Below are 264116 nucleotides of genomic sequence, written 5' to 3' on the forward strand. Positions count from 1 at the left end.
CTGGGAGCTCTCTGGCAGCTTCTTCTCTGAGCGTCCTCTTCAGCCTGAACCATCAGCTGTCCCAAGAGGACCTGCAAATGCAGTGGCTTTAACAAGATAAGAGCCAAACTCACATTTTCCATTTCGACTCTGTCCCTGATTGGCTTTGACTGAAGAACCACTGCAGAATGCTACAGCAGTGTCATGGGACAGGGAGCCCTGGACACCACCTGCAACAGAACCCATCATGAAGGACATTCATGTTGCATTTAAAAAGTGCACACAACTGTATAGCTGGTTAAGGTTTACGAAACACTTTAGGTCTGTTATCTCGTTTCAATGGATCGATAATCAGCCAATATTGATTTAGTACTCACTGTGTTCCAAGCACTGTTTCAGGGTACAATGAATGGCAAAAACCCTGTCCCTGCTCTCAAGGGCTCTACATTCTAACGAGGAAGAACATTTGAGCCTTACAACCCTGTGAAGCAGGTGCCGTTATTATCCCTATTTCATAGATGAAGAAACCGAAGCTTGGAGCAGATCAGTGGCTTGCCCAGGGTCACAAGGCTAGCTCGTGTCTAAGGAGGGGTACGAGCCCCAGTCCCTCCAGTAGAGCATTCTCGCCACTTGACAATGCTGCCCCTTTATTTGAAGGTTTGCAAGGTGTAGGTCTCATATTTTCTCATGGTTTATTCCAGCCATCTTCCTCCTTCCAACTGGACCTCAGGAAATAGTCCCCCAGAGGAACTGAACCACTTTCTGCTCTGAAGTCAGGTGGTCCTGACTTTCCAGGGCTCAGAGATTTCACCAGCTCCAGAACCTCATCTTTCTTCTGCACCACCTCATCTGTACTTCTTCCCCCACCTTCTATCTCTTACTCTCATCCCAGTCATAAAATCAACAAGACCACTGCTTCTGGAAAGGGTTTCTCAAGCCAACTGCCTAGTGATGTCAATCAACATTCCCATGACTTGAAGTCAAACTAAGACCAGGACAGACCAAAGCACCCCTCTGTAGCTGTCACCCCAATCCTGTTACATCCCCTCCTAGAATGTAAGTTCCTTGAAGCAGGAGCTATTTTTGCTTTGTATTCATATCCCCAGACCTTAGCCCAGTGCCTGACCCAGTAGAGGCACTTCATAAATGCTTTTTCATTCATTCATTCATTCATTCATTCATTCATTCATTTATTCATTCATTCAATATCATCCATGTGCAGACAGCTGTTGAGAATACTTCTCTCTCTGGGATGCCTACAGACAGACGCATTGGGAAACATGTCATTGGAGGGATTCTCCCCACTTAGACAAAGCTGAGGACAACTTGTTTGGCTATTAGGCACCGAGACCTCCCCTCTCTCCAACCTTACATACATACACACACACACACACACACACACACACACACACACACACACACACACACACAAACACACTTCCTAATTCCACACTGGCAGATGACCCAGGGAAAGGGCTCCACACACACCAGAAAGGTATGCCTGGGGCCAGACAGGTCAGAAATTATCTAGGTCCTTCTGATAAGTTACCAGGTACAAAGCTGGCTGTCAACTCATTTCAGTTCAGCTAAACTTCAGTGCTGGCAGAAGAGGCAATGACCAAGTGAACAATGTGATGGGGGATGTTTCATGGAACAGCTGCAGGTGAGACTTCAGCCCAGGTCCCAAGGTGTCCAAAGATCTTATCACAACATTTGATTGACTTCCTTTCAGAAAAACATTGATCGCTATTTGATGCGTTTCAGCTTGTGACCTCCAAGCACACACATACACTCAGGAAGACAACGTGTTGTCTTACAAGTAACAGCCAATAAGTCAGGAGTCATAGGGGCTGGTCTGCCTCTACCAGTGATTCCAGGGATAAGCCTGAGCAACACTATTCAGAGCTGGAGAGGACCTTGGAGTCTCACCCTCTCATGTTACAAATGAGGAGATTGAGGCCCAGGGAAATGACTTGGCCAAGGTCACACAAGGAGTAAATAGGAAAGATGTCATCTGAAGCCAGGTTTTTGGACTCCAAACCCACCACACCACACTGCCTCTAAGACGTTGATGGTAGCAGTGGTGTTCAGCAGTTAGGTGTTAGCCCCAAAGGTCCTAACTTCTCAGGTGGTCGCTAGACGGCAAGTAGACAGAATGCCAAGCCCAGAGTCAGGGAGACCTGAATTTAAATCTGGCCTCATACAGTGACCCAGGGCAATGTGACCCAGGGCAAGTCCCAAGCCCTTTTTGCTTCAGTTTCCTTATCTGTAAAATGGGGATAATAACTGTACCTCCCTCCCAGGATTACTGTAAGGATAAAATGGGATAATAATAAGAAAGTGCTTGGCACAGTGCTTGGTGTGATGTAGCTGCTATATAAATGTTAGCTGTTATTTCATCCTAGCTAATCTGTAAACCCTGCGACTGTAGGGGCTGAATCTAACCCAATTCTTACACATTCTAGCCCAGAGATCCTCACTGCTTACAGGCAAGAACTTTTTCCTTTGGTGTTTGTAACCCTAGACCAGTGCCTGGAACACAGTAGGTGCTTAATAAATGCTTAATGGGTTGGCAAAGATGGTAGCAGGTTTTAAAGTATATTTAATTGAAAAATCTCCAGACTAGTTTCTTCCCAGCCTTCCCTCTCAAGAGTCTCAAATCCAATTGCTTGGGCTAGCCTTGAATTTGAACTCTAAGTATCTGGCATCACATTCTGAGGAAGATGCTACTCCAGCTGAATTTATAAGCCATTCCAGAGGGTGCTTTTCCTAAGGAAAAACATCCATGGAGTGCTATTTGTGAGCAGAAATATTTTTGTTTGGATCCCATTTTGGCAGAGATCTAAGTTATTGTTCTGCTGTAGAGCCTTGGGATGGCCCCCTCTAGCCTGTGCCTTGGCAAAACTGCCTGAGAACCTGTCCCCGAATCCAGAGATCAGCAATCCTGCATCCTGCTGGAGCTAAATTCTCTCATTCCTTCAAGTCACAGGCACAGACTTTTGATAGGCAAGCCAATGAACCGTTTGCCTCAGCTAGGTGGAAGGTTACAGTTGGTCAATCACTTGTTAAGCCTTTGTTAAGATGCAGGCACTGTGCTGAGTGCTTGAGACACAGGGAAGGGAAAAGAAAAACCACAGCACCTGACCTCAAGGAACTTCCTTCTAAACAGGAGGACCACACACACGAGGTATCTACAAAGTAGATGCTCCAGTTCCTCCTTGGAGTCTTCCTCCCAATATGCATGACTGTAGGAACCAATGAGAGGGGAGGGGAAAACAGTTAGGAAGCTGTTACTATGGAAGAAGGACTGTGCTAAGAATTTTCTATAGAAATAGAAAGGCAAAGACAGCCCCTGCTCTCTAGGACAATACCCATGGGAGGTTTCATCTACAAGTGGCAAGGTCCCAAGGCCCCTGCTTCTGTTTGTCCTTCCTTCTCAAAGAGGACCGTGACATCAGGAAGGTGACATAACTTGCAAGTGAACTGGATTTAAGTGAGGCAGGGCTGCGCAAAGTCATCAGCCTCACCTTCTCTGAGCCATCTGGGTTCAGAGGTGAGATCAGGAGGACTGGAGATGCCACCCCACTCCCCAAGGTCATTAGAGGGCAGGAGGAAAGCAGATGGAGCCCATCTTTCTTTTTTTCCTTTCTGCCCATAAAACCATGGCTGTTTCTGATGCTAAACCATCAACAGAGCCAAAAGTGCAGGTGGGACCTTTCTTTCCTGGGTCATCCGTGGCTACCATGGTTGGGTTCCAGCTTCTGGGCTGTCTCCTTCACAATCTGAGGGGAGGTGGGGGCAGCAATTGTTCGGCTCCCTGGCACAGGTCCTGATCAGGAAGCCTTGTTGCTGAAGCTAAATGGGCACACAAATTAGAGCTCTGCTCCCAACTTTCACAGCTTTATTTCCTATAATCATCCTTGGCATTGTTAGTCACGATTCTCTTATCGTCAGTATCGTTCACCATGACAGACTCAAGGTATGATGGCCAGGTGGGTTGGCCTGGAGGTCAGGAGGACCTGGATTTGGTTCCTGTCTCTGATGCAATGTGGCTTGGGCAAATTGCTTCATCCCTCATATCTTCTCTCTGATGATAAACTGCAGCTCCACAGCAAAGGAAGGAGTTAACATACTGGGAACTAGACATCACTGAAAATCACACATCTGAACCAAAACCCCACAACAAATGAGGAGCAAATTTACATCTGCATATAATGTAGACAGGAGAGTATTACCTCCATCTTAGACTGGTGTAGACAGAGACTGCGAGGTCTGTGGTTACCCAAGGACATACACTTTAAAATGGTAAGACCAGGAATCCAGCTGAAGTTTCCTGAGTCCGAGTCCAACGCTCTTTACTTTAGGCCAGGCTGCTTCTCTTCCAGTTGGATCTAATCTCCAGAATTCAGTGACGTAGCCTGTACTTCATCGCCCATCTCCAGGGAGCAGCTCAATTGATCATTTTTGGTTGGCCCAAATCCAATCGACATTTGTGAACCACACGTGTATAGAGGGATGGACTAGGTACTGGAGAAGAATAAAAATAATAACAAAACTTAGGTAACGCATAGCTCCTACTCTTGTAGAGTTTACAGACTAAGGAGGGGCAAAAAAGCATTCATAAACATTATCTATAAGAGATGAAATCATGTAGGGACAAGAAGTACTCCCCGAGGCTGTCAGGGATCTTGGAGATGGAGTCCAACTCCTTCATTTTACAGAGAAGGAAACAGAGGCTCACAGTGGGGGGAGTTTGGCCAGAGAGGAAGACAGTGCTAGAGCCCAAGTGTCCTGACAATGCTTCACTGCCAGGTCTATGAACAGAGGAATAAGAAGAATCAGGGAAGGCTTCCTGGAGGAAAGGACATTTGAACTTAAGAACGATCGTGGGGAAGATCCGGGGTAGAGGGCATCCCAGGAACAGGGAATGAGAGGAACAAATGCTGGGAGGTGGGGAAAAATAGCATGTTCACAAGACAGAGAGCAGTCCAGGCTGGATTTAGTGCCAAGTCAGTCAACAAGTATTTACACTAAGTTTTGGGGATACAAAGACAGCAAGAACACGGCCTCTGAGTGCTCACATTCTGTGTGAAAGACAGCAGTATGAGATAAGGCAAGAAAGGAGCACCAGTGGACCAAGTAGGGGCTTTGGACTTTATTCAAGAGGCAGGAGGGAGCCCAGGAAAGGTTCTGAAGGGAGGAGTGGCCCTGCCAGGCTTAGGCACGGGTAAAGGCAGTTGAATGAGGAAAAAGTAATAGTGCTTCAGCACTCACCTGCTACAGACAGGGAGGCCTGAGGATATGTCCATTCTCCTTCAGCATCTACCTGCTGCAGGACCTGGGATGCACTTGTTGGGGTGGGGAAGTTGGCCTCCCTTCCTGCAAAAAGAAAAGCTTTGAACCTGCCCAGCCCCGAAAAAAGCACCAAGCCTCCTTTGCCACTCTGGAGGTCTTTGTGCAATCAGTCACTGGGCAGCTTATCAAAGCCCTTCGGTCTGCTCCCTTCCTGGAATGGGTGGGTAATTGTGACTTGATCCAAGGGCACTTGGAAGCACAACTCTGCCCACGACTTCCCTTAATGCCATGCCCCTCCCCCCACTTCATGCCACCATGCTAGCTTTGACTGAAGTCCATCCCACTGTTGCTTGGCTGACTTACCAGGAAAGGCAGAGATTGCTGCTTCCTGCTAAAGATGCACTGCAGGGATTGGTTTATTTGCTCCTGAGCAGAGTACAAATCCTCCTCACTCTTCTCACAGCTCCCAAGGCTGCCATCTTGGAGTGGAGCACAGAATGGAAGGTGCCTGGTAATGCTGCTGTACTCTGGGGACCCACTGATAAGAGATGAAGACGCAATGAGTCTCAACTACGAAGAGTAGGAGCTAATCTGGATTGGGGTTGTGCACAACTAATGCTCCAGGAAGGAGAAAGGGAGGCTGATAAACTGAGCCTGGCTTTCAGCCCCCATGCAACTGGGGACCCCGCAGGTGCAGGTCCCTCTCTTTCCTTGTCTCCCTGCTCTTCTGTATTTTCCCCAAGACACACTTGGCCAGTAAACTTCCAATCGGGGGTCAGCCTGACATACCCAACCAGGCACTGGGGGCCAAGGAAGGTTACTGAGCAGCAAAGATCTAACCACTGAGAATAAATCAATGACATCTTTAGTTTGGGGAAAAGAATTTCAGTCTAAATTTCCTAGAGGAAGGTAACCTTGGGTAAGATTTGTCATTGATGGGAAAGGTAAGGCTTTAATGGTAAATCTGATTTTATGATTGTTATTTCATCAGGAACTAGAACATGTATAGAAAGGCATGTAAGCCACTAAGACTTGCCTAAAAGATGTTCCTTAGCCAAAGTGAAACTATAATCATATGTGAAGCCTGGTTATTGGAACTTGCCATTTTTAGAAGCTATGGGACTATTAAGTGACTGTTCTTCTGAGTCTAACTCCAGGTATGGATAGCAAGAAAGGCGGTCTGAGCCTCCAATCCATGATGCCAGTAAGCCAGTGAGATGCTGGTATGAACTGCAAAAGGTGATCTCATGGGAAGGACGGGAGAGTGGCTGTTCAGTCTGGGCTGAGGTAGGATTCTCCTGACTCAATTTCCCCACTGACACCAGGCAGACTTTAAGCCTGACTGAATGCAAGTGGAAAATCTACTCCTGCCTGGAACTGACATGAAGTTGGGGAGATATTGTATCCCTGCAACGTCCCTATTCTTGGTGGCAATTTCTTATAGTCAAAAGGTTTGTAAGCTTAATACCAGATCTATTAAATCATAGATTATTGGTGAGGGAACATCCGAGGTTAAGTCTAAAATTAAGCTATTAGGCATAGGACTTTAGACCAACAACAATAAGTTAGGGTCCTTTAGTTCTTAGTAATAGGGTGGAGACAATTAGGTCAAGAGCTTGTGAAGCTAGCAACATAAATATTATTTGTGTTGCACTTGGTTAATGTTTTAAAAAAAATTCTTTCGTGGTCCATATTGTAAATGCTTTAAAAAGATGTATCACCTGACCAAAAGTCTGAATTGCTTTATCTGTTATAAACTGTGTTAAAAATGAAAAATTAAAATAAAAAAAAAGGATCTAACCGCGAGAACAGATGCTGAAACACGCTGCCCACACTGACAGAGGTGTCACGGACTCCAGACGAGAGTCATGAGCCAGGCATTTGGGCCATTGCTCTCTTTAAAGCAGACTTGCTACAAGGATTTCTGCCTCCTTTTCTAGGAGGAGTGTGCAGCACATGAGAGAGAAAAAACATTTCTTAACTGCCACAAAAAACAAATTTAACAGTAAACAGGTCTCTGTTCACATGTAGATAAACACAACGCTCTCGATCTGGAGCCTGAGGATCCTTCTCCAATAATTGTTAGCTGTGTGATGTGGTCACTCTTTAGTCATTAATTCATGCCCAACTTTTTGTGACCTAATTTGGGGCTTTCCTGGCAAAGGTACTGGAGTGCTTTGTCATCTCCTTCTTTAGCTCATTTTATAGATGAGGAAACTGAGGCAAAGGGAGCTAGGTGACTTCCCCAGCGTCACACAGCTAGCAAGTGCCTGAGGCCAGATTTGAACTGACTCCAGGCCCAGCACTCTGTGCACTATGGCACCACTAGCTGCCCTCTGGGGCACTGGGCAAGTGGCTAAATCTCTGGGCCTTGATGCCTCATCTGGAAAAGGGGGGAGGGTTGGACTCTGTGACTTCTCAGGTTCCTTCCAGCTACAGACCAACTACCTGAAGGATTGCCAAGCATTTTCCATACATGATCTCATTGATCCCCACAACAACCTGGGAAGTGCCATAAGTATTATTATCTACTCCTGATGAGGAAACAAAGTCACACCAGCAGCGTCAGAAGTTCATTCAAAGGAGGCTCTTTTTTTTTAAAGGGTGGTACCGTTCAGTGGTATCTCTTTCCACCATGACTCCCCCCCATCTCCACCCTGTGTCCTCTCTGGTTCTCCCTTTTCCTGTTTTCCCCTAACTCAACTCTACAACCAAAACAACCCAGCCCCGTCACAGGCCTCCTTGGAGTCATTTCTAATGGGTTTTTAGAACACGTCAAGAACTGAAAACAGGTGGAATTGATGAGCATCTGAGTGACTTCCCTGGATAGGCAGAGGCTGGTTTTGTGTGGCAGGAGGCACAGATGGGAAACTCCTCCCAAAGCTACAGAACTTGAATTAAAAGGAAAAAAACATAATTACAGACAGTGGGTCAGTTATGGCGAGGTGGGCGTTGATGAAACCATGAATAAATGAAGGTTAAAACAAAGAGAACACATCACTATGGAAACATTAGGCTTTATAAGAGAAAAACAAAGCGACCCAAGCTTTAAGTGTTTATGACCAGAAAAGGCAAAGCAGGGAGCTATGGCCAAGTGAAAGCTGCCGAGAAGTCAGGAGGCCATTCTCAGCGGCAGGGATGCTTGGCATTTCTCACAACTTTCTCCAAATCCTCCCCCGTCTGCAGCCTCCCATGTTACAAGCTGCTCCATCTACAGCTAGTCTAAAAGACCATTCATTCCCTCAGTGAACCAAGATGTTGGGACCTGAGACACAAGTGGCAGCCTCATGCTGGCTCTGGGGACAGGGCACAGCACAGGACAATCCTTAATAAGCACAAGCTGATGAGTAGGTATAGATGGATAAAGTCCCTTGACTTCAGTAACAGCAGCAGCATCTGTTGCTGGAAGGGACTGTAAGCAAGGAATATGAGCCCTCTTACTGTTTCCCAGGGGGCACATTATGTCCACCAGTAGAACATAAGCTCTCTGAGGTCAAGGGACTATCTTGTTTGTCTCTGTATCTGTAGCAACTATCACTCGACTTTGCAGATTATTAAATTATTATTAAATGAATGGCATCTAATAGATTCTGACTGAATTAGGATACTTTGGGACCTGAAGATGGACACAGGATTACAGGACCCAGGATTCCTCAGGTAACCATGTTACACAGGAATGAGTTGTCTGATATCCATAATATAAGTGGATGGCTAGATGGTGGGGATTGGATGGTGAGAAGGAAATCATTGCGTATTCTGGCAAGTGAAGAACAACGAAAAGTTGGGAAACACTGCTCAGAGCTGACTCACCAAAAAAGCTGGCTGAGAAAAAGTGGGACTTAAAAGAAACAAGAAATGACCTTTCAGATCTATGAAAAGGGAAAGCCTTCATGAAGAAATAAGCGATGGAGAGGATCACAAAAGATTGGATGAACACATTTGATCATATAAAATTAGGAAGTTTTTGCACAATTAGAATTAGAAAGGAAATAGGTAGCTAGAAAAATCTTTGCAGCAAGTTTTTCTGATAAGCACCTCAAAGATGAATAAGGTTCAATTCTAGTCAGTCGATAAACATTTATTAAGCATCTGCTACGTGCCAGGCACCATGCAAAGAGCAAGGGACACAAAGAGACAAAAGGTAAGTCCCTACAGTCTAGAACCTCACAATCGAATGGGGGAAGACAACAAGCTAACAAATATGGACAAACAAGTTAATGCAGGATAAATAGGAAACGAGAGAACAGGCATCTTGGAGATGAGATTGTAGTTGGGAAGGAACCCTGAGGGATATCTATGGTTAGAGGGCATGCTCTAGATGGGAATCCGGCAAAGGTGGTAGAGAGATAGTCACATAGGTAGGAGGAGACCCTGGAGAGAGCGGTGTCCCCAAAACCTAGAGAGAAGAGAGAAGAGAGTGATCGGCAGTGTCACAGGCTGCAGAGAGGTTCAGCAGGACTGAAAAAAGGCCATTGGATTTGGCAATTAAGAGATCACTGGTAACTATGAAGAAGGAAGTTTTGGTGGGATGATGAGGTTAGAAGCCAGATTGTAAGGGAGTAAGAAGAGAGGAGACAGAGGGGAGGCATCTCCCCTTTTTCAAGGCATTTAACTACAAAAGGCAAAAGAGATATAGAATAATTAGCTGGGATGGAAGGATAGAGTGAGGGTCTTTGAGGACAGGGGAGGCATGCACATGTTTGTAAGCTACAGGGAAAGAACCAGTGGAGAGGGAGAGAAGTGAGAGAATGGACAGGACTGAAGGGCACTCTGTTGGAGAGGACTGGATGGGTCAGCCAGAGGAAGGCTGCCTCTTCATGTGAGAGAGGAGTGTAGGAGAAGAGTAGCAGAAGGCACCTGAGTGATGACAAATGAAGAGGGAAGGAGAGAGAACTCTCAGTGAATGGTCTCAATTTTCTTCTGTAAAACATGAGTCAAGGTTCTCAGCTGAGAGGGCTGAGGGAGGGGAAACCATGGGATATTTATGAAGACATGAAAGGTCTGGAAGAGTTGCTATGCTGGGCGGAATAATGAGTTGATAAGGTAGCTGTAGTGAGATTGCCTAGCAGCAGCGAGGGCCCAGTTAAGGTCGTGTAACGTAAGTTTGCAGGAGACTTGATCACAATCATTGCATGATTTTCTCTACCTTCATTCAGCAGCACCTGTGCAGGAATAAAGGCAGTGGATGGTGGAAGCACTCCACATAGTCACTGATTTGGTGAGAAGGAAAGGGATTTGAGAAAAGGACAGTGTGGGATGAACTGGTTCACCAAGGGCTAAAGAGAGAGAATAGTGGAGAGAACGGCTAGTGCAGGGGAGACAGCGTGGGAGAGAACTCAGGGGTTATAATGTGGATGAAGAGTAGGGTTTGAGGAGAGGTGGGAAGCCTAGACTATGGTTGGATAAGGTGGTCTAATAAGGTTCCAATATTTTTGAGTGTCACTGAGGTATGTGGGCAAGTAGGTCACAGAAGTGAGTAGGCTGGAGAACTGAGTGGTTAGGGCATTTGAGGGAGAATCGGCATACACACACACACACACACACGTCTGAAGTCCCCTTATATAAGGACAGGAATTGGGGAGGAGAGAAAAATTGTGAGGCATTTACTGAAATCATTGAGAAAGGAAAGGGAGTGCCCTAGAGGTCTGCAGAGGATTTTGTTTGGGTGCTAGATATGAATATCGTGGGCCTCAAAAAGAGGAGAGATGACTGAGTGAGGGGTAGAGGGAGAACCTGTAAGTGGCCTTGAGGAACAAGGCATATCCCAACTCCTCCACCTCAACTAGTGAACCGAGAGGAATGAGAGAAGGTGCTGCCAGTACTGGAAAGGATGCTCAGGAGTTTGCGTCATCAGGGGAGCTAGTTTATATTAGCTAGTAATAGCTAGAAGAGGGAAAAAGTGGGAGAGGAAATGATTTAGGCAGGATGAAGGAAAGTTTGTTTTTGGGGAACAGGCATTCCAGAGAGCACAGTGGAAGGGCTGGGTGGGGTTTGGCTGGAACTCTGGGGTAAAGGGATTGAGGGGGATGGGAATAAAGTAAGGGGTGGGGCTGGGGGCTGGGCAATGGGATGTGTGGAGTATGAGCTGGAGTGAGACTGTTCATTATTGAAGGTGCCACTTCTCTTCCCAAAGGACTCTGGAGACTGGACTGGAGACAGGCACAGCGTGAGACAGAAGGCCGTTTCATTCTTCCTCTTCCCTTCAAAGGCTGGAGATGAGGCAGCAAACAATGAGGCAGCAGATGGAAGTCTGCTTCCTCACATTTCCTCTTCCTCTTCCCTCAAGGTTCTGGCCCAGCAGGAGATAAAGATCAAAAGGAAGACTGCCTCAGCTGGGAGATCAGGCTGGTAGCTGGGGGTAGGAGATGCTTTGTGCTGGCCCAACCTGGCCCCTTGCCTCCTTTCCTCAGGGGACAGCAGGCAACCAATGGCCCTCCACTCACAGGATCTCCCTATATTGGTGCTGGATTTGTGGGGACATACAATCAACTTCAGCTCTGCTGTAGCACAGAATTTCCAAACTCAAGCAACCCACCAGACTTGGCCTCCCCTGAAACAGGGACTACTGGGCAGTGCCATCATGCTCGGCTCCTCTGCTTTACAAACAGAACACAATAAACTTGCCAACCTGGCTCCCATTGCTAGTAAAACATGGCCCTGGGATTGGGTTAGTGGCATTATTAAAAATTTCCTACCTGCCTGGTAGTCTTCCCTGAATCCAGTATCCCTTTTCACTCCTCAATCACTGAATAACTTTATATGATGTGCTTTAGTGCAGGGAAAAAACGGCAGTACTTACATATGGTGTTAATTGTCCTTTTGGGTGAAGGTTCTTCCTCAGTGCAAAAACTTCTTAAAATTCCAAATCAACTCCAGCAAAAGAGGAAGTCAAACGATCAGATAAATGTAATCCCCAAATAAAAAGAAAACATTTCTTAAAACCAAGAGAAGCAATCCTGATTCCGGTCACCTTGGCAGAAGCTATAATAAGGTTAAACAACCTAGGTGCTACGTGGATGCAGAATGATAAGGAATGAATGGATGGATGAATGAATGGAGTGAATCACGGGTTTTTTGACTTGGGGGTTGGAAGGGACTTCAGGGATCATCTAATCTGACCCAAATTCAAACATGAATCCCAGCTATGACACCCTTCATTAATGCCATCTAATCGCTGCTTAACTAAACTCCTCATGATAAGAAAGTCCCTTTTTCCCAAGCAGGCCTATGTGGAAGCAAAGGCAGTGGAATCGGTTTCTTACTTGGAGGTCACTTCCTGAACCTCTGTGACTCTGGACAAGCCATGTAATCTCTTCAAGGATCAAATTCCTCATCTATAAAATGAAAGGGCAGGACTAGCTCACCTCTACAACCCTTCTGAAGCAAAAATCCTGACCTGTGACCTAAATCTGATACCCAGAACATATGGGGAATGGAAAGAAATTTTGAAGACTAAAACCTATTCCCCAATAGACAAATTAAAGGATAGGAACAATTTTCAAAAGAATCTGCCCTCCCTCAGCTGTCCAACTGATCTTCCTAAAAGTCTGTCATCCAGTCATCATGACACAGGTCATCCCCCCATCCAGTAAACCCCAGCGGCTTCCAGCAAATCCCACTCACCATTCAAAGCCGTTCACAATGGCCCCCTCCTAAACCAGCATCCACAAGACTCTCCATCTCCCGTCTCCAGGCATTTTCACTGACTGTCTCCTTTACATCTCTGTCTTCTAGGTTTGCTGGCTTCCTTCAGGTCTTGGTTAAAAATTTCATGTTCTGGGAATTGGTCTGTCTTCTCCTGCCTCCCGTGTCTTTCTTCTTCACCACATCACCGAGCTGTGTGGGGACACAGGCTGTCCGCTACATCTGGCGCCTGAACAGGGACATGATCCAGGAACGGGACTCGTCTTTCGGTGATACTGGCCCCCTGGAAAGGAGCTCCGAGTTGTGACAAGGCAACTAAGGGAAGGGGAAGCCTCGGAAGAACCCCTGCAGGGGCGTTTCACTTTGTTCGAGGTTCTCGCAGGCACAGTAAAATCTCTTACTTACTAGGGGAACAACATGTATGTTGATTACACTAATGCAACTGAAAACAAAATTCAGATCAGATGTAGATGACTGATGGTGGAAAATAATTACTTTTTTCCTGCAGAAAAGGGGACTCGGGGCTATCGACTGCCATTTACTGTTATATGGGACTGCTATACAGGACATCGTCTAACTTGTCATTTTTTTTGCAAGGATGGAGACCCTGTGGGGTGGGGTGGCCTACTGGAAAATCAAACACTGAAATGCATCAGGAAAACATGGTGCTCATAAATTGCTGCAAAATTCCAGATGTCTTCTGACTAGGAAAGAGTAGTCCATCTGGACACTGGCCGTCTCGCAATGCATCCTAAGGTCACCTGAATCTTCTCTAGAGTGTTGCATCTCACTGCTGACTAAACCTGAGCTCACAGGTGAGAGTCTGAGCTTGCCAGTGTGGCTCAATAAGCATCATGCTGACAGAAATAGCAAGATGCAGGTGTGAAGGTTACAGTTGTCAGCCTGAGATATGCAAAGTCATGATTCCAAGCTGGGAAGAATCTGTTCAGCCACGGGAATGAAAGAGATTCCAAAGTGAACCCATTGCCAAATGGGTTGTTCTGCTTATGTTGGTTAGTCTGTCAACAAGAAAGAGGCGGAGACATGCTAGAGGTCTGCTTTTACTTTGACAGAAAATATTCATATCTCCCTTGAAAAAAACAGGGTAATTCACAGGTTCTGTAAAGTGCCACGTTCCTTAGAGAAAAGGTGCTCTATAAAAGCCAATGACACAAATAATGCAAACTGTAATGGTGAGACGTCTCAAGAGAGTCCATTAAAAAGGAAGGCTATACAGCCCAACAAGCAACAAACTCTGTCCTCCTCTTAAACAAAACACCCTCTAGCCTCTTTTCACTGGGCACCAGGATCATGGATTGAAGAGCATGGAATGGAGAGGGGAGAAAATGGAGCCAGGTCAGCAACAAGGTTGTTTCCACAACAGCCAAGTCCACATTCTTATTCCATTTTCACTTATTTAAACTAATTTCCTTTTTCTTAAAAGATTTCCCAGTCTCGTTTTGGAAATGTCCTTGCATGCCTGACCAAGAGGTCACAAAAGCACCAAGAGTCAGTGACCCGAAGCTGTTTTGGGAACCTCACTGATGTAATGGCCTTAAGAGCCTTAGTCACAAGGTTACTGAAATTTGAGGAAAAATCCTTAGATAATCGAGTCCATTCCCAACAGCCCCCCAGAAGGCTAGCTCCCAGCATGACATTTACCACGAGGGTTCTATTTGGCTTGGCTTTAAATGACTGCAACCATTTCTCCAGGGGATGCTAATCTATGAGGAACAGATGTCACTACCCGGATATCTGCTCTGCTGTTTTATCCAAATTTCAACCTATTACTTCTCCTTACATCGCTAAATGATTCTTCCCTTCATGAGGTTAAACATGCGCCGTTGACTGCCTGAGGGTGGCTGGGCTGCCTGGATCAGCTGCCTGAGCTTCTCCGGTTTGAGGCGCTGGCTAAAGCAGAGCTAGAGAAATTGGATGACTCACTCTGCTCAGTGTACTTTAGATACATAGCTTTCCATAACAATAAGCACCAAAGTCAACAAGTCAAGGCAAATTTCAAAGCAGCCTAGGAAAAACACCTGTTTGGATTTCCGCAGCTGTCTGACCAGAGAAATCCAGAGACGGTCACACATATTCACATCTCCACTTCTCTCCAGTCACAGGGGGAAGGCATCTGTTGCTTTGCCTTAGAGACACAAACCCATTCATTCATAGTTCTTGTATACAAATGAAGGAAAAAGAAAAGCCCATCACACAACCACACAATAGACTTTAATTTGCACCAAGCAAATCCCCAAGTCTGACACCTGTTTAGGGATTAATATTCCCACAACAAACATATTCCAAACATGAACTGCTTGCTTCCATTTCACAGAACTCTGTGCTAAGGCACCAATTACACTCTCATCTCCGATGGAGCTGTCTCGCCAGGAGACTGAAGGTCCATGCCCACATCCTTGGAATGCTTGATGTCAAAGGTCGGAGTCATTCCAAGGGCAGCTTCTTTCAGAAGGCTTTTAGGTCACTCTTGAATCCATCCCACTGGGCTCAGAGAAAACAGTCCTAAAGGTCAGGTTTGCTCTTGCTTCCTTAGAATGGTACTCCTTAGGCACCCGGTGCTACCAAGAAACAGATGAGTTATTAACATATACACTTTGTAACCAACTACAGACACAGACAGATATACGCATTAAAGGCAATTTTAAGGAAAGAGGAACATTGCTATTCTAACCTCTCTAAAGTGGATATGACAAAGGTTTCAAACAAATACTGATGATAAACTCTCGTGTATAAAATTTCTCTCCCCACCTTGATATTCCCCCACCACAAAGTGAGAACATTCCAGCACTGGAATAGTTTCACCATCTCCAAACAATATTCTTCATCTCAACCTCCTGCTGTTCTCCCCAGTCCACCAACAAGGATCCTAAATGGCAAATCTTCTAACGTAAACAAAGGACAACGTGAGACACTTATCCATTAAGTGGTGACTGATCCAGCACTTCCTAGCCCTTTAACCCTTCAAAGAGAACTTGGCCTCAAATATTTTTTGACTGAACACTTGTGTATAATATCAGACCTGGCAGCAATGACCAATCAATAAGCATCACCAAGTCTGATGTGATGTTACTTAACATCTCCAACATTATGAAGTCACAGCATTTCCTAAATTCATTGTCCTAGGCTACATCTAGGAAACTATACAAGAGACGCTATTCATAGTGTTCTATAGTCTTACCTGCCAATCGGCTTGAGTAGCTCCCTCCATCATCAACAAGGTGCCATGATCCAAGGGTATCTTCACTTTTTCCACATATGTATAGTCCCCATTCTCTTCCTGAGAAATAGCATTAAGTGAACCAAGTTATTTGCATGTGTAACGAGAATAATTACAGATATGACAACACGCAGTGAGCCAAATGAAAAGCTCCATTCATCATCCATCATATCTGTGACAGAAATCACGTAAGGTGGCCAAAGGTATCCAGTTTTATAGAAGGGTCTACTTTGGCCTATAAAGAAACTAAATTCCAATGATACAGGAACTCTCTAAAAGCAACATGCTCAATTACGGTATGATGATGATAATGGCCGTGACAGTCAGAAAGTCAAGTCTGGCTTTCAGTCCTGGCTATGTAACCCTGGGTAAGTCACAACCCTCCGAGCCTCCTTGAAGACTTCTTCCACCAGGCAGTTGTGACACAGTGCTTTGAAAATCTTAAAGCCCTACAGAACAGCCATCATTTGGAACACCAGTGAATGACACTGCATCTTTTTTAGCAGTCAACAAAGAAATTCAACAACTATTTCTTCAAGTTATTGGGCCAGTGAGAACTCTCCTGGCTCAACGTCCCCAAGGACCCTTCTACTTGTTCTACTTGTTCAGTCTCTCCAAAGCTGGGTGCAGCCTTACAGCAGAAAGTATGACATTGCCAGGTGACACTGGCTGTTCCAGCTCTTGGAAATCTACCACTAACTTCTGGAAGTTCAGAATGAAAATATTGGGTATTAACACTGTACCTTTCTCCCAAGGATCTCAAAGGAGGTTATGGATGTCATTTTTAGAGCCTTCACAACAGAGCATGGTGAGAGGCAGGTGGTGCTATTTCTCTTTCACAGAAGCAGAATCTAAAGAAGTGGTGAATTCAGCAACTTTATTTATCCCTAGGGCTTTGTGGGAGGTCCCTCTGCTATGACTATAAGAGGTTATCCTGTATGTCTGCTTCAGTTCATTTCCCTTCTGATGCAAAGATTTTGCATTTATTTGTTATTTGGGTCTTGCTTTTAATGTGCAGCTATGTTTAGATTTATTATTGTGGGTTTGCTCTTGAGAACTTCACTGTTTATAATTCTTTCTCCCAGAAAAATCAAAACCCAAACAATAATGCACTTGGATAAACAGCCCAAATTTCAGGCCCCTAACCGTCTTAAGAGAAGCTCTGGAAGATACAGCTACAAATCACAGAGAAGGAAGTGAAACAGATGACTGAAGTTATTTTGTCTTTTATTGATTGACTCCTAATAATGCATGCCTCTCACTTCTGACAGGGATTAACTCTCCCCAAATATCCCCATGTGACCTACTTGCTGTCCAGAAGGGAGCAGGAAGGTTACTCTGCTCTAAGGCAACCCGCTCCTGCCCCTGATTATTCCCCAGCATGAGGTTGTTCTAAGGAAAGAAAAATGTCAGACACACAAGATTTCTGTTTTATGGAGGAAAAGAGAGCAAAAGCTGAATGCGTCATCTATGAGATTAAGGGAATCCAAGGCTGCTTGGTTTAAGCAAGACAGTTATTAGAGCAGTGTTTGAGACAGCTGGTAAACAAGTAGAATGAATAAACAGGAATGGGAAGAGTGTGTGCAAAAAGCAGGTAATCTGTAAATCAAGCTCAGAAACCGGAACTGAAGCACGGAACATAGTTGAGAAAGAAAATGTTTTTCCAAAACAACTGACTAATTTTCAGGTGATGGATGAATTTTTTCCACTTTTTTTTTTTCTATGTGTTTCTTTGGGGCATATGGTGGAACAAGGAAGGAGGAGAACTGTAAATGCTTGTGGATAAGACAAGAGATTTTAAAAACCAAGGAGAATTTCACACGTATCAACACTGACAAAGCAGCAGCCACTTAATCAGTTTCGTTTCCACTGACTGATTTTCATGAGGGTGCTTTAAAATTCTTTGTCACTACCTTGTTTTTTGCATCGGCTCCTTTTCCAAATGTTCCTTTCCTCTGGTTAGCAAGCCGCCATGTAACAAAGAATTTAAAAAGAGAAAACACAATTTCAGCAACACCCTGGCGGTGCTGCAGAGTGCACGGAGTGCTTCACACCCCAGGTGACCCAGCCGAGCCATCTGTGGTCACCTTACGGGGTGCAGCCCTACAGCTTTCCTTTCTGTTCAGCTTCTCACAGCGCAAAGGGACGTCCCCTTCCTTTCCCTCCCTCAGTCTGCTTAGCCAATCCCCAGCAGACGCTGCTCCGTAGCTTCTCGCTACAACGAAAAGCGGTGCTCTGACTTCACACGTATAATCAATAGCCTATGGTTTGCCTTCTCAAGGGCCAGAGGAGGCTTGGAGGGAGGGAGAGAACTGGGGACTCAAAACTTTTAAAATAATGTCAAAAAAATTTTAACATAATTGGAAAACATTTAATAAAATCAATTTTCAAAATGATGCTTATGAGTATTTTTGTGCAGGAAACCTTTTATTGCTCTGCTCGCTGCCCAGACTTTGCCACCAAGCCCCCTCCGCCCCTCAGCCCCTTTCCCATGGGTCGAGATCCTCCAGGAAGCTCCATTTGGAGGAACGGCTCAAAGCAACTCTGCTTCCCTCGCGGACACCGCCAATGATGTCCAATCTGCCCTCTCTCTAGTACCGGAATCCTCTTCTCCTCCTGGGGAGTTCTTTCTGAAACCCCCATGTTGTGGAAGGGCCTGACTTCTGGTTTTAACCCTTTTTTTCAACATTCAGTTTCACAAAATTTGGAGCTCCAAAATTTCTTTCTGCCCTCCTCCCCTCCCCACGACAGCAAGTAATCTGATACAGGTTACATATGTGCAATCATATTAAACATATTCACACATTAGTCATGTTGTTAAAGAAGAATCAAAACAAAAGGGAAAAATCACAAGAAAGAAAAGAATGTCTGAAAAAGGTGAAAAGACTCTGCTTTGATCTGCACTCAGACCCCAGAGTTCCTTCCCTGGGTATGGACAGATAGCATTTTCCATCAAGAGTCTTTTGGAATTTTAACTAGACCTTAAGGCATACGCTTAGGAACAGAATCTCTGAAGGACATTTCAGTACCTTGTTTGTTTGTTTTTAACCAAAATTCCAAAATGCTTTCACAGCTCAACCAACCATATGTTGGTCTCTCTCTGTGTCTTCAGCCCTTACAATGCTTACCAGTTCTACTTTTGGTTACCCACGTCAATCTGCTGGTTGGGAAGCAAAATCTCAAGGTTGTTTCAATTTGTGTTCCTACTACTCATGAGTTGGGACGATCTTTCACGTGGTTGTTAAGAGTTTATAATCCTTCATTTAAGAATTCTTTATTCATATCCTCTGACAACCTAATCACCTGGAAATGGTTCTTGGGCTTCCTTTTTTGTGTTAATCCCCTACAGGAGAGGCAGACTGATGCAGGGAGAGAAAGCTCTAGGCAGCTCTATGACTGTAACTAGGCAAAGAAGACACCAACTTGCGTTGGTGGGGGCAGTTTCCTATATTGATGAAATCACAGGTCCCAGCTTTCCCCTGTTCCTTACTAAGGAAAAGAGCTGATGCCCAAGATAACTAAAGACACAGGGCAGGAAAAAAACACCTTATTGCCTCGGAAGAATTAAAGCTACCCAGCCCAGATGACCTAAAGCCTCAGATCCTGAAAGAACTAGTAGATGAGACTGCTGAGGCATTGTCATTAATATCTGAAAGACTGTGGGAAAATGGTAGGAATACAACGTTGGAGAATAGCAGACAAACATCCTCATTTTCAAAATAGGAAAGAGACGAGTCTATAAATCATAAATCAGTGAGCTGAAAATCTCTAGAAGGCGTCACTCAAGAGATGGCTGCTGAACATCTAGAATGGGGAGCAGGGATGATAGAGGCTGGCTGGCTTCATCAAGAATAGATCATGCCGTACTCAGCTCATTTCCTTTGCTGACATGGTAACTAAACCAGTGGAGAGGAATGCTGTGGATACAGCTCTGGATACACAATCTCATGTGCACTTGATAACAGCACAACTACATAGATTCAGACCTGGTTGAATGGCTGGGTTCATGGTTCTCCAGGGAAGGATCCCCTAGGGTTCTGTGCTTGGCCCTGGGCTGGTTCCCGTATTTACCAGTGACTTGAATAGGGACAAAGACAGCATGCTCCTCAAATCTGCACATGACCCAAAGCTGGAAGGAATGACAGCCATGATCCAAAGGGATTTTGACAGGCTAGAGGATGGGGTGGAATCTAGTGAGATGAAATTCAACAGGGATCAAGGTAAAGTCCTTTATCTTGAATGCAAAACTCAACTTCCCAAGAAGGGGAAAATTGGACAGAGATCTGGGTTTGTAGTGGAATGCCAGCTGAATACAAATCAGGAGTGTGGTGTAGCAGTCAAAATGAGCACAAGTGTCTTAGGCAGCATCAAAAATACCCAGGACAATGAGGTGATACTCCCAGAGTCCTCTGCCCTTGTCAGACATTATCTGGGGCATTCTGTTCAATTTAACAGATATGGGTAAGGCACAGTGTCCAGAGGAGAACAAGGTCAGTGAAGGACATGGAGTACTTAATGCATGGGGAATTGAGGATATTGGGCTACAGAAGATTGGAGTGAGATACAGACAGCAATGCTCAAGTGTTCAGAGGATTGTCATTCGGAGAAGGTACAAGACTATTTCTCTGGCCCCAGAGGGCACAATCTGGAGCAATGGACAGAAGCTAAAAAGAAGCCAATTTAGGTTTAAAGTCACAAAACAGGTCCCACTAACAAAAGCCTAAGCGGTGGCAGAGCGCCCTATTCTGGAAGTCTTCAAGCAGTGGCTGAGAGTGACCACTTCTCAGATAGGTTATAAAGGGGATTCCTATCAGTTAGGGCTTAGTCGAAATGACCAACTGAAATCCCACCTGTCCAATTCTAAGACACTGTGACATCTTGCATACCAGAGCCTGTTCAGAGATGCCTCATGCAAAGATTCCCACCTCCCCCCACAATGCTTTCCCTTCTTATCCCAGCTGTAATTGATTTTATTAATGCTAAAGTTTTTCAATTTCAGGTCACTGAAAATATTTTATCTTTAATACACTTTTATCCCTTGTTTGGTTAAGAACTTTGCCCCAGTCATACCCATGAATTGTACCTGACCTTGTTCTCTCCTGCCTTTTTTTTTTTATTTAATACTTACCATTGTTTCTAAGTCTGGTGGGATGAATGGATTCTATTAGTTTTAGACATTTCTGGCTCAATGTAGCAAATACGGCAGACAAAGATAAGTGTATTCTTGGGAAAGCTATTCTAATGAGCAAAGGTCTAGACTCATAGAGAGGTAGAAAGACATGGCACAGGTGGTGAGCTACACAGAATTATTATATTGCTTAGGACTAGAAGGTTATCTAATCCTGTTCCCATATTTCAAAGAGGGAGGAAACTGAGGCTTAGAGAGGGGAAATGACTTAGCCAGGGTTATTCAACAAGTGAGTGGCAAAAGGGAGGACTAGCACTTCATTCTAGTTCAGTGCTCTTTTTATATACCTTTCTATATGTTTCTCACAATTTTTATATGCCTTTCTATATATTTCTCATAATTTCCTAGTTAAAGAATGCATCTCTCTCAAATGTCTACAAGGTCACACAATAAATCACAAGCAGAGAACTTCCAAATGCCTTCATCCTCTGGTCAAAGTTCAATGAGGCTATAAACTCTACAGCCTGCCTCAGACAAGATGGCGGACAGTCTCTTTCCACTGATGAAAGCAACAGTTAAAGGCACAGAAAAGGCAGAGCCAGAGAGCACAAAGATTCATGCTGATAAAAAAGACAAGCAATGGTGGAAACCTTGGTTCTGTTTACAGACCTGAATTCACAGTGGAAAAAAACAGTCCTTTCATTTACTCAGAACTTTCTTAAATATGGTCAGAAAAAACACATAGCTGAGAATGAAATTTTCCATGCTCCTGGCCTCAAGTAGGCTTCAGAGTTCAAAATCAGTGTATACAATGAACGCTGTGCTGGAAAACCTTGGAATCTCCCCAATCCAGAGAAAGTCAGAGAACGACAAAGAAGAAGCTATGAGTCTCAGAGCTGCGAGGGCCCTCAGGGAGCATCTAGTCCAGCGGTGAGGAACCTTCAAGCTTAAGGCCACATGTGGCCCTCTGGGTCCTCAAATCAGCTTCCCCAACCCCAATCTAGTCCAACGCGTGGTCACATGAGAAGCCCCTCAACACTAGAGCACCACGCAGTCATTGTCCAAACTAACTCCCATGGAGACCTTTAGTTTTTTGGAAGTGGCTACTCATACTAAGCCTCCATCTGCCTTTTCATGGCTTCCACCATCTTCTGGAGCTCAGAACAATATCTGAAAACAGCCCTCCTGTCCTCCCCTAAGCATGCTATAGGCTAAAAATTAACCAGTCCTCACATGGAATGATTTCAATGTTCATCCTGGTTGTTCTCCATTAAGATTCTTCTCCCCAGCTCATTATCATCCTTCCTAAAAGATGGCTGAACTAAACACACTTAGACCAGATATGGTCTAAGCATCTTACATCATCTTAGGTTTTTGTTTCATGCTGGCAACTCATAGGGACCTTGCTGTCCACTAAGATCCATCAATCTTTTTCAGATGAACTTCAGTCTAGCAACACCTCTTCAATTCTGTATTTGTGAAGCTTTTTTTTTTTAGCCTAAGTGACAGACTTTACACTAAATTTCATCTTGTTAGACTCAACCCGCCATTTTGCCAGGGGGCAGCTAGGTGGCACAGTGGGTAGAGTGCCAGGCCTGGAGTCAGGGAGACTCATCTTCCTGAGCTCAAATCTGGCCTTGGACACTTACTAGCTGTGAGAGCCTGGGCAAATCACTTAACCCTGTTTGCCTCAGTTTCCTCAATCAGTAAAATAAGCTGGAGAAGTAAATGGCAAAGCACTCTAGTACCTTTGCAAAGAAAACCCCAAATTGGGTTACAGTCAATCACAACTGAAGACAACTCAACAACAATGATTTTAACCTTTTGATATTGTTTTTAATACTGATTTTGTCATTCAACACAGAAGCTATCTGTCCTAGCTTTATGTCGTCTGCAAACTTGCTGTGCAAAGTCCTGACTGATTGGCTGACCCAACTTACTCATAAAAATGTTAAGTTAGCACACATCTTTGGGGAACAGCTTTATCCAAGACCTCCCTCCCAAGCAGAAACTGAATCATGGATGACTATTCTCTTCAGGTGTGGCCATTTTAGCAGTTTCAAACCCACCTAACTGTACTGTCACCTATCCTACCTTCCTTCATCTTGTCCACAAGAACAGCACGAGAGACTCTGCCAAGTATTCTGCTCCAATCTGGGGAAGCTGTAGCTACAACATTTAAACAGTTCCGATTAGCCTGGCATGCCCTTGTCTCGATGAAGTCAAGTTGACTCACTATTATCACAACCATTCACTCTTCTAGGTATTTAGTATCTCTTCCCTGAATGATGTACAATTCTGCTGTGAATCTAGAAGAATTGGTCAAGCTCTCTCCTCCTGCATTCCTCCTCATCAGGGAGCAATTATGTTTCATCTGAATGCTTAATTCTACTTCTCCCTGAAAAAATAAGGAAAGACGGTTTCATCAAGTTTAATAGTTCTGAATTCCATCTTACAGAGAGAAAGCCTGACTCTGGTTTGTTCTAGAGGCGTTCCTAAAAAACAACAACAACAAAAACCAATCCATAATTTAAGTGTGTGTATACAGGGCATCCCCAAAGTTCCCAAAGCTTTAGTAGTTTAAAACTGCTCTAAGACTTTTAGGATATCCTCAGTTTGTGAGTGTCATCCCAGAAGGCAGGATCTTTTCCCTCCTCACCCAAGAGGAAACTCACACTGTGGGAGCTGTATTAATGTTTATATATTTTCTAAGTACATTACTGTTTTCTAAGAAAGGAAAGTCAAAGAAAACATACTGTAAGATTATAAGCATACCTTTCTATGGTTTTATTTTACAAAAATCTCACAAATGTCTATGCACAGAAACCCATAATCCCTACTAGAGCTTCCATCCAGAGTCACAAACAAGCTCAAAATCTTTAATAAGAAAAAAAATCAACTGTCAAATTTAATGAGGTCAGGGAATGAAGCTAAAATAAAATTTGTTTTACTCTGCCCTCCTTTCTACGTATTTTTAGTTGATTTTTAATGGTCTGTCAGTGAAAGGGATGATGCTACTTGTCTAAGGGTAGTTTATGAGGGCAACAGTGGCCAGGCAGCCTGGGGCATCTTGGGTGTTTCACCCCACTAAGGAACAGATGCCCAAGATGAATTTTGATGCTGTATCTCATTTAATCAAAGTTTTCTATCCTGAGTTTCTAATCCCCTCCAAATGTGGGTGTGGGTACATGGCGTTGAGGGGTGGGGGTGGGAATCTAATATGTGCCATTCCCAGATGATTAAGCAAACTTTTTCAAATGGATCCTCTACGTTTGGCACTGTGCCAGGCACTGGAGGGGGACAAAGCAATATAAACCATAGTTCTTGCTCTCAAGGAGTTCACCTTCTAGTTTAATCAAACAAACATCCATTAAACCTATTTGGCATGAAGACTGTTATGGTAGACACTAATTGGGGAGATAAGGTTGGTAAGCAAGAAAATATTTCTTATACTAATTTATATTATTAATCAAGTGCAAAATAACATTATGTTGAGTCTTCTTCCTCATCTACAAAATGAAAGAGTTGGACTATATGCTTTCTAAGGCCTTTCCACCTCTGACATTCTGGTTGCCAAATCTGAATTGGAGATCAATGAATTATTATTTTTCATTTTATTTCAATAAGAAAAAAACCAGGCATAGAAGTTAAAACAAAACACCAAGAGACTGTGATTAACTTAACATATATCTGAAACTCCTGTTATTTCTTAAACTTTTCCTGAAAAATTTACATTCTCATATGAGCACCTACATCATATTTTTTTCCTGCTCTGCTGTGACTCTTACTGCGTAAATACCGTAAATTTGTCTCTGTTATTGTGGTCTACCTCTACTGGAAATGACCAATATATTGGTCTTTAGCCTTTGATTTTGTTCATGTTGCAATGACTTCATGTAAGTCTTCCCATTTTTAAAATTCTTTGAACACCAATTTCATTACAGTGCAGTACATTCAATTACAAAACAAGAGAATTTCAGAAGGGCACGGATAGCTCAATGGTCATCTTGTCGAAATTACTCCCCTCAAGTAATCTCAACCACAACATACCTGAGAAAAAATTGGCCAATTTCTGCTTGGAGACTTCCAGTAAGGAGGAGCCTTACAGCTCTCCAGGCAGAGCATTCTACTGTTGGATAACTTTATCTGCCTTTTTTCCAGGCTCAACACAATCCTCACATGGCATGAACTCGAGGCCCTTTCCTTCTAACTGTCCTTCTGCAGATGTTCTCCCCTCCATCCACGTTCTTCCTAAAATGTGACGTCCAAACTGAACACAACGCTCAAAGCAGGATCTGAATATGGCCGAGAGCATCACCACTACCGCCTCCAGCCTCCTAGGAGTGTTGTCTCTTGTAACGCAGCCTCGGATCCCGCTAGCTTTTGGGGCTGTTGTATCGCTAGTTATTAATACTGAGCTCGCAGCTCACAAAAACCCCTGATCTTGGTCAGAAGAACGGCTGTCTGACCTCTGTTATACCAGTGATGCTAAGTTTTCAAACATTCTTCTATGGCTACATGTTTATCTCTATCAAATTTCATCTTCTTAAGGCAAGTTCATCTGCTGACACAAAACACAGGAGTTTGAGGAGAAAAAAGGTTTGGGAAAGTTCATGGGAAGTGACAGCAAATCAACGAGGGAAGAATAAAAGGAAGGCTATACAGCAGGACAACTGGACAACTCTCAACGGACCAAGCCAACGTATTGTGAGGCTTTCCCTGCAGCATCATGCAGGAAGGAGCAGAGGAGGTACAGGACGTAACTTGAAGCATGGATTTGCCAAGGAAAGCGTACTGATACAGTAGGTGGAGAACGGCAGAGAGCTGAACTGCTTGTTCAGACAGTCAGTACTGTGAAGGGAGGAAAGAGCGGTCATCTTTGCCAGGGGTGAGAGACCGGGAGTTGTAGAAGGATGAATACGTTTAGCAGGAGCAAGGGAAAGAGAAAGGAAGCTAGCAGAGAGGGATTTCAGAATTCTGTATGATATGGCAGCAGAATTATGAATGATAAAATGTCAAGTGTGATAACAGTGGTGGATAAAAGAGGCTATGGGAGTTGATAAAGTTGACGAGCTAGCAGACTAGAGCCAAGGAGAATGCCGAGAGTGACATATGGAGAAACGGCCCCTGGACTGTGCATTCGGTGGTCCTTGGTAATCTCCACAGTAGACTTTCTGTAGTTGTGGGGATAGAAGCCAGACTGTAGGGGATTATGGAGTGAGTAGGGACTGAGGAAACGAAGATACTCTAAGTAAAGAACATACTGAAGTTATAGACCTCTCATTCTATAAGTTTAACAATGAAAGGAAATAGAAAAATAACTGGGGTCAGTCTGAAATGTGAACCCATTCACAGTTCAGTAGAAATGTAGATCAGTTACAAGGTTGATTAAATGTGGGAGAGGCCAAGGAAAACTCTCATCATCTTCACTGTCACTGAGTCGTTTCAGTATCTGATTCTCCTTGATCCTATATGGGTTTTTTGGCAAAGATACTGAAATGGTTTTCCATTTTCCTTCTCTCTGGCCCATTTTACAGATGAGGAACCTGAGGCAAACAGAGTTAAGCGACTTACCCAGACTCACACAACTAGGAAGGTTCTGAGGTCAGATCTGAACTCAGGTGCTTCAGACTCCAGGCTCAGCGCTCATCCACTGCACCACCTAGCTGCCTTAAGGAAAACTGTAGAGGATAACTCTTAGAAGTACGTGCCAGGTGACTGTTCTGCTCCCAAACAGCTATGAAAATGCTGCTCCTTCTTTATATTTCATCTCTTTTTAACTTACTTGGCTGATCAAAACATGCTTACTGGCCAGCCTCGCTGCCCCCAGCTGGGCTCCTGCCGGCCTTGTGGATCAACAAACCTTCAGCTACATTTGGAATGTAGAGCTGTTCTTGCTGGTGTTGATGTAAGAAGCAGAAAAATCACAGCTGGACCTTTTGTTTGCTGTGCTGACACCGAAAAAAAAACAAAAAAGTCTCTTCTGATTTGTTCCGGAAATTATGGAGGGAGAATAAACATGGCAGCCCACAACATTATTTTACGGAGTCACTCTGCTGACTCAACTCAGGCTGCAAATGATTGAATTTTGAGTATTGATCTAAAACACATTCCTTTAAAAACAGAAACTGCTATGTCTGAGACAAGACCTACAAAACAAGAACAGGGGTGGGGGAGGTGATGATGGTGGAGAATTATTGCTTTAATAGTACTGAGGCTTATGTGCTTAAAAAGGTTCTTTGACCACATTTAATCTAATTATTTCACATCCAAACTATACATACGAAAATGTTTTTTCTCCCTAGCATTCACTTAATGCAGACTTACTTGATAAGAAGAGGAGTATAAAATTTGGTCATAGCTGTAATCAATTCTTTCACACAGGTGACACCAAGTAACTTTTTAAACTATCCCAGGAACATAAGGTCAGAAACAAGGAAGCCTCAAAAATACATGACACTCCTGAACTCATGGGCTTGGCACCTCACCAGCAACAAGGAGTCCCACTCAGTAGATGCTAGAGGGGCCCTGATTTCTGGCCTTGATTCATTTTACAAATGAGGAAAGCAAGGTCTAGAGAAGGTGAAATGACTTGCCTAGGGTCACATGACTAGGTGTTCCTAAAGCTAAGTTTCTTGAGGGTACAGACCAAGTCTTAACCAAACTTCCTTTCTCTCCCAGGGCTCAGGATAGTACTCTGAACCCAGAAAGTGCTTCAGAAATGTAGACTCTACTGTTAGGAGAAGCACAGCTAGGATTCACACCTCGAATGCAGCAGCTGTAGCCCAGGGGACCTGAGACCTGAGTTCAAATTGTAGTCACTAGCTCTGTGACCTCTCAGCCTCAGTTTCCCAATCTGTAAAATGAGGATAATAACATCATCTACCTCCCAGGGTTGTGAGGATGAAATAAGATAATATATACAGAGAGCTTTGCAAATATTAAATCACCATATAAATCTAGCTATTATTATACCTAGCACTCTTTCTACTGTGCTAAGTGCTTAATGCTACACTACCACTGTGCTAAAATTCCAAGCTACTTTGGTGGTTCTCTCCTCTAAAAAAGGAGTGGCAGAGATGAACTTCAAGTCCCTCCACCCCCCACCAGCTCCAAAACCTGGTGATCATGTGGTCCCTCTTCTTCCACCTTGGTTGGATGCAGGGATAAGATAACAGGGAGGATTTGACGTCCAAGAAAGATGGGAGATTTGAATGAATAGCACAAAAGCCTGTTCGTTTAATATGTGCAAGACGACAGACACTTGGCCCAGTTCTCAAGTCTGATGTCAGGAGCAACTACACTTCCTGAATGTTAACGAAAGACTCCCTACTCATCAAATTAGAAAAAATCTCAAATGGATGCCATCTAAACAACTGCCTTCCTGTAGTCTCTAGACAGGTAAAGGACTCCCCTCATCACTCCTGAAAATCCCGCTAAACCAAGCAGCACAGCAAGTCCACAGAACTTTAGCAGCAATTTAAGGGTATGTGAATGAAAAAAAAAAAACATGACACTGATAATTGTACTTAGTCAAGGCACAAGCAGAGGAAAGGCAAATCACTCTGGAAGAGGAAATGTGGCTGAGATTAAAGGTTCAAACACAGCCAATTTCCCCTAACAAAGCTAGCAGCCAAAGATTCTCTGAAAACTGTAGAAACAAGTCAATCGCAGTGGCAGTCAGGGCATGAAGTCTAGAGTGAGAATAAGGCCACAGGAAGCCAGATTTCAAACACAGAATAAATGAAAAGCAAGGAAATCAGTAAAAGCTCCATTTCCCCAGCTACCTATTAAGGACTGAACAACTTTCCAAACCAAGCGATAATTCTGGAAATGGGAACTCCAAAACCTTCACTCATTCCTGATCACTCCCATCCAATGCTACCCGATCCTTCAAATGGCTCTGAACCTTGTTCAGTCCTCAGGAGGCTTTTCTCTTTCCTCCTCTAACACCTTGTCAAGGGAATAAATGGTAACACAAATTTTGTTTTACCACTGCTGAGTCCGTCACTTAAGATAGACTGACAATTCCCTAATGTATCTTTGTGGAATCGTGGTCTTCACAGAGTAGCTTTTTATGACTTTCTATGCACTATTGTACCTGTACAGTAGGTTTAAATAACATCCTCATTTGATCTCCAACTAGATCTCAAGTTTCCATGTGAGGAAGAGACTTACAGATTCCTGACTGACAAGCACACATCATGCTCAAAGCCAGGCCCACTCTACCACCTAAGAGCCCTCTCTATGGCCTGCTGGGGGTACACAACACTCCCTCCTAATCACTTCCAACTCTGTGTATGAGAATCATCATTAAATCAATACGACGTTTCTGGAAAGGGCATGTTAATCACTTGTTCCATAACTCTCTGACTTCTCTGCCCAAAATGCCCAAAACGTGTTGTCTTCTCCTATGAGAAAGTAAGTCCCTTGATAAGTCTCTCAATGCCCTGCTTTTCCTTTGGATGCATTACAGCTAGCACACTCTCCAACATTTCAATACATCAAGAAATGCTGGGTGAGCTGAAGGAAGCTCCTTGAGAACAGGGACGAGCAGGCCTGCTTCTTAGCACAGCTCCTTCCGCTTAGTGAGTGCTTCATAAATGCTTTTGCATTCGTTCATTTGCCAAATTTATACTTCGGTTACCTGGGCCTTTATTTCTTGTTCTGCTCAGTCATTTCAGCAGCGTCCAAATTTCATTAACTCCATTTGGAGTTTTCTTGGCAGAGATAGTGGAGCAGTTTGCCATTTCCTTCTCCAACTCATTTTATAGATGAGGAAACTGAGGCAAACAGAGTGAAGTGCCTTGCTCAGGATCACATAGCTAGCGAATGTCTGAGGCCAGATTTTAACTCATGAAGATGACTCCAGGGTGCTCTATGCCCTCTGGGGTCACCTAGCTGCCTGCCAATGCATGGCATGCCATAAATAAACACAACACTGAAAGCCAGTCAATCGCAGTTCCAGACAGCAAATGACGAAATACAATCCTCTAAGGAAAAGAGGGGTACGAGGGCTGCAGAGTATGGCACATGCTGTCAGCTGCAGTCAAGGTGGTTTTGGCTTAACTTTTTCTATTTCACAAGAAAGGATTCAGTGGTGATGGTGGTGATAGGAATGATCTATGTCAGGAAATCACTGGTTTAAAAACAAAAAGCATCTTTTAAACACATTTGTCAAATTGGAGGTGTGTACAGTTGAAAGAGCTCCAAACCTGAGGCGAAAGACCACGGTACAAGTCCTTACTCTGACTGGCTATGAGACCCCAGACAAATCCCTTAGCCGATCTTCAGGATCCTTCTCACTCAGCTAAAAAGGAGGATCCTCTCATCTCTAGAAGGGGCCAGGTCTGAACAAACGAGCCATCCACCTCTGGCCAACAACAGGGACAAACAGGAAGGGGCCACATTTCCAACTGAAACACAAGACCTCCAAGTCCTTGCAAAGTAATGAAACAAATGAGGCAGGAATCCGGCAAGTAAGCTGTCAAAGCAAGACCCCCAGTGTACGTGAGGGGGACAGGGTGATGCTGAAATAAAAGTGGCTGCTGCTAGCTAGAGTACAGTCCCAGAGGGCCCCCATTCCACTCTAAGCTCGTCAATTGTAGAGGCTGCCTTTTTTGCTGGTATTTGTGTATTTAGCATGATACTAGGCACCCAGTAATAAGCAATTAATCATTCCTGCATTCATTCATCCTATTTATTTCTTTCAATCTCTGTTCATCTCTTTCTATACCCATTCATCTACCTCTACTTATCTCTAGCCACTTATATATTAATCTGGATCTATCTCAATTCCTCTCTTTCCATCTTTACCTCCCTCCTATCTAACTCTAGTCAACCCCCAATTGAACCCCAATTTTCCCACATCTTACAGAGCCGTTAAGAAACTGATTTTCAAATCACACTTGATGATTTTCATTCTACACACATAAGACCCATCCTTCCATTAAGGCTGGTGTTACAGCTCAGGAGGGCAGGCCACCTGTCAAGCCCACACATTCACTAAGACCCCCTGAAAGCCTCCGTCCTGGGAAATGGTAAAACCAGAGTACTCCCTGGTGACAGAAATAGCAGGACTGCCCCGTGTCCCTTGCAAAGGAACCAGAGAAAGGAGAAACTGCTATTAGCTCAAGTCACCCTGAGGGAAATGAAAAAAGCACCTCATTTTGATGATTCAGCTGAAGGACAGAGACTACCTAGAGGTTATCTGTTGGCATCCAAATCTCGGGTGCATCACAAAACTTCCTGCCATTATCTAATAACACACCTCCTCCTCCTCCAGTCATCACTGTTTCCCTGGTAACCGACGGAGAAATAGCAGCCTGCCAACCAGCTTTTGTCACTGCAGTGTAGAATTCAAGCTGGCCAGGGAAAGCACTCAGCTAATCGTTACAACTGGGCTTCACTGCTGCAGCAAAATCATTTGGAGATACAATTGTGTTGGGGCCCAGGAGCCTTGAGGCCTTGAGAGCTGAAATGCCAAGGGGGCTGATTTCTACGCATACCAAGAGGCAGTGGGATGAGTGGAAAAGTTCCTGGAGTAGGCATCAGGAAACCCAGATTTTAGGTGCTGCTCTGCCCCTGACCAGCTGTGTGACCTTGGTGCAGTCACTCCCCTCCTCCAGCCAAGCCCAGACTCAGCAGCTTCCAGTATGATGAAGGTGTTAGAAAAGATGAGCCCCAAAGTCCACTCCCATTCCAACACTGTGTTTCTGTATTGATGCAATTGGGACATGTGTTCAGAATATGCTAAAGGTGTCACTAAGTCACTAAAACCCCAAACCAAACAAAGGAAGACTGCACCACAAGGAAAGAAAGAGCACCCCAGTGTGGGAGCCATGACAGTGAGGAAGTTGGGCATGGTAAGAGAGGCGAGGCATTCCTGATGGGGGACCCCATGTATGACAGTGGCTCAGCTTACTGTGTGAATCACAGAGGGAAGGCTTGATACCTGCAAAACAAGACCATCCCAGCCTTATGACAAGGGAACAGAAAAAGAATTGAAGATGCTTGAGCCATCAGCAGATGACTGCTAACTCCACAAGTCTGCCATGGTACCAAAATGCAAAGGGAACACAAACTGGGTCCATTGACCCAGAGTCCAAACTATTCTTGAGCAGAGTGGCAGGCCCCTGGATGGCAGAAGGCTCATTTCCCACAACACCCTGAAGGCAGGAAGCCGCTGCTCAGACAAGTCAGACAGATCAGAAAAGGAGGAATTGGAACTAGCAGGAGATTCTCCCCAACCCCCAAAAGTCCTACTGACAAGAAAGATGGTAACAGGGGCAGCAAAGAGAAATGAGCAGAAAATAAGCTGGCTTAGTCTCCCAGAGGCAATGCTCATCTGAATTTACGGTTTCCCTAGACTATAGGAACTATGTCCATAAATCTGATTTTTCCAGAGAAACCCAAATAGATGCCCAATCTGGGAACATGTTTCCTTTCTATCCAGGAGGAGAACTGAGAGGAAAACAATTTCCTCTGGGGCTTGTTTCCAAACTTATTGGTGCCAAGATAGGGGCTTACACTTCCAGCCCAGCTGAACCTGTGGCCTTACAGGAAACTCTTGCAAAACTCCTAACCCTGTCAAGATGCTGATCTCTGCAGCAACGACACAAAGAAGCACAAGGGCTCTCCACACTGCTGGAATCCAAATCTACTTACATCTAAAGAGGCTGCTTCCAGACACTGCGCAAGGTCATTCAATAGCGATAGTCATCAATTTGTTAATTCTCTTCACATATACTCAACACTGAGTTTCCTTGCCTGCCCCTTTATCTTTGAAACTAAACCCGGAATTAAAGGAGTTTCTTAATATTTCATTAAAAAAAAGTTTTGCCAGGTAACAGAGAGAGAGCTTAGTACACACACTGCTTCCCAACCTGTGGACCAGAGAACCCCAGAGGACTTTATTTCTCATGGAGGACCAGGGACCACTGTTCTGATTGTGAGCATGACCTTATGGGGTTTGGCGGGGCAGCTTGGTGGTGCAGTGGATAAAGCACCAGTGCAGGAGTCAGGAGGACCTGAGTTCAAATTTCACCTCAGACACTTGACACTCACTAGCTGTGTGACCTTGGGCAAGTCACTTAACCCCAACTGCCTCATCCTGGGTTACCTCCAGTCATCCTGATGAATATCTGGTCACTGGATTCAGATGGCTCTGGAGGAGAAGTGAGGCTGGTGACCTGCACAGCCCTCCCTCACTTAAAACAAAGTCAAGTGCAAATCATGTCATCATTTGTCTGATGGCATGGCCTTCTTCGGCAACAAAGGACGAACACCCACCTCCTTACCTATATATGGTGTTTGGCAAAACTTGCTGTTCAGAAGGTGACCCTCACCCTGCCTGGTAACCACTGGGACATCAGACCAGTGCTGGCCTTGGGACCAGGAGACTAGATCTGAAGATCAATCCCTGCCAGTGACTAAGCAGGTAACTAAGGCCAAGCACTTACCTTCCCTGAGCCTTGACTTCTTCTGCTGCAAAACTGGGATGACCTTAACAGAAGCTGGCACTTCGATTCTGAGTTTCAAGGTTCACAAAGCACTTTACAAGTGGAGCATCCCGGTGAAGCAGCTAGTGCCCTCCCTCTTTACAGAAGGGGACACCAGGGCACAGAGTGAATGGCAGAGTGAGGGTTTGAACTCAAAAGGCTCATGGCTCCAAGAAGCAACAGAACAGCTCAGAACAGCAACCTTGCTCCTCCTCTACAGAAAGAGTAAGATGATGTAATAACCCACACAAAATAAAATGTAGAGGCCACCACACAGTGTATAGGTACCTCCATGTGACTCAACAGAACAACTGCCCCATCTAGCTTTATCCGCAACACACCTGTGGTCTGAATCGGGTCACATTTAAAAAGCAGCCCATAAGCACGTCACCCTGGCTGGGATCTCATCAGAATGCCAGGACTCAGAAAAGACTGTGTACAAAACAAGTTTACTGGCTCTCAGGATGGACATCCTACCCACGTCTCTGCTCCGCACAAGACTGTGATACTGAACCCAGTCCCATGACAACTATGGGAGCCACTACTAGCGGGCTCTTTAAAGATACCCTAGCACTTTGGGCAGGAATCAGTCCAAGTATTCCTGTGTGTCAAGGGGAAAGCTAATGTCTTTATTCCTAGAGCTAGTTCTATCACTGATTTTTGTGACTATGAGTTTGCCACCATCTCTATCTAGCTCAGTGGCTTTATCTGCAAGAATAAAATAAGTCACTCATACTTCAATGACATGCTGAAAATGTGAATAAGGAGACAATGAAATGTATGGCCAGAAGGTGGTATGTCACCAGGGCGCCCACCACTCTCCTCATTACCCACGACCCTCATTTTCTGTAGCTTCCTTCTACTTCCACTTGTTGTGCCCCAAAGAAACCCTTGCACTTACTCTGCATGTATCTTTTACATTCCCACAGATTTACATGTTGTCTCCCTTAAAAGAATACAAGCTCCTTGAGGACAAGAGCTACTGATCTTCTGTCACTGTACCCCTAGTACTTGGCACAACACCTGGCACAGAGTAGGTGCTTAACAAATGTTTGCTGACTGAACAGTGGGTGCCGGAGCTGTGATCCTGGGGATTCTGATGACCTGGGCATGACAAGGGGTCAGACAGAGTACTCACTGGAGGGGGCTTCTTCCTCATTTCGAAGACGCGTGTGGCCCCCAAGCTGAGGGAGGCAATGACGGGGCACCTCCCCAATGAGGGCTCATCATCGCTGTGCCAGTCAATGCTGTCCTTGTCGTTTCGATAAAGGTTGCAGAGTAACGAGTTGAAGGTGTGGCCCGTATTTTCTTCAATGCGTTTCTTCAGCATGGTCAGCACAGGATGCCACTGAAGCAGAAAGGGCAGGGGTAGAGGACAGAGAGGAAGTGAGAGGAGGCAAAAGGCTTCAATAACGGCTTAGGCATGAGGAGGAGAGATGCTGATCTGGAACCTACTTCCTAAGCATGCCCAACAGCTGAGTTCTTCTCTATTTCTGAAGTTTCAGAACAGCTTAACATAATACCATCTGATACCTGATGACAAGTTATCAGAAAGACTAGTCACCTCTGCAATGTTACCTTGAAATTGGCTTGACAATGAGAACCATCAGGCTTGGTCTTTACCACAGTTGGAAGCAGTTGGGTAACTCAGTGGATAAAGTGGTGGGCCTGCAGTCAGGAAGACCCAAGTTAAAATCTGGCCCCAGACAGTCAAAAGCTGAGTGACCCTGGACAAGTCACTTGTCACTTAACCTCTATTTGCCATAATCCACTGGAAAAGGAAAGGCAAACCACTCTTGTCTTTGCCAAGAAAAGTCCATACACGAAGAGTGGGACATAGCTGACCAAGACCATTCCCACTACCATGCTCACAAAGAAAGACCAGAGCAAACTGAGCCATCATATTCCTTTTCTTTTCAACTTGAACAGTTGGTACGTGACCCACTTCAGGGAACAACTGTCACAAAGGAATCAGGATGAACCATGTCTGTGAACAACAAGGCTAATAAATCAGAAGCTTAGAAGAGCTCCAGCTCAGAACTACCACATCGGAGCAGGCATACCTGGCGGATCTCCAGGGAGCTAACAGGCACCAACCAGAGTTTTCTGGTATGAATAACCATCCTGTTAATTCTGCTCCTGTACTTCTTTTCAAAGATGGGACTGTTTTTATTTATGTCTCCTTTGGGGAGTTGTAAAAAATAATGCAAAAACGCAAGCTCAACAATAATTCAATCACTACAAGCGCACTGAGCAGCTCCTCCAGGCAAGGGACCGTGCCAGGGATGGCGCTGTGGGGGTGCGATGCTCCCCATTCATGAGAAGTTTTTGGCCTAGTAGGGGAGAGAGAATAAGAAACCAAATAACAGTAATACCAGGTGAAGGTCAAGAATATCACAGAGGTGACAATAAAGTGCTGAGGTCAGAGAAGGAAGAGATCAAGGAAACTTCTATCGCTGTCCCAGAATCAGAGCAGAAAAGGCACATCAATGTGGTCACCACCGCTCTATGACAGAGTTGAGGGGATTATTTTTACAAGGATTTTAAGGCTGCTTCTGGGACAGTCCACTTTTTACACAGCGACCCTGAGAGTGAAAAGCCAATTGTCTTTCATCTAATGGGAACCATGACTACCCCTTTACATGTGTTCACTGAGGGATCAGGAAGATTTAATGAATCTCCCCAGTACCCCATGGGGTTCTGGGTCACTGAGGCTGGCTGGTCCTCTTAGAGACTTTGGATCTTTTAGGAGAAGTCCCTGCTCTCTCACTACTTGGCAGGAAGCTCTGAGCCCAGCCTCATGAAGCACTTTGCACTTTCCACTGGGACGCCTTGAACTGTCTCTTTATTGTTACAGTTTCTGCGTCCTTCCTCCCAGAAGTCCAAAGTGCTCTACAGAATTCTTCAAAAATACATGATAGCATGCATGAAGGAAAGGACAGGCACCAAAGAAAATCATCAGTATCCAGGGTTACTTGGGGTTCCTGGCTGCTAAGATCATCAAGGAAGGGCTTTTAGAGATTCTTGCTTTCATACTTATGTGAAAGCCCTAAGAGCAGTTGGGGAATAGGGGTCAGGGGAGGGGACGGTTCCATTTAGTCCATAACTACTTACTGCTACATTCAGGAGTAAGTAACAGAGCCAAGATGTGACCTCAGGTCAAGCCCCTTTTCTCCTAAAAATTCCTCAGACAACATAATTAGCTACATTTCCTGAGGATTCTACAGCTTTGCACTTACTGACAACATCACAGTAGCAAAGATCAGCCAGCACTTAACAAGGAGAGAGGCATAAATCGTAATGTCTCCATGCATATATAACTGCTCAATAAATATTGATCAAAATGAATGAAAAAGAAGAGAGTCTTTCTACAAAAGGAACTCGAAGGAACAACTCTTGGCATACCTAGGTTTTACAGCTCACAGGATGTAACAATAATAAGTTTTGTACTGCTTCTAGACTGCCATTATCTCCATTTTTCTTAGTGGTAGGGTGATGGAAAGGCAGGGAAGAAAGCCATAAGCCAGAGGACAAAGCCTCCCTTTCTCACCACTGCCCGATCCCTTCAATTCCCTACAACCCAAGGAACTGACTTCTAAGGAGCCCAAACACCTGTGTCTGACATGCTCAAGGCACCTCAACCTGGGAAGTCACAAGAATGCAGTAAACACTCAAGAAACAAAGGAATCCCAGAGTTAAAACAGATATGCGGATAGCTAGTCCATCTCCCCCTTTCAGTAAAAACTATATCTAAGGTGCAATTTAAAGCTAAGAAATAAACAAACCATTATGGTTAGGTGACAGTCTACTCTGCTTTCAAGAAAATTCCAGAAGGGATGCTTTACATTCTCACTCGGCCCCACATCTTAAGATTGATTACCTTAACCCATAGACCAACTCTGAAAATTACGTTGCAGGCTACAAAGATTTTAAAAATCTATTTGCAAAGATGAAGTATGTTCCAAAAAAACCACCCAATTTCAAATTAAAGAATTCTAATCTTTTGAAGAAATTTCAAACTGTCAACAGGGTCTGGAAGGAGAAAAATGCTAGCTAAGTTCCTACTTTAAACCACTGATGAGGGTTAGGAAAAGGGGTGAAGGGGGAGATTCAGATTCCCCCCCAAAGACCAGAGTACAGGAGAGGGCTGTCTAGAATGAATTCTTGGACTCAAGCATTTTTGAAGTCAAGGTGATAAAGATTTATTTTCAGTGGGCAAGAGTTCTTAGGGAACCTGCGATTTGAAAGGATTTATATAGAATATTCTATAGTAAAACATGTGCCAAATATGCTAACTAGGTGATTCAGGGTGGGATTAGGGAGTGGTTAAGGAGTAGTTAGTTCTTAAAGGAACATGCTCTTTTAACATCTACTATACAGGTATTCTACCCAGAGTTCATTGGGAAATAGCCCAAGAAGAGGCTATATGGAGGTGTGGTTTTAGGCCTGAAACATCACTAAGTCAATTAAGGGTCAGGACTGACTGAGATACCCAGGCTGCCCCTCATCAATGCCTTGTTAGACAAGACAAACATAAAGGAATATACACATATGTAAGTCTAGAATACATATGATAGGTCACTAAGTAGCAAATATCTTTATCAACCAGTACACAGCCAGTTCAGCCAGTACACAGCTGGTTAAACTAATACATTCTACAGATGCAGGCTGGCTACTCTATCAGGAAAAGAGATAAAGGTTTTTCTAGGGCAAGCTGTCCTTGGGCTGGGGAGAACCTGCCTGAGACAATGTTTTGAGAAATGTGTTTTTAGAACTGGGGTTCAAACACAGGCTTCCAAGCACCCCATCACTAGCACCCCCAGCCGTGGTAATGCTCAACTTCCAAGCTCAGATCCAATAACTGTTGAAACGAGAGATGGTTAATTATGCCAAGTAACATGGCCCACAGTAAACTGTAGGAATTGGACTGAGAGCTCCATTCCTAACACAGGTTTTCAAAATAACTTCACACAGCCAAGGCTCTATTATTTACCTAGGCTACACACAAAAAGGGAAGCCAGGAATAAATGATTACACAAATCTTGAAGAAAAAACCATGATGATCCGGTCAATTTTTTTACCCCCTCCCATCTCCTTCATGCGTAAGTTTTCCATTACAAATTAACCAGTATCTGCTCCAGATTAACTATGTCCTCTGAAATGCCTCACACTTGTGTGTTGTCACAAACAGTTTATTAATTAACACATAACATCCCCTGCCAGTGCCAAAGATCGTACAAGCTCAACAGGAAGCTCTTTCTTGTATACCAATTCCATCTTCTTGACAATTTTAATTTACAGATTAGGCTAGAACTGCCTAGTCTAGTGTATTCCAAACAAAGCAAAAGGGAGGCAGAGAAATTCAAGAAGATGACAAGCTGGAGATCTGAAAGCTCTAGTCAGCACCAAAATCAACATGTAAAGCTCCAAATTCCTCAGAAATGACAACATAGACTGGGAGAGAGAAAGGGATGATCTGATTTCATAGGGCAGGTTGAAGGATACTACCTCACAGTATGGAGAGATCAATGTATACGCAGAAGGGAGAAAGGGTGAAAAAATAAGCTTCACTTTCTTAAGATGCTAAGTACCAGATCTATTCTGATCTCACTCTTAACTGTTTTACTACATCACAAAAAGAATAAACAGTGTGCGGGACACAGACCAGACCAGCGTATAGCGCACATGGTGCAGCAGCGACAGGACCCAAAACAGGCTTCAGGGTGCCACTGGCAGCAGTTCCCAGATTGCTCAAACCACAAATGCCACAGACACCTTCAAAGGTCAGGGGGAGGGCTTATTCATCCAGGAGAGGGGAGCACGGTCTGGACCTCTGGCAACAGGCACTGTAATAGCAGCTGACATTTTTGGAGCCCTCCTCCTAGAGCCCCTGGGGAATTGAGCAGATGATCTGAATCTCAGCCCTGGGCTCTACCGAGGGGTGAGGAGGAGCACTGGTGGTGGAGCTGGAGGCAGTTGTGGTGAGGGAATTCCAATTGCAGATTCTGGGCAGCAAAGATTTTAGTTGCTCCCAGACCAGAGTACAGGCCAAGAGAGGAGTAAACCCCTCTCCCTTGATTGTGTCACCTTAGAAGAAATGAGAACTTACAGGTCCCCAGAGTATACACTCCACTTGACAAAGGACTCAAAAGTCAAGGAACTGGCTGGGAAAATGCCCAATAAAGGGAGAAAAAATAAGACTACGGAAGGTTACTTTCCTGGTGAACAGCTATTTTCTCTCATCCTTTCAGATGAGGAAGAACAAAGCATAACATCAGAGGAAGTCAAAGCTTCTGTATCCCAAACATCCAAAATAAATATTCAATGGGCTGAGGCCATGGAAGAGCTCAAAAAGGATTTTGAAAATCAAGTAAGAGACGTGGAGGAAAAACTGGGAAGAGAAGTGAGAGCGATGCAAGAAAATCATGAAAGGTGAGCCAACAGCTTGTTAAAGGAGACCCAAAAAAATGCTGAAGAAAACAACACCTTTAAAAATAGGCTAACTCAACTGGAAAAAGAGGTCCAAAGCCAATGAGGAGAAGAATGCTTTAAAAAGCAGAATTAGCCAAATGAAAAAGGAAGGTCAAAAGCTCACTGAAGAAAACAGTTCTTTAAAAATTAGAATGGAACAGATGGAGGCTAACGACTTTATGAGAAACCAAGAAATCACAAAACAAAACCAAAAGAATGAAAAAATAGAAGATAACGTGAAATATTTCATTGGAAAAAACAACTGACCTGGAAAATAGATCCAGGAGAGACAGATTAAAAATTATGGGACTACCTGAAAGCCATGATCAGAAAAAGAGCCTAGACATCATCTTTCATGAAATTATCACAGAAAACTGCCCTGATATTCTAGAACCAGGGGGTAAAATAAATATTGAAAGAATCCACAGATCACCTCCTGAAAGAGATCCAAAAAGAGAAACTCCTAGGAATATTGCGGCCAAATTCCAGAGTTCCCAGGTCAAGCAGAAAATACTGCAAGCAGCTAGAAAGAAACAATTCAAGTACTGTGGAAATACAATCAGAAGAACACAAGATCTAGCAGCTTCTACATTAAGGGATTGAAGGGCTTGGAATATGATATTCCAGAAGTCAAAGGAACTAAGATTAAAACCAAGAATCACCTATCCAGCAAAACTGAGTATAATACTTCAGGGGAAAAAATGGTCATTCAATGAAATAGAGGACTTCCAAGCATTCTTGATGAAAAGATCAGAAAATTTGACTTTCAAACACAAGAATCAAGAGAAGCATGAAAAGGTAAACAGAAAAGAGAAATCATAAATGACTTTCTAAAGCTGAACTGTTTACATCCCTTCATGGAAAGATAACGTTTGTAAGTCTGGAGACTTTTGTCAGTATCTGGGTAGTTGGAGGGATTTTACACACACACACACCAAGCACAGGGTGCAGTAAATAAGAAGGGAAGATCCCTAAAAAATAATAAAACTGATGGTTGAGAAAGGAATATATTGGGAGGAGAAAGGGACAAATGGAATGGGGCAAATTATCAGTCATAAAAGAGGCAAGAAAAAGCTTTTTCAGTGGAGAAGGGAGGAGGTGAGAGGAAAAAAATGAAGCTTACTCTCATCACATTTGGCTTACACAGGGGATAACATGCTCACCCAGTTTGATATGAAAGTATATCTTGCACTACAGGAAAGAAGAGGAGAAGAGGACAACTGGGATGGGGGGGGGGAATAATGGGAGGAGGGAATAATTAGAAGTAAACACTCTTGGGAAGGGACAAGGTCAAAAGAGAGAATAGAATAAATGGGGGCAGGAGAGGATGGAGGGAAATACAGTTAGTCTTTCACAACATGACAACTACGAAAGTCTTTTGCACAACTACACATATGCAGCCTACACTGAACTGCCTGCCTTCTCAGTGGGGATGGGTGGGGAGGGAGGGAGGGAGAGAAGTGGGAATTCAAAGCATTAGGAATATATGTTGAGAATTGTTTTTGCATACAACTGGGAAATAAGAAATATGGGCAATGCGGTATAGAAATCTATCTTGCCCAACAAGAAAAGAGGAAAAAAGGGGATAAGGAAAGGGAGGGGTGTAATAGAAGGGAGGGCATATTGAGGGAAGGGATAATCAGAATGCAAGGCCTTATGGAGTGAGGGGAGAGGAGAGATGGTGAGAAAATTTGGAACTCAAAATTTTGTGGAAATGAAAATTGAAAACTAGAAATAAATAAATTAACAATAAAAAAAAATAAGAAAGAATGTGAAGAATGATAGTCACCAAAGGCTGAAGGACTGGTGTCCCACAGACCCTATCCAGTAGGATTATTCTTTTTAAATTCTATACTATAAATTCTTAGTATTAGGTTCATAAAAATACATCAATTATAAAATTTAAATGTACCTGAGGATTTGGCTCCATTGTAATTCTAGAATAAGTGTAAGGGAGTTCTCCATACCATGCTGTCAATCTTGGCTGCAGATAGCTTATACCTATAGATAGAAAACACAAAGTCTTTTGAATTTTTTGACTGGGTTCAATTAATTTCAATACTGGTTCTAATATAGTTCAAAATATCCCTCTTTGCAAATTCTGACTTTGTAAAATCCAAGTGTGGTCTCTAATCAGTGGGTGTGTGTGTGTGTACACACACACATACACTTATTTTCTCTTCAAGAAGATTTCATTTTATGAATGCAATATATATTGGGATAAATATAGTTTTTGAGTGTTTACTAAGAGCTTTGCTCTTAGATGCTACAGAAAATGCAAGAGAAGTATGAGATACATAAGAGGCCCCTCCCTAAAGAATGTATTTCTCAGACATGAATCAGAGAGGAATACAAGAGACCACGTGATCAGGAGCTAAAGTGCATAAACAAAGATAAGAAGTACAACAAAAATACGCAAAAAGAGATTGATGCAGGGAATGTAGCTGGAAATGAGCCATGAAGTGGGCCTTGGGAAGATGGGTAGGATTTGTACAGGCAGTCAGAAGGAGTACATGCATATAAATAAAGGCCCAGAGATGAGAATGTGCGTGACAAGTTAGAGTGAAAAGACATTTACCTGAAAGGAGCCAAGAATTCCCATTAGAGCAGAATGAGCGATGAGGTTAAGAAGGGGGAAGGCAGGGACATGGTGAGGGAGATGAATGGTAAGAAGAGAAGTGACAATGGCTTTTTTTAAAGAACGCCCCTCCCCTCAGATGTCCAAAGACAGGGAAACGGCCCCACTACATCAGCCCCATGCCCAGGGTTGCACATGTCTGCGACAGGGTTTAAAGACCACAGGGCAGCAAAGCCAGCTGTCAGCCAATGTAATCAACAACTCCATAAGATCCCCTCTTTTCTTGTTCCTTCCAAAGGGCCTATCCTTCTTTATGTAACTGCTCTTGGGGAGGGGATGCTCAGAGGAGCTGGTGCCAGTGTGCTCTCCTCTACTTCCCTCCCACTGACAATGCTAAGGAAAGGCCATGGCACAGGCGCCCCCCAGTGACAATACGTGGTGGAGCAGGCACCCCAGATGGCTTCACACTCCAACTGTCTCTGGGTTTTTAATTTGGCACTAAAACATATGTTATGCTTATAATTCTCTGCAACACAAAATTCAAAGTGCAAGGCAGAAAAATCAAAAGGCTGAAGCAATGGAGAATGGGTCCTTTCCATTAAAATGTGCAAGATTTTGTTTTTAAGTCCCTCAGCAAAGGACTGACAAAGGACTTCTTTTGAATGAGATGCTCAGAAACAAAGGAAACACTGATTGTGCGAAGCAGAAAGGACCAAGCTGATACCAGAGCTAATAGAGGCAGTGAGGAAGGTCAGCGAGAGAAAAACTACAGAAAAGAGTCTTACAAAAAGTTTCAAATAAAGGGCTGGGGAAGACACTAAAAGATGTCCTGGAATGAAGGTTCTTTGGAACGTGCCCCCTCAGTCCTGACATCCATTCCTAGAGGGAAGCAGAGCTGGTCTGACAGATGAGGAATGCCAAAGAGGCCAAGCGGTTCACCCAGCATCACCCAGTCTGCTAAGCAAGGAGGAAGTGGCAGAGGCAAGCATGACGGAGGAAAGTGTGGAGGAAGTAAGCATGGTGGAGGTGAGAGTGGGAGACGTGAGCATGACAGCAGTGAGTGGCTCAGACCAGGGCTCTTTCCATGTTCAGCAGTAACTGCCTGCAGAACAGATACAGCTGCGTCTGCGTGAGCACTACATATGACCTAAAATCAACTGGGCTCCGGAAGTCTGAAAAAGGGAGGCAGTGTGCCAAGAGGAGCAGCCTGGGAGTTAGGAAGACCTGGGTTCAAACCATGCCTCCGACAGATATGGACTGTGTCAGGTAACCTCAGTGCCTCAGGCCAGCAGCTGTCTGGGACAGAAGCTGTGAAGGTCCTACTACTGCATGAAGGTGGAGGAGTCTCCTCAGCAGGATACCGCTCCCTACAGCAATGAAAGTACTCTACTTGAAAACGTCCTCAAGTACAACTGAGTGTGATCATATGAATTAAAAGAGAAGTTAATAAATTCACTACACATTGATTAAGCACCTAGTACATGCCAGACGCTGGGTTAAGCCCTACGGATACCAAGAGGCAAAAGCCAGTCCTCCCTCTCCAGGAGCCCACAATCTAATAGGGGAGACAGCATGCAAACAAAGATGTACACAGCAAGCTCTATAAGGGATGAATAGGAAATAATGAAAAGCCCTTGAATAAAGAGGAGTTAGGGAAAGCTTCCTGTAGAAGATGGGATTTTAGTTGGGATTTATAGGAAGCCAGGGAGGCCAGCAGTCCAAGCGATCGGAAGAGGGAGAACCTTCTAGGTGTGAAGTATACCTGGAGAAAATGCCTGGGGCTGAGATGGAGGGTCTGGTTCACAAACAGCCAGGAGGCCAGTCATTGGATCAGAGTGTGTGTGGGAGAGTCAGGTGTAAGAAGACTCAAAAGGGAGGTGGGGCTAGGTGACTAAGGGCTGCAAATTCCAAGTAGAGCATTCTGTATTTGCTCCTGGAGGCAACAGGGAGCCACTGGAGTTTACTGAGCGTTGCAGCGGGGAAGGGGGAGAGAGGACAGTAACGTGGTCGGACCTTTGCTTTAGGAAAGCTCCTTTGGTGGCTGAATGGAGGCTGGAGTGGGCTGCAGCTACTGCAGTAGTCACTAGGCAGCTACTGTGATGAGCCAGGTGAGGTGAGGAAGGCCTGCACCAGGGTGGTAGGAGTCAGAGCCAAGAAGAGGGGATGTTCAAAAGATGCTGGAGAGGCCAAATCAGCAGGCTTTGACAAAAGCATGGACATGGGGGGCGAGGGACAGTGAGGAGGAGAGGATGACCCCTAGACTGGGAGCCTGAGGGACTAGGAGGATAGTGCTGCCCTCTATGGTAACAGGGGAGTTTGGGAGGGGGCAGAGTTTAGGGGAGAAGACAATGAGCTCTGTTCTGGACATACTGACTACAGGATGTCTCCTGGACATTGAGGTCAAGATGTCTTAAAAGGCAGCTGGAGATGTGAGACAGGAAGTTAACAGAGAGATTAGGACAAGATAGACAGATGTGCAAATCATCAACATAGTCAATCCATGGGAGCCAATAAGATCCCCAAATGAAATAGGATAGAGGGAGAAGAGAAGAGGTCCAGGACAGAACCTGAGGGACACCTACAATTAGGAGGTGTGATCTGGAGGAGGATACAGCAAAGAAAATAGAGAAGGGGCAGTCTGGTAGGTGGGAAGAACAGGAAAGAGGAGTGCCCCAAAAACCTAGAGAGCAGAATATCAAGGAGGAGAGAGTCATCAATTGTCAGAAGCTGCAGAGAGGTTAAGGACAATGAGGACTGAAAAAAGGCCACTGGAGTAACTTAGGAGAGAGCAGGTTTGGGAATAAGGTCAGAAGTTGATTGTAAAGGGGTAGGAAAGAGAGGAGGAGAAGGACAGAAAAGGTGAAGGGATCGGTTGTAGGTGGCCTTTTCAAGGAGGTGAGCTGCAAAGGACAGAAGAGAAAAAGGAGACAGTGAGCAGGGATGGAAGGATCAAAGAAAGGTTTTTTCAGGATATAGGAGACATGGGCACATTTGTAGGCAGCAGGAAAGGAACCATAGAGAGGGAGAGACTGAAAACAAGTGAAAGAATGGGGAAGGTAGGAAGGGTGATCTATTAGAGGAGATGGCACGGAATGGGATTGCTTGTGCTTCAGGTAGAGGGACCAGCACCTCATATGGAAGAGGGGTGGAGGAGGAGATGAGTTATGGGAGATGAGGAAGAAGGGAAGCAAGGTTCTCAACCTCGGGAGTCTGAGGAAAAATGAAAAGGTCTGGAAGAGCTGGTGAGGAGAGAGGGATAGTAAGTTGATAAGACAGGTATAGTAGGACTGCCCAGCAGCAATGAGGACCCAGTTGAGGTTGTGTGACATATATTCGTAGTGAACCCATTCAGAACAACTGTGTGATTTTCTCTACATTCATTCACCATCATGTGTGCAGGTGTGAAGGTGACAGATGGTGGGGTGGCTCCAAGGCCGAGGCTTGCCTCAGTGTAACTGGCAATATGAAGGGGGAAACTAGGGATTCAAGAGAGAAAGACAAGGTAGAACTGAATTAATTCACCAAGGGGTCAAGAAAGGGAGAAGAGGAGAGAGTGCCTAATACAGGGGAGATGGCTTAAGAGAAAATTGAGGAATCAGAGGTTATAGGATGAAGAAAGAGTAAGGTTATGTAAAGGAAGGCAGAGGGAGAGGTGAAAGGCTAACAGATTATGATCATATAAGGGGATTTCCAACTTAAACATAGAGGTGATACATTTGTGGATAATGGCAAGACCCAAGATGTGAGTACCTTTGCATGGGGCTGAAGTGGAGTGGAGCAGCTGAAGGGAGGAGAGTATGTTGAAGAACTGAGTGTTTAGGGTTAGAAATGTAAGCTTACAAACTATGAGAACCTGAAACAAGCCTTACAGAAAGACTCTACATACAAAAACTGCACAGAACACCCCAAAGCACCAAGTGTCCCCATCCTTAGGGTCATGATGTTTCTTGACAAGAGTGGAAAGAACATTGAAAATGATGTTCACCTCTTATGGGCTAAGATGTTTGGAGCTCTTGTGATGTGATCCCAGCTTAAAATGAGAAACGCCTACGTGGAGGAAGGTAATGAATTTCTCTGAACTCACCCTCTCGAATACCAGTCCTCTGCTTCCATGGAATATCTTGGCACAGTTGTTCAAATATCCAATCTGCTTCCTTTGATTCAATGAAATTGGGAAACAAGCGTATCCTGATGAGGAAGCAGAAACATGAGATTGAAGGCACCAAGGTAGAGATAACTTAACACACTGAGATAACCTCTTCAGACATTGAAGCAAGCAAGCAATCTACCAGGGTATCTCAATCTCCCATTAATCAAGAGGCACTTTGGGAAACCACCACGTGCGAATGGGCGGTACTCTACTGTGGAAACCATAGGGGACTAGGCCATAAAAGCATGCAAAGAGATTGCCTAAGCTAGAAATGTTAGGAGAGTACTCTACTCAGGATTTTTAAAAGGACTAAAGAGGTCCAGGCCCAGCAACAATGGGCAAGCCTAGTCTTGGCAATCTAGCAGACAATACAGTCCACAGGGCACTCAGTGAGGTGTATCTTCAAAAAGACCCATCACCACTCTGGGATAAAACAGCTACGCTGCTTAGGTAGGAAATAAACAAAGTACACGGTACACGAAAAGCTTGTAATGTACCATATAGTCAAATGAACTAACAGTAAAAAACCAAAAACAATAAGGTCCCTTATGAGGGAAGGAGGAACATTTCACGAAGTGAAGCAAGAAGAATGAGAAAAATAAATGCATCCAAGATAAGAAAGAAGCATGAACAAAGGATGCTCACACATCTCAGCCATAAGACTGGTATATCAAGGGTGCCCATTTGGGCTGTAATGACTGCATGTTATAGTTATGAAAAAGAATATAAACTACTTGGATGAAGCCTCTGACCTTGGCTTCATCACGTGTGTAGGTATGAAGGTGCCAGATGGTGGGGAGGATCCAAGGATGAGATAAGGAAGAGACTCATTCTCTAATCAAGCTGATGGCTGCACACCTTTGTGTTTTAGGATCAAACCTGTGGCATGTCATGCCCATATGTATCCCTCTCCTATTCCCCCATCCCTCTAATCACCCCCAAGTCCTCCCCCACAGCAAAGGGGGAGACAGCGTCTAGTGAGGTGAGGACGGTACTGGAAGGCCACTCTCTTCAAGACACTCAGACCTTGATGGCCAACAGCCAATGAGTGATGGTTCAGGTCTTCAGGATGACACACACAAAGGCAAACGAGACTTTCCAAAGGACTGCTCCCACTCTCTGTTCTTGTGGTAATCTTCTGGCTGTCCAAGAGCTCCCCAAAGAACAACTATTCAATGTTCTCCCCATTCCTGGGAGATGGGAAGAGGCAATGAAGGGATATGTGACTTTGGGCAAGGTGCTCCACCTTGATGAACCTGTTTTTAATCTATAAAATGGAGGAAATGATCCTTGCAACCCCTGCCTCACTGGGCTAGTTCAGGAAAAGCACTCTGAAATACTTATAGTCTGCATAAATGCAAATTAACATCATTGTTACATCTTTAGTCTTTTCTCTTGAGAATAAGCTATTGAAGGGCAGGGACTGTATCTACTTTAGGCACCATACAATTCCCCTAATACCTATCACAGTGTTATCGTACATTCAGAAAGGCGGGCAATCCCTGTCATAGTGAAAGATGAATGGAGAGCAAACAACACTGTGATCCATGATGTTTTCATAGAAAACTCAATTACTCAAGTGTTAAGAAAAGTCAAAGTTCTAGGACTTACAGTCTCCTGAATCAAGAACAATTTCCCTTTGAACATCCCTCTGCCAGTTCAAAGGGATGGAACACTGTGGCCAAAAATGTCATCACCTAGAGGTCAACCTCCCGGACATTTATCACCTAGAGGATAACTTAGCATTCAGCCCGGCTGGGCCTTGGATGGCAGCCACAGACTGTCAGGAGACCCATACTTAAGGCCCTTGTAGCTCAGTGGAACCTGCCAGGGTTCCTGTTTCCCAGGCAGAGCCTTCAAAGCTCATTTGTAATAAGAGTGCTTCCTTAAGAAGACAAGCATATTAGAATTTATCCAGCCAAATGAGGGTTGTAGCCTTCAAAATGGTCACACTGGGATGTGACCTTTTCCTCATTCCAACCCTGGGGACTGCCTTCAGAAGAACGGCTTTTGAATATTCTCAATTGTGGCAATCTTCACATGGAGAGAGGGAAGGGGGAGTAATTAGATTCAGGAAAAATCATAAGTAATTTGGAGTCAAGACTGATGAAAACAGTGAATGAAATGGCAGTTTGAATCAAAATGAGGAATGACTACAAAACAGTCAAGTTGTTCACTCCAGGTGCCTCATAAATGGGCTGTGAGGGCAACTCCCAAAGCCATTCCATGAACCATCCTTACCAACAGCATCATCACTAAATGGGAGAGTGAATAGCATGCTGAACCTAGGAAATCAGAAGACTTGAATTCAAATCCTCCCTTAGATGCTGGCTGTACCACCTGAGCACAGTCACTGAGTCTGTCAGCTTCAGTCCCTCATCCATTGAATAAGTACACGGGACAAGAATGGCTCTGAAGAAGAAAGTGAGGTGGGTGACCCTGCACAGCCCTCCCTCACTCAAATCAAAGTCAACTCCAAGTCATGTCATCATGTCACGGTCCTCTTCAAGAAAGAAGGGACAAACACAACCACATGCCACAAGCCAGCCTCTAAAGCCCCTGCTGCTTTGAAATCTGTGCTCCTAAGAACTTTCAGAGAAAACATCTACTCAGATTAATTTTTTTGCTTAATTTTTTTAAGTCTCCTTTTTCTTCACATCTCTTTTTTCTACGGGCGTAAAAACCATAAGAAGGTAGTTTGATTTTCTTGGATACCAGTTAAGTAGATGTAACAGCAAGCACCCCAGCCTACACAGGAGGGCCTACTGCACGGGTTCTTAGATCTGCTTTTCTAAGGAAAGCAACCTTAAAAGGGGTAAACAATCTTACCTTAATCAAGCACATATAGTATTCATTTAGTTCAGGGGAAAAAGTCAGCACCCTGAACTTCAGAGGAAATACAAATAGAGAGACCAACAGACAAGACTTCCAAGTGTCTGACCACAGACAATACATACATCGTTACCAGAGAGAGAAGCACCAACACCTGGATTTTCAAAGGAGGGGGTGGGGTGGGCTCCCCAGAGTCTGTCTGGCCTAAGCACATAAACACTCAGAGAATATATACACTTTTCAGAGCAGGAGGGCCCGACCCTCTTGACCCAGCACCTCATTAGCAATCAACAACAAAAGATGGGGGCCTGCATACAAAACAACCCTCCTCTAATCAAGCTTCCCTTCATAGCCCCACCTGATGCCTATTAATGGGCAGGGAAGATTTTTAACTTCCACTACAGAAGCCTGAGCCCCAAGTTAAGAAACACCTGTCCTGGCACTAATTCTCCCACCAGCTTGCTCTAGGGCCTGGAAAAGTTATTCAACAGCCCTTCTGCATCTGTTAAAGTTAAAAGAAAGTTGCCTTCTTAATCTTTGTTTCAAGGGAGAGACTATTGGGGAGGGAAGGGAGAACTGAATACAATGAAAAAAAAAGTCCATGAAAATCAGCTTTGTAAATCCAAAAAGAAGTTTTGGGAAAAAATTCTTGCTATTCAAAGCCCACAAGTATATAACACTGATAAAAGAAAAGATGTAAGAGTGCTTTTTAAAAGTCACAAGTGACCAAACACAAAGTACACAAGAATTAGTACAAAGCAGTAAAGAACCTCAGACATCACTTTGTTCAACCCCCCTCATATTACAAGTGACGAAACAGAAGAATTCTTATTTTCTAACCCAAGCTGCCCAATAAGATTCATGACTCTCAAGTCAAATATTTCCAATCTAGACCATATATGGGTATATCTTCAGAGTAAAGCCCTCAGGTGGGCACTCCTAATTGACAGGGCCTTACTAAGAACCTGCCCCTTTACTGGCAGGCTTCATTTACTCACCGAGAAATGCCTGTGGGTGAAGTGCTGATTTCATAGACACCTTCTTTTCTAAGAAAAGAAAACAAAAGAGAAGCTCTTAGTGGGAGAGGTGGCTTTTACAGGCTTACAAGTACGTACTCAAAAGCTCCAGAGAGCCACAGCAGGGATAAGCAGGAAGACCAACTGTCTTACCAAATGCCCCCTCCTCTTGCTGAAGGCCAGATGTCCACAATGGACAATATTTAGTCTTCTTAAAGAGGAAAGTTATGGATATGAGGGAAAATGACAAGAGTTCACTCCTCAATATATCTACCCACATCCTCCCCTTCTCATCCTCAGCCAGTTTACTATCCACTCAGTATTCAGTTTGTGCACCTACACTGGCCACCATGACCCCATCAGCATTTTCTCCTATTACGTATAAAGTTGCAGATTTTCCCTATCTACCAGCACCTCTAAAAAGGCTCTCTGGCTCCAAGCCAGCTTCTGTAGAGGCTGTGAAGGACATCTCCAACCCTCAAAACAACTTTAAAATGGCAGTTTTAACCAAGAAACCTAGGGTAATTTTAAAGGATCTGATATAGAAGATAACAATCCTTTTCTTTTAGTTTCTAGAAGAATTAAAAGACAAATCTATTATCTTTCCCTAGGACTGGTGACTCAAATGCCAAAAAAGTTGCCTGTCCAGTGATGAAAAAAAGCCTGCATGCTTTCAACATAGCTATGGCTAGACAACAAGGCTAGGGGAAGTAAGCTAGACACAGAATTTTTCAAATGAGACACAGAAATGGAAAACTAAAACCTTGAGGGCAACAGCCTGAATAATGCCTGACGGGAAACATCAAACTTGGCACTTCTCAAGGGCTGGAGTTTTTCTGAGATCCCAAAGATCGTGCCAAACCTAACCACATAACACAGCAGTGAGAGAAGGAGACATAAAACTTTTCATTTTACAACTGACACAAGAAGTTAGACAACTGCTCTGGGTCACAGAGCAGGTCAGCAATGAAAAGGAACCCAGAAGTGACCAAATCATGCAGATGAGGATACAGAGGGGTGTAGCATCAAGTACTGAGTCCAGATGTCTGCGTTCAAACCTCAGCTCTGACAATGACTAGATTTATAGATTGGGGAGCATTATACTTGTTAGGGAAGAAATGCTTCTTAATCCCTAACGTGCTAGAAAAAACGATGCAACTGCTACTGCAGACAGATTATCTGGAGCCAAATCAAGATTCATACGTTAGAAGACAAAATACAAAAACGGTCAGTACTGGAAAGGCTGTGGGAAGACAGGCATGGCAGTATGCTCTCAATGTAGCTATGGAAATCCATGTGGAATGATACTAAAAAAAAGAGGCCAAACGTTCATACCCCCTAAACCAGAGACCCCACTGTCAGGCATGTACTACAGAAAGTCCTACATGAAACACTAGAGCGATACTTTCTGGGTTGCAAAGCACTAGAATCTAACTGCCAACAGACCTGAGAGCGTCCACATGAACTACAATCCGTGATCATGAAGGAATTATTCATGCGCTACAAGGAACTACGACTATGAGAAACATGGGAAGGCAAACCGATGGAAAGTGAAGCAAAAGGAACCAGGAAAACAACAGACACCAAAACTGCAACAATATAAAAGGAAGAAAAAAATGAAATTGAACCCTGGTGACTATAATACCAAGTGGATTCCCAAATAAGAAATGAAAACATGTGCTGTTCCTCTTCTCCGCAAAGGTGGGGGACTGGGGACTATGGGGGTGGAGTTGCATATACTGAAAGACTTGGCTAATGTGTCAGTTAGTTTTGCTCAACTGCCATTGCAAAAAACCCCCCAACTTTCTCTTTTATTCTGTCTTACAAGAAGACTTGCTGGGGAAAGGAAAAGGACATATTCAGAAATAAAGGAATATTAAAAGTCAAAGATAACAATTTTCAAAACTGTAAAATATAGTATTATAAATACAAGTTAGTAGGAAAATTTATTAGGAACTCACAAGGGCTAAGAAGGCTAGAATGTATTCAACTGGAGACAGTTTAGGGAACAGGAAAGAGACAGACTTAATAGTCAGGAGAGCCTTGGGTCCAAATTCCAGTCCTTTGACTACTAGCAGCTCAATTAACTGTTTACTCATCTCTAAAATGGGAGATAACACTTAAGTATTGCCCTATTGTGGATCTGTAAGTCATAAAGCACTCTAAATGTGAGTTAGTATTAAACTATAAATACACAAAATGGGACATAATCCTGTGAAGTTCCTATAAGCATGAAAGCTTAAGGGGCAAAGGGGTGACTGGCAGCAGTAAGTTGCTGGCATTCAATCTACACAGACGCGACACATCTCGATGTGAGCGGGCCAACGCACATTGTTGTCGTCTAGTTGTTTTTCAGTCCTGTCTGACTCTTTGTGACCCCATTTGGGTTTTTCTTGGCAGAGATCCTGCAGTGGTCTGCCATTTCCTTTTCTAGCTCATTTTACAGATGAAGCAAACAGGGTTAAGTGACTTGCCCAAGGTTACTCAGCTAGTAAGTGTCTGAGGCCAGATTCCTGATTCCAGGCTCAGCACTCTCTCCACTGCCCTGACCAATAAATATTAGTTTTCTACATAATAAAGGATTTCAGGGCTAAGCATGACACAGCAGGAGCACCCAAAACCATGAAGGGCCTCAACTGCAGGCAATGTGAGGATTCTCACCCCTCCCCCAGTAGCCACAGGCCCCAGACTGAGACAGAAGGGAAGTTCAGACCCTATCGGGACTCCAGCACAGTCTAAAGAGGAAGAACCAGGACAGGAGTCCCAGCTGAAGAGAGTCTCTAGTTGTACAAACCTGCCCATGCTCCCCAGCAGGCAGACAGTGGCAGAGTCCAGTTACAGTCCAGTGCTGCTCAGACTCAAACCCAGGTCCAGAACTTGCAGAACTCAGACCAGAAGGGGGATTTAGAGGACAAGCAGAGGAAGGGAAGAATTGGTCTAAGCAAAACAAACCCAAAGTCTGTACAAGAGCACTGATAGCAAAGTACAAAAAACCGAGGGGGTTGCCCATGAATTGGGGAGTGGCCAAACAAGTTATGGCATATAAATATAATGGAATATTGTTATGCTGTAAGAGAAATGAAGGAGAAAGTTCCAGAGAAACCTAGGAAAGCATGTATGAACTGATGTACAGTGCACAGAACCAGGAGAAGGTAGACCAAATGCTCTAAGGTCCCCTTTCTGGTGAGTCTGACAGACTATTTATCACTACGCAGGCTGGGTTACTGACCTGGACACCAGAACTCTGAGAAGCACACCTGTTGATGCATATCTTTGCTGAGTGTTTGTTTGTATTTAGTAATATGTCTGTGTGTTTTTTAGTTTCTCTCACTGATTCAGTCTCTCCAAACTACGAACTTGCATTTGGAGACAGCATGCACCTGTCCTAAGAAAGGAACTGATCAATCAGCAAGGATTTATTAAACACTTGCTATGTGTTTAATAACTGAGATGATACTTAAACACATAAGAGCTAATGAGGTTACCAAGACAGAACCAAAATCAGGCCCAGTAGAGAGCTTCAGATACATGCATGGGGAGGGGGAAGATAATGTGCTATGGGAGGGACAGAAGAATTAAGAGAGCAACACCATGAAAACTCAGAGACAGGAGGATATCCAGGAGAAGAAGGTGGTCAACAAGGCTGAGAATAACAAAGAGCCATCAGGTTTGGTGACTAAGCCTACTTCATTTAGGGATGAGGTCAGAAGGCACACTGAGTGACAGGAAAAGAAGGAGAGAAAAAGGAAAAACAACTAGAAAAAGGCCTTTAGCAGAGAAGGGAGGACGGATAAAGGATGACACCCCAAGGGCAAGATGGGATCAAGCAAGGGATTTTGAAGGACAGAAGAGACCTCTGAGCATTTAGAGACAATAGGGAAGGAACGACTACATAGAAGAGCCTGGACACTAGGAGGCAGAAATCAGAAATGAATGACAGGACAGAGATCATCTTTGGTCCTTAAGGGACTTAGTCCAGTGGGAAAGGGAGGTCTCACCCAAAGACAAAAGGAAAGGAGAGTCAGGGATCACACACCTTGGTCTTCCAGCATCCCAATGAACACAACAAGCCTTGATAACCCAAGGAACCACACAACTGCTCAACACCACAAATGAGTCCCACAAGGAGCAGTCAGTAAAAAAGCATTTATTGAACACTTACTCTGTGCCATGAACTTTGCTAAGCCCTAGGAATCCAAATGCAAAGAGAAATAAAGACAGTTCCTGCCCTTGAGGAGCTTCTACTCTCATGGGAGAAGACATCAAAGAAAAGGAAGTTGAAAAGGATGGAGATACAGTGAGCCTGGTTACCCTCTTACACGGAAGGTCTGGGAGGAGTCATCAGATCACAGGAAGAGGTCAAAAAGGCCGAGGATGAACTTTCAGTATGTGAATTCCAGGCCTGGAATGAACTTCCACGATGATGAAGGACCTGGACCACAACAGAAGAAGTCTAGAGAGCAGCAGTGAATTTATCTCATGTGATGAGACCAAGGAGGCTTACTGACAGAATCTTAAGGAAGCAAAGCTATCTTAGATATCACACATTTCACCTGCTTTATATATGTTTTGACCCCTGAGAGAAATTTGATTTTTTTGCCTCATATATATGCAAATCTGGGTGATGGGGAGAAGGAACAAACTCCCAGAACAATTTTGGTAATTAAATATATTCGTTTTTTCTATTGATAATGCTGCCCTCCTCTACACAGCAAGCCATCACTTATAGCAAAAGAGAAAGAAAAGCTGGGGAACGGCTAAACAAAGTGCACTTCACAAAAGTAATGGGAAATCACTGCAAGAAAAGCAGGAGTTCAGCCAAACTCACCAGCATATTACATCTGACAGAGTACACACATCCAAAGAGCGCCCACCTCTGCAATGAGAGAAGGGCTGCGATGCTGTTTTAAGAAGCACACTCTTCAACATTTCATTAATTCTCTGATCCATGGGGGTGTTCTGCCCATCAGTGGAGTTCCGAAAGCAAACACACAAGCCACAGAACAGGTAGGTAAGCACCTTGAGCACATCTGAGGATAAAGTGAGGACTAGGTCTGTTTTCTTTTCCTCCCTGAAAACACACATAAATCCAAGTTTCAAAACCAGACTATCTCACCAGTACTTCCTGATGGGTGCTTTAATTTTGCTGTTCTTATCCTAGGTGAAGATAACTTCGTACCAGCATCCTAGACTTGGGAGCTTCAAGGAACCTGCATCTACAGTAAGAAAACTGAGGCCCAGAAAATGGAAGTGACCTGCCCAGTCAGAGAGCACTAGATCTTTCAACATTCTAGGTAGGCCATCTGCAGAAAGTCAGGCACTATAGTACATAAAGGCAAGGACATAAACAAGACTGACTTGTCAAACTGAAAGAATGGTTTCTGTTCCTATTTGCAGGTACCCAGAATATCAGGGCCAAAAGAAAAAGATTGTCTAGCCTGTGCTCAGCATTTTCCAGAGGAGGAAAGAGGCTCTAGAGAGATGAAGAGATTTGACCAGGAGCACTCAGCTAGTGAGCCAAGACTTGAACTGAGGTCTTTGGATTGCAAGGTTAGGGCTCTGATCATCTTCCAAGAATGGAAACGTGAGAGATGCAGGAAAATACAACTAACTGATCCGCCCCGATCTGGGGCTGGAATGTTCCATCCACGGATCAACTAAGGAAGTGACTGCTCTGGAAGAACAAGGTGATTCTGAGAAATGGACAAAGAGCTCACCCAGTTCTCTTGCAGCTTTTTAAGTATTTTGAGTTAAACCAGATCTGATCCATGTTCGACATTTGGTGTTTCAAGGAATCAAAATGGATCTCCTTCTGCTCCCTTAAAGCAAATGTAAATTACCATGGAGATTCCTTTCTGGCTCACTTTCTCTGGAGATCACAGGGAGGTAGATCACAAAAGGCCACACCACAACTGAAACCTGCAAAGTTCTTTCTCCCTTCCGAACTGCATCAGCAAATTCAGAACGGCCTCCAAAGAGCTCACGCGAACACTCCTTAGAAAGGCAGGGAGCAGGGAGTGTGCAAATTGACAAGGGTGAAACCCTCAGGGCTTCCTGAACTGCCGTGCACTGTTGCACCACTAGATCTCTAAGACTCTTTTTTACTCCAAGATTCTGTGATTCAGCAGCAGTAGACAAAACTAATTTCTAAATGGGGGCAGAATTTACAGGTTTCCATTGGCTCTCCATCAGGCAGCATGGTACTCACTCAATCACTTGTGGGTCTGGGATCCGACGTAAAACCTGCAGAAAACAAGCATGGAAGATTTAAGAACCAGAACACCATTTTAACATACTGAATTCACAGAGGTATTCCTCTATTTCTGCACAGAGAAAGGGAAAAGAGGAATTAGAATTTATATCGCACTTGGCCTGTGGTTGGGAAGACCTGAGTTTAAATCCATTCTTCCTAGCTATGTGACCCTGGGCAAGTCACTTAACCTGTCTACCTCAGTTTCTGCATCTGTAGAATGGAGATAAAAGCAGTACCTAACTCCCAGACAGTTGTGAGAAGCCAGTGAGATAATAATTGTACAAAGCAATTGGCAAAGTGCCTGACACACAGAAGGGCTGTATAAACGCTAGCCGTTTTCACTGCTGCTGTTATTATTATACACCAGGTACTATGCTAAGTGCTTTTTACAAATATGAAACCCTGTGAGGTAGGTGCCTTATTGGCCCCATTTTAGACCTGAGGAAACTGAGGTAGACAACAGTCAGGTGACTTGTCTAGGACCACACAGTCAGTGTCCAAGGATGGGTTTTCCTGCCTCCAGGCCCAGCGCCCCCTCCAATGTAGCGCCCCTTAGCTGCCCTGGTGCTTCCTCTGTGCTTACCCTCCCAGCACACTAGCTCCCAAATTACATTAAAAGCAGTGATGGTCAAAACAATCTGAACTTGGTTAAAAGATTTAAGAGGCTGGATAAAAGAGGAGACAAGGTCCACCACATGTAAGCAAAACAGCTGAGGAGCCTCATGCTCAATAAACCCAAAGACCCACCTTCCATCAGTATCTGACTAAAAATAAAAGATGGATGCTGGAAAAACTAGACAGCAGTCTGGCAGAAGTTAGGTTTAGACCAACACCTCACACCATAAACCAAGATAAGTTCCAAATGATACATGATGTGAATATAAAAGTTCCCATTATAAATTATTAGAGCAACAAAGAATGTGCCTTTCAGATCCATAGAGAAGAGAAAAGTTCATGAATATGCAAGGGACAGAGAGGACCACAACTTTGATTACAAATTTTTTTTAAACTTTTTTGCACAAACAAATCCAGTGTAGCTTAAAATTAGAAGGAAAATGGTTAAATGGAAACAAATCTTGACAGCAAGTTTCTTGGAACCAGGTCTCATTTCTAAGACATATAAATCATAAGAGTATAAGACCCATTCCCCAACTGACAAATCAAAGAATTTTTCCTTTGATATCTTCGTATCAAAGGATATGAACAGGCAGATTTCATATCAACAGTCACTGATGGCCATATGAAAAAAAATAATGTAATTTTAAGTTTGGCAAAGATGACAAAAGAGAAAAATGACAAGTGTTGGAAAACAAAAGACAGAGGAAAAACACACTGTTAGTGGACTTAGGAAATGTTCCAGCTATTCTGGAAAGTAACCTGGAATTAGGGCCAAAAAGTCACTTAACTCACTCTGCATAGCCTTCTGACCTCTCAATACCACTACTAGGCTTACATCCCAAAGAGATCAAAGAAAGAGATAAAGGACTGACATGCACTAAAATATTCATAGCTCCTTTTCCACAGCATCAATCAACTAGAAACCAAAGGGGTGCCCACCTATCGGGGAACGGATAAACCAACGATGACACAGGAATGTAATGGACTATCAACTATCACTGAATCATAAGGAATGACCAAAGGGGAGTTTCCAAGCAAACTGGGAAGACTTCCATGGAGTAATGCAGTGATGGGACAGGACCAGCCAAACAACTGATACGCAACAATCTGTAAAAAGGAACAATGAAAAGACCTACACCTTCCGACCAACACATCCAGGATTCCAGAGGCTGCACAATGAAAGATATGACCCGCCTCCCTTCCAGACAACTAATTATGAGGAATGAAAGGAATTCTTTGACATGGTCAATATGGTGTGGGGACTAAAAAGGTTCACAAGACATCATTTCTGGGCAATTTATTAATTTTTTTAGCAAGACCAGCAAGTTACTAATAAAAGGATGGTCATTTGGTCATCTCTCTTAGACCAAAGACAGTCATGGTGGCGGCTCACAGTTTATATGCACATCCTTTGAAGAGGAGGTGTTAAATGGGGGACTGAGAGTGACATCAAGTCACCATTGGACCTCTTGGGATCAAAAGGATCTGTCTCCACCCAAGCCTGAGTGGACACCATGGGCCTCCCCAGCTTGGATTAAATTTCTTGTAAAGAGGGTGACCAAGACTGAGGAGAGTTAATTCATCTCATTATCAGTGATGTCTTTGAAGAGACTGAACTTTTCACTTTTGAAAGAAGGGGAGAACTCTGGATCTCCCCAGATTACTGGGGATTAAAAACCACTTCACTCACTGGGAATTTGTTCTGCTTGATTTGTAAGGATATGCTTTGGTTTTCTTTCCCCTGGGGCTGGGGAAAAGATAAATGCTTGTTAATTGAAAACGACTTAATTCTAAAAAATGACTAAAAGTTAAAAGCAGCCCTTCTGGTTTGAACTCTCATTCTGCCAGCGGATCCCCTCGGCTTGCTCTCACAGGGAGGTACTTCTGCATGCTTGCAGCTTTCATGGCAGGTATATTTATGAAAAAGGGGCCGGGGGGAGGCTCAAGAGAAAGGCAGTGTGCCGCCAAGGAATACTCTTGCTAGTCAGCAAGCAGCTCTGTTAAAGGACTACGGCAAAGAGGTGGAAACCCAAAACTATTCTAAATTGCAACTTTTCTATCCCTTGTGGATTTCAATTTTTTAACACAATGGAGAACCACCAGTTGTTTCTGCTGAACCTGAACCCTGCTCAGTGGGGAAAACATTCAACAACCAAGTCAACACAAGCTTATTAAAGGCCCATTGTGTGCAAAGCTCTGTGCCAGAGGCTGGAGAAACAAAGAAAACCAGAGGGTCCATCCTGAGGGAGGCTAAAAGCACAAGGACACAAAATGACATGTTGAGGACCCAGGAGAAGTAAATGAAGCAGGAGACATGGGGAAGTTGGAGTCACTTCTAGCAGAAGGAGGTGGCTGCTGAGAAGAACCCTGATGGAAAAAAGATGTCCATAGATATCGGTATCAAGGGACTCCCTCCATCACAGGTAAGGAACACCATCACCGAGTGGCAAAGAAAGGCCCTTCCAGATGGCTCCACAATCCAACTAGGGGTCATTGTTTGGGTTTTGTTGGCTCAAAGTAAGCGTGAACAGCAACTGTTTCTTTTCTGGCCGAAAATCCTAAGGGTCTTTCCTCCCGGATTGATTTTTTTTTTTGAGTAAGTAAAAGAGCCATGTTTTGCTTCATTTCCTACCTAGCCTTAATCATTGAATGGGCACTGTCTCCGCCAAACTGAGACCTGGGAAAGACCTGAGCTTAAAAAGGCCCAGGTCCCCCAATGCATGGGGCCAACTCCAGTCATCTTGATCTATATCTTGCCACTGGAGGTCTGGAGGAGAAAGTGAGCCTGAGGACTTTGCACCACCCAGCCTCACTTAAATCTAATTCATGCGCAAGTCAAGACATCACCTCCCTGATGTCATGATTAGTCCAATCCCTCATTTTAAAGATGAACTGAAAGCCCTTAGGGTAAGTGACTGGTTCAGTCAGCAGAGCAGTAAGCAGCAAAGATGGGATTTGAACCAGGGTCTGCCCTCTGACTCTAAATCCAACACAATTTCCTCAAATAGGTGCTTAACCCCCATGTCAAACATGTGGGCCTCTTAACCTTTTCCCCACACTAGCCAACACACTTAATACACTCCCCTAAGACACCTTTCCCTTTTCAGGTCCAGCCTCTCCCATGTAAAGCACCGAGGTGGAAGAGGAAAGGAAACACTCAAAGGGCCGCAGGGCCCAGCACGTGGCAGAGCCAGGGTACATGCAGGAGAGCCCTACAAAGTAAGGCTGGCAAGGGAAGGGAGAACTATAGTGTGGAAGGTCTTAAGTGCCTAGAAAAGGAGTTTATACGCATTCTACAGGAAATGGGGATCCATGGAAGATACATAACCAGGGGAACAGCACGATCAGACCTCCAGATTAAGGTTACTCGGCAAAATGAAGACCGAATACCTCCTTCTCTCCCCATAACCTCCCACGCCCCCTCAGCGGAGGACCCTCACGGGCAGCCTTCTCTTCACCCTAGCCTCCCCTCTGCGCTTGCTGCAGCCCTGATCCCCCGCCCTCCCATCTGCTCCAACGCCATTCTCCGCTCCTCTCCAGCCTTCAGCAGTTCCTGGCTCCGCTTTCCTTCCTTCCTGCCTTTCTCCACACCTCAGCCTCTGCCATCTCTAAAACCCTTCAGAGGGGGTGGACCGGCAATGGCAAAGGAGTGAGCCCTGGCCACGACGGAGCGAAGGCATCAGAGCAGCTCGGATAAAATGCGGGGAAGCGCTCCCGAGAGGACTGTCGGCGCCCGCCCCTCGGGTTCCAAGCCAGACCAGGCTGGTCCGCGCCGGGGCTTCGCTACCCGATGGGTCAAGGGGGAACACGCGTCTGCTCTGGAGCCATCCACCTGCGGCAGCCCACCCCTGCCAGCTCGGGCCCCTCCCCCGCCTCCAGCTCCCCCTAGAGCGCTCCAGGGCAGACTCGGAGCTCCCCTGCTCAGTGCGGCAGCACTCCCCAAGTCCCCCCCACCCCGGGGCCGGTGCCTGGAGGGGCGCTCTCCCCCTGCCCCTCCCCCACCACGGAGGCCCAGGTCGGCGGCTGTCCGGACCGGAAGCGCTCCCGCGCCTGCTCATCGTCCACAATCCCTCCAGGAGCCTCACCGGTGCCTGCGGTTCTCTGTACACAAACTGCCTTCCGGGCGGAAGCGCCTCCCTTCTCGCTAGAGCAAAGAAAGCACAAGGTCAGACTGCGGTGCGGTGGGGGGGGGGGGGGGGCAGGGAGGCAGGAGGGGGGGCGGGGGGGGCAGGAGGGGGCGTGTCCCCGCGCTCAGCGCAGCAGGGGGCCGCAGCTGGGGGCCCCTCCCCCCCCTCCCGGGCAGGCCGCAGGGCTCCGGGAGGACTTGCCCGGCTTCGCGCAGCCGCGGGCCTTGGCCAGCCCGGCCCAGCCGCCCTGCACGCGGACCCTGCGCCTCTTGTCGTCCATGCTCTTGCTCTTCCTCTTCCTCGCTCTGCTCCTTTTTCCCTGAGGCAAAACAAAGGCGAACAAGAGCTGGACTCCAGCCTCCGGACACCTGCCCAGGACCCGGGGGAGGCGCAAGGGCGGCCCGGGGCGGCTGCTGGGGGCGCACAAGGGCGACCCCGATTCTTCCAGAGGGACGGGGAGATCCTCCCGGGAAAGGGAGGACGGAGGCCGCCCGGTCCGGTCCGGTCCGGTCCGGTCCGGTCCGGCCCGGCCCCTCCCCTCTCTGGCCGGCACGGCTGGGGGCTTCCGACTGCCGAACTTTGCCCCCCAGGAGGTGTTATCACGACAGGGCCCCTCCTCCCGCGCTGTCAGCCCAGTCCCATGGGCCCCAGCACAGGCGGGGCACGTGCGGGGCACGTGGGGCCTCCGGGAGCCGCCTGGGGTCGCCCGTCCTGCCGCGGCTCCGGGGTCCTGGCGCTTCCTGGGATGGTTCCGACCCAGGACTGACCGCAGCGGCGGCGTTGGATCAGAACTCCAACTGTGTGGCTGACCAGCTGTCCCCCACACGGCCCCGCGGGGACACGCGGGGCACAACACGAGCGTCCCGGAGGCCGTGTGGAGGGCGGGGAGGTCCCCAACCCAGGCCGCCCCGGCGACTCTGAGGCCACAAGCAACACGATGGGGGGGGGGGGATGGTGCCGCCCGCTCCGGGGTGACTCGGCCCAACCCCCCCCCCCCGCAGCAGAGCTCAGCTGGCAGGACCTTGGCACGCATCTCGCGGGGGCCTGGCCTCGGCCTCCGGGGCGGGCACCCGTGACTGCCATTCCCATTTTACGGGTCAGGCCCGCCTCGCAGAGCGGAACGAGGCCGGCTCCGGCCCGGCCCCACTGTTCGGAGGAGAGCGCCGAGGCCCCCAGGACTAACAGCCCGCTTTACACGCGAGGACACGGGGGCCCGGCTGAGCACGCTCCGGCCCCGGGACCCCCGAGACCCGCCAGAGACCCCACTACACTTACCAGCCCCTTCCCAGCGGAACTTCCGGCCGACCCTGCCGGCTTTCCAGCGGCTTCCGGTGCCGGGGCAGGCGTCCGGGCTGCAACTGCTTCCTCGGTCCAGAGGGGCCGCCTTCCGGGGGAGGGGCCACGACGGTGGGCGGGGCCTCGAGGGAAGGGGAGGGAGCTGGGAGGAGCCAGGAGGGTGGGAGGAGCCACGAGAGCGGGCGGGGCCACGAGAGCGGGCGGGGCCTTGAGGGAAGGGGAGGGAGCTGGGAGGAGCCAGGAGGGGAGGCAAAGAGAGCTTCAGTGACTTGCCCAAGGTCATATGAGGTCCTACTGACCTGGGGCCCAGGGCTCTATCCACTGAGCCACCCAGCTGCCTCTTCTGTTTGACACATTGGAAAATGCTCCGAGGAAGGGTCCACGGGCTTTGCCAGACTGCCAAGGCCCCAGGGCAAAAAGCTGGAGGCCTGCTTTCTGCTTTACTCTCAGTGTCTAACACAAGGCTTGGCACAGAATGAGCCCCTAACACTTCACTCTTCCCTGCGGCACTCTACCGTAAAGACCCGTATCAAACAGAAGGGTTCTTCCAACAACGATGGATGCCCCATGTCCCTGAGACCAGTCTGAAGGAGGAGAGTGGAGGGCCACCCAAAGGGTGGTGGAGACGCACATGGTGAACAGCAGTGGGCTGGAACGAGCTGGGGCAAAAGCAACTGTCCTGGCCTCACGGTCAGACCGTGGGAGCTCTAATGAGTCATGCAGTGTCCACTGAGCTAGAGAAAAGCCCAGCTCTTCAGGATGATCCCGACGGAGGATTTGCTGGAGGACATGGGGGAGGGGGGGGGCAGCCAGAACTAGGGGGCAAGGAGAGGCTCTGGTCTGCACCAGGGAAGGAGGGCTCCCATCCTCGGACTCACAGACCCATGGCAGTATTCAGGAAATTCCATTTTAGGCAATTCAGCTGCACCCCTTCCTATCTTGGGGATCCTGAGTAACTTACTTAATTTTTCTAAGCCTTGAGCTGGAGGGACCTGAGAGGTCATCTCATCCAACCTCCTATTTTACAGATGAGGAAAGTGAGGCCCGGATGAAGGAAGACAGTTTTCAACATTCACTTTTATAAGATTTTGAGTTCCAAATTTTTCTCCTCCCCCTGTTTCTCCCCAAGACACACACAGGGCCTACCTATTCTCAGATCTAGTCTCAGTGACAAAATTGCTAGTTCTACCCTGTGGACGCAGGGCCTCATCCACTCTCCTCATCTGGTAAGCATTCGAAGGGAATTCTCCAAACCACTCTGTATAGACCTTGGGTTATTATGGACTTCATCTATAAAATGGGAATAATATTACTATGTACCCAAGTTTGGAGGTGGAAAGTTATATAGCAACCTGAGAATAACTCAGTATTTTAAACCAGTCATTCTTCTGGACCCTGCCAAGGCACAATCACTATGGGCTTTGCGAAAAGACCACCTTGTGTTTACGTACTCAAACTCAGCTCCAGGGAGCTCAAAGTGCTTGAGAGATTTCTGGATAGGGTAACTTGTAATAAGCCAACCCACTTTCTATACTATACAGTCTTCTTCATTGCATCTTGTGAAAAGGGAGACATCCACAAACAGCCAGAAACTGATAGTTCCTCACAGTTCCTTGTCCATCCCTTGTCTCTGGACGCTGGCACCTGTAGTCTTCCGAACCTGTAACTTCCTTTAATCTCCCCTTCAGGGTTTCCTTCAAGTCCCAAATAAAATCCTAAAAGAAGCCTGATCCCCTTTAATGACAGTACTTTCCTTCTGTGAGTTATCTACAGTTTATCCTAGTTCATTTGTACATAATTTGCATGGTGCAAAGGAGGTAAAGGTAAAGGAGAGAAGAGAGAATTTGGAACTCAAAATTTTAAAAAGTGAATGTTAAAAATGTTTAATGTTATCAGCAAATATTGAATTAAAAATTATATTTAAAAAAAATCAATGCTTGACTCGAGTGACTCAACCAATTCAGTGATAAAAGCAGTCCCAAATCACCGAGTTTCTTAGTCTCAGAGTATTTACCTAGTGCTGTATCTTCTAGCCAGCTGTTTTTGTCCGCTCCCTGATTACAGTTTTGGAAGAAGGGTAAACATATCTAGTCTGGTGAGTCACACCAATTAGAAACAGAGACGTCTCATTACCCCTTCTAGGTCACTGTTTCCCAACAAGGGCTTGGCACCGATGGATGGATGGATTCGAGGCCCGACACACTATCCACTGCACCACCTAGCTGCCCATGTCTGGGAATACCCCAACAAAATAAAAAACAGTCCCTTCCCTCAAGAAGCTTATAGTCTACTGAAAGGACACATGTAAATAAAAAAAAAAAAAACGTTTGCCAGCTATTTGGCACAGTGGATAGTGTTAGATCTAGTCAGGAAGACATGAGTTCAAATCCTCCATCAGACACTAACTGGCTGAGGAACCCTGGACAAGTCACTTAAGCTGCCTCCAGTTTCCTCACCTCTAAAATGGGGATGATGATAGCGTCTGCCTCCCACGGCTGCTGTGAGGATCAAATGAGATCCTCTGCAAATGTTCAGGCGCCATATAAATGCTAGCTGCTATCACTGCTATTACTGTAACGAGATGAGCATATACATGACAATTTGAGAGGGAGCCAGGAACAACTTCCCAAAGGAGATGGCGCATGAAATGTCTTGAAAGAAGCTAGGAATTCTAAGAGGCAGAGGGGCCGCCATGGGCAAAAGCGTGGGGGCAGGAGATGGCATACTTGATTCAGAGCACAAGTATGGCTGCAAGGTGGCCTGTGTGAAAGTACCATGAAAGTCATCTAGAAAAGGAGGTGGAGCTAGCCTTTAACCTGCCAGTTGATAAAGGCAGGCAGGATGGAAAGAGGAGGTTCGGGCAACTAGGATCAGCCAGTTACAGTCAATTCGCATTTATTAAGCACCTACTGTTGTGCCAGGCACTGTGCTAAGGGATAGGAAAAGAGCCCGAAGGAGCTCAATGTCAGCCCTTTTGGGGTGTTACTATGTAACCAAAGGTCTTCCTTGAGCGTCTGCATAATTGGATCAGAGCAGCGGAGGAGGTTTCCAGGATCTTTGGGGGTCTTGACAGATAGAATGCAGCTGTTCCCTAACTGCAGGCAACGTAACAGGCATCCTTGCTGCCACAATCCCAGAAGAGAACCACTCTTCCCTGAGATGCCCCAGGTGAGGGGATGCAGTCTCCATGCCCTCCAGGCCCTTTTAGGTGTGATTGAGATTAAAGAAGCAGCAGGAAAAGGAAAGCCTTGCCTCCAAACTGACAGATCATCTAGGGTATCCCTTTCATCTTACAGAGGAGTAAACCGAGGTCCAGAGAGGACTCATGGCTTGTCCCAGAACACGCAGTTATTAAGAGGCCGGGCCTGAATACAAATCCACTCCTCTGGATTTCAAAACCTGTACTTTCAATTACCCCACAGCTGCTTCTCCTGGAGATTACAGCAGGCATGACCACAACATAAGTATCAAGAGAACAGAATCTTTGCCCCATCAGCAACAATTTGTAATTTTTTTTAAAAAAAGGTTTTACATTATGCCAAGCGGTGGTTCTGTGTTTTGGGAGCAGTGTTAACTAGTGGCAGTGACATGTGAGCACACAGAGTGTGAATGAGGAAGGCAGATGGGCCCACGCTGGCTGCCTCTCCAGGCTGGCCTCACTCTGACTCACATGACACCAAAAGACGTCTCCCGCTTCTTGTGGGGATTTTCTTCATGAACCAGAACTCTGTCAGAGCTTTCTGTGTTGATGTCCATTTAAGTTGGAGGGTCAAAGACAAGGCTATTTTGGTGAGGACTGTGTTTGTGGAACAAGACCACTAGCAAACACACAGACATTGCCCACAAGTAGCATTTTATTCAGCACCTGGTGTGGACCAGGCAGGCACAGCACTGGGTGCCTGGCATACAAAGACAGAAAAAAAGGCAAGTCCCTGCCTTTGAGGAGCTTATATCGATGCAGACTTTACATAGTTTTAAAAAGACCTTACAGAAGTCAACACAAACTGTGGGAAGTCTCCCCTCCTCTCCCGCTGCTCCCCAAACCCCCAGCACCATCGTACTCAATTAACCTCCTCTCATCCCTTAGAATGGTTAAGAGTGACACAGTAGCCGGCTGTCCCTTAGCAAGTACAACTCAGATAAGACAAATAATGCCCAGCATTTGGAGGATTACAAAGCCAGGTGAGGGTCAGAAGTTTCTGAGGTCCCTTGCCAGTTGCCTAGGACTGTGTGTTAGTAAGCAACCACCTAGCAGTCAGCCCTGCACCCCCCCATCAGCCTGATGCGGTTTTGTTTGCTAAGTAAGGATTCTGCACTAACTGCGATAAGCTCTGATTTGAAGTTTCTGACTTGGCCCATTTGGCTTGGAGTAAACAATCGAAGGAAAGAAGTTCTCCTCAAAAGCATTTAGTTTTATTACTAAATTAAAAAGTGACAACTGGAGATTTAAAAGGCTGGTGTTGCGCAGAGCAGATGGACACACCAGAGCATCTGCCAGAAATCCTGGATGGGCGCCCACCAGCTTAGCTTTTCTTGGCTTTCTTCAGGTAGTGAGCTCGAAGTCCCTTGTTCACAGACATTGAAATTTTCATGGAAAGCCACAAAGGCATCAGAAGGAAGACCCAGCCCTAGAAAGGAAAGAGATAAAAGCAGGCTCTAACCCATTCTCCACAAAGTGAGGATTTGTCTGGTGTGCTTATCCACCCGTTCCCAGATGCAGATTACCATCGCTCTCTCTGACTTTCTGCCCTATGGCAGATGACGTAGCAACTATCATCCTTCAGCCTCTTCTGATGAACCTAGGCTGCTGACCACTAACACGCAGAACTAACACTGGGCCTCAATAGGAAGGGCTTCCACCCCCAATAGAACCTGTCAGAACATCTGCCCCCTGGTGTAGCCTGAGAACCTAGGGTCATCTACATGCAGAAGGAGGGACTGAATTGGGGCTACACTAAAGCATGCGGTTTTATATTCTCAGCTATTTTCAGGGTATCAGACATGATTCCTTTGTGTTTGAAGCCTCCAGGGTAAGGGATCTTCCTCTACCAATGTAGTCCATCATCTTGTATGCCTTAGAATTATCCAGGTCTCTGAGAAACTACTACATAACCCACCCAGGGTCATAGAGCCACTATGAACAGGGACAGGACCTGAACCCAGGGCTTTCTGGCTCTGAGGCCAGATCTACACCCACCAAGTCAAGCTACTTCAAGAATTTTTTTTAATGTGATTTTTAAAGTTATCTGACGGAGGCTTTTTACAAGTCAAAGAGAGAAGCTAGTGCAACCCAGAAATAACTTCTTGTCATGTCTAAAAAGTGTCTCTATTTTACAGCTGTAGCCTCTACCTCAAAACAGAAACTCTGACTATAAAGAAAAAAAAATATTAAAGTATCTTATTATAAAAAGGAGAAATTGAGATGTGAAAACTCATTATTCTTGAGAAAGAACACCTACCATGAAGGTGTGGACCGGGTAGCCATTGGTGCGCGACTGCCTGCCAACCGTCTTCATTGCACACTTCACAAATGTCTCTGATGATGGCTTATCAAAAGTTGGCTTTCGGATTTTTGCCAGTTTCGTGGCCACAAAGAATGGCAGGACGCTCTGGAAAACAAGGCATATTGAGTCAAAGGGAGGAAACATTATGCGCCCATTAATAGTTTCACAAAGGGAATCCAGAGCCATGTCTGCGGCGAAACGTGGCATCTCAAGTTCTCGTATCCAAAGGGAATCATTCTCCCTACCTCAACAGAAGGCACCAGGATAGGACAAGGAACCAGTGTGAGAGATAATCACCCACATTGACCAAACAGGAAAAAGAAGAGAAAGATGGCAGGGATAAGCCAGACTGGGGCATCAGCTGGGAGTCCAGAATGGTCCAGGACAGGGTGTTCTTACCCAACTATTCTGCTAAACAGAGCACAGGATTAGTAAGCAAAAAATGATGAAGATTTCAAACTCCAGTGAAGGAAAATCACAACCTCCTGCTAAGTCCAGTAGAAAGCGTACTAAAGATTAAAGCACATGCATTAGATGTGCTGGCCACCGTCCTGAACTCTCCTCCAGCTGTGAGAGCGGCTGGTCATAGAGAGAACCCATCTCCTCCAATGCTACTTACCCAATGTCAAGACATGTGGAAGAGGGCCCCAGAACACTGATGGGAGAACAGGGAGATCTGTGGGTTTGTCAGAAGCATCATTGGATTATAGGACATAGAGAGGCCATCCAGCCATCAACGCAGCGGGGGGCAGAGAGATAAAGCATTTATCAATCACTTCTTGTAAGTGTTACAAACATGGGGTATCTGGGAGGAATGATCGCGACCTCCCTTCAAAAATCCTTCCTGTCACCGTCTCACTGACAACATTTCGGCACACAAGTAGCTCAGAGAAATAGGGGATCAGCGTTGCCAGCCCCTCACCCCCAACTCAAACCATTCCACTGAAAAGAAACACAAAGCCCAGGAAATTTCAAGGCACCACCTCTGCAGCTTATACTGGTGAACAGGCACACAGCAGCTAGAAACCATGAGGTTGCACTGCCCAGCTGGGCCACTTGGTGGTGCCAGAGGACAGTTCATCACACAGGTGGGGAGCAGGCAGGCAGACACCCCAGGAGCACGTTTGAAAGACCCATGAGAACCTGAAATCAAAGCCCTCCCCTCCTGGGCAGCCAAAGCGGCAGCTGTCCAGGGCTTACGGCCCAAAGGGATCCTACAGATCATCTATTCCGGCCCCTTCATTTTACAGATAAGGAAACAGGCCCAGAGAGGCTAAAATATCTGTCCTCCTCAGGCTACACAGAAAGAAGGTGGGAGCTGGAATCTAATTGTGCATCCTGACTCCACACCTTTTCTCCTGCTCAGCCTGTTCACAGAGCCTCGCTCCTTGCCATGGTGTGTGCCCAGGCTCCCTTTCCATCTCTGCATCTGCGGCACCAGCTGTGGGGGCCTTATGCCCGGCAGGCAGCACTGGGTGAAGGGATGTTCATCTGATCTGAAAGAGAAGCCCAGAATGGGGGAGCTGGAGGCAATCGTTGAGACCATACACATCCCAAAGCCCTGACCTCTAATGGAGGAAAAGAGGCCTCCAGAGGCCAAATGGCTCTCGCTGGTCACACAGAAAGCACTGAAAGAGCTGTGAGAAGAATGTGCGCTCTTAGCATGGTTTCCAGAGTCAGGGGAGAGAAAGGCCCAAGAGATTTCACTAAATCTGTTTTTCTTTGCAATCAGAGCTTCTGCAGAAACACCCAATCCAGTCTGTCACTAGGGCAGGTGGTCAGGATGATGGGTGACCAATGCTCCTCTAGTGGTAGAAGTCCCGCAAATTTCTTAGTCACTCCTCACCCAAAATGACCTCACCTCAGATTCATGCCAGAGGCACCAAATCATAATTAAACAAATAAAAAGTCAGAGTAAATTTGATTAATTAGAATGCCACAATACAAAAACATTCCTCAAAAAGAGAAACGTTAACCAGGTGGAATCGGATCCCAGCTCTATCAGTGTACGCTGCTGACTCCCAAACTCTGCCTTTACAAGGAAAGGCTGGTTGGCTCTAAAGGCTGCGTTCTGTAAATGTGCATTTGGCCTTTCAGTTTAAAGCACTGGCTACCTCCTGTCCTCGGTACTGAGGACACGGACACAAGCACAGCCACCCAGCTCACACGGGGTCCTACTGCAAAGCCCAAAGGCCCCAGGTGCAATTTAGAAAATTTGGGCAAAGCCTAGAAATTCTGAAGAATGGGAAACTAGAATGGCAGAGTCTCTTTAAAAAAAAAAATCAGAAACAATCTTGTTTAGTATTAAATTATTATTAAAATGTATTTCTTCCAATGAGCCAAAGAGGTAGAATCTACTGAATAAATTATGCCTAGAAGTGGCTACTGATATTGATACAGGCCAAGAAATGGTTCTATTTTGGTAAGGGCAAGTGTGTGTAAGACCAGAGCCAGTTCTTACTAAAAGGTATTAAACTAGCATTAAAAAGACAGTTTCTGTTTTCAAAGACTAAGGAAGGCAATTTCCTATTAGGTCCCATCCTCTCCCTTCCCCAGGCTCCCAGGAAACAAGCTCACTTAAGAGGCCTCGGGGTATCACTGCTCGGATGGGAGTCTGATGGTGTGGTACAAATCTTAGCTCTGCCACTTAACACCTGGGTGATGTGTGAGGTCGCATTTGAAGTCACTGAGAACCATTCTGTCCAGCCTCATCTCCCAACATTGGCCCAAAGAGCCTCTCGGTCACTCTTGAGACAGGACATGCTCTTTCAGTCACTCTGGTCCAGCTGCCTAGAATGCCTTCAGTTCTACTTCATTTCCCATTCATTCTTCAAGAATGAGATCAAATTTCACCTTCCCTCATTTCCCCAAGCTAGAAGGGGAGTATCTCCTGTCTCTTAGCTCCCCTAACACTGTGTTGTCTCTTTCTCAAAGCACATTTTATCTTACATTATTGTTTCTGTATATGTCTTATTTCTGTTAGACTAGAAGCTCCTGGACAGAAGGGAATATATTCACCTTACTGTATTATATCTTATTCATAAGACTGTTTAAACCAGAGCAATGAAAACAGTCCATGAGAAAAAGGAAAACCCTTCCCCAACTGAAACTGGTCAAAGGATATACTGAACAGGCAGTTTTCAGAGGAAGAAATTCAAGCTATCTATAGTCATATAAAAAAATGCTCTAAATCACTATTGATTAGAGATGCAAATCAAAACAACTCTGAGGTACCACATCACACCTATCAGATTGGCTAACATGACAAAACAGGAAGATGATAAATGTTGGAGAGGATGTGGGAGAGTTGGAACACTAATTTATTGTTGGTGGAGCTGTGAGCTGATCCAACCATTCTGGAGAGCGGTTTGGAACTATGCCCAAAGGGCTACAAAAATGTACATACTCTTTGACCCAGCAATACCGCTTCTAGGGATGCATCCCAAAGAGATCATAAAAATGGGACAGGGTCCCACATGTACAAAAACATTTACAGTCGCTCTCTGTGCTGGCAAAAAAACTGGAAATCAAGGGAATGCCCATCCATTGGGGAATGGCTGAACAAGCTGTGGTATATGAATGTAATGGAATACTATTGTGCCATAAGAAATGATGAACAGGAAGACTTCAGAGAGGCCTGGAAGGACTTATATGAACTGATGCTGAGTGAAAGGAGCAGAACCAGGCGAACTCTGTACACAGTAACAGCCACAGTGTGCAAGAACTGTTTCTGATAGACTAAGCCCTTCACAGCAATGCAAGGACCTAAAATGTTCCCAAAGGACTCAAGGCAGAATACCATCCACATCCAGAGAAAGAACTATGGGATCAGAATGCAGAACGAAGCAGACTATCTTCTCTTGCGTTATGTTTTGGTTAGTTTTTCTCATGGTTTCTCTCACTCATTTTAATTCTTCTATGCAACATGACTAATGTGAAAATGTGTTTAATAAGAATGTACATGTAGAACTCATATGAGGTTGCATACTCTCTCAGGGAGGGAGAGGAAAGGGAGGGGGAGAAAATTTAAGACTTAAGGAAGTGATTGTTGAAAACTGAAAACAAATTAATTTTAAAAAAGAATAGGTAACAATTAAAGGAAAAACTAAGGATTAGAATCTGCTAGTTCTCTTTAATCAAATGGATCCTGTAATGGGAAAAAGAGATTTTCAAGGTTAAAATTAAATATGTTTTGGGAGCACAGGTAATGCAACAGAAGAATTCAATGTAAAAAAGAGCCCACTAAAAGGAGGCACAGAATCTTCTTAAATCAAAACAATCAACCTGGCATCACTGGAATGAATCTGAAATTGTTCTCTCCTTCTCAGCTCTTCAATTTGTCCATTGACTGATCCATCGGAAAACCAAATGTGACCCATCCCTCTAGAGCAGAAACAGAAAGAAACTGCCAGGTCAATGAAGTGAGTGTGACTGTGGGTAGCAATCTGCCCAGCTCTTGATTGGTCAAAGCAGTAAAGATAAGGATCAGAGGACTGATGGATGCCAGATCTGGAGTAAGGCCAAGACAGGCCTTATACATGAGACTGACTCTTGCGAAGAGTAACAGTCAATTTAATTTCCAGTCATAATGGAAGACAATGATGAGAAAGGAGTCTCAGTTGGCAAAATGTTCTTTCGTCTGGCAGTAATACCAAGGATTTGGTTTCTCATCCAGGGAATGATCTGGCCTCTCAAGCAGCTGCCATGGCCAAATACCCTATAGATTCTAGACTCTACAATTCCAGAAACAAAAGTGGGTCAGTATCTTCTTCAAAGAGAACAAGGTCTCTGGCCCAAATGGGGCTCCAATCGCCCAGCATAAAACCATTCCTGCTATGTCGTGTCCTAATATCCAGGCTCCATCAGCTCACACCATTCTCAGCTGCTTCAAAGGGCTATCTAAGATATGCTATGAACTGTGAATGTGCTGGTCCATGAACAGCCTCCCAGGGACAGCAAGAGAAAGATGGGAAGAGTGGTGGTGATGATGGGGAAGGTGCTTTTCTATCCCTGCTAAACACAGAAGGAATATTTCTGAGGTACCTGAAGTCAGTGCTTAGCAAGTCTTATACCATTGTCCTCGACTGCAGAGTAGGCAAAGAGTTAATGAATACTGAGCTTGCCCTGTGCTTGGGGATAAGCACCAAGCCCTTGTCGTCCTCATCTAGACAGAACATGCTGTTTTAAAGAAAATCACTCAATGCCTAGAGTGTTGGAAGTGGAAAGCAGTGGAGAGAGAGCAAGCATAAGAGTTAGGAAGATGGGATTTCCAGTGCCACCTCCCAGTGGCTCACCCTGGACAGCAGCGTGTCCTCCTGACACCTGTGAAATCACAGGCCTGCTCCATTCAATTCCGAATTCCACTGAAGGCCAGCAATTCAGAGGCACATAATCTTGTTATCACTACGCTACTCTATCAAGAATTCTTTCTATTCGTCAGCATTTGGATTAAAGAATCAAACACCAAAGATGAGGAAAAGAGGGTGAGTCTTCTCACCTATGAAAACAAGTATGTAAGGAAAAGAGGTAAGAAGGAAAAAAGGAGAAAAAGGTTTGGCCAGTGAGAGAAATCTGAAATTGGTTCCAAGAAGGGAAAATATCAAACACATCTCTTTCAACCCCTAAGAAACTGAATCAAGGGAATAAGAAAAGACACGTGTGAAAAATACTTTTCCCCAATGGAGGGAGTGGGGAGAGGGTAGCAAAGGAAGGAGAAGAAAAGGGATCCTTGTTTAGGCAGGCAGGCAGTGCTGCAGGCAGTGCTGGGCCTGGAGTCAAGAAGGCCTGAGTTCAAATTCAGCCCTGTGACCCGAGGCGAGTCATTGGACAGCTGAGGCTAACAGCACCGACCTCCCAGAGGATAAAATGAGATAATATCTGTGAAGCACTTTGCAAACCTTAAAGCCCTACATAGATACTGTTATTACAAATAAAGCAGTAGCATCACTTCCTCAAGTCTGAAGGAACTAAAACTTATTTAACTCTGGTTTACAGATAATAGACTTGGAAAGTCCAAGCTCGTTTATCCCAGAGGTATACTGTAACAGAACCTCTAGGAGTGACTGCAGACCCTTACTAGAGATGTCTGAGCAAGGACAGCACCCAAGGATCAAGCTCAACCAGGCAAAAACCCCAGAGCTGGACGGGGCTCCCAAGATCCTCTCCAACCCCTGCATCCACACCCAATATGCAGCATTCCTGACAAGTGAGCATCTAGCCTCTGCTCAACCATCTTCAGTGATGGAGAGAACTCACCACCTCCCCAGATGGTGCATTCCAGGTCTTTATTTTGAGTCAAAACCTGCTTCCCTGTAACTAGCTGAGAGTGAAGACGTATGTCTTGGGACAAAACCATTACCTACAGAGGAAACAAAATAACCCTCAAGAAACATTCACCATTTTATTCTGAGTTTCATTCTGACATAATTTGTTTTTTAACCTTCAATCACAATTTGACATTGAAGGTCTCTTACTTTACTGATAAACAAATACACACGCACACGTGCACACACACACGCGTGCACACACACGCGCGTGCACACGTGCGCGCGCACACATGCACACACACACGCACACACACGTGCACACGCACACACACATGCACACGCACGCACACACGCACACACGCACACACACGCACACACACACACACATTATGAGCCCTCTCCCACATAAACACTTAGCATTCTACCACAGGGAAAAAGGATGGTGGCCAAAAGTTGCATTAACGGATGGTCTCCCCATTCGGAGGGAATACCCCAGAGTTGGCAGAGAAAGTCAAGAGCACTCCCTGAACAGGATATTAATGCAGGCAATGAGTTCGTCCCCAAAGCTTGTGCCACCTTCAGCTGCATCAACAAATGAATGAAAAGGGCGTTTTCTAAATGCTTACTGTTGCAAAGCCCTGTGCTGAGTCCTGGGGAGAGGAGGCCCTGCTCCAAGGACAGGCTCCTTGCTCTCAAAGAGCTCCCACTCTAATGGGGGAGACAACAGAGGAGGTCTGAGCAATGAGTCAGATGGAAAGACTCAATGGTCTGAGGGCACAGGGACAATGCAGATGGCCAACAATCTTGTTTGACCATCACTTCCACATGGCTCTACTGGTAAGCCATCTGATGGTGCCAAAGACTGGGGGAGGGGAGGTGTCTTCCACAGCTGTGGCTGCTGAACAAGTGGGAGTTGCAGCACCTGCATAGGTAGTTGCTAGGTTACATCTCCCAAGAGTCGTTTCTGAGGATGAAGGCTCTATAGGCTGGACAAGAAGCAGGATCTGTTGTCTAGGAGAGGACTGCTCTCATTAAGGTTCTAGGGCTTATGTGCCCACTAGTGCTAAGAAGCTGGGCAGAGATACTGGGGCCTTCCACACTAGGGCTGCTCTCTTTGATGATAGCACTGGAGGTCAGGCTAAATGCAGGCTGGTGGTCTGGAGGAGTTCAATTCTCAGGGCTCCAGGGTTGAGTTCTGGGCTATTTCTATCTAGAGAAGAGTTGATGGTCAAAGTGGTGATTGGAGCTAAGTGACAAGCAGCTTCCTGTCTCTCCCTCTGAGGTTTCCCTGCCCACCACGATGGGGGCAGTGGGTCGGCAGTTTGTGTTGGGGGGCAAGGTAGGCCCCCCCCTTCACAGGGGCCTGCAATTGGCCAAGTCAGCCCAGATCAGGAATATTGTGGATCAGCACATTTGGGGAAGTGCACTGGTGACCTGGGCAGAGTCCATAAAAGGGGAACTCGTAACCATGGCCATCACACACTGGAAGAGCTGGGCATGTTTTACCTGAAGACAAGGCTTCCAAATATCCGAAGGGCTGTCTAAGAAGAGGGGTCCGACCTTGCCAATACAGTGCAGAGCTACAAACAATGGGGGGAAGATGCAGAGAGGCGGTTTTCTTAGGAAAGAAAGTTTCCTAATAATCAGAGTTATCCTGAAGTGCAAAGGACTACCCGCCCTTTCCCTGAAACGCTGGCCAGCTACTCCTAAAGCATGCTGGTTTTCTGTACACCAGATACAGACAAGACCTCTGACATGCCTTCTGACTCTGTGAGATGGGTCTGGGCCCCATTCCATTTCCATTTTCCACTGAGGCAAGTCACTTCCTCTGCGAGCCTGTCACTTCAGTAAAATTGGGAGAAGAAACTTCCCTCAGAGAACTGTGGTGGGAATCAAATGAGAGAACCTCTGGAAAGCCTCCCCTTCCCAGGCCACCTTCTATCTACTCTGTCTGCCCCATTACTTACATGTTGGCTCCCTCATTAGAACACAAGCTCCTGGAAGGCAGGCTTGGCGTTTCTGCCTTGCCTCCTGTGCCCAGGGCCTAGCACATAGCGAGTGCTTTAGAAGCGCTTGTGGATTATGGGAAGGCCTTTTCATAGATTGTCAAAGGGCCATATAGATCTGGAGTACCTCTCCCACTACTCTCGCTGCTTCTTTTGAAATCAATGAGTTTGTAGGTGTGGGTATTCCCTCCACCAGGGTAGACTGAATTCCCTCTATGACTCAGCCAGCTTTCTGAGAACTGCTGTGGCCAAGAGAGTGACAAGCATCTCCATACGGTGCTTGGGCAAGCAACACACATATGGTGTATGGCTGGGACCATACTGGAAGCCTTTCTAGAATGCCACAGCCCTGCAGTCCACTGGAAGAGCATTAAGGAACCAGGGTCAGCTCCATGCCACACTGACACAGAGGACAGTAGACACAGGCATCCTTGTAACACAAATAATGGCGTGACATTATAACAATTGACATTTTATTCAAGAAGCAAGGGTGACTAAGGGAGAAAGGGAATAATGAAGTGTCACATAGAATTAAAGCCCAGATCATAGAACAGTAAGTTGGAGAACTAGTCCAACCCACTTAACAGATGAGGACACAGAGGCCCCAAGAGGTAACATGGCTTCCTCAAGATCCTGTAACCAATAAATGGCAGAGTTGGGGCTCAAAGTCAGGGCTCTGGAGGCCTTCAAATCTAGCATCTCCCAGGGAGGTCTGGAAATAGCAGTTTATCCACAGGACAACTGGATATCCAGGGAGAGAGTTTGAATGCAGGAAGACAGGGTCTGGTGGTGGAGGTATTCAGACCACCAGGGCTGCTAGAACATACACCAAAGGGAGTGAGATTTTAGACCAGGTCAGGGTTACGCTGACTCCAGGGTTAAATGATAAGATCACAACAAACCCACTCTCAACAGGCAAGACAGTACCTATGTTGTTTTGGGAGCACTGATCTGCCTGAGGTTTACACAACGAGAAAGAAATATGGATTTGAAAACTTTATGGGGGGCACTGAAAGGTCAGGAAGGCTGATGCACTATCCCTGCTCACCCTCCTCCGCTGGACCAGCGATTGCCTAGCTGGGATGTACTGATAGGTTTCTACAGCTGCCCTGGCAGGAGGGCCTGGATCCCAGGGGTGTCAACTAGTTCTCACAAACAGCAGCTGGAAAACATGATAGCAATCTCCAAGTCCAAATGGCACACATACAGAAGAGAAACTAAGACATGTTTCATTTGGTCCCAAAGGCATTACTAGAAGCAAAGAGTAGAAAAAACTTCTTGACAGAGCCATCCAAAAACAGAACAGGGACTTCTGATGGTCCTGGAAGGTTCAAGGAGAAGCTGGACACCACTTGCTGAACACATTACAGTGAGGATCCATTCTCGGGTACAGGTTTCACCAGTTATCTCTGAGCTCCCCTCCAACTCTGAGATGGGGCTGGCCCTGACTGCCTGGGCATCTGCACATTCCCAGAGGTGTACTTGTTGATGCCCGTCATGACAGTTATCCCATGGACCATTATTATCCTGTGCCCTTGGCTACTCCTCAAAAACGGACTGAGACTGGCATCGATAAAGGCACCTAGCATGACTTCTGGGGGCTCCCACCCTTTGGCACCGCCAGTCATCAGAGCATTGTTGCTACAGCAGCATTCTGGTATGTTGCTGGATAAGATCAGAGATTAGCCTAAATATCATTCCAGCATCCAGCCAGCAGTAGCCTCAGCTTTCTTATAGGACACATTCCTTTTGTCTCTGCCTACCATCCTCGTGGCACACACAGATCTGAGGGTTGACAATGCAATGGTGAATACATTAGAATTTTAATTAGAGGGGTCAAAGTTCAAGTCTGTTGCGCAGAAGTCTTCATGGAGCAGGCCGGTGCAGGAGAAAAGAACCCTGGATTCAGGCTCTGAGACCCTGGCTGTGAATTAAGTTAAGTTCTTCTACTCATAACCTATGGGACCTTAGGCAAGTGAATTTCCCTTTCCAGGACTCTCCTTCATCTCTCCATAGAGGAGAGGACCCCATGCAATCAAAGGTTCCTGCCAGCTTTAAACCCCATGACTCTACAGCCTTCTCTATAAGCTGTGGTACATAAGAACCTGAACTAATTATGCTAAACCCCTTCCAATGTTCTTGGTTTGGCTTTAGGCATGAATCCCCACTTAAAAGTTCGGGGAACATTTTCAGAAGTCTAGATTTCCCTGGCAAAAACCAAACGGAAACTGTATCTTTAATGATGTGTCAACGTCATATTCACTTACTTAGGAACGTGATTTCCTTTCGTTGCCAAGGCAGCCCCAGTTGCTGTGGCAACCATGCAATAACAGGGATGCTTTAAAAGAAACAAACTCCACTCACCTGCACAAAGATGCCCTTGTTCCTGTATTCCGCATGGAGGCACTGGGAGAAGAAATCCACAAAAGCCTGCATGAGGTGGGAGGGGGAGAAAAAAAACACAGAGATGACATCAATCGGCTGATTTGTTGTCTTGGAAACAAGAAATAATCTGGCAACCAGGAAACGTGCAGGTTCCTCACCGTTGGTTTTACTTTAGATAAAGACTGAGACCTCAGACAATGCAACACAACAACAAGTTGGCTTTTGACAGCAAAGCCATCATCAAGCCAGATTCTGGTTAAGCAGATTAGGCTGGTCTGATTAGGACTCAGTGGGAAGAAGTCCTCTGGAGCCAGTTTGGGGTCAAGGAAGCAAGCACGACGCTTCCTGGGGCTAGAAGACGTGGCAAGGCTCAAGGTCTGGCTCGACCATTTGCCACCTACGTGACCAGCTTATCAGTGACATCAAAAAAAATGCTCTAACCTAAGGGAGTGGCTGTGACAAACAAACATGAAACGCTACAAAAATCAGAGTCGTCATCCTCCTCCTCCATCTGCTTATGATTCTGGTCATTTGGTAGAACATAATCGTCCCAAGTTCATTAATTTAATTTCATAATTCTACTACTTTCCAAGAAGGATTTTTTTTATTCCTAGCTACTAAAACACATAACCCCTCTCTTCCAATCACAATATGAACAAAAGCATAGTCAGAATTCTGTCTGAGTTCTGCGAGCTGGAAGGGGACACTGAGACCAACAGTCAAGGGTCCTCTGGGGAGGGGAGATCCAGCAGGTGCAGACACATGAGAGAACACTTTCCATCTTTTCCAAAGCAATAAGCTGGAGTCCCCTTTCAGGAAGGTAAGAGGATGAGCCCATCCCACCTCTGCAGCCTGAGTGCCTAGTAAGCACCTGGCACATACATGGGAAACATCTGATCGACTGTGCTTTAGGTATAATGCATGTTCTATCATGCCTGACTTTCAAGGCACTGAGCTGACAACATTCTGGTTAATGCGGCAGAACGGGAAGCAAGTCTCAGATTCCACTAAGCCTTAAAGAAGCAATCCATTCTACAGGCTCAGGCCATTGGCATATGCACATGGGTATTTCCCTCGCAGCTCAAAAAAGGGGTGCGTGTGTATGTGTGTTCTTTCAAAAGAGGAGCAGTCATATCAGTGTCTCAGCAGCTGACACAAACCAAAGAAAATGTATGTATTGTAGGCAGTGGTTTGGCTCTTTTCTTTCCCTAACGACACTGACAGAGTAAAGTCAGGCCTTATTGCATGCTACAAAGGCACACATCATTTCAGCTATTTAAATGAGCATCCCCCGTTCAAAGTATTATGCTACCAAGGTTTTCTCTTACAAACATGAGGCATCTCCAAGGGACCTCCCAGCTCATTCCCTGTCTCCACGCTGTGCTACGTTCTGTGTGTGAAGATCATGTAATGAGTGACCCAGAGCAGGACATGTGCTTTGACGTTGCCCCACTCTGCTCCAGTAGTGGGCATGGTCCATGCAGAGCCATTTGTACTTGCATTCATGAGAAAGCTGTACTGTGCAGCCACAGCACGGAGCTCAAAGGTTGATACAGTGACAACATACTTGCACCCCAATGAACAAATGGAGCGAGAGTGTGTCTTGAGGGAACAATGACAACTATCCTACTCAGAGAGCTCGTTCTGCACAGATCACTGCAGGAAGCACAAACATGACTAGTTCCATTTTAAAGATGAAGAAACAGAGGCTCCTTTCCAAGATCAGCCCCAGCACATCTCACCCTCAGGCTGGTGCCTTTCCATGACCCCAGTCTGACTCTTACCAAATTATGTGGTTCTTGTAACAGCTAACATTTCTGTGGATTTGGGATCATGTCTTCTATAAGTGTAAGGTGTATAATGTTACCATACTGAAAGAGTAACAAATGGTTCTATTCAAATGTGAAAGTCACATGTGTGCCCTTTTCCTATCCTATTAAAGGAAGTTATTACCTTTGTTTAATTAAGAATACATCCTGATAAGACTGCTGAGATGTCACTAATAAACTTCTGAAAAGAACTATATTCAAGGCAATCTTTGCTGAGTAGCCGTCCAAGGCGCTGCCCATAATTCTCCTGCTGTGGTTTCTTACCGCAGGTCACACATCCGAAGTTCTTCCAGTACATCAGAATAAAAAATAAACCTAATAACTAGGAATATTGCTTTCTCTTTTGGTAAAATATTATGAAAATAAATTTGAATGTGCTGAATAGGAATAAGTGTCCCTTTTCTTACTTCTAGAGACAAGTTGAGAAAAAGTTAATTACCCATTATCTTAAATGGAAAAGCATGCCTAACAGACTAAATGGTAAAATTCTATCCACTTAAAAAACTGGTTTTTTGAGTCTCTTCCATGCACTGGTTTCCCTGTATATTCTAGTGATCAGATTCTCTTGTATTTCTCAACATTCTCCCTTCTTGTTCCCAAGATAGGTTTGATGACATTGAGTTCCCTTGTGCATGGGGAGATGACAGGAAGAGCACACGACCCTACCCCCAGTGTAGAGATGGATTTACACTGATGATCCAGCCTGGTTAGCTTCCAATCTATACTGAACGCTGACCCACTTAAGAGGTGGTTGGCCAGGGTTAGAAAAGTTCACAGGTCCACATGGAAGATGACGCCATATGCTTGGTCCCAAGAACGCTAGGTTCATAGCAGCCACAGACAGCTTGAGCAGAGGCCCAGCCCTCCATGGCTCGTGGGAGTTTGGCAGCAATGACCACAACATTAACTTATAGGCACTTAGCTCTCCAATATGTTGGTCAATACGTTAGAAAACAACATAAGCGAGGCTGTGAAAATTGTTTCCAAAACCCTTACAGGCTGCTTTTCCACTTCTGTTATACGTGTCCATAATCACCATTGCTTTTTATGTAGAAAGTTAACTCACTGCTATGGAAAAATGGAGTCTTCGAAGAACAAGAGGTCTGAGTTTGACCCTCTTATATACCACAGCCAAAGGACCATCAGACCATAAACTCTATGGAAGGGAGCCTATGTTTTATGTAAACTGTTTATTCTTAAAAACTGAGTATAGCTCTCCGCACAGTAGGTACTAAATAAATGTTTGCTGAATGAATGAAAGGGTGCAAGCTAGTCATTTAAAACAGATTTAAAGTTCAAATGTTCCTCAACTTAGAGTAATACCTAGATATAACTTTTCCCGCAGCAACAGAATTGGAAATTCATATTTTCACATACAGGAGATGCCAAACTAGATTAGGTCAAGTCTATGAGCCTATGGTCAAACTAGATGAGTGTTCTTTCCCTTCCAAAAGGGGCAAAGAACATTTTGGTTCTTCTTTCTGGTCCATTTTTAAACTGACAATAATAAATACACAAAGGAGCAACAAGTTCATTAATATGGGAACTTAATCTACCACAACAGGTCACAATCTATCTATGATTTAGTAGATAAATCATGGGGATCTTCCTGAAACCCACAGATTTTACATGAATTGCCTGGGGAAGTGTCAGAAGATCTTCCTGAACTGCCATCTAGCAATAGAGTCATTCTGCTATTCTCCAAGAAGGAAACTACAAGAAATTCAAACTTCTATCTCTTCTCACTTAATCTACTCCAACCTTTGTTTTCCCCAAATAAACTTTACCTTGGTTGCTGAGTAAACAGTCAGCAGTGGAATTGGGTACATGCCACTGGCAGACGAGATGTTCAGAATTGCACCTTTAGATCTAAAAGGAGGAGGAAAAGACCGAACATGTAAGAAGAATGATAGGCATTTCACATTTCTACGTTTATTCATCAACTCCTCTCCCCAGATCATCTCTGAAAAGTTTGTAGTACAAGCTCTGGTCTAGACATTTTATGATGAGAAGGCTACAGCTCTGAGGGCTCGATGGAGTATGGCGCATCTACACAGAAAGACATCAGTCTGAAACTTCATTTCCTAACTATTTACTTAATCCAGATTTAAACTGACCCACAGTCACCACTGCAGCATTGCCTAGGATAGACGATGGTCACTGGGAGAAGCACAACTCCACCAGTAACAGGATCCATTTCACAGAAAGTTGGCTACATTAATTTTCAATTTATGTCCCAACTGCATAGAGGTACAATCCAAGATAATTAAGAGTTTCCTCCTAAGGCTCCCCCTCCATGGACGACGAAGCAGTACTGCAAGCCACCAAACAAAAAGAAACCTCACACATAAAAGCCTCTAGGAAGGTCTGCGTCTTCAATTACACCTTTTCTAGCCACTGCAGGTTTTTCTCTTCTGGGAGCTGCTGCACTCATTCTAGCATCTAATTAGAAGCCCAAATAACACTTAACTGTCAGCTGTGTCCAGGACACTGTATTTCATTCTGGGAGATCAAATACCATACGGTTCCTAAGCTTGAGAACTTCAAGTTCAACCCGTGCCAAAGGGAATCATCATTGACTCTGCATCCCTGCTCCTCTTCCTGACTTGCCCATTTCTGTCAATGGCACCTTCAATCTCCATAATCCTAACCTTGGAGTCACTGTCCCCTTCACTCTATGCACCAATGAAGTCACCAAGACCCATTCACTCTTCCTCTGCAACATTCCTTGGAGTCATCTTTCACTGGTCATTATTCCCATTGCTGTCACACGTTAGCTCAGGCTGCCATCACATCTCATCAACCTTATCCTAACAGTAGACTGACAGATATTCCCTGCCTTTCCGGCCTGGAACCACATCACTCCATCCTATACCCTGCTAGGTGGTTGATCTTCCAAGGGACAGGAACATGCTACTCACTGCACTTCTTGAAAACCATCATGGGCTCATACCGGCAAAGAAGAAGGTTCTCCACCATCTGACTCCAACATGCCTTGGACAACCCTGTCATACATGATAACAGCCTGGTAATGGGTCTCCCTCATACAGTCTCTCTTCTACTCAGCTGCCAAAGTGAGTAACACCTGCATTTTCTAAAATGCAGGTGTTAACGTGTCTCCCCTGCCTCAACAAACTTCAATGCTCCCCAATTACCTCCACGATCATATGTAAAAAAAAAACCAAAAAAACAAAAAAACCACCCTCTGTTTGGCAGTCAAAGAGCTCTATAACCTGGTACCTTTCCCAACCTTTGCAGTCTTCTCATATATTACACACCCCACTTTCGCACCCATTTATCCTGTGATCCAGTGAGTTTGGCCTCTTTTCTATTCTTCGCACAGGACAGATGATCTCCCCATACTTCTGGTCACCTTCCCTGGCTGTCCCCTACACCTGGAATGCTCTCCCTCCTCATCTCTACCTCCTGGCTTCCCTAGCTTTCTCCAAGTCCAAGCTCAAACCCTGCCATCTACAGGAAGCCCCCGTCCTCAGGGGATCACTTCCAGTCAACACTGTCCACAGCTTGTCTGTCCAGAGTTGTTTGCCCATAGTCTCTCTCTTTAGATGGGGAACTCCTCAAAGTCTTCTGCCTGTCTTTGTATTCCCACAGTGTCCGGCACACAGCAGGAGTGGAACAAACATGGTCCCACTTCTACACAATGGCCCTCCTAGACTTGAAGAAAACATTTCTAGTCTCCTAGGTCTTCTGGTCTCAACCTGCCTAGGTTTCTTTAATCTGTCCTCCTTATGGCATCATCGTGAGGCCATTCACCATCTACGCTGCCCTCCTTTAGGTATTTTTCCATTTTCCAATGTTCTTCCTGAAATGTGGTCTCCAGAAAGCAATATGCCCCCAAATTGTCTATATGTGGGCTGACCAGGGTACAACATGACACAATTTTTACCCATCAGGTCCTGCTTACTCTACTTTAATGTAGCCTCAGACTGAATTGGCTTTTGGCTGTCATATTACACAGTTGACTCATACTGAGTTTGCAGTCCATTAAGAGCCCCAGATCTTTCCCAAATGAATTCCCTGCAATCTAGCCCTCTCGTAGTTGGCGAAGTCGATTTCTTTTAGTTCAACTTCATGATTCATGGTCCCTATTAAAATTCCATTTTATGAATTTTTCCAGGAATAGAAGTCAAGTTCATTTTTTGAAACTTGTGATAACCACTGACCCTTCCTCAAGCCTATAGGAGCTCCCAATCCCTAAGAGCTTTCAAAGGTTAATCAAAGTGGTCCTACAATGCCATCTGCCAGTTATTTCATACTCTAAAACATCTGTCCAAGCCCAGTAATTTGAACCCTACGGGAGCAGCTACATGCTGACCAACTAGCCTTGCTGATCTTGGACTTTCACTCTCCATGGACCATTTTTGTTCTGTCCTTTCTTGTCCAAAGAACCAAATTAAGAGTTGAGTTGTTCAGCCTTCTTGCTCTCCCATGTCATAATCATTCCACCAACCTCCAGCCATAGTTCTGTCCCTTCTTTGGTACAAGTCTTGTCCCCAAACACACAAAAAGGCAACCATGCCTTTTAATTGTTTTCAGTGTGTCTGACCTTGGCTCATGTGCTCCAGACCCAAAAGCTTCCTGGATGGTGTCAGAGCTGAGAGAGGTATGGCAGGATCTGCCACAGGCCTAGCTCCGCTGTCCAAGCCTTTAGAACCCAGGGTCACAGCCATTTCATGACAAGGAGAGTCAGGAGGACTCAAAGGAGGAAGGCTCATAAATGCTCTTAAACAAGTGAATGCATATTGTGCTGTGCCATACTGTACTTGATTTGTGGGTGCTTGGATGTCAAAGAACCAATTCCACATGGCCCATGAGTGCCTCCAGCTAGTCTAACTTTGGCAGAACAATTCCAAATGTCTCCACACTCGGCTCCATGAGGCCGCCCTGCTGCTGAAGGATCAGAGGCCTGCACTCGACCTCCAGCCCGGCCACTAACTTGCTACTGGACTTCAGCCAGACACATCATCTTGCTACGCTTCCGTTTCCTCCTCTGGAAAATGAGAAGGCAGCTCTAGAACTGAAGGTCTTAATCTCTTCTATGGCCACCTGGTGAGGCCAATGGAAACCTTCTCAAGAAGCACGTCTCAGAATTCAAAGAGACAAATTATAAGGAAAACTTCCCACCCAGAGAATCCCTAAGGCCCTTCCTAATTCTAATGCCAGAGGACTTTACACCTTCTTACGTGGTGGGCCTCCAAGTGCTCTGTGCCACACACAAAGGGCAAATCTGGCGATGAGAGGCACTCCAAGGGGAAGGGAAGGAGTCAGAACCTAATGTTTACTGCATCTGTAGTTGAAAAAATAAATCAGGAAACTGTTGAGAGAGAACACCATCTCAGCCAGAACGAAGAGCCAGGCCTTCTCCTGACACACTCTCGGAGCACAGCATCCCTCTCCTAAGCCATGAGGCGTCTGCAGGCTGGCCCGTGCCTGGCATCACATTCCTTCATTTCTTCATTTGAGCTTTCTCTTTTTAAATAATGGCTACAGCTGTGGTGCTTACTGAGGACTGACGGCCTCGCTGTGTCAACATCCCCTTCTCTAAAGATCATCACAAACTTCAGCACTGGAAGGGACCTCAGAATTCATCTCCCACAATCCATTCATTTTACAGATGAGAAAACTAAGATCTAGAGAAATGAACTGATTCGTCTTCCAGCTGGAAAACGCACAAGCAGAGTCTGAATCTAATTCCTTGGGGTCAAAATTATCATCTGCTTCCCCTGCACTACTTGTAAAAATCTATTCTTTGAGTATAATGGGAACAACGAATGGACTACATATTACATGGTTTTTATATCTAACTACACTTTACTAAGCTAAGCATGTGACACAGAGGATCTCACTGAATTCTCACAATAACCCACCAGGTGAGTGCTACATGGACTGCCCCATTTTGCAAATAAGAAAATCGAGGTTTGGACAGCCTCTGAGGCAGAATCTGAACCCAAGTCTGTTATGGCAGCAAGCCAAGGCTCACTTTTCACATTCAGCCTTGTGAAATTGTGAGTTTATTCAGGGCTGAGATGTCATGGGAGTTGTTATGGGGAAATGTTATTATGTAGGGCACATTACATGAAGTGCTACTGTTTCTATTAATTTGCTATCACACTCTCCCTTCTCATGCTGCAAGGTATGTAATAGGCCGACCTAGTGCTTGCCTGAATTATCACAAATTCTCTATTGGTGTCACCTGAATGCGCAATTTTACTTGTTAGTAGTGCATGCACATAAGCAGGGGGATGCACCTTTGGACGACCATGCAAACAAAAGGCTTTTTTCAAATGTACTTGTATTTCTAGCTTCAATGCCCTGCCTAAGCAGAATTTGTGACACCAAGGCAGTTTCCACAGCAGAGGCAGACTCATGAATCCTGCTGTATCAAGCAAGGAAGGAAAAAAAAAAGGTCTGTGCTTAACCACACACCCAGAACCACAGGAGACAAACTCCACTCTCCTAGGACTTGGAAAGCCTTTTGGGATTTATGGTGGCAGTCCCCAGTCAAGTGTTTGCTGCATCCACTTCCCCAGGCCATAACACACCTACCCCTAGTCCATTTATGTGTCCACAAAGATTAGTCATTTACTACTCAGCGATGCCACAGTCTTTACTGATCAGATTGCTTAACTGCAAACAACCACAATTCCACAAAGTCTCTCACAGGACAATAAATAAGTGACGTCCTGGTACCTGTAAAATGCCATGATAGAAAAGCTGAAGAGGCAACCAGTGAGAAAGTAACATCTTTACTGGAAAATACACTTTTATGATTTCCAAGCCTGTGGCTTACCTGGGAACCTGCCCTGTCATGGTCTAAAATGCAGTCAGTCTTCCTGGTAAAATATGGTACCCACTATATCTCTCCTACTTGGTGATTTGGAAGGCTTTGGAAGGAAGCCTTCATGATGAAGCAAGGTTAAACTGAGACAGAGTCCCTTTATTTATCACTGAGACAAGAGGCTTGTGCTCTCTTCCAGGTTTTTTGCTGTTGTATGGCATCTGTATTGTAAGAGGAAGCCATGGTACGGTAGGATGAACACTGGATTTGGGAATCAGGAGCCCTGGGTTCAAATCTCCACTCTACAATGAGGTTACTTTGGAATCTTGAACAAGTCATTAACCTTCCCCCTGGCCCTCAATTTCCTCATATATAAAATAAGGAGGCTAGATGACCTGATCTTTAATGTTCTTTCCAATTAAAAAAAAACCTATGATTCATAACAAATCGGCAATCAACAACTCTTAAAGCAGTTACTATGTACCAGGCTCTAGGACGAGGCTAAGTACTGGGGCTATCAGTACAAAGGATGCAACGGTACCTGCTTACAAGGAGTTCACTAACAGGAGACAGAAGTTACAATCAATAACTAATGAGTGAATGAAGACCATAAATATAAAGTTAACAAATTGCAAATATGCACCAAGTAGTTAAACACAAGGAATCTGTCATGGAGAGGCCTAGCAGCTGAGGGATCAGGACAGGCTTCAAGCAGAAGATGACGCTTGAGCCGCATTTTAAAAGAAGAAAGGGACTCCATAAAATAGAGCTAAGGAGTGAGTATATTCCAGGCACAGGGGCTGAACAGACAAAGACACTGAGGCAGGAGATGCAGCAGAGAGAGGATTAGTTTGGTTGGATCACAGAGCACAGAGGGAGACTGTCCAATGAGGCTGTAAAGGTTGGGGGGCCAGGTTGTGGAGGATTTAAAAAACTAAACAGAAGAATTTATATTTGGTCCTAAAGGCAATAGGAAGTCACTGAAGTTGGCTGGGTAGGACGCTGACACGGTCACTCCGAGCTTACAAGAAATCATTCTGGCAGCAGTGCAGTGGAGAGACTGAAATGGAGGCAGACTCAAGGTGGGGAATCTGATTCGGAGTCTGCTGATCAGAAGTCTAGGTAAGAACCAATGGCTGCAAGAGCAGAAAGGGGGGTCATGGTTTGGGGAAGCTAAAATGGCAAGATTTGGCAAGTGACTGGATGGAGGGGTGGCAGCGAGTTGGAGAATCAGAAAAATGCCTAGGTTATGACTGGAACGATGGTGGTGCTTCTGAAAGAAAAAGGGAAGCTGGGAAGATGTAGAAGGAAAGATATGTTTTAGACATGTTGAGACTGAAATGTCTCAGGAAAATTCAGTTAGAAATGTGCAGGAGGCAACTGGTGATTCGCAGAGGAGAGACTGGGGCTAAACAGGGAGATGAGAATTAAGTTTCTAGACATGACATATGAACCTTTAGGGATGGATGAAAGTACCAAGAGAGAATGGAAAGACAGAAGAAGGCCAGAATGGAAGCCAAGGTTAACACACCCACATTTTAGGGGGTGAGATATGGATGATGAGTCAGCAAAAGGGGACTACAGAGGAGAACCAGGAAAACCCACAGAGGTGAGAGCAGCCAGGAAGAAAGGATGGTCAATAGGGTCAAAAGCAGCACACAGGTCAAGAAGGATTAAGTCCAAGAAAAGGAAACGGCAATTAAGAGATAACTGCTAACTCTGGACAGAGTTCCGTGGAATGAGAAGGTTGGAAGGCAGATTACAAAGGGTTGAGAAGTAAGTGAATGGGGAGGAAGCACAGGGACAGTACATGTCTTAGGGAGTTGGGCTGAAAAAGGGGAAAGAGATATAGGAGAGATATAGGGGAAAACAGAGCCTGTAGACGCCATGTTTATCTTGTCGGATTTTATACTGCACTTAGTATCATCAGGTATTTGACTGTTTGTCCCTTAAAAACATAGTGTTTGATCAAACTACCTGTAAACTTGTTCATCTAAACATCAGTTGAACAAAGTAAAAATATCTAGTGAAGGCTTTTTAAGGATTGGGGAGACTTGGGGCATGTTTGAAAGTAGTAGAAAAGGAACCAGATGATAAGAAAAGGTTGAAGATTTCAGAGCAGAAGACGATAGTGCCTACATTCTGCTGCTGAAGATGGTAGGGTTCAAGCACATGCATAGAAGGTTGTCCTAAAAGAAGAGGGGAAGCAGGGGACAATGGGAGATGATATGAAGGGATCTTGAAATAAAGAGAATAAGAGCTGACAATGAACGGCCTTCACTTTTTCAGTAAATAAGAGGTAAGATTCTCATCGGAGAGGAGAAGAGAGGAAAGAGGAGGAGGTGTAGGGAGCTTAAGAAGGGAAGAGACTTGGAAAAGCTTTTGTGGAGATGAATCCTGGATGACACTTTCCAGTCTTGTTTCTCTTACGGAAACTTCAGGTGCATCAGCTTCTTGGGGCAGCTCCCTGGCATACTGCTTAAAGTGCCAGGCCTGGAGCGAGGAAGACCTGAGTATAAATCCGGTCTCAAATCCTCACTAGCTGTATAACCCCACACAAATCACTTAACCTTGTTTGTCTCAGTTTCTTCATTGTAAATGAGCTGGAGAAGAAAATGGTCAGTCACTCTAGTATCTTTGCCAAGGTAATCCCAAATGGGGTCACAAAGAGGCAAACACGACTGAAATGACTGGACAACACCAGCTTCAGGTATTGCAGGGTCACAATGCTGACTCATCCTGAGCTGAACTGCTGCCCTCCTCTTCCTCCTCAGCACAGGGTCCAGCCATGCTCACCTTCCTGCTTTTCCTCACACATTCATGGCTTGGCACCAACTGTCCCTCGTGCTGGCACCACACTCCCTTTCTTGTCTCCACTGTTTATAATCCCTATTTTCCCTCAGAGCTATCTAAAATTTACCATCCTAAGTCATATTCTCTCTGGAACCTCAGTTGTGTTAATGAGCAAGGAGAAAAATGAATATTTCTCTTAAATTAATAAACAATTACTGAATTAAGACCAGGATTTTTCAGAAGCTTGTAGGTTGTCCAGTCTCTGAAGGACACTGCTGATAATGAGACTGAATTAACTTTCTCCTCAATCTTGAACAGATCCCACCAGGGTAAGGGAAGTCTACTGCACTCTACACAGGTTTTGGTGGGAATAAATTCTTTGATTAGCCTGCCCAAGGCTGGACAATTTAGAATTAAATGACACAACCAGTGCTTCTTTAGAATAGGTCTTCCTCTCATTGTAAAATTCATTCTCTCTCATTAATTGTTAACCAATCAGGGTTGACTGCCACCTACTCTTCCAAGGGCATACAAACCGTGAGCCCAGCATCATGATTCATCTTTGGCATTCGAGAGTGTCATTGACCAATTTTATTGGTAATATGCTAGTATTATCAATAGTGATTAATTACTCAGAAATTATGTTTTTTGAACTTTTTAAATGTCACAGTACAGAGATAATGCCTGAACTCTATTTATCTCCTAGGTCCTATATCAAGATCCAGTAAAATACTGGAAAGCCATTTGTAAACTGAAACGTGGTCTACAAGACACGGTGGCATTGATATTGTTACCATTATAACCGATCTCTGCTTCAGTTCTCTTCAGTTCAGTTCAATAACTGTTAAGCACCTACAGGTAAGGAACTGGACAGACAAAAATGAAATAGACCCTGCTGGCACATCCCCGTGGGAAGAAGACAAGAGGAGATAAATAAACCCCATCCGGAAGAACACCTGATTCTCCTTTTAGTCTCAGTCTCACCCTTCACGTACTACCAAAGTCATATTTCTACGTACTGCTCTGACCACATCACTCTCCTGCTCAAAAACCATCAATGGCTCCTCACTGCCTATTAAATAGCACTCTACTATCTTGGAATTCAAGGCACTTGACCATCTTGGTTTTCTTTCCAACACTTTTCCAAATTGGACTGCTTCCTGTTCCTTAATCTCATGACACCTCCTCTTGCCTCCATATCGTTGCCCATCCACTCTCCCTCTTCAACAGCCCCCCGTACGCCCTCCCAAAATAGACTTCTCCTCACATCTGCCAACATCCTCCCTCTTCCAGTTCCAGGGATGCTTCGTCTATGAAGTCTTCTCTGAGTCACAACATCACAGAAAGTCTACACTGGGAAGGATCTCAGAATCAATTCTGTCCAGTCCATACCGAACAAAAACATACCCTACAACATCCTCAACAAATGGCTATCCAGCCTCTGCTGGGGGAAATCTCTAGTTGGGGAAAAGGTAGGAAAAGGAATACTCACCACCCAAGAAAGCACACTCTGCTCCTGCACAGCACTACTCGCCAGATTGTCATATTCTATGCTACTTCCACCCAATGTTGCTATGTCTGCCCTCCTTCCTTGAACCTCGCAGGTCAGCCTGTTTGCCTCTTCTGTGCATGATTCATCATTTTCTAACTTGTCTAACAGTAATCTACGGGCACGCCTCACCAACCCTACTAAGTTAGAAGTTCCTGGAGAGCAGAGACTAGAACTCTTTTCAACGACACCAAGATCATCACATTTAGATGGCAATATCAGTCCCCTGGTACATCGTGGAGAAAGCACTACAGGACACAAAAACAGAAAGCTGGCTCGAAACAACTAACTCCACACCGAGAAGACCTTTGTAAGCCACAAAATTCACTTCAACTCAACAAGCATGTAATATATACTAAATGCCTGTTTTACATAAGCACTATGCTAAGGGCTGGGGCTACAAAAACAAAAATGAAAGCAAATCTGCCTTTGAGGATCTTGTAACACTCTTCAGGGGATTAAGAAATGAATCCTCAACATCTCTGAAAGACAGGAAGACACTTAACAAATGGGATAACCAAACTATGGATGTTATTATCACCAAAGAACTTTGAGGCATTAGTTAGGAACTGACCCAGAAGCTAAGTATCTCATCTCAACACACTCTTTGAGAACTTACGTAAACAGCATCGTTGCTACAAATGAGAAGTGAGCCCAAAGTATTTTCAGAACAATATCTATAGTCGGATGATCTCTTTAGTCGCAGAAGGGCTTGGAAGAACATAAGATCCCCTAGTGGTGGGTGGCTAGCTTTAGTCCTACCATTGAAAGTTTTAAGGACCTACACCTCAGGTGTACCATGTTAGGATCATAAATGATTCCTTGACTGAGCAACTGAGATAACAGACAGTCCTTGGACTAGTAATATCAATGACAGGTCCAAGTGGGAGATGTGCTTCACAAGAGCTTTGTCCACTGCTCAGGAAGATGTCCAGCAAGGATGCCAAATAGAAGAGGTATAGCCCACAGACTGTGAAGTGAGTCAGACGCTTCTGCTGTTTGTAGGTGACATTGTGCTGACTGCATCAATCCTTGGAACACTGCCAAAGCTCCACATGAGATTCACCATCACTCAAGAACAAAATCTATCCATATAGAAAACCATTCCAATAAAGAATGCCTATTATTGAAACTATGAAATGCTGCTGGAAGGACAGCCCATGGAGGCAGTCCATCAGTACTTGGATCTTAGACATCCATGACAGTTGGAACAATAAAATGAGCCCAGAATTGAGTAGTAGGGGAGTTCTATCGTATTTGGGAAGTGGGGCAGCACTTTCAATGATCCCTAAGCTTTTTCCTGAAACTCTCCCATCTTTTCCAGACCAATATTTCTTGGGTTGGCTACAAATCAAAATGGTTACAATCTTTGAGGGATCAAAACTATGGCCTGTTCAAAGGGCAACAGAAAGACATACAATGTGTAAATAGGCTTCTAGAGTGTACTACCCATGGAAAAATGTCTGCAAAAGGTATCACAGAGAGGAACAATCAGAAAAGGAGGTGGGCTGATCCGGTAGTGAGGAGAAATAGCAGATGGCCAGACACCCAGCAAGCTGCGCTGACACTCACCCATACACTATCCAAAGACAGAGAAAAAGGCCCCTAAGCCATTGGGCAAACCCTTTGTGCAAGATTTATTATAGGATATGGGTAAGAAGGGCAAGGATGAGTCATGGTCTGTACTGTAAAAGAGGGAACTCATGCTAAGTGCAGTACACACAAAGCAAACCTACTAATGTCTACTGAGGTAAGGACGTGAAAACCAAAAAATGGCCCAATGCTAGCCCTGAAAGAACTTACAGTCTACCAGGGTATGGGGGGATGGGGTTGGGGGAGGGGGAGAGATGCACCATGCACAGAGATGAGCATTACAAAACATCAAAGGTGAGAGTTGCAAATGAGATACCCAAAGTGCTCTAAGAAAATATGAGGAGAGAAAAAACACTTGGAGCTGAAGAAATAAGGAGAGGTTCATTGAAATGACAATGTGTGAGCTGAACTGGAGATAGAGGAGGGAGTACGGGCCAAGCATGGCCAACTTGTCTAGAACAGATGGTAGGTGAAGGAGAGGTATTGTGAGACAGGATTCAAACTGTGGGCTGGAGCCAGAGGGTGCACCCTTAACTGCAGACTAATAAGGCTGCTACTACAGGCTACATGGTTTACTGTATCAGCAATAGGGAGCCACCAAAGGTTTCCGAACGAGGGAATAAAAGCCACTGAATAGCAAGATGTGGGCACTGACTAAAAGCCAATGAGAGGAAGGAGAGCAGATGCTAGAAGGCCTCTGTTGAGGTGCTGCATGTCTCAGTCCTTGAGAAGGGAGCACATATGTGTGCCTTCAAGAAGCATTACATTACTGAGTGGAAGCAGGAGATGGAAATCGATTTCGACAGGTTCCGTCAACACCCCCTGTGGAGATCTCAAACATCTATCATAAATGCAGACACCAAATCGAGAGGAGAAGCCAAGAACTCTGGGGTCAGCCACGTAAGGAGAGCTCAGCATCCAAATCCTTACTCTGCACAAATAGTGCTTTGTCGATGCAAGTTTGCAAACATTTAGCAGATGAGGAAGAATTACCTGCCCCACCAGCCCACAACATGGCGTAACGCCACCCTAAGCAATAAGGGAGAAAATAGGCTATTTTTAGCTTTTCCCAAGTTGCTATGGTAACCATCTCCTGGTTCCAGCTGTCCACAATGTTTACAATTGCAGGGAAGTGGGAAGCTCAGGCTTCCTCTCTCTCATGTAATTATGCACTTTCTACTTCTGAAGCACTAACACCACCGTCTGACTGCAGAGACGCGGCTTGAGTGATGTTGTTCTGGAGGACCGGACGTTGTTATCTCATACCCAGAACTGACCAAAGACAGCAGAGAAGAGCAAAGACCATTACTAAGGGACCCCGTCTCTCACCTCAGTGGAGTCATCCACTCCAGAAGCTCCTACCAAATCAAGCATGCCATTTACAGGCAGGGTATGTGGCAAGCTGCAAAGGGCTTAGGATATATAAGCAAACTGGGGGAAGGGGGCAGTACTCTGCCCTAGCAAGTGATGGTGGAAGGGGAAATGTGTGGTCGCACCTTCCTCTTAACCCAATGCACTGCATTTACTGTGTATTCTATATTCCTCCTTGGTCCTTAGCTTGCAGCAAATCTGATCTGGCCTGGCCTAGCCACAGTCATCAGGCTCTCCCACAAATATCCTCCCTCCTTTTTGTTCTTCTACTATAGTAGGCTCAGGAGCCTACAGTATTTCTGTGCTAGATGGAGTCAAAGAGATAACCAAGCCACAGGCTCCTGAGATGCTGCTGGAAACAACCTCCACCAACATTTGGACCAATTTAGAAAGCTGTCCTCAGGAAAGCTCATCCTTGTTTCTAAGTCCACCCAGCTCATTCAATTTTTGTGGCTTTCTCTGTTGTTTAACCTAGGTTTCTTAGTAAAATTACTCTTCAAAACCTCCGGTCTGCTTGTGTTAAGTAGGTGTTTCTACACCCAGAACCCTGAGAGGCAGTGGCTGTGACAATGTGTCTGGTGCCAAAGCCTAAAGGAGAGCTGGGATGGAAGGGGTCATCCCAGATGATGCTGAAAAACGATGAAGCTAAAGACAAGGGAGCCCCTTCCCTCTCAGGACCACAGCATCTTCTATGAAAACAAATAAGGTTTCCAGTGACTCAGTATTGTTCAAGGTAGGAATTACGTTTACTCCAAAGACAACTCAAATTTCTAATATGAGGTCAACTGATAGGCCATAGATCGCAATGTGATCATTCTCTGCTAAAATCAATCATCTCGACCAGGAGTTCTCAGCCTATTTGTGCCATGGGTCCATTTAGCCGTCTACTGAAGCCTGCAGACCTCTTCTCTGAATGCAGCTGAAGAAACAAAATAAAATACATAGGCTTACCAAGGAAACCAATTATACTAAAATACAACTGTCATGGATCCCTGATCTTGTCTAATCAAGGTCTTGGGCAAAACAGCCTCTCCACAGGCCTCTTGGGTAAGGAAGGCCTTTATGATGTGGCCTCAAAGATTCTTCCTCTGGGCTGCAAACCATCCTGTGCTAACTGACCTCCTTAACCCCATGTGGGTCTTTTTGACTCTGAGCACCTGAGAGTCTGCCTTTTGCCTCTGACGTGTCCCTGTCTTATCTGGGCTGAAACAAAGCTCTCTAGCTGCTCATTAAGGCTGATTCTACGGTTTGATGGAGCTTGCCTTCTTCATCTAGACTTCGTCTTTCTCGTCATCACACGGCCTCAATGACAGATGCTGTCTTTGTCTGACTAGAGCTAGACTCAGAAGCGAATTTGTCTTATGCTGATTCCAAAGCCCATCAGGGAGAGGACAGGTCTCATCCCATATACACAGCAATGATGGCCAACATATCCTAAGATCAATGAATTACCAAGTCACCTCAGATGATCAGCCTCACCAACTATGCAGGGAAGCAGGTGTTCACAAGAAAGGAAAAGGGAATTTCTCCTGAGGTACCATAATGCTGTCCTTATAGTGTATGATATTTTAAATATTAAGACTGCACAATATAATTCCCCAGAAGAGTAAAGCCCACTTCATTAGAGTGGGATCAAACACCATTTAAGGCCAAGGGGAGACCAGTACGTTTTTCAGGTTCTTTTCCTTACTGGGTTGGCTCCAGCTACTAGAATTATTCCACATTATGCCTGTATATAACATACACCCATTCTCCTCACCAGAATTCCAAAACAGAAGATTATGTCTTGGCTAACTAAACCCTAGTGATTTGGGTTACAAATGGAGAGGAGTGTGCAGCTTGAACAAAGGTTCTTCCCAGGAACATCCCAGGAACCCTCACCACCCCCTCAAAAGAGCAGGTTATTGAGTTAGTAGGGATGACTCAGACAGGCTCTTTAATTTGGGTCTAAAGAAGCCACCACAGCCCTGGAGAGAGGGAATAGAAAGGGAATCAAGTGGAAAAGGCTTCCACCAGCCGATGACTCACGCCAGGGCTGTGACTCACCTCAGCATCACTCCTTCAGTTAAAATGGAGGCTAGCTTGATTAGTCACCATAATGAATTTTTCAAAGAAAGGATTCTCCCCTATAAATAATACTGAATTCTGTCGATAGAGCATTTGTATGTGAGCTCATGACTCACCTTTCCACCATACCGGGCAGCACCAACTGTGTCATCTGCAAAAAAACGAGGAAAAACAAAGCATCTGTGATGACTGGGGATGCAAGCAAAGGACAAAGATGGGAGAACAGCTACCCCCCATACCCCCACCATGAAGGGAACTGAAAAGCCTCTCCCCACCGTCGCTTACTTTTATGTACCATGTAGCATTTGGCTGTGTCAAGAGTGCATAAGGAGGAACCAGATAACATCCGGAATTCTACTGGTGAGACAGGACACAATTATCCTCGCCTGAAATCTAATGGAGGTCTTGAGATTCTGAAATGGGGTGGGATTTCTGATGAGAAGGACACTTACGTGCTACCACAAGCGGTCACACTGCCCACTCACACTGCTGAGATTTCCTCATCTCCACAGACTTCCAAATGTCTTTATTTTATGGGGCTGGCCCCTTCCACAAAACTCCATCAAAAAGCAACGCACCAACAGTATCTTAAGATTATCTTAAAGTATCTGAAGATTAATCTTATTGTTCTGGTCAGAAAGAAAGAAAACTCTGGACATAAGATGCAAAAGAACAATTAAGTGGTTATAAACCCATGACAGCTACTTTATTAGTACCAAAATTCAAATTCATGGTTTTGAAAGACTTCCTCAGCAATGATCACCTATGAACAAACACCACAGGCATGCCTTGAGCTGGGAGGGCCCAGAGGTGCTGATGCTCAGCACACCATCTACCACGGAGTCCGCCCTCCCCCATTAGCCTCCTCACAACATGGAGGTCACATTGTTAGTGCATGCTCTGAGAAAGCTGGAAAGTCTATGAGCACCTCGGCCAACAATGGCATCTATTTTTGGAGGGGGCGGGGGAAGAAAGAGGGAGAAGACACCTCCAGTGAGTTCCTCATCATCAGGGATTACGTTATCTCTCATCCTTGGTGCTTTGCCCATGTTAGGTCTTCAAAATAAATATTTTAAAAATTAAATTTCCTCCCTGAAGAAAGGCTGAGCTCACTGTGGAATGGCTCACCTCTAGAAGACCAGCCACCAAGGACAGGACTCTGCCCTGTGGTTTGAAATGACACAGGGAACTCTTTGGTGAGGACTTAGCCCCTCCTGGGCAACGTACAGCCTTGGAGAAGCAGTGAGAGCACTGAGAGGTTAAATGTCTTGCCTAGGGTCACTCAGTGGAATGACCTGAGATCTGAATCGGGCTCTCATTCACTACTACTGCAACGAGAATTTATTCAATTCAGCCACAACTCCACATTGCCCACCACTATTGGAACTGGCTTTACTACAGAAACTCACCAACCTATCTCCTAAGGCTCAAAATGGATGATTTTTAATAATAATTTAATTTTTTTATATTTGACTAACAATTCATAGAGGAGATGATAGTGTTTCCTTAGTATGCACTACAGCACGGTGTCCAGGACCCCTCTGGAGAAACCCACAGATCCTTGCTCAAAACAATGTTTTTAAATGCATATAATAAAATACCCGAGATTAGAAAGGATTGAAACATTTAGCAAAATAAAAAAAACAAAACAAAAAACAAACAAGTTTGTGGACCCCAGACAAAGTTGGCACTTGGAAAATGGTAGGGTCCTGCCTGTAGGCAAGTTCCAGCATTATCAAGAAGACACTTGATCAAAGTCCAAATACTAAGAAAACCCAATAACAGATATGGTCTGTAATGGCTCACCACGGGTAAGCAGAGGATGTTCCAGAAGGCAGAGAGCTGGCTCAAGCTACAAGCCTAGGAGCTTCCAAGACTGGTGAGCTAAACACTCACCAATGGTTAATTTGGTGGCAAAGAGCCATCAAGCGAAAAACAGATTTTTCTTCCTTATCATTCATTGCCTTCATATGCAGATTCTAATACTAAATTTACTTTGCCTTGATAGTCCGATACTAAAAATAATTGAAACATCAAAATCTCTGAGAAAGGCTATACATGTTATGGAACTCACTTCCTACTTTTTAAGTAGCTTGTCTTTACTCAAGAGGCTCCGTGCTGGACAAGAAAGAGGAAGACCCTGGAAGTCAGAAGTCAAGTCAAGAAGCATGGATTAAGTGGCCACTACAAACCAGATGCTGTGCTAAGTGCTAGGGATACAAAGCAAGGGCCCCTGCTCTCGAGGAACTCGCAGTCTAATGGGGAGACAACATGAAAACAACTCTGCACAAACAAGCTGTACTGGGGACAATTCTCAGAGGGAAGGCACCAGCATCACAAAGAAGACCGGAAAAGGCTGCCTGTAGAAGGGAGAGTTTAGCTGGCACTTGAAAGACTTGGTAGGTGAAGAGGAGGAGCATTCCAGGGACAGGGGACAGCGAGCAAAATGCTCACCTAGCAGATGATGGAGTGTCAGGTGCAAGAAACAGTAAGAAGGTCAACGACAGTACATGGGAAAGGGGCATGAGGGAGTGAGGTGTAAGAAACTGGGGGGGGGGGGGGGGGGGAGGGCGCAGGGCAGGCAGTAGGTTATGAAGGGCTTTGAATGCCAAGAGATTTTATATTTGATTGTGCGGTGAGAAGGAATCATTGGAGTTTATTAAACAGGGAATTGACATGGTCAAACCTGTACTTTAGGAAGATTAATTTGACAGCTAGATGGAAAATGAGTGGAAGTGAAAAGAGATTTTGGGCAAGGAAATCAACCAGCAGCTATAGTCTAGGCATGAGCCAGTGAGAGCCTGCATCGCGCCTGGCGTGCAGCATCAGAAGAGCGAGGTATGTAGGAGGAAATGTTTCAAGGAAACACCAACAAGATCTGGCAAAAGATTGGCTAGGGTCACATTACACTATCGTCCCTTCATCATAAAGTTGTAGCGTAAGTCATTTTAATTAAGTTATCACAAACATTTTATTTATACCAGAAAGCGATCAGACTGCATCGTGGCTAACATGCCATTCAATCCAACCTATATTACTGGCCCCAAATCCTCAGCTGCCCTAGGGAGTCACTTATAATCTCTGTGATTGCCAAGATCAAACCTCTTGTCCCTGACCACTTGCCCTCTCTGAGCTCTATACTGCCTGCTCCTCTCCCCTCTATTAAAATGTAAGTTCCTTAAAGACAAGAATGTCCCATCCAACAGCCTCCTTTCTGTACCTATATTCCTACTACATGGGTGCCCTGCACATAGTATATGCGTAACAAATGTTTACTGACTGCTTCACAAGAGGCATCCTATCTGACCTGACTGAAATGGTGACAAATAAGCTCCATCAGACATAGGCTCTACCTGCTGCCGATGCCAGGCACGGTCTGCTTGAAAAGCTCTTTGCCAAAGACAATGGATGAAAGGCAGCAGAGATGCAAGATAAATAAGGAAGTGGTAAGAGAATGCTTAGTCTTCCTTGATGAAATGGAGTTAGCTGGCTCAGATAACTTATCTCCTTGGGTAATGAAAAAAAGGCAAATGAGAATGCTCAACCACTTTCAGTGCCATCTGAAAGATCGTGAAGAATGGGGGAGGTGCCGCAGGACTGGAGAAAGGCAAAGAGGAAGAAATCTGTAAACTACAAGCTGGCAAGCTTGACTTCGGTGCCTTGTAAAACTCTACAACACATTACTAAAGAGATGGCTAGTGAACAGTGTAGCAAAGAAGCGGTGACCAACACCACATGGCATCAAGAACATTTAGACCTGACCAACCTTATTTCCTTTTCTGACAGGGTTACCAAACTGGTAAATCAGGGGAATGCTACAGGAACAGTTTACTTAGATCTTATAAAAGCATTTGATAAAAGCTGGCAGGGCCGTTGGAAAATAGGTGCACTAGTGTGCTGGGGGTACTGGGACTGGAACTGTGATGTGCTCCAGCTATTCTGGAAAGCAATGCAGAGCTACGCCCCCGAAGTTACTGAACGGTGTAGCTTGACTGAGTGACACTGCTGCTAGGTCTCTACCCCAAAGGGCTCATACGTACACAGTTTTTTGTGTGGTGGCAAAGTTTTGGAGACTAAGAGAGTGCCCATCAATTAGGGAATTATAAAGACAAAAAACTTAAGAACACTGGCCAACACAATGACTGACCGCAGCTCCAGAGGCCCACCAGAGACACGAGAGCCCACCAGATGTCAGTCTGTCCTTTGTTCTCGAAGAGGACCATGACATCAAGAGGATGACATGACTTGCAGTTGACTTAGATTTAAGGGAGGGAGGGCTGTGCAAGGTCATCAGCCCCACTTTCTCCTCCAGAGCCATCTGGGTCCAGTAGTTAGATATTCATCAGGAAGACTTGAGGTGTCCCAGGATGCAATGAGAGACCCTGGCTATTTTAGGCTAAGGTCTTCTGAGATTCTCACTTTGAGTAAGATACAGTCATTCAATGAATAGACCTCTTAAAGTAGTTACTCAAGGGATGGCCACTGAAGACTCTCAAGGTTCCTGGGTAAAAGAGAAACAGTTTCGATTTACCATTTAGTAGACAGAGAGGTAATGGACTCAGGAGTACAGAATGATATATAAATTTTTTGAAATGGTCAACATAGGAATTTGTTTTGCTTGACTCTATATGTTGATAATGGATTTTATTTTTCTTGCTTTTTCAATGGGGAAGGAGGGAAAGGTGAAAGAATGAAAATCTAAACATAAAATTGAATTAAAAAAACATTTAGTAGAAGTATCTCATGCTTTGTGGAAAAAATGGAGTGATGTTCACTGGATGGTAGTATATTTAGATTTGGCATCAGGTGAACGGCCATACTTAAAGAAGTCATTAAACTCCAGGGGCTCCCTCTCCCAGAATCAAATATAAAATTCTTTCTGGTGATCAGGGCCCTTCCTAATCTGGCCCTCTCCTACTTTTCCAGTCTTCTTACTCCTTACCTCCAAAGACTCTGAAATCCAGTGACAATGGCCTGGTGGTTGTTCCTCACCAAAGACAATCCATCTCTTAACTGTTCATGTTCTCTGGCTGTCCCTCATGCCTGGAATTCTCTCCCTCTTCCTCTCAGCTTCCTTCAAGTCCCAGCACAAATTCCACCACCTACAGGAAGCTTTCTCAATCCTCCTTAATAGTACTATCCTTCCTCCATTGATCAGCTTCAATTTATCCCACATGTAATTTGTTGCTACAGTTTTTTCCATGTTGTCTCCCACCTTAGACTGCAAGCAGGGACTATCTTCTGCCCTTCTTTGGGGTGCCTGCACTTAGCACATTGTCTGGCTTTTGTAGGAATTTCAGAAGAGCTTTTGGACTGCCTGGCCTCCAGGGCAGTGCCCTAAGGAACTGGTTGGCCCTCTGTGGTTCAATGTTTTTTGTCAATGATTTAGATAAAGGCATCAGTGGTAGGCATTTTGGTCCAATCTGCAGAAGACTCAAAGCTGGCTCACTAATATACTAAGTGACAGAATTAGGAGCTAAAAAGACTGTTATGAAAGGCTAAGAAATTGGGCCAAATCTAAGAAATGTAATAAATGGAAAGTCAGTCTTATGCCTGAGTTTAAGAAATGACCTTTACAAATAAAACCATGAGGAATATTGGGCAGGAGGAGTAACAGGTGGCAATGAGACATATTTGGGACAGAAGAACAAATGGCCTTATGTTGGGAGGCTGCAGGTTCCCCACCACACTGGCAGTGTTCAAACAAAGGATGGATGACCCCTTCTTGGGGGTGCTCTCATGTTTGAGTTATGTATTGGGTCGGATGGCTGCTGAGATTCCATTTTAACAGAAATGCTGTGATTCCTTGATAGCACAGGAAAAAGAGCAGGTTCAACAGCAGCAACCTTTTACTCGTGTTTGTGGAGATATTCAGTTCAAAAATACACTGATATGAAGCAATCACTTCTCTTTTGTCCCTAATCGATGAGTTCACTCAAAGGTGGAGCTTTACCACAGATGTGCCAGCCAGTTCAGGGTGTGTATAAATGTATATGTATAAATCAGAGTATGTGCGTTAGCAAAATGGGGTGATACCAATGACTTGTGTGGGTCTACTGTGCCATTTTAACATTCCTCTGCTAAGTAATTCGCCAACAGCCTGAATGACGCGCATCAGACCCCAGACTTCCTGGGCACACAAGTTTAGGGCAAACCAGGCATTTTCCCACTCCAAATAAACAGGATGCCTAACTGTTAAAAACACTATCCCATTTCAAACAAATAAGAAGAGACTTGTGCCATTTTGAAATCAAGAAGTAAGTGCTTTTAACCACTTGGGAAGTGGATTCATTACGAAGTGATTTTAAAAATCCTGTTATAATAGTGATTGAAATCAACCAGGTAATAAGCGTGTTACAGTACACGTTTGGCAGTAATATGGCAGCAGCTCTCCTGGAAGTCACACCACAGTAATCCAACGCACATTACCTTAGGAAAGCGACATAATTTGAGCTCTGTGTTACTGGGAGCACAATTTGATTAGAAATTCTTAGAATCACATCTGTGAGGCCAACATCATATTGGCACAGGGGGTGGAAGGCTTAATTAGATCAAGTTGGTAAGGTGCTTTGAGATCCTCAGGTGAACAGCCAAGTGCTTCTTTGTTGTTCCCTGTGTAGCTATTGGAAGTCTTTGTGGTACAAGCAATCCTCCCCCAAAGACCCCGCCCCATGTCATTCAAGAAAGAAAATTTTCCCCTACACTCTATAAAACAGAGAACATTTTTCATGCCCCAGTTTGTATTTCCTTAGAAAGCCCCCTAGGATTGTCATAGACCTCCTGCGGTGAAATCCCAGTTTATCATATGTAGAAAAGAAACCCGCTTTTAAAGGAGAAAAACAACATGCTAATTACTTAAAATGTGTTTTTGGATGGTTTCTATTTTTACAACACAGATGCTTCTGGGCAGAGTTTTCACCATTCTTCACCTTTCCACACCCCATACTGACCCCACCCTGGAATTAAGCAAAAACCCACTAGACCAGTGGTAGCACCAGAACATCATGTGCATCCCTGCATCCCTGCAGCCCCTCAGGAGCTGTGTCTGCAGGACCACGATGTTTACTACTAACTGGCAATACTAAAAATAGTTCGTATTTATAGCTTATTTGTGACAAATCACACATATATACTGCTTTAGGTTTATAAAGGGCTTTCTGAAACAACCCTGATAAGCAAGTGCGATGATCAAATCTTCACTGTGTGGAGAAGGAAGCTGAGGCTCAGAGGGGTTAAGTAAGTAGGCAAGGCAGGGCAGAACAAGACTGATGCCTCATGTCCTCATGCCACACTGACACCTGACATGTGCGTGCGTGCGTGCGTGCGTGCGTGCGTGCGTGTGTGTGTGTGTGTACCCATTACAGATCACTCTCCATACAGTATCATTTTTGAGCCCCAAATCTTTCATTTGAAAACTCTAAGCGGATACAAAAATAATCCATGTATGGTATTACCAAAATAGACACTATTCTAACAAGGTAACATAGTGTGGCACAATTGATTTTTTCCTAAAACTTAGCCATTTCATATACAAAGACCTTTCAAGGTGTTACTGCTTAAGTTTTTACCAAATAGTGTGCTTACCCCAAAATGTCAGCATCTGCCAGATTTGTGGACATCCCCTAACTTTTCCAATGAGGTTCTGCCATATTTTTGCTCCCACATGAACCCTTCTTCCTACGGATTTGGACCAGTCATCATTTACCTAGTTATGTCTACAGCAGTTGACAAAACGACCACTGAACAGATCTTTCAAGGCTAAACATGTCCCCGATGATTCCAAAATGCCCATCCCAGTGGATCAAAGGGTTGATTTCAAAATTAATTAAAAGGAAGCATGATACTGAGTATCACATGCAAAAAACATCTCTTTAGAAAAAAGTAATATGGTACTGCAATGTCCTTGTTTCCTGTGGGAATCACCTTAAAACCACAAAAGGGACGGAGCCTGACTTGCATTTCTCTGAAACACCCAGGAGCCAACTGCTGGGCAATTCCTCCCTGACCAGTCCAAGGCTCCCATGGTGAATTGCCAAAGGGCTCCCTCTGCTGGTGCTCCGATGGCACATTCCACGCCTTTTGCCAGACTAAGAGCACCCTCAGTAAACACATATTTCATACGTACAAGAACTGCAACATAAACTCTAAGGCTGCGAGGGACAAGATGGGAGTACAGAATTAATTTCTCAAAAGCAGCCTTTGCGGGAGCTGCTTACCCACAGGATAAAGATGTAAAGAAGACAGATCCTGTTCATTTGGTACCCTGTCCTTTTTCTGGTAGGAGGGTAAGCTGCACACTTAAAATCTTTTTATGTTCAAGACTGTGCTAAAGTCTTCCCTAAAATAAAATCATGTGCCCCAGTATGATCATTCAACGCTGAAGAATTGGACAGTCCAGATGACTGCTCAGGCCCCCATGTGGGTTCAGTCATCACCTGCTTTGCCCTGGGGTCCCTGTGCCTACCCCACCATGGCACGGAGCACTGCCCCCCAGCTCTCTTATTTGACCACACAACAAGCCCTCCTCCGCAAGTTGTGGCCCCACCCAACAGCACATTCGGAAGGGACAGTTACCAGTCAATCAACAAACAAACATTCATTTAAAAAGTTCTTCCTGAATGTTAAGCGCTGGAGATATGAACGAATGAATGGAAATGACTGGGAGCTTACTGTGTACAAAGCAGCAGAGATACAAATGAATAAATGAAGGAAGGAAAAAGGACTCATCAGGAGCTTTCTGTGCTAAACTCTGGAAATGCAGAGACAAACATGAAGTGGCCCCTGTCCTCAAGGAACTTTACATTGTCCTAGGGGAGGAAATGTGTCTGTAAGTACACAGAGAACCATATAAAATCAACCCAAAGTTGTTTGGGGGGAAGAGGCACCAGCAGAGGCTGGGGAAGGAAGGGCAGGGTGGCAATGAGGGAAAACTTCATGTGAAAGGGTGGTGCTGGCATTGAGCCATGGAGATTCTGAAAGGGCATTCCTGGCATGAGGGACAGGCTGAGCAAAGGCAAGGGGATGGGAGGGAGAGCTAGGTGTGAGGAACAAGGATACGTTGGCTGAACTGTTAGAGGCAGGGAGGGAGCACAATGGATAGAGTACTGGGCCTAGGGTCAAGAAGACCCAAGTTCAAATCCAGCCTTGCACACTTGGCAGCTACATCAGCCAGGGCCAGTCACCTCAGTTCTGATGTTTCCCCATCGGAAAACAGAGATAATAACAGCAACCTGGATGCTGGTGGCTCAGGGTTTCTGACTGTAAGCCCACAGCATCCACATGGTCTTCCTGGAGTCGGTCACCTGGGGCATCTGCAGGTCCAGTGTCAAGATTGCAGAGAGAAGGCAGTTCACAGGCCATAAATCCTAACAGATCTCAGATCCCAGATTCCCAGGCACTAGATAATCTATTCAGTGGGAAAACAGGAGAGAGCTGGGGCGCACCCTCCTATCCCACACCAGCAATCAGGCCATGGTTTGAGATGCCTGACTCCAAGGCACCGCATGTGCAGCAGACCTTTGTTTAAATGAGGCGTTACAATCTTATTACCTTCAAGCACTACAGGACTTCACAACTTGCCTTTTTCCTTCCCCCCACATCCTCCTCCAATACAACCTCCTGGCATGGCAGGAGCCTCCAGGTCTCCAAGCCCAGGCCAACAGTGCACAGGCTCTGGAAGCTGCTCGCTGGAAGACCAGCCTACCCAGCTTCAGGCAGGCACATCAGCCCATGAACCACAAGTGAGCATTCTCTCAGAGGCTGTCAACTATGCCTTAGTGGAACATCAACCTGCAAACACACACTCAAAGATGGTTAAAGGGCTGGATTTTGTATAAATCTGGAACCAGATTCTCTCCCATGATGCCAATGTCATGAGGTCTCACTGGCATTCTCAATAATCCGTGGTGGTAAGCTCTCTGGGGACAAGGGCAGAGGCCATTTCTGGGTCCCTGGGGGCTAGCCCTCTGCCCTACCCAGAGATCACTTTATCTGCCATCAGAACGTGTAGCAAGGGCCTCGCTAGCCTGCACATGAGGGAGCCCAGTGACTGACCCCCTCTTTGTCCTCTGTAGCTCCCCCAGCTCCAAGTCCTTAGTCCAAAGGAGGGATATTCATTTCACAGTTCTCTTTGGCCTTCGGCCCAAGCCTGGTCCCCATGGCCTTCATAGCCCAAACATTACTAACACTGGTTAGCCCCTTGGTTATGGGCTCCTTTGGGCCATGATGTGAATAACTTAAATAATTTCTTTTCTTTTGCACTGGTATGTCAACTAGAATGTTTCTCAGGAGATCTGCCTTCCTGAATATAGATACTTGGACTAATATTAAAATTAACTAGCATTCTCTGACCACATTTCAACAGAGCAGCGGGAAGCAAAGATCTCTGAGGGCATGGTTCAATGGTTTATCTACCTGTCAGTGACAATGGGTTGTCATGAACAAGCTGAGATCTCTCACTGTTTGGTAAAAGAACTTAAATTAAAAACTTGTATTAAGAAGCCACTTACCTTACAAACAGAGAAGATGTTAACGTTTATCAATTTACTGATAGTCTGCCAAAAAAAAAAAATGAAACATTACTTTCCAAGGAGCTTGTTTAGAAGTAACTACTGACATTACAGATCTACTGAAGGTAGGAAAGATGTCCTGAAATTTGTCAAGGATGTGAAGTCCTCAACACGAGGGCAGAAAGAAATGAGAACAGAAATAAAGGGTCCTAAGGAGTCACATTTTTGCATTATTTTATGGTTTACAAAGTGTTTACCTCACAACTAACTACCTTGCATGGGAAGTCAGTAGAACCAGCATCATTACGGCCAAGTGTGGTAAGGAGAGGTGGAACAAAGTCCCAATGCCACTCACTGTTATAGCGGACTCAGCCACGGGTTAATGCCACAGCCAGGACAGCTTCCACTACAGAGCACTCGGTGTTTTCTTAAGTCCAAATTGTGTAACATCAGTTAACTCCACAAAACTCCCTGGGCCTCAGTTTCTTCCTCTGTAAAATGGAGGGGCAGGCTGTCTTGGTGGCCTCAGAGGTCCCTTTTCTCTCGTCATGCTCTCATTCAAATTAAAATGCACAATTACAACAGCGCTTCTCTGACACGTGACTTGTGATGTGATGATCCCTCAGGAAGAGTGGGGAAACGAGGATACATGCATGGGCCTGGAAGTTTAACTTCCACCCCCTTCAAGAACCACTGGCTTCAGAGGGTCTTCAACACAAACACATATTACAAGAGTTACCTTAACCCGAAAAAACATACGAGCACGGAGCAACATGCTCTGAAAGCTCCCCAAGACTTCAAATGAGCAGTCCTTTCACTGACATACTTACACAGTCTTACTTAAGGGAAAAGCATACCCACATCAGGAAATCATTCCTTCCATGCTAATGCTAGCTTGACTGTCTGTCCTACCACTGGAGAGACTTTAAAATATTTGTTTTTAGAGATATTTTAAAAATAGCTTACATTATCCAGGTCTGGAATGTCCAAAAAGTATTCAGGATACTCATATGACGCTCCCACATTGTTCACTGAAATAAGACAAAGAATTAGTTGTTGTTTTGCTGCCATGTGTGGTTAGAGCCTTGAGAATGATGAAATGAAAAAGAGCCCCTCAAGTTTACAACACATAACGGAACCTCAGATAGACCTAGCAAGCTAATCCTTGCTGTAATTACTCTATTCCTCTAATGTTCAATGCAGAAATAGGCTCCTTACGTAGGATGAAATTCAGGGTTTACTTTTTTATCCTTAAATGCAAATATCTGTCTTTGGAGCGTCTTTTACCAAAGAACTTAACACTCTTTCAAACAACCATCAGATTCTTGGATTATCAATTACATTCTCGATTTGTGCTTCACTTACCTCACTTACTGAACTTCACTGTTAAAACACAAAACCACCCTACACATAGGTACCCTATCCCCCACGCCCCAACTAACACTGCTAAGTTGTTCCTTAGAAATCTGATATGAAGTGAAACGTGACAGGGCTTAGCACAGAGGCAGGAGCTTAATAAATGTTGACTGACTGAAAACAGGCAGTTAGACCCCCAGGAATGGGGTGAACAACGGTTAGTGTTGTCAGCCAAGCAAGGTTCCTCCTCCCAGTGGGATCTGGTTTCATGTATGAATGACTTTTTTGTACGTAGTTTGGGGGCAACAGCATGTAGGGGATCCCCTCTAACTTCATCTAGGACCACATTCACAGAATATCAATTAAGAGCAGGAGTAACTAACAGAAGTCTAAACAAAACTTCATGAACAGAATTATTAGAAAAAAGGAAAGTTTAACCAGATAAAAAGACAACGAAATAGTAAGCTGAATGCTGGTAAAGGAAATCATGTCAGGGAAGCCTGTTTGTAGCAACAGCAGTAGTACTAAAAGACTCAGCATGGCATGATGGAGGAAGCCAGAAAAAAGTCTGCAACCTGCCTTAATCTTGGTGGGAAAGACACCTGAGATCTCTAAACCTCAGTTTCTTCATTTGTAAAGTGAGGATGATGATCACCTACCTTTCAGAACTGCTGTGAGGATCAAAGGATCATAGATAACTAGTCAAAGATAGGCAGAAGCCCTGGCGATCCACAGTCCAACCCTCTCATTTTATAACTGGGGGAAACAGGCCTACAGAAGTGACTTTCCTGAAGTCAAATAGCCACTAAGTGGTACAGCCAAGATCTGAACCCAAATCTAGACCTCTTCCAACTCTGTCTCCTACAAATGAGATGGGGAAACCCAGGATCAGAGACGTAGAGTTCAAGTGGCCCTCAGGGATCAATATCCCTTTTAAAAATGAAGAAGTTTAGGGCCCACTGAGGTTAAGGTCACACAAACAGCTAAGCAAAAGAGTGGGAATTTGAACCCACTGTAAACTATAAACATTAAGCTGCTGGTGGTGCCAATATCCCCAAACCAGAATACTTGGAGGAACCCCAAGAAATGGTTTTCAATCAGTCTTATGAAAGTCACTTGGATCCAGGCTCTCCAGAATTTATTTGCAAAAGGAGAGTAAAATTCTTTGGACAGAACCCTGCCTAGAAGTCAACAACCATAGGAATGACAAAAGAAAAAAATGCTATCAAGGCTACTTTACTAAGGAATAGGAGAAGTTAAGAACTTCTAGTCTAAGTAGACTTTAATTTTAGTCACTAAAAAGGGTTCTTCCAAATATAGTCTCTGAATTCAGCTTTGGAAGAGTTATACCCATACCACACTACACAGAGCTAGACTACAGGTCCATTACAAAGGCCATGCGGCCAAGGCGCAAACCAGGGAAAACGCCCCACCTCACAGTGTCTCTTTGCTTTCGTTTTGTCATATGTAAATGTAGGGTGCTGATTCAAAGGGTCAACATGAAGGCTATCCCAGCAGCCTGAATGGTTCTTGTGAAAAAGCATCCTCATGTCAATCTCCCTCACGCAAACAGCACAAGGAGAACTTTCCTCTACCTGCTGAGTGGTGACTCCCTCCCTACCCTCAAAACCTGCTCCACAGATTGACACCTTTTCCCTCCCTTTTTATGCAGTCAAATCATTCTCACTGTCTTGCTCCCCCTAAACCCAGAACTTTTTTATGCATGTTACCAGGTTCCTCTGCTAGACCTACAGGAAAACATCTCCTCCTTTTGAAATGTCTTCAGAATCAGAAGCCCTTCAACACACTTCAGCTTGGCACCTTGGTCAGCCTGGGTCAGCTCATTCAACCTCCCTGGGCCTCATTCCTCATCTATCAAAGAAGAGGGCTAACCTACATGGTCTCTGAGTTTAAAATCAATGATCCTAACTTCAAGGATGTGTGATTTCACCTGTGTGGGCACTCTGCCCAACTGTGCCAATGGCAGTAGCTCTATAAACTTGGCAGGTGACTATCCCAATTTGCCATGCTTAAAAAAAAAACAAAAACAAAACCAAAAACAACACTGGCTGTGGTGAGCCTAGGAAGAGGCCCTTCTCTGATGTGGCTGAGCTGGCCTGCAGGTAACCACCTCAGCTTACAGGGTTAGTAGGCATTTCACAAACACCTAATGGTGCTTATGGTTTCACAAATAACATACAAGTGTTGGGGCAAGCTCAACAAGTCCTACTATGTGAATCTTGGAGGTATTTACTTTCTTTTTTCTGCCTTCCCTTCCCCCTTGTAATAATAAGCTTAGTCAAGCAAAACAAATTCCCATGTCGGCCATGTCCAAAAACCCTATACATTCTCAAAGTTCAATAACTATGACAAGAATTAAAGAGCTTAAAACGTTGTCTGGGTTATTTTTAACATTCCTCATTTAAAAGATGAGAAAAATCAGGCCACAACAGACCAAGTGGTTACACAGCTAGTTCATGACACAGCAGGCACTCGAACCCTGGTCTCCCTATTCCCATACCAATCTAGACTTGGCCAGACGCCATTTCCCATGCTGAATATAGAAGGGTTGGTTCTTCCAGTAACAAGGTGTCCCTTTGGAATATTCTTCAGAAATCTAGCAAAGCCCAACTGTTGCTTGCTTAAAAAACACTCTCCCTAAACCACACTGTGCACCCACTAGCTCTTGCAAGAGGCAAGTCCACTGTAGTTGAGAATGGGGACACTAGGTGGCAGCAGGAACCCAAGAGCAGGCAATTGGTTTGCCAGGGGCACCAGCAGGGAAAACAGAATCCGAGCCTGTGAGGGGGCGAAGGATGGAGAGAGGGGGTGGGAGTGGGGGGCGCAAAGAAATATTGAGATGATAATCCAACACGTTGCTCGCTTAATCTCATGTCAAAGTGGGTGTAGGCGGTGCCATCTCAGTCTATTCTGGGTCTCATTACATGAGGATCCACCACACAGCCAGTGAATCCCACAAGTTGTTTTCACACCATTTGGACTTGTGAAATCTCTTCCCCGACTGCAAGCACTTAAAATGAACGGGGAACAAACCCAAAAACCCAAGGCTGGCTTCTCCCTGGTTTGTAACGTGGGCCCATGGGAGGACGCCACCCCGAGGCCACCTTCCACCCAGGGCTTTTCCAGATCCCCACAACTACTCCTGCCCTCCCCAGCCTTAGTCACCTCGTATCTGTTCAGTATTCAGTCTATTTTTTTTTACCTATCACTTCTACATAGAGATGTTGTTTCCCTCAATAGAATAAAGCATCTCTGAGGGCAGGGGCTGTTTCATTTTTGTTACTGTACTCCCAGTGCTGGGCACACGACAGGCCCTTAAGAAATGCCAACTGACTGGGTCACTGCTAAGACTAAAGCACCTTTACCCTCCCCGCTGCAAAAATAAGCACCTCTAGGCCATCATCTTGTAAATTTATTGATTTCACATTCGGCAGATATCAAGCATCTAAGAGTCAGGTCATAGGCATTGTGGAAAATAGGGAGAGGGCCAAGACCTGGCCCTGTTCTCAACAAGAGACAGGACTCAACAAGAATTTATAAAGCACCTACCATGTGCCAGGCTCTGGGTTAGGACAAAAGTCAAACAGGCCCTGCCTCCAAGGAGTTTTCATTCTGGGACATGTTCATTATCACAACTGATAGAAAACAAGATAAGAGATATACAAAACACAGCAATTCAGAAAAAGGAGAAATTTCTGAACTTCATAGAGTGGAGGGAGGAAGGAGCATCTGAGCTGGACCTTCCAAACTAGTCAGGAATCAGATCAGCAAAACTGGGGAGGAGGCGGTGGCAGAACGGGCATTCTGGAGGAGTCACACCAAGGCACTGAGACACACAAATGTTCCTCAGACTTGCCCCTCATCTCCTTCACTCCTGTCTCTCCAAGCGTACCTTCGCACTCAGCCCCTTCTGCCGCTACCATTCTCACTCTCCCCATCTCCAATCTCCAATCTTTTCCTGTCTGCTGAACTCTCTTCTGCCTGCAGACACACTCATGGTTTGCCATCTCCCCCTGGCCACTACCTCCTATCCTGTATCTCTCCTCCCCTTCCCTGCTGAGCTCCCTGAGCAAGTCTTCCATATTAGGGGCCTCCACATTTTCTCTTCTCACTTCCAAATTCTCATCATTCAAATCCTACCTCATCATTCAACTGAAAATATTCTCTCCAAAGTCACCAATGATCTCTTATTGTCAATTGTCATGGCCTCGTCTTGATCCTCATCCTTTTTCTACAAGCTCTGCCATGGCTGATGGCGCCATCTCCTCTCTCAGTTTTATGATACTGTTTTCTCCTGGTTCTTCCCCCATATGACCATTCCTTTGCTGATTCTTTACCCAGATCGTTCCTGAATAATTCTTCAACTCAAAAAACCTACAAGGCTACAAGCCAAGACCAAAGTGGAGGGAGTGTTCATGCATGATTTTCTGTTTGCAGATGATTGTGCACTCAGTGCAGCCTCTGAAGCTGAGATCCAACAAAGGATGGATCAACTCTCTACTGCTTGTGCTACCTTTGACCTAATAATTAACACCAAGAAAACACAGGTGTTCTATCAGCCACCACTACGCCATCCAAGTTCTGAACTCTATGGAGAAGTTCACTTACCTTGGTAGTGTTCTTTCCAGGGATGTACACATTGATAATGAGGATGACCCACATTGCCAGAGCTAACTCAGCGTTTGGCAGGCTCTGAAGGAAAGTATGGGAGAGAATTTGACTACCAAACTGAAGGTCTACAGAGATACTGTGCTGACCTCATTGTTATATGCTTGTGAAACCTGGACAGTATACCAGTGCCATACCAGGAAATTGAATCACTTCCATTTTAATTGTCTTAGGAAAATTCTGAAGATCACTTAGCAGGATAAGGTACCAGACACTAAAATTCTTTCTCAAACTAAACTGCCAAGCATTTAAACTCTGCTTTAGAGAGTACAATTCTGATGAGCTAGCCATGTTGTTGAACAGCAAAAGTATGTTTGCCAAAAAGACTATTTTACGGAGAACTCACACAGGGCAAGCACTCACATGGTGTTCAGAAGAGGCAATACAAGGACACTCTCAAGGTCTCTCTTAAAAATTCTGGAACTGCTTGTGTGACATGGGAGACACTAGCACAGGACCACTCATGTGGATCACAGTGCGTCCACATCAAAGGTACTGTGCTCTATGAGCAAAGCAGAACTGAAATAGCTCAAGGGAAATGCAGGATGTGCACATTTAGAAAAGCTACCCCAAACATACACATGGACTATTTGTGCCCGACCTGTGATAAAGTATTCTGAGTTCACACTGGTCTGATCAGCACTGAAACTGGACTGTAGCATAGTGATGTCCTTTTGGCCCTTTTCAAGAACAAAGGACGAAACCAACCAAATAACCAAGCACTCACCCCACTAGTTATCTGGCCTCTTGTCCAATCTTGTCATTTCTACCTCTGTGACATCTCTATACCCCCTTTTCTCAACTTTACACAGCCACCTATCTAGTACAGACCCTCAGCACATTTCACCTGGACTACTGTGGCAGCCTGCTAACTGGACTCCATGCCTCCCAACTCTCCCTATTCCAATCCATGCTCCCCTCAACTACTGAAAGATTTTTCCTAAAACACAAGTATGACCTGTCACACCAAGACTTGATAAACTGCACTGGTTCCCTACTTCCTACCTACCTACTACTATCTACTACCTCCAACAGAAACTCCTCTGCCTGGCCATGAAGATGTACGCCCTTGGCCCTTCCTCTCTGGCCAGTCTTCTTGGCACATTCCCCACATAGGGTGCCATCTCCCACCTTTGTATCTAGAATTCTCTCTCCCTACTCCCATTTGCCTCTTGGCTTCCTGGGTTTCTTTCAAGACCCAGATTATACTCTCCACCTTCAACAGAAAGTTCGATTCTTTCCACCTCCAACTGCTCTCCTACTAGGTTTTTTCTGTGCCATCCTTCCATTTCAACTGTATGTATATTATAAGCACAGTGATTTATTTCTACATTGTCTCCTAATCAGAATAAAGTCCTTGAGATCAGGGTCTGTTTGCTCCCCCCCCCCCCCTTTTTTTTTTTGGTATCTCCAGCACTTAGCACAGGATCTGCCTCTTAAGAAATTTGTGACAACTGACTAGGCCAGGTTGGCTGGAGAGCAGGAAGGCATGCAAGAAACTGGCAGGTTTACAAGGCTGAAAAGATGGGATTTCAAACTAAGCAGGTTCAATTAGCAAGCAATAAGGAAAGACTGAGAGAAAGATACGGTCAATATGGCCTTAGGCATAAACTCTGCCCTTTCACAAATGTGCCAGTGCTCACCTGGGTTGATTTACCTCCCTCTCTAAGGTTCAGCCAAAGTAAAACAGGAGCAGAGATAAGAGGGGGATGTGGCACGTCCAGGACAAGGGACAGGCAGGGAACAGCAGGTGAACCAGGGGCAGGCAGGCAGTGTTGTCAGTCACAGAGAGGAAGGAGGCCAGGGGCCATGCTGTACAATGGCTCCCAATGTCTCTCAATCCTTAACTTCAGAAAACACCAACATGGTGCTCAAAATGGAAAGCACTGTTAATTTCTGGCTAACTGCATCATTCTTTTCTATTTTTTAAATCCTTCCCCTTCCCAGCCTTTTTAAAGTGGCAAGGATTTTTGCCCCTGCTCCATTCATTTGCTGTTGCTGACCACCTGAACTCCAAGTTCTCTATCAAAACCAGAAGCTGTGATGTCCCATCAGAGGATGCAATTTTCCTTGGTGGTCAGGGTGGGAATAGAGGCAGGAGAGGGTTAAGAAGATCTGTTTCCAAGCAAACTACTTCACTCCTAAGAGTGAAGGACAGGTATACCAAATGTCCTGTCTGCATGTTCCTCAGGCAGGAGAGAATTCAGATTCACATGCAATTAACATGTCAGAAGAGCTACAGAAATGTTCTTGAAGCCCTGAGGCCTTTCAATATATACTAGATAAGTCAAATTGTTCTTCCTCGATCTATTACTTGGTTCTTCAGATCAAGGCTGAAAACACAGGATTTCCATCTCAGTCACCTTCATAATCATCTCCATTAACCCACCCCCAGCACTGACCCATCTGAAGACCAGAGGAATTCCAGCCCAGGCAGAGCTTCTTTGTTAAACTGATTGAGAGGGACTGGAGAAGAAGAGGAGAAATGCTTTACCATGCAGCTCATTCCTCTCCAGGCTTGCACTCAGGACTTCCTCCACCATCCCCCAAGAACCTCTTCATTTCCCCACCTGGACTCTACCTCAGAAGGTCCTATGTAAGAAGGGAGCCCTAGGCCCAGACTCCCTCTCTCCCCTACTTTCAGCTCTTATATGTACTACCTTCCCCCATCAGAATGTAATCTCCTTGAGGGCAGGGACTGTCTAGTTAGTGTTTATATTCCCAGGGTCAGATACAGAGTAAGCACTTAATAAATGCTAACTTAATTTTTAAAACTTAAAATAATTTAGCTTCATTTATCAGGGATTGGTTTAGAGTAATTTTTTAAAAAATCAATTGGATCAGGAGCATATATTTTGGGGGTTAATGTACTTGCCTGATATTTTTAAGACCATGGTAAAAATAGACAGGTGGAATAATGACCAAAATGATTCAGGCCAGAAACCCCACTGAAAGGAAAGAAGGGATCTGATCTGGGATTACACAGACTGCTGACACGCTGATGAAATTAACCAAACGGCTGCTCCCCCCTCATTCCTTGCCTCTCCCCAGCCCATGGTGCTCCAACTGCCTCCAGTCAGTGGAGGTTCAGGGACCCCTGCAAAGAGAGGTTCGGCTTTCTCTTATTTAACATACTGCTGCAGCTAGCACATGTTCATGGTCTGACAGATGATATTTGGAACACCATGCAAAATATTGTGCAAACTTTACAGTTTTCCTACATTTGTGAGAATCAATTTCTAAATAAAAAGGAGTTTACAAGGCTTTAAATTTGCAGTGGCTTTAATCAGAATCTGTAAATTGGGGCTGAGTCAGAAGCCACACAATAGAAAATTTCCAGCATTTACTTCTAAGCTGCTATGTATTCCTCATAACAAAGTTAAGTGCAATTGGCTAAGCATAAACTTTGTTGGGGTGAAGGTAGCGTGAAAGGGGCAGAGGGAGGTAATGGGTCTGGATCAATTATACAAGGAAAGACTACTTTAAACATGACTTATGAGCCCATTTACACTGGAGGTGACTGTTACTTTTGTAACCTTAATCAGGTAACAAAGAACCTTCCTTCTCTCAATCTCAAGTTTCTTACAACTAGATCATTTCCAGTCCAAATTCTATGAACCTATAAATTCTTTTTTCTTTTAATTTCCATTGATATATTTTATTTTTTATTATTTTGCTTCCCGATGTATTCGTTCTCCCTCATCTACCCACACAGCTATCTCTTATAACAAAGAATAAAAAAGGGGAAAAAAACAATTCAGCAAAAGCACCAACATCCATCCAGTTGGCCAGTCTTGGTTGGCAGTGACTGGCGAAGGTCCGCCTGTCCACACCCATCATTCTCCTAGCTCTCAGTTTGGTCATTCTCATTACACAGCATTCAACCATCAACTGAGAAGCAGTGTGGCTGACTGAACGAAGAGACACCCTCAGGTAGAACAAAGACCTGGGTTCAACTCACTTAACCTCTTCGTGATCCAGACAACTCTGGGTGCCTAACTGCAAAGATGGAAAAAGTTTCTTCATTGGAGAATTCCTTATCCTAATGAAATCACAGGTCCCACATTTACATCCCAAGAACTGTTGCAAGTTACTGTCCTTGCCTTGATCAATACCATTAGGAGATAGTGAGGTAAACCCAAGGTATCTGCATGTTTTAAGTCCTTCTGCGTTTGCTTATTACTTGGGAAAGCCAAACTCAGACTAAACTTTCACATCCTGACACTAACGAGAGGACAAGACAGGCTAGACCAACCTTCCCCACAGGCATGGGTCCATACTCCTCCAATATGGCTAACCCAGGTTACCATATGCCATTTGCCAAGAAGCCACATCTCTAAGCAAGACAAGGCTTCTCCAGGAGGAGGGCAAAGCATCTGGTCTGAAGGTAGACCTGATGGAAAACTCAGCTTTCACTCCTGATCTACTGGAACAAGCCAGTGGAAGGGCCCTCCTCACCATCCCTCATTTGACTCAGCACCCTTCCTGTCACTTGTGACTATCCTGGACAGAATGTGGGAAGAGTACCACAAAATCCAGTTCCTGTCCCTATCTCTTCTTAATTCTTCTTTTCAGGAGAGGGCTTAGCCACTGAGAAGACTGAAGGGAAAAGAGGCAGACCCAGCCCCTCCACCTTTTAAACTCTTTTTTGGAGGGTGGGGAGGTAACATTTTTTGTCTCCAACATTACCAGGCTAGCACAGTATCTTTGTACATATTAAGGGTTTAATAAACACTTATTGAATGGCTAAAAGCAAAATTTTCAGGCAGAGGGGGATGTGTCTCAGGGTAAAAAAAACTCCTTTCTCCCTCTCATCCCCTTTCTCCCATTCTCTTTTTCTTAACTCCCAACAAAATGGAGCTGTCAAGAGCCACCCAGGCCTGCAGTCTCTTCCTCTGACTCCAAAATGATTACAGTCTTCTACTTCAACCAAAACTCACACCCCACAGCCAGTGCTTCTAATTTCACTGAGGGACTAAGACAAGTGTTCTTAACCTGGGAACCAGGGATGTTTTCAGAGAGTCCATGAACTTGGATGGGAAAGAATTTACATCTTTATGAGGACTAAATGAAAATTAGCATTTCCTCCAATTGTTTAAACTGATTCTGTGATCCCACCTCCCCAAACTGACAAAGGGATCCAGGACATGAACAAGAGTGACCGGAAATCAGGAGACTCAAATTCCTGGCCCATTCCTGCCTCAATGCTATTTGTATGACCCAGCACACAGCAACCAGCCTCCTCACCTCTAAACAGGAAGGTGGTTGGACAAGATGACACAATTAACAGGAGTAGTAGTAGTAGTACCACCCAGCATTTAGAGAGCACTTTAGGGGGGGCGGAGACAAGATGGCGGAGTAGAAAGACACATATACGCTAGCTCCGAACCCACAGCCCATAAAATATCTGTAAAAAAGAACTCCCAACAAATTCTGGAGCAGCAGAAGGCACTTTAAAGTTTGCAAAGCACATTCCACGTCCAATCATTTAATCTGTTTTTCAAAGGGAAACAAAAGTCCTACTAAAAAGCATAGGAAAAGGTTATCACCAGCATATGCCCTATTTAAAGCTTCCCTGACATGAGGAAATCTTTTCCCATAGCCCCATGGCCTACTCCAGGTGGTCATGCCTAGATCCTTTCTCACTGGCGGTCTCCATTTGTGATGTATGTTATAGAGTGTTTTCCTGCCCAGACATGGGCTGGATTCCATGCATTTTGTCCCTCAAGTCTGGGACTCTGTGACTTTGGAAAGCTACTACTTTGGACCCAAGATGTCACTACTGCATGACAGGTGCACTGTTTGGTTCAAAGGCCTTTCAATGAATACTGGCCTCTCTTCACCAAACCTGAAAATAAACACATTTCTAATGTCTAGAACAAGGGCTAGATTTGGGTCCAAGCTCTGACTGTGGGCAACTTATTTCATCCACCTCTCTGAGTATCAGCTCCCTCATCTTATAAAATGAGGGGATGGGCTAGATAATTGATAAGGATACTTCCAACTCTAAAATTTGGAATTTTCTAAATGATTTTACCTTGGCAGGCCTCCTCTATAAAACTAGACTAAAAACTCTCAGTCTACCTAGCTCACAGGATAGTTGTAAGGAAAGTATTTTATAAAAAGCACTAGAGGAGTGAGGTATTATTGATAAGCTCATTTCTAACTATGCCTACTACTCATTTGATCCCATCTTCCTCAATGAAAAAGATGCATTTATCCCTAAGATAGTCTCAGATTCCCTCTCCTTTGCATTCCCCTGAAGGTGCATACTTCTCTCTTTTACTTAATAATCTCAAGGACACAACTTCTTAACCCTAAGTGTTCACAGAGGGGTTGAGTCAGGCTGGCCTTTCAGCACCAACTCCTACAATTCCCTGCTGCTTTTCTCTACATCAACTGACTGAAAACAATGTCACTACTGTGTCTGCACACTTTCCATTGTGATTCTAAGAATACCCACGTGCTTCATTTTCACTCAGAATCTGCTGGCCACATATCATGGCTTCCTCAAAGAGCCAGGTTGGTCCTTGGACAAAAGTTATATGGACTCTTGCTGGGCCCAAGCTTGAAGTTTCTCTAGTCCTGGGTTTGCAGTCAGGAAGATCTGAGTTGGAATTCTGCCTGAGTCACTCACTAGCTATGCAACCCTGGGCAAGTCACTTAACCTGTCTGCCTCAGTTTCCTCAGTTATAAAATAGGGATAAAACAGTACCTGCCTTTTTGCGTGGGTCACATGAGAGAACTTCTGTAAAACACTTTGCAAGACTGCAAGCACTGTATAAATGCTACAGTCACAACCTCTTCAAGGGGGAATGCTGACTACGCCTCCATAAGCAACCCATTCCATTTAAGGAAGTGTCTGAATGGTTAATAAGCTTTCTTAGAGTCTAATTATTTCTGTTTTCTCTTTTTCTATCTCTTAACTATTAGCAAGTCTTTCCTCTTACATCAAAGCTACAGGGTACCTTTCTCAATATTTACAAATTATGTGACCAAGAACATATCATGTAACTTCTATCAAGGTCTCTCCTCTGTAAAATGGAGATAATGCTTCTGTTAGACCTGCCTCAAAGGATTATTGGAGGGCAAACCTCCAAGTGCTGTATAAATGTAAACTAATACTCTACAAATATGAAAACAACCTAAAACAATGACGCACTAAACCAACGTCAGGTACTATCACTGTCGTCGCCGTCATCATCGTGATCATTCCCACCTATTCTTTTCCCTCTGTCTCCAGTCTCCAGGGGCCTGACCCTGGACTTCTAGTCTGGCAGCCTGCATGGTAAAGAGCAGCTGTTTACGACAATGGATGGTAACATGGTGGACCTAAATGGAATCCAGAAGCTCTGAACTCAAAACTCCCTTCCGCTTACTCACCACAAGCCTCTTCATCTGTAAAATGGGGGTAACAATAACCCCTAACTCCCAGGGTTGCTGTGAGACTCTTACTAGAAAAAGCCTTCTTTTGTAAGTGTTAGCTGTTATTATTGTTATCTTGACCACATGATTAACACTCATACCTTCTGAGAAGATTATTAAAGAATCAAGGAATTCAATTAAAATTAGGAAATGACAGTTTAGTCACCCAGTCCACAAGAGGCTGTCTCTGGTTTCCTCCCTCAGGCTGAGTCTTGCTGTAAGTCTCCTGTCCTTGCCTCCAGCTCACCATCTCCTTTAGAAGAGGGTTGAGGGCAGCTGACAGAGGAATGGCTTAACTGGCTGGGTACATCTGGCTGCTGCCAATGAAGGAGGAAAAGTCAGGCGATCCTCGCCTAGTATTCAGGGTCCAGCCGAGGGCTGTCACGCTGGCACCAGATTTAAGCTAATAAAGAGCTAAAGGTTTTGATGCTGTCAAGGACTGCAGGTCCTAAATGTTTTCAAGTAAAACATGGCGGCCACCACACACATGGGAGCCCTTTGATGGTCATACAGTTGGAACACTAGTATAGAAGGGGGTTAAGTGTGAGGCTGAAGAGGCAAGAGGACTTCTCAGGGTCAGGATAAAGAGAGGAACCTACTGAAGATTCCAAGATTAGTCTTCTGTTTGACTTTTAAAAACAGAATGCCTCCAAGGCCTAGCCTTCATTGTCAGAAAACTGCACATTAATCCTTGGAGCTTGGCCTCTCTCTGGAGGCCATTAAAAAGAAAAACATACTCATTACAAAGTCCATGACATTTTAGATTCTGCAGCCAGGAGGCTCGGAAAGGAGGAGTACTTCCTGCACTCTCTTTGGTGTTTCTAACTGAAATGCCTAGAGTATGAGGGAATCACCCTACAGAGCTTGTCTTTCCCTAACAGCTTCAGTAGTTACATGCTTTGCCCAATGAGATGACATAGTAAGGCATCAGACTGAAAAGAGGAACTTAATCTTTTTTTAAATGAAATGAAAATAAATTAACAATAGGAAAAACAATCAAAATGGCAGAAAAGAAAATTTTCTAAGGTCATAGGTCTATATTCAAAAGCAGGTTCATATATGAAAATATTCAAAATTCATAACAATCATCTATTGTGTTTATGAGTTTGCTCCTTCCACTTAAAAGTATATAGACAACAGCCGTGTTCTGCACCAATAAACACAAGGCCAGTAGGAAGGAGGTTTACATGATAGCCCGAATCCAAGAAACATGCCAAAGAGACAAACCTAAAACACCGATCTGGAGGCCTGTCAGGTCCGTCTGGATCTTCTTATAGATATCGACTGATTCAAAGTCAACGGCAATCGTCTTGGTTTCCACTTTGAATTTTTCTCCTAAAGAGGAACAAAGAGAGATGTTTGAAAAATATATGTATGAATTAGAATTCCAATTCTGGGACCCTTTTATCCTTTTAAAATTTTCAAACTGGATTTGGAATATGACACCAGACCTTACATGCCTTACTCCATGTGAGACTGTGACCAAGGCACTGAACCCTGTTGGAAGCCTCAGTTTCTTCCACTGTAAAATGAAGGACATCTGGGCTCTTTTCTCTTCCAGCTCTAACCCTATGATGCCATGACTTTTCAGTACTGGAGGGACAGCCTAGCAGAAAACATAAAACAGAGGCTAATGCTGAGCTGAATTTTCAACAGTAGAATGAATTTATTGTTGTTTTTTGGGCATGTCCTTCTCTTAGTGACCCCACTTGGGGTTTTCTTGGCAAAGATACTGAGGGGTTTGCCATTTCCTTTTCCAGCTCATTTTACAGATGAAGAAATGAAGTGCATAGGGGTTGTGACTTGGCCAGCATCACACAGCTATTAAGTGTCTGAGGCTGGATTTGAACTCAGGTCCTCCCGACTCCAGGCCCAGTGCTCTATCAGCTCTGCCACCTAACTGCCCAGCATGAATCTAAGTAACACACAGTCAGTTATGCTTTTGTAAAATGATGAGAGTGGCATCTACTTCCAGATCTTTAGATAAACTGCATGACAAAATAAAAGGAAAAATACAATGCATATCTAAATATGTCTAAAATAACTCTGAGCTCAAGGATTTTAATGGAGTTTCAGTGAGAAATTACCCAGTGGTTGGCGGGGCACATGGATGGCTACTATGCATCAATATTGACAATCAGTCCCAAAAAAAGGGTGACACCAAATACAACCTTCGTCCAGGCCTTGACGTCTGGCTAAGAGCTAGAAGTGATGGTCACCAAAGACCTCCTAAGAGCTTCAGAGAAGCCCCATAGTGACTAGGCAGGGAAAGTGCCTCCAAAGCTCCTCCCTAGGACTGACAGGAGGGGGCGTGGGGGGGCGAGCATCGAACAATCAATCAGCATTTATTAAGCACTCAGGAACAGAAAAGCCTAGACCAAAGGGAATGAGTGTGATAGTCACTAAAACACGAATGAGAAAAGCACTCCTTTAAGCAAACTAATCACAGTGACTTCCATATTGGGTAGCTATATTTAATAAAGGCTAATAGACTGGAGTTTGGTTATACTTTAAATAAAATGAAGAAATCCCTGCTTCCTTTAAAAAATAAAAAAAATGAGTAAATGGAAACTCTTTTCACAAGACGCCACATTAATCGACATGGGAAGAAGCACCTCTTATTGAAAAGGATTTCTGCCTTAAAGCTGAAGCTGGGTCATGAGAGACTTGGATCTCAGTTAATCCAGTAAAAGAAATGACCCTGCAAAGAAGCGTTTGCAAGGACTGTGAATCAGTTGGCATGGGAAAAAATAACTGATCCAAAAAAATACTTTGCCTTGGCTTGAAGACATAACTACTGCCTTAACACAAATAATCTATTCCTACTCATAAACTGGAAGCCTAGAAAACATGAAGACAGAATATCTTTCTAAAGTTGAGAGTGTAGAAAAAATGCTGGGACTGGGTCTTTGAATGTGTTTTACTTCAAATCAAAGAAGTCACATCAAATCTCAAGAGTCAGAAGGGACTGCACCAAGGTCATTCCAAAAGACCAGAATTCACCAGCAATAAAGAGCATCGTCCTTACTTTGACCACAGTCTCCCAAGGAAAAGTAATGAGGAAAGGCTGAAGGATGCCTTTTATTAAACATAATGCTTGTGAGTCAGGAAGAAAACAATAAAGCAGCCTTCATAACGGCTTCAAGAAAAGCAGAGGATCTTCCGGGCAAAGGTGCCAGGCTGGCGTTTCCCATGAGTAAATTTCTCCTTTGTAATGATAACTATGTGCTAACCAAGGAAGCAAATACACACATGTATAAGCTACTAGCTTCGGTGGACACACTTACATTTTCAAGACTTATTTATGTACAATGTAATCAAAGAACTAAGAATGGTACTGAATCATGAACCCCCAAAAGAAGCCTCTCTATTCATTCTTATATAAAGAGGAACATAATGGCTTCTGGAAGAAAGCAGTATGGCCTACATCTGAATAATAATGGGGAGTCTAAACTTCTTATGTTCTATAAGCTTTCTTTTGTCTGGTTTTATAGTTTACAAGGTGCTTTCTTCATAACAACCCTGTGAAATAGAAAACAACTATAATTTTCATTACCTTGATTTTATTGATTAGGAAACTGAGGCTCTAGAGAGGTAAAGTGATTTGTCTAGGAACACACAACTACCAAACAGCTACTTGGGGCACACAATCAGGTCTCTGGGTACTCAGGAGATCCGTGATTTGGAGACTCACCAAGGGAGCAGGAGTTATCTGTTTACAGAATCCTACATGGCACCCTGCAGGCTGGCTATCCCACAAACTTAGGTTGATATTTTTGAAGACATCTTCATCTTTAAAGACAAGTAAACCATCACCTGCCTGAAGTAGGATGGTCTGGCATCCTACTGTTGCAACGTAGCCCATGTTATTAAAATGAAATTCATACACGAATCCTGGCTCTACCCCAACATTATGGGACCCTGGCTAAATCACTTCTCTTTGGGTCTCAGTTTTCTGTCAAAGTAGGGGAAGTAGACTAAGATGATCTCCAGAATTATTTTCAGCTTTAACTACTATCATAAGGTGTTACAAAAAGCAGTGGGTACCATTCTCTTCTCATAAGTCTACTTGGACCTCATTTTATAAAGGCGGATCTAGGCTGGGCATATGCCTAGAAGAAGGCAAACGACAGAGGAAGAAAGGCCTCACGGGTGGGGTCACCAAAATATCCACAACACTTCTGTGGTAGTGCAGGTCTGGAGACAAAGTAGATATCCATGAAATGTGGGATGGCTAAACAAATTATGCTATATGAATGCAATAGACCAATGAATACGAAGAATTTATAAAAGCATGGGATGACTTACATAAATTAATTAAGAATGAAATAATTAGAACCAGGAAACAATATACCCAATGATCCCAACAATGTGGCAAAAACTGTCAGGAAAGCGAACGCTGTGTAATTTTAACCACCAGCCCCTGGGCTTCAGGGAAGGGATGAGCCACTGCACACCACCCTTCCTTTTTTTGTACAGGGGAGAAGGAGGCCATGCACCCACTGGCACATGTGGCTGACGTGCTGGCTGCTTTGGCTCAACTATTATTTTCTTCTCCTTAAAGTTTAGTGTTGTTGTTCAGGCATTTCCGTCACATCTGACTCTTCATAATTCCATCTGGATTTTTCCTTCTCCAGCTCATTTTTTTCCCTACAGATGAGGAAACTGAGGCAAACGGGGTTAAATGACTTGCCCAGGCTTACACCTACCCTAGTCTGAGGCCAGATTTGAACTCAGGAAAACGAATCTTGTTGACTGCAGGTCCAGCACTCTATTCACTGCACCACCTAGCTACCCCATGATAAGGAATGCCCAACCTCCAATCTTGACTTTCCAACTGCCTTTTATACATCTCAGACTTAAGGTCCTATAGACATCTGAACTCAACTCAAAATTTAACTCACTATCTTTCTCTCAAAACCTTCCCTTCTTTCTAAACTTAGCCATTACTGCTGAGGGTAACCACCATCCTCCCAAGACATTCAGGCACCCAACCTAGATGTCAACCTTGGACACATCTCCCTCTCCCTCCCCACCCCTACCAAATCAATGATCAAGCCTTGTCCTCTCCTTTGTAACATCTCTTCAATACACTCCCCTCTCTCCTCTGCCACTGTCATCACTGTTATAAAAGTTCATCCTCTCCCACCTGGATGACCACAATAACATGCTGCTAGTCAGCCTGCCACAAGAGACCCCCTATTTAACCCTCAGACTGATCTTTCTAATACACAGGTCTGATCACCTGATGCCTTTATCCAATGAACTCCAGTGGCCTCCAAGAAAAGATATTCAACCCTCTGTTTGACGTTCCAAGCCCTTTATCACCTGGCCCCTTGGTACCTTTTCATTTCTCTTCCACCTTTCTCCCTCCCCATACATATGCTGGGCTCCAAAGGCAGTGGTCTCCTTGCAGCACCATCACCTCGTACCAGGTGTTTTTCCTGGCTGTGCCGCAGGCCTGGCATGCTCTCCTTCATCTCCCCCTCCTGGCTTCCCTGGCCTCCTTCAAGGCTCTGCTGAAGTTCCACCTTCTGCAAAAACCTCTCCCAGTCTTCCTTAATTAGTGCCTTCCCTCTGAAACTACCCTCACTTTATCCTGTGTCTTGTTTGTACAGCTGTTTGTATGTCTTCTCCCCCATTAGACTGTGAGCCCCTTGAGAGCAGAGACTGATTTCTGCCTTTCTTTGTATCCCCAAGGCTTCTCATAGTGCCTGGCACACAGCAGGTGCTTAGTAAATGCTGACTGACTGACATGGGATGGCTTGCTAGGCAGGTGAAGGAAGAGCGGTACATCAGAAAGGAAGGTAATATAAAAACAAAGATATTAATAAAATGAATTTAAGAAAACTTTACGAGCAGATCTAAGACAGGTTTCTTGACTGGCATTTCCCAAAACAGCATTTATAATATGAAACTCCATGTACGGATGGTAGAGAGTAGGAGAGCCAGGTAAATAACTAGCAAGTTTGTGGCAGAGAATGGAAGTTAGTCTGAATGGTCGGCCTAACAGTCACTTCCACTTCTTGTCTGTGGTTTTTTTTGTGTGAACAGGGAATTCCCAGAGAAGGCTGCCCACGCTGGTTTGTAGTGTCAGCTGCCAAAGGTCCTTGGGCCAGCAGACAGACACAGCGTGGGCAGGGGTAAACACATGGATGGATAGATGAACGAATGAATAAATAAGTATTTACTATGTGCAAAACACTTGGGATACTAAGAGAAAACCAAACCAATCCCTGCTCTTGACGAGTTACAGTTTAAGAGAGAGACAGACATTCAGCCCCTCTCTGCAATGGCAAAGTGGATAGTAATGCATCCTCTGTGGCAGCATTTTCACAGTTAAGTCATTTAATGGTGTCAAGAACTTTTACAGCAAAGCCCTGCCCCTGGTGGCGGTGGTATGGCCTGGGTCATCCTTCCAGCTTGTCTCCTTCAGCTAGGCTGCCTTGCCTTTTCCAGTGTTGCAGTCAGTGTCACTAATGGCAAAGATGCAGAGCACTCTGATTCTGACCCTTTAGCCAAGTCAGTGCTCTCCGAGGTCATCTAGGGTTCTAACCCTAACCCCTACTGACCCTCACCTGCTTCTCAGTCTGATGGGTGTAACTGATACCTACAGGGCTGATACAGCTCCGATGTAGAGAGGAGCCTCCCTCCCACAGCAGACAATCAGCTAAGAATAGAAAGTGTTCCAGGACTGGGAACGGCAGGACAAGTTGGGAATTAGGTGAGATAAAACTGTCCCTTCACTTTTTCTGCCCACTTTGAGCTCTAAAAAACACATCCCTACAATTTATGCTCAGGGGAAAAAAATCGAAATGTTATTTATAAGCACAGATCTATAGCACAATTGATCATCACTGGCCTCCAGCCACCATCAGTCCCCGTTATGGGTTGACCCACTCCAGCTCTATGGCTATTTTTAGCTCAGAGACCACTGAACTGGGTCAAGCAAGGTCTGGAGTGAAAAGCAAGATGGTAGTGAGGTTCTGGGTTCCCAAAGAATATCCCAAACCTGTCAACTTTCTTCTAGTCAACAGACTAGAAGAAAATTCATGGATATGCAGAAATGACCTTTAGTTTCAAAGCTAGAACTTCCATTTCTTAGGATCCTGTTTCCAGCTTCCCTCTTCTATATGAAGTCTTTCCTAATTCCCGCCCCCACTCCGACTCCTCCTGCCCCAAACTGTGTGTATCGTGTCTCCTCCAGGAGAATTTCTGCTCCATGAGGGCAAGGACTATTGCCTCATAACTTTAGCATCTAGCACACAGCAGACACTTAAGAAACTTTGACTGATTAAATGAACACAATTCAAGACTTGCCCTTTTACTGCTCATAATGTTCATTTTCCTGAACAAGCAGTATTGTGTTTTGAGGCAGTATAGTTTGAGAGACCAAGAAAAAAAGAAGAATCTGGATTATTTTCATTTGCAGCAGTCAGGAATGTTAGGTTTAGCCAATATATATGACAGCAGACTGGGTTATGAATTCTACTGGATTCTTACAATATTTAAAAAATAAAATTCAGAAACAGTACAGTAAGAATTCCCTCTTCTCTTCCCATTCCTATTCCACTCCAAATCCCTAATTATTATTATTATTATTATTATTTTTGGCGAGCATCACGTACTAACTACCCTTAAATATTTTGAAATGTTGAAGAACTGGCAGGATGTTTGAATTTTTATGTGAATCAATAACAGGTCACGCCATCACCTTTTCCATATTTCACCTCTTATATTTTTCTCCCTAACAAGGAAGACCACCCTCTTTGTAAGAGCCCCCTACATCAGATAGTTGGACATTATCTTAATGCATTATTGGGTACTTTTAAACCTAACAAAAATCTCACAAACTGAGATTGAGCTCGATTTTCCAACGTGTAATCCAGTGGGTGAGACTTTTATACTCCAGAGGGAAAAAAAGCTCTTCACATCCTCCTTAGGTCTTATCTGTGCATGGTCTTTTTCTTGTAGAAGGGGCATACCACAAATTAACTACAGAGGATTTTGATTATAATGCATTACCAATGTCATTGTGAAATAGCACTGACAGGCAAAGGTTTACAGGGTAGGCTTCACTTTGGGTGATTGGAGTAACCCACCCACAATTCAGCACCTCATAATTCTCAAATGCACATACATGCACACCTACTCAGTCTGATGCACTGTCGCTCTGGCAGGCCTAGATTCCTAGAGAAGGCCCACAACCACAAGCTATACTCAACGTTTCTTACGAGTCCTATGGGTTTATGAGAGAATATTATTGCTATCATGAGAGAACATACGCCCCCACTCACAGTTCCCTTTCCTTTGAAGGTACATCATTACAACGAGTGGTGCAAATGCATGGCCACCTGCGTATCCATTTTTCAGAGGTGTGGCTGTGGTCACCAGCATTCTCCTTGTTTGGTCTGTGGCTCCCTAACCAGGCATGTCTGGTCCAAGTGAACGCACCCATGTCTGATTTCCTCACAGTACCACTTCTTTATTGATCCACTGTCCAAAGCAATCACTACCCACCTTACACTGTTTCGAGGTGTCCCTCGTCTGAGGATTTTTTTGCTTGTTATTTGTTTCTACACTTGAGTTCATCACATACTAAGAAGCCTGAGAACCCTATTTGCATCAATTCTCTCCTCACAAAGGAATCCCAAAAAAGAAGACCCTCTTCGTTCCACTGCTAGTAACATACTGCCATTTCTGCTACTATTCATTTCCATCCAACTCTTCATGAACCAGAGCACAGCAACACTATCCATAGGGTCTTCTTGGCAATGTTACTGGAGCAGCTTGCCATTTGCTTCTCCAGTGGATTAAGGTAAACAGAGGTTAAAGTGACTTGCCCAGAGTCACACAGCTAGTAAGTGTCGGAGGCCAGATATAAACTCAGGCCTTCCTGACTCCAGGTCCAGTGTTCTATCCACTTCACTACCCAGCTACCTCCAAATTCTGCCATGACCACCCAAGAAATCAAGGATTTTGGACTATGTTCTTCTAATGTCAACATTTCCCTTTGGTTTCTCTCTGAAGCCTTTGAATTTTTTTGCTGTCCTGTCATGAATTTTCAGCACAACATATTTCCCGTAACATAGGGGAGGTATACTGTTTTACCGCAGAATGAAGCAGTCTCTAGTTAATTTTGTCTGTATGGTCATGCTATTTTAAAAAATTAAAAAAAAAAAGATCATATGACAGTCACAGTTATGGGCAGGAGATACATTTCTAAATAAAACAAGAAATAGAGGCAATTATCAAAGATAAAACAGATAACTGACTATATGAAATTGAAAAGCTTCTACAGACACAAAATTAATATACTTAGCATAAGAAAGGAAGCAGTCAAATGGGAAAAAAATTTTGGTATCAAATTTCTCTGGTAAGGGCTTAGTAGCCAAGATTTACAAACAAGTAATAATTATGTGTAAGTCTAATGGCCATGCCCCAATAGATATGTGGTTGAAAAATGCGAAGAGTTATTAAAAGAATTACAGAGTATTCCAAATGACATGAAAGAATGCTCCAAATCACAGTAAGAGAAATGCAAGCTAAAACAACCCTAGGTGGTCAAAGATAACAAAAAATGACAGTCAATGTCAGAAAGGTGCAGTATGATAGACTAATACATTGTTGGAGGAGTTGTGAATTGGTATAACCATTTTTCAAAGAACTCTGGAATCATTCAAATAAAGTAACTAAAACATACAACTCCTTTTACCCAAAGATTCCGTAAATGGAATCTTTTGATAAAACAAAGTTCCCATGTATACCAAAATACGTATAGCAGCAAAGAACAGGAACTAGAGTAGATAAATTGATCATATACTATGCTTTAAGAAATTATGTGAGTGATGAATATAGAGAAGCATGGAAAGATTTATAGGAACTGGGGCAGAGTGAAGAGGCAAGAAAACAATACGTACAACGAGTACAACAACGCCAAGGGAAAGAACAATCACACACAAATATCAAGAGAATGCAGCAAGATTATAAAGATCTACAAGACACAAATAAATTCCTCCAGCTCACTCTTCGGCTTCTGTCTCAGGCTCAGCACTGTCTTCACTACGTTATACCGCGCTCCATTTAATTAACGGTAATTTTGTTTGTTTTCTTAGGTTTCATAAAAGACTTGTTGGGGAGATGATCTGACTGTCCCAAGACTGAACAAAATGAAAAACTGGACTCTGATTCAAACTGCTTTGCCCTGATTAAGATTTTTATCTTAATTCTTTAATTTTATTTCTTGTATTTCTCAGCATCTCTAAGTATTATCCTAGATGTTCAACATACTTGGAGTAAGGCAAAATGAGCCAGAAAGATATAATGGGGTGGGAGAAGGGGGAAAGAGAGGGAGACACTGCCTGCAAGATTCCACATCATCCATCGAAGTCCAGGGTTGGATACATGCATAGGTTACATAGGGAACTATTTGCCTTCCTCACTCAGAGAATTAGGCTACAGGGCACCAAAACAGGGCACCATCCACAGATGCAGCTCCAAAAAGTCACCTGGATTGCGAGAGTAACACAGAGGTCATTCTTAAAGACTAGCAGTCTCCAAGTTTCGAGGAGAGACGTATGTTCTCCACTAGACATGATGATGGTGCCAATCTCAATACAGTTCAGGGGAAAAGCCTAGCCCAGCACCAGTCTCTAATAACTCCTTCCTTGAAATCACTTAGGCCACTTAGTTCAACAGATCCTGTTCCTTCACAGTCTACCTGAAAGCCCCTTCTCGTGGAAGTCTGTCCATTCTCTCTCTCTCTCTCTCTCTCCCTCTCACCAGCTCAGCCATTGCCTCCTAAAGGAAGCCTTTTCTAATTCTCACACCTGTTAGTATGCTCTGCTTTCTCCAATTCTCTTTTATTTACCAATTGGTTACATACCCAGTAAAACATAAGTCCCTTTCAGGACAGTTTTTGCTCAGATTTTAAATTTTATTCCTAATACCTCACTTCTAACAGGTCTTTAACAAAAGTCTCCTGAATTTGATGGGTAAGCAATATTTAGACTTAGAATGGGAATGAATCGTAACACTCTGAGGCCTGAGCACAGGGCACTAGTTCAAAAGGGAGGTGTCTAATAAATATTCACTAAATGAATACTGAATGAAAAAATGGAGGGGCTGTGGCATGAGTGTTAATTAGGCAGAACTGCATAAGAGGGGTAGACAACATCTGAACCAGAAACAGGCAGGACTGCCTGTAAAACGTCAGGCCTCGCTGCACCCCATCTTTCTGTCAACATTTCCAAGAAAGTTTCAGGGCAGCCCACGATCTTTTCTCTGCAAGACAGAGAAAAGCGCAAGTCAGTACGAGCCCCATAATGTGCAGCAACATTCACAGCAATTTGCACTTCCATGGTAACTGAAGATAATTATCTGGCTGTATCAAGGAAAGAGCAGGTACATGTCACTGATCAGCCCAGGAAGGTGGGACAGCTTGGAAACTGAGGTGACTCTTGATCTGTGACATGCTCCAGACTACAGAACAGAAAGCATCAGCTTGAATCCATTTTTGTGGTGACCTTCAGCAAGTTGCTTCCTCTGAGCCTCAGTCTTCTCATCTGTAAGACGAAGACAATGCCAAACACAATGGGAAATGAGGAAAGTATTCTGGAAACCATAAAGGGCTATAACAATGAGCTTACTTTTCCAGGGCCCACCTCCTGCTTAGGGCAATTTCACATGTGAAGATATCAGGTGATAAAGGGAGTAAAGCCAGAAAGCATAAACTCCACTTCCTGATTCTGAAGTGCAATCTACTTTCTGATAACGAGAACAGCCCTCAAACACTGTCCACACAAATGACTCAAATTCCAGAGTTTTAAAAATCTGAATTGTTGGGGAAAATAAATAAATGTCTCAAAAAAACATGTATTTAGCATACCCTCAATTCAGAGGACGTTGGAGCTGGAAGCAGTCTTTGAAATCCAGTTAATCCAATCCCTTCATTTATTTTACACAAGAGGAAGTGATAGTGAATCAACCCTAAATACACAAAAAGTGTCACAAATAAAACTAGACCCCAGGCATCCTGATGCCTGATCTAGCACTCCTTCTATTAGTACATTAGGTTGACTGTTTTATTTACAAAGGACAAAAGGATACATTAAAGCTATTTCACAACCCAAAATACTCTTCCCTAATTTAAAGTTAGAAAGAATCCTCATCAAAATGTGTAAGACTGAGCGGCCCATAAAACGGAATTTATAATGCAGACCTTTACGACAAGCACATCTTGGGCTGGCAAGGTTCAACAGGGCTGCAGAAAAACAGCCTTAGAACTATGTGTATTCAGAACAATTACTTCTCTAGAAAAGCCCCCTCAGCATACTCATAGTAACCTAACACATCAAGCAGTCAAGACATAACAAATATAAACTATCAGAAGTCTTATTTTGTGCTGGCACCTAATGATCTGTGTTTACTCCTACCACGGGGTGAAGAAAAACAAAACAGCAGGACCAAGAGTGGAAGCATTACCCAAGGTGCTGACTATCAGGATCTGGAAACAAAGAAGGCCGCTGTGGTAACATGGACAGAGTATGGAGAGAGTTACAGCACCAGTCTTGGTACCAGTTCTATCCGCTGAGAACAAAGCGAGGTAAACAAGTGGCTTAGATCTCATTTTCCTAATACACAAAAACAGAGTTAGGACAAGACATCCCTTCTCTTATTAACAATCTATGTTGCATTTTCTAAAGTCCCTCCCAGTTCTAACATTCTCCACAAAAAGTTCTCAGCTTCCTTCCAACTAATATTACACATTCTAAGACCTCTACCAGCTCAACATTGCACATTTTACATTTTAAGATCCCTCTCAGCTCTAACACATCACATTCCACGTTTTAAGGAGCTACCTAGCTCTAATATTCATGATTCCACGAATCAATGGATAGATGGATGGATGAAACAAGCATTTATTAAGCACTTACAACAGATTAGGCACCATGCTAAATGCTACAGACATAAATATAAAAAGCAAGGTTGTCACAGGGCTCACATCCTAATGGAAGAAGGCAACACATGGACTGAAAGAGAGGTCAGGGAGGAGCGTTTCTGTCTGGGAAGTCACAGGGATGGTAAATGGAGTCATAAGGCCAATGAATGATGTGTTATATGATCCATGATTTCAATAAAAGTTCTTTATAGAGAACAGATGTGAGCAAAATCTGACTTTTCAAATTTATTCTACTTCAAAGATGTCAATTAGGAGATGAGTTGGGACCCTCACCTCTGAAGTTCCTCCCTTCTCTCAATCTAATTCTCACATCAGTGGCTACAAATGTACCCAAGTACATCAGGCCTAGAGGGTGAGGTGACTAGACTCAACCCCACAGCAAAACCAGAAGCACAATCCAGCCCCGGACTCCTGCTCCAGGGCCTAGTTTACAGTACAACACAACTGGTCTTTCCTACTCTCTTATGAAACAACAAAAACAGTCACTTAAACACTCAAGGAGCAAACCACTACTTTGCAATCCTAGTGCAATAGCTCCAAGATAGTTTAGGAATGGAGAATCATGGAAGAAAATAACTTTCCCTGAATTAAAAAGGGCATCAAAGGAACAGAGGTTGTTGCTTTCTTTAAATAGACAAATTTTTATTATTCATAAGAGAAATTTTTCCAAGGCTTTCTTAAGATATTTTAGGAGACAATATTTTTCTCTTAAGATTTTCACCAAAATCCTATTCCTGACATGACGATAACCCAGGTTTTTGAAAGAAATGCCAGTGGAGCCCAACTCTGAAAAGCCCTAGTCCAAGCTGGAAAAGCTCTAGTATGGATCTAGTCATGGACTGTACAGTCCAGTGGCACAATGGATAGAGCACTGGATCTGGAATCAGAAAGACGAATCCAAATTCTACCTCAGACAGTTACTAGCTGTGTGACTCTAGGCAAGTCATCATCCTCTCACTCAGTTTCCTTATCTATAACAACAGCACCTCTCAGAGTTGTCGTGACAATTAAATGAGATAATGCTTATAAAGCGCTCTGTAACCCTTAAAGTAGTATGTGAATGCTACCTACTCTGTCTGTTATTTGAAGACTGGTCTAGTTAAGTGTGGAAAAGTCTATTAAACTAGCTATGAGATCATGAATTTTTCAGCTGCAGTAATACCTGAAGACCATCTACTAGGCTGTGGAAGGAAAAAGTTGGCATTGGCAGGAGTATTCTCACTCATAAAATTAAAGATCATTGAAGTTATGAACATTTACAGCTTAGGTGACCGGCAGATATCAAACTCTCATGCGAAATAATGAGTGATGTTGAAAGCACACAACCCTGCTGTACTGTCTAAGCTCTAGAGATGAAAGGGAAAGGTCTAGAGCTGGGAGGGACCGTAATATAGTCTCAGTGAAGCGACTTACTTATGGTCTCACAGTCACAGCTAGGACTTGTTAGGTCGCCTGACCCCAAATACACGCTCTTTCTGCTCTACTCTGAGGACAATCTAATTTTACGTCCAGGCTTTAGGCTTCTTAAATGCTGGTACAGAACAGAAAATATCATTCATTTGGTAAACTAAACATTTCATAACATAAGAATTGGCACTGAAACTGCCCAGACATCTAATTTTGCATTATGTGCTTGTGCTTCTTTTCTAAGTTGGCTGAAATAAATGAGTTATGGAATGTTCCCAAAACAGCAAGTCAAATCAAATAATTTTCTAACAATATTCATCACTTCTGAAAACCTGAAAATTTTTTCTTTTATCATTCATAAAAATCTGTCAACTTCAAGAAAAACCATTCATTAAAAGATTAGAAACAACCTTGATTCCTTCCCAAGATGCATTTCTCCATTCAAGGAAAAGCAGCTGTTCCCATGGCCCATTCCTGCTCACTCCCAGAGCTCTTCAGTGCACAGGGTGCAGCCCCTCCTCTCAGAGAGATGCAGAAAATGCTCAGAGCCAGGACATCTCAGTAGGTTTCTTTTCTTTTCCCTTCATTTGCCACAAGCAGCTGCACTGGATATTTAAAAAAAAAAACAAAACCCTAGGGAGACGTTGCTAGGTGAGACAAGGACGTAAGTGACATTCAGGCCTCTGCTGCAAGCACAGTCTGGTAACTGTGTGAGGGGAAAACGAAGGCAATAAGCATCTGTGTGTTGTGTAGGATGGAATGGGGAAGAGGAAGGCCAGGCAAGAGTGGAATAAGCAATACTCAACAACTCATTTTTATAAAATATTACAGGCAAGCATATGTGCATTTACACACACAAACGTATACACCTTCAAAGTTTAAAAGAGAAAAAAATACAGTCTGCAGCTGCTATTTTCCCCTTTCAGTACTATACCAAGCAGCCTGAGGATTTTCCACCATGATTAGCGTGATCTTTAAAATGCATACACCTCTCATCACTAGCCACTCATCACATGATATCACATCAAGTGGGAGCAACTTTCCAAGCAATTTTGCTTACAAAAGTGTCAGGTCAAAAACATATTATATGAAGAACAACCTGAAAAAAGGTGGTTTCTATCTCTTCAAGTAACAAACCTTATTTTTAAAAAGAATCAGGATATGAGAATTAATTCTTACTTCTTGTGTGATTCTGGCCTACTCAATGCATCTTTTTGCATTGAGTTTCAATTGAGTTTCGCATCAGTTTCCACATGTGAAAAATGCAGCAGTTGCACCAGACAATCCCCCTTGTTTGGACACTGAAGGCCCTACAAGCACATCCATGAGCTTCTGCAGGAAAACTATGACGCTTTACAGTCAAAGTTCAGCTTCCTCAAACATCAAGAAAAGCAGTTACGGCCCAATACCAAAAGCACACAAATAAGGAATTCTGAGGCTGGATTTTTTTTTAATAGTATTTTATTTTTCCCCCCACATAGAAATCAAGAAAATTTTAGCATTCATTTTTACAATTTTTTGAATTCTAAATTTTTCTCCCTCCCTCTCTCTCCTCCCCTCTTTTGAAAACAGTAGGCAGTTTGATACAGTTTACAAATATGCTATCATGTAAAACATATTTCCATATCTATCACGGTTGTAGAAGAAACATATCTAAAATAAGAAAAACAATAAAAAACAAAAAAGTGAAAAAAATATGCTCCAATCTGCACTCAGAGTCCATCAGTTGTTTACCTGGATATGGACAGCATTTTCCTTCCTGAGTTCTTGGTACTTTCTTGGATCATCATATTGCTGAGGAAAGCTGAGTCATTCATAACTGATCATCACATGACGTTGCGGACACTATGTACAGTATTTTCCTACTTCTGTTCATTTCACTTTGTATCAGTTCGTGCAAGTCTTCCCAGGTTTTCCTTTACTCTGTGTGTCTCTCTGCTTCAAGTGTGCTTCTTGTAAACGACACATTGTAGGGTACTGGGTTTTGATCCACTCTGCTATCCGATTCCATTTTATGGGAGAGTTCATCCATTCACATTCACCATCATGATTACTACCTGTGTATTTCCCTCCAACCTATTCCTCCTCCTGTTTGTCCTCTCTCTCCTTTCACCCTTTCCCACATCACCAAAGTTTTGCTTCTACATACCACCTCCCCTTCTGTCAGTCCCCATCCCCCTTTATTTAATCTTCTCCTCTACCACTTCCCTATCAGGTGAGACAGATTCCTATATTCTTCTGATTGTGTATATTATTCTCTCTTGAGCAAGTACTGACGATAGGTTCAAGTGATGTCCCTCACCTCCCTTCTCATCTTCCCCTCCACTGTAACTGGACCTCTCCCTTCCTTCTGCATCCATTTTACTCCTCTTTCTCTTTCCTTATTTTTTATGTCATTCCCTCAAGTACACCTTATGCCCATAACTATGTTTATTACGCTTATGTCTGTTACATCATGTTTATTACTTCTATCTGTACTGTTGGAGATACAACTTTTCAGAGTTACAGTATCATCTTCCTGTGCAGGGATGAATCCTTTCTGGGTTTTCTCCCCCTTTCACCTGTTTATGTTTCTCTTGGATCTTGATATTGGAAGTCACATTTTTGATTTAGTTCTGGTCTTTGCTTTACAAAGGCTTGAAATCTTTCTATTTCAATGAATGACCATCTTTCCCCTTGATGTATATGTATCATGCTTAACTTTGCTGGGTAAGTGATTCTTGTAGTCTCAGTGCCTTTGTCCTCCAGAATATCATGTTCCATGACTCCTGATCCTTTAATGCTGCATCCACCAAGTCTTGCATGACCCTGATGTGACTCTCCGGAATCCAAAATGTTTCTTTCTGGCCACTTGCAGTATTTCTTCCTTGACCTGATAGTTCTGAAATTTGGCTATTATGTTCCTTGAGGGTTTGATTTTGAGATTTCTTTCCTGAGATGACTGGTGGATTCTTTCGATGCCCACTGTGCCCCGATTCCAGGACATCAGGGCAGTTTTCCTAGATAATTTCTTCAAAGATGTTGTCCAGGTCCTGTTTCCGATGACGGTTTTCAGGCAGTCCAACGATTCTGATATTGTCTGAGGCTGGACTGAAATTCTGAATTGCCAGATACAGACTGTATTAGCCTACGAAAGGCGTTTTAACCTCTCCAATACAAAACTTTAGAAAAGACTCAGAAAAGAAACATACAGGGCATCCCAAAAGTTGCACTGTAGTTTAAAGCTATTAAAGTTGTTTTTGAAATACAATTCTAGCATGAATATTATGAAAAGAACTACTGATAGTTTTGCTTTGTTTTTTTAAGATTAACTTCTGGAACTATGGCCTTAAAAATAAGTGACTGCTTTCTGCTTAAGTCTTTGAATCCCCAGAGTTTACATTGTATGCTGTTCTCTAGCAGTGTAGTTTTCACCTTGGTCATGTTGCACAGAAGAATTAAAATGAATAGGAAAAACCATAAGAAAAACCATAACAAAACAATACATAACACAAGAGAAAATATTCTGCTTCATTCTGTGATCCAATTCCATAGTTCTTTCTCTGAATGGGGAAGGCAATTTGCCTCAAGAGTCCACTGGAAATGTTTTAGGTCTTTGCATTGCTGTGAAGGGCTAAGTCTACCAGAAAAATTCCTCATGCACTGTGGCTGTTACTGTGTACAGTGTTCTCCTGGTTCTGCTCCTTTCACTCAGCATCAGTTCATACAAGTCCTTCCAGGCCTCTCTGAAGTCTTCCTGTTCATCATTTCTTACAGCACAATAGGTTTCTATGACATTCACATACCACAACTTGCTCAGCCATTCCGCAATTGATGGGCATCTCCTCAATTTCCAGTTCTTGGCCACCACAAAGAGAGCTTCTATAAATATTTTTGTACATGTGGGGCCCTTTCTCATTTTTATGATCTCTTGGGGATACAGCCCTAGAAGTGACATTGCTGGATCAAAGAGTACGCGTATTTTTTATAGCCCTTTGGGCATAGTTCCAAATTGCTCTCCAGAATGATTGGATCAGCTCACAGCTCCACCAACAATGAATTAGTGTTCCAACTCTCCCATATCCTCTCCAGTGCTTATCATCTACCTGTTTTGTCATGTTAGCCGATCTGATAGGTGTGATGTGGTACCTCAGAGTTGTTTTGATTTGAATCTCTCTAATCAATAGAGATTTATAACATTTTTTCATATGACTATAGATAGCTTTAATTTCTTCCTCTGAAAACTGCCTGTTCATATCCTTTGAACATTTATTTATCAATTGGTGAATGACTTGTATTCTTGTAAATCTGACTCAGTTCTCTATATATTTTAGAAATGAGGCCTTTAATCACAGATACTAGTTATAAAAATTCTTTCCCAGTATTTTGCTTCCATCCTAATCTTGGTTGCATTGGGTTTGTTTGTGCAAAAGCTTTTCAATTTAATGTAATCAAAATGATCCATTTTGCACTTCATAATGTTCTCTATCTCGTTTAGACATAAATTTCTCCATTCTCCATAAATCTGACAAATACACTATTCTTTGCTCCCCTAATTTGTTCATAGTATCAATCTTTATACCTACCCTTTTTTCTTTAATAAATAATATAAGTGCCAAACTAGTGGTACAGACATTAACTCTTAAGGTTAAGAAATTGTTAAAACTGGATTCGAATCTAGCCCAACACCTTTATTTTCCAGGTGAGGAAACAAGCCTGTAGAAGTTATATGACCTTCTCAAGTTCATATAACTAATGAAAAGCATAAGACTCATCTTCTGATAATATGTCCAATACTCTTGCCTTTACATCATGTTTAACATTTTCTGTAAAGAGTGTATATGTTACCACCCCTCCTTGTGAACCAAAGGGATCACATGGGTTGGATTAGATGACCTTTAAAGTTCTATATTCACTAAAAAAATGAAACCAACTTTCCAAAAAAGTAACTTCGAACTTGGGACTACTTTCTCACAAAGTTAGAAGAAAAAGTAAACACCTCCTGTGCAACAATATTAAAGAATTTTAAATGTTTCACAGAATACTTTTTTTTTTTCAAATTATTCTGTTGCTTAAAATGATGCCCAAACAATTATTTACTTCAACAATGTAAATTTAAGAGAGGAGAAACACCCATCACCTATTTAAATGGGAGTAGTTTCATAGCACGTTGGCCCCGATTCTCCTCCTTCCAAAGAGAATTTTATTAGAAACAATAAACAAACAAACAAAAGATCACTGAGCCATCAATCATCCCACAGGAGAGACCACTCACTGCTCTGAAGAAGCTCTCCATCCACAGCCAAGCCTTCTAATGAAGAGGCGGAACCGAGCACCTGGCTGTGCCACAGTGTACGCCCTCATGCCGAATGCCAGCTGTGCAATAGCAGCTCCAATGCAGCTGCCTTAACTGGAGGCGCAGACCTGAACACGTTAACCTGGCTCGTCCACATAACTGGCAGACATGCTCATGTTTCTATTACAATCTCCATCCGTAATACAGATGCTGTTCTTCTCTATTGCAGCAAAAACTCTGAGCAATATGAATGAGAAGGGAAGCTGAAATTAACTGCAATTGGCAGAAACATTCTGACTTTGTCGTGGAATGCCCCAAAAGTCTAGGAACAGACACATGAGATCAACACATGACATTTCTGAGGGATCGCTCCTGCAGAGCACAGTGAAGCCCCCTTCTCAGCCTGCCCAAGAACAAGTCCTTCACACTCTTCTCCAACTTCATCTGTCTCATGCACAGACCTAGTCTCAAATCCCTCCTTTATTAAGAATGCTCCAATTGCCTACAAATAAAATTCATTAGATTAATTTACTTGGAAACAAAAATTCTTAAAAAATACCTTAGCCCAGCACTGACGGCTATCCCTAATCTAGTGGACACTGTACATTTCAGGCCTTATCTTACATAACCCCCTTTCACATAGGCTACACTGCAGGAGACACAAAGGCTCCTCCCCATCAGGGGCTTCACACTCAGGACACACATCACTTCCACCGAGGTCATATATCATTTCATATTGCAATTTTTCTGAGTTTGTCATATCCCTCTAACTTATGGACTCCATAAAGGCAGAGACCCTAACATATTCAATCTAAAAACCATCATCTACCTATACAGAAAAGGTGCTTCAAACTGTCTCTCTATAGCAACCTGTATAATAGGTGCTTGATAAATGTTTGCCATTTAGGCAAGCATGTGCACGTTATTATGGGCACAAAGACATCACACAAAATCGTTCCAAAGGGCAGGATTCTAAAGTAGAAGATGGGCAGGCACTTGTCAAGGGGATGTTGTTGAGGTGCAGGGCGGACTCTAACTTCAGGTCCCTTCCTGCTCCAAAAACCTACAGCTCAATGACTCTTCCCTTCTTTACAGTGTAATGGAAAGAATATAACAGACATATACACATTAGTCAGCAAGGATCTGTAGCATCCTTTGGGCGTCAGGCAGCAATGGGAATATAAAGATATTAAAAGATGAAATATAAATATATAAAATACACATAAATAAAAATAAAAGCATGACATAAAATGTATAAATACACATATTAAAACATAAAAAGATAAAGAGATAAAAATAAAAACTGAACTATCCCCATCCTCAAGGAGCCTTATGTGCTCTTGGGGAAAACAACAAGTACACAAATGATCAAACACAAGATAAACTGGGTAAAGGAATACAGGTGCTGAGGAAAATCAGGAATAGTTTCATGCAAAAGCTGGAATTTGAGCTGAGCTTTAAAGGAAACTAGACAGTCCAAGAGGCAGAGGTCACAGGATGAGAGATCTGGCATTAGAAGGGACCTCAGAGTCCAATCCCACAATCCCATTTTGCAGATACAGAAAAGGAGGTGCAGAGAAATTAGGTGACGTGCACGGCCTCCTATGCCTATCTGCATACCCTGCACTTCACACAGTGCTTGGCACAGAGTGTTAAATAATTATTTTTCATTTATTCATGCATCCAATTTGAATCAAGCACATGCCCAAGTCAAACAAGACTCTCTGAAAGATGGAGCAAGATGGATTGTTTTCATCAACAACCTTCTGATTAAGATTAAGTGAAGCATAAAGCACAGAAGAGTCATGCTTGCCAAAAGGGTTTGCTATTGTCACAAAGGATGGCAAGTGCAGAGTTCACATCAAAGAATTCCCTCCCTATAAATAGGGCAGCTAGGTGGCACAGTGGATGGAGCACAGGGCCTGGAATCAGGAAGACTCATCTTCCTGAGTTCAAATCTCACTTCAGACGCTTACTACCTGTATAACCTTGGACAAGTCCCTTAATCCTGTTTGCCTCAGTTTCCTCATCTGGAAAATGAGTTGGAGAAGGAAATGGTGAACCACTTCAGTACTTCTGCCAAGAAAACCTGAAGTGAGGTCATAAAGAGTTAGACACACACACACACAAAAAAAAACCCAGATAGTATGGACCTCCAGGGACTTCTGTTCATGGATGACACTGGGAAGATTTCATTGAGGCCCAGAATGCCACAGAGCCTCGTATAACTATAATCATAAAGCCTAATGTCTATTGTCCAGACTTTCTTTTCCTTGTTGAATGAAGGACTTAGCTGGTCCATCAGGGTCTCCACCTTGGACAGATACCACCAATGAACAGTCAGCTAGGCTCAGAATTGGTCAATAGGATACAAGGTTTAATTGCATTTGGGAAATGACAGAGAGTTCTTAAAGATTCTGAGAGCCTCCTTGAAAGCAGTCTCATCAATATTCACATCTGAAGAACTAAGTTTTAGGATTATTCAAGGAACAACAGAGAGGCACATGGTGGACCTGAGGGAGCTTCAACATGTTCACTAATGAGGAGGTGGGCAGTGTCCAGTGTAGCATCAAAGACATATATGGTAAGAAAAGGCAGACTGGTCATGCGATGATGAGAAAAGAACACTTATTAAGCCTAAGAGTGATGGTCAGTCTGCCTGCTCTACTGGGAAGCACTCGATGTCCAGAGATCTAGGAGGACCCCAAGCACCCTGTGTGGGCCCACTGGGAAACATTTATGGAAAACACCGGATAAGAGCCATACAGGAGAAGCAAGAAGGAATGAAATATGACCTGTCCACATCAACATGAAGCTAAGTAGATATGATTATAATTAATTATCTGGGCAACTGGGAGGCCTACCAAAATACCTACTCTTCCCTAAATTACCAGGATGAAGAAAAAAACCCAAGACTTTTTTTGGGAGGGGGGACTTGGAGGAAGGGGGCAGAAGGTGTTGAGAAAAGCTTGAACTCTCTAAAGAATCTCAGATATTTGCACAATCTTTCACTCTCAGTCAGTCTGAATAATCCTAACCTTAAAGTGTAAAAGTTTTTCATTTTAAGAAATTCCAAAGAAAACAGCTTTTATTTACATTACCAAGTTACAAATGTAAGACACTGATGAGATGTTTTATTTTCCATCCTCTCCAAACTACTAAACTTCCTTCTAATGGCAATTTTATCGCACAGTCAAGATGAAAATCACAAGAAGTGGAAATAAAAAAAGTTCCCAGTTTTCTGAGACTAAAAAGTGTAAAACTCCCCAAATTAGCCAAACTTTAGCATAATGGATAGAAGCTTCAAAATCTGACAATGGGCCCAGTGCAACAATGAAACACGCACACATGCACACACGCACATACGCACACACACATTTTCTCCTATATGTCTGGAAGCAATTTTTTTTCTCCTTACTGTCCTAAAGGGTATATAGTTAAGACAGGCTGGTGACAAATTGATGTGACAGGAAAGACTTTCTCTACCCATGACAAGGACAAGTTGGTTTTTTTCCAAAAACAGCCTTCTGGGAAATGTACTTACCATGACCTCTGTATATGCAAGAGAAGGCTTCATCCCTCTCCCCCACTCTCCCTTACTAGTCTCTAACTGTCACTGTAGGTGCCTTCTGTAAAGAAACAACGCCATTACCCTAAAGAGAGAGGAGTGCAGGGGGTAGGGAACACATCGTACTTTAGACAGTAATATGATGACACATACCAAAGTGGAAGAGAACCATAAATTCAGATATGAAAATGCTTTTTTAACAAACACAACATACTAGAACCATTAAACATTTGAGCAGGAAGGTACATGGACTACATCTAAATCATCCTCATTTTACAGATGAAGAAACTCCAGTGTTAGGGTGAAGTAATTTGGCCCAGGTCTCACAGGTGGCCAGGAGCAGCAGTGCCTGGACCTTGGAAATGAGTCTTTTTTCTTAATCACTGATACCTCTCACTGCACAGAGGATTTGAGGACCACACAGGAAAGGTGCTGGCTGTCCTTTAGAAGACCTGTTTTTCACTATAATTTTTTTTTTCAAAAATCACTCTATTCTGTACACCTTATTAAAACAAATGTTTTGAACCTTTTAGGATGAAAAACAAAAGGTAGTTAAATCTTGGCCATCAGTTTCCCAATATACACATCAAAAATTTTGCTTTGGAAGTATGCTGATTTTCATATAAAGCCTTCACAATGTACAGATTCTCAAGGTACTTATGAAGAGACATTTGTAAAGATTGATAACAAGTATGGAAGAAGAAGAAGAAAAGTCATGTGCAAAAATTGTCAGGAGAAAGATTAACTTTCCTCCCAGCAGTAAATATCTGGACCATTCTTCTCCCCTTTCACCATCTCTTTCTTTTCTCCTACTACCAGGAAAGTAGCCAGACTGACTACAATGGGGCAATACTGGCCTGGAAAAGAGTCAAAGAAACATAGCCTTGAAAGAATGGGTTAATATTGTGTTGCCCTCCCAATACCCCAATTCCTATCCTGTCTATCCTATCCACAGTGAAAGCACAGGGATAATTTCCAGTGACACTATCAAGTGAGACCAGGGTCTTCAGAAGCACAATTATAAAATAAACCAGGTTCTTTGATAACCCCTTCCAGTGTTTTGTTTTTTCCCAGGTGTATAATTGAGAAATTTATTTAAACCGATCAAATAAAATATGTGTTTCCTTGTCTCTGCACTCAGAAGATTGTGTTGGGACTCTTGGTAGTAAAACAGGTTTATGCTAGTGACACAGGATTCTATGGGGCAGAGCGAACTTGATTTTGGAGTCATGAAACTGCTTGACTGAAGGCTGGTAGCACTTGCTGGCAAGAACTTCTTCCACTTTCAAGATTCAGGTGGAGTAGACTCCCACACCTCAGTCTGCAGGAAGGCTCTCTCCATTTCTGACTTCACAGTGATGGATGAGAGAACCAAATTTCCAACAAGCCTGACTAGAACTGACAACCCTGGGGTCCACCCCAAAGGGTCATTCATGGCCTTCTTGGGAGTGTAGAACCCACTATTTCACTTTCTGGGGCACTTTCATCAGTTCAGAAAGGCGACAAGGCCCATTTACTGTCTGCACCCAAGATAAGATTATTGTTAAGGAAAAACAAGGGTCTTTTGAGGTCTGGGTGCAATTATCCCTCCAGTCTTACTCTTTCTTTCAGCTGTGGCTCAGTTAGCCCCTATGTTTCATATTCCACCTAACTCTACCTCTCTCCAAATGCCCATTTAATGCCATCTAATAAATATTAAGCACCTACTATGTGTGAGGCTCAAGGTTGCTAGGTGGCACAGTGGATAGAGCACTGGGCCTAGAATCAGGAAGACCTGAGTTCAAATCTGGCCTCAGACTCTAGGTAAATCACTTGACTGTGTTTGCCTCAGTTTCCTCATGTAGAAAATGAGCTGGAGAAGGAAAGGGCCAACTACTCCAGTATTTTTGCCAAGAAAATCCCAAATGGGGTCATGGAGAGCTGGACACAACTGAAACAACTCAACAACAACCAGTACAAAGCTCAGTATGAGGTACTAAGGGAGGTACAAATACATAGAAGGCCCTATGCCTGGCTCAAATTGTTCAATATCTAATAAGAGGGATAATGCCATGATGAAGCAAGTGAGAAAACCAGGAAGAAGCCTGAAGGTCAAAGAGAAACATAAAAAGGAAGGGAAGGAAGGCTTCTAGGAGGAAATGCCTCTCCTTCCCCCATCTACTTTAAAAACCTCTTGGGGCGGAGCCAAGATGGCAGAGTAGAAAGACACATATATCAAGGCTGCCCCCACACAGCCCATTAAACACCTGTAGAGAGGGACTCTCACCAATTTTGGAGCAGTAGAAGGGGAGAACAACAGAGTGGAGATTTCCAGCCCAGGGTGACCTGAAAGACCCACAGGAAACGTCAGTTGCACTGGACGCGGAGCGGAGCCCAGCCCAGCCTTGGCCTCGTGCAGGGCTCATGAACAGCCCTCCTGGTGGAATCTCCAGTCACAGAATCCCCAGTCCCAGCAGCAGAGGGTCCACAGATCCCTCAACCCACAGGCACCAAAGGTCAGTGACAGGGTTTACTCAGCTAGCCAGGAAGGGAGAAGGGCCTTCACTTCAGGCAGGCAGCAGGAGTTCTCAGGGCAGCCCCTACAGCAGCCTGAGACCATACCTGGATCATAAAAACCCCTGGGGGCACTGAAGAGCTGAGTCTTACCTCAGCCCTGTGTAGATGCCCTGAGGCAGCTGGTCTTTGTCTCACACTGAATGGTGGCCCTGCTCCCACAGCTTGATTGAATCCCACCCCCCCAGTGCTAGCTTGGCAGAACTGGAGGTCAGGTGCCTGTGGAGAAGAAACACTGCTAAGATTCTGGGCACAAAAATCCTTCCCTGCACCCAGACCAGTACACACTTGATTGTGCCACCTTGGAGGAACTGATATCTTACAGGTCCCCAGAGTATACCCTACTCTTGACAAAGGACCCAAAAGTCAAGTAACTGGTCAGAAAAGTGCCCAAAAAAGGGGAAAAAAAAATAAGACTACAGAAGGTTACTTTCCTGGTGAACAGATATCTCCTCTCATCCTTTCTGATGAGGAAGAACAATGCTTACCATCAGGGAAAGACATAGAAATCAAGACTTCTGTATCCCAAACATCCAAAATAAATATTCAATGGGCTCAGGCCATGGAAGAACTCAAAAAGGATTTTGAAAATCAAGTTAGAGAGGTGGAGGAAAAACTGGGAAGAGAAATGAGAGAGATGCAAGAAAAGCATGAAAAGCAGGTCAACACCTTGCTAAAGGAGACCCAAAAAAGTGCTGAAGAAAGTAACACCTTTAAAAATAGTCTAACTCAATTGGCAAAAGAGATTTAAAAAGCCAATGAGGAGAAGAATGCTTTCAAAAGCAGAATTAGCCAAATGGAAAGGGAGATTCAAAAGCTCACCGAAGAAAATAGTTCTTTCAAAATTAGAATGGAACAGATGGAGGCTAATGACCTTATGAGAAACCAAGAAATCACAAAACAAAACCAAAAGAATGAACAAATGGAAGATAATATGAAATATCTCATTGGAAAAACAACTGACCTGGAAAATAGATCCAGGAGAGACAATTTAAAAATTACGGAACTACCCAAAAGCCATGATCAAAAAAAGAGCCTACACGTCATCTTTCATGAAATTATCAAGGAAAACTGCCCTGAGATTCTAAAACCAGAGGGCAAAATAAGTATTGAAAAAATCCACCAATCACCTCCTGAAAGAGATCCAAAAAGAGAAACTCCTAGGAATATTGTGGCCAAATTCCAGAGTTCCCAGGTCAAGGAGAAAATATTTCAAGCAGCTAGAAAGAAACAATTCAAGTATTGTGGAAATACAATCAGGATAACACAAGATCTAGCAACTTCTACATTAAGGGATCGAAGGGCATGGAATAGGATATTCCAGAAGTCAAAGGAACTAGAATTAAAACCAAGAATCACCTACCTAGAAAAACTGAGTATAATATTTCAGGGGAAAAGACCAGAGCTAAAAAGAAAATTTGACCTTCAAACATAAGAATCAAGAGAAGCATGAAAGGGCAAACAGCAAAGAGAAATCATAAGGGACTTACTAAACTTGAACTGTTTACATTCCTACATGGAAAGACAATATGTGTAACTCTTGAAACTTTTCAGTATCTGGGTAGTTGGTGGGATTACATACACACACACACATGCACGCACACACACATACACACACACAGAAAGAAAGAGACAGAGAGCACAGTGTGAATTGAGGATGGGATCATATCTTAAAAAAATGAAATTAAGCAGTGAGAGAGAAATATATTAGGAGGAGAAAGGGAGAAATGGAATGAGGCAGGTTATCTCTCATAAAAGAGGCAAATAAAAGACTTTTCAGTGGAGGGATAAAGAGGGGAGGTGAGAGAAAAAACATGAAGCTTACTCTCATCACATTCGACTAAAGGAAGGAATAAAATGCACACTCATTTTGGTATGAAAGCCTATCTTACAATACAGGAAAGTGGGGGAGAAGGGGATCAGCAGGGTAGGGGGGATGATAGAAGGGAGGGCAGTGGGAGGAGGGAGCAATTTGAAGTCAACACTCTTGGGGAGGGACAGGATCAGAAGAGAGAATAGAAGCAATGTGGGGCAGGATAGGATGGAGGGAAATATAGTTAGTCTTACACAACACGACTATTATGGAAGTCATTTGGAAAACTACACAGATATGGCCTATATTGAATTGCCTGCCTTCGCAAAGGGAATGGGTGGGGAGGGAGAGAAGGGGAGAAGTTAGAACTCAAAGTTTTAGGAACAACTGTTGAGTATTGTTCTTGCAACTAGGAAATAGAAATACAGATAATGGGGTATAGAAAGTTATCTTGCCCTACAGGACAAAAGAGAAGCTGGGGATAAGGGAAGGGAGGGATGTTAGAAGAGAGGGCAGATTGGTGATAGGGGCAATTAGAATGCTCAGTGTTTTGGGGTGCGGGGAGGGGAGAAATGGGGAGAAAATTTGGAATCCAAAATTTTGTGGAAATGAATGTTGAAAAGTTAAATAAATAAATAAATTTAAAAAAAATAACAATACAAGAAAGTAGTGCAAGAAATGTGACAAGGAGGTATGTCTGGTGAGCCAAATACTCACCAGACATGTCTTTCAAAAAACAAAACAAAACAAAACCTCTTGGGCTGCCTCCCCCCTAAAGCTAAGATGTCTCTTGAGCTGCATCTCCCTTAAGGGGCAGAGGGGCCTACTTGATGTGTTGTGTTTTCTAGAATAACCTCCTTTACTTGAAAAAATACACAGATAAATAAAATAAGAAACCTCTTGTTGCCTGTGGTTTTTCTCACCTTCTTTGCCTCTTTTGACCCTAAGCAACAATGACACTACTCCCGAGTGGTACCTGCCACACCTTCATAGTCATTCATCCCCTAGGCCACCTGCCACATCTTTTGAATATCTTTTAAAGGCCTAAAGTGGAATTATTAAATCAAGAAACCCCTGGTCCCGATAGATTAAACTTTTAATAAACAATCAGTAACTAATAGATACTACACAAATTCTTCTCAAACAATGGAAAAGAGAACACCCCTAGCAGACTCCTTTTATAAGATAAATGTAGTCCTAATATCTAAACCAGGAAAGGGAAAATAGAAACTAATACCATTAGTGAATACTGATACAAAATTTTAAATAAAATCCTGTAAGACCACAGAAATTAATCCAAGAAATTGTTCATTATGATCAAACTGAATTTACACCAAGGAGGGTCAACACTAGGAAAATAATCAACAGATATGATTTTCTCAACAGCCAGAGAAAAAGACTTTGACAAAGTACAACATTCATACATGCTAAAAGCCCCACAAAGTACAGACAAAAAACGACCCTTTTTAATGTCATAAAAAACATCTAAAATCAAAAGCAAGCATGCTATGCAAGAGGAATATACTAGAGTCTTTCCTAATAAACACAGGAGGAAAGTAAGGACATTGACTCTCCCTGTTATTATCAAGGATAGTTCTAAAAAGGCCAGCGATATCAATAAGGCAAGAGGAAGAAATATAAAGTGCACATCCAGGTCAACACAAGAAATAATTGTCACTAGTTGCTGATAATGTGATGATTTACTTAGAAAATCCTAGTGAATCAGCAAAGCTACTGAGGCAATAGTTTTAGCAGAATTTCAAACTACAAGACAAACCTGCGAAAAATAACAGCTTTTCTATACCATAATAATAAAAATTCAAGGAGCAATAAAAAGGAAATTCCATTTAACAATTTAAGTTTAACACCGTTCAATCTTCTCACTTACATCCAGCTCTTCGTGACCCGCTTGAGGTGTTCTTGGCAAAGACAATGGAATGGTTTGCCGCCATTTCCTTCTCTCGTTCATTTACAGAAGAGAAAACTGAGGTAAACAGGGTTAAATGACTTGCCCAGTGCCACATAACTAGTCTCTGAGGCCAAATCTTCCTGAATCCAGGGCTGGCACTCGATTCGCGGGGCTACTGAGTTTTCCTAACAACTTAAATAGCTGGGAGAACACTAAGCGCTTAGAGTTGGCCTACGCAATTATAATGCAAAAGAGAAAGTTACAAAAGATAAAGTACATTTTAATGCTATGTAACAAAATTCATTTGGAAAGCAAACTGTCCAGGAAAATTACTGTAAAAATAAAGGAGGAGCAGCCCCCAATGCTACATTCAGGCTTTGGGCCAGGGCTTGCTCTTTCCTAATCCTAACTACTTCTTTCGGCACATGTGGTCCGAGGTTTAATGTGAGGAGATACAGCTTCTGCCTCTATCCATCCACCCACATGCTCTCCACCATATTTCTGCCCCCTCCCAGGTCCTAATGAGTGAATCTTCTCTCTATCCTGTTGTTTCTGAATAAGACATACGATTTCAGATCCGTACTTCAAACCTGAACACAGCACCAGTAAATCTCAGAGATATTTATGAAGTTCCTGGTTTCACAGCACAAGGACATACAATTTCCCTTGTTTAATACCCATACATTTTACATTCGTGAAAGATACTGGAGGCCAAGGATTTTTTATCACTGTCTCCTTTGACTTTGTTCCCTGTGAGGTTCTAGGTGGCCCAAGCTGTAAATATAAGTCACTTGAGGTTGGGGATGGCTTCATTTTTTAATTTGTATCTCAGAACCTAACAAAGTATCTGATAAACAGGAATAAATACTTGTGGACTGGCTGATAGATATATGTACACAGTTTTTCTCCTTCTCCAACCCACCTTTTCAGTTGAAAGACCTTTGGATTAATAGATCCAGAAAATTCTAAGCAAGTACATTCTTAGCAATCTCACCAGGCATACTCCAAACCCTGGTCTACAGTCTGACATTCCTGCTTCTTAGGCAGTATCTTTTCTTCACTCTTGCTACTACAGATAGGAGTGATGCCTCTAATATTAAAAACTTTAGCACCTTGGTAATACATTCTAGACTCCTAGCAGCATATGTGTCCACATGGGTAAATGAAAGTGGACAGGACTAAACTCTTTGAAAAACAGCTAATATTGCATTTGTAAAGTAACCATATAAAAATGGGGAACACAAAAGCACAGTGTTCTGGCAACATAACTGCAAGCTGTATTTCTTTCTGAATAAAATGAACAAAACATCACATAAGTACAGAACATTATAAATGGTATATTAATGTAAGCTATTATTAAAATATATGAATACGATAATAAATAAATTATATCAGAATATAAAATGCTCCCTTTCTCAACACGGAGTATTTCTGACAACCCAGGTACCTCTTGCTGAGGTAGTTAAATGATAATACTCCAGTAACATCTCCCACTCAACCTTCTGGCCCCAGACCTTTCCAAATGCAGCAGGGGCAGGGAACTTTGGAATTGACACCTGCACATTCTATTGTTAGCTCCATATGCAAAAGTTCATCTATCTTAGCCAGGCTACAAAACATTGTACTGGGTTGTCAGAATCTTCAAAATCCTGGGTGACTCCCACACCAGGAAGATGTCTAAGTGAAGAATTTTAGCAGAAGAATGATAGTAATGGTGATTGTGAAGATAATGATGATTTCCCCTCTCTAGTCTTTGGATTTTTAAAATAATATCCTAGCAAAGCACAAAAATATGTGATCAGGTCAATGGGGTCACAGACAGGATTCCAGAGTGCATCGCCCAACTGTGAACAAAAGTACAAGCTGAGAAAAGCTCAAAGGATACTCAGCACAAGGTTGACCGCAAAGCAATGAATGTTTTCACCAAGCAGTTTTCAAAGACCACCTACAAGTGCAGAGGTAACTACCGATCACTCAGCTCTCAGTGATAATAAAAGTCACCACTGCTGCCAGAACAACAGGTGGCGACAGGAAAACCTACTTATTGCGTTAGCCACCTCCTTCAGCTTTTCCTGGGATCTGCTGATGAGGACAATCTTCATTCCACGCTTTGCTAACTGCAAATAAGAGAGAGAATAAAGACAATTCAGTAAGGACGAGGCAATGGTTTAATCAGCTAATGGAACCTTAAAAAAAATTCTACCTGAAAACAGATTCCTTCCTGGTCATTACGACTACTCCTTTTAAGTATAAAACTACACAACTATAGATAGTTTGGTTTAAAAAATTTAAATTGCACTGATATGTTATTGACAGGACTGGAAAAAATGAAGTGACTATAATTCTTTCTTACAGACTATAATTTGGGCTCTACGAAATAAAAGGCTTTTTCCTAATCAAACACAGTGTACCTTGGCTCCATCACCTTTCTGTCAGGAAGCTGTATAGTCAGCTTTGTCACTGCTCCCTTGAACGGTCATTACATCGGTCCTGAGTCTCAAAATGGTTTGTGCTTACAATATTGTTATTTAACAAATTGTTCGGGTTCTACTCATTTTACTCTGCCTCAGTTCAAACAAATCTCCCCAGGTTTCTCTGAAACTGTGTACCTTTAGCATTTCTTATAGTGAAATAATACTCCATTATCCATACGCGGTCAATTTGTTTAGCTCCTGCCCAACTGATGCACACATAGCTGGCTTCTAGTTCTTCGTTAAAACGAAAAAGATCAGCTCCACATGTAGGTCCTTCTCTTTCTCTGTCCTCTTTGAGATATAGGCCTAGTACTCACTAAGCTCTAACAGCAACAAAAAAGCAAGCTTTTGGTAGGAAGTTACTGATGCCCTCTTAATTATTTTTTACAGTCAGTCAAAACACCAGTATTCCCGGTTTGATAAGGACCAGGCACTGTACTAAGCGCTGGGGACATAAAGAAAGGGAAAAAAAACAGCCCCTGCCTTAGAGGAGAATTCCTTCTAGTGCGAAAAACAATGTGTCATTATTAACAAGATACAAACAAGAGAGACATAGAATAGACAGAAGGCAATCTGAAAAACAAATGTGTGGCAGTAAGAGCATCAGAGATTTTTTTTCCTATTCTTTTGGTAAGTAGCCTTCCTTTCCCATACCTTGTAAAATGAGATTTCAATACTTTCAAAACCGTGCTGGTCAAACATGACATTTCGGTGTGTGCCAGGTATGTTCTAGACCCTTTCCCTGACTGTCTCTTGAAAGTGGACTCTCTCTTCTAAGCTTGCACGTTGGTGACTTGAGTTACCAGAGTTCAAATGATAAAAGTCCAAAAGAACAACAAATCAACCATTTGACTTAAAAAAAAATTATTCTTGGATTCACAGAACAACTCAATCAGGTTTCCCTATCGTAAATTATTATCCACATTTTTTGATATATATAATGTTTTGTTTTGCCCCAATTACTTGTTAAAACAATTTTTTACTTTTTTTTAAGCTTTGAGTTATAAATTTTATCCCTCCCCTGCCCCAATGGGAGACAGTTAAGCAATTAAAGAGGTGATACAAGTACAGTCCTGTAAAACATTTCCACACTAATCACTTTGTACAAGAAGACTCAAATTAAAAAAAAAAAAAGACAAAAGAGTGAAAATTAGCATGTTTCAGTCTGTATTCAGACAATCTCAGTTCTTTCTCTAGAGGCAGAATGCTCCATCATTAGTCCTTCAATGTTGTCTTGGATCGTTGTACTGCTGACAACAGCTGAGTCATTCACAGTTATTCACACAATGGTGCTGCTACTGTGTACAACACTTTCCTGGTTCTGCTCACTTCACTGTGCATCAGTTCATGTCAGCGTTTCTAGGTTTTTCTGAAATCATCCTGCTTGTCAAGCACAATAATATTTCATCACAATCACATACCACAGCCTGCTTAGTCATTTCCCAATTGGTAAGCATCCCCTTAATTTCCAATTCTTTGCCACCGCAAGTATAAACATAAAATATAAATATTTTTGTACAAATAAGTCCTTTTCCCCCTTTTTCTGATGTTTTTGGGATAGAGACCTAACAGTGGTATTGTTGAGGTTTAGGGGTGTTGGGGAACCCAAGATACTGACACATTGGGTCCTGCTCGAATGAATTCAACTCAAGCCTTCTTAAAGCCAAAGAAAGACAAAGTTTATTAAAGATTCACCATATTGGGTTGACTCTTAAGGAGCCTAAGCATTTCTAAAGCTTGTATTCACAAGCAGGCCAGATACAATCTCTACTAGACAAGAGTCTGAGCTGGATTGAATCTGAGCACCTTCACAGAGGCAAGATGGAATTTTAACACAGAAAACACTGTAAGAGGGATCTAGGAGTGGTCTGGTACCCTAGGGTGATGGGAGGAGGGGTTTAGGGAGGGTCTTGAGGAGAAGTCCAAGGAGGGAGTGACTGGTCAAGTGCTGGAAACGGCTGGAGGCAATCAGGAGATGGTCTCCATAGATCAAACCCAGGGAGGATCCTGATGGGAGTGGTCAGAAGCCTGGGGAATGGGGTAGGATCAAGGGGGGGAAGTGCAACAGAGACCTGGGCACAATGATAACGAAAAGCCCACGGGCTTCCCTAGACTGCCAGAACAAACGGGAAGATTAAATATAAGTAAGAAAGGCCAAGATTCAAGGGGAGCTCAAGGACGCTCTGAGAGTCAGAACCCCATCACTACTGCTGGATCAAAGGGTATGCAGCTCCACAAATATTGCATTAGTGTTCCAATTTTCCTACATTCCCTCCAACATTTATCATTTTTCCTTTTTATCCTCTATTTGCCTTCTATTTGCAATATCCATGTCACTGTCAACTGCCTACTAACTGAATGATGATATGGTTGGTTCAAGATTGGCAAGAAGTTATTCACAGTCTCATTTTCCCCTCCCTGGCTTTTCACTGTTTTTATAGATAACAATGCCCACAAATTTCTACCCCCTTCCTCTGAAGTGTTTTTACACCTAAGCACACCTTACACGGGCACAGTCAGCAGGTGCCACAACTCTCCATTCATTTTTTTGTTTATTTATTTTGTTTTCAACATTCATTTCCACAAAATTTTCAGTTCAAATTTTATCCCCATCTCTCCCCTCCCCCACCCCAATAACACCTTACATTCTGATTACCCCTTCCCTCTACATGCCCTCCCTTCTTTCACACTCCTCCCTTTCCTTATCCCCAACTTCTCTCTTTTCTTGTAGGGCAAGATAGATTTCTATATCCCATTACCTGCATTTCTTATTTTCCAGTTGTATGCAAAAACAATTCTCAACATTCCTTCCTAATACTTTGAATTCCAACTTCTCTCCCTTCCTCCCTCCCCACCCATCTCCACTGAGAAGGCAAGCAATTCAATATAGGCTATATATGTGTAGTTTTGCAAAAGATTTCCATAACAGTCATGCTGTATAAGACTAACTATACTTCCCTCCATTCTATCCCACCCTCTTTATTCTATTCTCTTTTGACCTTGTCCCTCCCCAAAAGTGTTTACTTCTATTTGCTCCCTTCTCTCAATGTACCCTCCCTTCTATCACACCCCATTCTTCCCTTATCACCATCTTCTCTCTTTTCTTGTAGGGCAAGACAAATTTCTATACCCCATTACCTGTGTTTCTTATTTCCCAGTTATATGCAATAATAATTCTCAACATATGTTTCTAATACTTTGAATTCCAACTTCTCTCCCTTCTTCCTTATCCATCCCCACTAAGAAGGCAACCAATTCAATACAGCTTATATATGTGTCATTTTGCAAAAGACTTCAATAATAATCATGTTGTGTAATACTAACTATATTGCCCTCTATCTTACTCTGTCCCCTTTTTTTAATTCTCTCATTTGACCCTGTCCCTTACCAAAACTGCTTACACTTCTAGTTACTCCCTTCTCCCATCTGCCCTTCCTTCTATCATCCCCCTCACCCATTTGTCCCCTCCTCCCCTACTTTCCTGTAGTATAAGATAGATTTTCATATCAAATAAGCCACCTTCTCCCTTTTCTCTTCCATTGAACAAGATTTTTCTTTTCTTTTATGAGTTATAGACAGCCCCATTCCATTTCTCCCTTTCTCCTCCCAGCATTTTCCTCCCTCACCCCTTAATTTTTATTTTATTTTTTTTATGGATATCATCTCTTCTGATTCAACTCAACCTGTACTCTGTGTATGTGTGTGTGTGTGTGTGTGTGTGTGTGTGTGTGTCTAATCCCTCCACCTACCCAAATGCAGAGAAGTCTCAAGAGTTACAAATATTATCTTTCCATGTAGGAATGTAAACAGTTCAGCTTTAGAAAGTCTTTTATGATTTCTCTTTCCTGTTTACCTTTTCATGCTTCTCTTGATTCCTGTGTTTGAAAGTCAAATTTTCTATTCAGTTCTGGTCTTTTCATCATGAATCCTTGAAAGTCCTCTATATCAATGAATGACCATGTATTCCCTTGAAGTATTATACTCAGTTTTGCTGGGTAGATGATTCTGGTTTTAATCCCAGTTCCTTTGACTTCTGGAATATCCTATTTCAAGCCTTTTGATCCCTTAATGTAGAAGTTGCCAGATTCTGTGTTATCCTGATTGCATTTCCACAATACTTGAATTGTTTCTTTCTAACTGCTTGCAATATTTTCTCCTTGACCTGGAAACTCTGAAATTTGGCCACAATATTCCTAGGAGTTTCTCTTTTTGGATCTCTTTCAGGAGGTGATCAGTGGATTCTTTCAATATTTATTTTACCCTCTGGTTCTAGAATATCAGGGCAGTTTTCCTTGATAATTTCATGAAAGATAATGTTTAGGCTCTTTATGATCATGGTTTTCAGGTAGTCCCATAATTTCTAAATTGTCTCTCCTGGATCTATTTTCCAGGTCATTTGTTTTTCCTATGAGATGTTTCACATTATCTTCTATTTTTTCAAACTTTTGGTTTTATTTTCTAACTGCTTGGTTTATCTCATAGTCATTAGCTTCCTTGAACTAGAGTCTCTCTTTTAAAGAACTATTTTGTTCAGTGAGCTTTTGAACCTTTTTTTCCATTTGGCTAATTCTGCTTTTTAAAGCCTCCTTCTCCTCATAGGTTTTTTGGACCTCTTTTTCCAACTGAGTTAGCCTCTTTTTAAAGGTCTTATTTTCCTCAGCATTTTTTTTGGTTCTTCTTTAGCAGGCTGCTCACACACTTTTCTAGCTCTTCTATGGCCTGAGTCCATTGCATATTCATTTTGGAGGTACTGGAGGCAGAGGCCATACCTTCCTATGACAGTATGCCTTGTTCTTCCTCATCTGAAAGGTTGGAAGAAGACACCTATTCACCAAGAAAATAACCTTCTATGGTCTTATTTTTTTTTCCCTTTTTTTGGGCATTTTTCCAGCCAGTTACTTGACTTCTGAATTCTTTGTTAAGAGGAGGGTCCTAGTGCTCCTCCTCTCCTCAGTACCATGCTCAAGGTTGAGATTGAGATCAGCTGCTCAACCCCCCCAGGGGCTTTGGGTGGGGGCAGGGCCACCACTGAGGGCTGAGGTTCAGATCAGCTGCTCAATTCCACCAGAGGCTTTAAGCTGAGCTACCTGGACAGTGGACCCAGGCTGCTTCCCCATAGCCTCCCGCCTGAAGTCAATGCTGGGGAAATGCAGTTCCCCTCTCTCCCAGCTAGAAAAGCGCTCCCACACTGACCTCTGGAGCTTTTTTTGTTGCTTGTGGTTTGAAGGATCTGAGACCCTCTATGCTGTGAATTCTGCCCTGGAGGTCCGTTCAGGTCCTGTTCCTCCCAGTGCCTCGTGGCCAGGGCTGGGATCCACTCTGCTCGGGCATCCCATGTGATAGACCTTTCCTGTTGGCCTTCCAGGTTACCTTCGGTTGGAAACCTCTTTCACTTTGTTGTTCTGTGGCTTCTGTTGCTCTAGAATTTGTTGAGAGTCATTTTTTACAGGTATTTTGTGGGCTGTGGGGGAAGTGCTAGAATATATGCATCTTTCTACTCCACCATCTTGGCTCCACCCTGCTAATTCCACTTTTTAAAGCATTCTTCTCCTCATTGGCTTTTTGGACGTCTTTTGCCAATTGAGTTAGCCTATTTTTAAAGATGTTATTTTTTTGGGTCTCCTTTAGCAAGCTGTTGACTCACTTTTCATGATTTTCTTGCATCACTCTCATTTCTCTTCCCAAATTTTCCTCCACCTCTCTTCCTTGATTTTCAAAATCCTTTTTGAGCTCTTCCATGGCCTAAGACCACTGCATATTTATTTTGGGGGTTTTGGATGCAGAAGCCTTGACTTCCTCTGACAATATGCATTGTTCTTCCTCATTGGAAAGGATGGAAGAAAATGTCAGTTCACCAAAAAAAGTAACCTTCTATAGTCTTATTTTTTGCTCCCTTTTTTGGGCATTTTCCCAGCCAGTTACTTGACTTTTGAGTCTTTTGTCAAGAGGAGGGTATACTCTGGGAACCTGTAAGTTCTCAGTTCCTCCAAGGTGGCATAATCAAGGGAGAGGAGTTTACTCCTCTCCTGGCCTGCACGCTGGTCTGGGAGCGAACAAAACCTTTGCCCAGAATCTGCAATTAGAATTCTCTCACCACAACCACTTCCAGCTCTGCCTCACCAGTGCTCCTCCTCACCCCATGGGAATTCTCCATTTATTAAGGAAAACAAGTGCTTGCTTGTTGCCTCAAGGGGCTCTTTTGGTCCACTGATGTAGTGACTGATTTACATGTGTAAGATTTCTGCAGAAAACAGTACTCATCAGGATCACATTTTTTGCCTTTCGTCACTGTTCATTTTCCTCAGCATCAATAGTTCATTTAGACAGATTCAGCTGAGGTTATAACTGCACCATGTCATCTCTTCTAATTCACCGGTTCTAACTGAACTCTGACTTTGCTTTCTTATTTAAATGGGGCAATGGTCTGAGTAGCACAAAGACACATAGCTGACTTGGATTTGTCTTCTCCATCAGTAAATGACACACAGAATCCATTTCATGCTTTCTGTGTGATTCTACTGGATACTCACCACAGCAAGCACATTCTAACTTTTTAGAGTAGGAAAGGTTCAGGACATTTTGGGCAGAAACCTTTGGAATCTTCAATTGTTCTGACGCGAGCCACACTGTCTAACATACTTTCTGTCCCCTTTCCCATGAAAGCGACCCCTCAGTGAAGGATCTGCTGATGTGGTTTGTAGGTTCTTGCCCACTACTATCTTCTACACAGGACTCTGGCACACAAGCCATGAACATATTCTCCTCCGTCAGCCCCCTTTTGTTTAAGCTCATCAAGAGCACAGCAAGACAAGATGATCACATGGCCCACACATGATGCCTCTTACTGTCTTTGGTCATAAAAGGAAGCTTTCCACAACAAATTTGGGAGTGTGGGCAAAGGTGTCAGTGCTGGCACAAACGAGAACTAAAACCAAACCCTTTACCAGAAATTCAGGAACCATTTATTGAGACTGCCAGCAAAGGAGTCCCACCCACATGGGCAACGACTGAAAAAAAAAAAGTTTATACAGATTTCAATTTAGGCAGGAGGTGAATTAGGTATGGGTGTCCTCAGGGTGGGACGAGGTGTTTTTGCTAGGGACTAGTAACAGGAAAGGTAAGCCATCTCTTGTAACCCTCCCTAAGAGATAGGGCTGTCTCTGCTTTTTCAACAAAAAAGCTCGCAGGTAGGGCTTACAACCCTAACAGGGTTAGGGGCAAGATAAAGGAACAACAAACATAATGAAGCTGCTTTATCTTTCCTGGCTACCCACAGGGACTATCCTCCCATTTAGCTAACTTCTGGCTCCAGGTTCAGAAGATCTGAGTTCAAATCTTGCCATTCATATTTTCTACTTAAGTGACCTTGAACAGATCAGTAAGTTCTGTGGGCCTCAGGTTCTTTTTCAACAAAATGAAAGAAGTCCAGTAGACGGTCTCTGAGATCCCTTCCAGCTCTAGACCTATGATGAGATATTCGATGGGTCTCCCCATTTAACTTATGACAGTAACATCAACAGTGACGTGGTGAAATACAGCATGTGGCCTTCCAGTAATGTGCCAATGTTTTGGTCATCACACAATGACCTCAGATGTAGAGTACCTATGATAAGTTACTGTTTGTAGATATTCTAAAACCTGTGATTCCTAATACCCTCTGATCCTGTGTCCATCCCCTAGTTGAGCATAAATTAAAGTACCCACACAGTAACAAAGAAGACCATTTTTTATTTGTTCTCCTTCTACGGCCTCTAATGACTGAAAAATTCATTATCTGAAGGACAAATTATGATGGAACTTTCCATGCTACAGTGAGGCTGGTTCTTTAGATACAGCCTCAGCCTGGCCCCAAGGCCATACTTGGAAGTTTTTCTAGCTTCACAGAAAATGACAGAGCTTATGCTCTGCTATCAAAGCCTCTGAAGGACCAGAAATGCCTCCATGACACAATAGGAATCAAAGTGGCACTCTGTGGAGATATAAAACAGGAAGATGTACACTGAGAAGGTATCTGCCCCTGTCATGGAACATGTACAATGACGAGTCCGTGTAAAAGAAGTATTTCCTATAGATGGAGAGGTCTCTTCCATCTTATATGCTCTTCCATGTTCTTGTATACAAATGACTTCCTGCTGACTGTATTAAGCCCCAGAATACTACAAAGCCTGACAGAGAAGACCCATAATCCCTTCAAAGAATCTGGCCTAACAATACATAGGATGAAGAATGTCAACGGCCCCAATTGAGATATATGCTTAGATGGCCATCTCACTAACTTGATTTATCAGTCTATAGACCTAGGACAGACGTTGCAGATGAACAAGAAGAATACATTCCAGTGTTTCTGGGAAACTCTTCAATACCAGTTCTTCTAGTGACGCTACATGGCCATGAATCCTGGAACAACATCCATAACCTCAAGTAATACAAAGTGCCAGTGAGACAAAGTCAATGTAAAGATATCTAGGGGCATAAATAGGCTGCTGTTTATTGCCGCAGGTGACTAGCGCACAAGAAGCGGTATAAACCTTAGCAGAGGGGACATTTGGGATCAGAGAAGGAGGGGGCCAGTCACAGGTAGTGTCACCATGAACAAGAACCCTGGGAAGTGCAGGAAGCCAGAGAACAACGTAGAGAAGGGCAATTCTCTGCAAAGACTATAAACAAAAACTACTGTGAAAGCCTGACACACCCAGCCACGGCTCCCAAAGACGGCTGACGCAGCACGCGCTCACCTCCAACAGAGAAGCGACAGAGCCAAGACACACAAAGCACCACAGGTCTCTCAGCATGGCACTGTGTGGCTTTCTTTTGTTTGACTATTTCCTCTGTTTTCAGCTGGCTGGGTGAGAGGGGGAGGGCAATCAGCAGAAATGCCACAAAAAGAGAAGAGGGCCACTGAGATATCTTTCTAAATGCACAGTAGAGAAGAGAAAGACGTTCAGAAGGGAGCACAAAGGAGGACCTCCTTAAAAGGAACAGGAGTTTTTTTAAAGCCAGCAGTAAGAAATGGAGACTCATGGTTTCATATGCAATCTTCTGTTTTGTGTTCTGCTATGTCCTAAGAAACTGGGGCAAGGGGGTATTTACATCCCAAAGAAAAAATGGAATTAATAAAAAGAAGGCTTACCTCTTCTGCATATGATTTCCCAATTCCATCAGTACTCCCTGTGACAACTGAAAAGAGAAAAACAGGTAAAGAAAAAGTTTTTAATGTCTAACTCACAGAAGTAATACCGAAAAAAGTTAAATAGGTTTGACTTATTTTACACAAAATCCCATTCCTTTCATAAACTAAAATCTGCTAGCCACTGAGGCAGAAATACCCTAAGAATAGGCCTTGAGCTTATCATAGTAGTCCATTCAGCCTAATATTTTGCCTCTAACACCAAGTAGCACCAAATTTGTTTTATGAAAGGGCAAGGTTACCGTTCTAGACTTTAAACTTTAAAAGGCTGAAGAAGTACTCCCAAACTTCCTGTGTAAAACTACCACCTAACTCACACCGCCTCAAATTGACCAAGATGAGAAAAGACAAATGTCTTAATGGGGAGACAGGCACACTAATACATTACTAGTAGACCCAAGAACTGGTCCAAACATTCTGGAAGCAATTTGGAATTAGATAAGAAAAGTCATTAAAATATCCATAGGCTCAGACTCAGTGATCCCACTATGGGGCACATATACCTCTAGGAAGTCAAAGACAGGAAGAAAGATCTTGTTTGTACCAATATATTCACACTGAAATTTCTGTGGTAGAAGAAAACTGGAAACAAAGTGAATGCCCATCAGCTGGAGGAATGGTTGAAAAAAACTGTGCTAAATGAATGCTTTCTACTTAAGTGATGCAGTTCAGAGAAATAGAAAAGAGACTTCTGTTGCTGGGTCTTTTCAGTGGGGGTCAACTCTTCGTTACCTTATTTGGGGTTTTCCTGGCAAAGACGCCATTTCATTCTCCAGCTCATTTTACAAATGAGGAACTGAAGCAAACAGGATTCAGTGACTTACCCAGGGTCACACAGATAGTACGTGTCTGCAGCCAGAATGGAACCCGGGAAGATAAGTGTTCCTGACGTCATACCTGGTACTCTTATCAAGTGCGCTAACTGCCCCAGGAACGGGATCCAAGTAAACAGTATCAGGAGAGTAATAAACACATTAACTACAGAAAATCGCTGACACGCTTCCTTCGAGAGACAGAGGACAACTATGGATGGGAATGGCTGCACACACTGTAGCTGGTTTAGTTTGAGTTATTTCTCGATTATAACCAATCAATACGTCACCGTTCGTGATGCGCTGAGCTCTGTGCTAAGCAGTCTGGAATGCCCTCATGGAGCACAGTCTAATAACAGAGGATACGACACATGCCCATCTCAGGGCATTTATCTCACGTCTGTGAGGACATGGCCAGACGTAGAAAACTTCATGAAAGTTACCACACACACACAAGTCTTCTTAATCCTCTGTATACTCCTGCAGTTTATCTGCCCCGGTGCAAAGCAATGCTTGCTTCAGTTTCTCATCAAAATGCCTCCTAAAGTTCCAGAGAAGGCCTGGTCCAGGATCCAAGATAAAACAAACAATATCCCATCAAATCCAGCCTCAGGCACTTCCCAGCTGTGTGACCCAGGACAAGTCACTTCACCCTCTTTGCCTCAGTCCCTCCTCTGTAAAAGGAACTAGAGAAAGAAATGGTGAACCACTCCAGGATCTTTGTCAAAAAAAAAAGCCAAACCCCAAAAGGGTCAGGAAGAGTCAGGCACAACTGAAAAATGACTCACTAACCGCAAGCGTCATTTAGGAGTCTCCCCATCTCCCCAGATGATGTCCCTAGATTCTCTCCAGCTCCATTAGGTTGACTATGAGGTACTACCAAAACACACACAAAAAACCCCCCTAAAAAGGTTCCCAGGATCTATCTTCTCTTTCCCTAATTTGGTAAAATCTGCTTGTAGTGGAGTTTATTCTTCTGATCGAACAATGATTACTTTTTTCTGGACCTTACTAAAGGTACCTTTTTTAAAGTAGTCTGAACAGAACGAGACAGCATTCATGGGCTGTTAGTATGCTCTGCAGTTACTCATACCAGTAAAAGAAAAACTTTCTATTGTTTAAATTCTAAAACTCTTCTTGATGTTCATTGGCTTTTATGACTAGGCCAATAAATACACTGGGCTCTACTCTGTGTAAATCATCATAGATGATCAACCTATACATTAATCTTGGCTTACTTTTCCCTACGTATGTATTTTATAAACTTGCCCGTACTGAAGCTTATCTGTACTTACCTATCATGTAGTTACCTATTCACATTTTTTCTTCCAACATTGTACTGATAAATAGCTCATGATCATACAGCACATTAAAATCTGTACACATGTGTATGCTATCTTATGGCACACTCGCAAAATTCCTGTCAAGTATAGTAATTATTACCTTCACACAGGTGAGGAAACTCAGGCTGAGAATGATTAAGTGGTTTGCTCAGGGTCTCAAGGTAAGTGAGAAGGCTGCAATGTGAATACAGGACCTGTGTCTCCAAGAACAGAGCTCTTAGGAGCACTGTCTCTCATGATGGTATGGCCAAAAGTAGCTCTAAAAACATATAGCCTTTGACCAAAACTCTAGATTTAAGTACTACTGGTCATAAATGAGATGGCAGGATTATTAATAAGTCTAGGCTTCCCAATTCTGAATTATAATATTTAAATGTAGAAGTACAGTGAAAATACACATGGCTTGATTTTGGAATTTTTTTTAACTTAATTATCTTGAAAGAACACTGTATTCCTTTTGTACATTGAAAACTGCCTATTTCACATGGTTCTTAGCCAGTTTTCTTGACCTTGAACCTAAAATCAGCCTCGATACCTCCATACTAGCTCAGATCTAGAGGTAGGAAAATACTCCTGATGGGCAGAGGTGCCTCTTAAGATACTGATATGCTTCAACACATTGCGCAAAACCTCTAGAATCAGATCCGTGAGGACAGAGACCAAGTACACAACATCAAATTTTCTAAGTTAAAAGCCAAACACTAACCAAATTATTAAAAAAGGTCCCCCAGAGAACAAAGTCTCCTGTTCTTCTGTGGACCATCAATTTCAAGTCCAACAAATTTATTGACTGTGTACCTCCTATGGGTTTGGCATTATAGGAGATACACTGAAGTCTAAGACAAAATTTGGTATCAGCATACTGCACTAAAACCCTGGTAACAGGACATTATATTCAGCGCATAGTGTGTTGTTTGTAGTCAATAAATGTTAGCGAAATTTGATTTTTCACCACCTGTAAACTTTAATCCAGATATTTTCGAGGACCTAAACAAAAAAGTCACTTGTCCAAATCCTGCTACTTGCGCTCCTCAAAACTCAAGCTAATGTCACTCAAATTCTACTTCACTAGATTAACAAATGTCAGAATTTCCAAGCTGGAAGGGAATTCCAAGGCCCTCTCATCCAACCTGTAAGTGAACAAACATCAAAAAAGCAAGCATCTCTTAGTTCAAACGTTAGAAACTTTTCCTTATATCAAATATAAATTTGCCACTATGCCACTACAACACAATGGTTCTCACTTCTGCCCTCTGGAGCCAAGCAAAACAAGTCAAATGAACAAATTTTCAGAAAAATCTTAATGGCATAAAAAGTATGTTTATGGGAATACGATCATAAAAGTAACATCTGAAATACAACCATTCTTCCAGCCATCCTTCCAGTCTGATTACAAGGTCAAAAAACCTTGCAAAGGAAAGACTACTGGATCAAAAGTTGAGGGGAAGGGTTTGAATCCCACCTCTTCTACATACTACCTGTGTGATCCTGGAAAAGTCATTTAACTTCCTGAGCCTTACAGATAAATATATATATATAATTTCCAGTATCTCTTCACTATGATCTCTGCCTATTGTGAACTGGACCTAAGTTCAAATGCCTTGACATCCAAGTATCTAATTTCACTTAGTTCTATCAAAAATTGAAGAAAATAAGCCAGTACTAACTTACCAGCCACTTATCAGCTGTTATTTTCCTTTAAAATAGCAGAACACTCACTTGTAAACTAGAGATAAGCAGCATTAGCCCACTGACCTTGTCTGACCCCTTGGGCTCCATTTGGCACCTGAATCCCACCAACTCCTCACCAAAAAGAGGGAAGCATGCCTCCTTCTCAATCCTGTTGTCTTTTAGTGGCATTTTCTTTATATTTTTTGGTCCCTGTACACATGATTGTCTTGGTTCTATCTAAACCATTCTAAATCAGTCCCTACAACTATCAGAGAGCCATTGGACATGATGGAGCACGGGGATGACAGGGCAGATCTGAACTTATGGAAAATCATTTTGACAGCTGAGTGGAGGACAGACTGGGACAACACCAGGATAGCAGCTGTCACAGGAGAAAATGAGAGATGTTGGAAAGGTAGGACTACCTTAACAGGACTTGGAAACAGACTGAATAGGGTGTGAGAAAGTCAGTTGATCGATAAGCATCTATTAAGTGCCTACTCTATAGGATATACAGAACATAAAAAGAGGCAAAAGACAGTCTCTACCCTTGAGGACCTCGCCATGGAGCGAGGATAACGATAAGCTGTACAGAAGATAAAGAGAAAAGAAAGAAGAGCAGGAAGGCCCCAGAACTACAAAACTCGAGGATAGGCTTCTGTAAGAAAATGAGATTTTAACCGAAGGAAGTCAAGGAAGGCAGGAGGCAAAGGCAGGGACAGAGAGCATTCCAGGCATGAAGGGCAGCCGGAGAAAATGTCCAGACCCAAGAGATGGCAGATCTTGTTCATGGAGAAGCAGGAAGGCCTGTGAGGAGTGAAGGGTTGAGGATGGCTCCTGGATAGTGAACCAGGGAGATGGGGAGACTGGTGATTCCCTCAAAAGTAACAGGAAAGTGAGGCTGAGGGGAGCTGGGGGGGGTGAAGGGGGAGCAGGGAGAAAATAATGAGCTCAGTGTGGGAGATAGTAAACTTAAGATAACAATGGGACATCCAATCTGAGGGGCCCAAAAGGACTTTGGTGATAAAGGCCAATCTCAGGAGAGGTTAGATAAATAGATCAGATAGTTACATCCACAGGAGCTATTGCAGTATCTAGTACATCTCAATACGGAAGATACTAGAGGAAGAAGAAAAGGCAGGCCAGGACAATCTCAATGGACACTCATCATTAGCAGGTACAACTTGAAGAAAGATCCAGAAAAGGAAGCTGAGGAAGAGCAGTGAAATAGGTAGGAGAACCAGGAGAGAACAGTGTCACAAAAACCAAGAGAAGAGAGTGATTAACATTGGCGATGGCTGCAAAGAGGTCAAGCAGGAGGAGAATGGAGAACAAAGCAACTGGCTTTGGCAACGAAGCAACCATTGGTACCTCTGGAGGCTGAATGCCTAATGACAGCAGTCAGACCGAGATGATTGGAAGCGGAGGCATCAACTGAAGCTGGCTTCTCAATGACAGCAAGCAGGAATAGATGGATCACATGGGGATCATATGGGGGCATATTTGGAAGCCATTGATAAACACGGAGAAATGGATTAAAGATAAGGGAGAACGTGAGAATGATAGCAGGAACATGCAGCTGGAGAAGATAGGATAGAACAGAATGAGGGATACATGCAGAGCTGACCAGAAGAACTGTCTCTTCAGGTGAGACAGGAAACGAGGAGAGAAGGGGGCAGATATCTGATTAATGGGAAACAAGGGAAGAAGAGAAAGATCTTAGTGAACAGCCTCAGTTTCTCTTAGTGAAGTAGGAGACAAGGTTCTCATCTGAGGGTAGGAGAAAGAACGACACGAGGGCTTTGAGGAGGGATAGAGGTTCGGACAAGCAGGGTGATGAGGTGGGATGGTGGCTCAATTGGGGTCCAATTGGGGTAGGGAAATGGGGTGGAGTGAATGGGTGCATATACAAAAAAAAATTCCCTTGCTGCAGAGGAGACCCAGGAGACACTACAGAACAGAAATTTGTAGTGGACTCAATCAGTAATTTTCTCTAATTTTATTCAACAACACGAGAAGATGCAGGAAAACAGCAGATGGTGGAAGTAATTCATGGTTGAGTCTTGGTAAGGAGTGATAAGCAGTAAGATAACATAACCAAGCACTGAAATGTAAAGGTATATAAGAGAGTTGAACTGCTTCACCAAGGAGTTTTGATACGGAAGGAAGAAGGGTGTAGAGTTGTAGATAGCACACGGGCAATGGCCAGGGAAAGCAGGGAGGGGTAAACAGACTAAAAGTCCCTGCAAGGATGGAAAACAGGATTAAGGGTGCAAATGATCAGACAAAGAAACCTCCAAATGTCCTCAGCCTTTCCCCAATCAATGAGCACCCACTTTCTTTTCGGTGTTTGCCTACCTACACAAAATGCTGCCATACATTTTTTAGTGTATGGGACTGTCCCTTTGTTTTTGACCTTGAGAGTAATAAATTCCAGTAGTGGGAATGCTGGGTCAAAGAGTGTGACAGTTTGGTCTCCTTTCTCACACACCTCTCTTTCATAAAGACCCCATCATAAAGGGGTCTCTTTATGATGAAATGTGACCTCAGGATCCCTTCCAAGACTGAATCCCCATGTGGACCTGGAATCAATAAACAATATTACATGGCATTTTTCCATTCCTGGTCTCAATTTTTTGCTTCTTCCAGGAAAGAGGCTTCAGCTGGAGCAAAGCAGCGTCAAGTGCACCGGACCAGGCCTTCAGAAGACCTAGCATGAAAGCCTGCACCAGTCACTAACAAGGTATGTGATCTGCAGCAAGTCACTTAATTTCTCTGAGCCATATTTTCCTACAAAATAAGGATGCTGGATGACATATACTCTAAGGGTCCTCTCACAATAAAGATTTGCTAATTCATATATACAAGAGTTATCCACATCAGAACCTATAACAAAAAACAAGGGTAGTTTCATTATGCTACAAAGTCAACACTGTTGGTGACACCTTGCTTAGGCTCTGCTACATGTCTTTTTTTTGGTTTGTTTTTTAAGAAAAATAAATTAGGTGGGGTGGAGCCAAGATGGCGGAGTGAGAGCAATGACTCACCTAAGCTCTTGGACAAACTTCTTCAGATATCTCTGAAAGGAGAATCTGACCAAATTTTGGAGGTGTGGAATCCAGTGGGAGACCGACTGTGGGGGATTCGGAGCCCAGGACAGACTAGAAGGTCCACGGGAAGGATTTGTTCCGCGAGGGTGAGCCCATAGCGCATAGCACAGTGCATCCAGCACAGCGGAGCAGAAGGACCCCGGGAAACCTGAGAGCAGCAGGCAGAACCAGCGAAGTGGCACCCGAGGGTGGGAAACCAGCAGAGCTGAAGGACTGGCGGCTGCTGAGCAGCAGATATCAGCACAGCAGCTACTGAGACTTTCAGCCCAAAGATTAAACATTAGTAAGTCACCTACTTGAACTTCCAGGAGCCAGGATGGCGAAGTGATCAGTAAATGCTCTCTCCTCCCCCCTTGATGACCATGAAAGAACAATAAAATATTTCCCCAGAAAAATCCTGGATCAGTGGGAACAGCAGAGGGGGTAAATAGTCTCATAACACCTGAGGCTAGGAAAATAGCTATGGGGGATTCCTCCTATTGCGGCAGATGCAAACCAGAAGGACAGAGGACCCAGGGCAGAGAAAATTCACACTAGGACCCAGGCAACCCTCAGCACCAGAAGAGGAGCCCCAGGAGGGGTGGGAACTGGCACTAGCATCGAGGCATGCCTCACCACTCCAGGGGAAACAGGAAGACAATAGGGCAGCTGGGATGACCATCCCCTGAGCTTGCCTTTGCCTCAGTTCAGCTGAGGAGATCTCTCATGACCAGACCACTCCTCCCCCACACTAAACAAGCTAACCCCAGGGCTGATGGGGAAACACAAAACAAAAACCTGCACATAGCTTTGTCACACGTCAGCTCAACACCAAATTCTGCAGCTTCTAACTGAAAGAACCAGAAGCCACAACACACAATCACCATCATGAATTTAAAAAAGCAAAATAAGCGCAAAAAAACCCATAGAATCTTTCTATGGGGATAAGGACCAAAACACAAATACCAAAGAGGTCGGTACTGAGACTGTACTTCCATCTGAAACTTCAGAAGGGACTATGAACTGCTCGCATGCACAAACAGCTCTCCTGGAACAGCTGAAGAAGGAAATAGAATAAAAACTGGCCAATGATTTTCAAATTATAAAAAAAGAATTCACTGATGAGAACATCTCTTTGAAAAGGAAAATTGAACAAATGGAAAAGGAAGTACAAAAATTAACTGGAGAAAATAACTCCTTAAAAGGAAAAATTGGACAGATGGAAAAGGAGATGCAAAAATTAACTAAAGAAAACAATTTGATAAAGATTAGAATTGAGCAAGTAGAAACTAATGACTCAATGAGACAGCAAGAATCAGTCAAAAATCTAAAGAATGAAAAGATAGAAGAAAATATAAAATATCTAACTGGAAAACAACTGACCTAGAAAACAGATCCAGGAGAGAAAACTTAAGAATTATTAGCCTGTCAGAGAGCCATGATGAAAAAAAAGAGTCTGGACAATATCTTCCAGGAAATCATCAAGGAAAACTGCCCAGAAATGCTAGATCCAAAGGGCAAAAGAGTCATCGAAAGAATCCACCTTTCCCCTCCCGAAAGGGATCACAAACTTAAAACCCCAAGAAATATCGTTGCCAAATTCCAGAACTATCACATGAAGGAGAAAATACTACAGGCAGCCAGGAAGAAACAATTCAAATATCAAGGAGCTACAGTCAGGATCACACAGGACCCAGCAGCTTCCTCGTTAAAAGATCAAAGGAATTGGAATTCAATACTCCATAAGGCAAAGGAGTTGGGACTACAACCAAGGATCAATTACCCAGCAAAGTTCAGCATAACATTTCAGGCAAGGAGAAGGTCATTCAACAAAGTAAGGGATTTCCAGACCTTCCTGACAAAAATGTCAGAACTTAATAGAAAATTTGATCTTCAAACACAAGTCTCAAGAGAATCATAAAAAGGTAAACGTGGGGAAAAAAAACAAAAAAAAACTTTTACTCAATTTGGGCAAACTGTTTACCTCCCTATGAGGGAAGATGATACCTGTTAAATCTTGAGAATTGTGCGTCTATTATGAAATATAAAAGGGATATACATAGAGGGTATAAAGTAAATGATGTCATGTTAAAAATACAATTTAAGTATGTGAAGGGTTTGTAACAGGAGGTGTGAAAAGGAGGAAGCAGAAAATGGCAAATTACATCACTGGAAGAAGTACAAAATTATAGTAGATGGAAAGAGGGGAGGGAGATGAGCATTGCTTAAGAGGTACTCTCATCCGATTTGTTTAAAGGAGGGAACAATAAACTTAAGTAGCTAATCCTAACTAGCTCTATAGGCAGTAGGAGGGGAAGGGGGAAGAAAGGGGAGGGAAGCTAAAAGGGAGGGAAGAAGCAATAAGAGTAAAGGGGAGTAAAAGGGAGGGGGGATAAAAGAAGGAGGGGAAGGCTGCAGGAGGAGGGAGTGAAAAGTGAATACTATTGAGGAGGGGAAGGGAGACGGGAGAGCTAAAAGCACAAATGGTGGGAAAGAGGATGGAGGGAAATACACAGACTGTAATCATAACTGTGAATGTGAATGGAATGAACTATCCCATAAAACGGAGACGGATAGCAGAATGGATTAAAAGCCATAATCCAACAATATGCTGCTTACAGGAAACACATTTGAAACAGGGGGATACACATAGGATAAAGGTCAAAGGTTGGAGCAGAATATATTGTGCTTCAGCTCATGTAAGAAAGGCAGGAGTAGCAATCCTAATCTCAGACAAAGCAAAAGCAGAAATAGATCTAATCAAAAGGGATAAGGATGGAAACTATATCCTGCTAAAAGGCACCATAGACAATGAAGCAATATCATTACTAAACATGTATGCTCCAAGTGGGATAGCATCCAGATTCTTAGAGGAGAGGTTGGGGGAGCTAAAGGAAGAAATTGACAGCAAAACTATACTAGTGGGGGACCTCAGCCTCCCCCTCTCTGAACTCAATAAATCATACCTCAAAATAAACAAGAAAGAGGTTAAGGAGGTAAATAAAACTCTGGATAAGGTAGATACGATAGATCTTTGGAGAAAATTGAATGTGAATAGAAAGGAATTATAGCTTTTTCTCAGCGGTACATGGAACATTTACAAAAATTGACCATGTACTAGGACATAAAAATCTCACAGTCCAGTGCAGAAAGGCAGAGACAATCAATGCATTCTTCTCACATCATAATGCAATAAAAATTACATGTAATAAAAGGCCATGGAAAGATAAACCAAAAATCATTTGGAAACTAAATAATCTAATCCTAAAGAAGGGTTGGGTTAAAGAAGAAATCATAGAAACAATCAACAACTTCATTCAAGAGAATGACAATAGTGAGACAACCTACCAAATTTTATGGGATACTGCAAAAGCAGTTCTTAGGGGAAGTCTTATATCATTGAATGCTTACATAAATAAAATAGAGAAAGAGGAGATCAATGACTTGGGCATGCAGCTGACAAAACTAGAAAAAGAACAAACTGAAAATCCCCAAGTAAATACCAAATTAGAAATACTGAAAACCAAAGGAGAGATCAATAAAATTGAAATTAAGAAAGCCATTGAATTAATAAATAAAACCAATAGCTGGTTTTATGAAAAAACTAATAAAATTGATAAACCTTTGGTCAATTTGATTAAAAAAAAGAAAGAAGAAAATCAAATTACTAACGTTAAAAATGAAAGGGGTGAACTCACCTCCGATGAGGAGGAAATTAAAATAGTAATTAGAAATTACTTTGCCCAACTTTATGCCCACAAATTCGATAATCAAAACGAGATGGATGAGTATTTTAAAAAACACAAATTGCCCAGATTAACAGAAGAGGAAGTTGAATACTTAAACAACCCCATCTCAGAAAAAGAAATTGAACAAGCCATCAATGAACTCCCTAGGAAAAAATCTCCAGGGCCAGATGAATTTACAAGTGAATTCTATCAAACATTTAAAGAACAGTTAATTCCAATACTATATAGACTATTTTTGAAAATTGGGGAAGAAGGAACACTCCCAAATTCTTTCTATGATACAAATATGGTTTTGATACCCAAACCAGGGAGAGACAAAACAGAGAAAGAAAATTATAGACCGATTTCCCTAATTAATATAGATGCAAAAATTTTAAATAAGATTTTAGCAAAAAGAATACAGCAACTTATCACGAGATTAATACATTATGATCAGGTAGGATTCATAACAGGAATGCAGGGTTGGTTCAATATTAGGAAAACTATTAGCATTATCGATCATATCAACAACAAAACTAACAAAAACCACATGATTATCTCAATAGATGCAGAAAAAGCTTTTGACAAAATACAACATCCATTCCTACTAAAAACACTGGAGAACGTAGGAATAAAGGGAACTTTCCATAAAATAATAAGCAGCATCTACCTAAAACCTTCAGCAAGCATTATATGAAATAGGGATAAGCTAGATGCATTCCCAATAAGATCAGGGGTGAAACAAGGTTGTCCATTATCACCACTATTATTCAATATGGTACTAGAAATGTTAGCTGTAGCAATTAGACAAGATAAAGAAATTGAAGGAATAAGAATAGCCAAAGAAGAAACTAAGTTATCATTTTTTGCAGATGATATGATGATTTACTTAGAGGATCCCAGAGACTCAAGTAAAAAGCTACTTGAAATAATAAATAACTTTGGCAAAGTTGCAGGGTACAAAATAAACCCACACAAATCTTCTGCATTCCTATATATTAGCAACAAAGTCCAATAGCAAGAGAGAAAGAGAAACCCCATTTAAAGCTAGGGTAGACACTATAAAATACTTGGGAGTTTATCTGCCAAAACAAACCCAGGGACTATATGAACACAATTACAAGACACTTTTTGCACAAATAAAGTCAGATTTAAGTAAGTGGAAAAACATCAGTTGCTCATGGGTAGGCTGAGCTAATATAATAAAAATGACAATTCTACCTAAATTAATTTACTTATTTAGTGCCATACCAATTAAACTATCAGATAATTATTTTCTAGAACTGGATAAAATAATATCAAAATTCATCTGGAAGAACAAAAGGTGCAGAATATCAAAGGGACTAATGAAAAGAAATGCTCGGGAAGGTGGCCTAGCGCTACCAGATCTCAAATTGTATTATAAAGCAGCAATTATCCAAACCACTTGGTATTGGCTAAGAAACAGAAGGGTAGACAAGTGGAATAGACTTGGCACTCAAGACACAGTAGGCAAGGAATATAGCAACCTCCTATTTGATAAACCCAAGGACCTCAGCTCCTGGGATAAGAACTCACTGTTCAACAAAAATTGCTGGGAAAACAGGATAACAGTGTGGCAGAGACTAGGCATAGACCCATGCCTGACACCATACACAAGAATAAAGTCCAAATGGGTACACGATCTGGGTATAAAGATTGATACCATGGACAAATTGGAGGAGCAAGGAATAGTGTATTTATCAGATTTATGGAGAAGGGAAGAATTTTTTACTAAAGAAGAGATAGAAAGCATTATGAAATACAAGATGGATAATTTTGATTACATTAAACTAAAAAACCCAATGCAACCAAAATTCAGAGGGATGTAGTAAATTGGGAAATAATTTTTACAGCTAATCTTGGGGATAAAGGCCTCACTTCTAGAATATATATAGAACTGAGTCAAATGTACAACTATACAAGTTATTCCCCAATTGATAAATGGTCAAAGGATATGAACAGGCAATTTTCAGAGGAAGAAATTAAAGATATCTATAATCATATGAAAAAATGCTCTAAGTTACTTTTGATTAGAGAGATGCAAATCAAAACAACTCTGAGATACCACATCACACCTATAAGATTGGCAAACATGACAGAACAGGAAAATGATAAATGCTGGAGAGGATGTGGGAGAGTTGAAAGACTAATTCGTTGTTGGTAGAGCTGTGAGCTCATCCAATCATTCTGGAGAACGGTTTGGAACTATGCCCAAAGGGCTACAAAAATGTGCATACCCTTTGACCCAGCAATATCGCTACTAGGACTGTATTCCCAAGAGATCATAAAAATGGGAAAGGGTCCCACATGTACAAAAATATTTATAGCAGCACTCTATGTAGTTGTCAAAAACTGGAAGTCAAGGGGATGCCCATCAGCTGGGGAATGGCTGAATAAATTATGGTATATGAATGTAATGGAGTACTATTGTGCCATAAGAAATGATGAACACTCAGAGAGAGAAATATGGAAGTCACTCACATATTGTAGCAGATCATGTTTGTGTATGTGTATGTGTTTGTGTATCATGTTCTGATTTGTTATACGATTTCTTTCATTTATCTTAGTCTGACTACATAGCATGACTATAGTGAAAATATACTCAATAGGAAAGTATATGTAGAATCTATACAGAATTGTATGAAGTCGTGGGGAGGGAGGGGGGGAGTGGGGGGTAGGTGGGGGGGGATAAAATCACAATTGTATGGCAGTGATTGTTAAACATTACAAAATTAAAAAAAAAAAAAAAAAAGAAATGATGAACAGGAAGACTTCAGAGAGGCCTGGAAGGACTTACATGATCTGACGCTGAGCGAAAGGAGCAGAACCAGGAGAACTTTGTGCACAGCAACGACCACAGTGTGTGAGAGTTTTTTCTGGTAGACTTGGAACTTCATAATAATGGAAGAACTTTAAAAAAAAAATTCCCAATGGTTTTCTAAGGCCAAATGCCTTCCACACTCAGAGAAAGAACTATGGAATTCATTCGCAGAATGGAGCAGATCATGTGTGTGTGTGTGTGTTTTTGTGTATGATGTTTTGATTTGTTATATGATTCCTTCCATTTACTTCACTTCATCTACACAGCATGACTATAGTGAAAACGTATTCAATAGGAAAGCATATGTAGATCCTATATAGAACTGTATGCCATCCTGGGGAGGGAGGAGGGGGTGGGGTAGGTGTGGGGGGGTAAAAATCTAAGTTTTATGGTAGTGATTGAAGAACATTAAAAAAAAATAAAGAAAATTTTTAAAAAAAGAAAAAGAAAAAAAAGACAAATAAATCAGGGCAGCATCTCAACCATAACATCCATGTGGCTGGAACAACTCTGGGGATTTCTTCTCAGCTTCACGTATATCCCGCTGAATAACAGTAAGACTTAATTGTTACAACTATTCTTTGGATTAAAATGGCCCTGAATTACAGAGGTGATTCAACAAGTTAAGTAATGATCTAAAACAAGATAGTCTTGGCAGGTTACCTGCAGCTCAAAGACTCGACCCACCTCATAAGCATCAGAGGAAGAATCTGAATTGAGGCATTCCTGACATGAAGTTCAGCACTCTACGCCTGCCTAACCCTCCCCACCAACAGTTCTTTAGCCAAGGAACAATACTACACACATAAAAGAAAGAGAAATGATGCTCCCAAGAACAAAAATATTTCATAGAATCGTAATTTTTGAACTGAAAGGGAGGTGAAGGATCGAAAAGTCCCAACAACCTAATTTTCCAGCTAAAGCAACATGTCCAAAGCAGTGGGCCAACTTGTCCAATTTCCTACGAACTAAAGGCAGAATAGAGGCTAAAGTCCAATTTTCATGACTACCAATCCAGGCTTCTTGTCACATATTTGCATTTTAATAAGAAGAGATACCCAAAATTCCATTCCTTCCATTTACATACCATTCCATACCTTTCATTTACACTTTCTCTAACTTACATGTGGACAGCTATTTACATGTTGCCTCTTCCATTAAAATGTGAGCTCCCTGAGGACAGGAACTATGTTGTTTGGCCTCTCTCTGTATTCCCAATACTTTAGCACAGTACCTGGCCCACAATTACCTGAGGCACCTCACAGAATCAGTAGCCATCCAATAACAACTCATACTTACATACCGTTTTAAGGTTTATACATCACTTTCCTCAGAATAACCTGGTGAGTTAATAAGCATCCAACCAACATTTATTAAATGATGAGAAATGCAAAGAGTTCCTACATTCAAGAAGTTTAAGTTTTATTTTATTGTCCATCTGAGTTTCACAATAGCCAAGTCTTTACCACTCCATACATGGTTTAGTACAACAACCTACTGGTCTTCTTGTCTCCAATGTCTCTTCACTCAACTCATCCTACACACAGCCAGGAAAAATGTTCTTCACTGAACATTCTCCAGCTAAGAAGCAATACAAACATGCAAGTGCAATGGAGGGTAATGGAAACAGTACTTGAACATTGAGAATCAGGTAACCGGGGTTTGAATCCCAGTTCTAACAATCACCAGCTGTGAGAATGTAGGTAAGTTACTTAGCTTCTACAAGACTTGATTTCCTCCTCTGTAACATGAGAACAATCAAACCTCCATCACCTATGTTACAGGACTACCGTGGGAAAGTGCTGTGCGAGCCTTCAAATACTATGTTAGATTAAATTAAATAAGACATTCTATTGCCTGGTCCTTCCATACTTTCAATCCACAGGTCCCCCGTTCTATAAGTCATCTTATTTCTCATGACTGCCATACAAAGACATTCCTTCCTAGCCAAGGAAAGTCTACCTGCCAAGCCAACCCCCACAAAGCTTGCTGTCTCTTCAACTATGGAATTGTTTTGTTCTGTTTGACCCTACCTGCTGAATGCCTCTGACCTTTCTTCTTCCCCCCAAGGTTCAAGTTAGCCCCCCTTCCTTTAAAAATCAACTCCAGATTCTCTTCCTTCAGCACTCTCATTCCGCTCTGATGACACTTTTCCCAACATTGCCTCTGACTCACTGTCCTCTGGCATTACTCAAACCCAGACATTCTGTGGTAAGCACAGACTGTATGTGATCTATATTCTCAACCAGAGTGCGAATTTCTCAACCACAAGGACAGTCATATTTAATATGACATTTCACATGTAGAGGGCACCCAAGAAGTGATTCTGTTGCTGAGTGAAAATATCCTTGTCAAGAAAAGAGCCTGGTCTTACTGTTCCCAGCTTTCTAACTGGTTTTCTAAGGCAGAAAGTGTAAATAGAGCTACATTATGGCTGCCAATCCACCAGTCCCTCAGCAGATACTTAGTGGGCACCTACTATGTGCAATCAATCATTCTCTCTTGCCTTTTTCAACACTGAAATAAACATAATTCAACTTTCCAGGAAATACAATTAGTAGAAAATGAAGTCTGCCTCAGTACATGCTGAGTCTATAGACAAACTCTCAAAGGGCGCTGGGACTCTGTGACCAAAAGAAATGATTTTTACTGCCAGAGGGCTGCTTCATTATCATGTTCCAAGGTGGGTGTGAAGTGAACTAGCCCATGAATTAGTTTTCATCCCCAGGGAAAAAGGGAACTTTGACTATTGTGTCTTTGTGAAAAGCCAAAGCCCACATTATCAAGGTAGACTCGATTTACTCTCCCAGACACCCACAATGGCTTTCACTAATTAACTCAATAGTTATGGTAAAGGCTCTATCTTGGTACAGGAAAAGAGATGAATTAACGTCCTTCTCAACAAGGAAGATAAAAGAACAAAAATCTAGCTCTAACCATCAGTGCCCATAATTCTGCTTCAGAGGTGGAGAACATAATACACACTGTATTAATGTATGACTAGATGAACTGGGGTAGAGGGAAAAAGGAGAAAAGATGTTGAAAGAAACATTCTGGCAAACAAAGCCAGAACTGAAAATATGCAAGTCTTTGAGAAGACTGATCCTGCCAAGTATAAAGACGATCCTTGCTGAGCATCCAGAAATGTCCAGTTTGTTAGAGATTACATACAATACTGGCAACTGACCAATGTCTAGTTTCCAGATTTTTTTCCAGTTAATAAAAATACTTTAGTTTGTGTAGGTTAAAAATACTCTACTCTTTGTCCTCAACTTGCTAGGAACAGATATTTTTAGCAAGAACCCAATCAACCTTATCAAAATCAAACATCCAGAATAGACTGGAGGAACACTGGAAGCAAACACACTATTTTTAGCTCCTCCGCCTCTCCTCCCTGTCGTTCCCCACCAAATCCTGACTGCAAAGCCCATGCAGCAGTGCTCAGTTATTCCAGGCAGGTCCTCCTTCGGACCCTTTTTTCCCTGAACACCTGAATGCAGAAAACACTCGATTGATTAAAGATTAATACTGCCGCAAACCGTGACAGTTGGGGAGGGGGAGAATAGGGAATGGCAGAGAGCTTGCATCGGTATTCCTCTTGGGGATCTATTGCATGGAAAGAAAATTGCTATTTCAATTCCCTTCTGCTGCTAAAAATAGCAATCCCAATTGATTCCAGCATCCCAATTGATTCCAGCAAACAGGGCACCGGCTGAGCAGTGCCGAATTTAGAAACCACTGAAGTCCCAAAGGGTGAATGCTAACACGGGCCAACACATGCCAGCTCATATCGAACAAAGAACAAATATAAGCATGCGTGGTGCAAGTTAATAAGACAGCAGCGTCCTGCATTTTTATTAAAGCAAAGCAGAGACAGCGGTGCAAAGGGAGAAAAGGCCGATATGACCTGCACTCTCAATCACACTAAAAGGGAACTCATTTTGCTGGGAAAGAAAATGATCTGTTCAGAAATGGACTATTCAATGCCAGGAATGCCATCTATTTCTTTTCAAAGCCACAGAATTTGGCATCAGAAATAGAATATACACACACACACACATCCACGTATACAATTATATTATGTCCAAATTAGTCACACAAAGAACAAATCCCAACACGAGTGTGCCCGTCCAAGTCACTGTGAATGAACTGTGTGCTGGTTCAGAAGGAAAAGGGGAAAACTCAGGGAGAGCTCAGAGAAGGCAATCCAAAGGGGGCAGATTTCCAGGCAGGGCTGTCTTCATGGACAGGCAGTGACTCTAGGCAGCTCGAACTACCTTCCCCCACACCGTCTGGCATGTCTGTCATGCTGCTTTGTGTCTCTGGCCTGGGTTTGTACCAGACAGAGTCACTGAGTTAAGAAGTCTCTGCATTTAAAAACCGTAAATTCTTCTGGGAAGCCTAGGGGCAGGAGGGGGAGCTATCAGTCATTCACATATTAATGTGAATTAGTTCAACAAGATTGCTTTCTCTAGTTAAATGACTAAGAAAATGGGTATTTTGATGGGGGGGAGGAGAGGGCAAAAGAGGAGAGCATCCTTGGAAGGGCCTGAGAAGAGAGATACAGAAAGAAAAATGGCACTACAAGAGGGAGTTCATCTAAGGCCACCCCAGCACCCAGGACTGGGATGCAAACCTCTCCTCCCACACTTTCCTTCTGTATTATTTCAACCACCTGATCCCAGAACCAAGACTAGTACTATTAATAGCAAAGTTCAGCTACGTTATCGATTAAATTGCGTTGTTGCCTGGTCTAGAAACTCAGCCACCGTACCACAGTGTTCTGATGGACAAAGGTTCTCTGAATTCCAAACATCTGACTTAGAAATGAACTTTTGAAGCAATCCATTTCTAAGTTGGAAATGGTCTACAAGCAAATACCACAAATGGTGAAGGTATTCACCTCACACTCCCCTCAAACACATTAAAGTAAAGCGATTCAAAGGCCCAAGACTGCCAAGCATCAAATTTCCAGTTTCCTAGGGTGAACCACATCAGGAGGCAATAATATTCAGAGTACTCCACCAGCCAACAGAAAGAGGACAACCAGAGATGATTCAGTTCTAAGGACAGAAATGTTGAGAAGTTGTGGTTGAAATGAAGACATGAGTCGGGGGAAAATGCAGCAGGAAAAAAGAGCTCTTCCAGCCTGGCTTCTAGCCTGGCTTTGCAGGCTTATAGCCCATTAGTTCCCTTCATCCATTTTCCAGTCTAGGCAAACAGGCCTACCTGCTGCTCTCCGTCAATCACATTATTCATTCCACCTCCCAACTCCAAGCCCCCCATACATGGAATGCTCTCCCGTTTCACCCTCTCTTCTTAAAATGCTCAACTTCCTCCCAAGGTGTGTGTTAGTCCTTCGTGGACATCAGAGAGATAATGACATGACTTGGACTTGACTTTGTTTTGAGTGAGGGAGGGCCGGGAAAGGTCACCAGCCTCACTTCTCCTCCAGAGCCATCAGAATCCAGATATTCATCAGGATGACTGGATCTGACCCAGGATGAGGCAACTGGGGTTAAGTGACTTGCCCAAGGTCACACAGCTAGTGAGTGTCAAGTGGCTGAGGTGAGATTTGAACTAAGGTCCTCCTGACTCCTGCACTGGTGGCTCTATCCACTGTACCACCTAGCTGCCGCTTAACTTCTTTCAAGACTCAGCTCAAGTACCATCACAGGCTTATCAACTTCCCCATCAGGTAATCAAGGTCCTTTACCAGGAACTTCCTCTATTTCCCCCCAAATCATCTCGAACTTCCTTTTTGCTGCAATCATGACAGTCTTTCTAGATATCATTCCAACATGACTGGCCAGATCCTATACCCATGCTGTTCCCCACATCTCAAACACCACGTGGAAAGAATGAGTCTAGACTGAGTCCGATCTGAGTTCCAGCCCAAACAAGGTCTTTCTCTGCATGACTGTAGGACCAGAGGCAGCTCACTCCATAACTTGGCCTTGGCATTCTCATCCATCAAATGACCAGATCCAAGGGCCTCTTCTCAAACCTCCTTCTCTCTCCTCCAGGACACTCTTTCATCTTCAGGTTTTCAGGGCAGTTCTCACTCTCTCTCTCTCTCTCTCTCTCTCTCTCTCACACACACACACACACACACACACACACGCACGCACGGGTGCTCTCTCTCCTGATTCTGCTCTTGACCGTCTGACCCCTCTTCTCAATCTCCTTTGATGGTCTTCATCCACGTCACACCTACTAGATGTCCAGGTGTCTTCGAAGGCTCCTTCTCAGGTTGCCTCTTCCAGTGAAAAGTCATCTCATCTGGAGAAGCTCATCAGTTCCCAGGAGTTCAATTCTCTTAATGCAGATAATTCCCAGTTCTGTACATTAACCTGGTTTCTCTTTGAAGATCCAAGCTGACATCAATGGCTGTCTTTTGGACATCTGGAATTGGCTGTTCTGTAGGTAATTCAAATTTAATATATCCAAACCAGACCTCATCATCTTTCTGCTAAAAGACTCTCCTCTTACTCTTACTCTCAAGGACTTCTTCCCAGTTACCCAGATGCATAACTTCTTTATCATTCTCAAGTTTTGACACTCGATATAGCTAATCTGTTGCCAAATCTCATCATTCCTACGTTCACAACATTTCTTACATATGTCCCCTTCTCCCCACTCACATAGATTCCACTCCAGTTCAGGTACTCACTGTGTCTCCACCCCTTTCAACCCATCCTTCACTCAGTTGCCAAGGTGATTTTTATAAAGCCCAGGCAGTTCTGACCGTGTTCCCTTCCTCCCTTGCTCAAAGACTACTGGCTCTCAATCGTCAGCAAATATAAACTCCTCTGTCTGGCATTGCTAACTCTTGATAACCTTTCCTCCCTTGCACACACCCTCCAATCCAGCTGCACTGGCCTAGACCACCCAGTGACCACACCTTTTTCACTGGCTGCCTCTCATGCCTAGAGATCTGCCTCTCTGCTTCCCTAGCTTCCTCCAGGACTCAGCTCACATCCAGCCTTTGGGAGGAAACCTTTCCAGTCCCCTCTGGGATTCCCTTCCACCTACTCTGTAGAAACCTTGCATAGAACTGTCTACTTTCATGCTGTCTACTCCGTTAGAACATGAGCCTCTTAAGGGTGGAGACTGTCTTTACCTTTCTTTGTAAATCCAGTGCTCAGCACACAGCCTGGCACATCACAAGAACTTATTAAATGCTTGCTGATGATGATGATAAACAACCGGACAGTCAGTAGATCTTGGCTTAACAAAAGACAGGAAGACAGCAATAAATTCAGCTCATTTCAACAAACAAGCCTTCACTTCCATCACCTAATGAATGCCCTGTGTGCAGAACTGAATATGAACCCCCTGCAGACACAAAAGCCAGCCAAAGCCAGCCAGTTCAAGTTGACTTCTTGCTGAAAGTTTTGACAATCTTTCCAAATGGAAGCTCTTTTAAAAGTGCCAGCTGGGAAAGGGCTCTAAGGAGAGATGGAGTAAGCACTGCTATTTACGCAGACTTCTGCTCACTTCAGGTACACTGAGAGAAGTGATGCCATCTGCTAGTTTTAACTTCAGAAGCACCTTCTCTCCCCAGAAGACTAATGGGGCTCCATAAACAGAAAAGCTGATAGTGGACAATAACATGAGCCTCACTAGTCATCATTTTTCTGTGGCTTATGGCCTAGCTTTGATGGAGACACAGCCAGAGCAGCCACTCCAATGAATCAGCCACACTCTCGTGTATCAGTTATAACATGATTCTCAATCAACAAGCATTTATTAAGCCCTTACTATGCGCCAAGCACTGTGTTAAGAGCACAAAAAGAGGCAAAAGACAGTCCCTGCCTCTCAAGGACAGAGGATTTTGTATTTGATTCGAGTGGCAATAGGGAGCCACTGAAATTTATTGAGTGGGGTGACACAGTCAACTCAAAAGGACCTGCACTATAGGAAAACTACTTTGGTGGCTGGAGGATGAATTCAAGTGGAGAGAGACAAGGCAGGCAGACCCACTAGCAGGCTTGTATTACAGTCCAGACATGAGGTAATAAAGGCTCGCATCAGGGTACAGGCAGTATCAAAAAAAAGAAGGGGGCATATTCAAGGTTTTGGAAAGGTGAAATCAATAGGTCTTGGCAATAAATTGGATACAGTGGGGTGCTAGTGAAGAGTTAAGGAAGACATCACCTTGCTAGCCTGGGAGACTGGAAGGATGATGTTGCCCTCAACACTGAAAGGGGAGGGAGGAAGTATAAAGTGAGGAGGATTTACAGGGAAAGAAATTAATTTAGTTTTGGATATACTGAGTTTAAGATGTCTACTGGATATCTAATTTGAGATGTGTGAAGTGTAGGTAGAAATGCAAGATTGGAAGTCATCAAATTGTTTAGGGCAAGACAGAAAAATTAAGAGAACTGTCAACATAGAAGTGGTAAGTAAATTCAGGGGAGTTGATGAATTCAGCAACTCAAGTCATCTCAAGGGAGAAGAAAGAGGGCCCAGGACAGAATCCTATGTACCACCTACCATCAGGGACTATGTTCTGGATGAGGATCCAGCAAAAAAGATGGGAATAGGTCAGATAAATAAAAGGAGAACTAGAAAACCAAGAGATGGCAGTGTCAAGGAGAGGGTGATCAATAATGTCCAAGACTGCAGAGAGGTTAAGAAAAAATGAGTAGTGAGGGAAAAGAGCCACTGGATTTGGCAATCAAGAGATCATTGCCAACTTTGAAGACACCGGTTTCAGTGGAATTTTGAGGCTGGAAACTAAACTGTAATAAGAAAGTGAGAGGAAAAGAAGGTGGAGGTATGTATTATAGAGAGTCTTCTCAAGGAATTTAGCCACAAAGAAGACATAGAGGACTCTGGTTAGTAGGGATGGAAGGATCAAATGAGGGTTTTTTGAATGGGGGGAGACATGGGCATGTTTGTAGGAAGCATGAAAGCTAGGTTGTCCAAGTGAGTTTAGAGAAAATCATTCTCCAGTAAGGAAGACATGGGCATTCCAGTCCTTCCACTGACATATCATGACTGTGGAATTCTAGGCAAGTCACTTTCTGTTCCAGGCTGCAGGTAACCATTTAAAATATCAAGTCACAAAGAAGGTGCTGCCCTGCATTGGCAGCAGAATTCTGCTCTGGGAAAACTCCCTTGACCAGGGCTATTCCAGATTCAATTCTTATGTCTATCCCTGGACAGCAGGCACTGGGGAGGCAAAGACATCAACAAAAGCCCCTACCCTCAAAGGGCTTACTTTCTATGGGGAAGACAAGAGGTACTATCTAAGGATTTACAAAGTAAATTTAAGGTGTTGCTTGCCACAGAACTGGGAAGTTTGGAGGAATGATGGGGAAAGGAGAGATAATGAGCCCCATCAAGGACCCACTGAGCTTGGAATAGCCACAAACATCCATCAAGGTAGATGAAACCTGTGGTTAGTTGAAACAGAGAGAGAAGAGCCAAGATAAAGCCCTGGAGGACACTCAGGATTAAGGGGCAAGACATGGGCCAGTAAACTAAGAAGGGAGAACAGACACATAGGACAGAGAAGTGACAGAAGAAATAAGATGAGAGGACAGTTAAGAGAGTCAATGTAGGCTGCCTTCCTGCCATGCCTGAGTACATGCTTTGCATTGCTGGGGCTCCAAAAGATTGATCATCTGAGTGGCTAACATTCTGGCAAACAAGCCTTTCTACATGTAGCCAGGCAGGTCCTTGCACAACAAGCTGCACTAGCCTAGACTCCATTTGCAGAAATCACCTCCACACCAAGAGAGGGCTCCCACGGGGCTTTAGTGGAGGAACTTTGTAAGATCATTATATTTATAAATCATTATTAAAACTTATATTGGTACAGGACATATTTACCATATACTTTATCACCTTCCTTGAGCTTCACAACAGATCTCTGAGGCAGAGAGAGGCATTATTATCTCTATTTCACAGATAAGAATATAAATGACTTTCTCAATCCCACAGGACTCCTCAGGAGGAGAGGCTTCTAACCTCAGAAGCAGGTCTTTCTGCGCTGCACCTGTCTCTCATCCCTGAGCTCTTGAGAGCTATGCGTTTGTTCCCCTTGCCCTTCTGCTATAAAGACTGTTAGTCACAAAGAACAGGTCCCCTCATGCTCCTTGTCTAACACCCTCCCTAGCAACTACCATTGGATTTCTCTTCCCAGGAAAGAAAGCACTAGGTAGGCTCTGAGAAGGCAGAAAAGAGAGGAAAGAAATGGGACCTTGGCCATCATGATCCTTGAATACAGTTCTCAGTGTTTCCAGGGATCCTAAGGTTCAGGAGGTCCACAAGGTCAAAACTATTTTCACAATACCAAGACATTTTAATTTTTAATACAGTAAACACTGATAAGATATAAACCACATAAACAAAAGCTCTTGGTGGTATCCTTTAAGAGTATACAAGGATCCTGAGATCATCAAGTTTGAGAATCGTGGAGTAGGTCCCTCTACCTCCAGCTCTCTCAATGCAGCTAATGGTTACAGAACCACTACACCTTCAGTTCATTCTAAGTAGGGCAAGCGAGAAGCAAAAGAGCTGAGAAGAGATCCGTAAGTGTAGAAAGAGGATTTGGAGGAAGGGCGCATTTAGGGTTAGGGTTAGATTGTCTTAGAAAAATCTCTGCCCCTGACAACCAGAGTAAAGGGATATTAAAACAAGGAAAGCCTGGGGATCAGTGGAGGGAACCAACAAGTTAATGACACCAGATTTTTTGGAGTATCTGAGGATTATATATCCTGCTAAATTTAGTAGCTTGGAGCACACGTTGTTTACATTTCAATGGTCCACTGTACAGCATAAATTAGGAAACACTCATGGTTCAGTTTCATTTTACATATGAGGAAACTGAGGCCTAGAAAGGTTAAGTAAGATGATAACATAGGGCATTCAGCTCCTTAAAGGAAGAGCAAGGAGAAGAATCTAGAGCTTCTGCCTCCTGGACCACTATTCTTGGCAGTATTTTCAGAACAGGCGATGGTCTGGCTTATGAAAACATATTTTATATCTAAAGTTCTTCATAATCATGATTTTCTTCTCTCAATATCACAGCTAAGAGGTTGGTCAGCCCTCACAGTAATGGATTCACACTAGACTGGGTGAGTCCTTGAAGCACTCATGGGCCAAGCTCTAAAGAAAGAAAAGTGAATTATAAAGCTGTGCAAATTAGCCTAGAACTCTAGAGAGAAGGAACACCTGGTCCAGCAAGAGGGCCCTGCACTTTAGAAATCAATAAAATATATTATTGCAATAGAAAACAAAATGCTTTCTCTGTTCATAATTACATCCTCCTGGCTTGTGTAAGGACATGCTGAGGTGTCAGGTTCTTACCATTCTACAATTAGAATCAAAAGAGAACCTCCTCCCCAAGTGCCCAGCCTGGCTGAGTCCTCTCAGAAGACAATGGTGTTCACGCTGCACTGTTTGAGGCTGGCTGGCTGGTTCTGAACTCCGTGCCTAGGCTGAGTTAAAGAAAGGTCTAGAGCACAGGCCTTGGAGCTCCATTAAGAGACTTGGGCTTTGGCCCTTACTGGAGTAGGTAACTAGATGGTTCACTGGGGAGAAAGTTGGGCCTGGTAGAGTCAGGAAGACCTCAAGTTCAAATCTGGCCCCAGATACTAACTAGCTGTGTGACCCTGGGCAAGTCACTTCAACTCTGTTGCCTTAATCCACTGGAGAAGGAAATGGCAAGCCACTCCAGGATCTTTGCTAAGAAAACCCCACAGACAACATTGGGATGCTATAGGCCACGGGGTCAAGAGTTGGACCCAACTGGAAAACACAAACATAAATGACTCTGACCAAGTCATTAAAGCTTTTGGGACCTTAATTTCCTCATTTAAAATGGAATAATCAGAAGTCTGTATTTCCCCCAGGCCAAGTACTTAGGGTCTGTAAGAGGAAGGAAAACTGCTGAGTGAACACATGAATATCAAAATAAAAGATGGATTTCATTTCAATGAAAAACAGGCTGTCTGCTTATGCAAATAACGCTGACTCCTAAGTCTGGCAGAAGGGGAGAAATCCCATTTTCTAAGCCTCCTGGCTCTCCTGTAATAGACAGTTAGCAGCTACACATGGGAGAACATGAATGAACTGGGAGGCGCTGAAGATCTGTGAAACGAACTGTCTAATACATGAACCAATTTCCCCCACCACTCAAAAAAGTCCTCCCCTTCAAACAGTTGTGTGAGCAGATCATGAATGGGAAAGAGAAAAGGTGGGGGAAGAGCATCAAGAAGAAAGAGACAAAGAACCAAATGTGGGCTCTGACACACTTCTAAAAACTGATGGTCTGTCACCCAGACACTGATGAATATTTTTACAGGATAAAAATGGCAACGCAGAGTCTAAAAATAAGCCAGGGGGCCGCAGAGCTGTCTGGTTCAGCCGCACCACCAGAATACAAACACTCACACTTGCTAGTATAGCATGACTTAGAGCTTCACAAAGAAAGGAAAACTGAACATTTTGTTAGCACAAGGAGGAATGTTCAGATGGCTTTCTCTCAGCTAGATTATTCTATGGAAATTGTACATTTTCCTTTAGAAGGTGGATGTGTGTCTGTGATGGCCTCTAACTGTAAGTCTATTAACTGGTATTGTGTGCAAAGACTTATTTCTCCCCCCAACACAACTGTAATAAAACAGAGTGGCAAAATCACTGCCTTCAGAGTGATTGATGTCTAATGTCATCCAGAAACAAGAGTTTAAAAATAAAATGATAATTATTTTTAAATGATGTCACTTTGAATGGCAGATCCAGCCAGAATTCTGCCTCCAGTGGAGATGGGAAGAAAATCCTAGTTACTTCTTTTTGCATCTGAATTTACAGTAAAAACGTGGGAGCTAAAACACAAACCTCAGTGCACAGAGCCCACCTAAAGGGTGGCAGCTCCTGGCCTCATGGCCAGACCTGCTCTTTGCTAAAAGTTGCTTTGCGGCCCTGAAAGCTCCCCTAGAGCTCTGACTAGGATCTTACCACCAACATGAATAACAGTGATTGATCATCAGTCTGCCACATTAATATCTGATCACTTAGGCCTAACGAGCCTGGGTCGAGGGAGGAAAACAGGCCACCTCCAAGAACACCAAGACCAAAAGGATCAGTGCAATGCAAATAGGCGTTGTCTCTGCTGGTTGATGCACATCTGTTCTCAACAGAGGGAAGGGGAGGTGGGAGGGAGAGAAAAGAAATGCTTGTGTTTGTTTTTTTTCAAATACCTAGTAGCACACAGCAAGGCACAGTATAATCCTGAGGCCTCAACTTCTTCAAATGGACACCATGTATCCAACAGCTCCCATCTTCTGGTTCTCTGCCTCAATGGATTCTTTCTTCCTTGTGCCTACAAACAAGCCCAGGTTTCCTTCGACCTTTCCTGGCTCCAGCTCTTCTACTGACCTAAGCTCCTAGAGCTCCTCTTCCTTACAAAGTCCTGGAAAGGATTTTCTGGCCTTCATTTCCTCCTTTTCCACTCACTTCTCAGCTGTTCTCTGGTTTGCCACTAAAAACTGGCTTCCCCTCGAGATGGTCATTCAGCAGCTTTACGTCATGGTGTGCCATAGCCAAATAAATTATCACCAAATGGCCAACCTATTGGTAAAGGACTTATTCACATTCAGCTAGCCTGGTGCTCAAAAAGCAGTATTAGCCAGACTGTATGTACTCAAAGGATTTGAGCAATACAGAACCTTACAGAACAGTTCTCGACCCTCAAGATGAGGCAGTAGAGGAAGAGTCTACATTCTGAACTGCATTTTTATTGCTTTCAAGTACACAGGACCCTTATTAAATTAATCAGCAGGCTCCCTGAGGAAGAAAATAATGAAAAAGATAAGAATGGTTTCTATTTTGCACATCAACAGCATAAACAGTTCTTTCCAAAGTGTTGGAAAAGTTTATTCTCTTAAAAATCTTAAATATTCACCATAAAATTTCATGCTATTTATTTGTTTGGTAAGTCCTCTTATAGGAAAAAAAGTCAGAGAAGCTCAACTAGTTCAGGCTGTCAGAAACTCACAGCTAGAGAATGCAGGCCTTTGACTGATGAGGATATAATCTCCATGAGGATACACTCTATGCAGGGTGCAGTGAAGCATTAGACTAGGAGTCAGGAGACCCAGACTCTTACTTCACTCCTGCTACTGAGAAGATCTGTGACCTCAAACCCGCCTCTTTCTTACCTGCAACTTATAAAATGAGGGAAAGTAATCTGACTATCCTGAAGGATATGACCACATCTTGTCTGTACAGATACCCCTACATGGAAGCTGTCTGGACCAGGCAGACGGCTAACATGACCCATGATCCCTCATCGTGCTTCTGAGTTACATTTTGATCCAGTCAACAGACAGCATTATCCGGTTTGATCACCCACAATGCCCAGCAGGTTTGGCTCTCAAAACTTAAAAGGAAACTGATCAGTGGTCAGAAGACAACTGAGCACTACTAAGGCTCTTCAGGGGAATGGACCTCAGGTTCCTGAGCTCATTCTAGGAGACGCAGTTCAAAAATATTAGAAGCTAAGGCAACATCCTCAGAAGCAATGTAGAGGCTCCCAAAGAAATCACTGTGAAAGTCTCCACTTGAAAGTACACAAACTGGTGTGTTTGTTTTTTAAAAAGTAATCATGCTTTATATTCTCACGTAGTCTAAGACATCTGCATTTCAGTAATTAAAGCTCAAAGCAAGTACACTTACTTAATTCAAGATGATCAAAAAAATTAACTTTGTCCATTAGTCTATGGACACAAAATACTGGGCCAAAAATTAATATACAGGTTGTTGGTCAAAGGATCAAAGATTGAGAGCTGGAAAAGTCCTTAGAGGCCACTGAGTCGAACCTTAAAGAATTATATATATCAACTCAATTATTGTTATTAAACTGGTTCATGCCTCACCCTTCTGCCTTATTACCATGCATGGGTCCTTGTTTAGGAAGGAATCAATCAGGTGTTGTAATTTTCACATAGTTTTGGCTAAGTCTGAAATGTAAGACTCTTGCTCTAAAATGAAAAGGCGTCTATAAAAATGGTTTATTCCTCTAGAGAAGAACTTAAAAGGTTTTCTCAGAGAAGACAAAACCTGAATGTTTTGCAAAGATTTAGGAGCCATCTGGGATGCATGTTTGATAATAATGGCTGGGCCAAGGTTTTTTTCAAGGGTCTGGCAAAAGGTCATGAGAAGACTTCCTCAAAAAGCCCCCTAAAAACCCTCTGGGAGACTGCTAACATCCCATGTTGTCGCCCAAACACAAAATCATCACGCCTCCTTAAATGTTTCAGCTCTAATCGAATTGATGCTCTGCAGCGAAGGGCAAAAGATTGAAGGAGCTACTAGCAGGCAGAATGTAGACACCATCCCTCCTCCCCTCTCCCTAGCACCACGCCCAGTCATGTCCCGGCACCATTCACACAGATGCAACCATTCACACGGAGGACATTCACTGCTCACTGAGAGCTCACGTTCAGGCCAGCAGCCACAGCACATGAACAGCGCTGCCCTCAGTTCCTAAAAGCAGCAGTGGTCAATTCACAATTCACTGAGCCCTTCAAAAGAGGACCAGACACTGCTTGCCGCTTTCCAGTCACTAAATTCATTTGGATTTATTTCCTTTGTCTCCTCAAATCTCAAGAACAACAGTTGAGTTCATCCTAAGGAAAATTCAATCCTCATCACCCTCAATTCCAGTGCGCAGATCTGTCAGAAACTTCCTGCCAACGTTACCAGATGCTCCATTAAGTGTGAAGGGAAAGAAGTCTAGCAAATATGCAATCAACAAATTTATGGAAGAAACAACGTCCAAGCATTAACAAAATCCAGACTTTCGAAATAATAGTATTAATGAGATTTCAGGAGGGGAGAGTGACAGGAAGGAAAAAAAATAAGCAGTACACACGTGATTACACAATCACTGAGCACCCTATCTGGAAAATTCAGGCCCTTAATATCCCATCCTCCTCCTGACTCCTCCCCACTTTCTGGGCCATTTCATTGTCCTGTTCTACTGGCATGCCTTTATCCTGCCTTAACTCTGTGAATCGGTCACTGTTAACAAGCATTTATTAAACGCTTACCATGTGCCAAGCCCTGTGCGCAGAAAGGCAAAAACACTGCCCCTGACCTGAAGAAGCTGACAATCTAAGGGAAGAGATAACAGGTAAACAACTAAGCAGATACTTGCAGGTATACACAGAGTAAATGGAAGGTACTCTGAGAGACAAACGGGATGCCTGACTGTTGTCAAAAGCTTTTCCTTCTGTGTCTCCTGACATGATCCGAGGATCGCTGCTATACCCATTCCTACCGTTAAGATAGCCTATGACACTGACAGCTTTCCAAATCTTGAACCAATTCTGCATTCCTACCATAAATCCAACCTGGTCATGGCATATCATTTTGGGGATCTGTTGCTGTAGTCTCTTAGTACTTCACTTAAATTTTTGGTAATGATTTTCATTAGGAATATTGGTAGAGTTTTTTCTGCTTTGCCTCCCTGATTTAGGTTACAGAGACCATACTTGTAACGTAGAAGGAACTGAATAGAGCCCCTTCTTCAGCTACTTCTTTTTCAAATAGTTGAAAATGTAAAGTGTTTGAGGGAGAATCAACATGTATATTGCATTTTCCTTGTATGAGAATAGGAGAGAAACATTGTTATCCAGCACTGAACCCACAGAGGAAAGAGAAAGAAGGTCCTGGTAGTCAGTAAGTAATCACTACCACAACCTGGACAGGGTAAGAAATGGAGACAGTGTGAACCTCACTAGAGACGTTACATGGTGAAGGTGATCCACGGAAATGACAATGGAGAGCCAGAAGTATTCCAACTCCCTCACCAGAGTAGGAAAGAAAAAACTGGCAGCATGTGAAAAGGTGGATGGGGGAAGTTGTGTCATTAGTAAAGAAGATGGAAAGAATATAAAAAGAAAGTTTGTTTTATTGTGGAGTAGGCAGTCCAAAGCACACAATGGAAAGTTCCTTGTGAGTTGAGGGTACGATGGAAGTCGACAGGAGTGAAGGAGTGGAAAGCCTGAGAAAGGGCATGGAGTTTACAGTTTAACAGCTCAAGCTTTGGAAAGAAATGGGGTTTGCACCTTGAAGGGCTTGGATCACGGGGGCGGAGTGAGTGTAAGGGGAGAGGTATTTGTTAACCATTGAGAAGTGAGTCCAAAAAGAGAAGCAGTGGTTGGAGAGAGGTCCACTGAAGGTGGCAGATTAAAGCACAAGTCATCTCTTTAGGTTCAACCTGGTGGCAGGTGAGCGTGTTTTGTCTCGGATCACCAAAGAACTCTTCCTAGGAGCAAGAAGAGGACTAGAAGCATAGAGAAAGAGGAGGTGCCTTGTCTGACTGCAGAATGTCTGTGAGGGCAGGAGATGGGGCAATCCTTGTCTTCAGAGGCTGTGCTGGTGCTGGAGATGGTCCTGGGCAGTGAACCCTGTGTGCAGCAGGGAAGAGGGCCCTGATACACAGGTACTGGGATTACCGTATTACCTGGCATGTGGCCTGAATTCTGATCCTCCAGCTCCAAGTTCAGGTCTCCCTCCCTTGCACCATAATATATCCTTCAACTCAAGTCCTTCTAGCTCTAAATTTATTGAGAGGAAATAGGCCAGGACTTGCTAATGACTCACTTTAGAATGAGGTGTGAGGCATCACAGCTAAAGGGATAGTAACTTTTAGTCCAAGAATGAAGGATATTTCAATGTTTTTAAGGAAACAAACTGGAAAATATAAGGCAGGTACTCTACTTTTGGAGGAAACCAACACAAATGTAATCATTCAAAAGAAGCTTATGCAATAAAAGGTTTATGTTTTTCTTTTTCCCTTCCCTTGAAGACTTTCAAAATAAAGCTCTGAATGGATCTCCACATAGTGGGATTCTATATAAGAGTTTTACATTTCTATTTAAGGGGAAGGTTTTTAATTTTTTTTTTTTAATTTGTGGAGAAAAGAATAAAAGAGGTTGCTAATAGAAATCCCTCCTCCCCCCCAAAAAGGAGCATCAGGGAATTGTTTAAAAAATGCACATCAGAGGGGCAGCTAGTTGAATCAATGGATAGAGCACTGGCACTGGAATCAGGAGGACCTGAGTTCAAATCCAGCCTCAGACACTTGACACTTACTAGCTGTGTGACCCTGGGCAAATCACTGAACCTCGACTGCCTCGACCCCTCAAAAAAACAATCACTTTAAAAATTCACAGAAGAGACAGAAGATGAGAAAGAAATGCGGACAAGCAGTACAATATTAAAATGAATGTGATGAATGAATAACAGAATTTTTAAAAAGACAAGTTATTACTGTAATGAGGATTCCCAGCAGCTTGTGAGGTGTGTAGGCCGGGGGATCTGGAGCCAGAAGAAGCTGCGTTGGATTATCCAACAGACATTTTCTAGCAGTGACCTCGGGGCAGCCAGCTTCTCAAAGCCTTTGTTTCCTCACCGTTAAGATGAGAAGAGTAATTGCACCTCCCTCATACATTTGTTCTCGGGATCAAAGGAAGTTTAAGAACTTAAGAAACTATCTAATGTGCAAACTGTAAACCTTCTAGTAACATTTAACACACGTAAAGTGTTTAGCAAACTGTAAAGGGTTAAAAATCTTAGCTGTCATATTTCTCTTTCCTGTTACTTTTTGTATACCGAAATGCTCCTATCTCTTGGTGTTTGTTTATCAAGTTCAGAATAACAAAAAACAATTCTTGATCACTTTCCTAAAATTTGTGTTTAAGAGTCCTCACTTCATTCATTCAAAAATACAGGTTGTCCCAAGAGTCTTAGTGAAGTACTAAGCTACTAAAGTTTATAAATAAAAACTATGAAGTTTATAACTCCACTAATACCCTTGGAAGCCTCTACCATGTACAACGTAGTCTTTGGAATTTAATGGAAAAGTACCATACTGTGGTTAGCTAGATGATACAGTAGATAGAGTCAGGAAGACCAGAGTTCAAACCTGGCCTCCAATTTACTAGCTGTATGACCTTGGGCAAGTCACTTCACTTCTGCCTCAGTTTTCTCAAGAGGGACAACAATAGCACTTCCCTTCACAGGTTGTTGCGAGGATCAAATGAAACAATACTTGCAAAGTACCTGGCACATACTGGCACATACTGGCACCATGGCAGTGCTGGCTTCTATTGTTACTATATTACTGCCATCTCTCTAGGGTAGCCCAATGCAGGAACAGTTCAGCAGTCAAAAGACAGCACCTAAGTTTGATGAAGTACGTTACCTATGTTATCTTAATGGATTCTCACAAGAGCCTTGTGAGATGACACAGTCACACGTTCAGCACTAGAAGGGACCTCTGATGCCATCTAATCAATGCCTCTCATTCTGCAGAAAAAGAAACTGAGGCTCAAAAAGATGAAGAGTCCAAAAGTGGGGAGCAAGCAAGCTCCCCACTGAGGTGCTGAGATTTGAACTCAAGTCTTTTGACTTCAGAACCAGTGGTCTTTCCACTAACTGTACATTTGTTATCCACATTTTATATATAGTGCTCAGAGAAATTAATGGATTTGTTCATGGTCACACAACTACTAAGTGCTGGAGCCAAGATTAAAACCCAGGTCCATCTCCACTCTGAATACAACTCTCTTTCCACTATATCAAAGGTCAGTAAATATTTTCTGTGAAGGGAAAGAGAGTTAAGTATTTTAGGTTTTGCGGGCCAAGTGGCAAAATCAAGGATATTATGTAGGCTCTTATATAAAAAGAAAGAAAAAATTCAATGAATGTACATGTACTAATGAAATCAAATGACAATCACTGAATATAACATTTTCGCAATAAAGGTCTACCTAAAGGAATGGAATTCTTTTTAAGGGGATAACATTTAACGAGTTCAAATTTCGTGTTCCCTTTCATCAAAATCAATTACTAATGTACATGTTAATTCTGATTTGTAATGAGATTTTATATATTTCATGCTTTTTTTTTTGCAAGGCAAATGGGGTTAAGTGAATTGCCCAGAGTCACACAGCTACAGCTAGTAAGTGTCAAGTGTCTAAGGATGGATTTAAACTCATGCCCTCATGGTGTTCTATCCACTGTGCCACCTGGCTGCCCCTACATGTTTCATTCTCTTAAAGATCTGTTCCCATTGATAGGTACTGTCAAACATGGGCATCAATCCATGAGCACGTGTTTTTTAATTGAGCATATTCAATGCTTGGAAGATTTTGTAGAATTCTATTATATTCTCTTGATAATTGCCTTTGAATATGTAAGACACGACAGATTAATCACTTCCAACTGAAGTTTAGGTGGAATCTTCTCAATTGCACATGTAAATATTCTGAAATTGACATTTTCCCTTTGTACTTGTATCAGAGTCCAGAAACTGCTAGAACTGTAGTTTTGAGCTCAGAAAATAAATCCGCTACAAATGTGTGTGGAAGTGGAGATCTTGCTTCTCGTTTTAACTTATGGCAGCATGGGAAGTGTATAAAGCAGCATGACATTACTGGTGATCCAAACAACATTTGTTTTGCATATAAGTGTTGTTCTCCCCTGTAATTCTAGGGTGAATTCGTTAAGAAACATTATCAAAAGTTAATTTCCAAAGCTGTTCAGTGTTCATGATAGTAGTTAAGGGTGGTTCTACTCATTCAGAAAAAACTGTCTCAGCCCTGAGCTCAAAAAATCACAACGAAACTTTTTTTCCCTTCTTTTCTTACTTCAGACACGATGAGTATGCACTGATAATTAAAACACAAAGTAAAATGTCATGCTATGGCAATACTTGTGGCAGCTGAAATGTTGTCAAGTTCAAACTACTTCATTTTGATTTTTAGTGCCCGGGACAACAGTGTAAAGAGTAAAGAAATGAGAGCACACACCATCTCAATGGACAACACACAGAAGAAGGAGTGGGACTGTGTTCCAATAAAAATTTATTCATGAACAAAGAAATTTGAATTTCATTTAATCTTCATGTGCTATGAAGGATATTCATCTTTTTTATTTTGTTTCAACCATTTAAAAATTTAAAAGTTATTCTTAGCTCGTGAGCCATACACACTTTGTTAACACAGCTCTACTATGTGGTGTTCCACTATTAAATCCAAGTTAATTTTTGATATATGAGTAAATATTTTGCCACAATTTTAACACAGACTCACAAAATCCTAAGGATAAGAAAGACCTTGTCTGGTTCATCCCCATTCTCCTAAGCAGCAGAACAAGTATCTCCAAGATAAGCTTCTCTTCTAATCAGGGATTATGTCAGCTGATGCATAACAGCCAGGAAGGTGAATCTGACCTGAGCTGTCAGAAGGAAAACTAGAGACAGGATATACAAGTCGGAGGGTCTACTCTGGCCACCCACATAGCAGGAGGAAAAAAAAAAGATCAATCCTTCACACAATTTTGCATACCACAAAATGTCTGAAGGACCTGAGGAACTATAGGGTCCATTCCATTCCTGTATAGGGCAGTTAGGTGACACAGTGCCTGGAGCCTGACACTCGCTACTGCATGACCCCGTACAAGTCACTTAACTCTGTTTGCCTCATTTCCTCATCTGTAAAATGAGCTGGAGAAGAAAATGACAAACCACTCTAGGATCTCTGCCAAGAAAACCCCAAATGCAGCCACGAAGTGTTGCACACAACCAACACATGACTAAACAACACCAAAAATGCCCGTACGGGAATCCCTTCTACAACAAGCCCAACCACTAGTTATCCAGCGCTTGCTACCTGAAGTGAGGGGACACATAAGTGTCATCTTCTTCTTTCTAAAGTCTGCTTCTTGCCAGCAGATACTTCATTTTACGCAGAAGGTGCTTTCTTTTCCAAAAAAAATTCACTGACGAACTTCAAAGATAAACGCGGAAGGGATTCTACAACTGCCCTCGCTCCCTGGTACTGAATTTTGAGGAGTAAGAAATCCAGGTTTTCTGGAAATCTAAACTCTGTCACGAGCTGACTGTGGTTCTTGGCAAAATCTCTGAGCCTCCAATTTCTCAGCGATAAAACAGATCTATTAAAGGTCTCATCCAAACACAAAGAAAGAGATTTACACTATCTACCTCATGAGTTTGTTGTGAGGAATAGGTTTGCAAATAGTTGACATTACTGAGTAAACAAAATTAGAAGCAGTCCAGACAGCAGCAAATGGTGGCTTTTTACTTGGTAATCAATTCTTAGAATTTATAGGACCATAGGACTATTAAATTAGAGTTGGAAGGGGTGTTAAGAGATCATTGAATCCAAACCCCTCATTTTACAGATGAGGAAACCTTATCCCAGAATAAGTGCCGCTTAAGGTCATAACAGTTGGGTAAATTATCAGAATCAAATTTCAAATTCTGGTTCTCTCACTCCAAATCCAATACCCTTTCCCCTATAAAATAATGTGAATATCCAAATTACCGATAGCGGCACTAAAATCAACTTCGTCTAGAGTCATGGAGCCTCAAATAAAACACTTCATTCTGACAAGAAACTTCTCCACTTATTCTGCCCACAACTTCAAGTAAGATAGCCATTCTGCTATCCTGATCTTATAGAAAATGTCACCCACTCAATGGAACAGAACTTCAAATGAAGAGAGGAAGGGTGAATTCACACTTTGCCACACTTTCAAGTTTATAAGTTCCATTAAAATATAAATCAGCAGCTGTCTGTATTTGAGAATTCAGTAGTAATATTATCACGACCAAATTAAACACTATCAGTCAGCTAACTCAACCTTCCACTCCCCCTCTACTTACTGGGGTTCTTCTATTTTAAAGAAAATTAAACTGGATGTACATCTTGAAAGGGGAAGGAAAAATCCAAGCAAATATTGGTCACATGTTAATTTCTTTGGTGCTATTGATTAAGCTAAACAGTTCAAGTTTCTTAGGAACATAAAGATGTATTTCAGAGCAAATGTTATTAAAAAATCTGCAACTTGCACATTACAGTTATATCCAAAAGCCTGAAGAATCAAAACGGAGATAACCAGAGTTCCAGAAAAATGTCCCAAATTTCAAAGATGACTTTTACAGGCGCTTCTCATCACATAATTTAACTCCATACTCAACAAGGCTCTGACTGGTAGGTAAGAATGAGGACAAAACAAAAAATCTATAAGAGACAAAGAAGTGCAATAAATACCTTATAACTTGAGAGATGGGGGGGCAAAAAATGAGAAATAAGGAAAATTATAATTATCTCCTGTAATTAAGTTTATGATACAATAATGTATTCTAGGACAGAGTTTCCTCATCTGTAAAATGAGGGGTTTGGACTGTACTTTTGTTTTTATTTTTGTTAAATATTTCTCAATAACATTAAAAAGTTTTTACATTCATTTTTTAAAATTTGAGTTCTAAATTCTCTCCCCTTTCCTACTCCTCCTCCCTCCTTGAAAAGTCAAGCAATTTGATATAAATTTTACATGTGTAGTCATGCAAAACACATTTCCATATTAGCCATGCTGTGGGGGAAAAAAACCAAACAAAGGAGAATTTTTCTGGAAAGCAGAAGCAGCATTTTGGATGTCAGTAATCACCCTCTAATTTGTGTTTATAAACTCCAGGTTTTGAAATGTTGTGGCTCAACAAGCAGCAATTATTTCCTTCCAACAAGTCCATTACAAGAACATGTATTTTGTGGAAGGAAAGGTTCCTAACACTGCAGACCGGCCAACCAGATTATAGTCAGGTCAACATTCATTAGGCTAAGGAGTCCAAGGGTGTCAATCTTCTAGTCATTCTTCCCAGGTGAATTCTTCCTTGAAACATCTTCACTTTAGAATGACAAGAGAACTCTTCAGAACCTGGAAATTCTGCCTGGAATTAAAAAGAACATCATTCCTAGGGCAGAACAAACCAGTGGAGCTGTCAAAGGGTGCCAACCTTGCTAGAAAGCCCTTTGACATAAAGTGAACTACGATATCCTTCTGCTTTGACCCAGAGATTCCACTACCAGGGATACACCCCCAAGAAGGTATAGAGGACAAGAAAGGTCCCCAGAGACACCAAAATATTTAGAGCATCACGTTTAGCAACAGCCAAAAACTGTAAGCAAAGTAATCAGCTATCGAATGGGGAAATGGTTACAGTGATTTTATTACATCGATGTGACGAAGTATCACACCACTTCATAAGAAACAATGAATACGACTGATAGATTGTAAAAGAAACACTAGAAAAAATAAGACACAACAATGAAAATGAAAGCAACAAGAAATAAATAAAAACTTAAGTTCTTAGCATTATAATGACCTTATTTGACTCAGAAGAGATAAGAGAAAGCACCTCCCTCCCTTCTTTTCAGGAGTAGACTATGAATAAGTAACATGGCATAACACACTGTCAGGTCTAATTGATACACTGCTTACTCTGGCTGTTCTTTGTCACAAGGGAACTAGACTTTCTTACAGTTCTTTACACATAGCACTCAATCTGTCCCCCCCCTCTCCTTTTGCTCTGGCACACCATCCATCCTCCAGGCGTGGGTAACAGTCACTCCTCACCTCTAATTCACATCCTATTCCCTTCAAGGCTCAGCTGAAATGATGCCACCTTCTACAGATGGACGCCTTTCTTGCTCCTTCTGGCTACTAACGCTGTCTTTCCTCAATTTCTACCCCCATCCCCAAAGTGCCTTGTAACTATTTTGTACATATCTCTATGTATACTACATATCTACCCTGCTTAGAATGTGAATCCTTATGGATAGCCTATCAGACATTTTTCTTCTCATCCTCAGAACCTAGGACAGACAGCCCAGATGGCACCTAGTAAATGGTGACTGACTGACTGATCGACAAAGAATGCCTCTGGGGGGAGGGAAAAGGGATGTATCAGAGAAATGAAAAGTGATACAAAAACAAGATATCAATAAAAACAAGAGACTTATGAGTTAATCGTCCCTCTCCCCCAAGTCAGCCAGTCAGCAACACTTTCAATTTATAGGGTTTCAAGTAAGACCATCAGACTGACTGATGATGTGGGAAGTTCTGCTCAAGCACTGTTTTTCCTCCTCTTTTTAAAGTCCTTTCTAAATGTGAAGTTTCTCTCAGTAGAGGAAGGAGGACAACGGAAGATTAAGGGGTGCAAAAATTCAATTTACAAGTTTTTGATGTTTTTTTAAAAGATGGGTCTTTCACATTTGGGTTGGTATTTTTTTTTTCAGTTATCCAAACAGAACACTCACCTCCATACTGACCCTGTGCCAGCCGCTGGCAAGAGGCAACTCACCGACTATCTGGATCTTAATCCAAGGAGAATAAATGTACCCGAAACTAGATAAATAACATACTACAAACTGATAGCATGTTAGGAGAGAGAGTAAGCTATGAAGCAAACATTAATTCTACGATAATGCCTCTCCCACCATTACCATGTAACGTAAAAGAAAAATCAGTATTATTTAATTAAAGATAAAGTATGGCACAATGTTACATAAAGAAAGAGAAAGAAAAGATGCCTAAAATCAACTTCAGGAGCTTCTTCCTGCCTCCAGGAGCAAATACACAGTGTTCTGCTTGGCTTTTTAAAAGCTCATGAAAACCTAGTCCCCTCCTATCTTCCAAGGCATCTTCCAACTCACTCACAACTTACTCCTTGATCTGTGTTCTTGTGACCCTGTATCCCGTGACCCTGGTCTCCTGGCTGTTCCATACACAAGACATTCCATTTCTCAGCTTCCAGACTTTTTCTCTTGCTGTCCCCCATGCCTGATAGGCTCTCCCTCCTCCACTCCAACTAATGCCATCCCTGGCTTTAAGTCTCAACTAAAATCCCACCTTCTACAGAAAGGGCAAACAACCTCCTTAAATCTAGGGCCTTTCCTCTGTTGGCTATCTCCTATTTATCCAGTTTATAGGTTGCTCAGTATCTGTTTGCATGTTGTCTTCCCCATTAGACAGTCTTGTTTAATCTTTTTGTAAATAGTACAGCACTGGCTTAGCATGTGAGAGGTAGTGGGATCGATGCCCGCATCCTCCAGTTTCATTTTAGGACAGCTAGGTGATGCAGCGGATGGAGCACCAACGCAAGAGTCAGGAGGACCTGAACTCAAACCTCCCCTCAGACACTTGACATGCACTTGGCAAGTCACCTAACCCCAACTGCCTCATTCTGGGTCATCTCCAGGCATCCTGATGAATATCTGGTCACTGGATTCAGATGGTTCTGGAGAAGAAGTGAGGCTGGTGACCTGCACAGCCCTCCCTCACTCTAAAACAGTCAAGTGCAAGTCATGTCATCATTTCTTTGATGGCATGGTCTTCTTTGGCAACAAAGGATGAACACACATATCCCTCCAGTGCTCAGTACCAGTGCGTGAACACAGTAGGCACTTAATAAATGTTTACTGACTGAAAATTCAATATTATTTAATAAAATGCATTTCTAAGATCTAAGATTTTAGCTTTTCCAATTATCTTTTTAAAAATCACATTAACCCCAAGTGTTCAATTATTCAAGTAAGTATTTGCTAAAATGTCCTTTCTGCTAAAGGGCATAGGATAAATTTATTTCCTCTCTTCATTACTCCATCCTGAATACTGATACCAAGTACTAGGTTAAGATGAGGTGCTTCAAAAAAAATCACTTGTTTTTCAAAGCTTCTCTTCAGTTGGTATAACACTTGTTTTAAAAAAAAAAAAATTAGCCTGCAGTGTTCCAAATTAAAGAGACATGAATCCCAGTAGCACGCATCTGAACTATTCTGTTTACCTTTGAAATTTTCTTTGCAGTTACTATGTCATCATTAAAAGGCCAAAGTTCTGTCAGTTTCAGCTTGCTCTCTAAGATTCTGGCAAAACCCTCCATTTGTCCCCAGTCTTATTGGTAAAGGTAAAGAGAATAGTTCAAAATTTAAGTTTTGTCCTTTTAAAATGCTAATTTCTCTGTATTTCCTAATCAGTTGTTTAGAAGTGCAACTGAAACACACAGAAAAGTTATCAGGATCATTACTAAGGCCTTTTATCTACAAGTGATTTCAAAATGGATAACCAAATCACAGTACAATGAACCAGATCACTCATTACTCCACAAGTAATAGACTAGTTTGAAGATAGGCTGTTTGGAAGTTGCCCAACTGGTAAATTTCCCAGTAACTCCAAAGACCTTTACCCTACTTTATTTTTTAACTCTAAAACCAACTGGAATATAGCAACTTGTTTTTGAGAATTTTATTTTACCCCCACATCCCTTGTCAGGGCAGTATTTATTCCAACACTAAGATCTTATTTTGCTAAAGTAAAAATCAGGGCCAAAACTGTAATTCTTGCTGTTTAGCAAAATAAGGACAAACACTTTCACTCTATGAGATGCAAATTTCCTCTTTTTCAAAGAAGAGATCAAACCTGATAATCTCAGGGTTCCTTCTAGCTCTAAGTCCTAAAATCCTAATACAAGAAAAAAAAGCACTGATTTGGTCACGGGAGACAGGCTTTCTCAAAGGACTGAAATGACCTGACCCAGAAATTATCAAAGAAACAGGTTAACACGTGGCCAGTCTTCAGTGACCAGAGTTCACTTTGTCTCAAAAGAAACTTTAAAAACCACCGTTCTCCCTGAAGCATGCACACTCACAAAGTAACCCAACTTAAGCTCTACATTTTGAACCAGGTCCAGAAGAAGTTATAAGAACTCCAAGGCCCTTTTCCACTTAGGGAGAAAAAGGGCACAGCTTAAAATTCATGGATCATAAGTGCTTCCGTGTTTCAACAACTCCACCCAACCAGTCTTCCCTCGAGCAGTAGAAAACGTCCATCGGAGACCATGCCACTACCTCCTGAGCAAGGGAGTCCACATTTGCAAAGGTTTGCAAACCTTAAGGCGGATAAATACATACATGCATAGATACGTGTACATGTACATTGGTATATAACTGCTAGTCATCGTTCTCATTGCTTAGAATTGGGAGAAAACCTCAGAGGACAGTTCAACCCCTGCCTGGGTGAGTGACCCCTCCGAAGTTCACACAACCAGGAACTTGCAGAGGTGCCAATGGTATTCGGTTCCTTGCACGTCCCCAGTGGGCTGGAGCCGGTCTTTTCGTGTGCCTGGCACACGGCTCACAACACACAGCAGGAGCTTAATACATGTTTACTGAACTGAATTGCTCTAACTCTTTGTATCCTGGCACAGCACTAGGGCATACATACAGTTAAGCCTCCAATAAATGCTTGGTGAACCCAGCAGTTTGCACAGTGGCATCGAGATGAGGAGGAGGGGAAATCGCTAGGAGTACTGCCCACCATAGTAACCTCCAGGTTATACAGTCCACGCGCTCTTATTAAACGCCTACTGTATGCTAAACGCTGAGAGAGTAGGAAACTGGGTCAACAGAGAAGGGAAGGGGTCACGCTGCTGACAAGTGCCCCGCGCCGGATGCAGTAGGCGCTTACTAAGTGCTTCTGGACTGGACTCCCGGGCTCTCTGCCCGCGGTACTACGGCCGGTCGTCAGGAGAGGGGCCAGGGCTACCCACGGGAGCCGACGGGCCCCGAGCCTCGGCGGCCCACTCCAGATAACGAGCGCCGGCGGCTGCGGGGCCTCGCCCAGGACTCACCTGCCCACTCGCCGAGGGCGGGCCCCACCTCGGCCTCGTGGCCCAGGCCCCACACGCGGAAGGCCGAGAAGAGGCTGTAGGAGAGCCGCAGGGCCAGGTAGGCCACGGTGCTCGCGCCCACCCAGTAGAGGAAGCAGGCGGCTGGGGCGGCGCTGTCCATGGCTGGGGACCGAGGCTCGGGGAGGACACGGGACACACGACGGATCGCAGCCGGAAGCAGAGTCCGACGGTGCGCGGCCCCTCTCGCTGAGACACCGGTAAGTAGTGTAGTCCCGCCCACTCACGCCAGAGCCCGGCCCGACTGTGGAGCCCGCCCCCAGGGTCTGGGAAGCACGCGTCCATTGGCTGGTCTCCCCTTCGCTCCCGCCCCCGGGGAGGGAATCATTGAAGGAAGAGGGCTCAGACTCAAGACCACGCCCCCAGGAACCGCCCCTCACCTCTCACCCCGGGAGCACGCCTCGCGGCCCAGCTTCCGGCTCCAACCCCACTTACTGATGTCTCCAGCTAGCCAATGGGCCTCAAGACCACGCCCCCATGAACCGCCCCTCACCTCACGCCACGCGGCCCAGCTTCCGGCTCCAACCCCACGGATTGAGGCCAATGGGCCTCAAGCCCCGCCTCTCGTCGTCCAGACCTGTCACAGCCGCCTGCTCGCTTCTCCCTGCTGCCCCGCCCCCGCCTCTCATTGGCACCTGCTGCCCCGGCGACTCTAGATACGGCCCTCAGATTGGCGGAGAACCCAGCCGGGTTCGAGCTGCGGTATTTTAAATAGGAACCGCGTTTCCCTGCCTTGGCCAGCGCAGGGGACGTCTGGCTCCTGTGTCCGGCTGGTGTGGAGCTAAAAAAGTCCACTTGTTCTGTTGCATTTCAGGCCCCTCCTGCAGTGAGTGTGGGACTGCCGACGTTTGAGGTTTGTAGGAAGGAAAGGCCCGTTGTGCGTCCGGCGCCATGCCAAGAGCCGTCACGTATTGGATTAACCCTCACAGCGGCCTAGGGGCCCCATTGGAGAGTGGAAGGAACTGAGATTAAATCACTCGCCCGAGTCAAACGGCTAAGAAGTGTCCGAGGCTGGATTTGAACGCAGGTCTTCCTGACTCCAGATCCGCTCTCCATTCACTGTGCCATCTCGCTGCCTTTGTAGTCTAAGCACCTAAGCCTCCGTTTCCAAGAGCCTATGTGCCAAGCTTTGCACTGAGTGCTAGGGACACGAAGAAGCGCTCGAAGAAAACCCTGTCCCAGCTCTCCGGGAGCTCGGTCTAAAGGCTCCAGAGTAAGCGATCTCTTCGATTTCCCCTGAGAAGGGGGTGTGGTTTATTGGATGGAGACCTAGATTCTAGACCCATTCCCTATGCAGGAGGTAGGAGCCTGAACACGTTTCCGTGCCCCCAGACAATTCTCTTTTAAAAAAATTTTAATTGTTTTTAAACTAAACAGGGCAGAACCCTTGCAGATAAATGCTGATTGAGTCTATTTGGGCCCCCTCCTAAGGGCAGCCTTCTGGCTCCAATGGGATGAATATGAAATTCCACTTAAACAACCATCGAGCATTTATTATTGAGTGGCTACTATGTATCAAGCATTGTGGTAAAGACAGGATACAAAGGAAAGAAACAAAGTCTGCCCTCAAGGAGTTTATGACGGTTGTTACACTTTCTTTCTAGAAGAACACCGAAAGGATGTCGCTGCTTTGGAGACCAGTACAAGCGCTATCAGAAACAGTCCAGCTCATGTCCTAATGGGGAAAACAACATACGCAAATCAGAATATGAATATGCAAAGTTAAAAAACTAACGTTCTAGAGGATGGCATTAGCCGCTGACGGCGGTGTAAGAGCCCTTGAGCTGGGTCTTTGACAAAGCCACGGATACTGAGAGTTAGATGTTAGGCTCCAGAACAGCTGATGCAAAGTCACTAAGAAGGGAGATGGAGTGTCCTGTGCAAGAAGCAATTAAGTAGATCATGTGACTGGAACATACTTTATGTGGAAGAAAGTAAAATGTAAGATTGGGAAGGGGCCAGATTGTGGGGAGCTTTAAATGCCAGGCAAAGGATTTCCATATTTGATCCTGATAATAGGGAACCACTGGTGTTGATCCAACTGGAGGGGGCTGGGAATAGGGGTGACATAATCAGACCTATGCTTTAGGAAAACTACTTTGGCCACTGAGCAGAGGACAGACTGGAATAGGAAGAGTTGAGGCAAGGAGACCAAATATGAGGTTATTGCAATGGCTGAGGACTAGAGGTAGTGATATCAGTGGAGAGAAGGTGACATATGTTAAGAAAAGTTATACAGAAAGAAATCGAGGAATTGAGCCAAAGCAGTATGTAGGGGAAGTTTTATATCCCTAAATATTTTCACCCATAAAAAAGAGACAGAGCAGATTTAAGAACTGGACTTGCAGCTTAAAAAAAAATAGAAAAAGCAACAAATTAATACCCCCCCCCCCAATTAAACAGCAAAAGAGAAATTTCCAAAATCAAAGATTAACAAACTTGAAAAATCTTTGAATTAATAAATAAAACTAGAAGCTGAGTTTTTTTGGGAGGGAAATAAAGTAGATAAATCATTGGCTAATTTGAATTTTTTTAAAAAAAAAAAAAGAGGAAAAACAAATTACCAGTATCAAAATTGAATGAAAATTGAAATGGACAGACCAAGACAAGCACAGGCAAGAGTCAAATGAGAATTTGGGAGCATCTACCGGGAGCCTGGTTTGCATGGCTGTGCTTTGAGATCGGGGCTGGGGAGCATCAATCCCGGTGCCCACCCCCTGAAGTCAAAGCACAGTCCAGCCGTCCAGGGCAGACGGTTTGCCTGTGCACACAGAGCCAGAGGCTGTCTCGGTGGGAAAAGCGCAGGCAGGTGCCTGTGCACACACAGCCAAAGGCAGTCTCGGTGGAACCTCCAAGTGAAATGGACAGACCAAGACAAGCACAGGCAAGAGTCAAATGAGAATTTGGGAGTGTCTTTATTAGCCAGCGGCTGTCCTCCGAAGAGGCAGCCCTGAACAAAGGTGTGTGTGCCTTTTAAGCATCTTAGCACCTCCCGGTACAGCCTTGTGGTTCCAATAGCACACATTTTTCACAGAACAGTTTTGACAGGGGTTCCTAAGTATTGCTAGGCAAGGGGGCACAACAGAGAGGGGGGCCCAGGCAGCTGCTAGGCAAAGGGGTACAACAGAAAGTGTAGCCACTAACAGTAAGTGGCTACTAGGCCCAACCCTGCCTAGAAACTTAACAGACATTTCTCAACCCAGGGGCTCTGGGGGGGAGGGGAAATAATGTCCACTTCAAAAATAGCCTTAGTGATTAAGCACTAAGCACTGGGCTAAGTGCTAGGGGTACAAATATAAAAGCAACAAAGTCCTGGCCCTCAAGGAGTTTAGATTCCTATAGGAAAGACAAGTGGCCAGGCAAGGATGTTTTCATTGAAGAAATCACAGGGATGGGGAGAACTGTGAGGACGTCCAATGATAGTGTGGATCTGATTACTATTCCCAGATTAAGAGGTAGAAAGCAGACAGGAGATGGCCAGGGCCAACAATTAGATGTGATGTGGAACATTGTCCAGAGCCTGGGGGACAGTGCCTATTCGCACTGGCTGACTCAACAATCAGAACAGTGTAGCCCCAGGAGGGCACTGAGGGAGTTAAGTGGATAAATCACCCAGGGCATGGTCCCTGGGAGGCCAGGGGTCAGGAGCCATCAGCATCTGGGCAGATGTTAAGGAGATGTAGTGGAGGGTCAGATGAGAAGTGACCTGATAACTCTATCACCCTCCTCTCAGGTTTTATTTGGCTGCCTCAGTCGCAGGCCAATTACTTCTATCCTAATGACATTGAGTAATCAAGGAAGCTGCTCTGGGCCAGTTGCTCTAGCTGCTTGGCCATGGCTATTAGCTGTTGACAACTGCAATCAAAAGGGTTTTGTTGATAGACTCACCATGAAAATGAAATCCTCACTTTAGATTAATAGCATTCATTAAAATAATGAGGTTGTTTTTTTTTCTCTTTATTTTTTTAGCCAACCTTTTCTTTCCTCTTTTTTTCATTCAGCCTTAAAGAGGTTCTTTGGATTACATAGATACAGGCTCACTTTAATTCACATGAATACAGTACAAATTTTTCTGAGTGTTCGCCTCTTCCCCTTTATCATACCAGAAGGATGCATAACAGTGGTTTGTGTATGCTTAGGTTGGAAGTGTAGAGGAAGCAAGAGAGGAGACAGAGGTGACACTGACCAAGTATCAGTCTCTCTGATCATCTCAATTTCCTCATCTGTAAAATGCAGTGCTTGATTTAAATGACCTTTCAGGTCCCTGCCAGTTCTTGAACCCTGAAACTACGATTTCATGATTGATACACAGTGGTGTAATGAAAAGACCACTGGATTTGGAATTGGAAATGGAAGACTGATGAAGTCCTACTTCAAGCCTATTACTGCTACTTATTACCTGCATGAGTTCAGGCAAGTCAGTGGACCTCTCTGGGCCTCAATTTCATCATGTGAAAAATTAAGTGGTTGAAGTAGATGGCCCTTGAAGTTCTTTCCAGCTCTAAATCTATGATCCTACTAATAACCTCTAATAGGATGTTGTTGTTCATCCTTCATTTTTGAAGAGGACTAATGATGTCTTGACTCATATATGAATTGGATTTCAGTGAAGCAGAGGTATGCAAAGCCATCAGCATCATTTTCTCTTCCAGAGTCATCAGTCCAGTGGCAAGACGAAAGTCAGGACAACTGGTGATGGCCCAGGATGCAGGGGAGGACCTTGGCATCTTCTATGTCTGACCACACTCTAAGCTCCCCACAGTGCACTTCCTTCAGCCACTTTCACAGCCACTGGAACAAACCGTCCTCATTCATCCATTCTGCTAAGGAAAGTCTTCACATGCTTGGGGTGGACATTCCCCTAACTCACCAATAGGTCTGAGGCCTACAGGTTACCCTCAATCTGGTTTAACCTGACTGCTGAGATGTTTTACCAGGGTGTAGCCTCCATAAATACTACAGCTTCTTGAAGTCACTGGACTATATGCCTCTTTTTCAAACACCAGGTTAGCTAAGTATGTAAAAAGTCATCATTGGAATCCCAACTATCACATAATGAATTTTCTAGCCCCAGAACCTCAAGAAATCCTATACTAAGACATGGACACATCCCAGTCTGCATTAAAGGACAGAATACTCATGTGAATGAAATCATGAAGAAAGTATGTATTTCAATTCAGTAAATATAGCTTTCATCGGCATAAATTTCTCCTTGAAACTATTAAATCCTCTTTATAACTTTAGTGAAAAAGTCTCCATTATTATTTTTGAAGATATTAAGAGAAGTAATACTGGGTTTCTACAGTGTTGTGTTTAAAAGAAAAAAAAGACTAAGACTTTGGTGTCCAAACTAAACAGCATAAAGAGATTACTAGCAACTTGTAGACTCAGGATGAATATGGTGTGATCTCTATTTCTGCAAGGATGGCTAAAAAGCACTGGGGAAGAGAAGTACTTGGTTCAGAGGCCCACATTCGTAATAAAATTGAAGTGGAAATTTATGGGCAGCATGGACTTTCCTTTCATCTGGGTCTCTTTAGTACCTTGAGTATAGTAGGAACATAATATCTATTTGTTGAATTTGTACACACAGAAATCAGGTTGTGGGGAAAAAAAATCTGAAAAACTGAAAAAACCAGTTCTGAAGCTGTTGTAATATTTCTTCAGGCTAACTATCATTTTTTAAAATTGTTATGATTGTAAATGAGGGAGGTTTGGTGACAATCTGTAGGCTTTTTCAGCGTGATGAACTTTTTGATTCTATCTGCATGTTGACTATATAGTAATGAAGAAGGCACATTCTGAAAGTTCTAAGTCCCCAGATCATGGGAGCTTTGCCATGTACCACTGCAGACTGGAGAAGTGTTTAATGATCTCCAGAAAGTTCCTGCCTATGTTGTCTTGTACCTGCTTATATAAGTCTATCTCCTTCTTCTCCTTTATACAACTGCCTTAAAAGTCTTGTTGACCCTTCACCAAATATTCATCTGGGCAAACATTTATCTTCGACTAATGTACAACACACTGTGCTAGGCACCAAGGACAAAAAGATGAAAAATTCTCCATTATCTTTGCCCCAAAAGACCTTAAAATTTAATTGGGGACAGAATGCATATCGGCATGTACACTGATAAATACTCAAGATAAAGATTAGGTGGACAGAAACATCTCCCTTCCTTGCTGTTAACATTGGTGTTACACTAATCTCCACAACTTGGTGGTAGAAGAGAAGAGTTCTGGGTGCTGAGTCGGGAAGACTTGGGTTCAAATCTAGACACACATTTACTAGCTGTGTAACCCTGGGCAAGTCACTTAAGCACTGCCTGCTTCAGTTTGCTTAACTACAAAATGAGCTAGAAAAGGAAATGGCAAATTACTCTAGTATCAGTTCTTTCTGAGAAGCCATGTGCATCTGTGTCCCTGAAAACATTAAAATGGTGGCTACCATAAGTTCAATTAGAGCTCAGGTTTTTTTAGGCAGGAATAGCCAATTTCAGTCTTTTTATTTAAACATGTAAAATTGATAAACCAATGGAAACTCATGCATTTGGAAACTGTAACAATGGTCTGGTAATAAATTCATAGAATACCAAATCTGAATGTGACCTTAAGGATCCTCTAATCCAAGCCCCTCATTTAACAGAGCAAGAAGCTGGGTCCCAGAGAAGTTACCTAATGTCACTTACTCAATTTATCCAAGATGTTGATCTAAGAAGTTACCCAAGGTAACAACAATCAAACCAGTTAAATGTTGACCAACTCCTAATTCTCCTTTGCCCTACATTCCTTTATCTTTCCTAACTCTTCCATGCTCTTTGAGATGGGAGATGGTGCACTAGGGGAGGAGGGAGGAAAATTTCCAGTGAATTTGAAGCCCTTAACAAAAATTGTACTGTTCCCAGTGTCCCCACTCCATCTTCCTCACCTCTCTAACTATTCCTGCCTGTTTTCCTCGTTAGCTCCCCTAATTTACTGTCCAAATAATCACAAGTTCAAGTCAGCTGCCAGTGTATTTGGCCATCACCAGCACATCAGGCATTATTCTATGACAATGCTGGTGGAGAGATGGACGACTGACCCCAGGCTTGAAAGGGTGATTCTAACTCTTCTCGCAATGCTTATCTTTGCTCTCTACTACAATGACAGTAACAGTCGTCTTTTGTTTCTATTTAGAGTTGGGTTTTTTTGTTGTTTTGTTTTGTTTTTGTCTATCCAAAGTACTTCTCATTTCATTTTCCATAATAAGTAGATCAAGGTGTCTTTTTATTCTCACCCCTATAAACAGAGAATTGGAAGCTCAGCCTGCTCAAGTGACTTGCCCATGGCCATATAACCAATTACGACTAGAGATAAGATTAGAACCCACGTCTTCTCCCCAGTTCATGATTCCTTCCCACCCAAATGTATTCTGAAGGCTCTAGAAATGGTCCTCAATCCCTGAGTAAATGAGGGGCTTGGCCAAGCTCATCCCCCAAGTCCCTTCTAGCTATACTTGTCTGGGGCAATATAACTAAAGGTAAAAGGCAGGATTGGTATTCAGGTCTCTTGCTACTTCATCTGCTTGTGTTCCTCTGCTTTGCCAATATTTTTAACAGACCAGTCTTTACACTTTTTCTTGACTATTCCAAACTCTTCTGTGAACTTGAACTTTGGAAACCGAGCCTGTCCATCAGAAGCATAACTGATCAGAGAGGTATGACCATGGCCTAAGGTCATTGATAATATACTCAGGAAGGGTAAACTGCCTAAGATTGGGAGGGACCCCAGGCATCAAATCTATGCACCGTTCAGTTATTGCCCAAATAAAATACTCAGGACACAAGCACCTTTGAATTTCAGTCTCAGGTTTATTGAAATGATAACCTTTGATTTTATTGATTTCACTTTGATATAGAAAAGATGTTCTCAAGCACTAATGTCATGTATATGTATCAATATTCAGATTTATGTCACCACATTTGCTGGTACTGGTACAAGGTATATATCAGAAATATCAACTCACAAACAGGTTTTCCAGGTGAAGAGATATATATTGTAGATGAACAAAATTTCTCATCAGTGAATTATATGCATTCTACACACAGTGGAAAAACATTTCAAAACATTTTTTTGAGGATTTTTTGACATTAGAGATTTCAAACTGGAAAGGACTTTGGAGATCATGTAGTGACTAGATTTTAGTCCAATTCCTTTCAAAAATCTGCATTTTATAGATGAGAAATCAGCACTAAAAAAGTGAGATGACCAAGGTCCCTTGGTAGCAAGTTACAGACCTGGGATTCAAATCCAGGTCCTCTGTCTCTTTTCATGACAATGTAATTTTTAGGATGTCTAGATATGACTTAAAGAAACAGCACTCCCACCTTAGATATGACTTAAAGAAATAGCACTCCCACCGTACAACTGCCCTGTACAGTAGATTTCAGAGTACTTTTTCTTGCTTTTGTGGGCTACAACCCTGGGAAATCAGAGGCCAGGTAGTATGACCTCCATTTTACAGATGAGACTATTGAGACATCTGAGTGATTTACTCAAGGTCACACAGCAGGTCACACAGCAGGCAGAGCCAGGATTAGATAGACCGAGGTCCTCTGACTCATGACCCAGTACTCTTTCCACTCTACAACTACATAATAACAGGGTACAAATTCTAGTTTCTAGAGGCTCCTTCTCCTGGTTAAGGAGCCATATTAGATGGTGGTTGAGATAGATGCAAAGAAAGGAATATAAATTGACAGGTCTCCTATGTGCCAAGCACTGTGTAAAGCACTTGCACAAATATTTGCTCCTCCAAACTGTGCAAGTCTCCCACTGGCATTGAGTAAGGACTCTGGGAACTTTGAAGGTTTATGATGTTTCCTCATATGTTGTTTTTCTAAAAATTCTAGCTATTTTTTCTTTCTATTAGATGTGATCCCCAAGTAAAGCAAAGTATCTAGTAAATTGAGTTCTTTTTTCCTTTTTCTTGAGTACTGGGCTTCATTATCTATTCTATATTCATGAAATCAGGTCACAAAAACAGAGGTCATGTCCTCTCAGAATGTTGCTGCTGCCCCGGTCACAGGACTATATATAGATTATTGGGTAGGAAAGATCCTTAGTGGCCTTTTAGTCCAAAATTTACCTAAACAAAAATTCCATCTTTGGCATATGTAACAAGTGCTCCTCAAGGCTTTGACTGAAGACTCCAGGGAGGGCGGGCCCACCATTTCCTGAAACAATGCATTTACTTCTACCTAGTTTCTTCTGTTAGGAAGTTTTCCCTTAGATCAAGCCTGAAGCTGCCTCTCTGGGACTTCTGCCCCTTGGTCCTCGCTCTGCCCTTTGGAGTTTTTATTCCCTTTTATGTATCAGGTCTACGGACCTTTAAGACAGTCATCATATTGCCCTCTCTCAGTACGCTCTTCTCCAGATCAATTGCTCACCCCCAGATCCTTGTGCTGAAATTCAGATAGGAGCTTGAGGCGCTTCACCATCTTGGCTGCCTTCCTTTGGATACTCTCCAGTTCACAGATACACTTTCTGGAACATGCTATCCTGAACTAGCTAGAATATACTCTCCATGTGGTCTGACCAGAGTAGAATATAGTAGGATTGTCACCTCCCTAGTTTGGGACCTTCAACTTCCTTTAGTCAAGCCTTAACGTAGAGTCAAGGTGCCTAAGACTGCTGAAGGCAAAAGGTGAACAAAGATAAGCAATTATTGGGCATGAAATACAACACACATTGCCTGAATAAGCAATTTCCTGTTCTTGGCACCAATATAAAGAAGTTACCCCATAGGCTCCACTTTATCCAACTCATACGTCATTCTGGAGCCCTTGGGTAATCTGGTAAAGACTTTGGACAGCTTTTTTGGAATCATGTTTTTTAAATTTATAATATCAAATACAAAGCATTACAAAAGAAACTAATTTTATTGAAATATAATTATCAGAATACATTAAAAAAATCAAATTTACAGACCCCAGGTTGAGAATCCCTGCTCTACTTCATGATCCTTAGGCTGTCCCCTTCTTGCAACAAAGTCCGTATTGTGAAACCAAGGGCACAACATGGTGTTCTCATCTCGCTGCTGACATCTTTTCTTTCAGCTAATTCAGAAAGAGCTCTGTGGAAAATCCAAAGAAAGCAGCTGCCATGACTTTCAACACAGAGGGCTTAAGCATTGCATGCATGTGCATGCTGTCTGCATAGCTAGTATCTGTGTAGCAATCACTTTACAAGTAAGATCTCATTTGATTCTTACAATCATTCCTATTTTCCTTCCCATTTTACAGATGAAGAGACTCAGTAACCTACCCAGAGTCACAACAGCTAGTAAATTTCTGAGGCTGGATTTTGGTCCTCTTCGAAAACGAAGGACAACAACCAACCAACCATGTATCCTGCATATAGGTTACTTTGTATTGGAATTCGGAGTTCTTCCTGATTGGGTACCATTGTCAACTCATGCCTCGGAGGAGCTCAGTGATGCAGGAGATGGGTAGAGGTTACAGAAGGAAATGCAGGGGTTCATTCAGGCATGGCAACATGGAAGGTCTCTTATACTGAATCTTCCATTAAAAAAGGTCTAGGTCTAGGGTAAAAAAAGAAGGGCTATATCCAGAGCAGTGCTAATAACTCAAATAGAAAGGGATCCTAGCAGGTCACATACTGAATTAGAAAACCACAAACTGATGCTGTCTAGGTTAAATTTTTATTTATTTTGATAAACATTTCTCAAATACATTTTAATCTGGTTCACAGCCTTTGTGGTCAACAAGTCAGGTTTAACACCCATAAACTAGAGCACTGACAAGCTGGTGAAATCAGACCAGATTCCTGGCTACCTTGGGGGTTTTCAGACCCCCCCCAGAGCCCACGTCAGCAGAAAAAGAAGCGTTGGGTTCTCCCAACTCTTCCTCTAGTATTCTTTGTATTATAATATACTGCCCAGTAACCTCAACACCTAAGACATGAGGCCTCTCCTCTCCTAAATGCAGGATACACAGTATGCATGCCAGGAAGTTAAGCTGAATAATTAAACATTTCCAAGTCCTGTGGAGTTAATGAGCATTCTGAATGAAATATAATTACAATATACTTTAATATGCTTAAATTTCTTTTTTTTATTTGTGATTTCCTGAAAATAAGGAAATCTCAATATGGAAACTCTCAGTATCAATGCAAATTGGTGCAACATTTGAGATTTATAGTCTCAAAGGGTTGCCTGGGGAGAGAGATTAAGTGACTTGCCCAGAGACACCCAGGAAGTATTTGCCAGAGCCAGAACTTAACCCTGGGTCTTTCTGACTCCAAAGTTGGCTCTCTATCAACTATACCACTCAGCCTCTCATTAAAAAAGAAAAAAAGACGGAAACAAACCAAAATAATTTTTAAGGTGGTAGGCAGGGTTCTTTTTCAGCACATTTCTTGAAATGTAGTGTCAGTGATATGTTTCAATTCTTCTTAAACCAACTAAGATTGATCTTTTATCCTTCTTTAGCAGAAAACCCCATTTCACATGAAGATGTTATGAATGGTAGTAAAAATGTATTTCTTTTTATACAATAAACCAGAGAACGCTATCCAACAATAGGTAAAACATATTAAGAATTTCTGATCTAAATAATTGTTTCAATTGATTATCAGTAGACAAAACCATTAACTGTTCTTGTTCAGAGCAAGATCAGATGCATTTAGCCCCAGAGAAGAGTACCTTAGTTATCCATATTTAGAAATATCCGGGTCTTTAAAATACGCTGAGAATTATTTCCATTGATTAGTCAAGTGACTAGTACTCGGAGCTTTAGTTCATTGTATTTCATCTGTGGGGCAGGTATTTTTCAGATTTGGAAGTTTATAAAGTACTATATTTTATAAACTAATTACCAATAGTTCTAACTTCAAAAAAACACAAGCAGTCTCTTTTCTTTCCACATCAGAGCTGGAATCTGAGGAATTTACATGGGTTTAAGAACTCAGTTTTTCAAAAGAATTCAACAAATATGCATTTCAGGAGGAAACTTTTATTATAAAGTGAATTTTTCTTCTTATCAACACTAAGGAAAACTGCAATTTCTTCTTTTTATTGAAATAGTTTCACAAAGATATTGAAATACCCCACACTGGCTTCTATGTCAACACACAGTTTTGCAAACAATCTTCCTTTTCATAGGATCTTTTGATTGATTAATCACATTTAAACTTGGAAAATGTGGCACCTCAATCATATTTCCCAATAAGAACAATTATCTGTGAAGCATATAATGTTTCCAAATAACATGACAAGCCAGTCACAATTGTCACTGTATCTTATAGTCTATTCTGTCCTGACAGGGATTGAGCTCCATCAGTGCACAGTCTAATACAATTCTCTCACATCACATAGTTTTGATTTTTCAAAATCTGCCAATCCTATTTTTAAATTCTTGATTTGGCATTGCCATCAACAGGCTTGCGAAACAGCCAGTGATTGCTAATGGCAACATTAATAACACATAATGAAATGAGCACATTGAACTCTATTTTTTTCCTCTTGCAATGCAAAACAGCAAGACTTAAGTTTCTGAATCAGCTGGTTCTGCTCCACTCATTCGAATCTTCATTTCTCCAAACCCCTCATCTGATCACTTCTCACTGCCTAACAGTATAACAGCTGATCTGCCATAATTCTTTAAGCAGTTCCCCAGCTGATGGGCATCCATTTTGGTTCTTGCTCTTCGTTATCACAGAAAAAGTGGTTATGAATATTTTGGTATGTGACAATAAAAATTATAAGTTACATTAAGATAGCACTTTAATGTTTGCAAAGTTACACGTATGTGTATGTGTGTATTTATGTGTGTGTGTGTGTGTGTGTGTGTGTAGGTACACACACAGAGTCACAATAGCCCTGTGAAGCCCACATGCTAATATCCTCACTGAATAGAGGAGGAAAAGATTGAGTGGCTTACCTAGGTGACGTAGCCAAGAACTTTTTGAGGCAGGATTTGAATCCAGATTCTCCTGACTCCAAATCCCATGTTCCATCCACTGCACCTGGCTGCCTGTTGGACTTGCATTGATTATACTCTCCACAGTAGGGCTCACCAGGTCAAGTAACAGCAAGCTGTCCTTTTCTTCTTCATTCCAAACTGATTCAGGATAGTAAGGCCATTCACAAATCTGCCCACCGTGCATCACAGCATGCTTCTGTCTCCTCCCATGTCCCTCCAAAAGGGACTGTTCCTGGTTTTTTAGTCATCTTTGCCAATTTATAGGGAATACGATGAAATCACAGTTATTTTAGCTTACATTCCTCTTACTATGGGATTTGAAGTGTTTTTCAAATCACCATTTATCACGTGTAATTCTTTTTAAAACTTCATATCCTTTCTCTTATTTTTTTGGGTAATGAGTGTGTTACATATATTTTTGTCACTATTCTACATATCTTGAATATCAGTGTTTTTTGATGCGAATATTCAACCACTCTATAGCTTTTATTCTTAGCTTATAATCGTTGGTTTTATTTGTGTAAAATGTTTTTAATTTTTGACAATGTAAATTGTCTACTTTGGTGACCACAACATCTATCCCCCTTGGCACAGAGAGCCTCCTGTTAGGTGTGTACTTCAAGGAGATACCAATCACAATGAAAACTCCTGGAGACATTAAAATATTTATCCCATCACTTTGGAGTCCCTGATACCTGGGAGGCATCTGCCACAGGGGGTGGGGGAATGGGGGAGCTAAACAAATTGTGATATATGAATGCCACAGGAAATGACTATCATAACAAAGGATGACTATGAAAAATTCAGAAGAATGAAAAGACTTAGAGACACTGACTCAGCGAAGGCAGCAGAACCAGGATGTAATACACACAAGAACAACCAAACAAAACCATTTCTGCCATTCCAAGGCCAGGCCAAGAGGACCAAATTTGAGGGCCCGCGTTACCACATCCTGATTAGATAACAGGAGGCAGGCAACTGGGCAGCTCTCCTCAGGGGATCCTTAAGACGCTGGGAGGTGCCAGGGAGATCACAGAACTGGTCCTGGTCTCTTAAGGGCTCTTGACAGAAGCAGGTCCTCCTGGTGGGGGGCGCTGCCAATGTCGCCAGACTCGGTCAATGTGAGGATTTATTTTGCTCCACTGTCTTCTGGAGGAGGGACAGAGAAATTTAGAATCCGATGCGACATCAGAACAAAAACTTGCAATAAGTCTCAAATGAAACTGTTTGTTCTATTCTGTTTCATCCTTTCTTTTGAGCCCCCGCCCCCCAAAGCTGAGAGAAATGCTTCCTGTAGCTCTTCTCCTTACGTGTGTATTTCATGATCTGACCTTTCATTTCCACGGCTCTGGGGCAGCCAGGGGGGCCATTCAAATGTGGCTTCAGACACACGGGAACTGGATGACCCTGGACAAATCACTTAACCCTGTTTGCCTCAGTTTCCTCATCTATAAAATTAGTTTTCTCATCAAAAATGAGCTAGAGAAGGGAATGGCAAACCACTCCAGCATCTTTGCCAAGAAAACCCTAAATGAGGTCATGGGGAGCCAGGCATAACCGAAATAACACATCATCCCCAACTCCCTCCTTCATTCAGGCTCAAGTTCAGAGGTCACTCACGGGTCTAACCTCAGCATTCATCAGCAAACAAGTTTTGACCTGCTTACTTTCCTGTTCGGGCTGATCTGCTCCCTCCCCAGGGAGCCTGGTGCCTCCTTCATTTCTCCCCCTCTCCAAACCCACATTGGTGCCAGACTTAGTTTGGATTTAGCTCAAAACTCTTGAAAAGCAACCCAGCAGCCTCAGCCTCCCCAGCAGCGGTACAGTGAAGCAGCAATCAAAGGCGCATGCTACCACACTTGGTTTTAAGTCTATTTTTAAAGCCAGCATATACATTGAATAGACAGCCTTCCTTAAATAATTTTAATTGAAGGGAAACGTTTTTAACTGCATTCTCTCTAGTTTTGCAAGCCGAGAAGCCAATGGACTTAACAACTTTTTTAGCTAAATGATCATCTTTAAACACACCATGAATAAGGAAACATTTAGGTTTATAATTAACTGGGGACACTAAAAATTCCTGAGTTTTACAGAAATACACCAGGGAAAGTTTCCAAACCTTTCAGGTTTGCTCGTGGCGATCACTAGCACAAGTTCTGAAACAATAAATTATCTTTAACGGATTCAAATTCACTACAAACACAAAATAAAAAAGAATACAACTCCTCGCCTCTACCATAAATCTGACTATAGATTACCTAGGATACTCAAAATAGGCGGGAAAGTGTTTTACACGGAGACTACCTTTAGGATAATTTCTCCCCCTGATTACAACTAAGATAGTTACAACCATAATTTTTAAAAATACCTGCTTTTTTAAAGGAAAAATTATTTCTGTTAGGCTATGCTACCACTTAAGAGATATTTTGGCAAATCTTGCTTATTGAAATGACTCTGGGGAATGGAAGTTGTGACTCTACTAACCAGCTGATTTAACTAAAATCAGAGGAGTTTCTTGAAGAACATTGATATTTATGGAAAATCTAATGCAAATTATAAGCAGATGGAGTCAGAAAATGATTGTTCATGACAAGAAGGCATAATATTTAGCCGAAATTTACATAAGATGAATGAAAATAGGGAAATATAAAAGCAACCTCCACCAACCACATGCACACAGAAGACTAAGCCTTAGAGAGAAACCTACTGTGAGCTCAATCCAGCCTTCTCCATGATGAAATCAGTCATGGTGGTGATACCTACAGTGCTGTCAAACTCAAAGTGAAGATTCCTAGGGGCCACGTACCAACTCAAAAACAACCAATTAACATTATATAGGTAACAGTTTACTTTTATTTACTATGTCAAAGGATTTCCCAATTAGACTTTAATCTAGTTCAGGCCTCAGTTGTAGACCACACTGGCCCATGGGCCACCACTGTTTTTTAGTATACAAGTGGTTCGCTCTTCTTAGTTCTTTCTACACTGCGCACACACACACACACACACACACACACACACACACACACACACACAAATCTCTTCTGGTATCAACAGATCTTGAACATAAACTTGAGAAGTAATGAGGAGGAGGGGACAAGACCAATCAAGGAAATGGGTACTTTACTGATCACAGCATATTTGTTAAGTCTGAACCATATTCTTCAGAATAATCGAATGGCAGGCTTGCAGTCCAGAGACCTAGATTTGTATCTTGCTTCCAAAATTTTCTAGAGGATCACAGAGAAATCATTTGAGGAGGCAGAATTGGCATAATGGGAGAATCTGTGTTCAAATTCCCACCTTACTTACTTACCACCTCAATGACCCTAGGCAAGACATTGAATCTCTTTAAGCCTGTTTCCTTAACTATAAAATAAGTGGGTTGGACTAGATTTATAACATCCCTTGCTGCTCTAAATTTATGGTCCTATGACCCTCTCTAAACTTTTCTCATCTGTAAAATGGGAATAATACCAGTGACACTTACAGGGTTGTTGCAAGGATCAAGTGACATAACACATGTAAAGTGTCTCTCTGTGTGTATGTGTACCTATATGTACACATACACACATGTAAAGTTTGTTGGTTGTTCAATGTGTTTTGAGTGTTAACTCCAAATGTGGTACCAAGTATTCCATCCAGATGGAAAGTCAGGATAAACGGCTGTCAGGGATGTGGTAGCTGGGATTTCTGTACAAGTATCGGTTGGATGAAATGGCCTCCAAAGTCCCTTTCAACTCTGTGACCATGATCCAGGAATGAGAGCAGGGAAGCATGACACAGAGTAGTTGGGAAAAGTTCAACAAAGGGAGAAACAGAAGTTATTTTGTTGTTGGAGTACACTACAGACCACCAGGACAGAAAGAGGGATAGATGAGTTTGTGGAACCAATTATAAGCCTAGCACAGAGGCTTGATATAGTAATGGAGACTTCAACTGTTCTGCTAGCTGTTGAACCTCTCTGTCTCTCCTTCCCTCCCTCCCTCTTTCCTCTCCCCACCTCACCTGAAAGCAAAGTAGCTAGTAATTCGTTGGCGTATCTTTGGGATAATTTCGTCCTTCAAAAAGTAGAGGAACTTACAAGAGGAAATTCTCTTTTGTATCTGATTCTAGTAAGAAAAAATTGGCTGCAAGAATGGAAATGATTGTGACAGAAAAGGAGAGGAAATCTGAGCATAGTATGACATGTGCCCTAGATGTTGGAAAAACATTTTTCAAGGGCTTGAAAGGAAAGCTAGGTAGGATTCCATTAACCAAAATGTTACAGGGGATGGGAGATGCTCAAGAGAGAAATTCTGAAGACACAATGGAAAACAATTTCAAGCAGAAGTAAAAATGGGATTTACCCAGAGACTAATATGGATCAACCCTCCCTCACTCAAATCCAAGTCAACTGCAAGGCATGTCGTCATTCTCTGACATCACGGTCCTCTTCGAGAACCAAGGACAAACACAGGGGACTGACCAATCAATTGATTTAAAAAAGGAACTATACAAAAGATAGAAGCAAGGCCAGACAACAGAGGTAAACAGAAAAACATGGCCTAAGTAGTGAAAAACTGAAATAACTGTTCATTTTCTCATTTCTTAAGGTGCAGTAATATTCCATTATGTTCACATACCATAATGTTTAGTGCCATAAGATATGCCATCCATGCCCTTATCTTAATCACTGAGAAAAATGTTAATACAGTAGTAGCACAACTCCTTGAACTACTCCACTGAAGATCACCTGCTGACACTGAACCACTAGTGAAAACCAGTGTAGGACTAATCCGTTCCAAACCTACCTGTTATCATCTAGCTAGTCCACATTTCTTCATCTTTTCTCTAAGAATAGTAAGAGATTTTATCAAATGCTTTGTGGAAACATAAGCAAATTAAATCTACAATATCTTCTGATATACAAGTTTAGAAAGTAAAAAAAGGAAGCAAATAAGGTTAATCTCATATGACCTATTTTAAAAATTTTGCTATCTTGTTTTTATATCACTTCCCAATATATTAATATATCACTGCTTTCCCTTGCAAAGAACCATCCCCTATTAACAAAGAATAAAGAGAAAATATAGCTCAGCAAAACAAATATCCCAAAAGCTGGATATAAGCAGTATCTTACACTCATAAGTTCCCCACTTCTGCAGATAGAGGTACTGGCTCATGTTTTCTTTAGTCCAAGCTTGGTGATTATCAATGAACAGGACCGACTTGAAGAGATCTTTTTAATCATTCTTTCCTTTTCTACAAGTTTACTAAACATCTCTTTTGTTATTTGCCTAGAATTTTTTCTGGAAATGAAGGAAAACTTGGTTTGTAGATATTTGTCAGTTCTCCTTTTTGAAAACTGGGATGTTTCTCTTTCTCCAGAATTGTGGTATCTTTCTCATTTTCCATGATCTTTTAAATATCACCAAGAGTTGTTCCGAAATCATATTCACAACATCCTCAGTACCCAAGAATAAAGTTCACCTGGGTCAAATAACTTGTATTAACCAAATCCCTCTTAGATAGCAAATATAATAGCTAGAAATGTTCTTGGAAGTTGAAGTCCAGACATATACATTAAGAGAAGCTAAATCTACCTTACACCACATGTGATTTTCTTCTGGAAATCCTTCAGGAGTCCAGCAAACACTGTCTAAACTCGTAGCATCCTGTATTTCTCTATGGACTTTATTGGCACACTTTCCAGCTTGCGTCATTCACTCATTATCTCGAGACCATGACTGCAAGGTACTTTTGCAAATTCTGTCTCTTCCCACAAGAATCCCCTGGCTGACTGAAATATTTAGTAGACCTGTCATAACTCAATCAAGGTAGACAAAGCCGCTTGCAACATTATTAATTCTGCCAAGGCATCATGTTGAGGCAAATGAATATGTACTACTCCAAAAGTTTATACTTCTTAGACACAAGCGGGTCTTTTCACTAATTTAGGTACTGGAGCAACAAGGGAAAATTTTATCCTACTGATCTATGTTCTTGGATATGAACTTTGGGTATTTCATCAGTGAGAGCACTGATACGGTAAAAATAAAAAACAGCAAATCTCCAGATTTATTTTTAAAAAGTATATAACAAGTTCAACAAGTCTGTTTCAAAACCTGTCCTGTTTACGTCTCCTTCTGTTCTCTTCTGTGTATTTTAAAATGTTTCAAGATGCTTCTTTTTTGTCATTTGCAAATGATAACACACTAATTTCATGTCTCTGCTTGTGTTTATTTTCATAATTTCTTTTTGGGGAGGAAGTGTTCTCCACATGTACCATAGAACAAATAGTATTTTTTCTCCAGTTACACAAAAAGAAAATTTTTAGCATTCACTTTTACAAGACTGAGTTCCAAATTTTTCTCCTTCCCTTCTTCCCCTCTCCTCTTCTGAAAATGGTAGGCTGTTTTAAATATTTTATACATGTGTTCATCACAGAAATCCAGCAGGAGTGGCTGCTCATAAGTTTCAGATGCTATGGAGACGTCCGGAAGGGTGAAAAATGGAGAAAACCCTCTAGATTTAGCAATGAAGAGATTACTGGCAATTCTGGAGAGATCAAGTGGTGGGGCCAGTGGTCAGAGGCCAGATTGTGAGTGGGACGGGACGAAACAAAGATAGCAGAGAGAGTCATTCTTACGTGAAAGGTTGTGAAAGGGAAGAGGAAGGGAGGGAATAGCAGCTGAAGTGGTAGGCTCAGGTGAAGGTTACCAAAGGGTAGGGGGGCAGCTAGGTGGTGCAGTGGATAGAGCACCAGTGCAGGAGTCAGGAGGATCTGAGTTCAAATCTCACCTCAGACACTTGACACTCACTAGCTTTGTGACCTTGGGCACGTCACTTAACCCCAACTGCCTCATCCTGGGTCATCTCCAGTCATCCTGATGAATATCTGGTCACTGGACCCAGATGGCTCTGGAGGAGAAGTGAGGCTGGTGACCTGCACAGCCCTCCCTCACTCAAAACAAAGTCAAGTGCAAGTCATGTCGTCATTTCTCTGATAGCATGGTCTTCTTTGGCAATGAAGGACGAACACACACATACATGTGGTATCATGTAAAAAGATTTCTACATTAGACATAGTTGTGAAAGAAACAAATCAAAAGAAAAAAACCACAAGAATAAAGCAAGTGAAAAAATATGCTTTGATCTTTACTCAGAGTTTATCAATTCTTGGTTTCTCATAAAGTCATTAGCCTCCATCTGTTCCATTCCAATTTTGAAAGAACTATTTTCTTCAGTGAGATTTTCAACCTCCTTTTCCATTTGGCTAATTCTGCTTTTTAAAGCATTCTTCTCCTCACTGGCTTTTTGAACCTCTTTTGCCAATTGAGTTAGCCTATTTTTCAAGGTGTTATTTTCTTCAGCATTTTTTGGGGTCTCCTTTAGCAAGGTGTTGACCTGCTTTTCATGCTTTTCTTTCATCTCTCTCATTTCTCTTCCCAGTTTTTCCTCCACCTCTCTAACTTGATTTTCAAAATCCTTTCTGAGCTCTTCCATGGCCTCAGCCCATGGTATATTTATTTTGGATGTGTGGGATACAGAAGCCTTGACTTCTGTGTCTTTCCCTGATGGTAAGCATTGTTCTTCCTCATCCGAAAGGAAGGGGGGAATTATCTGTTCACCAAGAAAGTAACCTTCTATAGTCTTATTTTTTTTCCCTTTTCTGGGCATTTTCCCAGCCAGTGACTTGACTTCTGAGCTTTCTTTCCACACCTGCCTTGCCTCCAGATCTGCCCATCCAGCACTTGGGGTCTGAGATTCAAATGCTGCTTCCCAGCCTCGGGGCTTTGTGCAGGGGCAGGGCTGCTATTCAGTGTGAGATTAAGTTCAGGTGCTCAGGTGCAGGCAGGGCCGCCCCATGGGGCTTAGTTCCCTCAGGGGGTTTATGCAAAGACCTTCAACAATGGATCCGAGCTCCTGCCTGCTTTGGGAGCCCCTGTCCGCTGCCGCCCCCTGTTGCTGCCTCCCGAGAGGGCCTGAGTTATGGGGACACCCCACTCCCCTCTCGACCAGCCAAAGAGACCCTCTCACCGACGCTTGTCACCTGTGGGTGGAGGGACCTGCGTGGCTGCTGGAGAGTCTGTCCCTGAAGCCCGCTTGGATCTGCTCCTCCCCAGTGCCGCGCAGCCAAGGCAGGGCTGGGCTCTGCTCCAGGTCCAGTGCACGACCTTTCGCATCAGGTTTTCAGGTCTCTCTGGAACAGAAATCTCATCTACTCCGTTTTCTGTGGCTTCTGCTGCTCCAGAATTTGTTGGGAGTTCTTCTTTACAGATATTTTATGGGCTGTGGGTTCAGAGCTAGCATATGTGTATCTTTCTACTCCACCATCTTGGCTCCTCCCCCGAGTTCATTAATTCTTAATCTGGATATGGATAGCATTTTCATTTGAGTCCTTTGCACTAGCCTTGGATCATTGTGCTGCTGAGAAGGGATAAGTCATTCATAGCTGATCATCAACACTGTTAATACTATACAATGTTTTCCTGGTTCTGCTCATTTCCCTCTGCATCAGTTCATACAAGTTCTTCCCAGTTTTTCTGAAAGCAAATGATACTTTTTTATTTGGGGGAGCATAACTATCCCTACGCTTTCTGTCCCTCCCACCCACATAAAACCCCTCCTTTTAAGCCAAGACAAATCTGAACATGGGCTACATCCAAAAATGCAGGTCTGGTCCAGCATCTCCTGACCACATGTTCCTGTCGGGTTGTGGCTGGTCACTGCATTAAGCATTTCCAAATTGTTCTTTGTTTTCATCCATGTATAAATTATTCTCCCAGGTGTTCACATGTGTGCTTCAGTTCATATAAATCTCCAATCTCTCTGACTCCAGCCCTCTTGCATTTCCTATAGCACAATATTCTATTACATTCATACTGTTTGTTCAGTTATACCCCAACTGATGTGCATCCTTCAATTCAAGAAACATTTATTAAATGCCTACTATGTCCAGGCTCTGTGCTAAGCAGAGAGTCCCTGTGTAGAGGGCTAAGGGGAGCGCAAGTCCCGTGATCAAGGCCACAGCTGAGGCGAAGCCTGTTCCCATGGGACTTGGGCTTACCCAAACCCTGGCAAAAGCTCACCATGACCCTGGAACCTGACATTCCTACAGATACTGATGTTCTTTGCATAAAGTTGCAATTGGGCCTGGGAACTCAGGATCTAGCTGCAGGAGCAGGATAAGTGTTGTTACTTGTTTTGGGTGCAAGGAGTTGAGCTCAGTTTGTATGTGATTGTGGTTACAGCCTTTAAATACTCTGACCCTCAGATGAATAAACAGGTTGCTCTCTTGCTTTCCTGTCCCTCACCGTGGATGCTGGTGGCATCCCTGTCCTTCTGGACCTTATAACCTAATTGGGGGAGGTGACACTATGCAAACAAATATATACAAGGCAAGCTATAAACAGGAATTTAAAGAGGGAAGGCACTAGAATTAAGAGGGGTTAGGGAAAGCTTCCTGTAGGAGGTAGGATTTTAGTTGAGACTTCAAGGAAACCAAAGACATCAGTAGTTAGGAGTGGAGGGAGAGGATTATAGGCAGGAGAGACAGAAAAGATATCTGGAGTCTAGAGATAGAAAGTCAGGAGGCCACTGTCACTGGATCTATTAGGTGTCAGGGAGTAAGGTCCAATATGAATGGAAGGGTAGGAGGGGACAGGTTATAAAGGACTTGGACATTGTTTTGCATTTGATCCTATAGGCAATAGGGAGTTTATTTGAAAAGGGTGGGGGTAACATGGTCAAATTGGTGCTTTAGGAAAATCACTTTAGTGGCTGAATGGAAAATGGCCTGGCACACTGAGAGATGTGAGGCAGACAAAGCCACCAGCAGCTACAACAGTCCAGGCCTTAGAGGATGAGAGCTGGCATCAGGGGGCAGCAACATCAGAGGAGAAAAGGTGGCATCTCGGCCATGTATAGTGAAACCAGAAGGCCTTGGCAACATCTTAGATATGGGAAGGATGTTGGGGTGTGGGTGGGGGGTATGGAAATGGTGACATAATGAGGACAATAACTTAGTTTCTGGTTCTTTGTACAACAAATAGTGCTACCACGAGGATTTTTTGGTACCTGCTGGTTCTTTTTCTCTCTTTAATTTTTTTGGGTATCAGCCTCATACCTGTATCAGTAGGTCAAAGGGAGTATCATTTTTTTTGCCCTTTTGGATATAGCTCCAAATAAGCACAAGTCTTTCGATGGCATGAGAACACTGATCAATCACAGTGTATAAATTCAGCACATTAACAGCATCTCCAATTTCCTTGGTCATTGTTTGACGCCCAGTGAATAAGGTTTTCTCTCAGACATTTTAGTTCCTCAGAATCTTTAGTCTAATATTTATCAATCTTTGCATGCAATAGTTTTCCCAGATTTTTAAAAATGCAGTTCTATGAAGAAATCATTATATCATCAAACACCATGAATCAAGAAAAAGGTTTAAGAAGGCAACGTTTTGAGGCAAAATATATAGTCAAAAGCATTGAGTCTTCTTTGGGGACTTGATATCTTGGTGAAAGAAAATTATTTTCTATAATTTTTTTAATGAGTTTAATTCATTTCTAACTGAATAAGAGGGTTCTTAACAAGGAAACAGCTGTATGCAGTTGTCCTAACGACTGAACATTATTTATGAAAGTCAAGATGGAAAAACCTATTGTGTTCTCCTACTGGTTCAAAGTTACTAGCTTTCATGCATGCACAAAGTTAGACTGTTCTAATTTTATGGAGTTCTACAGCGTGTCTTCTACAAATGATAAACTTATTTTGAGGGTTACACCCCAGTTTTCAACGGAAGAGTTCAATTATAATGCAAGGGAGAGAGTTGTTGGCAAACTTTAATGTCATTAAATGTATTTATGTGGGATAGAATAAGAAAAAAGCAGTGGGAAACACTGTAAGAGCCTTGATTGATTAGCCAGTCTCACGTCATTCACGAGATGAAGCAGACTGCTTTTAGTAGCCCACTTAGTCAAGAAGAAGATGTCACTTCACTGAGAAAACACGGAATCCAGTAACAAAGACTGCTGGGCCTGGGATACAGGAGTACACGAATCCGACACCACGGCTGTGTGACTGTGGGCAGGTCACTGAGCTTCAATTTCAGGCAACTTCTCCCAAACGTATTGATTTACTAATACATAACAGTTGAGTGCTGAAATCACAGACCTAGTTAGATTCTACCACAAGTTTTGATTCCAACTTTTAAGAGTCAGTTCCTACTACATCATACTCTAGACTGCAGTTCTAATGGGGAACAGTCAAAAGAGTGGGAAAGAAGGAAATTCAAGCGCCATTTTGTTAGGTGATTTTAGAAAGTCCCCAAAATCTTATTTAATCAGTCTTGCAGGGTTTAATCCATGTGTAAAAAACATTAAAAAGACATGATTCAAAGGTGTACTACTGTTATTGTATCTTCTTTATAAGGCTCCAGAAACGTAGATTTCAAAGTTGAACAACTAAAGAAAGTCATTGGTGTATAAGCACTTTTAAAAGGATATTTCACCCACAGGAAAAGTTCTAATTTTTTGCTAAGTCATTTTGTATGAGGTCAGCTTTTGCAATTTTAAGTTCTAGGATTTTTTTTTTTGCTTTCATAAAACTTCAAAAACAACATGTATGATAAAGCATTTATTAAGTATTTAGAATTTGTCAGGCACAGCGTTAAATACTGGTAATACAAGCACAAGGAAGATAGTCCTTTCCCTGAAGGAGCTTAAATGCTAATGGTGGGCCACAACACAGAAGGGTGTGGGGTGGCAGGGTGAGCAGAAAATGGTCAGGAATTGACAGATAAGGCCATTTGTCAAATTTAACCACATAATGGAATTTTTTGATAGAGAAAATTCATACATAACTCAACTGCCTTTTAATACAGAGGAAAACAATTCTGAGGGAATATTTTTGCAGGAATAAAAGCAATTTAGGACACAAGGAAAGCAGATGCAAAACTGAGTATGGTTCTTCTGGGGGCTTGACCCCAGCTCTGAAGGGGTTGCAAGTGAACTAAGTTTGAGAAGCCCTGCTCTCAATTACTCAAGAACATTAATAATTTTTTGGAAAATCTTCCTTCTGAAGCTGCTCTTTCACCCAGAAAAGGAGATTTTTTTTTTTCCCTTTAGGATGTCCAGAAAAGAGCAAATTTACAGAAAGAGTACTACATTCAAAGTCCTAAGACGGGGATTCAAATCCCAGGTCGAGGTCACTTAACCTCTCTGGGCTACCATTTCCTCATTTGTAAAATAAGGGAACTGGGCCTTCTGACAACCCTACTTCTGTGATCCCAAGGAATCAATTCTCTAAAGAAATGCTGTTTCACAGAATCCATCAGTGGCCACTGCAGTTTATCTTACAAGAAGAAATTAATCCAGCATTTAAATGGTCACGAAAGAACTAAAACTTAGTAAATTAGAAAGAAAAAGTCAACAAATAAAATATCTCCCCACTGCCCGCCCTTCAACCCTTCAAGGCTCGGGAGGTCACTCTTAACCAAGGGCACAAATGCTAAGTACTGGTATTTTTCTCCATATTGCACAATTCTCCGTAGGAGTGAAAAGTCAGAAATCTTGGCGTAATTTACAGACTAAACTGTTACTTTTTATGTCAGGGAATAGGTAAATCACAGTCTACTCTTCCCTGCAGAACTACTGTTTGTAGAGTTGGAACTGCACAAGCGAGACTGCAGTTAGGACCATCACTTAAGCGTGACCTATTATTTCTGTGTCAGACGACTCGAAGCTAACGCAATTGTAACATCATATGTGCCAACCAAAAAAGCAAACACAATACAACTTATAAAATGTCCAGAATAAAGTGTCCAAAAACAAAACTGCTTCTCAAAAGCTGAACTAAATAGTCACCCAGAGGAACGGAGGAGCCAAGAAGGTGGGGAAGGGGAACTGGACAAGAAGCTTTTTAAATATCCATTCACTATGAGCGAAATAAGAAAGCACTGAACTAAGACTTGATTAAACCACTAACATGGTCACAAAATATAATTAAAAGTCTCAACATGAATATCTAACTGACTCCAAAGCAAATAGCCCAGTGGGCCCAGTTCAAGTAGGTCCATTCAAAACCATTAGGGTTATTATCTCAATTTGAGCCCTATTCTATCATGCGCTTCTCCTAAGCGGCCTTTCAATGGACTCACTGTATGCTACACTTATTATACTCACCACAAGCAAGATATATTCAAAGGGGAAAAGTTTTTACAAACCTTTTAAAAGAAGGGGTTGGTGTGAACAACTTAAATACATCTATGCACTGTGCAAGTCCTATTTGGTCACCCATTATATGACTGTAAGTTATGACAGCACTATATTAGCAGCTATAGGACTATCCCATACACCACAAAAATCCCAGCTTGTTCATACATCCCTATTTCAGTTAGTAACAATAGATCACCAGCATTTATATAGCACTTGAAGGTTTGCAGAGTGCTTCAGGTATGTTAACTCATTTGCTCCTACACATGAACTTCCCAAGATAGTCGCAGGGGGTGAAGGGACTTTTGCCACCTTTGCCTTCAGCCAATGGTACAGCTCCGTCAGTCTATCAATCCATACTCTTCACGTCCAATTACATTACTCACACATACCTACGCAACCTTCCACCCACCATGGCTGTTAGCAGTATCTACATCCAACTCTTGTCAAAAAACAAGATGATACAGGACCTCACATCACATCATAAACATTTTCATGACACGCTAATATCCCCAAACTCTTGAGAAATAAAGGTATTCCAAAACGACAGACAGAGAAGCAATATAGCGTGGGAGGGCCTTGCAGAGAGCTGTGCTCATTTCCTATGATACATACTATGCAACCAGGATGCTCCAAGCAATCTCTTAGGACTACAAATGAGAGATCGGGGCAGGGATTTACAGGCACGGAATGAAACCACAGGTCCAGTCCCCTTTCCTTCTTACCCACAAAAACAATGACAAAACATTCCAAAGTTAACAGAACCCTTCCGGACATTATCTCACTTGATAAGCTCTAAACCCACCAGCAAACTTGGTCAATTCGTCCCATTCCTATGATTTCTAATCTAGCACATAGGAGATGTTTGTTGATTAATAACTATTTGTTGATTGCTTTGCCGATATCCTAGAAACAAACAATTGTGATGGCTTTGCAAAACCACTCTTATGTGGTACCTTACAGTAATTTTGTGAATCTACTGCTTCACTTAGTCTATTCAAAAACACTCTATTTCCTGACAGCAATTTTTCTCAAGGATACAAGTTTAAAAGTTGATATACTCTAAGGAGTTTTGATGTTTTAAGTTAGGCCCTAATAAAATTATAAACAATATGAAGATAGTCAGATAAGGTAGAATTTATGAGCACAGTAACTGAAACATATCACGGGTGAGACAATACATATAGGGTCATGGAAGCTAAGAACTGGAAGGAACAGCAATACCTCTACATAACTGAATCATTTTGACAATGGTCATCCAGGCTTTTGCATGGAATTCACTACCCTCGAGGCATCTATACCTTTTGTGATCTACATCGTACTACACATACGTACACACACACACACACATACATACACATATATACATACATACACACTCAGAAGCTACAGTAGATTTGAGATCCTTATCAGTGAATATGGAGCCAAAGTGAAATACAGATATCTGTTTTCACATGCCAATGTATTTACCAGTTCATTTAGACAAGTTAAACAAGAATATCTACTAACTTGCAAAAACTGGGCTCTGCCCACTCCCTTCACAATATGATAAACATTAAAACCGGCCATAGCTGGTATTGTGTCTTCCTCACTTTCCTTCTCCAAATGTTCTAGGAAGCAAAAAGTCACTAAAAGATGATCTTTGCTAGCTTTGAGGTATTCTTGCAAATCACCAGATATTTCCTGTCTTATTCTTTGGGACCTGTTTACATGGGAAATGAAAATAGGGGAACTCCACAAGACAAATCTGGCTACTGGTTTCCAATTCATTCTAGAAAGGAGCCCAGCTTACACGAACTGATGGCAAAGTGAAGTGAGCACGGTAACAGTAAACACTGCACCATGATTAACTGTGAATGATTTAGCTATTCTCTGCAATCCAACGATCCAAGACAATCCCAAAGGACTCGAGATGAAAAAAATGCTATCCACGTCCAGGGAAAGACCCGATGGAATCTGAATGCAGACTGAAGCATATTTTTTTCACTTTACAAGCAAAATTTACATACACACCCCACAACCTCATGTAATCCATTCCACCGCAAATAAGACTAAGTTTAGATTTAAAAGGGGTCTTGGAGGCCATTGAGACCAACCATTTCATTTCACAGATGAGTAAAGGAAGGCAAAGAGAGGTTAAGCAACTTCCCAGGGTCACCCAGCTACTAAGTATCCGAGGTGGAAACTGTATTCAGAATTTGAGTTCAGGTCTTCCTGACTGTAACTCCAGCAATGCTACAATGAAACTAATTAAGCTAAACCCACCCACACAGTCACCCTCTCCTGGTGAATCTGCACTAGTGTCCTGGACTCCTGGGCCAGGGAGGGCCCTAAGCCCCGGACCCCACTCAGGGTACTGTGCCAGAGGCATAAAGATACAAAAGGAAACCCACCACAGGGCGACGTATCAGTCTCAAAGTGCCCCGCTGAAGGTTCTGAAGCCCCCCCACCCGCCTCCCGCCCCGGCAGGGCTCCCCAAGTCTAAATCCCGGGGCCAGGTCGGGCGCCCATTCCCCAAGAGCAGGGCCAGGGCCAGGCCCTAAGACCACCAGTCCTCCTGACCCTTAGGGGGTCACCCACGCCGCCTTCCCGGGCAGTCAAGGCTCTCTGGGAGCGGAGAAGCAAGGAAACAAGCACTTATTAAGCACCTACTACGTACAAATGTCATGCCCAGAAGGGACCGAAATGGCCTCAGCAGCCGTGGAGGCCACTCCCGCCCCTTGACAAACGAGGAAACCGAGGCACAGGGGAGCCACGGGCCGTTCCCGGGGTCACGCGGGCCCACAACCGCCCAAGTCGATTCCCCAGTCGGCCCGGGCGCCCAGCGAGCGCTCGGAGATGCCTTCCAAAACCTCACGCCGGCAGCCATGACCGGAAAGCACGTGGACGGCCTTTTACGACAGCTCCCACAATGCCTAGCGCCTACAAGTCCCACAATGCACCGGGGCCTCCGGTCAGTTAACCCTTGGCAGACTGGTGGGGGGGCCCAGCTGGGCCTTCCCTCCCCATCCTCCTGCTCAGCCCCCTGCACCTGACTCCTGGGGGTGCCCTCTAGCCACCCCCACTCTATAGGCCGGCTCAGTGCCCCCCTTCACCCTGTCTTTCTCAGCAATTCGGGCTCGGGGCGGTGGGGCCATCCCAATCACCCCTGCTACCCCCAGGACTGCTGACCCCTGACCCTCCAGCCATCCCCGTACCCCGCCCTCCCACGGGAGAAGCCCCTCGCCACTCCCCATTTCTCTCCAGCCCGTAAAATGCACCTACTCCAAGGGAACCCCAAGTTAGCAAGGGGCCTTTGTCCCAGAATAAAGCTGATTTCTGAAAAAATAATCCCCCCCAAAACTCCAACAGAAGCGTGCTGTCCACACAAAGCCTCCCCTCTCCCCTCTCCCCTCTCCCCTCTGGGGGCAGGAGCAGGCAGCCGGGGACCCCCCGCTGGTCTGTCTCTTTCAGGCTGCACAGCAACTGCAATTGACAAATACACACTTGTCACTAAGCTGGGGGGAGGAAAGCTTTCCCCAAACAGCCCGACCACCACCCTCGTTCAGGAAACCGCTCTCTCTCCTAATTAAAAACAGGATAAAACAACAGCTACAACAAACAAACACGTTTCTTGAAGAGTTCTACATGCAGTGGAACCGAGATCCCATTTGGGGATCAAGGCATTGCACACAGAAGTCAAATGCCCTTCAGTTGCCAGGGCACAGACTGAACACATGCTCAGATGTGCAACTGGGTGCTAGACAAGCAATAATATGTTCTTGTTGCTTCTTTAAAAATCCATACTCTGAAACCACTAAATTTCCTGCAAAACAACTGATTTTCTTTCTCATATGGAAATATAAAGTAAAATGGAGCCCAGACCTGATTTTTTTTTTACAGAAACATCCTGCTTTTTGAAAGTACATTAGAAATGCAACCTGTATTGCAAATCACAAGACAGAAGCAAAAACTACAATCAATACAAATTTAAATTTTTTAAAACTGGTGGAAGGGATTTATTTTCTATCAAACATCCTCCTAAATGCCTAATTTTAAGCATATAGTATTTATCTACTTAAACAATACTTTGCCCTGGAACACTACAATAAAAAAGTATATCTCTAATATTTCCATTTTCACTTATGTATCCTTCATAGTTTTCCATGAAATTCACACAAGTGCTCTATCAACATAAAAAAATATATTTGTAATTTTAGCTCACAGCACTAATTTTTATTTTTTCGTCTCCCCTCTCCCCAAGTTTCCACTGAAAATACCTCTAGCCAACATTTAAGCAAGCAAAAGTGCAGTCTTTTTTTTTTCTCGCCATTTTTTTCAACTATTATTCTTCAAGTAATTTTCTGGACATTTTAGATAACCTTCTCCTGACATTAACATACTAGTAGCTCCATGAAAAAGGCTCAAAAGTCAAATTAGAAATGTACCTGGCAGCTTCACATTTTCCCAAGTACCTACAAAGTCCCTCCTTACTGCTCTGAGATTATAGATTCCACTAAGACTTTGCCTGTTTCTTTCTTTTCCCTTTGTTTCAATCTCTAAGATTAAAAAAATTTTTAAACTGATATGTTAAAGGATTTTACTTAGACTATATTGGAAATCATTTTATATTTTGCCAGATCACCATAATCCTTCTGTCTTAAAGTCACTTAGAATTTTGGCATATCCTAATTAAGCAATTTTAATTCAGTCTTAACCTAAATACTTAAAGCTAATAAAATGGTTCTAGCAGCTTAAAAAAAAATGAGATTTAGAAATGTTTTCTCCAAAATTAAACACAGAAATGGAGCCATTTGCATCCCAAAGCTTTAAAATATCTCATTTTCTTTTTACAAAATGTATTTTTTTAAACCTAAAAATTGACACTGAAATATTTTTCAGTTGCTGTGAATAACATTTTACTGGCATTATCCTTACTGTTTGAGTTCAAAAAAACAGAATTTTTTTTTTACTTTTCATAACATAAGTAACAAAAGAAAAAGCAGCAAGGCAACATATTTATTTTTCCAAATAAGATATCTGTAGCAGAACTTAAGGATGTACAAATGTCTGTCTTTTTTTTTTTTTAATTCAAGGTCTAATTATTTAAGGACAATATCTCCCTTCATCCTTTGACTTTATGAAATATTTCAAAAATTTTCCAATTTCATGGGTGTCTAGACCTTTTACACTATATATTTTGGTTGATTTGTTTGCTTTAAGATATCTGCTTTTAAAAAAATGTAATTTAAACCATTATTTTGTGTAAATGATACTAACAGAGTGGTTACCAAAAGTAGAAAGTGAATACGTCAAACAACTTGGTCTGTCTTATCTCTCTGACGTTCCCTTTATGATTCAGTTATCCACCACTGAAAAGGTCACCTTTCAAACATCAGTTCTTGTCCATTGACCAGCATGCCTACGTTTACCTTCTGACTCTGCCTGCCATGATGTGCCCACCATTGAGAATGTCTTATGTTGAGAAACTTTTCATATACTGGCCAAAGTATGGGCTAACTTTTATTCCCTTGGCTGCTTTTAAAGCTATCATGATCCCTTCAACTTCCCTCAAAGAGGTTTCCACCCCCTCTTTTTTCCTCCCTTTCTTCCTATTTAACTACATCAATTTGTGCATGCATTTAGGAATATTTTATTTTATTTATAGGAATATTTTAGATACCTGAAAAAGCTTTTTTTTTTTTTTTGACTTGGCAAAAATATTCCAAACCATGTCTCTGCTAGATAATTCTTCAGAAATAATTTTTTTTTTTTGGTTCCTTTTCACTATAATACAAAGAGGTCACACCCAGGTCTGTTAGTTAAGCTAAACTGTGGGGTTGGTTTTTCCTTTTCCTTCAACATCCTGGACTTAATCAGGGTGATTTCTAGTATTATCATTTTTTTAACTTAAAAAAAAAATTCCTCCTTCCTAACATTTCCATAACATTCATATCATTTACTTCAAAAATTAGAAAGAAGCTTCCTTACCACTTATGGTTCTTAATTCAAAGCCCCTCTCATCAAGAAAGCAATAGGATAGGGACATGAAGCAACAATGAATATTTTTAAATTTCCTTACCAGAAAACAAGCTGTTTCCCTTGTAAAAGAGTCATCTAGCTCAGGACAGGAAACTTTTAATTTTCCTACCAAAAGAAAAAGAAAAGGGGAGAATTGATTGGATGATCAGTCTAGCTTCTTGGAAAGCATAAGGCCATTGTAGACATTTGGATTTCCAAGTGCTAATTTAAGGCATTGAGACTTAAAAAAAAAAAATGCAATGAATTAAAATTTAAGATCCTGAGGAATTTTATGTCTTGTTTTAAATTTTAAATGCTCTTTCAGCTGTTATGCAGCTTGTCTTAACTGGTTGCTGCTTTTCACCTAAAATATGAAGTTTTTTATCTTAGAATACTCTCTTTTTTATGTCTCGATGAATCATTTCTATATTTTTTCATAATATTTAAATAATTAACTCTCCCTCTTATAAACTACACATTTTACTATAAAACAATACCTTTAAAATAAAAACAGTCTCTAGATCTCGGATTTCAAACTAACATATGAAAGATCAAATATCTCAGCCAAGAAATTTATAACTTTAAACAGAACACTCAAATTTTCTTAGGGTCTTTACAAGTAGAAATCAGTTTCTCAAGAAAGACATAATTTGTAAATTTTAACCACCTTGATATGGAAAATTTATAGTTAAAAAGGTAAGATGTGGGTTGACTGATTTCTGTCATTTTGATCTCTCTCTCTCTTCTTTTTTACATCCTCTGTAAATTTTTTCTCCATGATACAGTTAGGTAATTTTAATTAACTTTCTCTCTACAAATGAAAAATAATTTTCTTAACAGAGCAATTTTTGAGTCATAATGTTTTCTTGGATTTGATTATCGATTACCTATATGAACTTAGAGAGATCACTACCTCTGTGGGCCTCAGTTTCCTCATCTGAAAAATGGGGGATTGGATGATATGACCTCTGAGGCCCTTCTAGCCCTGAATCAATGTTACCATGCTTTTCTTTATATGAGCGTTCACTAATTTAAACCACGAAGAGGAAGAGAAAGGTCATCGTTCTTGCTAAGTTATCTCCCCTACTGCTTTTTCTCCCTAGAAGTTCTTTACTCGAAGACCACCACCCCCTCCCCAAGTGGTTTCAGTCACATCCTCCTGAACATTCTTCATAAGACAGCAAGGCTGATTGCCCTTCTCCAGCATTTGAGAGGATAGTTTAGTTTGGGGGTTGTTTGGTTGTTGGATTTTTTTTTAGCACATAAACAACAACCTCTGTTTTCTGTACTTTACCAGTTATTAAAACTAGGGGCTTGTCGAATTGGATCTAGGCCTGCCAGGGTGCTCTGGACTCCTCATATAAGGAAATGAAGATGTTGAATACAGTGGGGTGCTGGAACAAGGGGAGATGATGCTAACCAAAATGGATTCATTCTCCATTACTGGAAGAAGCATACTTATAACTGATATTTAGGATTCAAAGCAACACAATTCCTTCAAAGACTTTAAAAAAATAATTCTTTTCTCTTATGTCACTCATGGGACCTTAGGCTCCGGATGCTATGTTGTCAAAGGATTTGAGAAAAATCTATTTCTTTGCTTGCTGTCTTCTCCATTAGAATGTAAGCCTCTCGGGGCAGGGGCTCTTTTGTCCCTTATTTGTATCTTCAGGTCTTAACTAGCACATAGTAGCTATTTAATAAATGTTTATTCACTGGCTGGCTGCCAGATGATTTCTTTTACTGGTAGATATTATTATATCTCTGAAAATGGAGGACCTCATTTGTATGTATTTATCTGTGTACATGTTATTTTCCCTCTAGTAGATTAAAAACTCCATGAGGTCATGGACTTTTCATTTTTGTCATTGCAGCCCTAGCACTTAGCACAGTGCCTGGAATAAGTAGGAATTAATTACATGTTTATTGAAACTAATTGCATTGAGACTAGATGACAGGCCACTTACAGGGGTAACCAACTAGCTTTGAAGACTAGTGAGCTAAATACCGAAGCAAAAACTTGGGTTCTGTCTCCTGCCTTGGCCCTGTCACCTAAACCATTTTAACTCCCTTAAACCTTTCTTCCCTTATGTATGGACTTGGAATCACAGTCCAAGATAGCCCAAGTGGTCATTAGACTGTAACCTCTGAAAACAAGAACTATTGCTTACCTTTTTCTGTATTCCCTGTGCTGAGCACATAGTAGGTGTTTCATAAAAATTTATTTGCCTCTGACGTATTTGATGACTGACTGACTGATCAGGGAGGGGAAAGAAGTCTGTCAAACCAAGATTGTTTTATTCTCATGCCGTCACCAACATGATTGCCCCTGCTTTCAGGACCCCGTTAAAACGGTTCTTGGGAAGGGAGGAAGACAGAAGGCCTCAGTTGTTCCCCAAACTTAGAATCCTCACAAGAAATAATGTGCTGGAGAACAGTTGGTTTCAATATTAAAAAAATCAGCCTCACCCTCTGCCCCCATCCCAGACTACAGAATGCTTCATTTTCCAATATGTTCCCCAAATGCTTAGTGAGAAGGAGGCATTAAAAAACTTCTCAGTTTTTTTCATCTATTTTCCTGCATATGAACCAAATCAGACTTAGAGTGGTCAGGGCAGGCTTTCTATCTGAGGCTTACTGGGTAACTCAAGGCTATTGAGCCTGGGTCCCCCAGCCCAGTGGGGAGCCTTGAAAACCTTCAGAAACCATTTTCAATCCCAGCAGAGTTCTCAAGGAATTATAAAGGAACTGCATCAAGGCATTTTTAGTGATTCTTTTCTCCTCTCTCCACTCTCTTATCAGAGATCTATGAAAAAGAGGAGACAGAAGCCCTTAATTTTAGAGGGAAAGAGAGAGAGACAGAGAGGTAATGTAAGAGACAGAGACAGAGAGAGACAGAGAAGAGAGAGAAAAAGACAAAGATGGAGACAGAGAGACAAAGAAGAGGGAGACAGAGAAGAGAGAAAAGGGAGACAGACATAGAAAAAGGCAGAAAGATGACAGACAGAAGAGAGGCTGAAACAGAAAGGAGAGAGAAAAAGACAAAGACAGAGGGAGACAGTGAGACAAAGAGGAGAGAGACAGCAAAGACCGAAACAGAGACAGAGAGGAGAGAGAAAAGTCAGACAGAGAGAAAAAGAGAGAGAGAGAGAAAGGTCAGAGAGAGAGACAGAAACAGAGGCAGAGAGAAGAGAGAGAAAGGACAGAGAGAGAGACAGAAACAGAGGTAGAGAGACAGAGAGGAGAGAGGGAAAGGACAGAGAGAGACAGAAACAGAGGCAGAGAGACAGAGAGGAGAGAGAGAAAGGACAGAGAGAGAGACAGAAACAGAAACAGAGAGACAGAGAGGAGAGAGAGAAAGGTCAGAGAGAGAGACAGAAACAGAGGCAGAGAGACAGAGAGGAGAGAGAGAAAGGACAGAGAGAGAGAGAGACAGAAACAGAGGCAGAGAGACAGAGAGGAGAGAGAGAAAGGACAGAGAGAGAGAGAGACAGAAACAGAGGCAGAGAGACAGAGAGGAGAGAGAGAAAGGACAGAGAGGGAAACACAAAGAAGAAAAGACAGGCATGACTTGACACAGGTTTTACAGAGCCGGGTTGTACTCCTTCTCTACAATGACACAACACGCTCTCGGGTTCTATTCTCCTTCATCTGGGCCTAGCTGGGGAACACTAGTTTCTGATTTTATCAGTGTCTCTCCTCCTGACCTAGAAGTCCCTCTTTATAAGAGCTCCCCTCAATAAATCACATCAAGGTGCCCGGGTTTCACCAGGTTCTGTTGTACTGACATTTGCTGTGTATATTTCATCAAACTTCATTCTTAAGAACATCCCCAGTCATAAAGTGAAGGGTCCTTTCCAGCTCTAACATTCTGGGGGTTTTTTTCTGTCTTAAGGCCCTTTCTCACATGAACATTCTCTTTTCTATGTCCCTTCCAGAATGGACGTTCTGTGTTCTAAGATCCAGGCCTGTTCTGACATGACTTTTTAGTGATTCTTAACCTGAGATCCTTGAAGTTAATTTTTTTTGTAAATTATACTTATATTGAAACATTATTTTGAAACATTTTGATGAAATAATTAGTTTCCTCTGTAATCCTATGCATTTAAAAACATTTATTCTGAGAAGTAGTCTATAGGCTTCATCAGACTGCCAAAGGGGAGCATGATACAAAGGGGTTAAACATTTCTGTGTTATGTTCTAAGATCCATTCTTGCTTACGGAATATCTTCCATCTCCCCTCTTTGTATGTTGCATGTACCTCCACCCCTATTGGAAGAGATGCTCCTGGAAAGCAGGAATTGGAGTTGTGGTTTTTTAAAATTGTGTGTATTTGCTTATTTTGCTTTTCTTTGTATTTCCAGCATTGATTATAGAATACAAGTGTTTAATAAATGTTTACTGACCAACTGAGCAATCTGACATGTACTGGCCTTGCAATTTTGGGCAAAGAACTTAATCTTTCTGGGCCTCAGTTTCCTCATCTGTAAAATGGTGGGGTGGGGCGGCTGGGCTCCTTGACCTCTACAAACTCTCCCAGTGCTAAATCTATGTCCTATGATTATGATATGGTCCTAGAATTGGAGGCAGAAAGACCTGGGCTCAAAGTGAACTTTTAACACTTACAAGCTTTGTAATTTTAGTCAACTCGCTTAGCCTCCAAATGCTCCACCTTCCTCATCTGTAAAACAGAGAAAATAATACTCATCATAACGAACTCACAGGGTTATTGTGGGGAGGTAATGAAATAATATGTGTATACTTAACTTTATAGCACTAGAAAAATAGTTATTATTATTGTCAACTATTATTATTATTGCTAGAAAAAATTAATTACATGACTCTCTCCCTCCAAGACAGCATCTAAATCTTAATTTTCTCTAATAGGTAATAGCTAGTCTCTTTCTCTCCTCGCAATTTTTTTTGGGGGGTGAGGGTGCCATATCTATGATTTCATAACAGGTTTCCTACTCCTTTTTTTTTTTTTGAGACACTGTAATATATCAATAGACAGCTTGGTGGCGCAATGGGTAGAACATCAAATCTGGAGTTAGACCTGAGTTCAAATCCACCCTCAGACACTTACTAGCTGTGTGGCCCTAGGCAAGTTACTTAACCCTATTTGCCTCAGTTTCCTCCTTTGTAAAATGAGCTGGAGGAGGAAATGGCAAATTACTCCAGTTCTTCTGCCAAGAAAAATACCAATGGGGTCATGCAGAGTTGGACATGATTGAAAAACAAGTGAAATATATCATTGTACAGATAAATCCATTCTTTCATCAGGTCACAATGACTTGATGCCATCATGATTCACATCGTTTGGTGCTGCCTTTTATTCTATTTATACGGTGATATCAAACGAGGCTATTTCCTTCTCTGACTCTTACTCCTCCATCCCTGTGGTCCTCAGATATTTTAGTCATGGTACAACATTGATGGGTGAACAAGCTTGGTGACCCACTTTCCCCACCTAGTCCTAACAGCTACCAAAGCAAAATGAAACCAATCAAAATCTCAAACTAGGGACTTTTGCTTGGATAGCTAAAACACTAATATGACTCCACTTCATGTTTTAAAAAACTTATTTATTAGTAGTAGAAAACCCTTTTTGTTGTCCCTTAAAAATTACTAATGTAAAAAATTTTAAATCAAGTGATGAGGTTAAATAGGCCTCACTATATTTGAAAATCTTGGTTTAACACTTTGTGACACAGTAATTCAAAGGTAGGGCTCTAAAGTTAAGTTTTTGACACTTGTTTTTTAATGACTCTCCTAGCTGAAATGGGAAGGATTCAGAGAGTATAACTGCTAAAACTAACAAAATATGATTTTAAAGATACATATTTTTAAAATATTTATTTTTTGTGCCTTTTCATGGAAATCCAAGTCTGCAGTAGAAAACATAGTTTAAAAAAACTCAGCTCCTGCATTCCTGCATATTTTGTCCTTTGGATGAGTCTTTGTGACCCTGGATATAACCGGAGACATGTTCATCTTTCTCCATTCAAGAGCACAAGTTCAAAAGTTGGGGTTTATATCTCTAGAAGATTAAATTTGTTTTTTGCTTAAAAAATAAAAAAGAGAACCTAAGATTGCTAGATCACTAAGATTTATAAAATACTTTCCTCAAAACAACCTTCATTTGCCATTTACTTTCTTTGCGACCTTGAGTAGTCACTAAACCTTTCTGGGTCTCAGTTCCTTCATCTGTAAAATAGAGCAGGGGTGGAAATGGATAATATCTATGGTCCTTTCCACCTCTACATTTATGATCTTATGATTCCTGTTTTATAGATGAGATAATTAGCTTTCAGAGAAATTAAAATAACCTGTCCATGACCACAAAGAAAGGAGCTCATTGGATTACATAGATATAGAGCTAGTTGAGACCATCCTGTTCAACTCTACCATTTTACAAATCATGAAACTGAGACCTGGTGTCAGAGGCACACCTCAAACCCAGGTTTGCTGGGTGCCATTTTATTTGTACCCTGCCAGAATTGATGCTTCTTGAGTGATTTTAAAGTGAACTTATGATCTCAAAACCAAAACTTACTAATAAATAGTTAATTCCACTGAACCCTATTATGGAGAAAACCCTTTACCCTCTTGTCTTAGCATTGTATTCCAAATTGCCAGGTACCACCTAATTTCTGCTACAGACCCCCATGGAGATGTTCTTTTAAATCAAACCTCAAAGATGCAGAACAACAAGAGGGAGATTTTCTTTAACTGTGCACAGTGCAAAGAAGAGAATGAGGGGGAGAAAGGGAATAAGGAAAACCGTCTCAAAGTACTTACCATGAGCATGAATTAGGGCACTGTGTTTCTGGCTAGTGAGCATGTTTTTAGGCCAGGTCTACACATACCTAACCAAAATATTTGGTAATTATCTGATTAATTTGAGCATTTGAGGTCAGATGGATTAATTTAGGTTTTGAGGAAAAAGCATCTTTTCCTCAGTCACCCAGAAAATTCAGGCAAAATCAGTTGCCTGGTGGATTGATTTTTTCCAAGATTTTCTACATATTTGTAAATGACAAGATATCAGTTTCTTGGAAATTCATCATGCCTTCTATTCACCTATCAAGGGGAGTGCCACCTAAACCCAACTTTCATAATTATTACTGGAGAGAATCAAGCAAAGGGTCATTTCTGTCTTGGAAGAATTAAGAATAAAACTGAGAATCCAGCTTCTTTAATCCTTTTTCTTTAGTTCTAAGTACAGGGAACTGTTCATAGAGAAGTGACTGATGGGACAGAGCTAAGGCAGATTTCTGCTAGAGAGAAGGAAAACATACTGTCCCAAAATAGAATGAATTGCAGAAGAGATAATGAATTCATCTTCATATAGATCTTCAAGGAAGGGCTGGTTGGACCTTCCCTAAGTAGCCCAGTGGATTGTATATTGAATGTGAAATCTGTAAGATCAGACTTAATCTCTTTCAGTCTCAGTTTCTTCATTTGTGAAAGGGGAATAATGGTAACACCTCCCCTAAGGGATGCTATGAGGATCAAATTAGAGCATATTTTTAAAGTACTTCACAAACTTCAAAGCACCATAGAAATGCCAGTCATGAAAATGGTGGTGATGATCATGTTAGGGAATTCTTTTTCAGTTATCGACTGGCCTAGCTGATCTCTGAGTTCCTTTCCAGATCAGAGGTTCTGTAATTCAATTTTTTGAGTAAGGTGTGCTGATCCTTTTTTTGGGGGGGAGGGCGTTGCTCTAGCTCCTATTCTGTCTTAAGGCCATTACGAAAGAGCCATCTCAAACCAGAACAGTTCCAGAAATACCCATCCTCCCCATCTTCCTCCCACTTAAATCCATTAAGCTCCTTTAAAAAATGTTCTATGGTTTATTTTGCTAAAAGTATGTTATTTTATTGATTCACATGTGGTTGAGCTTTGCTAAAGAAGAGACATTTTGTTTCTCTAGGAGCCGAGCTCATTTGGATTTTCTTCTTGAAAAAAGATAACTATAACCTCACAGAGGAACAAAAGTATCAGATATTTCACTTGAATCTATTTTTTAAAACTAAGAAAGCACTAGCTTGAATAAAACATGTGCTTTCTCCCTTAAGAGGCCCCCCTATTCATTATCATGCCACCATGCTTTATACATAGTTATAGCAGCATCTTTATTTTCACCTCTTATCTATGATTTTGTTCTATTAGAGAACTCCTGGTCTGGAAATTTCTTCCACCAATACAGGCCAACAGTTCATCTGTAATTTAAAATCTTAGTGAATTGCCTAAAGTACTGAGAATTGAAGTTTCTTCCCTGTGGTCACACAGCTAGTACGTATCAAGAGAAGATTAGAATCTAGGTCTTTCTGAGTCCAACTTCAGCCCTCTATCTATTCTAGCATATAATCTTCTTATGGAAGCCAGATACAATATTTATACCAAATCAACCAACACTTTAGTATCTTATGTAATGGGATTCTATAGATGACTACAATTTAAAGATAAATTCCTAACTCTACCCCTAAACCTTTTCCAGTACTTATGAACAATTCACCACTTTTTCATTTCTTTTTCTTTTTATCCCTGCCTGGTTTAGTGGCCAACAAATCCTAGAATAGCAAAGAGGTAAATGGAAAAGATAAGAGAAGAAAATGGCTTGGATCATTCTTAAAGAAGGTAAATAGTCCCTGGATAATTGAGTTGGCTGTACATATATTAAAAATGTATGAATAGATGGGCAGATATGAAAATAAAGACTTCTGGCTCTGGAGGCAAAGTCCTGGGTTCAGATTTCATCTCTGATATTCATTATCAATTCAATCCTGGGTATTCACAGCCTTTCATTTTTCTCATTTGGAAGACAAAGATAGTGAACCAGATGACTTCTGAGTTCCCTTCCACATTTGGATCTATGATCTTATGATATGCAGCTGGGCATTCATTGTAGCCAATAATACTTATTGACAGTTTGGCTTCACCTCCCCAGATAATGTATTCAAGCATTTAGCAAACACTGTGACTGGCCATTTTATTTAGGTAATCATTAAAAAAAAATTCTCCTAAGAAAGTGACTTTGCCCTACAGCCTATTTTGAAATTGGAGAATTCACCCTACCCAGTTTTTTAGTGTGCCTTCTTTGGCATTCTAATTCCCAACACTATGGGATAGCAACACTGGACACTTTGCAATCCTACTTGCCAAGCCTAGCTCTTCCCTTTTGTCAGAATACCACAAAGTGAGCATGCCTATGTGGCCTAGAAGGAATGTAGGATGGTTGACTATTAAATTCAATTCAGTTAAATCCAACAAGCATTTATTGAGCACTGACTCTATGCTAGGCACTGTGCTACTTTGATACAAAGACAAAATGAAGTTCCAACTCCTTAAATGCTTATATTCTACCAAGAGGTGAAGGAGGAAGGACTCTCCTGTCCATGGAATCCACAGAAAGGAAAACAAGCACAGGCCCACAGCCATATATAGGTTATGAACCAATAGGCATCTATCCATTCCTCTCTCCATTCAGGTGTGTCCTGACAAGAAGAACAAGAAGGAAAAGAGAAGGGCACCAAGTAACCTATTCCCCCCACATATTAAAGAAGAAAACATGGCTAAGTATGTGTTAAAAAGCACTGAAAGAATGCCCCTTGAGGGCAGGGGCTATTTCAATTATAGTTTTCCCAGTGCCCAGCACAGAGCCTGGCACTCTTATTTGTACCCTACCAATTGCTCTCCTATGGATTCACATGATATCTTGGGCCAGCTGCAACACCAAAGAATCTGTTGAGCGCCTCAAAGGGTATCTAGGGCTGTACCACGCATAGACATTTACAATATGATAGGCAGAAGGGTAGAATGAGGGAGTACAGCTTTCACTCATTCTGTGTCCATTCTGTCTACAACTCCAGTAGTGCCTTGGTTTGGAATCTTTGTGATCTACAAGCCCAGCCAGGTGGACATCTCATTTTTAAGAGATGGGATCAGGGAGGGCCAGTTAGGATTCACTCCTCACTGACCACATGAAAAAAAATTGCTCTCATAGGGACTTTAAGGGAAAGACATTGAGAAATAAAATCCTTTACAGACTTCTAATTGCAACTGACCTACTGTCAATTTCTGAAGCAGTCTGGGCAAACACTACCTCATTTTTCTGTGTAAAGAGACATCTGAAATGCCATGTTCCTGATGTCATCCTTTCTACCAAAGTTTCTACAGACACAGACTTAAAGAGGCTCTTTTTTAAAACTAAAAATTCTACTACTTATCTCCTGGGCAGCTAGTGGCCCAGTGGATAGAGAGCCAGATCTGGAGTCAGGAAGACGTATTCAAATCCAGTTTCAGACACTATGACCTTGGGCAAATTACTTAATCCTGTTTACCTCAGTTTCCTCCTCTGTAAAATGAGCTGGAAAAGGAAATGACAAACCACTCTAGTGTCTTTACCAAGAAAACTCCAAATGGAGTCACAAAGAGTCAGACATGACTGAAAAGCAACTCAACAACAACTGATCTCCTAACTCAATTGAACCTCCTGCCTCCTGTATTTCACAATATAAGCTATGTTTTTAAATAGCAAATGGTCCCCTTTTTCAGAAATAAAGGAATATTTTCCCCAAAAAACAAAGATGATTAAAACCTGCCTCCTTTCTTGAGGTCTAAAGACCTCACTCACACAACTTCAATGAAAGTAAAATATTAATTAGGGTATTAATTTTACATTCTTTAGTCACTTTTGCTGGGTCCGCACAGAGCTAGACTCTCTAAGATGCCACAGGTTTCTTCAAGAAACACAAAGGACAAGGGTGGTTGGGTACTGTCCTTCTACCCACAGTTTAATTCATTGCTTTTCCATATCTTCCTACAGGGCACAGTTATTTTTCACAGCAAGTTTAAAGAATGGACCTGAAAAAATTCAAGGTCATTAGGATTAGATTCTTCATAGGATCATAAATTTAGAGCTTGGTGCACCTTAGATAACATCTAGCCCAAGTCTGTCCTCTAACCCTAACCCTCTTACAGATGAAGGAACTGAGATCCAGAGAGAGAAAATAAGTTGTCCCAAATCACACAGGTAGCAAGTAGACAAAGTGTTGGACATGGCTGAGCAAGTGCAGCCAAACTAATCCTTTGCCTGAAAATCTTACAGACTTTCCATTACAGGACCCTGCTTTTCTACCAAGAGATAATTTTTTTAAAGCACTGTTGGTTCTCATTTAACATTAATTATTTTTGGCAACTTTTACCCTACCAGAACTATCTTGATATTTTAGCATTCATCAACAAAACTACCCAGAACCACTCAGCACAATCAAGGGCCACCACTGAGGTCCAAGAAAATTCATGATTGGAATTGTTTTTTATCTGAATTGGCAACTTCTAAATCCAGGTAATGTATACAGCATCCATTTAACAGCAACATTTTAAAACACTTTTTGACAGAGTAATATTTTAGAACACAGTACCACATGGTCGTGACAGCTAGTGGATAGAGTGCTGGGCTTGGAGTCAGGAAGACCTGAGTTCAAATCCAGCTTCAGAAACTTCCTAGTTGTGTGACCTTGGGCAAATCACTTAACCTCTATTTGCCACTGGAGAAGAAAATAGCAAACTCTGTCAGCATCTTTGCCAAGAAAACCCCATGGGCAGAGGTTCACAGGGTCACAAAGAGTCAGACAGTGACTGAATAACAATCAACTGTAGTGTGGACAGAAAAAAAAATATCTGCTTGCAGATCCAACCTACTATTTACCTGGTCAGATACTTTTTGGGTAGCACCAGATATAAATCCATTGATTTGGAGGAAAATCAGCAGGGTTGAGAAATGTTCACTACAGAAAGATACTTCTAGTCTAAATACTTCCTATCTGAGTTCTTTCTTGACATGTCCAAGTGTTGGTGCTCTCTCTCTCCACTTCTCAAAATGTTTGTCTGTATTTCACATTTTTTCCCCTCTGTGTACATGTATGTCTCTTCAAGTAGAACATCCTGAAAGTAAGGGCCATTTTCTTTTTTCTTTGTACACTCAGTGCTTGACTCAGTACCTTTCACATAATAAATGCTTAATAAATTCAAGTTTCAACCACTGACTGATGAAGGCCCAGCCCTTGTAGGGGATATGTTTATAGAGGTGAACTACAATGGATACCATTCTTAATTTGCTTCAATTTATAATCTTGAATGCTTTAGATTAATCGGCCATATGACGTTACAAAAGTTCATGGTGCTCATTTGGAAATCATGTAGAGGAAACGAGAAGTCAAATGGAATACTGGATGGAAAGAAGGGAAACTTCCAGTCAAGAAGACCTGCATTCAAGCCCTGCCTAACACATATTAGCCACCATGGCCATGGGCAAGTCCCTCTCAGTGCACGATTATCCAAGTCTCTATTGCAAATGAATTGCTCCATATCAGGAGATCACCACTCCTGCACAATTTCAAGTCGGGACCAAACCCCAGACACCAAACAAACAAACCACGAACCAGAATCCAAAGCCAAAACCACAACTTGAAACCAAAGATGGAACGAGAAGCAGAAAAATTAACATGATGAATAAAAAACTTGGCATCTGTTCATTGAGTCATTATACAACAGAGTGTCATTTGCCATTTTAGAACGCTTCAGAATTAAGATCACAGAGACCAGATAAAGAAGAAACGCATTTCTCTAAAGTGTAACCTCCCCCAACCAACATGAATTCCACTTGGTTTTGTGTGTACAACATAGCATTTAAATTAATATCTTAAGAAGCAAATGACGTGGCTTTCCAGATGGATGCCAATGACTTTTTAAAAAATTTTTTTAACTGGCCAAAGTCTTCAATGGGGCATATTTTTATGGGTCCTTCCTACTAATTAATTCTCATTGAAATAGTGTCATAAGTATACCTACCCACATGCCAATAGCCTAAAGAAATAGTTGGACTGTGGGTCTTATTATCCATATATTTTCTCACCATCTGATTTCTTTGAGGCCTTAGATTTGCGAGTGAACACCATCTGCATGATTAATACAACGTAAGGATTAAAAATATTTTCAAGCCATAGGGAGGCTGAGCTATGGATTAAATAAAAGGCTGAAAAGCAATCAGGACCAGAGGTTTTTCTGTATTATTTGGCTTCCAAAGTGATGAGATCATAGCTCCCAAGCACTGGGCTATAGTCACGTCAGTGGGGTGCAACAATACCCCCGGAAGAAACATTTTTCTTTGGGGGGGTGAGGGTTCACCATAAGAAAGTTTTGAATGGAACCTTCTCCCACAAAAAGGTGGCAAACCCACAGTATTAAGACATGTGGAGCTAGCAGGGAGAGGAAAGAAAGTTGTATTTATCTATAGACAGAGAGGACTCTTTTATCTGTATCCTTGGACACTTGAAAACAGCACTTGTGTGCTATTTCCCTCTTCTTGGAAAGCTCAAAAAAATTAGTGGATATTGAAAAAGTGCTACAAAACCAATGCATTCTGCAAAGATGCTGGTGGCGTTTAATAAAATACTATTATTATCAATATAAAAAAGAACTTAAAATCTAGCACATTTTTTATAATGATAATTTTAAAATTCTTGATCCAAGAAAATAGGATAATAAAAGTCCATTTAACTTCTATACCAACTTCTAGAACATAGGACACATTTTTTTACCTTTAGGCATGATCAAGACTTCCCCTTGACCAGGATTTTTAAAATGAACATTCCAAGAAGATTGCACTGGTATTTTTCAATCTAATTAATGGATATAAATTAACTAGCAAAATTGTTTTAGGGGAAAATGACTGGGGTAGTTTTAAATGGGTATTGAAAATTATTTTAAGAGATTGGAATTTATGCAAATGATTTTTAAAATTTAAGATTTTTTTTAAGCTGCAAAGACTTAAAAGGTCTTCTTAATTTAAAAATTGACCATTAAGAAATCTAAAATGGTTATTATAAATAAATAGCTTTCAGGAGTACCCAAAGAATGGGATAGAACATCATACAATAATAAAATAGCATAACTGATCATTTAATTTCAATCTTTGACTGTGTATGATATTAGGAATTTATTAAATTGTAAACCCACATTTTGACAAATAAACAATGTATTCCATTTATTTTAAAAGCAAAATATGGTGCCGCTATTTAAAAACATTATTTTTGATTAAAATTGACACATGAGTCTTTTAAGGGGTAAGTCATTTAGTAGGCCAAATTCAAGAAGAAATAAACATTTTCCTTCCTGCTTTTTATGTCACTATCAATATGGAAGAGAAGTTATCTATTATATGCCAAAACATGTAGTTAAAAAATTTTTTTAACCATCCAGACAGATTTTTTTTCTTTTTCAGATGCCAAACATTTATATGTTTGGAACAATGGAAACCTGTCATTCCTGCTATTAGCACCTGTGAAAATGTAGCTGTGCCTGGTAACCTTGTTATTAATGTTCAAAATTATACATATTCTAGTTCCCTGGAATTAGATATAGTCCCAGATTGAATTTATTAAAGTTGTATTCGAGTGCTCTTGATATAAAGTCTTTTTCTGCAATGGGTCCCATTTTGCATGCATCTCCTTTCTCTTTATCCTGTGTGGTCAGATGATACTATTTTCTTCTTTCCCTTCATACTTTTTTTATTGTTGATGTCAGTCAATAAGCATAGCTATAGAAATCAAATGGCTAACAAACCTTAAACCCCCAGTCCCACAAAACTGCATTCACTCTCTTGCTTCTAAAGAAATATTCAAAGGAGAACTTACCATTCCCCTGGCAAAGCTGAGCAGCAAAGGAGGTTTCTGGTCAGCTACAGCTGCTGGCTTTTCAATCCAAGAGTTCGCAAATGGAAAAATTTGAAGAGGAAGGCAATTTGAGTAATGTTACCCATAAAAATAGTGGGAACTAGACAAAATCAAAAGATCCCTTTGCTTTGAGATTCATTCTTTAGGCTAATATCTTAAGAACCATGAGAATAAAAACTTGCTTACATAATATGGCTTTGTTTCTTACTGCCAGTTATTTTCTTTTATCAAACCACAAATCTATTCTTTAAATATGCATTTTCAAATACAAAGAAGGTATATGTATATACGTATGTCATACTTACATTATACATACATATATTGTACATTTTAATAATACTGGGGCAGAACAGTATTTTTTCCAATATGTAATATACATCCAAATGCAAAAATCAGGATTTTCCCCAATGTTTAAAATATAGAAACAAACAAATACATCAGAGATTTTTCTTCTAACCAGCAGGGTACAGAAATGTGAACATTAAAATAACTGGTAACTTTTCAACAGAAATATGGGCATTAAAATATCTGATCACTTTTCAATTGTATTTTATATTCAATTTAAAACAGAATTTTTAGTTCTATTGGCATTCTCAATAGAAATTTCTTAATTTATAAGTCTAAGGGGGAAAGAGTTTGAATTAAGCTAAAACATAAATCCCTGATACTTTTACCCAGATTTCTCAAATATAATCAAACCATTCATACTGACCAATTTTGGAATTGGCAAATATATATATGCTTGTATATATATGTATATGTATATTATATATATATGCAAAGGGATTCAATAGTTCTTCTATTCAGAAAAACAGAGGAGTCTGTTTATGGTTAACAGAGACTCTTCCAATATATTTCAAATAATTAGACAGAATTCTGGTATCTGTTTCTTTCTCTCTTTAAAAAAAAAAAGAATCCATTTTTTTAAAAATCCAAAGCTATATAACTATGCAATATTTGCAGACTTTAAGATTACTACCCAGTACCACCCAGGGACAAAGCTATATAACTATATGATATTTCCAGAATTTAATATGAAAGAAAATAATAAATACTACTTAGAGACAAAGGCTTTTAGGTATTTTAAGAAATTGTCTAATTTTCATGAAAATAACCCCATGGATTCAGTGCAGGCAAACTGATCTTACCCTTAGTGATTCAAACATAAAGTATTTAAGGTTTTTTTTTTTTTTTCCCAGAGCAAATACAGAGTTTAAAATATTCCTACAGAAAGTTTTCTTCCAAATAGGAGAATTTATAAATTTATAAGAGAACAGTTTACTTATTGCTTAATGCTAAATTATAAAAATGGTAATATTTAAATTTAGGAGGAAGACAAAGAATCCAATTTCTACCTCAGCAGACCAGATGCTGGAGGATTAGACTCAAGTTCTGAATTTATAGCTATTTCTCATTTTTAAAAATGACAGGAACCCACATAATTAGGCTCGATGGAAATGGACTTCTATTAGTTGTCAATTTGCCATCATTGAAATGTTCTGACTTGGTAAAAATGATGCAGTTTAACTTGCAGTGTTTTCTTGTTCTCTGTTCTCTTGCTCCTTTTAAAAACTGTCCTCAAAAAAAGAAGAAAATCTCAGCAACCAGCACCTTGCAATCCAATTTGCATGTACAAAAAACCAAATGGTTATTAAGATTTTTTTCCTGCATGTATGATTCCAAAATGGAAAAATCCAAAATCAAAGGTATATTGCATAAAGCCTAGTCTTTCTTAAAATTAATAAATTGCAATTTGCTCATTTATTGTGAAGGGGACTGGATCTTCTAAAATATGGTATCTGCAAATTATTCTGATGCTGAAATAATACAACAAATTAAAATGGATAAAATGATGCTTATTTCAACAATAACCAAGAGTCAGGAAATTGATCATCAGTAATTTGTTAATTTTTTGAGAATAGTCCTACTCTTGAAATTTTCAAAGATGCTTTCATTTATATTGATTTTAATTTTACAAATTGTTAATGAAAATCTTTACAAGTTAAATTAAAACAAAATTTAATTGCTCTATTTTTTTTTTTTACTTTCACTATCTTCATTTAGTGAAGTCCTTTTTGCTGGGGGTTTTTTAGTACATTACCAAATTCACTTAGCATAGTTAATTTTGGGGTGATAGTAATTCTGTTTTATTTTGTTTTACTTGTTTAGCAATTTGGGGAAGCTGATTTTTGACCAGGAAGTTTTGTTTAAGTAGAAAGAATTATAACTTCCATCTCATTTTTCTAAATGGTTCAGTCTTTCTTGGGGGGAAAACCGAAATAATCACAATAAATCTGTGAAAACTGCCTCTCCCAAGTCAATATTGAAGGTGAAATGTGCTAAGTACTAAGCCTTCTGTTCTGCAGTAATTTAACTTTTTTCTTGGTTTAAATACCATGCTTCTAACTTTCCATCATGGGAAAGATGATATGCTTGGGAACCAAGGACAGTTGTGGTCATGAATTATTTTCAAAGTCCATTTTAATTTCAATGTATTCTAGTTTCATCTATTGTTCATATTCCTTCAAATTTCCTGCATACTTTAATGCTGTGGATATGGTACATTTGCAGTCTGAATCACTGGAGCCATCTTATTTCTCTCTTTCTGACTCAAAATTATTTGTAAAGGTTTACAAAGGTTGGTTTGTTTTCAAATCTCGGCAGATATGTGATGGTTAAAGGTCCCAAGAGATGCATTTATTTATTTTCATGCTTAAGAAGCCATGTCTTCCAAGTTTAGTTGTCATTTAGTTATCTGTCTAGCACACAGGCAATCATTAAGTTGTGCACTGGACATAGTTCATCAAGATTAACTCCTTCAAATGTATATTTCACAAGGACATTTTCAAATACCATTTGGGCTGGGCTGCCTGTACTCAAACCCAGAGGTTGGATAGATGAAAAAATCCTCTCATCTTCTGGTTCTCCTCTTATCTGAAAGAAAACATTGCAGAAAGAGTTAATTCTATGAGATCTCTTTCCTGGCTTCTTCTCTGCCCACCCCCAACTTTATTGATTATTTCATATAAATATCTGTCCCTTTCTAAAGAGTAACTTTGACAAGAAGTGTTAAATGATTATTTCAGAAAAATACAGCTAGGTAGTTACAGACTAATGTAATAGGTGATAGGTTGACAGAACCATTGATTTGAAGATGGAAGGTCTTAGATTACGCAGTCCAATCCCCTTATTTTCCAGATGAGGTCCAGAAAACTTAACTAACCTACCCACGGTCACCTAGCTACAAAATAGTAAAGTTAGGATTTGAACCTATGTGTCCTCTATTCTATTATATCCTCTATTTTAAAAAATCATTTTCTATTATTTTTATGGAGATGACCTTATAAACTTGAGTTTCTCTTTCAATTATAACAGGCATGAGCTCTCAAATTTTTCTAAGAATGATTATTCTAGAAAAAATGAGTATAAAATTGATGTATTGGACCCTATGGTCCCTTCTAAGTATAAATCTGGATTCTTATGAAATTGCTAAGCCTAGATGGTGTGCAAATTTTTGGTGAATTTGGTTGTTGAAGACAACCATAGTCCAGGCTCCCCAAACCCTCTTCTTGTACTTTTTAAGTTAACTCATCACCTCCCTTCGCCACTTAAATTCACCAGTCTGTCCACCAATAGAAAATTCAGGGCTGATATAAGCTAGTGTAATCTGATCACCAAATTTTGTGCCTTAACTCTCTGATTTTCACTCACAGAATGAGGAAGGTACATTTCAGAAGCTCTGGGACATTTTCATCTGCGTGGACTCTCCCAAGATTCCCCCCTCCCCCCCACAATAGGTAGATGTGTTTTAAAAACTAGATAGGTGTTGTTGTATCACCAGACCCTCTTTTAAAGATCAACCAGTTTAAGTAGAATCCTGGACAGTTAGGTTTGCAAGGGGTTGTAGAGAGTATCTATTCTATACTCCTTTTAATTTATGGGTTAGGAAAGTTGACATAGAACATAGGATGAATGTCAGAGCTTAAAGGGAACTTGAAACACAGAAGATAGAGTGTCAGAACTAGAAGAAAATTTAAAACATAGACTGTCACAACTGGGAAGGATTTCACATTTCAGTTGTTTTATTGAAGGGTCACTTTCTTAGTACCAGAACATAATGGTACTTTGTAAGGTTACTTCAGCAGACTTAAGTTGCACTGATGAATTAGAAAGGAAATTCTTCAATGAGTCAGGTGTTTAGGAGTAACCGAAGAGTGCATCTGCAAAATACTTTACAAAATGAAGCAAAAGATATATAAGGCACACTGGTCATTTGGTTTATCTTTAATGAGAAGTTTGGTTCCCCCCCCAACACACAACATGATGTCAAAGGGAAATCTGAACTAGCTATTGTGGAAGTTAAGCTATGTATTGCACTGTTTAACTATATGCTTTCCCAACTCTATATGTCAATTCAGATTCATTAATCTATAACTAGCCTTAAGTACTCCAACTACCACATAATTAGTCAATTAAATTGCTGCTTACTTGAATCTGGATAGATAACTTACTTTAATCTCTCTGGGTTGAATTGTTACAAGAGCGTTATGACAATGGTATACTCCATAGGTATTGCTTTTAAATACAAAGCTCTATGCTAACGATCAAGTTTTATACCAACAATAATTCTTATTTAAAAGCTCTAGAGTGTTAACATGAGCATATGTTGCCTTAGTAGGGCACAGCTTAGGTTTCAGATGGGTAGATTATGAGAGTTTCTTGTGCAATAGAAATAAATTTTTTTTCTAAGGAGTTAGAAATTGAGATAATAATAGTTCTGTATAAAACTTTGTTCCCAAAGATGATGGTGAAGATTACTTAAATTTAACATGTCTGTCTATAACTATGATGGAATTCTAGAATCAAATTTAAATGAAAGATATGCTAAATAAAAAGAAATCTTTAGAATTATTGGCTTATCTAGGTTGTTTGTACTGCCTCAAAGACTAGTCACCCTGCCTATATGATAGTACATCTTATCATTTTTCTGAAGTTGATTTTTGATATGAACTCTCATTACAGTTCAAATACATCAATTAAAGTCAATCATACCTTGCCATTAATACTGCCAGTATACTGATCCAGATACTGCTAGATTGAATCAATATTAACTGGCAATTTGAAGTACAGTTTCCCATCCTTATTCTACATCAGAGCTTCACATCTGAGTTTGAGTTTTTACAAACATGCTTCAAAGAAGATCATAATTTAGTCCGGAACACATTTCCAACTGCAGTACACATAATCAATTTCCCACTCTAGCCTGTTTTCCCCTCATGTCTGAAAACATCAATGCTAACCTGGTTGCTATGTTTCAGGCTTCACAGTTTAAATCCATTCTAATACTGGAATCCACAGTTCTGATGTAAAGTAAGCCTTCCAAATAGTTGAATTTCTTCACCATAAGACTCCTATGAAAACCCATTTCAGGAATTGTTGGAAGATGAGTGATTTGGTAACAATTATGCTTTAACTGATGTGCAGTATGCCCAGACACTCTCCACTTCACCTTCAGAGCATTTGGTTTAGAACACTTGCTTGAGGAGTATTCAGTTAGGCACTTTGCTACAAGTTCCTGCCAGAAAGTTCGATCTTTGCAAGTTATCTTGGAATGTTTCGGGAGACATTCTACCCCTTCTGCCAACTCTATACTTTTGTGCTCTTGAATCTCCAGTGCAGTTATAGACCATAACAATACAGAAGGCTTTGCTTTAGAAAACATCATGATATGTTGGCATGCTTGAAGCCAAGCTTCCAGTCTTTCAAAACTCAGTCTCTTTCTCTTTCAGATGGTAAATTTTCATGAATGAGTGAAAAATGGAGCTATAGAAACTGAAAGGCAGTATAGCTTTGACTTTCCAACATACCTTCTCTCATGCAACCTTTTCCATTTTCGTGTGGTCAGAAACTGTGAATTTGCATTAGTTTATTCTGATAAAATCCGTGTCTGATGGGATATTTTTCTCTTCCTCTGTTGATTCCACAGCCAGATAGAAGCAACTCAATTCCACACATCCAAAATGTTTGGGTCGTACCTTCATTTTGGATAGAAATATGTCCAGTAAATTCACAGCCAGAGAAAAAATCTCTAGGTCAACACCAAAGAACTGAGTTGGCTAAGAAGGTCTTCTACTTCAAAGTCCCCCAGCCTTGCTGTCATCCGAAGGCAGGTTCAACTGGTCTCAAGGCACAGACCTTTGGCCTATATCTGGACTCCTGTTCCAACAGAACATTCAGTAGGTATAGCAGTTTCTAAGCTTCAGTTGTTACCAGTGCTTCTATAGTCTTAAGCTTCTTAAGGCGACTCTTCCTTAGTAGCAAGCCTCTCTCCTGGGGCCAGTCCTCTTCTCACCCTGAAAATTAGTCCAAACACCCTGGACAATGCAGGAACCATACTGGGGAAAGGACAGGGGTCTGGAGGAGGGGGAAGAGGATGGGGGCAGCAGCTCTAGTGAGCTGAGAATGGTGCCAGTCCCAGGCCTTGGAGCACTGAGGCTGGGAAGGACTTTAGAACAAAATGCTGAAGAGATCTTAGAATACAGAATGTCAGAGCTGAGAGGTACTTTAGAAAAAAGGACATCAGAGCTGGAGGGGAATCTTAGAACACAGGATGTCAGAGCTAGAAGGCACTTTAGAATATAGGATGTCACAACTGGGAGGGGCCTTAGAACACAAGATGCCAGAGTTGGTAGGACCTTAGAACACAGAATGTCAGAGCTGGGAGGGATCTTAGCACAGAAAGCAGGAACTGGAAGGCAGCTTAGACAGTGAGTGGTAGAGCTCAGAACACAGAAGATTGCAGCTGGAAGGCAGCTTAGAGAACATTTAGTCCACCCCTTTGATTTTACATCAGAAGAAACTGGCTGAGAGCAGGGAAATGGCTTGCCCTGTCATACATCTGATAAGGGACAAAGCTGGGATTTGAATCTTGGCTTCATTTAGAGAAATGAAGGAAGGTTCCATCTTGCAGCAGTAGTTCTCAAACTTTGTGGTCTCAGGACCCCTTTATACTCTTTAAAATTATTGGAGGACCCCAAAGAGCTTTTTGTTTATGTGGGTTATTTCTTTCGATAGTTACTGTATTAGAAATAAAATCATCAGTATTATTTTGAAAATAATTTTGACCTCACAGAATTCCTGAAAAGATCTCAAATCTCTCTTTGAGTTGTGCTCTTACAGAAACAAAACTTAGAAGGCATTCTTCAAGCACTTGCGGATAGGAATATGACATTTTTTTCCTTTTTCCCTAATGATGAGCAAACAAGAATGCTTCCCTCTACTTTAAAAAAAGTGAGATGCCACAAAAAAATATCACATTCAACTCCCTGCACACTGAAGGGGCACTCAATAGTGCTCTGTCCTACTGAATATGATTTTAGGTAATCTTTTTTAGAGAAGGACCAAAAGCAGCAAATAGCCAATTTGCATTGGACAGAAGTTGGGTGCATCGATGTGCCTGGCACACAGTAAGCATTAATAAATGCTTTTTGACTGACACTTTCTCTGATCATTCTAGAAACCCAATGGCAGGCCATCTTTCTCTGTGCAGGTTGTTTGAGAAAAGTGTTAAAAGCTGGAGCTATACAATTATTCCTCTTCCCATTGCCAGATAGAGGGTCATTTTTGAATGGAAAGAGTTAATAAAATTATTGAAAGAGATGTTCCAGGAAAGGTCAGTTTATACCGTTGGTGACTTCTATTCCAACTGCTGAGAAAAGACTTGCATGAAATCCCTTATTTTCAGGTACTTAGACTAACCCTTCCCAGAGGATAGAAAATGGAAAAATAAGACCTTGGTCCAGAAATTTAAATACTGGAAATCTATTCAAATTCTGCTTAATTGACTGGGCTTGGAAATATATCACTCAAGCAAAATTCATTTTTTAAAGCCACACAAAATTTCTTTCTTTCTTTTTTTTCTTTCTTTCTTTCTCTTTTTTTTTTTTGGTGCTTTGGAAATGGCTGCTGGGGAGCGTTGGTCAGTTGGTGTTGTCTTTGTGGAGTGTCAGCTGTTAACTCAGCCTGTCTACCTTAAGGAGCTGAAAGGAAGCAGTGAACCCATAGAATAAATGCCCCTTAAAGGTAGGGGGCAGTTTGCCTTTTGTCTTTGTAAACTCTGGGCTAGCATAGTGCTGGGCATAGAGCAGGCAGTGAATACATGACTACAATGAAATGAAGAGCAAGGTCTTACCCATAGATTGGATTACCTGGAAGAAGTTCTGTATTATTCACTCTCCTCTGAGGCAAAGTCCCCAGAGAGGGCAGCCTCGAGCTGGCTATCCAGTCAGAAGAGCTAGCTGCCAAACCTTCTTCTGTCTCTTACCACTTGCATGGCGTGGACTAGATTGAATCACTTACACTCTCAGTCTCAGTGTCCTCATTTGTAAAATGGGGGAGGAGGGGGGTTGGAATAGACTTTTAAGTTCCTTCTCAGTTCTTAATCCAGGATCCGATAAAGTAGGAGTTTGGATCGACAAGGGCTCAAGGATATCCTTATATCAGGACATAAAAAACTGGGCCTCTACAATGTTACCCCAGCTACATGGTTGGGTCTGGGTCATTGAGGCAACCTTTGGCTTGACTCTTTTGGGAAGCAAGGGGCAGTCCAAGTCTGCAATGGTATAGCCTTTACAGTGAGCTTCACAAGAAGCATTGACCAGGTAAGAGTCACCCAGGAGGTATTTGGAAAGCATTCTTTCAGTTTGATTCAGCATGTATTATAATACATGACTGTTATATACAAAGTATTATGCTAGGCATCAGGGAGAATTCTCAGGAAATTCTTAGTCACACCAGTAAACCAGGGTAATGGATAGTATATCCATATTAGAGCATGAGAAATAAAATGGGGAAATGGATAGAACAATGGTAGGTCTTAGAGTCAGATAGACATGAGTTCAAATCTCACTTCTGAGCCATACTGGCTGGATCATCCTGGGTATGCCTCAGTCACAATGAGGCATTGAGGTGGCACACAGAGGTTAGATCACTGGGCCCAGAGTCAGGAAGATCTGAAGTCAAATAGATCAATCGATAAACATTTATCAAGTGCTTACTATGTGCCAGACACTGTGCTAAGTTCAAATCTAGCCTCAGATACTTACTAGCTAGCTTGTGATCCTGGAGAAGTCATTTGGCCTTAGTTTGTCTCAGTTTCCTCAACTGAAAATGAAAGCAGTGAAGGCACCTGCTAACTAGAATTATGAGGATTTAAATAAAATAATATTTGTAAAGCACTTAGCACTGGGCCTGACACATAGGAGATGCTTCATAAATACTTATTTTTTTTTCCTTTCCCAGGGAACTCTGTAACAGTGGAATTTTTAAAAATTAAATTTTATTTTTAATCAGTCTCTCTCATCCACACTCATCTCCCCATTAAGAAAGAAAGGCAAAATCTGTGACAAACGTATAGAAAGACTAGAAGATAGGTAGGTAGGTAGATAGATAGATAGATGGATAGATAGATAGATAGATAGATAGATAGATAGATAGATAGATAGATAGATAAATTGCTAATGTGAACTGGTGGAGACATTCTATATTGGACATTTTCCCACACTGATGAAATCACAGGTCCAGATCACTCTCCTAAAAGGAAAAAAGTGATAACACACTAGACAGACATAGCCTCATATTCCATTTCTCCTTATTCTTATATCCCTACCACTCAAAGTGTCTCCTAGACAAATTCAGTTATGACTCCTTGAACCCACCAATCAGTTCATTTCTTTATATGAAAAAATAAGTCAGTAACATAGAGGAAAGTCCCCAATCATGTCTCAAACAGGTAAACCAGTTGTCTGACTCAGCTGAGGCTTTGTTTCAGCTGAGTAATTACTTGGGGGTTCCTTCTGAAGAACTCTGTGGACATGGTCTTTATTGGATGAATAAAAGCTACTTCGGCTCTCAAACCCTACAGCCAATAGAAGAAAGAGAGCTGACATCACAATTCATTTCCCCTTCTTGCCAAGTTGGGACTCAAGGTACAGGGATCAGGAATATCATAAAAGGAACAGAAATCCCAACCAGCTTTGTAGATCTCAGGGGATGATGGAGCCACAGATGACGGAGCCAAATAGCAGGGGCACATTTTGTCTGTTGGTCCAAACACTTGCATTTCTGAGCTCAGTCTCTCAGAAGTCTTTTGAAAAGTCTAGGGTTGCTTTTGTTGATTTACTTTTGCTCAGTTTTTAAAAACTTCCAAATTAAAAAAAATTATTTAAAATTCAGTGGTAGTGGTAGTAGTTGTGGGGTGAGTGTGCGTGGGTGTGTTTGTATGTGTGCATCCTTTTGGATGAATCACTTAAGAGGACATACTGTACCACTTTCACAGGTGCCGGATTCCTCCTGGTGAACAGATAGTGTTGTCGGCATTATCTATTATTGGTGTTGACATATTTGGTGTATAAGTCCAACTTTCTGGGACCTTGGAACTTGATGGATCAGTAAAGAAGCCTGGTCCAGAACCCACTAAACCACTGTAGTCAATCACTTCTCCTGCCTTACCTTTGAGGCTCAAGGGCTTTCCAAACTGTGGTTCCACAATGAAAGTTGCCTTGCTTCTCTTTAGCACTGACTTAGTGAATTCGTCCTATTGGATGGTTTCAGGGCATATAGTCAAGATTGGTTTAGTGTTGGCAAAGAAGCCTAGCAAAGGTCAGAGGAGATAGCAGAAGCTCTCAACCAGAAAAGGTTTGGGAGAATATTTAGCCCAACTTCCTCATTTTACAAATGGGGAAAGTGAGGCCCAGGAATGTTAAATGACTTTCCTAGCAGGGCCATGCACATGCAGTAAGTGCCAGAGGTAGAGTTTGAACTTAGTTCCTCTGATTCAAAAGTCAGCGTTCTTTCCATTATACTACACTCCCTCCATTGTGGCCAGGTTGCTTGAATATTGTTATTGCCAAAAATCACAGATTCTTGCATAACAAAAAATTACGAAGGAAAGCATAATAATTACAGAATTTTGCAGCTGGAAAGGATTTTAGAGATTCTCTTGGTCAACTCCCTTACTTTGCAGAGGAAGAACAGGTCTGAAGAAAGAAACTATTTTAAGAGATTCCCAACTTTAGTTTCTATAGAAGAAACAATCTGGAAAAAAACCATAGAGAACTGAATTTATCCCTTATTGTCAGTGCCATCCATCTCCTGGTTTTTCCTTGATCTTAATGCACTTTACCACTATCTAGATCACTTTTGAATTGATAGCCACACACCTTCTTAAAAAGCCGTAGTGAGTAAACAGTTTCCTTCACATAATTTTGGGCCAAATTTATGTCATGACTACTTTTTGTTAACCTGGCACCTGAACAGCTAAAAGGAGAGAGGAACTTGGTTGTGTTAGCCAGCAGAATATTTGCAGGTCAGACATTGAGGGAAGACATGACCAAGGGGCATCACAGGGAAAAAAGCAATTCTCCAACTCCCACCCAAAGTTCTCCCTTCTCTCTGAGGCAAAGTCCCATTTATCTTCTCCTCCAGTCCCTGTAAAACTGAAAGGGAAGTGATCCATTTATCTATGGACTTGAAGTGTAAGGCCCTTTCCCAGGGGACTTACACTAAGCCCTGACCAACCAGTGGATGTCTCTCATGGCTTGGTACAGAAACACACATTCAGGGTCACTGAGGCAGCTAAGCCTGGGAGAAAGATCCAAGGGCCTCCAATTCATAAGGACTCCTCATTCTAGTCATGGAGTCACTTCAGTGGCCAATGGTCTTAATTTGACTGAACACTCAAAATCTTTAAATCCTTAAAAAAACCCAACCCCCTGGCTTTATAAGCCTTCCATGGTACATGTGATCTTAGTTTACTCCTGAATAAAATGGGGAAGCAGCCTAAGCTTGAGGTCATAGAAGGTCCCATTCTTTAAAACAGCAATCTTGCCTTCTGTTACCCCTGAAAACTTGCTATCTCCCATGTGCCCTGCCCTATTGTTACTTTACTTCAATAATTCTTTAAGACATAGATTCACATAGCTTTATCATTAGATTTTTGTTTATTGAAACAACTGGCCAAGAGAGGCTCCCAACAACACTTACCTCAGGGTCACAGGGTAACAAATGCTCCAGGGAGAAACACTGCCTGGAATTCCAAATGGAGTTACCTCTCAACAACTAAGTGCCTTGTTGCTACTACCTATGTGCCTTCTGAGTCACCTCAGCTTATTTCCATTCACATTCAAGCCCTGTAGACATCAGTGGCAATTGGAGTCTGTCACTAATCAAAGGTAGTATATGGTCCTTGGGTTGTTTTTATTTTTGTTTTTAACAGTCGTGGAGTCAATATAGCTATAGATACTATAAGAGGATTATTGTACATCCTTGAGCCCCACTCGTAAAGTCTCCAGATGAGTATTCTACTTCTTAGAATTTTTGAAAACAGATGATGAGAAAGGACTGATGATAATGGTGAAGAGGGAGAGGGGTTGAAGAAGGAAGATGAATGAAGAATCAGCATTCTTTAGCACAATACTTTGCTTCCAGTGTTTTTGATGGGGGGAGGATAGAGGAGGGGATGGTAGCACTTATCAAAGAAGCAAAACACAAAAACCAAAGACCCAGAAGCACCATACAGCTTTCACTGGAGAACTGAAGATCTAATGGTCTAACTTGGAAAAGAAAACAAGTGGGAAACCAGACCAGGTAGTTCATTGTGACTTCAAGTGAATAGTCTGTACTTTGTCTACTAGGGCTACCTGTGACAGCCATTAGTATAGGATTTAG

The 264116-nt window shown here is 42.5% G+C and overlaps 2 protein-coding genes, 2 long non-coding RNA genes, 1 other non-coding gene and 1 pseudogene across 15 annotated transcripts; 1 reads left to right on the plus strand and 5 right to left on the minus strand.

Annotated features, from left to right (window-relative positions):
• Positions 1 to 15128: 15128 nt before the first annotated feature.
• On the minus strand, positions 15129 to 63205 carry ALKBH3 (alkB homolog 3, alpha-ketoglutarate dependent dioxygenase). 11 transcript variants are annotated; one of them, XM_072618402.1, is made up of 10 exons: positions 63105 to 63205; positions 62031 to 62148; positions 61788 to 61846; positions 57040 to 57074; positions 50814 to 50861; positions 46918 to 47021; positions 42168 to 42256; positions 34923 to 35132; positions 16118 to 16216; positions 15129 to 15497 (listed from the first exon to the last, which is right to left on the minus strand). In XM_072618402.1, the coding sequence occupies exons 2-10, from the start codon at positions 62107 to 62109 to the stop codon at positions 15396 to 15398; spliced, it is 825 nt and encodes a 274-aa protein (XP_072474503.1). In that variant the 5' UTR covers positions 62110 to 62148; positions 63105 to 63205; the 3' UTR covers positions 15129 to 15395. The 11 variants fall into 11 exon arrangements, 10 of the variants coding, with proteins under 10 accessions (XP_072474503.1, XP_072474497.1, XP_072474496.1 ...); XM_072618396.1 differs by lacking the exon at positions 50814 to 50861 and adding an exon at positions 55660 to 55902 and having other exon boundaries at positions 63105 to 63186; XM_072618395.1 differs by lacking the exons at positions 50814 to 50861; positions 63105 to 63205 and adding exons at positions 55660 to 55902; positions 62851 to 63095.
• A 4311-nt stretch (positions 63206 to 67516) lies between these two features.
• HSD17B12 (hydroxysteroid 17-beta dehydrogenase 12) lies at positions 67517 to 204738 on the minus strand. Its single transcript, XM_072618404.1, has 11 exons — positions 204414 to 204738; positions 162356 to 162402; positions 152793 to 152868; positions 122493 to 122600; positions 108762 to 108826; positions 107796 to 107840; positions 97404 to 97438; positions 82903 to 82984; positions 79266 to 79331; positions 68585 to 68734; positions 67517 to 67753 (listed from the first exon to the last, which is right to left on the minus strand). Exons 1-11 carry the CDS (start codon positions 204571 to 204573, stop codon positions 67649 to 67651), a joined length of 939 nt encoding a protein of 312 aa, XP_072474505.1. The 5' UTR covers positions 204574 to 204738; the 3' UTR covers positions 67517 to 67648.
• On the minus strand, positions 145923 to 146058 carry LOC140512933 (small nucleolar RNA SNORA68). The gene has a single exon (XR_011969985.1). It is a non-coding gene; the product is annotated as a small nucleolar RNA SNORA68 (small nucleolar RNA).
• Positions 204739 to 204977: 239 nt separating the features above from the next.
• Positions 204978 to 207331, plus strand: LOC140510082 (uncharacterized). The gene is made up of 2 exons (XR_011969084.1): positions 204978 to 205683; positions 206075 to 207331. It is a non-coding gene; the product is annotated as an uncharacterized lncRNA (long non-coding RNA).
• A 4966-nt stretch (positions 207332 to 212297) lies between these two features.
• Positions 212298 to 233554, minus strand: LOC140510081 (uncharacterized). The gene is made up of 3 exons (XR_011969083.1): positions 233306 to 233554; positions 217409 to 218599; positions 212298 to 214581 (listed from the first exon to the last, which is right to left on the minus strand). It is a non-coding gene; the product is annotated as an uncharacterized lncRNA (long non-coding RNA).
• Positions 233555 to 256615: 23061 nt separating this feature from the next.
• On the minus strand, positions 256616 to 257362 carry LOC140510083 (cyclin-G1 pseudogene; annotated as a pseudogene).
• Positions 257363 to 264116: the final 6754 nt, after the last annotated feature.

This window comes from Notamacropus eugenii, chromosome 6, assembly GCF_028372415.1.
Source record: "Notamacropus eugenii isolate mMacEug1 chromosome 6, mMacEug1.pri_v2, whole genome shotgun sequence".
Taxonomy (NCBI): Eukaryota; Metazoa; Chordata; class Mammalia; order Diprotodontia; family Macropodidae; genus Notamacropus; species Notamacropus eugenii.

Excerpts from the sequence above, each read along its gene's own strand:
- HSD17B12 (XM_072618404.1), bottom strand. The coding sequence starts at position 204,573 with ATGGACAGCGCCGCCCCAGCCGCCTGCTTCCTCTACTGGGTGGGCGCG. Across the intron at positions 97,439-107,795 it reads ACATCTTCTCTGTTTGTAAG|ATGACACAGTTGGTGCTGCC; the intron begins GTAAGTGGCTTC and ends GTTTTTTTGCAG. Across the intron at positions 79,332-82,902 it reads CTGTTTACTCAGCAACCAAG|GCTTTTGTGGATTTCTTCTC; the intron begins GTAAAGTTTATT and ends CACCTCATGCAG.
- ALKBH3 (XM_072618395.1), bottom strand. Across the intron at positions 55,903-57,039 it reads CCAGACCCACAAGTGATTGA|GGAGGAAAAGAAAACAGACC; the intron begins GTGAGTACCATG and ends GTGTGTTTTCAG. Across the intron at positions 15,498-16,117 it reads CTACTCAAGCCGATTGGCAG|CACCGGGTGCCTAAGGAGTA; the intron begins GTAAGACTATAG and ends GTTTCTTGGTAG.